The sequence below is a fragment of the Chiloscyllium plagiosum genome, unplaced genomic scaffold (genome assembly GCF_037043375.1).
Source record: "Chiloscyllium plagiosum isolate Xiang-an unplaced genomic scaffold, Cpla_swu_hap1 HiC_scaffold_2, whole genome shotgun sequence".
In the NCBI taxonomy this organism is placed as follows: Eukaryota; Metazoa; Chordata; class Chondrichthyes; order Orectolobiformes; family Hemiscylliidae; genus Chiloscyllium; species Chiloscyllium plagiosum.
Window position 1 is genome coordinate 6,774,154 of NW_028270140.1, and position 288,358 is coordinate 7,062,511.

The window sequence follows — 288,358 nt, forward strand, 5'->3', positions numbered from 1 at the left end:
AACCTCTCACTGACAAAAGTCTTCAATTTTTAAAGAGTTGGAGAGTTAAGTAAATGCATGACTTTACAGTGGTATATATCAGCAGTTTCCTATCCTCCACAATTCATGGTTCCCACATTGCAGGACAAGGCCTTAGATAAGTAAAAAGTGGGGTCTGTCTGACCTTAGCACTGAACAATGAACTGATCTCTGGCAATCATTCTCCCCATTTAAAAGGTTTTGTTTCACAATCAAGTCTATTTAAATAATTGCAATAATTATTTAAATAATTAAAAACCAGTAAAGGAAATGATGGTAACACCTGAATAAAGAAAATGGACCAAAAGCTTTGCATCAGTCTCACTTTGCATGTTGACATTTATTTCAAATCGTCTCCATATGTACAAATAGTCTCCATATAGAAATACAAAAAAACTTATATGAATATTTTGATTCCATTCTGCACACAACATTCCAAGAATTCAAACAAGTATAAACAAAAAATAACATTATTAAGATAATCAAAAAGAAATGCTTGTTTTAAAGCTTGTTACATCAGAGATTCATCTGGTTTGTCCAATTTACTCAGTATCCTTCCAATTTTAGTAAATGTGTCTTATAGCTAAGCACTTTTAACTTTGGGTGATTCTGGACTAGCTATATTAATCATGATTATAACGTGAATGTTCATGAAATACTTTTTTGATTTTTCCTGCCATTTACAAATGTGTGCTACTTCTACAAAGTTTTGAGACAGACAGGTACACTGCTATAATTCTTATATAATAATAATAGGACATATAAACACACTAGAGAATTCCATCACTGGAGATTATAAGACAACTAATGAATAAGCTAGATAAACCAGGAAAGGATGAACATTGTTTCATGTGTTAGCAACCTGCATTCAATATTGCAAGTACAAACAAACCTTTTCACCATAAAAGAAAAAAAATCATTTGCCACCCAATCTTAAATTTCCATTGATATAGGAAACAAGAACATTTAGTAAAAATGGCTCAAAGAATCTAGTAGATCTGAAGTGTTACAGAACAGACTTCCCAGCCATCCATGGAGTTTATTGAGGGCATTAACATTCATCATTTTGGATATCATTGTCTCTCTTGATATGTACATGCTTATCCTGACTTTTCGGTACTGCAGTGCTGACAAGCTGAATTGTTAGTGTCCTTCTATCTTAGTCCCTGATTACTTATCCTGTGCCCTACTTATTGCTATCTGGGGCCAATGCTTAAAGACCAAAAGGAGAGAGACATGGATATTAATTTTCCATTTACTGTTCTTCTTTGTCTTTTTCAAATACTTTCTCATTGCAGAAACAAAAACATTCCTGACATGTTACTGGCATTAGTGATATTAAGTCACTATTCAGCTTCAATCTATGATTACTAATGCAAAAGTTAATGAGCCAAAGTTTTTAAAAAAGTAGTTTCTGGAGAAACCTGGGCTAGAAGGATCAAATTATTACAAAAAGTTGCAAAACTTGTGAAGCTAAATAATTTTATTTTACAATTTCTGTTAATTTTTAAAAATATAAACATTTGGTTGTGGAATTGTTGTTGTACCTCAAAACAATTTTTAATTTCAATAGTTTTCCAGGTTTTTTTTATGACATGGCATGTTTGGGCTGACTATGTGCTTCTTAAGTGGACCACAAGATCTGCTGGTAAATCTGCAGGATAACAAGCTGCCTTTCGCAAAGTATCATGAAAACAGAGAAGATAAATAAAATCAAGGCTCTTATCCCTTGATGTACATTGTTGAGTAGACTGGATTAAAGAGTGAACTCTTGCAGGCTAGCCATTGGGAAAAAATATAAGGATATAGAGTCATAGTCATACAGCACAGAAACAGATCCTTCGGCCAACCAGTCCATTCTGACCATAATCCCAAACTAAACTAGTTCCACCTGCTTGCACTTGACCGATAGCCCTCCAAACATTTCTTATTCATGTACTTTTACCTAAATACCTTTTAAACACTGTAGCTGTACCCATATGCATCACCTCCTGTGGAAGTCCATTTCTCCTCTCACCTTAAAAATATGCCCCCTCGTCTTGAAATCCCCCACACTAGGGAAAAGGCACCTGCCATTCAGATTATAGATTACTTAAAAATTTTGAGTCACAGCAAGGGCAGGATATAGTTTAAAATTTATGTGTATATTTTCAATATTTTATATTTATAAAATTGTATTACACCTTTTACAATGACTATAATTCTGATTTTAACCTAATGCCCCAACTCAGGGTGAGAATCTGACATGTCCAGGCCAAGTGTCGAACTGACATGTGTTTGATTTCACTTTTCACTGACTTTAGTACAGCTGAATATCATGTGGTATGTAAATCGAGTCAGGCATATTCTTGGTGGGTGATGGGCCAGTTTCTGTTAAAATCAGGAATTCTATGTGGTATGATAGAATAAAAAGTTAAAGTACCAAGAAAAACTAGTACTCAAAATATTGAGTTCCAAATCAACCTAAAGGTAACCTTGAAAGTAAGTCGATGAGTTAATTGTGGAACACAGCAAGCCTTGAGCTCCTGCCCGATGATTTATAATGACAGTCATCCTTTTGCAAGATGATATGAAGAACATACTTGAGAATATTTTTTCATAGTTTTTCATGGCAGAGTTTCATCTTAGGATCAGCCATGATTCTATTGAATGGCATAGTAAAATTGAGGGGTTGAATTGCCTATTTCCTATTTCTCGTAGTCGCATTACTGTGAATAGTGTCTTCAGTCTGCTGGTACTAATGGTAGAGATGGTATCACAGAACTGTTGCAGCAAAGAAGGAGGCTTCAGGTACATGGCAGCAACATCACCTGTAAGTTCCTCCCCAAGCCACACACCATCCTTACTTGGAAATGTATCACGCTTCCTTCAGTGTTGCTGGTTCAAAATCTGAGAGCTCCCTCCCTAATGGCATAGTGGGTCTTCCTATAGCAACTGGACTGCACTGTTTCAAGAAGTCAGCTTCCCACTATCTTGAAGAGCAACTAGGGATGGGCAATAAATGTTAACCCGGTTAGCAATGATCACCTCCTATAAATACATAAAACAAAACTAATTATGTATGTACCCTATCTCCAGTCAGCAACGTAACTAATCCTTCTCCTCTAGCTTTTGCCCACAATCCTGCACCACTTCTTTTTCAGATCAGGTTTAGTACGTTTTTTTCCCTCTTGTTGGTTCTCTCATTTCCTATCCCAGATAAAATCTAGCAGCTATGTCCTTTAGAACTTGACCAGTCAGTCACTAGTGGTACTATCAAGCCACTCTTGGTTACAGAAATTGAAGTCTCCCACCCAGAGTACACTCTGCACTTTTGCTACCCTCAGTGCTTCCTCCAAGTGTTGTTCAACACAGAGGAGTCCTGATTCATCAGCTGAGGTTAGGATGACGTGGTTATCAGATTTCCTTTCCCATATTTCTTGCGCATGCAACTGTTCACAAAGGCTGGAGTGAAAGTTGAGGACTTCCAGAGCAACTCTCTCCTGACTTTATACCACTGAAGCCACCAGCTGTCTGAGCCAGGCTAACCCAGGTACACAATGCACATATCCCATGAATGACTAACAAATAATGAATAGAATCTTGTCATTTATTGCAAGTGGAATGGAATATAAAAGTACAGATGCTTTGCTGTAGAACATGAGAGCACATTGGGAGTATTGCATATAGTTTTGTTTTTTTTAAATAAAGGAGGGAATATTCCCCAAAGCCTGGATGAGTACAGTTCCAAAAGCCCAACAGCATCCAGGAGAAAACAGCTTTCTTGATTGGTGCTACATCACCAAGCATTCACAACCTCCACCAACACTCAGTAGCAATATAAGATAGTAAAAACAATGACTGCAGATGCTGGAAACCAGATTCTGGATCAGTGGTGCGGGAAGAGCACAGCAATTCAGGCAGCATCCGAGGACAGGCAAAATCGACGTTTCGGGCAAAAGCCCAATATAAGATGCTCTACAACATTGCAACAAAGCTCCTTATACAGCACTTTCCAAATCCATGACCACTAACATTTAGACTTCTTGTCAGATGTGGGAGTTTAAAGAGGGTTTAAGGGTTACTGCGGATTATATCTGCCATAAATGCTGTTGGATGCAAATCTTATCAGATCGAGTGGATTGGTTGGAGAGGCAGATAGAAGCGATGAGAAATTTGCAACAGCAACAGTATGTGATGGATGGCAGTTATAGGAAGGGGGGAAAGTCTCAGATACAGTCACATAGATGGATTAACTCCAGGAAGGGTGAGAAAGGTCGACACCTAGGGCAGCATTCTTTTGTGGATATACCCATTTCAAACAGGTATGCTGTTTTGGAAAATGTAGGGGGTGATGAATTCTCAGGGGAACTTAGCACGAACAGCCAAGTTTCTGGTATTGAGACTGGCTCTAATGCAACAAGGGGTATGTCGGCTTCCAAGTTATCAATTATGTTAGGGGATTCTGTAGTCCGAGGTACAGACAGACGTTTCTGTGGCCAGCAGAGAAAAAGCAGAATGGTGTGTTGTTTCCCTGGTGCCAGGATCAAGGATGTTTCAGAGGGTGCAGAATGTTCTCACGGGGGAGAGGGGCCAGCAGGAGGTCATTATCCACATTGGAACCAACGTCATAGGAAGGGAAAAGGTTGAGAGTCTGAAGGGAGATTTCAGAGAGTTAGGCAGAAGTTTAAAAAGGAGGTCCCCAAGGGTAGTTATATCTGGATTACTCCCAGTGCTACAAGCTAGTGAGGGCAGGAATAGGAGGATAGAGCAGATGAATGCATGGCTGAGGAGCTGGTGTATGGGAGAAGGATTCACATTTTTGGATCATTGGAATCTCTTCTGGGGTAGAAGTGACCTGTACAAAAAGAATGGATTGCACTTAAATTGGAAGGGGATTAATATACTGGCAGGGAGATTTTCTAGAACTGCTTGGGAGGATTTAAACTAGTAAGGTGGGAGGGTGGGACCCATGGAGATAGTGAGGAAAGAGATCGATCTGAGACAGGTACAGCTGAGAACAGAAGTGAGTCAAACAGTCAGGGCAGGCAGGGACAAGGTAGGACTAATAAATTAAACTGCATTTATTTCAATGCAAGGGGCCTAACAGGGAAGGCAGATGAACTTAGGGCATGGTTAGGAACATGGGACTGGGATATCACAGCAATTACAGAAACATGGCTCAGGGATGGGCAGGACTAGCAGCTCAATGTTCCAGGATACAAATGCTACAGGAAGGATAGAAAGGGAGGCAAGAGAGAAGGAAGAGTGGCATTTTTGATAATGGATAGCATTACAGCTGTGCTGAGGGAAGATATTCCCAGAAATACAATCCCAAATAACTTCCCTGGATGTATTTTGGAACCCCCAATAGTCAGAGGGAAATTGAGAAACAAACTTGCAAGGAGATCTCAGCTACCTGTAAGAATAATAGGGTAGTTACGGTAGGGGATTTTAACTTTCCAAACATCGACTGGGACTGGGACAGTGTTAAAGGTTTAGATGGAGAGGAATTTCATAAGTGTGTACAAGACAATTTTCTGATTCAGTATGTGGATGTACCTGCTAGAGAAGGTGCAAAACTAGACCTACTCTTGGGAAATAAGAGATGGAAATGTGTTGCTGGAAAAGCGCAGCAGGTCAGGCAGCATCTAGGGAACAGGAGAATCGACGTTTCGGGCATTAGCCCTTCTTCAGGAATGAGGAAAGTTGGTCCAGCAGGCTAAGAGAAAAGATAGGAAGGAGGGACTTGGGGGAGGGGCGTCGGAAATGTGATAGGTGGAAAGAGGTCAAGGTGAGGGTGATAGGTCAGACTGGGGTGGGGGTGGAGAGGTCGGGAAGAAGATTGCAGGTTAGGAAGGCGGTGCTGAATTTGATGGATTTGACTGAGACAGGTTTCGGGATGTCAGGAGGTGAGTTACATGCTGCAGTATTCACAGCCTCTGACCTACTCTTGTGGTCAGTGTTTATGTGATGAGTTCAGTTGAATTTCTGTTAACTCCCAGGATGCTGATAGTGGGGGATTCAGTGATGGTAAAACCCTTGAATGTCAAGGGCTGGTGGTTAGATTGCCTCTTATTGGACATGGTCACTGCCTGGCATTAGTGGTGCATGAATGCTGCTTCGCACTTGTCAGCCCAAACGTGGAAAATGTCCAGATCTTGTTGCACTTGAACATGCATTGCTTCAGTATCAGAGGAGTAGTGATTGGGCTGAACATGGTGCAAACATTGGCGAATATCTCCACTTTTGACCTTATGATGAAGGGAAAGTCATTGATGAAGCAGCTAAAGATGGTTGGGCCGAGGACACTATGCTGAAGAACTTCTGCAGAAATATCCTAGAGCTGTGACGATTGACTTCTAACAACCATCTTCCTATGTGCCAGGTATGACCCTGGAGAGTTTGCCCGAGTACACATTGATACTACACTTGGTAGAATGCAGCCTTTATGTCAAGGGCTGTCTCTCTCACATCGCCTCTGGAATTCAGCTCTTTTGTCCATGTTTGAACTAAGGCTGCAATAAAGTCAAGAGCTGATTGCCCAGTCTGACTTCCACTGGACCCTGATGAAGGGTTTCTCGATGTTCCTGGTCCTCCAATGCTGTCTGACCTCCTGTGCTTTTCCAGTGCCACACTTTTCGACTTGGACCATCACTGAGCAGGTTATTGCTGAGCAGATGCTCAACTAACACATCCCATTACTTTACTGATGATCGAGAGTAGACTGATCAGGCTGTAACTGGTTGAGTTGGATTTGTCCATCTTTTTGTGTGCAGGACAGACCTGGGCAATTGCCACATTGTCAAATAGCTGCCACTGTTATAACTGCTCTGGATGAGCCTGGCTAGAGAAGTGGCAGGTTCTGGAACATAAGTCTTCAGTACTATTCCTGGAATGTTGCCAGGGCCCATAGACTTTGCATTAGCCAATGACTTGAACCATTTTTTGATATCATGTGGAGTCAATTGAATTGGGTGAATTCAGGTATCTGTAATGCTGGGGCTCTCTGGAGGAGTCCAAGACAGATATTCTACTTGGCACTTCTAGTTGAAGATTGCTGCGAATGCTTCAGCCTTATCTTTTACACTGATGTGTTGGGCTCTTCCATCATTGAGATGGGAATACTTGTGCAACCTCTTCCTCATGGGTTCGTATGGGCTTGTATCAAGATGGCGACACAGTAGGACACCCCAGCCAGAGCTCGTCTGCTCTGCCAGTTCATTTTGTTTTAAATTTCTTTTTCCTTTTCTTTTCTGCAGTGTTGCTCCCCCAAAACTTTTAACTTCTAAACTTACCCGGCAGGAATGGAGGAGGCAATTCCCAGACTGGAGGCCACGACTGGTGCAGTTGAGACCACACTGGCACAGGAGGTGAGTCCGAGACCAGAGGCCGGAGAGAGGAGGTGAGTCCGAGACCAGAGGCCGGAGAGAGGCGGTGAGTCCGAGACCAGAGGCCGGAGAGAGGAGGTGAGTCCGAGACCAGAGGCCGGAGAGAGGAGGTGAGTCCGAGACCAGAGGCCGGAGAGAGGAGGTGAGTCCGAGACCAGAGGCCGGATTGAAGAGGGGAGTCCGAGACCAGAGGCCGGATTGAAGAGGGGAGTCCGAGACCAGAGGCCGGATTGAAGAGGGGAGTCCGAGACCAGAGGCCGGATTGAAGAGGGGAGTCCGAGACCAGAGGCCGGATTGAAGAGGGGAGTCCGAGACCAGAGGCCGGAGCGAGGAGGTGAGTCCTAAATCAGAGTCTACAGCGAGGAGATTAATATCTCATGTTTAGGTCTGCCTGCTGCTGCCAATGGCATGCCATCCTGCACTTTCAATTGGACTAGGGTTGATCCCCTGGCTTGATGGTAATAGTTGAGTGGGGAATGTGCTGGGGAGGGGAAATTGCAGGTTGTGCTGGAATACAGTTCTGCTGTTGCTGCTGGCCCACAGTGCTTCATGGATATCCTGTCTTGAGTTGCTATATCTGTTCAAAATCTGTCCCATTTAGCATGATGATAGTGCCACACAACACGATGAACGGTTTTCTCAACGAGAAGGTGGGACTTTATCTCCAGGAGGACTCTGCAGTAATCACTTTTATTGATATTATCAAGGGCAGATGCATCTGCAGCCGGTAGATTGGTAGGGATAAGATCAAGTATGCTTTTTCCTCGAGATGATTCCCTTATCATCTGCTGCAGACCCAGTCTAGCAGCTATGTCCTTTAGATTCCGACTAACCCGATCAGTGGTACTGCTACTGAGCCATTTTTGATAAGGGACATGAAATCCTCAAGCTAGAATACATTTTCCATCCTTGCCACCTCCAGTCCTTCCTTCATGTATAGTTCAACATGGAGGAGTACTGATTCATCAGCCAAGGGAGGATGGTAGGTAGTCGTCACCATGAGGTTGGAATCAATGAGTTGAATGGCCTCTTTCTTCACTGTCAGGATTCTATGATTCTATAATTTTGGGTTACAGAGTGGGATGCTCTTCGGGCGGTTGGTGCAGACTGTAGGGAGCCTATTCTGTGATTCTAGCTTTCCTTGCCCGTGTTTAACTGAGACTTCATAGGACTCGGAGTCAATGTTGAGGAATTCCAGTGCAACTCCCTCCTGACTGTATAGCATTGTGCTGATCCACTCTGCTGGGTCTGTCCTGCCAGTGGCACAAGATATATTCAAGGATGACTATTGTGTCTGTCAGGTTTGACTCTGAGTGTGACTATGTCAGGCTGTTGCTTGACTAGTCAGTGAGACAGCTCTTCCAGTTTTGGCAGTAATCCCCAGACTTTAGTAAGGAGGACTTTGCAGGATCAACAGGGCTGTTTTTGCTGTTGTCTGTTCCAGTACCTCGGCTGATGTAGTCTGCCTGATTTCACGTTTTTGTTGAGACTTTGTATCAATTGCTACAACTGAGGCCATTTCAGTGGGCAATTGAGAATCAACCACACTGCCGTGGGTGTGGAGTCACATGTAAGTCAGACCAGGTGAGGATAGCAGATTTCCATTCTTCCTTTCACATTGGTGAGCCAGATGTGTTTTTCTGACAATCAACAATAGTTTCGTCAGGAGATTCATAATTTCAGAGATTTTTTTTTATTGAATTCAAATTTCACCATCTCCTGTGGTGGGATTTGGAGCCAGGTCCCCAGAACATTTAGCTGTGTTTCTGGATTATCAGTCTAGTGATAACACCTCTGGGGGTGTATAAGAAATTGTTGATCTTCGATACTTTGAGAAGTTGCAGAAATATAATGGGAAAGATAAAAATATAGATCTTTATTTATAAGGAACACAATTGTTAGCAGAATCAACAAATATTAAAATCAAAGAAGGTAAAATCCTAAACTGGTATTTGCCTATACCAAATAGCCAAGTTTAGCAAAAGGCTCTTTGTTGTCCTACAGGATGCAGAGGCTGTTGCTTTGATTTATTGGTTGGTGGCTAGTCTGCACATGGGTACCACAGTCTGCTGACCTACAGCAATCTTTCTTAAGCTTGTACAGTATACTTTAATTGAGGTCCTTTTTAGAATAAATGTACCTTTTAAATTAAAGTTTATCCCACACATCTGGCAAAAAATGGGCAAAGGACAATTAAAATTCTGAGGGAGTGGCTCACTTGCATCACACTGGAGTCTGGCCAATGGTGATTCTAAATTCCAAGGAGTAAGGGTATGTACTAGAAGCTAGTAAATTCCAATTTCAAGACTCAGGTCAGGTGTTAACGTCATTACCCGTGCCCTGACTGCACATTCTTTTAAACCGGAGGTCTGAGTCAGGCAACATGCTGAGGTAAAACAAACCAGGGCCATGCAAATCTGGGCAAGTGTTAATAATCTATCGATTTCCTTGCATGGTGGGATGACCTGTCCTACAAGGAAAGCACAGGCCTTCCTGGCTCACTAGATACCCCTTCTGTAGCCCACTGACCCACCTGTATCACACAAAGAACTATTCTCTTGGGTTCCAAATGGCCACCTCTGTGCCACTCTGTTTTAACACTCAACCCCATCCAGTCAGTTTCCCAACTAGTTTGGTTAATCAATACTATTCTATTGTGATCTAACTGTTAATGTGAGCCTTCTTGTTGATTTTTCTGAATGGACCAGCCACTAAGAGACCACATTCCTCCCTGGGTGTAAACATCAGCTGCAATTTAAAAATTTTTTTTTTTTAAGAAAGATTACAAAAAGCTAATCATTTTAAGAACTCTGATGCTGTGATTTCTCTTGCACACATTCCAACAAGAGTAAAGAAAGCAAGAACTAAATCAGCACATATAATGGATTACAAAATTTAAGCAGAAAATTATGGTATTATGTACCTTATTAAATTCGTATTATCCAATATCAGAAGTTTTTAAGATATTTTCTCATGAGTTATGTACAAGATCTCAGTTTCACAACAGAAGAATAGCCAACTCAGGTTAATGCCCTGGATAATGGGAAGAGCTGGTGTTTGCAACACTACAGTACCATTGGGTCTAAGCACATATCAGGTTCAGATTCTCAGCATGTATCTCTAGTCCATTTTTCTCTGCACCCCTCTGAGGTTGTTCTTGCATTTCGACTTATAACATCAGTACTTAACACAGTGTTTTAGTAATTGCGTTGACTTCTAATTTAGCATGCACTTTCCAACTCTGACACATGGTAACACCTAGAAAATGTAACACCAGTTTCAGCATATGAAAAAATATCAAAGAAATATTTGAATAAACTATTTGGTACTCTACTAATAGCACCTTTTTAAAAAAATGGGTAAAGGGGAAAGAGATGACATCCTTTGATATTACATCCCAACTAAATGAACCTAGCCAGTAATGGATATTTAAAATAATATTGTTTATAAATTTCATAATTTAGCCTTGTGGTACAATACTCATAGCAAAATTAGGACCGAGATAACAGAAATTGGATAGTCAGCTTTTCAGCTTACTGCAGATGTTATAAATTACTTCAGGACCAAGAAAGAGATATTCTTAGCTATTGATACTGATAGGAATTAAATGAGCTACCCATACCATTCCTGTCTGACAGACTATAAATAAGCATGGAATGCATGCCCTTGTGTTAAGGAGAACTGCCGAAAAAGAAAAGCTATGCATTAAACCAAGCACATTAAATCAGCAAATCATTTAGTTGGAAACGACTTTGTATTGAGTGGCCCCTTAAACAGTGCTGAGCTGACAATCTACTGCTAGTTTCGTCTATTGTCTTATATTAATTGACATTAATCAGTAACTGGGCCTTTCGAGGACATGAAACAATTTTCTTCCGTGTTGCTGCATCATTAAATTGCATTTCCAAAAGCTGCACATTGCTTCATTTGTAAGTAATTAATTGCAGCACAGCAAAATTCTGTTAAAGAATCCATTTCATAAAAAAGCACATTATTCAACTACAATATAGTGCACAAATAAACTGTGATGCTCCTTACATGACAGCACAAGTTATGTCAGAATAATTAAATAGCAGCAGATACGAGAATTACATTACACATTGGTGACAAATTTATTCTTGCTTTATTTGTCCATGTTTTGCTGCACCAGTAGAATTCAGGAAGATCTGTTGCATATACTGTAAAAACAAATTAACAGTAACTTTTAATTTAACTGTTACTATATTAAAATATCAATTTGCTTATCTATTAAATTTGATGCATAAGAACTCAGTAGCAAACAACTTTCTTTAAAATGATTAAGTTAGAATTCTAGAAATATCTGACAAATAGCTGAACTTGTATGAAAAGTGGGAGTTTCTTTCTTGTTAATAAAATGACCAATTTATTGTTTTGCATATACTGAATTGATATACAATTTCAGTCATACACAGCATTGTCATCAGCATGAAAAGCGTGCAGAGATATCTTAGTTTGATGGCATGATTCACAAACATAGGACATTGCTTTATTTGTCCACAAGATCATTTGTTGTCATCACAATTGTCCCATTTGCAAGGCCGGTAAGTACACTGTCCAAGTTCATGTTGAAAGCAGTTTAAAAAGTACCCAACTCCAATTTAGTCAGCCAAATTCTTTTGAGTGACTGGGGTCAGAAATGACTTGACAATTTTAGTGGCATCTGGTGTCCAGTCTTCACGTCAACAACTTAACAAAGAAAAGGGAATAAGAAGATTGGCAACAGTGGGTGTCCTGAAGCCAACGACTCTGCTAGTGGACAGAAGAAATTAGATTGAATTGGCAGCGTAATTTAGTCAAAGGTTATTTACTGATTTTGCTATCACATCTAATTGATGATGTGGAGTAGCTATTTTGCAGAGAATTGGTAATCACGGAAGAAGAATAGAAAGTAATGTGCCTGAGAAGATGCATAGTTACACAGAAATGATTATTCACCAGCTTAGCGTGAAGTTAGCTGCTGAACAGAAGTATAATTTTTGCAAGCAAATAGCAGAGCAGAGGAGAAAATAAGTGCAAAGTGAAGGTTTTCAGCTGCAGGCAAAACTGGCAAGATTGCCCAATAGGTTATTTATAGCATAAACTGCTGACATAAAGCTGTATAATCTCTATCAGACTTGAAGTCAACAGTGATCTGTCTTGAGTTGGCTTTGACTCAGAAACACTATTCTCAAACTAAATAAAGAGACCAGTGTGGAGGGCACAGATTTACCCACGTTGACCAGGAAGGAATCGGTCCTGTAGACCTTACTCAGGCAGTGGAGAGTAAATCTAGCAGAAACTCTACTGCAAATTTGGTGAGAAGCTATGCAATACATGAAAGACCAGTACTTCAAACATTAGCCTTGAATAATTTGTGTGAAGGTCTATGAGTATTTTAAACATAGCTTGGTGCGAGTCAAAATTTGTAATGGATTCAGCATACTTTGGAGAGAAAATTGGATAAATTGTAAATGCATGGCCTCCTTGAAACGAAGCCAAACAAACAACTTTCTTTGTGGGAGATATTTTTATGGGGAAATAAAAGTGGAAAGCAAACTAATGCATAATCTGCCTGGTGATGGTTAAATGCACAGCATTCCTCATCACATGACCAAAGATTTTTTTAAAACGCGATTTCATTCTTTCTCTTTCCATGTCTTTGTTCTTGCATCCTCCACATGCTCTCCCAGTATGGCAACAATTCTAGAATAAATGCAGAATGTCTCCTTATCGAAAGGACACTTTTGTGTAAGTTTGTGTATTTGTTATCTGCGAGAAATGAACAGAACCCCCAAGAGAAATGGCTAAATCCCTGAAAAAAATCCAATCTCTTTCCAAAACATTAGCAACCAAGGACTGACAAAAAAAAGACCTCAGTATTTATGTCAGACGGAAAAAGGAGCAGGTTGAAATGATTTTACTTTCATCCAACATGAACCACAACTTCAGTATGTGTATGGATAAACTGAGAACAACCAAATAGCCAGCATGAAAATAACATGGACAGAAAAACTAATAGTCTAGATTACAGTGGTGCTGGAAAAGCACAGCAGGTGCTCCACTCTAATCCAGCACCACTCTAAGCTAGACTCTGGTTTCCAGCATCTGCAGTCCTTGTTTTTACCTAGAAAAACTAATAGTGAAACTCAAGCGCTAACGAGGACAGCTTGTTTAACCTGAGTTTATATTCTTTAAAGTTTAGAATTTTGAGGAGGGATTATCAAAGTTTTTAAAATGACAAAGGATTTCAACACAGGAGGTAGGGAGAAACTTTTTTTCTGATGGAGAAGCAGAGCAAGATGAATAATCCTATTAGAAGGATGTTGGGAAACTTGAAAGGGTTCAGAAAAGATTTACAAGGATATTGCCAGGATTGGAGGATTTGAGCTATAGAGAGAGGCTGAACAGGCTGGGGCTGTTTTCCCTGGAGCGTCGGAGGCTGAGAGGTGACCTTACAGAGGTTTACAAAATTATGACGGGTGTGGATAGGGTAAATAGGCAAAGCCTTTTCCCTGGGGTCAGGGAGTCCAGAACTAGAGGGCATAAGTTTAGGGTGAGAGGGAGAAGATTAAGAGACCTACGGGGCAACATTTTCACATAGGGGGTGGTACATGCATGGAATGAGCTTCCAGAGGAAGTGGTGGAGGCTGGTACAATTGCATCATTTAACAGGCATTTGGATGGGTATGTGAATAGGAAGGGTTTGGAGGGATATGGGCCAGGTGCTGGCAGGTGGGACTAGATTGGTTTGGGAGATCTGGTCAACATGGTCTGTTTCCATGCTGTACATCTCTATGACTCTATAACTAAAACTCTGCCCAGCAAGATAGATGTGCACTGAGTGGGTGATCATTGTTTGGCTGTGTAGGTGCAGGCTGTGAGTTTGTGATGTGAACTGTGAGGAATTAGCAATGAACTGCAATAATAGCCTCCATTATTTGCTAAACAATTGCTAATGCAATCATGTTGAAATAAAGAAATTATGTGGACATTCTAAGCAGCAAACACTGTCTACCAAGATACAGTCAAGTGTATGAGTTACTTAATAGGCACTGTTATAGAGATCAGAAAGCATTTTGCCACTCTTCTGGTATAAATTAGTACAATGAATATCAATTCCTGGGCTTGACTGTTACTGGTTTGTTAAGGCAACCCATGCTTTTAGTCATTAGTGGCTGCCTGAAATTCAAGATAATCAAATACCCAAAGAAGTTACAAGACCCTTTTGCCATTTAATGTAATCCATTTATTCCATACGTTTTTGCTTTGAGATAGAACGACCTAAACTAATGAGCCCGCCAAGAAACTCTGGAGGTCAATGAAGAAACCTAATACCTTGCCTTAACAAATCTTCCAAAATGTACAACAAGAGAAAGCAGGAGTATCCTTCATGGTTCCACATTACAGACAGTTCTGCTATAGTGTGGTAGTTCCGTTCTCGTACAATCCCATTTATCAGAAAATTGAGTAACAGCAGCTCCATTTGAACTAACAGGGTTGGAATCGCGTTATAACCAATATACCATGTTTTAAAGGTTCATGCTTTAGAAGCAGTGTCCCCAATTCATCAAATGTGTTATAGCGAATTCACATTAACAAAATGGGTGTTATAGCAGATCGACCTGTGTCACTGTGATTATTCTCCATTCACTATGCTTATAATCTATCACCACAACTCACAAACTATCACTGTATTCTAACAGATGAAAGGCTTAACAGACAATCAATTCTTCAATGTATAATTTCAGTTACATCACACTGCAAATTTTTGTTATAAATTCTGTGTTACGATCGAGCCCTCCACAATCACCTGATGAAGGAGCGTCGCTCCGAAAGCTAGTGTGCTTCTAATTAAACCTGTTGGACTATAACCCGGTGTTGTGTGATTTTTAATTTTGTACACCCCAGTCCAACACCGGCATCTCCGAATCATGACATTTAAACAGGATGTCGGCCAGCATCTAAGCTGGACTATTCCAAATTTTTCATTCCCTCATGAAGAAAATACCTCGGTGACCTGTTCACAGACAGGGGCAAGGGTAGAAATAATGGCCCCACTCTGACCAGAGCCCCAGTTATTGGGTCCTGACGTCACCCCTGTCTTGAGTCCTATCACAGTACACCATTCCCCTTCTGACCATGCAAGATCATTATCACATGGTCCTCCTATCCATTGGTTAAGGTTGTGTGACAGTTGTTACATCTGCATGCTTTACACACAGTCATAAAGATGTACAACATGGAAACAGAGCCTTCGGTCCAACTCATCCAGACTAACCAGATATCCTAAGCTAATCTAGTCCCATTTGCCAGCATTTGGCCTATATCCCTTGAAACCCTTCCTATTTATATATCCATTTTGTAATTGCATCAGCCTCCACCACTTCCTGTGGCAGCTCATACCATACATGCACCATTCTTTGCTGTAAAAAAGCTCCCCCTTAGGACATTTAAATCTTTCCTCCCTCACCCTAAACCTATGCCCATTAGTTCTGGACTCCCCCGCTCCAGGGAAAATATCTTGCCTATTTACCCTATCCATGCCCCTCTTGATTTTATAAACCTCTGTAAGGTCACCCCTCAGCTTCTGACGCTCCAGGGAAAACGGCCCCAGCCTATTCAGGCTCTCCCTATAGCTCAAATCCTCCAACCCTGGCAACATTTCCTGTGTCACAATCCTGTGACACCAAATGGAAGGAGAGCAGGAGACTTCCGTTGGAGTTTACAAAAGATATTCACCAAATATAACTAACAGATTATATATCCCATTGCTATTATGAGTGCTTGCACACAAATATTAGCCTTGTTTCCCTACGCTGGAAACATTTCTGTATTACATTGACTGTGAAGCACTTTAAAACTTCTGGGGTTCTGAAAGTTGTCTTATAAATGCATGTTTTTTTTAATCATCAACAATGTTTTGTGATGACAGAGCCAATTATGACAACAGATACCGGATTATCTAATGCACAGCATCAAATGTAGACATTTAACATATAAAAACATCTCAACATTTAACTGAGGCATCATTAAAACAAATGAATATTGAAGGTAAAGGAGAAACTCTTGTGAAGCATGCCCAAAATCTGAGTAGAAGATACTCTTTAAAGTGCATCTCTTTAAGGAGGAGAGGTTGGTAGAGGAAGGTTTCCAGAGTATGGGACAAAGACAGATGAAGACGTAATCACCAATGGTAGGGTAAAGATAGAAGATGCTGCAGTCAGAAAAAGTTACATTTTTGAAGAGACTTGTATCAGAGCAAATGGTTATAAAGAGTGAATTCCCAATGGTATAGGGAGAATTAAACACAAAGATGAGAATGTTAAATGTGGGGCATTGGGGATTTGACCCAATGCAGGCTTAATGAGTATAAGAATGATGGGCAAGCAGAATTTAGTGTAGGTATCGCCATCAGAATTTGAAACGAGCCAACTTGAAAGCAGAAAGCTAGGGAACTATTAGAATAGCCATTGGAAGGTGACAAAGATGCTTATCGGCATTGGTACTATTATCCTGCATGATTAGCAGTTATTAAATATTCTGATTCAACAACAGTACAAGATCCTTGCGATGAGGTAGAGATTCCTCTCAGGCAACTATTAACTTTTGCATTCCTTTGATAGTTCGCAGTTTTGAAGTAGTGGCAGAGAAAATAGTCACATCCTCAATAAGAAAATAATAAAAACTTTCATTAAAATATCCTATGACTTTTGGGGCATGCAAGTGAACACAAAAATCTATGTTGTGTCCTTGATTTTGTTTTTGAATCTTGTGTGCTAAATGTCGCCACCTCCCGGACAGTTATTTTCTCTTAACTGCTCTTTGAAGAGCACTTCAATTTTGTTTCCCTGTATCTGTATTTTCTGAATCAGCTGCAATATTCTTATTGCGGTCATTGCACTAATTTATTACAGCATTTGTTTTGCTTCGATACTGCAAACATTCCAGCTCTTTCCTGATTGAGTGGCTTAGTTTATTGCTTTTATTAAGATGCTGCAGTATGAAATATGTTGTTAGAGAACGTGAAGACAGCCACAAAACTATGATACCTTAATGCCACGAGCTGGGATATTTGCTTATCAATTTCAATTGTCATTATTACTTTTGCTTTTGTAAATAAATCACACATTAGATTGGAAAAGTTATAAGAAACATACCGGTACTCATTAAAAAAAGTTGCTTTTTCACTTGTGTGGTCCTAGGAGCATGGTGGGCAGGTGAAACTAATATTCCTCTAAAGGGACAAATCAATTGTACAATCATTAGCAAACAGTTCCTTAACAATCCTATTGCTAGATTTCTTGCAATGACTTTGCAAAACCAGCAATAAATTATTTTTCAATATTTCATTATGATCTCATCAATGCGCATATGTATATTGTAAATACTTCCTGCTTTCTCAGGCAAGATCCTATTTGAATTTGGAGTATTTTATGTACTTTTGCTAACAGTACGCCACAACTTGATTAAATAATGGGAGGAATGATTTTTAAATTTGCAGGGTCATGTTGAAATGACTTCATGATTTCATCCCTTTGAATTTCTGTAATCTAACTTCATCCCCTTTATTCTGGACTCTAGATCATTTGGCCACCACTATATAAAAGCAAATTACTGCGGATGCTGGAATCTGAAACCAAAAGAGAAAATGCTGGAAAATCTCAGCAGGTCTGGCAGCATCTGTAAGGAGAGCAAAGAGCTGACGTTTCGCGTCTAACTGACCCTTTGTCAAAGCTCATTTGGCCACCATTGGTCATCTTGCTTTCAGCTGCACAGAAAGTTCTGAATTCCCTCCAAATACCTCTCTGCTTCTCTTTCCCTTTTTGAAGGCATTCTTTAAAACCTCACACTTTGAAGAAGTTTTTGGTTATCTGACTTCATTAGTAGAATTTATGTGTCCCACCCTGGGAAAAGATTAGCATAAAATTAAGTGTCATGGCAGTGATCCATGTTTGATCTGACCATGCTGGTAACCATCTAACCTTGAGTAAATTGCAGTCTTTAAGTGAAGATCACTAATAGCCACTTGAACCACTACCTGCGTTTATTAGTAGTGCGAGTTATCCATGTTATATGGAAAGGCCACCAGGATTCACCAGTTAACCTTTTTGTATATGGGGAAGGGGCTGTCACTTCTGTATGAAATATATATGGGTACTCTGTACCTAAAAGAAGCCCCATTACATGGTATTGTACCTTGAACTATTGACATTGGATGTTTGATTTCCCCACCTCTTTAACTTGATCCTCCAACCTCCCCTCACTGGGGCATGCTCAGACCTGGCAGAGGTCCTCAACTTACTTTCTCATTCAACACCATTATTAGTAACTGTCGGGGAGTGCCTGCAGTCTCAGAATTGGTCACTATACCCTGTGCTATTGATGGGATTACAGAATTGTCAGCCATGATAGGTTTGCAGAGGAAGCCTAATGGGAGGGATCTCTCACCCCAAGTTAAACAGAGGCTTGATGGGAGTGAAATTAGCTTGGAGTGACCCAGCCAAATAGAGGTGGCTTGGGTCTGTACCCATAGCCTCTGAATAAAATTCAGATCTATCTTCTTAGCTTGTTTGGTATAAGTAGTAAATTAGGTTTAAGATCCTAATTATGGCTAACAGGGAAAATTACCTTTTTAACAATGGAACCATTCTTCATGTGGTGCCAATAATCAATCTCTCTCTTTAACAGAAGAATAAGAAGAGGTCTGTTGTGGTATAATGGGCAGTGTCAGGAGGCCTGGGTTCTAGTTCTATGTGCGCCAGTGGAGCGTTCATAACATTAAATGTATGATGTGGAGGAGTTGGTATTGGACTGGGGTGGACAAAGTTAAAAATCACATAACACCAGGTTATGGTCCAGCAGGATTATTTGGAAACACTAGTTTTCGAAGTGTTGCTCCTTCATCAGGTAGCTGCGTGACAGCTCTGCTCTGCCACTTTCAATCGTGAACAGTAGTACACAATTAGATAACTAACTGGAAGAGGGGCTTGACACAAATATCTGTATGATCTGAACTATCTTCAGCTACTTTAATGACCTTCCTTCTATCAGAAGGTCAAAAGTTCATACTTTTGCTGATGATTGCATTGTGTTTGGTACCTTTTATGATTCCTCACTTACTGGAGTGATCTGTGTCCATATTCACCAAGAGCTGGACAACATACATTCTTTGAGAAAGACAGTACTGCAAATACTGGAGATCAGAGTCGAAAAGTGTGGTGCTGGAAAAGCACAGCGGGTTAGGCAACATTTGAGGAGCAAGAGAGTCGACGTTTTGAGCATATGTGGATGAAGAGTTTATCCTCAAAGTGTCGATTCTCCTGCTCCTCGGATGCTGCCTGACTGGCTGTGCTTTTCCAGCACCACATTCTTTAACATACACTCTTGGGCTGATAAGTGAAAAGTAACATTTGCACCACATAACTGCCAATCAGATAATGCAATTCTCTCTTCCTTGATATTCAGTGATGTTATTATCACCACATTCTCCTCTAAAAACATCTTAGGAGTTACAATTGACTAGAAACTGAACTAGACCAGCCAAGCAAGTACTTTGGATACCAGAACAGGTAGGAGCTTAGGAATTCCACAGTGGAGTAGCTTGTCTCTTGACTTCCTAAACTATGTAAAAGGCACAAATCAACAGTGTAATAGAACACACTCCACTCGTCTCAATTAGTGCAACTCCAACTCAAAAAGCTGACATCATCCAGGCCTGTATGACCCCAGCCACTGTCTTCAATACTCACTCCTCTCATCACCAGTGCACACTGGCAGATGTATGTACCATCTCCAAGATGCATTACAGTTATTCATGAAAAAGCACAGCAGGTCAGGCAACATCTGAGCAGAAGAATCGACTTTTCAGGCATAAGCCTTTCATCAGGAATCTCAGATGCTGTCTGACCTGCTGTGCTTTTCCAATGCCACACTCTTGACTCTGATCTCCAACATCTGCAGTCCTCACTTTCTCCTTGTCTGTTGGACAGCCTTCACAATTTTAGGAAAAACCCCAAGATGTTAGTAAGAAAAACTTTGCAGGATCAATAGGGCTGCTTTTGACATAGTCGTTTCTGCCACCTATGTTGATGTTGGATGGATTGTCCAGTTTCACTTCTTTCTTAGTTCTTGTCAATTTCAGAGGGCAGTCAACCACCATAGCTTTGGGTTTGGAGTCAAATGCAGGCCAGACCAGGTAAGTGCAGTAAATGTTGTCCCTAAAGGACATTAGTGACCGAAATGGGCTTTTACAAAAATCAACAATAGTTGCCATTAGACTAGATTTTTTAAATTCAATAATTTTTAAAATGAATATAATTTTCACCATCTGCCATGGTGTGATTCTGACCCATGTCCCTAGAGGTTTAGTTTGGGACTATGGATTACTAATCCAGTGATAATACCACTTTGCCATCACCTGCCAACATCATATTATGAATGAAATGGTTATTGTAAACTAGGAATTGCTTACTGCTGTACTATTCGGGTTTTTAAAATCCCTGCAACTGCTATTTTATTGTTACCACAGGCTCATCAGTGTTTAGGTAGTACATCTGGCCTTTCAGATCAAAATTATCTGAACAAAAAAACTCTTCGCTCAGTAACTGCATCTTCTCGTTTCATTTTGTTTTAAAAGTCCAAAGCAGGTGTCTGGTTATTTGTCAGACAGTAAACACTCAGGGCAGGAATATCACAGGGGAATTTACCTGTGAATTACTGGAAAACCTCTTAGCGTTATTGAAGATTTATATTTACAACACCATCTACTAAATATAGATTCTAAAGCATTTAATAACTAAATCAAAAATAGTTGTATAATTTCTAAAAGATTAAAACAATTTTATTACACTGTGGACTTATGCTTTCAAGAAATTAAGTGTAATTATCCAAAGTTAAATCAATTTACTATAATGTTTAACTACCATATGTCTATACATGTATTCTTTGATATACTGTATATACTTGAGTAATAGTTGATCTCATGTAAAAGTCGACCCCCTATTTTTGGCCAAATAATCTGAAATTTCCCATACATCTCATGTAAACGTCGACCCTATTTCTTCACAGATAACAGACCGTCGTTTTTGAGTCAGTGTGCCAGTCGCTGCGTTCCAATCCTGCTTTCCAGTCTGCCAGTTGTTCCACTCTGCTCCTCTCTTTCAGTCCACTGGCTGTTGTGCTCTGCTCCGGGTTTTCAGAATTACCATAATTTGTTTCTTTATTTTCGTTACCCATTTAGACATCAATTGGGCTTCTGCTAATGATGCAGTATGAATTTTGACAGGTGTCAATTTCAGCCCCTCAAGAATAGTATCCATGTAATATTCGACCCATAAATTTAACCTTAAAAAGTCAAAAAATTCCACTATTACTTGAGTATATACAGTAATTGTTACTTTAAGGCCAAGATCACAATCCGAAAAAGAGGCATCTAACATAAAAGGTTAACCCTGAATCTGTTTTCACAGGTATAGCCAGATTTCCAGCAATTCCATTTCTATTAAAGACAGTGCTTTCTGTTTTCAATAATGAACATAAATGCAGATTTTTCGCAGTATCATAACCACAGATATTTACCGCTGAGGCTCTTTCCTGTGCATCAATACTCGCTAGGAGATTCTGGACTCGCTCATGAATTCTGTCCCAGGCAGGGTGGCTCACTGGATCAAAATACAACCTTTTGAGAGAAAAAAAAAGACAATTTTAACAATGCCATTATAGTAAACTATATTATGGTTTATCCACTCCCACCCCCATCCTCCTATTCCTTTCTCAATCCCCTACCCCCGATGAATGGCTTCTGCCCAAAATGTCGATTCTCCTGCTCCTCAGATGGCTACCTGGTCTGCTGTGCTTTTCCAGCCCACACTGTTCAACTCTGATCTCCAGCACCTGCAATCCTCACTTTCTCCCTTTTTCCACTTGATGATCATTAAAGGAGTTGAATTTTCTAATATAATAAATAATAGTTCTTTTTGCAGTGTTTTGTTTCATTACATCAAAATTACAGAATAGAGTCATCTCACCCTTGAACCGTGAAAGCAGGCACAACTGTGGGTCTTTGTATTTCCCCACTGGCATGTTTAAAGTTGGAATGACCCATTAAACTCAACACATGGCCTGCCAGTCTCCCCCAAATCCCTCTCCCCAACAAGAATCTGTCTCTGTTTTCACAGGTGGGGGACGAGGGAGTGAATGCATTAAGTATTCCCCCTTCACCTGCTCTTTGGCTTACTGAGGCCTTTAAGGCTGCAAGTAATGCCCAACTAACTGCCAACCTCATCATACTCCCCACTGCAACATTTCCTATGGGGAGGCCTATGTCAAATGTTAGCTACCAGATTTGCTGGGCAGGCTAAGGTGATGCAAAGAATGCAGGGTACCTCCTTTGGAAGTACCTAGTGGCCATCGGAAGGACCTCCAACCCCAAGGTCATTTCTACCCCTTTAATCCTCCCAACCAGCCCCTCAAAACAGATCTATCACCTACTTTACCCACCTCACTGGGGCTGCCAACACTTCCCCACCAATACACCACAGGCCATCAAATTCACCTCCATTACTCCACCTTCACATTCAACAGAGCATTTGCAAGCAAGGCTTACTTTATTAAGATGTAGGTGACCATCATGGAGAAGCTGACAAGCAGACTGCTGAGCAGATGCCCATAACCTCTACGCAGCATTAGCAAGATCTAATGCCAGGTCTTTGTGCTTCTCAGGTCAACAGGAAGATAAAATCTCTTCATGACTGAGAAAGAGAGGCTGCTGTCAGCATTTGGGGTCTGCTCCAAAGGGAGCTCCTAAGTGTGGGCAATGCTTGTTCAGCACCTCTACTAGCGATATCAATACCTCTAGTAGCTGTGGTGACAGCAAAGGTTCTTGCCCCTATGTAGTAGCCTCACATGTCAGTCCTCAAGGGGATACATGAAAGCTGGCCAAAGTTATCTGCAGCTAAAAAGCAGGCCCGATCAGCACCTTGTCTCCATATCAACTACAAGCACCATGGGACCATTCTTAATCTTGCAAGGAATTAAGGGATACAGAGAGTGTGTGGGTAAGTGGCGTTGAAATGCCCATCAGCCATGTTTGAATGGTGGAGATGACTCAATGGGCTGAATGGCCTTACTTCCATTCCCATTTCTTATGGTCTTATAGAAGCATGTACAAGACATTCGTGAAAGGTATCTAGCTCTACTCAAAACATGTGAAAATAATACCTAGATGTTAAGCTGCTTAATAAGGTTACACATTTCATTGGACCTCCTTCCAATCCTTGCTCCCCTTTCAGAATTCATTTACAGCATTGTTCCCTCAGTGGACTGCAAGTGATTAAATATGGTGCAGGCAGTCAAGTCTTTAGTCACAACAAACACCCCTGGCCACTGAGTGATAGACTGCAAAATGGAAGAAATGACAGTACGACTGCTTCAATGTTATGGTGATCTTCCCCAAATAATCCTTGTGCATTTCTCATTGTGCCTTGGTTGTGGTCCACCTCCTTCATCATGCAACATCTGGCATCCTCATTGTTGCATTCAACATTCTTCCTCCTCTGCTTGGTTTTGAGATGCACAGCAAAACCACTACGAGACAGATGTATCAAAAGATGTCTTCAGATTTAGACACTTAAAATCACAATTTCTGCAGAGATACAGTTGCTCATTGGTCCTTCTGGTTAACCTTTACCAGATATTGCGCCTCTGTTCTGCACTGATTAGTAGGTTCCTCACATTGAAAAGCTGCCATGTCTCTACATTCTTCCAACCCGCAACATTTATGATTTTTCAATTAAAAGTCTGTAACATAAGACTCCAATCAAATAATCTCATATTCTTGCCTTTAAAGCATTCTAAGAATGTAAGCGGATTGTGATCTGTGTACATAAACGTCTCCGACACATTGTTCGTGACACACACGTTAAAACATTATAAGGCCAGTACCAAACCCAATCGTTCCTTTTCGATTGTGGAGTATTCCCTCTGGGGGATGTTGATCATCTTTGAATTGTAACCAATGGGCAGTTCAATCCCATCCTCATCTTCCTGTAGATGAGGATGGGGCTCCACAGCTCCAACTCCTATGTCACCAGTATAGATAGCTACTTTAAAAGTTTTTGGAAAGTTTGGTGTAGCTAAAACTGGTTTGGTGGTTAATATGGCTTTCAAATGGTCGAATGCGTCTGGCATTGTTCTGTCCACTAAAACTTTGTGGTGTTCTTCAGCAAATTGGTTAACAGTGCCACTACACTGCTGAAGTTTGGAACAAACTTCCGATAGAATCTGCTGAGTCCCAAGAATCAAAGCACCTTTTTCTTCGAGGTTAGTCATGGAAATTCCTTGATGCCCTTTGTCTTTGTATTCCATAGTGTCAACCTTCCATGACCAATGTTATGTGCCAAGAACGTCAACTCTGCTTTTGCAAACTCCATTTTATTTAAGCTTGTCACCAGTTTTGTTTCTCATAGTCATTCAAAGAGCTCTGCCAACTGTACCATGTGATCTTTCCAGGACTAACTAAAAGATCAGACATCGTCCAAATAGATTGCACAGTTTGTTAACCCAGCCACAACTCTGTTCATGAGTCTTTGGAATGTGGCAGGTGCGTTCTTCATTCCAAAGGGCATCATTTTTAAACTGATATAGCCTATTGGGGTTACAAACGCAGAAATTTATTTTGCCGACTCTGATAAAGGTACCTGCCAATAACCGTGCATCAAGTCCAACTTGTCTTGTCAGACTTTCTCGATACTGCCCTCCAATCTGGGAATTGGATAGGAGTCCGATTTTGTAATGGCAGTGACCTTCCGATAATCCATGCAGAATCGTTGAGACACATCTGGTTTAGGAACTAAGGTGATTAGTGACCTCCACTCACTTTGGCTTGGTTCGATGATGTCCTCATTGAGCGTGGCCTCCACCTCCACCTGGACCTCTCTGGCTTTGAAAGGATTAAGCTGATAGGGGTATTGTTTTATCAGAGCAATATTCTCTACGTCTACTTCATGTACAATAGCATTAGTCCTCCCCATCTGATTCTTACATATATACTTATACTGCTGTAACAAATTTTTCAACTGTGTTCTATGCTGCTGAGACAGATAACTCACTAACGTATCCCATTCCTCAAGGACCTCTTCATTTTTTAATCTATTTTGAGGCACATCAAAATCCACATCATCTGGATTTGATTCCTCACTCTGTGGGTCAGTAGCTAACATCCGTTTCTCTAGTTCTTTCTCTCTAGAATAATATGGTTTCAACATGTTAACATGACATACTCGATACCCTTTTTTTCTATCTTTACTAAATAGTTCGCCTGACTCAACTTTTCTCAATTTGATAGGCACCATTATACCTGGTTTTGAAGGGATTTCCTATCACTGGTAACAGTGCTAACACATCATCCCCTCAGGAAATCGTCAGTGTCTCAGAGCTTTTATCTGCCACCTCCTTCATTCTATACTGTGCCCTCTTTTGGTGCTGTTTAGATAACTCAACTATTCTATTTAATCTCTCCCTCACCTTTGATATATAATCTAAATGTGAGATCTCGGACTTTGGTCCTGTCAGATTTTCTTTAATTAATTTCAAAGGGCCTCTCACTTCATGACCGAAAATTAACTCAAAGGAAGTTACCGGAGTAGATTCATTTGGGGCATCATCATTCTAACTTTAAAAAAATCGATCCATATTTTTGTCTAAAACGATCTCTGGACCCTCATCCAAAAAAATGCTCTTCCCCACATACTCCAATCTAGACATTTGTGCATTCCTTCACCTTCCTTTGCCAGCAGTTACTTTGTTTCTTAGTGCAACTCCCTGCAAACTTCTTCCTCAACTCTCCTTCCTTCTCCACTATTGAAACCAATATGTTTTGAAGCCAAACGTCTGGAAACAGATTCTGGAAGCACTGCCGATTTCGCTATTCTTACAATACTATATTCCATGTTAAAGATTTCTATAGATGCATTGTGCAAGTAACAAAGACATAAAATAACACAGTCTATATTTTATAATTTTACTTCAAGAAATCAGCCTTTTCACCATTAAAACGAAGTATTCAGTTATCATGACTTCCCTTACCTGTTTGGATTACATGGTGGTTTTCTCCGTGAACAAACAGAAGATGAGTATGGATCATTTGGATTATCTCGAGTAGTTGCCTTTAGTGGATAACTAATAAGTTCCTCTGCTTCACTAGACAGCTCATCCCAACTAACAGGTTCTCGAACATCAAAACTCTTTGGAATTACAAAGGTAAAAATAGTATTTCATTTGGAAATTAAAAACAATTGCAGTCATAAAATGTTTATTTTCTCCAACCATTTGATTTGCATATGTTAGATTCAACAACATTTATTTCCTATATGAAGGCAATATAATTTCTTTCAATTCACCAACAGTGAAGGGGATAGTTAATCTTTTCTCCAATAATAAAAGAGGTGAAATCCATAAATGCAGATCCTGCCCCTGATGATTTTCTGGTCTGATTTTTTTTAAGATTAAGTGAAAAACTCAATGAATTTAGAAAATTCCACTCTAATAAAATTTGAAACAGACATGGGACAAGAGTCCAGTTTTAACTAACCAACCAAATGTCAGCATTCCTTGTCATCAGTTTCAGAATCAATCATACTTAAATATTTAGACCAAACTCCAAACATTCAAAAAGATGGATAGCTCTACCATGACAGGAGAGGAACTAGTATTTTGCTGAGGAGTAAATGGTCTCTAGCAGATTGGAGAAACATTGAGAAGAACCCATTGGGAAATGAATAGAAAACGTTGGTAAGTAATAATGTTACGAACTCTGTAACAGGGCAGAGATATACATTAAGTTATCAAAACACTGAAAGTTAAAGTTAAAGTTAGAGGAGGAGAAATGAACAGTGGTACACTAAGAATAACTATGTGGTCCAGCAGGAAGATTGGCTAGGTCAGTCAATTCTAATATCCTGTGCACAGCTGCTCATCGCTGTGAAGAATGTGACAACCATATCAAATGAGGCAAGATAATAGAAACCAGCAACATTTTCCAGGAATGCACAGCTAAAGCCAGTCATTTAGTCTGACCTTGCTTTTATATTTTTCTTTTTTACTTGAAACATACTGAGAAACCTTCTGTATCTCAGTCCACTCAGGAAAGTGAGCCTCTGTTCTTTTTTCTTTTTCAAGATTACTCAAATTTGCTCTGATGTCTAGATACATTGAAAATGTGCATGTAAATTTGTTCAGATATATTATCACCACTACAATTGGGCTAGGAGGTAATGTTTTCACCTAAATAAAACCAAGAATTGTGGATGCTGGAAATCTGAAACAAAACATAAATTGCTAGAGAAATGCAGAAGGTCTCAGCAGAGAGTATATGTGGAGAGAAAGCAGAATTAATGTTTCAGATCCAGTGACCTTTCTGAAGAAGACAAGATAGGTGCTGTTCAGTACAGTGATACTATCACAGAGTAGAAACTGGATTTCAGGAATTCAGTTCTGGTCTTCCTGCTATTAGGAAAGATGCTGTTAAACTTGAAAGGGTGCAGGAAAGATTTAGAAGGATGCTGTTGGGATTGGAGGACTTGAGCTAAGGGAGCAGCTGAATAAGCTGAGGCTATTTTCCCTGGAGTGGAAGCTGAGGAGTAACCGTATTATAAAATCATGAGGAGCATGGATAGGTGAACTGAATAGCCAAGGTTTTTTCAGCAGGATAGGGGAATCCAAGATTAGAGGACATTGGTTTAAGGTGAGAGAGGAAAGATTTAAAAAGGGGGCCTAATATTAACCTTTTCATGCAGCGGGTGATGTGTGTATGGAATGAGCTGTCAGAAGAAGTAATGGAGGCTGGTACATTTACAACAATTAAAAAGCATCTGGATGGGTTCATGAATAGAGTAATATGGGCCAAATGTTGTCAAATGGGACTAGATTAATTTAGAATATCTAGTCGACATGGAAGAGCTGGACCTAAGGGTCTGTTTCTGTGCTGAACATCTCTATGACTCTTATAAATGTGGAGCTATAGGAAAGATTGACATGGACTTGGGAGGCAATTAAACATTCAAGGATATAAAGTAGAAGGGAGTTTAACAATGGGTATTCGCAAAGAATTGCGGTCAAGATTTTATTTTGAGAGGAGTGATAACATAAGATTTGAGGGGGGGGGCAAGGGAGACAAATTGAAGAGAGAAGATTATTAATAGATATTAGCTAACTGAAATCAAGAAGGGAAGTTGGATGGTAGTGGTTTAGTGGTAATAGTATGAAAGGAGCAGAGGATGATCTCATGGACAAAATGAATTTGGAGAGGCCATCAGTAGAAATAGGAGAGAAACTAGAGAAAAATATGCTGGTTCAGGAATTGAACCCAAACTAATAGGGGATGGTTAGCTCAGTTGGCTGAATGGCTGTTTCATGATGCAGGATAATGCCAACAGTGTGGGTTCAATTCCTCCACTGTCTGAGGTTGCCAAGAAGGATTCTCTTTCTCAATCTCTCCCCTCACCTTAGGCATGGTGACCCTCAGGTCACACCAACACCAGTTGTCTCTCTCGCTCTCTCTCTCTCTCTCTCTCACACATGAGAGAGCATCCCTATGGTCTGGTAAGACAATGGTGATGTTACCTTTTTTCCTATAAGTTTAACATACTGAAATATCCCTAGATTCTTCAAAGCTGCAATGAAAGTTATAGAATTAAATGTTGCAAACTTATTCTTTTAAGGAATGTGATCATTACTGACAAGGTAAGTATTTGTTGCCCATCTCCAAATAGATTTGAACTGAATGGCTTGCTAGGTCCCTTCAGAGGTCAGTTAAGAGTTAATCACATTGTTGTGGGTCTGAAGTCACATGTGGGCCAGACCAGACAAGGAAGGTAAATTCCCTCCACTAATAGGACATTAGTGAAGCACATGGGTGTCACAATGGTCAATGATAGTTGGCATGGCTGCCTTCCTGATACCGGATTTATTTACTGAATTTAAATTTCACTAGCTGCAGTGACAGAATTTGAAATGATGCACCAAAACATAATTTGGGCCTGGTGGATTACTAACCCAGTGACATTGGCACTCTCTTCCCACATTTGGTACTGAGGAACATAAGGGGATCTTAGATAAAGTGACCAAACAATGATCAAAAAGATGCATTTTACAATCCATCTTAAAGTAAGGTAGAATGATAATAAGCTGGAGATGTGTAGACAAGAGTATTTCAGATATTGGGGTCTAGGTCACTGAAGGCAGAGTCACCAGTGGGGATCACTAAAATGAGGATTCTGGAAATCAGAATGTAAGGAGCACAGATGTCTCTGAAGACTGAAAGGCTGGAGCAGACAACAGAGATAGGGAGGGGAAAGGCTGTGGAGGGACTGGAAGACAAGGATGAGAATTTGAATTCAAGGTTCTGCTTAACCAGGAGGAAACACAGCTGGCCAGTGACTGGACTTAGTGCATGACATGACACCAGTAGCAGACTTTTCAATTATCCCTAGTTTACGCAAGGTAGAATGTGGAAGACTAGCCAGGAATACATTGCAACAATAAAGAGCTAATGGAAGCAGGAGGGTTATAGCAGCAGAAAAATCGGAGGAGAAAAGACAAACCCAAGTGATGCTATAGAGTTTGAAACAGGCAAACTTGGTGATGGTGTGAATGAGATTGCAAGCTCATTTTAGGATCAAGGTTGTAAACAGACTGACTTAATCTGAGACTGCTGCTAGTGAGAGGATGCAGTCATTAGCTGGGGAATGCATTTCAGAACTAGGAACAAAAAAAAACATGTGTTCAGTCTTCACAATTTGTTAGAAAATTTCTGCTCATCCAGTACTGGATGACAACTAAGCATAACAGTAGAGGAATCCAGAGAAGTGGAGATTAGCTAAGTGTCTTATTTATCTATTGCAATGTCTTAGGATGATGTCACAGAGGGACAAAATTCAGATGAGAAAAAGGAGGCGCAAAGGATTATTACAAATCTAAGTTCTACTCACCTTCCCTATATTGTATCGTGATCTGCAACTATCTAAATTAGGAAACAGAAAAAAAGGCTTAGAAACTAAGGCGGCCATTTATCATGCATTGCCTGTGCATATGAGAAAATTCTGTGTTCTGCTTTTAAATTCAAACTGAACCAATAAAGCTTTTTTTCATCTGAATTCCTACTAATTGATAACAAATATCTTTATCATTCGTCTGTCAACTTCATTGTTAAAGAAGTCTTACATATTTCTTATTGCTTTGTTATATAATTGAACAGATGAAATCCCACACCGCTTTAAAATATGTCTTCAACAAAGTAAATGAGGCATAGACCAAGATATGCCAAAACGCATTCCTTCACCTTCTCTCAGTAAGAGGCACAGTATTAAACTGTAATAGTATTACACAGTATTACATACTGTTTTACAGTATCACATACAGTATACACACTATTACACAGTAACAGCATCCCTACTTTTGTGACAGAAGCTCCAGATCAAATCCCTTTTCAGGACTCATGGTGACAGAAGGTGCGTTTAAACTGCATCATTAATGGGCTGATAGTCAGCCCAGAATCCTTCTACCAACTCCCCCAAGGGGGAGCAGGTATATGTTGATATAGATTTTTAAATGCCTGGAGGAAGAACATCTCATCTTCCACCTCGGAACACTTCAACCCCAGGGCATCAATGTGGGCTTCACCAGTTTCCTCATTTCCCCTCCCCCCACCTTACCCCAGTTCCAACCTTCCAGCTCAGCACCGTCCTCATGACCTGTCCCACCTGCCAATGTCCCTTCTCACCTATCTGCTCCACCCTCCCTCTCTGACCTATCATCTCCATCCCCACCCACATTCACTTATTGTACTCTTGGCTACCTTCTCCCCAGCCGCTACCACCACCAACCCCCCCCGCCCATTTATCTCTCCACTTTTGCCTAAAAAATAATGCTGATCCTGCTTACTATATCCATAATTCCACACGTTCACGCATAAAACAAAAGAGATAAAATAAGACGACGAAAAGTGTGCATTTACTTGAACTAAAAACAAAGTACTGGAGAGTCTGGCAGCATCTGTGGAGAGTAAAAACAAGTTAACACTTCGAGTCCAATAGGTCTCCTCTTTGAAATTGATTCAATTTTTTTTAAACCATCCTCAGCTAATTGATCTTTCCAAACAGCTTTTGATACATCTGCAGAATTAATTTCTCAACTAAATAAAATCATAATGTAAATAAGCACAATCTTACCATTATGATAGATTGATGGAGAAGCAGTCCGTGGCCTGGGCTTTGCACTTCTGTTAAATGACGAGCAGGATAGTGAAGATGAATGTTTTTTCTCGCACTGATTTCTGTCACACTAATAAAATCAAAATAAACATTGAAATTATAATACTGAAATGTTTATATTATTCTCCCAAATATCGAGAAAGAAAATACCTATCACACAATCAGGTGAGTCACTTATTCTTATGTTAAGGAATCATAAAGCTTAGTGAACAGCCTATTAGTGAATTACGAAACAAGATTTTCACCTGATGAAAATCACTGATAACATAGTCAGCCAGATTTTTGTATGTGGCTAATTTCCTTTAGGTCCAATCTCATTTTCACTATACATCATCCAAGATCACTATATTTTATTTGTAGTGCTGCCTCACAAAGTAACAGCATGAAAAGGGTTATCAGAAAGTATGTCACTATCCAATATTTTTTATCTCATGGACCATAAATGCTTTCATTTCTTTTCCAAGGAGATTTGTAAAGTAAAAAAAAAACGTATTAATTTTTCAGAACACATTCTGGGCTCCATACTTTGAAAGAATGTCAACACATTGCAGAAAGTGCAGAGGACACCAGAGATGAGGATTTCAGTTATGTGCAGAGTCTATAAAATATGAATTGGTTTCCTTAGAGTGGAGAAAGATGAAAACATGATTTAGAAGAAGCGTTCAGAATTATGAAGGGCTTGGCAGAATAACAAAGGAAGAAACATCTTCCAGCACAGAACTGTCAGAACCAAAAAGCCAGAGATTTAAAGTACTTGGCATAAAAGCTAGAGGTGACACTGTGAGTCATTATATAAAATACATTGCCTGAACAGTTAGTGGAATCAGATTCAAAATTAACTTTCAAAATGAAATTGAAAGGAAGAAAATTGCAAGGCTATGGGGAAGGAGCCTGGGAATAGGTCTAATTGGATAATGCTGTCAAAGAGCTGCAGTGGATGATAGATGGAGTAGTCTCATTTTGCCAGATTCCATGAGCAGAACATCTTGTGGGCTTTGGGACCAAATGGAGGTCCTGAATTCTCACTCAGTGGGACCTATATCATCAGATGGCCTCTGAAATGACCAGCTCCATATTCATGCCCTGGCAGTCTCACAATTCTTCCACTCCAAAACAGAGAACTGGGAGCGAAAGCCACACAAAAATATTTAAGCACTCTTAGAGTCACAGAGCCCTATGGAAACAGACCCTTCATTCCAACTCATCCATGCCAAACAGATATCCTAAATTTGATTAGGACTGGAAACTTTGTGGAGACATTATTGGGGCTGCGGGATGGCCTTTCCTTCGGTTAGTCACTTGCCACCATAGAAAAGACATTGCACAGAAAGTGTCCATTCAGCCTATCAGGTAGCCCAAAAAAAAACTGGCTGTCTATTTCAATCTCACCTTCCAGTACCAGGATGGTGACCTTCCAGCACCAGGTGACAGCACTGCAGATGCAGACTGCCTTTCTCAAATTCAATTATTGACTACACAGTTAATTCCTGACACCCATTGGCTAAAAACAGTCTTCCTCCTATCCACTCAAATCCTTTTACTAATCACTTTCAATGATGCCTTGAGTCCAATGTCTCCTGATTCCTGCTGTAAGGAAACTGCATTCACAAAACTGGTAACCAGCTCACAGCAGATGGGATTGTCTGCCTACCAGCAATTTGCAACAAGACCTAAAAATCACCCCAATTTGGGCATCAATTATTAAACTTAGCTGCTGACCTGCAAACTGCTGTACCCATGGAAAACAGCCCAGAGGCGGGAATACGTCAGAGAATCCTGACATGGGATCCACTAGTTGCTAACCACTTTCAGACTCTGCCTCATGATGAAGAAGAAGAAGAATTCTGCCCCGTGTTTATAATTACTGTTAAAGTAATTTTGCATGAAGTCTGATTAACTCTAAACTTCAATATAAAATAATCTATTCATGTGAGCTGTCATCTTGTTATAGTCACGCTAAGTGCAACCCAGAATACCCAGGACATGTCACTTATTTTAAACGGTGTGAAATATGGAACCCTCAGCTGTTGAATTTAGAGGCAATAGTTGAAGGATTTCTGTTGCTGAATGAAGATTGAAGAGCTTTGCTTTAAGTAATACTTAAATGTTTAAGGTCGATTGAAGAAGGATCTCCACAGATGCTGACAGATGCGCTGAGCTTTTCCAGCAATTTCAGTTTTTGAGAGTTGAGATGAATAGGTCATTTTTGGATTGGCAAGCTAGAACTAGGGGAACGCCTGAGGGATCAGCGCTGGGGTCTCAAATATTCACAAATCATATCAATTACTTGGATAAAGGGACAAAATGCAGGTTTTCTAAATTTGCTAATGACAAAAAGGGAGGAGAGGTAGTTACAAAGGAGTCTGCAAAAGGATATGAAATGTTTAAGTTGACAAAAATGTGAGAGATGGAATAAAATGAGAGAAAATGTCAACTTGTCCATTTTGGTAGGAAGAACAGAAAGGCAGTTTATTATTTAGGACTGCAAACATCTGTGGTCGAGAGATCGGGATGTTCTAGTGTATGGATCACAAAAAGTTAACATTTAGATGGACCAAGTGATTAGGAAGTCAAATGGAATGCTGCCATTTATTCCAAGGGGAACAGAATGTAAAAGTAGGTAAGTTTATGTCTATAATTCTTTGGACAGTTCTGATTTCCTGACTAAGAAAGGATACATTTGAAAAGAAGCTGTTCAGAAAAGCCTTCTCCAATTGTTCTTTGGAATGAAGGAGTTTTCTACAAGAACAGGTTGGACTGGCTGATCATGAGTAAGAGATGACATTTTCGAAATGCAGAAGATTAGGAGGAGATTTGACAGGTTGGATATTGGAAGGATGTGTTCCCTGTGAGAGAGACTAAAACTGGAGAGACAGTATAAAACTTAAGATAGAGATGGGGAAAAAAATGATCAGTGTTTATTCTCTCAGCCATTAGTCTGTGGCATTGTCTTCCTCAGAGAGCAGTGGAGGCAGAATCATTGAATATTTTGAAGGTTGAGCTAGATAAATTCTTGCTTGACAAGGGACTCAGAGGATTAAGGGAGAAATTGAGACCACAATTAGATTTGTCATGATTTTATCAAATGGGAGAGCATGTTCAAGAGGCAGAATGGCATACTCTTGCTCTTAATTCTTATGTTCATACAGTAGTGGCTCTCTGACATCTTCAGATAGATCTGACTTTGGTGTCAGTTCCTATGCTGAGAGTATATCCACTATTGCCTTACCACCGCTATTCCTTTCCTCTCCCTCCCCAGGCCGGGCTGTGCCTCTGCTGCCAAAATGTGTCTACTCTCCTTGCTGCTGGGCTCATTGATCAAACATCCATTAATAGCTGTTGCTTTTCTTGTGGTCAGCAGTGCTCCCAACAATATCAGGAACCTAACCGTGTCTTATGCCCCACAATGGTAGGACGACCATCACCTGCTTAAGTGCTGCTGATCCTGTAAGTCTACATATCAGTGATGCTAGGCGAAAGTGAGTACTACAGATACTGAAAATCAGAGTCAAGAGGGTGGTACTGGAAAAGCACAGCAGGCCAGGCAGTATCAGTGAAGCAGGAAAATCGACATTTCAGGCAAAAGCCCTTCATCAAGAATGAGGCCTTGGCGATGGAGAGATAATGGGACATTGGGGGGGGGGGGGGGGGGGGGGTTGGGCTGGGGGCAAGGTAGCTGAGAGTGTAATAGGTGGATGGAGGTGGGGATAAAGGTGATAGGTCAGAGGCGAGGGTGGAGCGGATAGGTGGACAGATAGGATAGGTCATGAAGGCGGTGCTGAGCTGGAAGGTTGGATCTGGGGTAAGGGGGGGGAAAACAAGGAAACTGGTGAAATCCACATTGATGCCATGGGTTGGAGGGTCCCGAGGCAGAAGATGAGTTGAAATGTTCAGCCATGGGGCGATGGGGTTGATTGATGCGCGTGTCCCAGAGATGTTCTCTAAAGCACTCTGCGATTGGGTGTCCTGTCTCCCAATGTAGAGGAGATTGCATTGGGAGCAACGGATACAGAAAATGACGTGTGAAAGTGTTGATACAACTTTGATGGATGTGGAATGCTCTTTTGGGGCCTTTGACGGAGATGAGGAGGGAGGTGTGGGCACAGGATTTGCAATTCCTGCAAGGGCAGGGGAAGGTGCCAGTAAGGTAGGTGGGTTGTTTTGGGGGGGGCGGGGTAGAGGGCATGGATCTCATGAGGTAGTCACAGAAGAAATGGTATTTACGGAAAGCGGATGGGGTGGGGAGGGAAATATACCTCTGATCGTGGGGTCTCTTTGTAGGTGGTGGAAATGGCGGAGATGACGCGATGTATACGGAGGTTGGTGGGGTGGAAGGTGAGGACTGGGGTGTTCTGTCCTTGTTGCAGTTTGAGGGGTGGCGTTCGAATGCGGAGGTGTGGGATGTGGATGAGATGCGCTGGAGGGCATCATCAGCCGTACTAGAAGGAAAATTGCCGTTTTTAAAGAAGGAGGCCATATGGTGTGTTCTGTGGTGGAAATGGTCCTCCTGGGAGGAGATGTGGCAGAGGCAGAGGAATTGGGAATCAGGGATAGCATTTTTCCAGGAAGCAGGGTGGGAGGAGGTGTAGTCCAGGTAGTTGTAGGAGTTGGTGGGCTTGTAGAAAATGTCAGTGTTGAGTCGGTCACTGTTGATGCAGATGGAGAGATTCAGGAAGGGGAAACAGGTGTCAGAGATGATCCAGGTGAATTTAAGGTTGGGGTGGAATGTATTGGTAAAGTTGATGAACTGTTCATCCTTCTCGTGGGAGCACGAAGTGGTGCGGATGCAGTCATCAACGTAGTGGAGGAAATGGTGGGGAGTGGTGCCAGTGTAACTACGGAAGATGGACTGTTCCACGTAGCTGACAAAGAGACAGGCATAGCTGGGGCCCATGTGGGTGCCCATGGCTATCCCTTTCATCTGGAGGAAGTGAGAGAATTCGAAATAGAAATTGTTAAGGGTGAGGACCAGTTTAGCCAAACAAATAGGAGAGTGTCAGTGAAAAGGTACTGGTGGGGATGCCGGGAAAGGAAGAAACAGAGGGCTTGGAGGCCCTGGTCATGGCAGAGAGAGAGGTGTATCGGGACTGGATGTCCATGGTGAAGATGAGGCATTGGGAGCCAGGGAAACGGAAGTCTTGGAGGAGGTGGAGGGAAGGGTGGTATACCGAAAGTATGTGAGGAGTTCCCGGAGGGGGGATAGGAGAGTATAAAGGTATGTGGAGGTGAATTCAGAGGGGCAGCAGCAAGCTGGAATGATAGGTTGGCCCCCGTAGTCAGGCTTGTGGATCTTGGGTAGGAGGTAGAATCGGGTGGTGCGGGGTTCCCAAACTATGAGGTTAGAAGCTGTGGGTGGGAGATCCTTGAGGTGATGGGAGATGAGGTCGTGGTCGAAGGGGACGGGAGGAGGAGGTACCTTCAAGTTGGCTCTTTATCATTGGTGCTAACCGTGTAGGTTTACAAGTTTACACAATCCATGTTGAAAATCGACTTCAGAACTAAACATGAGCAATGTTGCCAAATGGCTATCCTTTGAAGGAAATTTTAATGAAAGATCCTCTGGCAATGTTCAAGGAACATCTTGGCCAGCTTCCTCCACCAAAAACTTCTTAAAGTAAGATTTGGATTTTAGCCTGGAGGTGTAGGGCGTATTAATGGGAAGTTAGAAAACACAGACTAAGTTTTCTGAATGTTCTGTACTTTGTTAAAAAAAAATCTGCAAGACTCTTAACTTTTGGGATACTCGCCCTGAGGATGCACAATTGAAAGTTGCAAACCTGAGAGTCCAAAGTCAGCTTCATAAATCAGCAGCCTAAGAGAGCAGGTAGATGAAGCATGGGAAAGGGAATGACAAAGGGTTGGACATTTGGAAGGGGTTCCCAATCATGATGGTGCAGCAGTTGGTGGTCAGAGTGGATTCAGAGGGGAAAGAGCAGATGATCATGTGGAGAGGACTGGTATGGAAGGTGCTAGCTATGAAGAAAGGTTGAGTAGGTTAAAAGCAAATTACTGCGGATGCTGGAATCTGAAACCAAAAGAGAAAACACAGCCACGGGAAGGTTCAGAACCTGATTGCGTACAGACCGAAGGTGCGATCACCCAGTCGGCGTTTTGTCTCTCCGATATAGAGGAGACCATATTGGGAGCAATGAATGCAATAGACCCAATTGAAAGAGGTACAAGTGAAATGTTACTTAATCTGAAATGAGTGTTTGGGGCCTTGGATGGTCAGCATGGAAGAGGTAAAGGGCCAGGTGTTGCACCTTCTGCGATTGGATGGGAAGGTGCCATGTGTGATGGGAGAGGTGTTAGGTGTGATGGAGGAGTGGACTAGGTTGTCCTAGGGGGAACGATCTCTGCGGAATGCAGACGGGGGAGGGAAGGGAAGATGTGTTTAGTGGTGACGTCGTGTTGGAGTTGGCGAAAATGGCAGAGGATTATTCTTTGCATGTGAAGGCTGGTGGGGTGAAAGGTGTACCAATAAAGCAGTTGTGGGAGCTTCCCGTGGCTTGCCACTTCAACACACAATCCTGCTCCCATGCCCACATGTCTGTCCTTGGCCTGCTACAATGTTCCAGTGAAGCTCAACGCAAACTGGAGGAACAGCATCTCATCTTCTGACTAGGCACATTACAGCCTGCCGGTCTCAACATTGAATTCAACAACTTCAGATGATTATCCCATCTCAACCCCTCTGTTTTAATTCTGCTCTGTAATTTTATTTCATTTACTTTATTTATTTTTAAAAAAAATTTTTCCACTGTTCTGTACCTCTTATTTTTTGACCATCTCTCTTCCTCTCACTCCCCACTCTCTCATCACCTTTTTCCTCTCCTCTTACCCCTTTGCTACCTTTCTCCCCTGTTTTCCATTTTGCCTCTACTTCATCCATCCCCCCCCCATATTTTGTCACATAGCACTGGCTTCAGCCTTGGTCATTCCCAGCTCCTAATCTCCCTATAATCTCTCTATGCACTGTCATTATCATCTCTTTATTGCTACCTTTGCTTCTGGAGCCATGACTCACCTTCTCTCAGCCTCGTATAAATACCTCCTTATTTCTCCCTTTTTTTTAAAGTTTTGACAAAGGGTCAGTTAGACTCGAAACATCAGCCCTTTTCTCTACTTACAGATGCTGCCAGACCTGAAGATTTTCCAGCATTTTCTCTCTGAGTAGGTTAGATTTACTTTCATCAGAAAAAAGGAGATTGAGGGGCGACCTAATTGAGTTTTATAAAATTATGAAGGGTATAGACAGGGTGGATAGAGACAAGCTTTTTCCCAGGGCGAAGGATTCAATAACAAGAGGTCACACTTTCAAGGTGAGATGTGGAAAGTTTAAGGGGGATACACGCGGCAAGTACTTCACACAGAGGGTGGTGGGTGTTTGGAAGGAGTTTCCAGCAGAGGTGGTAGAGGCAGGCACGGTAGATTCACTTAAGATGCATCTGGATAAATGCATGAGTAAGTGGGGAGTAGAGGGATACAGATGCTTAGGAATTGACCGACAGGTTTAGACAGTACATTTGGATCGGCACAGGCTTGGAGGGCCGAAGGGCCTGTTCCTGGGCTGTAAATTTTCTTTATTCTTTAGGACCAGACATGCGGCCTGCAAGATGGGCAACTGTGGTTCAAGGTGGGAGCTCATCACCAACGTCCCAAAGGGAATTAGATAGGGCAACAGAGCTGACCTTACCCAGAATATACACATCCCTTGAAATAATACATATATTTAAAAATCCAGCATAACTAAGGCAAATGCATTTCAAAATATTTCCGAGTATTCATAGCACTTAGACTTATTCAGAAAGCCATGCTGACACCAGAGTGAATCAACTTCTCATGCTTTGTGGAGGAATTGTCTTTTGTTCCTTAAATTTTAATCATAGTAATTAATTCATTCTATCTCTAGGTCTAAAAACAATATAAAATGGATGACATTATACTGTGGATACTAATTCATGAATGTTTTATTTTAAGTTATATTCCCAGCATTTTAAAGGCCATGCATTCGCCAATTTAAAAGAGAATGCTGAGTACCTCTTGAGAATTCTTCAATGTAATTTCAGGTCTTTTATCAAAAGTAAATTACAAAAGTATTAGAAAACTTAGAGATTTTATAGTGACAAAAAATCTTATACATGATTAAGACAATTAGCATATTTGTACAGAGCACTTAAATCAATTAATTTAAAAATACTTACAGAATGATTTGTAAACGAAGTCCTACTAATGGAATCTGACTTGCATGGAGATGAATGTTGTCCATCATCTGAACAGAGCTCAAGTAAACACTTTCTACAGTATGGAGAAAGTGATCGTGATCTGACTGCTGTTGCTGGCTTCTTGTGTTCCTTTACAGATTTCTTTTCACTACATGATTTTCCTATCAGGTTAAATGATTTTGCACACCTTGGTCTTCTGAATTGATTTTCCTTTCTTCCACTTTCTGACTGCATTAAAGAAATAAAGTTTTACAAAACTAAGGCTGTGCAGTTACGGTATGAACAGTTTATATTGCTTTTTTGTTTCGCCCTGAAAAATTTCTGGACATCTTGCCACTGCAATCCACAGCTTCAACCAGACATGTGGCAAAATCCCTGTTTACCTGCTTATCCAGAGTTTTACACCACATGTCTGACAAAGTTAAAGGAGCAACTAATCCAACAAAAAGATATTACATGACAGGGACAATTGTTATAAATTTGCTGTATTATTTCACAAATAAATTATAGCTATGAGAAATCATTAAGAATGATATCATATATACCATTTTATGCAAAATTGATTTAAAAATAAATCTGTTTCAAACCTTTGATAATCACAATTTCTTTAATCCAGGATCCTCTAAAATTGGAACATCAATATTAAAGACTCACCAGGCATAAACTAGAAGAAACCTTCTTTGGTGATCTAGGGCAGCACTCTGTAATTGTTGTTGTTGTAGAGAACTCCAATTTTGGTGCAATTAACTGAAATATTGACAGAAATGTTGAACTATCAGTTTAGGTGACTGAACTATTTTCTTCATTACAATTGTTATACCAACTAATATTGGAAAAGTACTGTTGTAGTGGGGAGTTGCAGACACTAGGAATTTATGCAGCGTTCACAATGCTCAGACCAAATTAGCAGGAGATTTATGGGCAGAACAGTTCTGAATTTCTGATAAGATGTTGCTGATGGAGACTTGGTAGTGTACATCCATTAAAGTGCAATTGGTTGGAGAGCTGGCTTGTGATACAAAGTGATGTCAACAGTGTTGGTTGGAATCTAAGGCTGGCTGAAGTTATGAAGTTACTCCTTTGCCTGAGGTGATGAATCTCATGTTAAACCATCACCTCTAATGAGAGAACAGCCCTATGATCTGATAAGATTATGTTGACTTTACTTTTTTTAAAAAATCTATCTAATTAGATATTTTAATACATTTTGCTGGTATTTTTATACATAAAACATATTCTGGTAATTTCTCGGGCTGATATCAACTGTTTTACAGAATATGGGACACTATGGGATGTTTATTTGAAACTTTACCGTATCGCCTACCTGAAAGTGTTTATGCAGGACCTGTATCATTTTTATGTCTGGGCTTAATTTATGCATCTTCAGTGTGAAATCTGTTTCTTAAAGGTGATATGAATGTGGATATAGGAAATTTAGTTTGCAGTGGAATCTTTAAAGGGATGAATGTGCCTTCAAGTGAAATGATACACAAGCTTTCAGAGGTAGAGTCACTCAATCTGAAATGTTAATTCTGCTTTCCCACCACAGGTGCTGCCAGATCTGCTGAGTTTTTCCAGCAATTTCTATTTTTGACGCAAGCTTTCAAGAATTGACAATTTTCTTTGCAGCAGCCAGAACAATAAGGGCAATAAATATGAACTTCAGGTCCCTAAAGTTACAGCAACTGATAGATAAAAAAAGTACAAAAGTTGCATAGAGCATGGAAACAGACCATTTGGTCCAACTCGTCCATGCCAAGCAGATATTCTAAATTAATTTAGTCCCATTAATCTAGTTGCCCTTCCAAGTCTCTGATTTGCTAGAAATTCTGAGAGGAGTGATACATTTCTTTGCTCTGCAAACTTCTCCACCACCTTCAGTGGTCAAATTAGGAGAATGATAGAATGTTCTTCACCTGATTGGATGTATTCAGCTCCAATAACACTGAAGCTTGACACCATCAAGGGTGGAGCTAAGAATCTCTTTAACAGGTGCTTAAAATAGCCACTTTGCAAAGTCATACAGCCAGGATTAGTGGGGTGGAACTGGGGGGGGTGGGGGAAGTCTGGGAAGATGAGATGCATATGGCACAAGTAGTTATACTTGTGTTGCAATGTCTGTGATTATCATCTATTCATAAAACCCAGGCTTGGACAATATATGAACCAAACGAGGAGTTAGCCTTTCAACTAGACTAATATTTTGGTAACAACTGTTGCCTGTATGTTATATATCCAGTACACAGGCATAGTGAAATGAGTGGCCTCCTCCTCCAATAAAAGGTATTGGGGGACAAAATAAACATACCCCAGAATGCAGCTTTCCCCCCCCCCCACCCCATATAAGAACCCAATCCAAATAGCTGCTATTCAGCTGGGATGGTGCTCATGATCCCCAAGCGAAGATTTATGTGTCTTCAAAGATTTCATTGTGCGTCCCTGAAACAACGAGACTCGTTTCCGATAGGTTAACACAATATGGTAGTTTAATTGTTTTATTCTTGTCAGGTTATTTAGTTTTTGTAGTTTAGATATTAAGTTGATCCACCATTATTGTTGAAAGTCAAAGTTGAAGCCTAGATTGTAGCTATACAATGGTAATTTTTTTTAATGATCAAGTTACTTAGCATTATAAAAGCACAAGATACAATTTTTAAAAATCACAAACTAATCACTAAGTTCTGATTATTATCAATTGAAAATGGTGTCTTACAAAAGCTGGTGAACATCTTTTCATCAGCGCTTCTCTATCCACTCCAGGATATGAGGGTGTTAACTTTGGCTCGGGGAACAAGAAATTTCTAGTATTGTCTTCATAGTTTGCTAAGATTTCATCCACTATAATCAAACGGTGAAAATACCATCAGTCTTTTAATAGAAAGCCACAAAATTTATTTTCAGGATCCTCTGGCATCAAGCGTCCAAAAGCGTAACATAAAATTTATCAACAGGGTGCACCAGAAAAAAAGTGCAGAATCACAGGAACTTATTCTCGATGCAAGCATCAGCTATTATGATATACAATCTTAATTAATGGACATTCAGAAGTTAAAGGTGATGATAAGATGTACAATTTGGAATGATGCTGTTATCCAAAAGTTCTGACATACATAGCCCATGTCATTGCTATTTTCTGCCACTTATTTAAAATCAGATGTTAACAGCTGACAATAAGGAGTTGGGATGGAGGAAGGGACGTTCTCAATTTTCTGAGAGATGCAGCACTGCGGGCAGTATTAATAATGCTTGCATTGTAATAATCATTTGGAATCACGCTTTTTTTTCCATTCTTTCATATGATTCAACGTAAGGTGGTTGTGGGAGAATGCGGTGTGCTGCACTGGTCTCATAGGCTGGAATGGAACATCGAAGGAGCAATCGGTACCCTAACTGAAGGAGTGCATTGTGGGGTTGAGAACAGGAAGATGGGATGGGAAATTTGGACAGGATCAATTTGCTGAAGTCTGCAGACTCATTTCTTTAAACTGTGCTCAAGTTATGAAAGAAAAGATGGTCTCACTGTGTGATCATGAAAATGCCTCTTTCACTTGAGCATTGGACATTGATAAGGATCTTGGAAATAATATCCCAGACAATTGTCTGTGTTTATTCAAGCATAACCTTGAAATTGAGGCCAGAGAGTACAGCTTTGAACAGGTCGTAAAGTGATGTAATTTAAAAACTAATGAAATTTGCCAAATACAAGTATTACTTTATATGACGATATGGGGTTCATAGCGAGAAACGTAATAAAAAAACTTTGTATAGGACTTGTTGCTGCGGTGGAGAGACTGGTTTAGTGTTCTGTTCTATGGACCCACTGATAGTTTAACCACTTGAGAGGAGCCTTAGCTCTCAGGACTTTTAAAGTTACTTTAAAAGGAAACATTGTGATGTGCAGCAGTTCCACTGGGAAATATTTCCAATTCAAAGTGTTCTGCTGCAGCAGAATCAATTGGATCATTCTGGGCAATAGGAGATGTCTAAGATTTCTGATGTAGGTATGGACACTATGTTATAGCATCCTCTTTTCCAGGTATGTCAGCAGCACACCCCATCCTCACTGATGCTGCCAATTGCATTGATTGGCCCTATCAAGACCAAGCCAGGGCAAAGTTCCTAATCCGAAAGCAAGCATGAAGGCAGCCTGTGAAAAGATCGCACCAATGAACACACTGATAACACAAGCAGGGCCAGGAGCCCTAAACAATCCAAACATGTAAATAGTTTGGTGGATAAGGCTCTGGCCCATATGTGAATAAATGCAACAGTAAAATGGTGATTAAATAAAGTTGGTGTTTTAATTTATAATGGGTGATTTTGACTAATTTCTGATTTGGCTCTGCATTGCTTCAACAAGTGCCCAAATCACAATAAGAAAAGAATGCATGTTATGTACATTCAATACAGCAACCACATCTGTATGAAAGGAAGTAGCACAAAGTGAGTGACTGCTGTCTAACTTTCAGTATCTCTAATGAATTATAAGTTCAATGATTCAGTAAAAGTAACAAAGTATTATAACTGCAAGCTTTTGTTGAATATTTTGTATACATTTCAGACAGAAGACCTACATTCACCTAAAAATGCACTCTCAAATCTCAGAATCCAATTTGGCACCTGATGCATTTTTGATTAAAATCGAGCATTGTAAACCACAGCCTGAAATGAGTCAATGCTAACTTTTAACAGAAAAGTGGGTGTAACAAGGAGGGGCTTTTATTTTTAAGGTGAGAGGAGAAAGTTTTAAAAAGGACAAGAAGTCAACCATTTTTTTTTTTACACAGCGGTTCATTTGTGGAATAAACTGATAGAGGAAGCAGGTACAGTTACAACATTTAAAAGATATTTGGATAGGCACATGAATAGGAAAGGCTTGGAGGGATATGAACCAAACACAGGCAAGTGGGTCTAGTTTAGTTTGGGAACATGGTCAGCATGGACTGGTTGGACAGAGCAATCTGTTTCCATGCTGTATGGCTCTACGACTCTATAACCATGACTAATTTCTCCCCTAGAAACATGCAGATTATTAACACTGTTGGAATTCATAAACAAAGTGAGGGAAATCCTCAAAGATTTGTCTAACTAGCCAGCTGGCAATTGACTGGAACTGCAACCCTTCATTTTACAGGAAAATACAGTTGGGTTTCTGAAGCAAAATGTAGTTACAAAATTTTATCAAAGATGAGAAGAAAGATAGATGTTTACAATGTTACAAAGTTAGGATTTGGGAGGCATGATAATCCAGTATCTTAACAGCCAGAAAGTTAACCATCTAATATTGGGAGACCGAAATATCAATAGAGCCATAAAATCCTACCTACCTATAAATTACCTGCTCAATTTCTGCCTCAAACTGCCTTCTCTCTCACTGGTGAATTACTGTGGACAAACTAGACCATCCTCATCCATGGTGTTCAAAATGACCCTGAGAAATCTTGTAACTATATAATTATTGCATGACTAAGACTTCAAAGACTTTGCCTCTCCCGACCTCAAATATTGTTCATCTGCTACTGAAATCCACACCATGTCTTAGTTATCTCTACTTTACAATTCGAATATTCTCCTGACCAGTCATCCATTTTCCACCCTCCATATATTTGAACTTAAGCATAAAAGTTGTTGATGTTATGGTTAAGGTTCGATCAATAAATCAATAGTAAGAATCATCATAAAGTTACAGCTGCTATTAATTACTTGCTCAGTTTTGGCTCTGGCAAACCACTTGACTCTGATTTTATTGTACTTGTGTCCAGTCATGAATACAAAACTAGGATGATAAAAATAATGAGTTTAGCTGCCTTGGGCAGCACTGAAACAAACATGGCACAAAATGTGTCTCAATAAAACCTAGTCAATGGGGTTCAAAGCAGAAAACCTCAAGTAATTGGAGTCTTAGTAATAGAGGCAAATGTTTGTGACGGTCAGGAACCAATCACTGCAGCTGAAAACATCACTGCATGAATCACTTCAAAAAGTATTTTCATGATTGCCATCTTCAGCTCCGATGCTAAGAATCTCCCTTTCATCATAGCTTAGTCTTATTGCCATTCATAGCTTTACTGAAAATAAAGCAGTCCAAGGAATCACTCAGCAAAACTTGGTTAACATCCAGAATATGGCTGACAGGTAATAAGTTACTTAAATATTAACGAAATGTCGAAAATGACCACTTCAAACAATAGAAAGTCCAATTGTCTCTAACCATCTTTAGGCAAAGCGATTGAGTAACCTATCAATATCTTAAAGTTTGTCACTGACCTGAGATAACTAGCATAGCCATCATAATACCATGACTACAAGAGAAGCACAGAAGCATACTATTCTCTCATGTGTTGCATACTTCCAGATTCCTTGAAGCATCTTTGCTAAGTACAAGATCAGGTCAGAGATATAATGGAATGCTCACTACCTTCCTGAGTAGTTATATCTTCAAGGACATTAAGAGACCTGGAAACTATCTAGCATATTACAGTTCACAGAACTGGTATCCCTGTGACTAGCTATAATATCCATCCAATTCATCACCAGTGCATTAGGACTACTGCAGCAGTTTATCAGGATTATTTCAATAAAACATTTCGCTACAACCTCAACTACTGAAAAGGAAAGAAGCAAGAAGATTATGAAAACAGCACCATCCCCAAATTCCTCTCCAACTCACTCTGTCCTGAATTGGCTCTAAATCATCATTCCTTTTTGGTGCTGGATTAATACCCTGGAATTCCCTGTCAAACATTATGGATGTTTTATCACTAAAGTTGGAATAATTCCTTTTCAGGGAAAACAGATCTTAAATAAATATTGCAAGCATTACCTTTATCCTGGGAACAAACATACAAAAAAGGTTCCACGTTTGCAGGAAATAACATGGGAGTGGAATTAATGACAATAATTTGAATAGCCTTTATTTTTGTATAGTATATTCTTCTCTTTTGGGAAAGCAAAATTCAATGTTTTACATCATTACACAAAGAAGAGTTGAATTGATTCCTCAAATTGTTGAGAGCACTATGCTCACTTGTTGTAATAGAGGACAGCTGAATGAGGGAGGAGCTCAGGAAAGTTATCAGAGAAGTAATTTATTGGAGCTGTAGACTGACAAAACCATGATAACCATCACTGCAGGGTGGAGATAGATGATGTTTTGGTTAGCATGCTGCAAAACACCTTTGATTTGGGGAGGTCTAAATAGATTGGAAGATAGCAAATGTAACTTCTTTATTCAAAAGGGGAGAGACAGAAAGCAGGAAACTTCAGGCCAGTTAGCTTAATGTCTATGATTAAAAAAATGTTAGAAGCAAATCATTAAAGTTATGGTGAGGCAGTTAGACAAATTCAAAATAGCCAGGAAGAGTCAACATGGTTTTCCGAAAAGAACAGTCTATTGGAGCACTTTGACGCAGTAGCATGTACTATGGGTAAAAGGGGAACTGGTGGGTACACGATTTACAATTTTAGAAAACATTTGAAAAAAATGTAACATCAAAAGGTTATTGCGAAAATAATAAGCTTGTGGTGTAGGGGCTGTACATTTGTTTGGATAGGAGATTTAAAGGCTAACGAGAAGCAGAGAGTAGGCACAAATGGGTCTTCTCCAGGTTGGTGAGATGTAACAAGTGGTGTGTCAGAGGGATTGGTACTGGAACCTCAACTGTTCACAATTTATATAAAATGACTTGAATGATGGGATGGAGGGTATGATTGAAACTTTATTGCTGGAACAGCACAGCAGGTCAGGCAGCATCCAGGGAACAGGAGATTCGACGTTTCGGGCACAGGCCCTTCTTCAGGAATGAGCAGAGAGTGTTCAGCAGGAGAAGATAAAAGGTAGGGAGGAGGGACTTGGAGGAGGGGAGTTGGAAATGTGATAGGTGGAAAGAGGTCAAGGTGAGGGTGATAGGTCGGAGTAGGGTGGAGGCGGAGAGGTCAAGAAGAAGACTGCAGGTCAGGAAGGCGGTGCCGGGCTGGAAGGATCCGGCTGAGACAAGGTGGGGGGAGGGGGGATGAAGAAACTGGTGAAGTCCAAGTTCATCCCCTGTGGTTGGAGGGTTCCCAGTCGGAAGATAAGACGCTCCTCCTCCGACCGTCGGGTTGTTGTGGTTTGGCGGTGGATGAGTCCAATGACCTGCATATCCTCGGTGGAGTGGGAGGGGGAGTTGAAATGCTGTGCCACAGGTTGGTTGGGTTGGTTCGTCCGGGTGGCCCAGAGGTGCTCTCTGAATCGCTCCGCAAGTAGGCGGCCTGTCTCCCCAATATAGAGGAGGCCACACCGGCTGCAGCGGATGCAGTAGATGATGTGGGTGGAGGTGCAGGTGAATCTGTGGCGGATATGGAAGTTTCCCTTGGGGCCTTGGAGAGAAGTGAGGGGGGAGGTGTGGGCGCAAGTGTTGCACCTCCTGCGGTTGCAAGGGAAGGTGCCGGGAGTGGTGGTTGGGTCGGTGGGGGGTGTGGATCTGACAAGGGAGTCGCGGAGGGAGTGGTCTCTACGGAAAGCTGATAGGGGAGGGGAGGGAAATATATCCTTGGTGCTGGGGTCTGTTTGGAGGTGGCGGAAGTGACGGCGGATGATGCGCTGTACATGGAGATTGGTGGGGTGGTAGGTGAGGACCAGTGGGGTTCTGTCCTGGTGGCGGTTGGAGGGGCGGGGCTCAAGGGCGGAGGAGCGGGAAGTGGAGGAGATGCGGTGGAGGGCACCGTCGACCACGTCGGGGGGGAAATTGCGGTCCTTGAAGAAGGAGGCCATCTGTGTTGTACGTATTTTGAACTGGTCCTCCTGGGAGCAGATGCGGCGGAGACGAAGGAATTGGGAGAATGGGATGGCGTTTTTACAGGGGGCAGGATGGGAGGAGGTGTAGTCCAGGTAGCTGTGGGAGTCGGTAGGTTTGTAGTAGATGTCCGTGTTGATTCGGTCGCCTGAGATAGAAACAGAAAGGTCTAGGAAGGGGAGGGAGGAGTCCGAGACTGTCCAGGTGAATTTGAGGTCGGGGTGGAAGGTGTTGGTGTAGTGGATGAACTGTTCAACCTCCTCGTGGGAGCACGAGGTAGCGCCGATACAGTCATCAATGTAGCGAAGAAAAAGATGGGGGGTGGGGCCAGTGTAGTTGCGGAAGATGGATTGTTCCACATACCCTACGAAGAGGCAGGCATAGCTGGGGCCCATGCGGGTGCCCATGGCTACTCCTTTTGTTTGGAGAAAGTGGGAGGATTGGAAAGAAAAGTTGTTCAGGGTGAGGACCAGTTCGGTCAGTCGAAGGAGGGTGTCGGTGGAAGGGTACTGGGTGGTACGGCGGGAAAGGAAGAAGCGGAGTGCTTTGAGTCCTTCGTGATGGGGGATGGAGGTGTACAGGGACTGGATGTCCATGGTGAAGATGAGGCGTTGGGGACCGGGGAAGCGGAAATCCTGGAGGAGGTGGAGGGCGTGGGTGGTGTCACGAACGTAGGTGGGGAGTTCTTGGACTAATGGGGACAGGACCGTGTCGAGGTATGCCGAGATGAGTTCGGTTGGGCAGGAGCAGGCTGAGACGATGGGTCGTCCGGGGCAGTCAGGTTTGTGGATTTTGGGCAGGAGGTAGAAACGGGCGGTTCGGGGTTGTGGGACTATGAGGTTGGAGGCGGTGGATGGGAGGTCCCCTGAGGTGATGAGGTTATGGACGGTCTGGGAGATGATGGTTTGGTGGTGGGGGGTGGGGTCATGGTCAAGGGGACGGTAGGAGGAGGTATCTGCGAGCTGGCGTTTGGCCTCAGCGGTGTAAAGGTCAGTGCGCCACACTACTACTGCGCCTCCCTTGTCAGCTGGTTTGATGGTGAGGTTGGGGTTGGAACGGAGGGAGTGGAGGGCTGCGCGTTCCGAGGGTGAGAGGTTGGAGTGGGTGGGGGGAGTGTGGGAGTTCAGGTAGCGGTTAATATCGCGGCGGCAGTTGGCTATGAAGAGGTCGAGGGCAGGTAGGAGGCCAGCACGGGGTGTCCAGGTGGATGGGGTGTGTTGGAGGTGGGAGAAGGGGTCGTCAGAGGGTGGGCGAGAGTCTTGATTGAAGAAGAAGGCACGGAGGCGAAGGCGGCGGAAGAATTGTTCGGTGTCACTCCGTGTATTGAATTCATTGACCCGAGAACGTGTGGGAACGAAGGTGAGACCTCTGCTGAGGACTGATCTTTCATCCTCAGAGAGGGGCAAGTCTGGAGGGATGGTGAACACACGGCAGGGCTGGGAGCTAGGACCTGGTGTGGGGCTGGAGCTGGATGTGGGGGCGGGGTTAGGCCTGGGGGCGGGGACAGAGGTCGGCTTGGGGGCGGAGTTGGACATGGTGATAGAGACCGGCGGGGGGGCGGGGTTAGTCGCGGTGACGGAACTCGGCCGGGGGGCGGAGTTAGGCGCGGTGACGGAACGCGGCGTGGGGGCGGGGCTAGGCGCGGTGACGGAACTCGGCCGGGGGGCGGAGTTAGGTGTGGTGGCGGAACGCGGCTTGGGGGCGGGGTTAGGCGCGGTGACGGAACTCGGCCGGGGGGCGGAGTTAGGCGTGGTGGCGGAACGCGGCGGGGGGGCGGGGTTAGGCGTGGTGACGGAACGCGGCGGGGGGGCGGAGACACATGCAGCGATGTGGTCCAAACGTAGAGCTACCTGGACTACACCTCCTCCCATCCTGCCCCCTGTAAAAACGCCATCCCATTCTCCCAATTCCTTCGTCTCCGCCGCATCTGCTCCCAGGAGGACCAGTTCAAAATACGTACAACACAGATGGCCTCCTTCTTCAAGGACCGCAATTTCCCCCCCGACGTGGTCGACGGTGCCCTCCACCGCATCTCCTCCACTTCCCGCTCCTCCGCCCTTGAGCCCCGCCCCTCCAACCGCCACCAGGACAGAACCCCACTGGTCCTCACCTACCACCCCACCAATCTCCATGTACAGCGCATCATCCGCCGTCACTTCCGCCACCTCCAAACAGACCCCAGCACCAAGGATATATTTCCCTCCCCTCCCCTATCAGCTTTCCGTAGAGACCACTCCCTCCGCGACTCCCTTGTCAGATCCACACCCCCCACCGACCCAACCACCACTCCCGGCACCTTCCCTTGCAACCGCAGGAGGTGCAACACTTGCGCCCACACCTCCCCCCTCACTTCTCTCCAAGGCCCCAAGGGAAACTTCCATATCCGCCACAGATTCACCTGCACCTCCACCCACATCATCTACTGCATCCGCTGCAGCCGGTGTGGCCTCCACTATATTGGGGAGACAGGCCGCCTACTTGCGGAGCGATTCAGAGAGCACCTCTGGGCCACCCGGACGAATCAACCCAACCAACCTGTGGCACAGCATTTCAACTCCCCCTCCCACTCCACCGAGGATATGCAGGTCATTGGACTCATCCACCGCCAAACCACAACAACCCGACGGTCGGAGGAGGAGCGTCTTATCTTCCGACTGGGAACCCTCCAACCACAGGGGATGAACTTGGACTTCACCAGTTTCTTCATCCCCCCTCCCCCCACCTTGTCTCAGCCGGATCCTTCCAGCCCGGCACCGCCTTCCTGACCTGCAGTCTTCTTCTTGACCTCTCCGCCTCCACCCTACTCCGACCTATCACCCTCACCTTGACCTCTTTCCACCTATCACATTTCCAACTCCCCTCCTCCAAGTCCCTCCTCCCTACCTTTTATCTTCTCCTGCTGAACACTCTCTGCTCATTCCTGAAGAAGGGCCTGTGCCCGAAACGTCGAATCTCCTGTTCCCTGGATGCTGCCTGACCTGCTGTGCTGTTCCAGCAATAAAGTTTCAACTTTGATCTCCAGCATCTGCAGACCTCACTTTCTCCTGGAGGGTATGATTGCCAAATTTGCTGATGACACAAAGGTAGATAGGAAAGTAAGCTGTGAAAAGGATAGTAGGAGGCTACAAATAGGTTAAGGCTGTGAGAAAGATCTGGTAAATGGAATATGTGGGAAAATGTGGAAATGTTTATTTTGGAAACAGAAAAAGTAGCATGCTATCTAAATGGTGACAGTTGAACAACTGAGATGCAGAGGGACCTAACACCCCAGTGTATAAATCACAAAAAAAGATTAGTATATCGATACAGCAGCAAAGTAGAAAAATTAATTGCACTTATCATTTACAATGAAGGAAATTAAATACAAAAAAGGAGGGAGGTTATACTACCGGGTTACTGGTGAGGCCATATCTCGAGTGCTTTGCCCAGTATTTAGGAAGGATATAAATTGCTTTTGGAAGCAGGTCAGTTAGAATTGACCATAGTAATACCTGCCATGGGCAGGCTATCTTATGACAAAAAAATTGGACAGGCTCGGTGTTACACCTGCTGGAGTTTAGCAGAAACAAGGTCTTGACAAGTTGCATATAGACAGGATGTTTCCACTCAAAGGAGAATCAAAAACTAGTTTAATAATAAAGGGACACCCGTTTCAAAATGAAGAGGCGGCAATTTTGTTTTCTTCTCAGAGGATCATCAGTCTTTGTAACCTGCTCTCCAACAAAAAAAAGGAGTTCTTGGATATTGTTAAAGGCAGAGATGGATATATTCTTGTTAAACAAGAAGGTAAAGCAATATCAGGGTAGGTGGAAATATGAATTTGAGGTTAGAATCAGGTCAGTCATGATCTTTGAATGGTGCAGCAGACTCGAGGGGCCAAATGGCTTATACCTGCTCCTTATTTGTGTATTTGCACCTGGCCTCATGCTCCCAATATTCTTTTGGTTTTCCCTCACAAGATCGCAATGAGGAATTCAGAAAGGAAAAAGTCTACTTTAGATCAGTATAAGTATAGAACATGTATACCTCCAGATTATGCTATTATATAGTGAGATATTAGGCAATATAGGCATATTCTCAATTCAAAACAGTCATTGTTTTTACAGAAGTTAACAGCCAATTGTATTCAGGGCAGAACCCAAACTTGTAAAACCTACACTGTCAGACATTTAAGTCTGGAAATGAGACAAAAATATGATACTGAATAGAACAGAATCAATCACAATTCAGATCATTATTTAAATTTCAATGACACCCTTAAGATAAGGGAATTTGGATATAATCTAACAAAAGACAAAATAAGAGAGTGGCACCAGGATGTTGTAAATGACATTACTTTAAGCAAAATGTGATTATTACTTAGAATGATGATACCAGAGTATTCACTTTTGTGATCAGAATGTGTTCTTGTAGAAATAATAGTACTTGTGCAATAATTTCAAATATTATATAATGAGTAACTAACGTAAGACATGCTAAAATAAGTAACAAATACAGCCAAGAACAAAAAAAAACCTGAATGTAGGAAATCTGAAACGAAAACAAACAGCTGGAAAAAACTCAGGTCTGGCAGCATCCATGGAATGAAAGGAGAATGAACATTTCAAGTTCATTGAGCTTTCTTCAGAAATGGGTTCGAAGAAGAGTAACAGTTCTGAAAAAGGGTCACTGGATTTGACATGTTAATTCTGATTTCTCTCCACAGATGCTGTCCGACCTGCTGAGCTGTTTTTTAAGCAATTTCTGTTTTTCTAACAAATACAGCCATTCATGGACAACATGGTAAAATGATCTTTATAAAGTCTGTTCACAGGATGCGAGAATCACTGATATTTATTGCCCATCCAAAATGGCTTGGAGTCACATGTAGACCAGACCATGTCAAGACAGCAGATTTCCTTTTCGAAAGAACAGTAATGAATCAGCTGGAGTTTTAGGGCAATCAACAGAGGTTATATGATTGCCATTCCACTAGCTTTTTGTTGAATTCAACTTTTACCATCTGCAGTGGTAGAATTTGAACTAATCTCGTGACAGTGGCTTAGTGGTTAGCACTGCTGCCTCAGGGAACCAGGTTTGATTCTTGTGTGGAGTTTGCACATTCTCCCAGTGTCTGCATGGGCTTCCTCCAAGTGCTCTGGTTTCTTCCCACAGTTCAAAGATGTGCAGGTTAGGTGAATTGGCCATGTTAAATTGCCCGTAGTATTCAGGGATGTGTAGGTTAGATGCATTAGTCCGGGGGGTAAATGTAGAGTAATGGGGAATGGTTTTGGGTGGGATACTCTTCAGAGGGTTAATGGGGACTTGTTGGGCCAAAGGGCCCGTTTCCACACTGTCAGGATTCTATGATTCTTGATTCTACATTAATCACAATGCCATCCCCTTCCGTGATTGTCCCACTTCTGCCATAATTTAAGTAGAGACTAAAACAAATTGCATTAAATACTTATAAAGAATGGTGGTGATACCTGAAGGGCTGTACTGCATCAGTTCAAACTTAGTAGTGTCACCTGAAATAAAATAACAAAAACTCAGTTTTGGTACCTAAACAAACAGTCTATTGAAAATTGTAGAAACATAATTTTGCATTTTGAAGACAAAATGGACAAATAAAAGCAATTGTCCTGTTTGAGCTGCATTCATGCTCTGTACAGCACATGATTGACACTACTCTGTGGATTACTATCATATCAAAACTCAATTTCAGCACAATCCTGAAATGGGCAGATTGATGCATGTTTCCTTTCTAAACTGAAGGATGTTTTCATTGGTAACAATATCCTCCTCATTCCTTGCTCTACAGCATCTACAAAGTGTCATCTCAATTTTAAAATAATTCAAAACCGAGGTCAAAATTAATGTGTGCAGAATGCAGTTGCATAGCACTCATACTATCAGTGTTGTGGGCATCACTCTGCATCCATGGTGTGCACACAGTTCCACTGCAGACCACACCAGATGCCAATTTGGAAGTAAGCGCAATGCCCCTGCTGGGAACATGCACTGGAATAATGCAGAGGTGCCAGCTTAAGATATTAGTCAGCAAGGAACATTGGTATCCTGCTGGCAGCAGCACTTTATTTACAACAATGCTACAGCTAATATCCTCACTTAACCTCGTACAACATGCATTCAACAACAGAAAGAGCTACCCCCAACCAGTGCTACTTAAAGAACTCAATTACTCTTGAGTGAGTTCCTCATTATTTCTTCAAGTTGTTGCTGAATTGGTAGAAGCCTTTTGTGGTTTGCACTGCTACTTATAGTTGTTGATGTCTTCAGGAAGTTGGTGTGGCACATAGTGCAGGCACTAGTTCTAACTTCAAGTTCTGCTTAAATCATTGTTCCTAGACATGGGTGCATTAGTTACTATTCAACTTTGTCTGCAGAATGACAGAACCAACCAGACAGTAGATTTCTAGACCGGGAAATGTGCAATAGACAGAACTAACGAACGACAGCAGTTGTCATACATGATTGATTTTAGTTTGAGCATTCAATTTGAGGATGAGAATTGGAAGTCCTGTGTTTTAAACTTTAATTTACAGAATTATAAGGATATGCAGAGCTGACTAAAGTCAACTGGGAAGTTCGATTAAAAAAGTGGGACTGTTAAAATGTACTAGCAGACATTTAAGTTGATATTTTGCAACTCTCATTAGAAAGTGAGGACTGCAGATGCTGGAGATCAGAGCTGAACATGTGTTGCTGGAAAAGCGCAGCAGGTCAGGCAGCATCCAAGGAGCAGGAAAATCGATGTTTCAGGCACGAGCCCGAAATTCTTGAAGAAGGGCTCAGGCCCTAAATGTCGATTCGCCTGCTGCTTGGATGCTGCCTGACCTGCTGCGCTTTTCCAGCAACACATTTTCAGTATTTTGCAACTCTCAGCAAAGATTAACAAGAGTTTCTACAGTATTAAACAAAAAGAAAAGAATGGAATGAAAGTCGTTTCCACTTAGACAGGAAGAACAGAAATGCAGTATGGAATTTAAATAGAAAGGCTGCAAACTCTGCAGTAAGAGGAATCTGGGCTTGGTGGTACATGAATCACAAAACATAGGTATTGAATTGATTTGGAAGGCAACTAGAATGTTGTCATTTATTGACATGGGAATGGAATATAAATGCAGATACATTTTATGCAGCAGCAGAGGGTATTGGTTGGACCATATCAAAAATATATTAACAGTGCCTTCAAACAGAGTCTCCTGAAAGCTGTCCAGAAGGGAAGATACGGGTGGGAACAAAAGGCCAGGCTAACTGACAAGGGTAGTTTGGTTAGTGGTGGCTGGAGAGTTCACCATCTGGGAGCAGCTCAAGAGAACCGAGTTTAAGTGTGGCAACAGAACAAATGATTGTTGCACTCTGGCAGGGTATGTGCCACTGCCTACTCAATGCTTCATGTTCCAATTGTGACATTGCCATTGTAGAGAACTGTATAAACCAAGGTTAGCACCTGGCATCTCCATCAGATGCTTGATGTAAAACCTATGTTGTCACTTCAATGAAACGACCATTTACTTTCTCCCTCTTCAGTGTCACAACTTGACTCAGAGTGGAACTGCTTTTCACATATATGTCAAGGTTCACAATTAAAACAAAATGGAGCAACGCTCAGCTGCTATCATCCCATCACTGACCTTTCATCACAACTAGAACATGCACTGGTTGGAGATTCTAGAACTAGTGACAGAGTTTGAGAATTACAGTCAGACCATTAGATGCTGGGAATCAGTTCTACACGTAAGGTTGGGAGGGAGGGTAAGAGTTTTGGAATTCCTTTCCACAAATAGCAAATGATGTTAAAATATAGTTAATTTGAGACAGAGAAGCTTTTGTCAAGCACAGGTATTAAGGGATATAGGTCAAAGGCAGGCATACAGAGTTAAACCAGAGATCAGCCATAATCTTCCTGAATAGCAGAAAATAAAACTGGAGGGGCTGAATCTCAAGTTCTGCTCCTATATTCCTATTTCTGGGGTGGGGTGATTATATGGTGAACAGGTTGGTCCTGTGCCCTATCACAGTTGTTGGCAGGGCCCTCCCTCTGACCCATCTCCCCCACACTTTGGCCCTCAAACCCTCTCTTCCCTCACACAACAGTTATAGGGCCCGCCTTGTCCTTACCTACCATTCCACCAGCATCCACATCTAGAGGATCATTAGCTGCCATTTCTGCCACTTTGAATGAGATGTCACCACCAGAAATATATTCCCCTCCTCTCCCTTGTCAGTCTTCTGCAAGAACCATTCCTTCCACAACACCCTGATCCATTCTTTCTTCACTCCCAACATCCCTCCTCAGCCTAATGGCACCTTCCACTGCAACTGCAGAAGTTGTAACACTTGCCCATTTATTTCGTCCATCCTCAGTATCCAAGAGGCCAAACACACCTTCCAGGTAAAGAAGCACTTTATCTACGCTTCACACAATCTAGTCTACTGCATTCACTGCTCAAAATGGAGAGAAAGAAGCATAGACTAGATGGCTGCTTCACAGAAAACTCACTTTCTGTTTGCAAAAGCAACCCTTAGCTTCCAGTTGCTTGCCACTTCAACACACCATCCCATTCCCTAGCCCAAATCAAGCTTGCTGCAGTGCTCCAGAGAAGCTTAGCAAGTGCCAGAAGAACAGCATCTCATTTTCCGCTTGGAGATTCTGCAGCCTTATGGACTCAAGATCAAGTTCGGCTTGAGCTCTCCAGTCCCCACCTCACCCCCACACACCAATCCTTATTATCACAGTCTGCCATAGCACACAACCCACTGTAGTTACTAACAGTCCCCATTAATAGCTAGTTCTTTATCCACTCTATCTGTCCAACTGCTCTTCTCTCTTTGGGATCTGTCCCTTCCTATGGTTTACTCCTTATCTCCTCCCAGAGTTGCCAGCTCTCTAACTGGATCAGTTGCATCTGCATTCTGCTGCTCTTCCTCAATTGGTTGATAAGTTTGGAGATGGCCAATCAAAGACTGTTCTTGGAAACTAGATTGTTTTTGCTTCTATTGCACCTGTCTGGCTGCGAGCAAGATTGGCTTAGCATTCCCATTTGGTTCAATCATGCGAAATCCAAAGCTGACAGGAAATCCTGTCCAATATATCTCAGTTATCTCAGAAGAAGTTCAAATAAAATGCGATTTTGTGTAGCTTTAACAATGCGCAATGCTGCATAAGAAAGGAAGACTGAAGATAGAAGGAGAACTTCATTCAACAGAAGAGAAGAAGATAGCTCTACTCAGTTATAATCTGTGGAGGTGCCGGTTTTAGACTGGGATGAATAAAATCAGAAGTCACACAAGACACCAAGTCCAACAGGTGTATGTGAAATTGCAAGCTCTTGGAGTGTAGCTCACCTAACGAAGGAGCAGCACTCCGAAAGCTTGCGATTTCAAATAAAGCTGTTGAACTGTAATCTGGTGTGGTGTCACTTCTGACAGTGTTACAAACTAACATCCTGAAGTGCATCAATCCAAAACCACAGCATTGAGTTTTATTTATTTTGTACTTGTTAGGATAAACATAATAAATACTGGAAAACTTGTGAAGCATATTTCCAACTGGAGTAGATCTTGTAACTAATCAGGACTAGTAAAGCTTTTAGATGGGTTCTCTCAAGCTCTTCTGCAATTGCAATTGGGCTCATGTGGTCCAGCAGCAGTGTCCTTGCATCTCAGTCAGAAGGCTTGGGTTCAAGTTCCATCTACCCCAAAGGTGCGTCATAACATACCTGAATAGGTTCCTTAATGATATCTGTAATTGTCATTAACTTAGGCCTTACAATTAAATTTAAAGCAAAGTTTGAAGTTTTATAAAGGGTTAAGGTCTTGGAGTGAATTATAGAGCCTTAGAGAATTACAGCATTGACACTCTGTTCCAACTCATCCATGCCAACCAGATATTCTAACATCATCTCGTCCCATTTTCCATTATTTGGCCCATATCCTTCTAAACCCTGCTGACTCACATACCCATCCAGAAGCCTTTTAAATGTTGTAATTGTACAATCCTTCACCATTTCCTCTGGCAGCTCATTCCATACACACACCACTCTCTGGTGTGATAACGTTCCCCCTTAGGTCCCTTTTAAATCTTTCCTCTCTCACCTTAAACCTCTGCCCTCTAGCTCCCACCCCAGTGAAAAGACATTGTCAATTTACCCTATCCATGCCCCTCATGACTTTATATACCTCTATATGGTCACCTCATAGCCTCCGACGCTCCAGGGAAAACAACCCCAGCCTATTCTGCCTATTGCTCAAAGCCTCCAACCCTGGCAATATCCTTGAAAGTCTTTTCTGAATCCTTTCAAACTTCACAACATCCTTCCTGTAGCAGGGAGACCAGATTTACACACAGTATTCCAAAAGTGGCCTAACCAATGTTCTATACAGCTGCAACATGACCTCCCAGCTCCTATCGTGAATGCACTGACCAATAAAGGCAAACATACCAAAAGCCTTCTTCATTATCCTATCTACCTGCGATTCCACTTTTAAGGAACTATGAACATGCACTTCAAGGCCTCTTGGTTCAGCAATGCTCCCTGGGACCTTACCTTTAAATGTATAAGTCCTGCCCTGATTTGTCTTTCCAAAATACAGCACCTCAAATTTATCTAAATTAAACTCCATCTGCCAGTTCTCAGCCCATGCCTTACAGCTTAAAGCTAAGAATACTAATGATCACATCAAATTTGAGCTGCATCAGTTCCATCTTATATAATCTAATTCTGTTTATTTCTTTTCTTCTAAAAGAAAGTGGTTCAATTCAATGCAAGGCAGCACTTTTCATAAAATGTATTACATTTTAACATATGAGAAGTCAACGGAGTGAATTCTTGAACTCTCAAATTCATTATAATGATGTTTTGTTTTTGCATCCAATAATTAAAATACTAATTATAGGTTTATCATTAATGATGTTCTACGTACATTCCAAGAAGGCAGCAACATCTGCAGGATCAACAACATCTCTTCCAAACACCTGTTAAAAAAAAGAATCTAAGTATGAGAAAGCGATTGTAAAAATATGAAGCCTTCATATACAGTAACATGGTCCAGACAAAGCCAAGTAACATCAGTGGTACAGCGGGTAACATGTTATGATCGCATTTGGTGTTATTACTAGACAGGTCAGATCCCTGACTGAAATCTGGATTGATGGATCATATGTGATATTTTCTCCCCCAATGAAGAGGTATTTCACTGAAACATTGAGACACAATGCTGCAGATTCCATTTTTACAATTAAACAGAAATATATCATACAAAAAAAGCAAACTATTTGCATATTATACAGATTCAAAGATTTTGAAACACATGGTGAAATGCAATCCCACTAGGTCCAAAAACACTTCTTTACAGTGAGCACACGATAGTGTCACAGATTCATACAGCATGGAAATAGGCCCTTCGGTCTAGCTGGTCCACACCACCCATTTCCCAAACTAATCTAATCCCACCCGCCTACACTTGACCCATATCCCTCCAAACCATTCCTATTCATGTACGCATCCAAGTGTCTTTCAAATTTGGTAACTGTACCTGCATTCACCATTTCCTCTCACAGTTCATTCCACACATGAACCTCTCCATATAAAATAGTTGCCCCTTGTGTACTTCTTAAAACTTTCTCCCTCAACTTGGGGAAAAGACCTTTGCTATTCACCTTATCTTTGCTTCACGATTTTATAAATCTTTAAGGTCATCCCATAACCTCCTACATTCCAGTGAAAAAAATTCCAGCCTATCCAACCTGTTTTTATAACTCAAACCCTCCATTCTCAGCAACATCCTGGTAAATCTCTTCTTAAAAACTTTTCCAGTTTAAAAATATCTTTCCTATAACAGATATTCAATGGTCTGAGCAATGAAGACAAATGTTCTAAGTGCCTTCTTAACCATCCTGTCTACCTGTGATGCAAATCTTCTGTCTGATAAATTACTCTGTTTACCTTGTTCTCACATAGAATCTTTAAACCCCAGTCCTCTTCAGTAAGTCGCTCTCTCTGTTTTAAGAGAAATCATCATGGCTACAAAAATGCTCAAATTAGTTATGAAATCCCTTTGGATGATCAGACCACATTCACATAACGTTAGTTCAGAACCCAAACTCTAAAATAAATGCTATTTAAAAATGTATATAGAAAACCATACAAATTAAAATCAACTCACCCACACCCCAACAAGAATTCATCTTCAAGAAGCATTTTTGTTAATCAACAATGACCTTAATACTACTCCTATGTCACATGACATGTTGACATGAAAACACTATCACTTACATCATACGTTCATTGGCATCACATCAGTGTCTTGCCCATGTGCTCTCAAAGGTATCTGCCATAACATTTTCTTTTCATGGTAGATGAACAATCTTTAAATCATATAATTGGAGAATGAAGCTACCTCAAACAAAAATGATAAATTCTTGCCCTAAAAGTTTCCTATGAAAATCCAAGGATTATGGTCTGTATAAATAACAGCTTCTTCTTCTTTGATGTTGATGTATATTTCAAAATGATGATGCACAGCCATCACAAACTCCATGCGTCCTTTCCCACTGTAGAATATTTTTGCTGGTATGTGATCATTTTCTTTGGCCTGTCATTTATTTTTCAATCAATACATTTAGTCAGTGAAACAGTCTTCAGACCAACATTGCTGGCATCAGCTAGTTCGACTGGCTCTGCAGAATTCAGCACAGCTAAAACCGTTTGGTTACAAAAACAATGTCCACGTTTTCAAAGGCATTTCAGCACTCTATTCATATGTTCTGTCTTTCTTCAACAAATTCATTAAAAGATGCAATGATAGTGCTGAAGTTTAGACAATCTTGCCAGAGAATCCACTCATGCCAAGACAACACAAAATTTCATGCTTTTCCTTGGCTCAAAAGAGCCCATACTTTCACCCTGAGGTGCTACTTGGCCTTGTCCCCCACACAATGGCCCAAATAAGTCACCTTTGCTTGATAAGTTCACTTTCAGCCAGATTTATAATTAACCTGGTGTTTTTGTCGCCAAGAGTTCAGTCTGGTAGTGTAAATGTTCTTCCCAGACTTGGCAAAAAAACAACCAACTTATCAATGCAAACACAGTCCATAACACTTTAATGAATTTATTGGTTAATCTTGAAATGTTGCTGGCACATATTTTTTAAACTCCAAATGGCATGACTTTGCACTGATAAATCCATCTGGTGTTACAAAAGTCAATATTCCTTTAACTGTGTCAATGGGACTTGCCAAAATAATTTTAGCAAGACAATTTTATGACAAATTGTGTATGTCCTCCTTGTTCTAGGCAGTCCTCTGGTCTCAGAATAGGAGTCTCCATTTATTACCACGCTGACTTTGTGGTAATCAATCCAAGATCTTTGCGTCCGATCCGGTTTTAGCACCATCAGGCTAGGAGGACTCCAACTACTATGACTTGGTTCAATAATGTCAGTCCATTGTGAACTTAATCTCTTCCCTCTCTTAACGGAATCTCTCTGGATTGAGCCTGTGGGGGTGTTGTTTTTTGGTCACCCTGCCCTACCCCAACCACCCACATTAACATCATGAACAGCTAAAACTACAATATAATTATGAAATAGCTTTCATAAGTCACTGAATAGTTTTCTAGAAGATAAAACATTAAATAGCATTATGTTTTAGGTAACTCAGTATGCACCAATCGGATTGTTGGAGGCTTCTTAAAATAGTTGTGCCTTATACATTATTTCTCTTTCCTATATACAAGTTGTGTATTGAGAGAAGGAAACCACAACATTTGAAGGTGCTTTGCTACTAGGTTTATTTATGTATGTTACAAATAAACTTGGCCTTGATACTCTTCTGGAGATGGTTTCCGCATTGGATGTGGTGTTGGTTGGGGGAATTGCACAGATTATAATCAATGGAATCTTCAATCTCAACTGAACTGTTCCAATTCATTTTGACTGCTGGGTTTCACATGTAAAATCTGCACATCTTTATAATGCACAGTACACAAATATGTTTTCAGGATCAATGATAATCTTGGAAGGAGGGTAGAATTCAGAATCATTGATGCGTCATTGGTATTATTGCTATGTACAGTCAGGAACAGGAGGGGCATTTATCACTCCAGCACGAGGACGAAGAACTTGTGGCTCTAAGAAGGTAATGCTTGGAGATAGTTTAGTGGTTACCAGCAGGGAGCTAGTACTGAATGCAATGTGAAAAATGCTTTAATGACTTAGAGTCAGGAAACATGCAGACATTTGTTAAGTCAACAACATCCTGTGCTTTAAGCAGTTCCTCCTAGACCCCACTCTATTCAGCTAAGCCTTCTCCATGCATTGTTCCTTATACCCATTCAACTTTTAGAACATCCAGCTTTCAGTTTCTGCATCACCTTTCCATTCAGCCAAATTCTTATATTATGTAACTCAGAACACAATTGTACAGCACAGGAACAGGCCCTTCAGCCCACAATGTTGTGCCAAACCTGACACCAAATTAAATTAATCCTTTCTGCCTGCCCTTGGTCCATATCCCTCCATTTCCTGCATTTTCATTGCTTATCTAGAGGTCCCTTAAATGCCCTTATTGTACCTGCCTCCACCACCACCACCATGGCAAAACATTCCAGACTCCTACCAGAGTGCAAAAAAAATGTGCCCCTAACATCTCCTTTGAACTTTCCCCTTCTCACCTTAAATGCACTCTGGGAAAAAGATCTGATCATAAACCCTATCTAGGCATCTCATAGGTTTATAGACTTCCATCAAGTCTCCCCTCAGCCTTCGCTGCTCCAGAGAAAATAACCAGAGCTTTTCTAGCCTCTCCTTATAGTTTATGCCCTCTAATCCAGGCAGCATCCTGGTAAACCTCTTCTGCGCACTCTCCAAAGCCGTAATGTGGTGACCAGAAATGAATGCAATACTTTAAGTGTGGCCTCACTAAAATCTTATATAGCTGCAACATGGCATCCTGATTCTGTAGTCAATTCCCTGACCAATAAAGGCAAGCATGCCATGTGTTTTTTACCTCCCTATCTACTTACATGGCTACTTTCAGGGAACTATTGTCTTGAACCCGAGGATCTCTCCGTATACCAATGCTGGTCAGGGTCCTGTCATTAACTGTACACTTTTCTTTAACATTTGATCTCCAAAATGCAGCACCGCACCCTTAAATGCCACTTGTCATTTCTTCACCCGTATCTGCAACTGATCTATATTCTGCTGTACCCTCAGACAATCTTCTTCACTATCCACAATTCTACCAATTTTTGTATCATCCGCAAACTTGCTAACCCACCCATTTGCATTTTCATCTAAGTCATTTATATATATCACAAACAGCAGAGGTCCCAGTACAAATCCCTGTAGAATACCATTAGTCATGGACTTGCAGCACTACCCTCTGTCTTCTATAGCTGTCTGATTGCAGTGCACTTGGTAACAGTGGCAGCTATATGACAAAAGTGCATCAGCAATATAAAAAGACACTAACAAGTATGCAACGCACAATCTGGACAGCACCAAAATGGGACTGGTGCAGCAGAAGTAGTGAAAATGTTTTCCATGGAAAGACTGAGAACATTTATGGGACTTCAAACATGGGTTTCAAAGAAGCCCATGCAGGTCATTAAAAAAAGTGCATGCTCGGATGCTCTTTTGTAGACTTGACTTGTATTGATAAATGCTAGGCAATAATAACAACCTTCAAAGTCAAGCTGAGCTTGGAACACAATCAAATCCAAACATAAACCTTCAGATATACCTGCCCCAAAGGTGTGTCGGAACATGTTCAAAACAAGTTGATTAACATAACTATAATTTCAGATGGGAAAATATGAGTAAATTGGCATAGTTAAAAAAAAGAGACCAAAAGTGTGCAACGTATTTCCCTAAACTGTCCTTCTTACAACATCAATCCCACCCTTGGAACATTCCTTTTAAAAATCTCACTATGACTGCAAACTTGAACATTTCCTATAATTTTCATTCTGCTCCTTTGTGGGTCTGATATTAAAACACAAATCACCTTTGGATGTTTTACTATGTTAAACTGATTATGTAAGTCTGGAGTTCTTATTGTTATTCCACATTAATGCAACAAGCTCACACAATGGACCTTTCTTTCAGTTACACATACACAGCAGTTTATGTCCTGACTGATATTCTTCTCCTGCATTATTTTGAGTCAGTTTAAGAGAAAAATCATCAAAAGGTGATTACCCAACAATTTTAATTTCTGTAGTTTTATTATACCCAATTTCAATCCCATTCAGAACACATTATAATTTAAGCCCTTTTATAACAAAGGAACAGTATTGGACATCACTATAAATTATACACTGCTGAGTTTATAAAGCACGTTAGTGGTATCTGGTGGTAGCAGAGAAGAATTGCATGACTTTAATTCAATCAACTTTGAAGAAAACTCTCTGGGAAATTTCTGAATAACCTTTGTTTAACTAAAAAGCTACTGCAAAAATGGGCCTTAAGTTTCCAGTTTGAGAAGGCCAAGTCATTTCTTAGAAGGGTCATTCTTATTTTTAGAAATGAACTTCTAGTAGGACAGTGCGAATCAGAGAACATGAAATTCTATGGTGAATGAACAATTGGGAAACGCCAAAGAGATTTTATTAAATAAAAGGGCAGAGGGAAGTTTTACATTCGTATTGTGCTTTTAGTAAGATCAGTTTACCCCTGCACCCCTGGCCAGAGTTCACTTATCATGGATGAACTTTCCCACAATTCTGTCTACATCTTCATGGTTTCAATTGTCAGAGTGAGAGTCAATGAAATCATTAGATTAAGGACTTCTGATTTTGTCTTTACCTCTCTTTTAAATGGTGATACATAACAGGTACCAACTAGGAAGATCATCTGATTAGGGTAGGATTTAGGATTTTATGACCATGAAGAATTTTAGAAACTTTGTATATTGATTTCACCAGCTTGGAGAAGCTTTTTACACTTTTTCCCTCTACAATGTTTCACAAATACGAATATGTGAATGCTCTCACAGGATAGGTATAGCAGAATGTATTCTGTGATTCACTCACCAGAGGACTTAAAGAAGGGGAAGAGAGGTGTTGTTTAAGCTAAGGTTCACTGGGTATTACCAACTCTTAATACAAACATAGTATACCACTATCAGGATCTTTTGGAGGAACTCTTCATGAGAGCATGCTCATATAGACGAGCACATATATAAGCATTTTGTACGGTATGTTGCATGATGGGATTGTGTGCAAACATACCCATTATCAAGTATTCTCTATCAGTGGCTTCTTTAACATAGTTCCAGGGATTATTTGCAACATCATAGGGAATAGCAGAGGCATGTATTAAGATTACAAGATAGCTTTAAAGCAGAGGAGAAAGTGAGGTCTGCAGATGCTGGAGATCAGAGCTGAAAATGTGTTGCTGGAAAAGCGCAGCAGGTCAGGAACATCCAGGGAACAGGAGAATCGACGTTTCGGGCATAAGCCCTTCTTCAGGGGGCTTATGCCCGAAATGTCGATTCTCCTGTTCCCTGGATGCTGCCTGACCTGCTGCGCTTTTCCAGCAACACATTTTCAGCTTTAAAGCAGAGCAAACCAAACATTAGCTATGCAAGAAAGCAAAGTGATAGATTCACAGAGTTTATGCAGTTGCTAGATTCCCAAAAAGGTGCTGTGTGCAATTGGTAGCACCCACATTACGTTGACAGTTCTACTAAAACACCCACTTGGCTACTGAAAACAATTAGAATTCTGAAATTTCCCAACATGCCTTCAACTTCATCCATATTCTTAGCCTGAACACTTCAGAGCAGAGAATCAGCTCCACAATGATGTCTGGGTTAAAAAGCAACCAAACATCAGGGCACAAATATTAGCCTTACAAAGAACAAAGAAGCTTTACAGCCTAGGAACAGGCCCTTCGGCCCTCCAAGCCTGAGCCACTCCAAATCCACTGTCTAAATCTATGGCTCAATTCCTATGGATCTGTATCCCTCTGCTCCCCACCTGCTCATGCATCTCTCTAGACGCACCTTAAATGAATCTACCGTGCCTGCCTCTATTACCTCTGATGGCAACACCTTCCAGGTACCTACCACCCTGTGTAAAGTACTTTCTGCGTGTATTCTCCTTAAACTTTTCACCTTTCACCTTGAACGTGTGACCTCTCGTTATTGAATCCTTCACCCTGGGAAGAAGCTTATCTCTATCCACCCTATCTATACCTTTCATGATTTTGTAGACCTCGATCAGGTTCCCACTCAATCTCTTTTTCCTAATGAAAACAATCCTAACCTACTCAACCTCTCTTCATAGCTAGCACCTTCCATACAAGGCAACATCCTCATAAATCTTCTCTGCACCCTCTCCAAAGCGTCCACATTCTATTAGATTTAAAATAGTGATGGAAAAGGATAGACCAGATAGAGTCATAGAGATGTACAGCATGGAAACAGACCCTTTGGTCCAACCCGTCCTTGCCGACCAGCTATCCCAACCCAATCTAGTCCCACCTGCCAGCACCCGGCCCATATCCCTCCAAACCCTTCCTATCCATATACCCATCCAAATGCCTCTTACCTGTTGCAATCGTACCAGCCTCCACCACTTCCTCTGGCAGCTCATTCCATACACGTATCACCCTCTGTGTGAAAAGGTTGCCCCATAAGTCTCTTTTCTTTCTTTCCCCTCTCACCCTAAACCCGATCCCAGGGAAAAGACTTTGTCTATTTATCCTATTCATGCCCCTCATAATTTTGTAAACCTCTATAAGGTCACCCCTCAGCCTTTGACGCTCCAGAGAAAACAGCCCCAGCCTGTTCAGCTTCTCCACATAGCTCAAGTCGTCCAACCCTGGCAACCTCCTTCTTCAGGGGGCTTATGCCCGAAATGTCGATTCTCCTGTTCCCTGGATGCTGCCTGACCTGACTTGTAAATCTTCTCTGAACCCTTTCAAGTTTCACAACATCATTCCGATAGGAAGGAGACTAGAAGTGCATGCAATATTCCAACAGTGGCCTAACCAATGTCCTGGTACAGCCGCAACATGACCTCCCAACTCCTGTACTCAGTACTCTGACCAATAAGGGAAAACATACCAAACGCCTTCCCCATGACCCTATCTACCTGTGACTCCACTTTCAAGGAGCTATGAACCTGCACTCCAAGCTCTTTGTTCAGCAACACTCCCTAGGACCTTACCATTAAGTATAAGTCCTGCTAAGACTTGCTTTCCCAAAATGCAGCATCTCGCATTTATCTGAATTAAACTCCATCTGCCACTTCTCAGCCCATTGGTCCATCTGGTCCAGATCCTGTTGTAATCTGAGGTAACCCACTTCACTGTCTACTACACCTCCAATTTTGGTGTCATCTGCAAACTTACTAACTGTACCTCTTATGCTTGCATCCAAATCATTTATGTAAATGACAAAAAGTAGAGGACCCAGCACCGATCCTTGTGGCACTCCACTGGTCACAGGCCTCCAGTCTGAAAAACAACCCTCCATCACCACCTTCTGTCTTATACAGAACAGGTTCAAAAGGTAGAAAAGTTGAAGTTCTAAATTGGAGAAAGGCCAATTGTGACGGTATTAGCCAAGAACTTTCAAAAGCTGATTGGGGGCAAATGTTCACAGGTAAAGGGACGGCTGAAAAATGGGAAGCCTTCAGAAATGAGATAACGAGAATCCAGAGAAAGTATATTCCTGTTAGGGTGAAAGGAAAGGCTGGCAGGTATAGGCAATGCTGGATGACTAAAGAAATTGAGGGTTTGGTTAAGAAAAAGAAGGAAGCATATGTAAGGTATAGACAGGATAAATCAAGTGAATCCCTAGAAGAGGGTGTAGGTTTGATATCCAGAAGTTTCATTACCTGGCTAGGTAACATCATCAGTGGCGACCTCCAAGTGAAGTGAAGCTGGTGTCTCCTGCTTTCTATTTATATCTTTCTCCTGGATGGGGTTCCTGGGGTTTGTGGGGATGTCATTTCCTGTTCGTTTTCTGAGGGGTTGATAGATGGCATCTAGATCTATGTGCTTCTTTATGGCGTTGTGGTTGGAGTGCCAGGCATCTAGGAATTCTCTGGCATGTCTTTGCTTAGCCTGTCCCAGGGTAGATGTGTTGTCCCAGTCGAAATGGTGGTTTTTTTCATCCGTGTGTAGGGCTATGAGGGAGAAGGGGTCGTGTCTTTTTGTGGCTAGCTGATGTTCATGTATCCTGGTGGCTAACTTCCTTCCTGTTTGTCCTACGTAGTGTTTGTGGCAGTCCTTGCATGGAATTTTATAGATGATTTTGGTTTTGTTCATGGGTTGTACTGGGTCTTTTACGTTTTTTAGTTTTTGTTTGAGAGTGTTGGTGGGTTTGTGTGCTACTAGGATTCCGAGGGGTCTCAGTAGTCTGGCTGTCATTTCTGAAACTTATTTGATGTATGGTAAGGTGGTTAGGGTTTCTGGCTGTGTTTTGTCTGCTTGTCGTGGTTTGTTCTTGAGGAATCTGCACACTGTGTTTTTTGAGTATCCGTTCTTCTTGAATACGTCATATAGGTGGTTCTCCTCTGTTTTTCGAAGTTCGTCTGCAGTGCTGTGGTGGCTCATTGGAATAGTGTTCTGATACAGCTTCGTTTGTGTGTGTTGGGATGGCTGCTGGTGTAGTTGAGTATTCGGTCAGTGTTTGTCGGTTTCCTGTAATATGCAGGTTTGTAATTCTCCCTTGTCCTTTCTTCCTACTGTGACGTCCAGAAATGCGAGTTTGTTGTCAGTTTCTTTCTCCTTCTCCTTGGTGAACTTTATGCCTGTGAGGGTGTTGTTGATGATGTTAAATGTCTCTTCTATCTTGTTTTGTTTTGTGATGACAAAGGTGTCATCTACGTAGCGAACCCAGATTTTTGGTTTGATGATTGGTAGGGCCGTTTGTTCTAACCTTTGCATTACTGCTTCGGCTATGAATCCTGATAGTGGAGATCCCATGTGTGTGCCGTTGGTTTGTTTGTAGACTATGTTGTTGAAGATGAAGTGGGTGGTGAGGCACAGGTCCACTAGCTTCATGATGTTTTCGTTGGTAATGTGATTGATGGTGGTTGGTGTGTGTGTGATGGTCTGTTTTAAAAAAGTGTGGCGAGTGTTTCCTTTGCTAGGTCAATGTTGATGGAGGTGAACAGTACTGTTACGTCGAATTAAATCATTGCTTCGTCTTCCTCTATTTTGGTGTTTTTGATGATTTTTCGGAATTCCTGGGTAGAGTGGATGGAGTGCTGTGACTCTTCTAGGTATTTCTGTCTTGCGTGTAGTTCTTTGGCCAGTCTGTAAGTTGGTGTTCCGGGTAGTGAGACTATAGGTCTGAGGCTACAAACCTTGCGATCCTTAGAAGAGTATAAAGGCAGTAGGAGTATACTTAAGAGGGAAATCAGGAGGGCAAAAAGGAGACATGAAATAGCTTTGGCAAATAGAATTAAGGAGAATCCAAAGGGTTTTTACAAATACATTAAGGACAAAAGGGTAACTGGGGAGAGAATAGGGCTCCTCAAAGATCAACAAGGCGGCCTTTGTGTGGAGCAGCAGAAAATGGGGGAGATACTAAATGAGTATTTTGCATCAGTATTTACTGTGGAAAAGAATATGCAAGACATAGAAATTAGCAAAATAGATGGAGACACCTTGCAAAATGTCTATATTACAGAGGAGGAAGTGCTGGATGTCCTGAAACGCATGAAGATGGATAAATCCATAGGACCTGATCAGGTGTACCCTACAACTCTGTGGGAAGCTAGAGAAGTGATTGCTGGGCCTCTTGTTGGGATATTTATATCATCGATAGTCACAGGTGAGGTGCCGGACTGGAGGTTGGTTGATGTGGTGCCACTGTTTAAGAAGGGTGGTAAGGACAAGCCAGGGAACTATAGACCAGTGAGTCTGACGTCAGTGGTGGGCAAGTTGTTGGAGGGAATCCTGAGGGACAGAATGCACATGTATTTGGAAAGGCAAGGACTGATTCGGGACAGTCAACATGGCTTTGTGCGTGGGAAATCATGTCTCACAAACTTGACTGAGTTTTTTGAAGAAGTAACAAAAGAAGATTGATGATGGCAGAGCGGTAGGTATAATCTATATGGACTTCAGTAAGGCGTTCGACAAGGTTTCCCATGGGAAACTGATTAGCAAGGTTAGATCTCACGGAATAAAGTGAGAACTAGCCATTTGGATACTGAACTGGCCCAAAGGTAGAAGACACAGGGTGGTGGTGGAGGGTTGATTTTCAGACTGAAGGCCTGTGACCAGTGGAGTGCCATAAAGACCAGTGCTGGGTCCTCTACTTTTTGTCATTTACATAAATGATTTGGATGTGAGCATAAGTACAATTAGTAAGTTTGCAGATGACACCAAAATTGGAGGTGTAGTGGACAGCAAAGAGTGTTACCTCAGATTACAACAGGACCTTAATCAGATGGGTCAATGGGCTGAGAAGTGGCAGATGGAGTTTAATTCAGATAAATGCGAGGTGCTGCATTTTGGGAAAGCAAATCTTAGCAGGACTTATACACTTAACGGTAAGGTCCTGGGGAGTGTTGCTGAACAAAGACCTTGGAGCGCAGGTTCATAGCTCCTTGAAAGTGGAGTCGCAGGTAGATAGGATAGTGAAGAAGGCGTTTGGTATGCTTTCCTTTATTGCTGAGTATTGAGTACAGGAGTTGGGAGGTCATGTTGCAGCTGTACAGGACATTGGTTAGGCCACTGTTGGAATATTGCGTGCAATTTTGGTCTCCTTCCAATCGGAAAGATGGGTTCAGAAAAGATTTACAAGGATGTTACAAAGGTTGGACAACTTGAGCTATGGGGAAAGGCTGCACAGGCTGGGGCTGTTTTCCCTGGAGTGTCGGTGGTGGAGTGGTGACCTTATAGAGGTTTACAAAATTATGAGGGGCATAGATAGGACAAATAGACAAAGTCTTTTCCCTGGGATCGGGGAGTCCAGAACTAGAGGGCATAAGTTTAGGGTAGAGGGGAAAGATATAAAAGGGACCTAATGGACAACTTTTTTAAACAGAGGGTGGTACGTCTATGGAATGAGCTGCCAGAGGAAGTGGTGAATGCTGGTACAATTGCAACATGTAAGAGGCATTTGGATGGGTATATGAATAGGAAGGGTTTGGAGGGATATGAGCCAGCAGTTAGTAGGTGGGACTAGATTGGATTGGGATATCTGGTTGGCGTGGACTGGTTGGACTGAAGGGTCTGTTTCCATGCCATACATCTCTATGACTCTATCCTTTTGGTAATATGGCAACCAGAACAGTACACAGTATTCTAAACGCTGACGAATCAAAGTCTTGTACAATTTTGACATGACCTACCAGATACCCCATCCGATGAAGGCAAGCATACTATATGCCTTCTTGACCACTCTATCCACCTGTGCAGCCACCTTTAGGTACAATGGACCTGAACTCCCAGATCTCTGTGCTCATCAACTTTTCCCAAGGGTCTTTCGTTTACAGTATTGTTCACTCTCGAATTAGACTTCCCAAAATGCATCACCTCACATTTGCCAGGAATGAACTCCATCTGCCACTTCTCTACCCAACTCTCCAGTCTATCAAAATTCTCTTGTATTCTTTGACAGTCCCCAATGCTTTCTGTGACTCCTCCAATCTTCGTGTCATCTGCAAACTTACTGATCAGACCAACAATGCCCTCTTCCAGATGATTTATGTATATCACAAACAAAAGTGGCCTCACGCATCACCTTTCTCCATTTCGAGAAACTCCCTTCAACTACTACTCTGCTCAACCAGTCCTTTATCCACCTAGCTAGAACACCCTGCACACCATGTCACTTCACTTTCTGCATTAGTTTACCATGGGGAACCTTATCAAATGTTTTACTAAAGTCCATGTATATAACATCTACAGCCCTTCCTTCATCTATACACTTAGTCACTTCCATGCTGGTAATCAAAGAGATCAAGAGAATGTTGAGAATATCTTCCTTGTGCTGAGAGACATCAAGAAGGAATCTTCCTTGCACTACAGATCATATATGTAAGCAATGATAAACGGTTGTACCTTTTATAATTATAGAGCAATGCATTAACTTATTTGAGGTGGCTGTTTTGGCTCCAATTGATCTGGAGTAATAGAGCAGATCAAGAGTACACGTGGGCAGAGTGCTAAAGTTACGTTTTGAAATTCGTTCACGAGATGTGGGCATCTCTAGTTAGGTTAATGTGGAAGTAAAATTTGACACACTTTGTCTGACAGCCACTTTGTCACAAAACTGATCTCTCAAATTAGCTGATGTATCTGTTTTGCTAAAATAGCTTTGCAGCTGCCTGAGAATGCTCGTTTCCCCCAGACCCTGGACTCGTTCTGCTTCCATAATGTTTCACGGACATGGAGTTGCTGAAAAAATTGTACTTTTACAGTAATGTTGTGAAATCTTTCACTGAAAGTATTGAAACTTTCAGGTGAATTGGCTATGCTAAATTGCCCGAAGTGTTAGGTGAAGGGGTAAATGTATGGGTGGGTTGCGCTTCGGCGGGTCGGTGTGGACTTGTTGCGCTGAAGGGCCTGTTTCCACACCGTAAATAATCTAAAGTAATCTAAAGTTTAGAGGTTAAGTTGATGAGTGTCCCATTAGTGTATTGGATGAAAAGTGAAATGGATAAGAATCTGGACAGGAGGATGTAGGACAAGATCTTTGGCAGAGAATGGTCATCTGAACCATTTAACACGAGAAGTGAGAGGAAAGTGAGATAGTGCAAACCTATTTAAATTTTCTGCAAGACAGTGTAGTAGTACTTGACTTATCTGAAAAGGGAGTTTTACACAATAGAATGGCCAAATTAGCCCTTGCAATCTCTGCCTTCCAAAAGACTTGTGATGGTGTTCAAGAAGCAATATTAAAAGAGATTGACGTAGTCATTTTGCATGATTAATTCTGTATAAGAAATGTACACCCATCATTAGTGGGATCAAAAGACTTACAGCTGCATATCAAAATCTAGTACTATAATCACACCACTATTTCTGGACCCATAGAAATTGTCCAGTTTTGGCATTATACTTATGAAAAAGGTAAATAAGCAAAATATTTGGGATGTATAGATTGACTCAATCTTGGTTGCGGGTCAATGGAAATCACTGAATCTCAGCTACTGCTCAACTCTCATTGATAATTCCAAGTGTCACAGCCTGGTAAACCATCTCAGCTCACAGACCAACTCAACAACAAGGGTGTGATGACAAATATGACATAACTAGGGTGAAGGATCACTTCTAGAAAAAAAAAAATCAAAAAGGTACTTAAAAGGATTGTGGCCATCAAAATGGCCTTTTCATGTACGTGCAGCTTTAACAGCAACTCTGTTGGGCTAAATGCCACTGATGAGAATATGCTGGCTGGGTCCCAAATCAACTCAAAATTGGGTCTGTTGTTACGGCTTCTGCCGTTACTGTAATGTTCATCCCATGGAGATAAATACAAATGTATTGGGAAAAAAAAACTCAAGAAAAACAAACAATGGCCAATTCTGATGAAAAGTCATACAGAAACTGATATTAGAAAGATATTATGGGCGGCACGGTGGCACAGTGGTTAGCACTGCTGCCTCACAGCGCCAGAGACCCGGGTTCAATTCCCGCCTCAGGCGACTGACTGTGTGGAGTTTGCACGTTCTCCCCGTGTCTGCGTGGGTTTCCTCCGGGTGCTCCGGTTTCCTCCTACAATCCAAAAGATGTGCAGGTCAGGTGAATTGGCCATGCTAAATTGCCCGTAGTGTTAGGTTAGGGGTAAATGTAGGGGTAGGGGTATGGGTGGGTTGCGCTTCGGCGGGGCGGTGTGGACTTGTTGGGCCGAAGGGCCTGTTTCCACACTGTAAGTAATCTAATCTAAAAAAAAAGCTAATTTTGCAATACAAGATAATCACTGGAAAAGATTCAGTGGACAATGCACACAGCTCATTTGGCTTAACAAGGTATTGTATGGTTGTCCTCAGAATTAAGAGATACCATAAATGGTGAGTAGTCTCAGGATTCTGAACATATTGGCTACAAATTTCAGTTCCATGGCGTTCATACCTTTGGACAAATGCTATCAGATGTTGTTTTGCATAGTTCCTTTGCATAAGCACTCCGTACATGCCAAAAGTATGCCAAAGTGGCAAAATTGCAACGTTAGTCGGCATAAAGTACTGATTTGACCCTACTGATGCAATTTTAACTTCAATGTTTAGTTAACTCCATCCCTGAGCCTTGCATAGCTGAACACACTCCAGCAGCAAGCAGGACCTAGCTATTCTAGCTAACCTAGTTCTAACTCTATTTAAAAAAAACATCAATTATTGAGACTGGAAATTGCAGAGGCACTGGAATTTTGTTTTTAAAAACTTCCCTGAATTCAGGGATCGTGTTAGAATATTGGATGATTGCAAACTTTATGCCCTGTCAGTTAAATATCAGTGTTGGGGGAAATTTCAGAAACAATTATTTTGCGTGGAACTAATAATCACATGAAAAACAATGGGTAAACTTTAAAAGAGCCAACATTGATTTCGAAAGGGAGATTTTTGAAGAATTAACAGTCATTGCAGGATGTTATATGGACTGCCAAACAGCCTCTTATATAATGCCACACAACAGACTTGAAGAAGGTGATAGTTCATGCACTGAAAGGAAGAGTAGCAATATGGATACAACACTGGCTGAGTGCTACAGTTTCCCACAAAGGGAAACAATCTCTCCGCCCCAAGAATCTTCTCTGCTTCTACAAGGTCTCCTCTCATTCTTCTGAACTCCAGTGAGTATTAGCCTAACCCACTCAACCAGTCCCATGAAAACCCTCCACATCCAGAATTCATCCAGTTAACCTTTCTGGACTGCCACCATTGCTCATATCTTTCCTTAGAAAAAGGGACCAAAACAAAATATGGAAAGACAGAATAAAATAAATGATAGCCTTAAGGCCTGGCTGTGGACATACATAAGTCAGTAAAGATGACAGGACAGATAGCAAGTGGTGCTAATAAAGCATATACTATTCTATGCTTCATTAAGAAGTGAAAAGATAAAATGGTACAGTTCTGGGTACCACATTGTCAATACTTTGTAAAGACTGCAGAAGAGCTTTACAAGAATGTTTCATGAATGAGACACTCGGTATGAGGAAAGACTGGAGAAATTGGGACTATTTTCCTGAGAGAGAAGAAGGCCAAGAGATTCAATAGAAGCTTTCGAAATCAAACAGGGTCTGGACAGAGTACACGGAGAAACTGCTCTTATTCAAGAAAGAATCGAGAATCAGAGGGAAAAGATTTATTTGCTAAAGAAGCAAACACAAGGTAAGCCAAACAACTTTTATACACAATGAGGAATTAGGTCTAGAATTAACTGCCCAGAATGAAGGTGGAGAAAGTGTCAATGGAGTCCATGAAGATGGCATTAGATGATATTTTAAATAGAAACAATGTGCATGGTTATGGAGAAAAGGCAGAAGATTGGCACCTAGTTAATTTCCTCAGAGAGGGAGTGCAGATGATGGAATGAATGGCCTTCCTCAGCTGTAACAGCTCAGTAATTTTAAGTTGAGTTGTTGATTGATTTCTATAGCCTGCTGCTAAGAAAGAAGTGTCAAGTTGTGGTGTTACCTTTATGTTAATTGTGTTTCATTGCATCCGGCTAGCAGCCTTAACAGGACAATTACTTGAACACTAGAAAGAGTCCGTGGCTGTTTGATTACAAGATGTAAATACAGAGAAGTGTTGAAAGGTGGGATCCACTTCTTGATTGGGTTAACTGGAACTTCCAAGGTTAGCACCTCTACAAACTTTAGTAATGTGCTGGAGGACAGATTGCTATACTAGTCATACCTTGAAACTCCTTTTGAGAACAGATATTTGTCACTATGAATGTTCAAGGCTGCAGACTATTTACCTGACATCTGGTTCAACTTTCACTGTTAAATCCAAATGTTTTTGTGTTGCAAAAGTAGTTGAGATATCTGTCAGTCATTGGACACTATGTCATGTTTAAGTTCTCATGTGTGGTAATGGAGCTTACCACCAATTCCAAGCTGGAAACTGTGGACTCCAAGATCTGCAGAAAGCCATGCTCATGTTTGGTGCTGAACTCCTCCAAAAACCTTGACAATGTTTTCTGGCTTTTTGCAGTCCTTCCACAGTATTTTTACATATAGCCATCATTAATTTTATGTACATTACTCCAGTGAAATCAAACCAGGACTTCAACACAACACGTCTGTATGCATTCTCCCCTTGAAATGAGCTGGCACCTCCTTACCCCCTGCTGCCCGCTAAGCTGATTATGAACACGTATGGAGTGCCAGTGTCTGGGCTGTTGAATTCACGTGCACTAGCAAACCTATCTTATGTGTTCATGACTGTTTTCCACATTTTTCACCACTGCCTGGTCAGCTGACAGTTCTTTGTTTCTTCTGCTTTTTCAATGTCAACAGTCAGGTTATGGTTGGATATGGGACTGGGAAAAGAGTTAGGATTGTTGGTAGGTGAATGAGGAAGTTATGGTGCATTGAACAGTGTGTGAGATTAGTAGTACAGACAGTGATGTATAGCATTTGAAGATTCAGTCACTGACCTTGAACAATCAGGTGAGGTTATTAACATTTTCAGGCACTGCATTAGGTCATTGGGTTACATTGTTAGCATGGAAATCTATGGCTGGCAGTTCCCAATGCATTTTTTCCCCACCTGGAATGTTTCATGGTTCTGTGGATAGGGAGACAAACCCTCCATTTCCAGCTCCTGTGCCAATTCCTCCAGTGCTGACATAGATGGAGCCTATTGATTCCTCAATTGTATCACACTCCCTGTTTCTGTAGGCCTACCACGCTGTCCAGCCACTTGCAGTACCCACTCCAGTCAAAATACATCTCTTCTTGATGCGATACAGATTAATCTGAAGTTATGATAGGGCTGTCGCAATTTTGCGACCTTTGTTCAGGGATGCAATTGTTCAACAGCATGCTTAGCTCTGGCTATATGCTATAGTTGTGCAGACAAAAAATGTACAGTATGCTGTTTGCCTTGGAATTGGAAGCTAATCAAGTCTTAGTAAATTTCATTACCACTGTTAAATACAGGAAAACAGCTCAAAGAATTTTTAAAAACCCTCCAGTCAAACAGAATCTGTTTGAGGACGTATAGAAGTGAAAGACAGTAGCTACTGGCAATTAATATTGTAATAGAAAACTCAATTTCACTTAAATGACTATTTTCAAATGATAGAAAATGAATAAGAATGGAAGAAATAAAAGCACGAGGCTATTAACAGAAGAATGGCTAACAGGAGGAAAGTGTATAACTTTGCTTGAAAACTCATGACTATTTGAACTTTATGCTAGGAACAATGAAGCGGGTGGTGTAAAAATCGAGAGAAAATTAACCAAAGTTCCATTTCAACTACTGTGAACAAGTTAGGTCAAAACAATAGGAGAAACTGGACAAATGCAATGGTTTTCCATTAACTTTGGTCTTCACTTCTCTCCCATAAATCAGACTTGGTTAACTCAGAGACCCTCTCCAACAATCCAAATCCCCTCCCCACTGAGCTGATAAGGCTCCTCCATGTTAGATTAGATTCCCTACAGTATGGAAACAGGCCATTTGGCCCAATAGGTCCACACCGACCCTCCAAAAAGTAACCCTCCCAGACCCATTCCCCTACCCTATACTTACCCCTGGCTAATGCACCTAACACTATGGGCAACTTAGCATAGCCGATTCACTTGACCCACACATCTTTGGATTGTGGGAGGAAACCGGAGACCCGGAGAAAACCCACATAGACACAGAGAGAGAATGTGCAAACTCCACATAGTCTCCTAGACGGGAATCAAATCCTGGGTCCCTAGTGCTGTGAGGCAGAAGTGCTAACCACTAAGCCACCATGCTGCCCACACTTAAGAGTCATAGAGGTGTACAGCATGGAAACAGACCCTTCAGTCTAACCCGTCCATGCTGACCAGATATCCCAACCCAATCTAGTCCCACCTGCCAGCACCCAGCCCATATCCCTCCAAACTCTTCCTATTCAGATACCCATCCAAATGCCTTTTAAATGTTGCAATTGTACCAGCCTCCACCACTTTCTCTGGCAGCTCATTCCATACCCAAACTACCCTCTGTGTGAAAAGGTTGCCCCTTGGGTCTCTTTTATATCTTTCCCCTCTCACCCTAAACCTATGTCCTCTAGTTCTGGACTTTCCCCACCCCAGGGAAAAGACTTTGTCTATTTACCCTTTCCATGCCCCTCATAATTTTGTAAGCCACTATAAAGGTCACCCTGCAGCCTCCAACGCTCCAGGGAAAACAGCCCGAGCCTGTTCAGCCTCTCCCTATAGCTCAAATCCTTCAACCCTGACAACATCCTTGTAAATCTTTTCTCAACCCTTTCAAGTTTCACAACATCTTTCCGATTGGAAGGAGACTAGAAGTGCACGCAATATTCCAACAGTGGCCTAACCAAAGTCCTGTACAGCCGCAACATGACCTCCCAACTCCTGTACTCAATACTCTGACCAATAAAGGAAAGCATACCAAATGCCTTCTTTTCTATCCTATCTATCTGTGACTCCACTTTCAAGGAGTTATGAACCTGCACTCCAAGGTCTCTTTGTTCAGCAACCCTACCTGGGACCTTACCATTAAGTGTATAAGTCCTGCTAAGATTTGCTTTCCCAAAATGCAGTATCTCGCATTTATCCGAATTAAACTCCATCTGCCACTTCTCAGCCCATTGGCCCATCTGATCAAGATCCTGTTGTAATCTGAGGTAACCCTCTTCGCTGTCCACTATACCTCCAATTTTGGTGTCATCTGCAAACTCACTAACTGTACTTCTTATGCTCGCATCCAAATCATTTATGTAAATGATAAAAAGTAGAGAACCCAGCACCGATCCTTATGGCACTCCACTGGTCACAGGCCTCCAGTCTGAAAAACAACCCTTCACCACCACCCTCTGTCTTCTACCTTTGAGCCAGTTCTGTATCCAACTTACTTTTGCACCTACTGGAAATGTACATTATATTCCACAGTAAAACATTATCCCTGTTTAAGACTGTTTTCCAAAATGGTGACTTGCTGAAACAGCTAATATTTCTTTGGTTCCTGTGATATTCCCCAACTTCCTCCTCTTCTTTTCACTTTGTATTCGCTCCTTCTCCTGATGTTGCCTCTTTCGTGGCTCAGTTTCCTCATACTTAACTTTTTAAAACTCATTTCTCTTACTACTTTTGTACCTCAGCAACTTGGTACCAAAGATGGTGCTATGTGTGGTGACATTATACACTTTTCACTGTACTCCTGTACTTAAGCACACGTGACAATAAAATCTAAAATCGTACTTACTTTGTCTATCCCTCTTCCAAACACATTTCCACTTTTTCTCTTCTCCAGTTGGTTATCCCCTCATCTGCTTCCTTCAGCTTCCCTATCCTCGTCCCTTCCTTACTCCTTCTCTTTTCCCCCACTTTGATTCCCACCTTCCCATGCACATTTATTTCCTGAGCTGCCTTGATTCAACTGCAGTTTACCCCTGCTTAAGCAGTCTATAGTGTTTTTATGTGAATTTTCAAATATATCTGAATAATAATGTGCACCACAAAGTGTTCAAATCAACTGGATAAAATACTTTATAAAATAAACAAAGTGCATTCATATAACATCTTCTGCAACCCCAGGACATCAAAGCACTTTGACATTGAAGTATTTTGGAGATATTATCACTGCTGTACTACAGGAAATGAAGCAACCAATTTGAGCATAGAAACTGAAAAGTATCATGATAATGACCAGATAATATTTTTTGAGATATTGATTGCAGGATAAAGTTTTGACCAGGATGACAATTCCGTTCTTCAAATTAAATGTCACTGGATATTTACTGTACATTCAATAGGGCAGATGAGACCTTTATTCACATTCCATCAAGTGAAGAGACCTCCAACAACACATCAGTGCTTTAACACTGAGTCATTCCAGTCAGAGATCTACAGCACAGAAAAAGGCCATTTGGCCCATCAAGCCTGCATCAGTCAAAAACAATCATCAAACTATTCTAATTCTATTTCCAGTGCTTGGCCTATAGCCTTGTATGTCTTGACAAGTGTACATCTAAAATACTTTAATGTTATGAGAGTCTCTGCCTGGACCACCCTTAAAGGCAGTGACTTTGATTCCCACTCCCTTGTGGGTGAAAAGAAATTCCATCACATCCCCTCTAACCCTCCTGCTCCTGACTGTAAGTCTATGCTCCTGGTCATTGATCCCTCCGCTCTGTGTCCTCATAATTTTATACATTTCAATCACTTCCCCCCTCCCCCTCCTATGCCCCAAAGAAAACAACCTCAATCCATTCAATGTCTCTTCATAAACTAAAACAACCAGCCCAGGCAATGTCCTGGCAAATCTCTACCTCCTGTCCACTGCCACATCCGTCTTATAATGTAGACTCCAAAACTGTACACAACATTCTAGGTGTGGCTTAACTAATGCTTTATACCTTCAACTGCCCTATCTTCTTCCCTTCCTTACTCCCTTTTTCCCCACTTCGATTCTCACCTCCCCATACATACGTACGTCCTTACCTGCCTTGAAGGTAGAATAACTTTACTGCTCTTAAACTCTGTTCCTTGGCTAATAAAGACAAATATCCCATAGGCCTTAGTTACCTGTTCACTGACTTAAGGGACCAGAAGACATGCAAACCAAAGTCCTTTGGATCCTTGCTATTACCTAGGATCCGACTGCTCATCATCTACTCCCTCGTCTTGTTTGTCCTGCCCAAGTGAATCTTGTCACACTTATTAGGATTTAACTCCATTTATCACTGATCAGCCCACCTAATCTGGACTGACCGTCCTGTAATTTAAGGCTCTCCTCCTCACTACTTACCACACTACCAATTTTCATTTCATCTGCAAACTTACTAATTAACCTTCTTACATTCAAGGAGGAGAAAGTGAGGACTGCAGATGCTGGAGATCAGAGTCGAGAGCGTGGTGCTGGAAAAGCACAGCAGGTTAAGCAGCATCTGAGGCCTGGAGAATTGACGTTTCGGGCATAAACTCTTCACTTGGGCTTATGCCCGAAACGTCGATTCTCCTTGTTCTCAGATGCTGCCTGACCTGCTGTGCTTTTCCAGCAACATCTCACCTCTTACATTAAAGTCTAAATAATTATGAAGTATTTCAAGAGGTTAGTCATGGCTCACATCAACTCCAGCCTACCAAGTTATCTTTATCCTTTGCAATTCGCCCATCAGTCACAGGTCCATAGCAGACGCCATCTCCTGGCCCTGCAATCATCCCTGGAAAATCTGAATAACTACATCAGGCTCCTACTTATTGACCAGAGTTCTGCCTTCAGCACCATAATTCCAAACAAGCTCATCTTGATACTCTGAGACCTAGGTCTCAGCTTCCCCCCCCCCACCCCCGTAACTGGATCCTTGACTTCCTGACTGATAGACTGCAATCAGTAAGAATAGGCAACAACACCTCCTCCAACATAATCCTGAACACAGATGCCCCAAAAGACTGCATATTCAGCCCGCTACTATGCTCCTTATACACTCACAACTGCATGGCCAAATTCCACCCAAGCTCCATTACAAATTTGCGGACGACACCACCATTGCAGGTCGCATCTCAAACAACAATGAGACAGAAGACAGGAAGGAGGTAGCGTGTTTAATCAGCATGATGGAAAGACAACAATCTTTCCACCAATGTCAGCAAAACAAAGAAGCTGGTCATTGACTTCAGGAAGCAGAGTGGAGGGTATGCCCCTGTCTGCATCAATGGTGCTGAGGTGGAAATGACTGAGAGCGTCAAGTTCCTGGGAGTGATGATCACCAACAACCTGTCCTGGTCCACCCATGTTGATGTAATAGTCAAGAAAGCACAACAATGTCTCTACTTCCTCAGGGGGCTAAGGAAATACGGCATGTCCACAAGGACTCTTAGCAATTTTTATAAATGCATCACAGTGTAGCATGGCACCTGCTCTTCCCAAGATCACAAGAAACTGCAGAGAGTTGTGAATACACGCAAACCAGTCTTCCATCCATTGACTCCATCTATATTTCACACTGCCTTGGGAAAGCAGCCAACATAATCAAAGACCTATTCCAGCTGGATTATACTCTCTTCCACCCTCTTCTATTGGACAGAAGATATAAAACATTTGAATACACATACGAACAGATTCAAGAAACAGCTTCTTCCCCACTGTTTGAACTGGCTTTTGAACAGATCTGTCAAATGCTAATTCTGATCTCACCCTGCACCTTCTTTGTGGCTGTAACACTGTATTCTGCACTCTGCTCCCCTGATGCACCTTGTATGCTGCAATCTGCCTATCTGGCATGTAAAACAACATGTTTCACTATATTTCTGTACATATGATAACAATAAAATTGAATCAAATGGTATAAAATATATTCAAATCCAACATACACTATGAAAAGTTCAATTCAAGCAGATAAAATACTTCAACATGCAAGAGAAAACATTGCATATATTTGGCATCTATTGCAATCTTGGAACATCCTATCACTTAGTCAAAGTATTTTTGAAGTATGTACATTGTTGTAATATGGGCATTTCAGAGAAGGTTCAGCTTTGATTTTTGAGCTCAACCCCCGCCGGAGTAGGAAACTGAACCAGGATCTTTGTGACAACAGAAATAGTTTTGCATACTCACCTTTTCAAATTGCAGACTTTCGTGAATAAGAAGTGGGAATACTGGCATAAAACATTTTGTTTTCCAGTACTGACCAAGCATACAAATATTGATATAGACTTCATCTTTCCTCGGCAACATCACACCAGGACAGGTTACCTAAAAGGAAATGAAAGCACAGTAACAGCTAAATGTGTAACTAAAATTTGAACTTTTAAAACTGTCTTTTACATGTCCATATGTGAAGTAAGAACAAGTACTGAAATTCTATTTGAAAATTTCGTATAATTGTTAAAATTAGATTAGATTCCCTACAGTGTGGAAGACAGGCCCTTTGGCCCAACAAGTCCACACCGACCCACTCCCCTAACTAATGCACCTAACACTATGGGCAATTTAGCATGGCCAATTCACCTAACCTGCACATCTTTGGACTATGGGAGGAAACCGGAGCACCTGGAGGAAACCCACGCAGACACAGGGAGAATGTGCAAACTCCACACAGACTAAATTGCCCGAGGTGGGAATTGAACCCGGGTCCCTGGCGCTGTGAGGCAGCAGTGCTAACCACTGAGCCACCGTGTCACCCTCTTCAGACTTTATAAAGTCATGATTCCACCAAAATGTTCACTGAGAACGGCTTAAAGTTTAATAACATATTTTTCCCCCATCTTTTGAATCTTGAATACTGTGACAATTGTTCGTCCGTTCTGACTGGTGTATCAATCTCAGTGTCAATCATTTCACTGCTGCCTCATCATAAGGTCAATCATTATTGATGACCCACAGGTAGAGTCATATTGCAGGCATAGTGGGTGAAATTTTGCTCTTCATGTTATCGCCGTCCTTTCCAGGAGTTTTTTTTGGGGGTGGTGGGGATGGCATAGTGGCATATGTAGAAATCTAGGCTCATGCTCTGGGAGTATTGGTTCAAATTCCAAGACAGATGGTGAAATTTGAATGAAATTAATTAATCTAGAGTTAAAGTCTAGTCTAGTCTAATGGTAATTTCTAAACTGTTAAAAACTCAGCTGGTCACACTAATGTTCTTTAGTAAAGGAAATCAGTTACACTGGTTCAGTCTTCAGACAATATCCCAGATATCACCATCAGCAGTCTGAAATAACATTGCTGCTAGACTGGGTCTGAGTCAGAAGATGAGGAAACCAACAGGAGCAAAACCTACTTGACCTCATGCTCACCAATCCATTTATTGCAGATGGACATGTTCAAAAGACTATCAGTTGCAATGACTACCATTGTGGAGATGTTGTCCTACCCTGTCATGCTGTCTTATCCTCCATTGTTCAAACTGATCAACCATCTCAAGACTTGGCATCCAACAGACACTATGGACTATCAGCAGCAATAGAATTGTATTCAGTCATAAGCTCATAACCTGGCATATCCTCATTCTACCATGGTCACCAAGGCAAGGGATCAGGAGAGCATGCCAGGAACTGCATAGAAGGTGTTAACCTGGTGAAGCTACAACTCAAGAGTGACTCCAAGTATGTTGCCTGTGCTGTTTGCCAACAGCCAAGCAATCCCACAACAAATATCTGGTCGACATGGATGGGTTGGACCGAAAAGGATCTGTTTTCATGCTGTACATCTCTATGACTCTATATGTAAGCTCTGCCATCCTGCCACACCCAGTCATAAATGGTTAACAGATGGGCAATTAAACAACTCACTGGTAGAGGTGCTACAGCCATTCCCATCCCAAATGTTGGGGGATCCTAGCACACCTGCACAAAAGACAAGGCTAAAGTATTTACCAAAGATACAAAATAGATAATCAATCTCCCGGATGTCCCTGAAGGCACAGATGCTCACCTTCAGCAAATTTGATTCACGCCAAGTGATAAACAAATGGGTGAAGTCACTGGACACTGCAAAGTGATGGGCTCCAACGACATTTTAGCAGTAGTTCCTGTAGACTTGTGCCACAGAATTAGCTACGCCAAACTTTTCTAATATAGTGACAACGCTTGCATCTACCAGAGCCGGGAATTAATTGACCACATATGTCCTGACTGCGAAGAGAGAAAGTAAGAAATCTGGCCAAATACCACCATATCGGCCTCCTCTCAACTGTTAGCAAAGTGATGGAAAGTGTCACCAACAGTGCTATCAAGTAGCATTTGTTCACCAATCCCCTTTTCACTGGACGCAAAATGTTAACTCTGATTTCTCCTCACACATGCTGCTAGACCTGCTGAGAGATTCCAGCAATTTCTGTTTTTGTTTCTGATTTCCAGCAACTGCAGTTTTCTTCTGAATCACATAACATGGTTTTGCGTTTTGCACCCACTACCCATTTGCTGTGACCCTCACCTCTTATTATCGCTTATTCAGTTTATTTTCTGCAATACCCTGGTATGCATAATCCCCTCATTTGTCTACCCCTTTCATCTCTCTCTCTCTCTCTGGGTTCCATGTCCACCTATCTGCTCTCCTCTCCCACCCCACCCTTCAACATAAATACCAGTACTTTGTAGCTACTATTAGTTGTAGTGAAGAGTCATTTGACTCGAAATGTTAATTCTGCTTTCTTTCTACAGATCTGCTGAGTTCGCCGGCAATCTCTATTTTTGATGCAAACAAGAAAGTATGAATATTGCTATAAAGTAGGAATACAAAAAAGAACACGTTTATAATTAAGTACACATTTAAGAAAAAACAAAACTTGCGCTAGTGCCTATCCAGAGTCTCGAGAAAACAGCATTCTCGTTTTAAATAAACAGAAATTGCTGGAGAAACTCAGTAGGTCCGGCAGCATCTCTGAAAGCACTCCAGTGACTGTTCTTCAGAGTTTCCATTTTTTCTCCTTTTAAGCAATTTTTTTTCGTAAGATCGACTCCACAGTTGAATGCAATTCGTACATACTGGCTTGTTTCAGTACAAGCTAATAATTAAATCTTGAACATTATCTGAAGTTCGCCACTAGAACAAATATATATGGTGTATCTGTAATTCTTATATATACAGGAATATCTTACCGCGTGGATTTCAAGCTGAATAACACACTTGAGAACTTTTTGAGGCATTTTGTTGAAATACCGGTCTGGAGGAGAATAAAAGGAATGTAAAATTAGCCACAATGCTGTGAAAATTAAGTTGTTAATTGCCAACTGATTGTTGCACTCACCGCTGCTGTGGGGAAACGACGCGTTTCCTTGGTGATTGAGCGAGTGACGCTTGATAAGAGTTTAAACACCGAAGAAAATGCAACAGAGCTTCAACACGCCATGAAAATTAAAAAAAAGACGCTCGCAAATATAATCTGACAGAGGTTCTCACTATTACTGCCTTGTACTTCCATCTTATTTTAAAGAAACCGGTACAAATCAAATCAGCAGCAACAGGTAATTATAAATTCAACCAGTACGTTTGTAAACATTGACACGGATAATATAAATCTTGCAAAACTGCAAAAGGGATAATGTGCTGTTCAGGAATCGTAACAGGACATCTCTGATTGGTCTTGGTGTAGATATGTTGTTATTAAACACCTCTGGGACTTATTAAACACCTGGGAATTAAACCCAGGTCTCCATTGCACTTCAAAAGCCCCTTTCAAGATTCACCATCTGCCACGATAGGAATTGAGCCCATGACCCCAAGAGCATTAACCTCTAGTGGGTCAGTTAACTCAGTTGGCAATGCATAGTAATGCCAACAGCATAAATTCAATTTCTACACTGGCTGACTTTACCATGAAGAAGTTTCCTTCTCAACCTCTCCCCTCGCCTGAGGTGTGGTGATCCTCAGATTATACCACCACCTGTAGCCTCTCTCTCTCTTTCTCTCTGTCCAATGAGAGAGTAGTCCTGTGGTCCAATAGGGCTATGGGCGCTCCTGATCTTTGGGCACCCGGTACGGAGGAAGGAGGGCAGGTCTGAAGACCTCCTCGTGGGTCTGCTCCTGGGCCTGGCCAAACTGGCCATCAACAGGTCCAGGCAGCGGGCCGTGGAGGGGGTCGTTAGGGCCGACTGCCTGCCCCTCTTCCGCGGTTACGTTAGGGCCCGGGTGTCCTTGGAGAAGGAGCACGCGGTGTCGACCAACACCCTGGAGTTGTTCAGGGAGAGGTGGGCGCCGCAGGGAGTGGAGTGCATCATTTCTCCCTCCAACTCTATTTTGATTTAGTCCCTATCCTCCCCTTCACTGTTTTGATCACACAGCACTGCCTTTTGATGTGAAGGGCAGTGTTTGTCACTGGCCACCTGGGTGTTTTCCTATCTTCCTGGTGGTGGAAATTGAATAAAGATTCGTGCACTTTGTGTCTTTCAAAAAAAAAATTGGGCTATGGGGAAGTCCAGTGGCATTACCATGCTACTGGACTGAGTTAGCTGCTGTGTTTGAATTTGAAAGAATGAGAGGTGATCTCATTCAAATACATATGATTCTTAAAGTTTGATAGGAAGTTCCCCTTTATGGCAGAGCCTAGGGCGATAGGACACAGTCTCAGAATAAAGGGACACTATTTTATAATTAATTGAGAGTCTCTGGAACTCCTTGCCACAGGCATCTGCAGGGTAGGCAGAGTCATAGAAGCAGACCCTTTAGAATTAGAATCCCTACAGTGTGGAAACAGGCCCTTCAGCTCAACAAGTCCAAACTGACCCTCCAAAGAATATCCTACCCAAAAACCCATTACTATACATTTACCCCTGACTAATGCACCTCACCTACACATCCCTGAACACTATTGGCAACTTAGTATGGCGAATTCACCTGACCTTATGGGAGAAAACCAAAGCACACAGAGAAAACCCACACAGACATGGAGAAAATGTGGAAACTCCATACAGACAGTCGCCCAAGGCTGGAATCAAACCCAGGTCGCTGGTGCTGTGAGGCAGCAGTGCTAACCACTGAGCCACCGTGCCACCCCAATTTTAGTCCAACTCTTCCATGCTGACCAGCCATCCCAATCTGACCTAGACCCATTTGCTAGCATTTGGTCTTTAATCCCTCTAAACCTTTCATTTCATATATTTATCCAGATGCATTTTAAATACTGTAATTGTATCTGCCTTCACCACTCCCTCTGGCAGTTCGTTCCATACATGCACCATCCTCTGCATGATAAAGTTACCCCTCAGGTCCTTTTAAAATCTTTCCCCTCTCACCTTAAACCTATGCCCTCTAGTTTCATTGATGTAAAATGTTCAAGCCCTAGACAGCCTTCTGTTAGACTCCACTTGTCACATTCTGCAAATCAAATAAAAACTGACATATACATATTGTTTTCTATCAGCCAGACAATCTTCTTTCCATGTTAATATGCATCCTCCTAAACCATGAACTTTTACTTCCCACAATGACCTTTGGTGAGGCATTTTATCAAATGCTTTCTGGAAATGCATGTATAGTCCATCTAAAGACACCCCTTTATCCACAGTGAATGTTACTCCTGATATTTTCTAATCAACCTGTTCAGGGATACTACTTCACATCTCTGGATTAGATGGGACTTGAACCTGGGCCTCCTGGCTCAGAGGTAGGGACACTACCACTGTGCCACAACAGCTCATGTTGTGTCATTTTTTCAATAAACTCCAATCCTAGTGTATATTAAGGGTGAGTGAGATAGATGCTTGATCAGTTGTGGAATTTGAAGGTTATGGGGAAAAGGTCAGAAAAGAGGACATGATGAGTGTCACATCAAAGGTTAAAGTGAAAAGGCAAGAAAGTGGCTGTGAAGCGTGTCAGGTCAAGAGTTAAGTGGAAAAAGGCAGAAAAGTTGCCTTGAGCTTCAGGGGTTACAGAGAAAGTGGATGTGAGGATTGTCTGATCAAGGGTATGAGGGAAAGGGCAGAAAATGGGAAATGAAGCGTGTGTCAAATTAAAGATAATGTGGAAAAGAGCAGAAAGGTGGATGTGAGGAATGTTGCATGAAGGGTGATGGGGAAAGGGGCAGGAAAGTGGACGTGAGTTTTGGATCAAGGGTTAAAGGGAAAGAAAAGGCAGAAAGTGGGGAGTATGAGGAATGTTGGATAAAGAGTTAAGGGAAAAGGGGCTGCAAACTTGATATGAGTAGTTTTGGATCTAGGGTCGCAGGATATAGGGCAGGAAAGTGGATTTGAGGATTGTCAGATTAAGGATTATAGGGAGAGTGGACGTGAAGAGTGTGTGAAATTAAGGGTTAAGGGGTAAAGAGCAGGAAAGTGGATATGAGTTTTGGTTCTCGGGTTCAGGGGGAAAAGGCATTAAAGTGAATACAAGTACATACAAGATGATCACAGTAGACTGGTAAATAGTGGAAGCCTTTTTCCTAGGATGGTGATATCAGCTTGTACGAGGGGGGGTGCGGGGGGGGATTGAGCGTCAAATTCAGGGGTAATAGATTTAAGGCAGATGTCAGAGGCAGGTTCTTTATCAGAGAGTGGTAAGGGCATGGAATGCCCTGCCTATCAATATAGTTAACTCAGCCATATTAGTGAAATTTAAACAATCCTTGGATAAGCACATGGATGATGATGGGATAGTGTAGGGGACGAGCTGAGAATAGGTCGGCGCAACATCAAGGGCCACAGGGCTTGTTCCGCGCTGTATTGTTCTATGTTCTATGGATATGAGAAGTGTTGGAGAAGGGAAAAGGGGCAGAAAATAGATGTGAAGGATATTGGTAAAGGGTTGTGGGGTAAAGGGGCAGGAAAGTGGACATGAATTTTGGATCTAGGGTTAAGGGGAAAGAAAAGGCATGAAAGTGGAGTGTTAGATAAAGTGTCAAAGGAAAAGGGGCAGAAAATGGATGCGAAAGATATTGGTAAAGGGTCAGGAAAGAGGACATAAGTTTTGGATCTAGGGTTAAGAGGAAAGAAAAGGCATGAAAGTGGAGTGTTGGGTAATGTTAAGGGAAAAGGGGCAGAAAATGGATGTGAAGGATATTGGTAAAGGGGCAGGAAAGAGGATGTGGGGAATGTTGTATCAATCATGATTGGGACTGAATTACTGCTGTTGCTGTTGGCTGAGTTTTACCAGGGCTCAGTCAGTGTGTGGAGTGATGGGAAGGGAAGGGAGGGGGACAGGGGAAGCTGCTCCCAAGTCGGTCCTCCGAGCCTCTAGATGTCGGTGCGGCCTCCTCTCTCCCTCACTCCCAAAACCTCCCCCTCACCTAAACCTTCCCAACTTCACACCGAAAAAAAATATAAAAACTCCCTCACCTCCGTTAATTTACTTTCAACAAACAAATAGCGGAATGAACCTTTGTGCCCCCGGTCCAGAAATTAATAAAATCGTCAAGCTTTGGTGACGGTTACCATGGCGACGACCCCCTGACCCGTCGATAATTGTTAACGTATTTATCTTTTAAAAAATTAAAATATGTGTCCGCCTTCCCCGCGTTTATTTGTGGGGGTGGGGAGGAGATAGGGCGAGGTTTGAGGTGTTTTATTTTTATTTTTATTTTTGATGTTTTACCTCACGGTTGGACGGGAAGGGGGCGGCGGTTCCCAGGAGGCCGGCGGACACTGGCAGGACAGGCCGACATGGCGTCGTCCGCCTTCAGGCTCAGCTGCTCCCTCGCCGGGCACCAGATGGATGTCAGGGGGCTGGCCGCCACCCTGCACCCGGCCGGCGCCTTCGTGTCCGTGTCCCGGGACCGCACGGCCCGGGTCTGGGCGCCCCACAGGTAAACACGCCTGAAGGTTAGGCGGCGGCGGCTGCTGCTGCTGCTGCTGCTGCTGCTGCTAGGCCCCGCCACAGGGAGCGGCACTCACTGATGAGTTGACAATTTGGAGACTCACTCGCTCTGTGTATTTGGGGTGATTACATATCGGCGAGGAATTGAGATTGGAGCGAGTTGGGATTCAGAGTGGCTGACTGGGAGGGTTGGGATTGGGGACTATTTAGAATTGAGAATGGGGTTGATCAGGGGGTGGGTCGGGATTGAGAATGGGGTTGATCAGAGGCTGGGTTGGGATTGAGAATGGGGTTGATCAGGGGGTGGGTTGGGATTGAGAATGGGGTTGATCAGGGGGTGGGTCGGGATTGAGAATGGGGTTGATCACGGGGCGGGTCGGGATTGAGAGTGGGGTTGATCACGGGGTGGGTCGGGATTGAGAGTGGGGTTGATCACGGGGCGGGTCGGGATTGAGAGTGGGGTTGATCACGGGGCGGGTCGGGATTGAGAGTGGGGTTGATCACGGGGCGGGTCGGGATTGAGAGTGGGGTTGATCACGGGGCGGGTCGGGATTGAGAGTGGGGTTGATCACGGGGCGGGTCGGGATTGAGAGTGGGGTTGATCACGGGGCGGGTCGGGATTGAGAGTGGGGTTGATCACGGGGCGGGTCGGGATTGAGAGTGGGGTTGATCACGGGGCGGGTCGGGATTGAGAGTGGGGTTGATCACGGGGCGGGTCGGGATTGAGAGTGGGGTTGATCACGGGGCGGGTCGGGATTGAGAGTGGGGTTGATCACGGGGCGGGTCGGGATTGAGAGTGGGGTTGATCACGGGGCGGGTCGGGATTGAGAGTGGGGTTGATCACGGGGCGGGTCGGGATTGAGAGTGGGGTTGATCACGGGGCGGGTCGGGATTGAGAGTGGGGTTGATCACGGGGCGGGTCGGGATTGAGAGTGGGGTTGATCACGGGGCGGGTCGGGATTGAGAATGGGGTTGATCACGGGGCGGGTCGGGATTGAGAATGGGGATGATCAGGGGGCGGGTCGGGATTGAGAATGGGGATGATCAGGGGGTGGGTCGGGATTGAGAATGGGGTTGATCACGGGGTGGGTCGGGATTGAGAATGGGGTTGATCACGGGGTGGGTCGGGATTGAGAATGGGGTTGATCGGGGACGAGTTGGGATTGAGAATGGGGTTGATCGGGGACGAGTTGGGATTGAGAATGGGGTTGATCGGGGACGAGTTGGGATTGAGCATGGGGTTGATCAGGGGACGAGTTGGGATTGAGCATGGGGTTGATCCAGAGTATAAAACTCTAAGATTTGCTATCCTTTGAATGAATAGACTTCATTCGTCTTTTTCATTTCCAAACGGGTAAACTGTTTTGAGTAAATTTAGGGAGAAGATGGATAATTTTTAAATGAATATTAGATTGAAGGATTGTGGAGAACATGCAGGAAAACAGAGGTGAGACTAAATGAGATCAATTATGATCGTATCAAATGGAGGAACAGGCTCAAGGGGCAACCGACTAACCACAGACATATACTACAAGCCCACCGACTGCCAAAGCTACCGAGACTACACCTCCTTCCACCCAGCCTCCTGTAAAAATGGTATCCCTTATTCCCAATTCCTCAACCTCCGGCGCATCTGTTCCTACGATGACCAATTTCACCTCCTGAAAGTCCCAGATGGCCTCCTTCTGCATTCCCATGTGGCTGACTATGCCTTCCAAGCACATCTCCTCCACTCCACACACCACTGCCCTTGAACTGCACCCCTTCCAACACAAGGACAAACCTCCCCCTGCCATCCCCCGGTCCTCACCTTCCACCCCACCAACCTCTGCATACATCACATCACCCTCCATCTCTGGGACACCCACACCCCTCCAAACCCACCGCCCCATGACTGAACACTTCATCTCCCCTTCCCACTCCATCAAGGACATGCACATTCTGGGTGTCCTCCACTGCCAAACCGTTAGCACCCGATGCTTGGAGAAAGAACGCCTCACATTCCTCACATTCTGCCATCTCCAAGCAGACCCCACCACCAAAGATATATTTCCCTCCCTATCCCAATCAGCGTTCCGGAGAGGCTATTCCCTCCAAGAATCCCTCCTCAGGTCCACGCCTCCCACCAGCCCACACCCCCACACCTGGCACCTTCCCCTGCCACTGCAGGAAGTGCAAAGACTGGGCCCACACCACTGCTGTTACCTCTGTTCAAGGCCCCAAGGGATCCTTCCACATCCATCAGAAATTTACCTGTACCTCTACCAATGTCATCTACTGTATCCGTTGCACTCAGTGTGGTCTCCTCTACATTGGGGAGACAGCACGCCTTCTTGCGGATTGTTTCAGAAAACATCTCTGGGACACCCGCACCCCTCCAACCCCACCGCCCCATGACTGAACACTTCATCTCCCCTTCCCACTCCATCAAGGACATGCACATTCTGGGTGTCCTCCACTGCCAAACCGTTACCACTCGATGTTTGGAGGAAGAACGCCTCACATTTCATCTTGGGACCCTGCAACCACACGGGACAAATGTGGGTTTCAACAGCTTCCTCATCCCCCCCCCCCAACGTTATCCTAGTCCGAAGCCTCCAGCTCGACCCTGCCCTCTGGACCTGTCCATCACCTTCTCCCTCCCCTTCATCCATCTACTGCTTGCTCAGCTACCCATACCACTCCCCTTCTATTTATCTCTCAGCCCTGGTCCACAAGCCTCATCCCTGATGAAGGGCTTATGCACGAAACGTCAATTCTCCTGTTTCTCGGATGCTGCCTGAACTGCTGTGCTTTCCCAGCAATATACTCTCAACTCCTCCAAGACTGGCCATTATCAAGTCTGACTATTAGCATCACCTAACTTCTCACCACTGTCTGCAGCTCATCTGCTGAAACCGTCATTCATGTCTGCATTTCCTTTAGACTTGACTATTCCCACACAATCCTAGCTGATCTTCTGCATAGTCCCCTTTGCAAACTTGAGGTCATCCAAACCTTTGCTGTCCGTATATTAATTTGCAGCAAATCCCAATCCCCAGTCACCCAATGACCTATATTGCTATTGGTCAAAGAGCATTTTAATTTTAGAGTTCTCATCTTTGATTTCAAATCACTCTGTGGTGTCACCCTTCCTTATCTCTGCCATCTTTTTAAGCCCTCCATCTTTCTGAAATACTTTGCTCATCTAATTTTGGCCTTTTGAGTATCACTGATTTTTAATTCCTCCAACACTTGTGATCATGCCTTATGCCTTGTGATCATGTCCTGGCCTTGAGATGTGGTGAACTCTTCCAACCCTCACTGCCTCTCTGCTTGCAATTGTCCTTTGAAACACTACTTTTAAAAAGTATATCTTTGAGTAAGCTTTTGGTCACTTGATCTAATATCTCCTTATGTATCACCATGGTTTGTGCTATGAAGTCATAGAAAAAGACCCTTTGACCCATCTCATCTGCTCTGGTCAAAACCAACCATCTGACTATGCTAACCCCATTATCCAGCACTTAGCACATAGCCTTGCACACCTCAGCACCACAAGTGCACATTTAAATACTACTTAAATGGTATGAGGGTGTCTGCCTGTACTCCCTTGCTGGCAGTGAGTTCCAAATTCCCGTTGCCCTTTGGATCGAAAGCTTTTTCCTCATGTTGCCTCTAAACTTTCTTACCTTGACTCTATGCCCCTTCCTGAAGAAGGGCTTATGTCCGAAAGATCGATTCTCCTGCTCCTCGGATACTGCCTGGCCTGCTGTGTTTTTCGAGCACCGCACTTTTCAACACTATGCCCCTTGGTCATTGATCCCTCCATCAAGGGGAAAAGTGTGTTCCTGTCTATCCTACCTATGCCTCTCAAAACTTAATGCATCTCAATTATGTCTCCTCTCTGTCTCCTGTGCTGTAAGAAAAACAACCCCAGTCTGTCAAATAAATAACTGAAACTCTCCACCCCCAGCAACATCCTGGTGAATCTCATCTGCACTCTCTTCAATGCTATCCTTCCTATATTGTGAATTTCAAAACTGCACACAACACCGTAGCTGTGGCCTAACCAATGTTCTTAAAAGTTCCAGCATAATCTTCCTGCTTTTAAACTCAATGCCGTGACTAATAAAGACAATTATACTATATATCATCTTTAACAACCTTTCCTGATACCTGAGGGAGTGGTGAACATGTAGACGAAGGTTCTACTGTTCATTATTTATTCTATTGCCATGTTAGTTCTGCTTAAGTGCATCACCTCACATTACCCAGACTGAATTCTATTCCACTGATCAGCCCAGTGATATGCTCTGTTATCTATGGCTGTCTTCACTATTTACTACCCACCTTTTTTTGTATCTTTTTGAACTTCCTGGTCGATCTTCCTGTATTCCAGTCTAAACCACATACAGCAAGGGCTCCCAACACAGACTCAGTGGGATCCCATTGGACATGTACTTCCAGTCGGAAAAAAACACCCACAACCATCACCCTCTGCTTCCTGCCACTCCGCCAATTATGGATCTAATTTGGCAAATTTCCTTGGATCCCGTGGGCTCTTACCTTCTCTATTAGTCTTCATGTGGGGCTCTATCAAAAGCCTGGCTGAAGTCCAAGTTGACTACATCAAAGCATTGCCCTCATCTAAGTTGGTTAGATGTGAACTCCCCTGAACAAAACCATGCTGATTGTTCTTGATTGGTCCTTACCTCTCCAAATACAGATTAATTCTGTCCTTCAGAATTGCTTCTAAACTTTTCCCCACTCCCGAAGTTAGACTAAGTGGCCTGTAGCATCCTCGTTAAAAATCACACAACATAAAAATCAGAACACCAGTTTATAGTCCAACAGGTTTATTTGGAAGTACTAACTTTCGGAGCACTGCTCCTTCATTGGGTATCTGTGGTGCAGGATTATAAAACACAGAATTTATAGCAAAAGATCACAGTGTCATGCATGCAACTGATATGATATTTTGAACAAACCTAGATTGCTGTTAAGTCTGTCATCTTTTAGAATGGGTTGCAGGTTACGGTTTATTAATATGTAAATCAGAATTTCTTTCAAATCACATTCTTGAGTCAATTTAAGTTGACATCACAGCTCAGACAATGTATTAAAGGTGTGAGGTTAGAGTCAGTCTGTATCCCAGTCTTGAGTCAGACTGGTTCTATTTCCAAAGTAGAAATTAATAAAATGTTACATGGATTGACTGCCTGCAGATTTTGTTCAAAAAGCACACAATAGAATGTATCTGCAACTACAATTCTGCAAATGCAAATTCTCCCCTTGTATGTAGGTGTGTACATGTGAGGGAGAGAGAAGGAGTGCATGTGTGTCTGTCGGGGAGGGTGTGTGTCTGAAAGAGAGCATGTACGAGAGAGGGTCTCCGTGAGTTTGAGAGTATCTAAGAGTGTGAGTGTTTGAGAAAGTGTATAGTGTATTGGAGTCGCCTGTAGTGTGACATGAACCCAAGGTCCTGGTTGAGGCCATCCTCATGGGTACCAAACTTGGCTATCAGCCTCTGCTTGGCCACTCTTTGTTGTTGCATATCCTGAAGTCTGCCGTGGAGGAATGAACCAAAGCCTGCAACCCATTCTAAAAGATGACAGACTTAACAGCAGTCTAGGTTTGTTCAATGTATCATATCAATCGCATGCATGATACTGTGATCTTTTGCTATAAATTCTGTGTCTTATTATCCTGCTCCACAGCTCCCTGATGAAGGAGCAGTGCTCGGAAAGCTAGTACTTCCAAATAAACCTGTTGGACTATAACCTGGTGTTGTGTGATTTTTAATCTGTCCAACACTAGCACCTCCCTATCATTGTAGCTTGCTAGTTCATCATTTGCTCACTTCTTGGAATATTGGAGCCACATTGGTTAGTCCTTTGGCATCTGTTCTGAGGCCAGAGAGGAATTGAAAATTTCTGCATTGCCTGTGCTATTTCCTCCCTTCCTTTATTAAACCTGGGTTACATTTCATCTGGCTCTGGAGATTTATTTACTTGTAAGTGTGTCAAAACACTCAGAACCTCTGAATATGCTAATTTCTTTAATTGTATCATGGACCATCTCCTTGATTTCTGTATGCATATTGTCTCTCTGACTACTTAACACCGACTCAGTTGTTCTTTTAGAACCCTACCTACGTCCTCTGGCCCCACACGCAAATTACTACTGTGGCCCTTAATCGGCACTTCTCTTTCCCTTGTTATCACTTCACCAGCGGTTTTCCTTTGTTTTACTTGCAGTATCCTTTCATTTCCCTTGAACTCTCCTAATTTTTAAATTCCCTTTTTCACATTCTGTATTCCTCTATGGCATCTGCTATTTTGAGCCCTTTGGTATCTGTCATTAGCCTCCCATTTTATATTAATCCAACGCTATATATCCCTCTCTTCAGTCTTTATAGGAATTGATGGTCCAGTCCTATGCTATCCATATTTCCTTCTTGAATGCATCCCACTGTTCTGAGACAGATTTATCTAAAAGTATCTGCTCCAAATCCAGTATGGCCAAATTATGTCCGATCTTATTAAAATCAACCTTTCCACAGCTGAGAACTTTCAGGCCCTTTTCCTTAACATTTTGAATCTAATGGAGTCACGATTGCTGCCTGCAAATTGATCCCCCACTGATATATATTTGTCTGGCTTTACTTCCTAAAATAAAGTCCAGGACCTGTCCCCTCTCTTGTACGGTCTTCAATATACTGGCTTAAAAAGCTGTCCTTTTTAAGAATTCTGCTTTCTCTAAACCTTTCATTCTATGACTACTCCAGTTAAGTGATGACACTTTGTAACGTGAAAGGTGGTGTATAGATATGAACTGTTATTTTTGCAAGAATGGATGGACTTTCCAATGACTTCTCTCAAGTGTTGATGATTTCTCATGTAAAAAGTGAGCATGCTAATTGTCAATCTCCTTAACTGACCATTGATGAGTGGTATTAAAATTTGACATAGTCTTAAAGGCATCTAACATACCATAGTTAGTGAATTGAAAGCAACTAGTGCTGGATATGACAGCGGGTCAGACCACATCCATGGAGAGACAGCAAGCTAACATTTTGAATCTAGATTACTCTTCATCAGCACTGAAGTGAGGTGTGGAGGGGACAGCATTTATGCTGTAGTTTGCAGGGTGATGCATGTAGGGTGCATGTCCTGCTTGCATGCCTACAAATCTTTCCTCTGCATGCTGCAGTGTTCTGATGCAAACTGCAGCAATATCCACCAATATCACATTTTCAGGCTAGGCACTTTACAGCCTTCTGGACTTAATTTGAATTCAACAGCTTCAAATCGTGAACTGTTTCTTCCTTTTCTTTTTGCTTGTTACATTCTGTCATCATGTCATCTTTCCCCTCCTCCCTTCCCATTAGGACTGTCTGTCTTTTTTAAGTTTGGAGAAGAAACACCGTTGTTCTGCCATTCTCGCAATCTGATCACTCCGTCTGAACTATCAACCTCTTTTATCTACCAGTACCTTAGACCCACAAAACCCACCATCCCTGCCCCCCATCTATAGCATAACTGCTGTCCCCTCCACACTTCATTTCAGCTCTGAAGAGTCATCTAGACTTGAAATGTTAGCTTGTCCTCTCTGCATGGATGCTGCCTGACCCACTGTGATCTTTAGCATTGATTGTTTTCAGTACAGATTCCAACACCTGCAATAATTTTCTCTGATAGTTAATTAATTGTTGTGTGCTGTCCTGGACAGGAAGATTGTGGAAACAATTTTGAGCAGATAAAATGGCAATCTCAATTGTCTTTTGAATGTGATAAATTAAAGGACCATTGTGTAGAATACAGAACATTGGAGATTTGGTTTGCACAAAAAGGTTTTCTACACTTCAGCTTGTAAGTCTACAATTGAAGTGAACAATAAATGTTGAAGCTATTTGCATGAGAAATGTAAGATGTTAATCAATAGAACATCACGCAGAATCACAGGAGGAGGCCATTCAGTCTATCATGACTGGCCAATTCTCTGAAAGAACAAGTTACCTAGTGATGCTCAGCAACCTTCTTCACACATCTCCTGTTCAGATAATAATCAGATTCCCTGTTGCATGCCTTATTTCAACCTGTCTTCACTGCAATCTTCAAGTAACCATAAGTGGAATGAAAACATTTTCTGTCTCTATTAGTTCTTTTGCCAATTAACTTTACCCTCTTGTTCTCAATTCTTCTACCAATTGGAGTAGGTTGTCTTTCCCTGTATATTTTCTTCACACATTAATTAACCTTCTAATCTCAGATTAGGTGGGTAATATGTTTTTAATGTGCTCATTTTAGCTGAAGAATAGATGAAGATCTTTGGTTAACTTTAACCTTCATTATCAGAGAGCTGTAAATCAGCCTGGCTTCTTTCAGTGTAAGAGATCAACTGACACATATTGATGCCAGTTAGATGTAATCCTTGTTGGTCATTTTAGAATAGGCTTTTATGTGTGTTTATTTTTTGTTTATCCTCTGTGCAACCTAGTAATAATATCATTCACTTATCAATGACCATAATGGGAGCCATTTTCATTTCATAGGTTCTGTTTTTGATCTCAGGATGCATAAAATTATTAATACTGTTTGTTTCTCTTATTCAAATAATGCTATGACCTCATAAAAACCAAATAAAATTGCAGATGCTGTAAATCCGAAACAAAAACAACTTCTGTTTTTGTTAATACTATAACCTTGTTTTGAGAATCGTTGTCCAAACTAGTAGAGTGTACCTTAACTTATATTGTGAATATATTAGAATTTTTTTGGGCAATTCTTTATCATTAGATACTAATAATGTTTACAGTTTGAGTCATTATCTCAATTTGGTCTGAAAATTTAACTGGATTGCTTCTATTTCAGTCCAAACAGGGGCTTTACACAGATGCATTGTATGAATGGACATTCAAATTTTGTGTCCTGTGTGTGCATCATAGCTCCCAATGACACATATCCTCGTGGACTAATTGTAACTGGAGGAAATGACCATAACATTTGTGTTTTCACATTGGATAGCCCGGCACCATTGTACATTCTAAAGGGGCATAAAAATACAGGTAAGCATTTGTTATACTTTATTTCAGAATGTGTCCATTGCTTGTTTGCAGTAATCCATTAAAGTCCACAGCAAATGTAGATATTTATAGGAAAGGAATTTGTTTGTTGTAGTTTTATGAATCACCCTCATGCTGCAATAACGGTAGGGAAGTTTGTAGATAATTGGGATATAAGTTTGACTTATTGAACTTTTCAAAATTGCTTTAAATTTTATGAACTTCAACAGCATCACAAGCTAGAAGATTGAGTTGTTATAACACCAAGTTGAAAGCATATTTGTTTTGGAGGTTAATTGGTTCTTAGCTCATTTTTTAAAAAATCAAACAAATGATTACAGAATTTGTACTGATTTGCTTTCATTTTCATCTGTATTTTCCCTTTGTTTCAGAAAGTACTTATTATGTTTCACTGGGCCTAGTATTTTTACTATGCCTTCTCCCAAGTTTTTGCAGGCTGTATCAACTTTAGATATTACCACAGTAAGAGGAGATGGTATGGTGGTAATGGCACTGAACTAGTAATTGAGAGACCCTTGCTAATGTTCTGGGAGCATAGGTTCAAATTTCATCAACTGACAGGATTTGAATTCAATAAAAATCTGGAGTTACAAGCTAGTCTAATGGTAATCTTGTCGGTTGTTGTAAAACACGGCAGACTGACTAATTCCTTTTAGGGAAGGTAATCTGTTTCCTAGTCTACCCTAATTGTGACGACAGACCCAAACCAAGGTGGTTGACTCTTAACTGACCTCTGAGATGACCTAGATTTCAAGGGTAACAAGAGATGGGCAACAATGCTTGCTTTGCCAGCAATGCCAACATCGCTCACAAGAATCTATCTTTTAAAAAAAGTCTTTTAGTCTGATTCAACGTTTGCCTCCAGTTCATGCACAATTTCTGTTGAAAATTATAGATAAGAGAACCTCTGGCTGTTTTTGATTTCTCTGTCTTTTATCTGCTTTGTTCTGTAGACTTGATTGAAATTATTTATACTGGTTTTACTTTGCCCCAATTATTAAATATCATCTTGTTCTGTATGACTCTGTACTACTAGTAAGCAATGAGGATGCTGCTCATATTTGTGATCTATTCAGTAAAATTTATCTGCTTTTACAATTTCTTCTTTACAAAAGGTATTTATCATTTGCATGAAATTAAATTTGTAAGAAACTGCATGTTTAGTCAAGCCACCTAAAATTGATGTCAAAGGAGTTATTATGGTTGTGTCCGCTGTGGACAGGCAATGATTAAAAGATGGGCACTTTTAAATTTCAGCAAGGTAACCACAATGCTGCAAGAATTAGAAGAGCAAGTAGTTTTATATGTAGAGAAATGGAACACAAATGTAAAGAGGTAATAACATGACATCGAGAATAATACAGGCCAGTTTTTTTCCAAAAATGAAGTGCCCCACTCCTCTTGCCATTATACTTACAAACTGCACATAAAATTAGTGTGTCCAAACAAGATGTGGACGAGCCAGTGTTGGAATCTGGGTAGACAAAGTTCCAAATAAATCTGATGGAGTATAACCTGGTGTTGTGACTTTTTTTTAACTATGTTATACAATATAGTCTACAAGGCAAAAGTCAGGAGTGTGATACTGACTTATGTTTATTTGCACGACTAATTCCTGCACTGCCTGCCTACTTAGTTGTCATACTCTGTTTCCTCCTTGCCTGTGGAGTCTGAGCCTCCAGAGTGATCCCTATCACCCGATATCCACAATGCTGTCAACCTCATGAATGCTTCAGTGACTTCAGCTGTTGCTCCAGCTCTGAAAACATGGGCTTGCAGGAGCTGTAGCTGGAGACATTTCCTGCACACATTTTTGTCCTGGGCACTAGAACTGTGGAGTGTGGTGATGGAAAAGTACAGCTGGTTAGCCAGCATCTGAGGAGCAGGAGAATCAACGTTTCAGGCATAAGCCCTTCATCAGGAATGCCAGAATTGCTCATTCCTGATGAAGGGCTTATGCCTGAAACGTCGATTCTCCTGCTTCTCGGATGTTGCCTGACCGGCTGTGCTTTTCCAGCACCACACTCTCTTTAACTCTGATCTCCAGCATCTGCGGTCCTCACTTTCTCCCACTAGAACTATACCCAAATTCCCACAAAGCAGGAAGAGCACATCATGGCCTTGAGCTCTTCTTGCATTTCTTATTACTTTAAACTAAACCCTGAGGTTACCCTTAAAATCAGATAATATTTATTCCCATGTAGGCTTTCTTCTCTAGTCCTCTGCGTTATTGTCCTTACAAACTATAAACCCAAAATAGAACCTTGAAAACTTGTAGCAATTAAATATAGTATAAAATACTCATAACCTTATGTATCCAGTCAGCTGTTTCCTCTTGCTCCATTTCATTTTTTGAATCCTGACATAATCTCTGGAGCCCTGCCTCTGGATTCATCGAAGGTTTAATGCACACCACACCTACTGCTGTTCTAACTGAGCTTTATCTGGGCCTCACTTCTCAAGTTTTTATCAGATGCTTTGCCACTACCATGGTTCATTGTGTCCTGTTGTTACAAAATTCATGGATATTTTTGAGTTCTTGGTGATGCAATGTTTCTTTGATTTATGTATTCCCATGTCTAGCTTCATTTGGTTTTTTTTCCAAGATGGATATTCTGCAGACGACTTTCATCCCATAGTGTAAAATTTTCCAAAAAGTTTAAATCAAACAGGAAATAAAGATCTGAGTGACTCTTTTCAATCATTTTAATAGCATTTTTTTAGCTCGGACTTCATAGTTTCATAGGTCTGCTTCAGCCCAGTCAAGAAACTTTGCTACCATCTTAAGTCAGCATTTTTCCTTTTTCAAACCACTTTAGCACATGAATAATCCCAAGTATTAAAAGCTGTTGATGGAAATCAAAAATGATAATGATAAAAACAGATTATCGTAGCTTACCTGGACGAGTGCATATCCAACGACCCAGAAGAATTTTGTTACCATCAAGGAGGTGATGCTGTCAAGCTAATATCACTGAAATAGTAATCTAAGCTAATAGAGTCAGAGTGTCAGAGAGTCATACAGCATAGAACAGACTTTTTGGTCCACCCAGTCCATGCTGAACTTAATCCCAACCTAAACTAGTCCCACCTGCCTGCCTGCCCATATCCCTCCAAACCTTTCCTATTCATGTACCTATCCAGATCTCTTTTGAACATTGTAATTGTACCCATATCCACCACTTCCTTTGGAAATTCATTCCACGTGCTCTGTTTTTTTAAAAAAAAGTTGTCTTTTTAAAATCTCTCTCCTCTCACCTTAATGTGCTCCCTCGTCTTGAAATCCCCCATCCCAGGGAAAAGACAACTACCATTAACTCAATGTTCTAGAGGCACTCTTTTTAATTCTATTATGGCAGATGATGAAATTTGAAATCAGTAAAAAAAAATTGGAATTAAAAGCTGTTTTAATGGTGACCATATGACCACTTGATTGTTGTAAAAAAAAAACTACTGGTCACTAATGTCCTTTATAGATGGAAATCTACCATTCTCTGTTCTGGCCAGTGTGTGACACTAGACCCACATCAGTATGGTTGATTCTTAATTGCCCTTTGGACAATTAGGGATAAGAGGAAATATTAGCCAGAGCACATTCACCTCCTAAATGAATGAATAGATGCAAATCCCTAGTTCCACATACCACCTTCAACATTCACACCCTCCACCAGGAGCGCACAGTGGCTGTAGTGTGTGCCATACACAAGTTACAGTATAGTAACACATCAAGGCTACTTCCACAGCACCTTTCCAAACCAGTGACCTGTACTACCTAGAAAAAAGGGCATAAAAACATAGCACGTGCAATTTGCCCCCAGCCCACAACCCACCCTAATTTGGGAAGTCCCTTCCTAAATACTGAGAGCGTAACCATGCTAAATGGACTGCAATGGTTTAAGAATGCAGCTCACTACCACTGCCTTAGTGGCGATTCGGGACAAGGAACAAAGGTTGGCCTTGCCATTAATGCTTTTAGAGTAATAGAGCCATTCAGTACAGAAGAAGCCCTTTGACTCATCGAGTCTGCACTGACAAAAAAGCCCATCACCCATCTGTACTCATCCCATTTTACTGCACTGCGCCCAAGTTATAACATTTTAAATGCTCGTCCACATTCTAGAATGTTGAGAGGTTTCCCAGCACTATTACCCTCCCAGACAATGTGTCCCAGATTCCCAGCACCTTCTGGGTGGAAAAACATTTTCTCCAATCCCTTCTTGCCCTTAACTTTAAAATTATGCTCCTTCTTATGGACCCTTCAAATATGGGAAGCAGCTGCTTCCTATCCACCTTATCCATGTCCCTCACAACGTTAAAAACCACGATCAGGTCTGTCCTTGGCCCTCTCCACCATTAACAAAAAGCAACCTGAACCTGTCCAGCCTCTCTTCATAACTAAACTGCTTCGACCCAGGAAACATCCTAGTGAATGTCCTGTGCACCCCCGCCAGTTCAATCATGTCCTTTCTATAGTGTAACCAGACTCTATGAAAAAAATTACCTTTAATTAGCTTTATATGATCCCTCTATTGGGGTACTTAAAACTGTCTGTAATACTCCGGTCATTTACAGTTATTTTGTTAAGAAAAAGAATTGAGCATTACCTTATTGAATTGACAACCTAGTTTATGTGCTCAAGTTCTGGAGTAATACTTGAATATAATCTTGTGACTTGGGTCAAATTGGGCCAAACTGACATTTGTTGGGTAATCAAAAGTTCCTCCACTTCAACTGCTTTTTAGATCCTAATTGATGACATAATCAAAATAAAGCAATTTTGCATCGTAAGTATGTAGGATTTTATATATTTTTTTAAATGTGTTTTATGGAGAATAAATTTGGGATTTTTGATGTCCACTGCATTGGTTCTGACCTGAAACTAAATGATTTGAAGCTGAATAGTAGAGTTGCATGGAATTGAATTCTTGGCAAATAGTGGATATTCAGGTAATGTTGGCTGAATCTAGAGCCTATGCAAATCAATTTTTAAAACCCGTGATTGTACTTTGTACAGATAATTCAGACAAAATTAAGTTCCACTTGTTTCTTCTTTCATGTTTTCTTTCAGAGAGTCCAGATTCCATACAATGATGTTTCTTGCATTTTTTTTCTTTTAGTCTGTAGTCTGTCAGCTGGAAAATTTGGCACATTACTCAGTGGTTCTTGGGATACAACCTCTAAAGTCTGGCTAAATGAGAAATGTTTGATGACTTTACAGGTATATCTTATTTTCAGTCCTTGAAACTAAATAAATGTGTATTCTCTTGCTGTGAAATCATTCGAAGTGTCTCTTGCTTTAGGGTCATACAGCAGCAGTGTGGGCAGTAAAAATATTACCTGAACAAGGTTTTATGCTGACGGGATCTGCTGACAAAACAATTAAGATGTGGAAAGCAGGCCGATGTGAGCAGACTTTTACAGGTATGCCTGTGTTTACGTTGGACAAGTGCAATTCTTAATTCCCTGCATATTCTGTGAAATAAAGTTAATGTTACTAATTGGCTCTCAATTCTTGTAAATTCATAGCATAATCCACTGTTGTTTAAAATAACTTCTTGGAGAAAGTGAGGATTGCAGATGCTGGAGATCAGAGCTGAAACATGTGTTGCTGGAAAAGTGCAGCAGGTCAGGCAGCATCCAAGGAGCAGGAGAATCGAAGTTTCGGGCATAAGCCCTTCTTCAGGAATGAGGAACGTGTGCCAAGCAGGCTAAGATAAAAGGTAGGGAGGAGGGACTTGGGGGAGGGGCGTTGGGAATGCGATAGGTGGAAGGAGGTTAAGGTGAGGGTAATAGGCCGGAGAGGGGATGGGGGTGGAGAGGTCGGGAAGAAGATTGCAGGTCAAGAAGGCGGTGCTGAGTCCGAGGGTTGGGACTGAGATAAGATGGGGGGAGGGGAAAGAGGAAGCTGGAGAAATCTGCATTCATCCCTTGTGGTTGGAGGGTTCCTAGGCGGAAGATGAGGCACTCTTCCTGCACCCGATGTGGCCTCCTCTACGTTGGGGAGACAGGCCGCCTTCTTGTGGAACGTTTCAGAGAACACCTCTGGGACACCCGCACCAACCAACCCAACCGCCCCGTGGCTGAACACTTTAACTCCCCCTCCCACTCCGCCAAGGACATGCAGGTCCTTGGCCTCCTCCGTCGCCAGACCATGGCAACACGACGCCTGGAGGAAGAGCACCTCATCTTGCGCCGAGGAACCCTCCAACCACAAGGGATGTGCAGATTTCTCCAGCTTCCTCATTTCCCCTCCCCCCCACCTTATCTCAGTCCCAACCCTCAGACTCAGCACCGCCTTCTTGACCTGCAATCATCTTCTCAACCTCTCCGTCCCCACCCCCCTCTCCAGCCTATCACCCTCACCTTAACCTCCTTCCACCCTATCACATTCCCAACGCCCCTCCCTCAAGTCCCTCCTCCCTACCTTTTATCTTAGCCTGCTTGGCACACCTTCCTCATTCCTGAAGAAGGGCTTATGCCCGCAATGCCAATTCTCCTGCTCCTTGGATGCTGCCTGACCTGCTGCGCTTTTCCAGCAACACATTTTTCAGCTAAAATAACTTCTTGTCTACTGAAAATAGTGTCTTTTAAGCACTTTTAAGCTAGCATTATTAAAAGAATACCTCGGCAACAAAAGCTGAAGACAATAGCTGTATGTCGTAAATCAGAGACTTGGATCCTCTTTTTTAAGTTTGAGGAAGATACAGGAAAATGCACAGCACCTTTGGGCCATACAGCCAAGAACTCCACTAAGTTAATTGATCTTAGACATGATGCAAGTGCATGTATTGCAATCCTAACACATTATGTGCAATGCTTTTCTCTCAACTGGAAGCGAAAAGATTTTTTGAAAATTTGGCATTAAATCATTCCATGAATGGATAGCAGGATACTTGAATGGAACATCCATCGACTAGTTAGGTCGAATGTCCTGGTTTTGTAGCGTTTATTTATGTGCCATTACTTACAAGAATGCTGCACCCACACTTAATTTAAAAAGTACAACCCCAAAATGTTTATTTTGATTTTTGTTACCTTGTTCACATTTTTTTAAAAAAAGAGATTTTTGGACTTTAGTGAGTGAAAAATGGAAAATGTATAAATAATGTTGTCATTTTATATTAACTTTGACCATTTTTAGGTCATAACGACTGTGTTAGAGGACTGGCCATTTTGAATGAATTAGAGTTCCTGTCTTGCAGCAATGATGCCACTGTTCGTCGATGGCAAATCACCGGGCAGTGTTTGCACATTTATTATGGGCATACAAATTATATTTATTGTCTATCAGTCTTCCCAAATGGAGAAGGTAAGTTATTTTTTAAAGAAACGTAACTATATAGCAGCCCTCATTTCTGGTAATTAAGTTTAACTGATCAGACTGCAAGTATTTGTATTCATGGAGTTGCTACCAACTCCATGCTAAATATGACCAGTTGAATTTGTGCCAAGAATCTTGCTGTTCATTTTACCCATTCTTGATTCTAAAATTACAAATATAGCTTTGAAACTAACAATGTTCTTTGGGTACAGATGTGTGCACTTGAATGTGTATGTGATGTAACTGTCGTTACGTTTGGGGAGAGAGAGTCTTATGCCATCAGAGAAAGCATACAAGCAAAGAGTTTCAGGAGTAGAACCTGATGCTGTATAGCCAGGGAAGTTTACTTTAAGCAGCCTCTTTAAGTATTGGCTATACTCTATTGGTAAAATCCTGTTATAATGATTGACTTCCTCAAATTTAGGACTAAATGCACATTTCCTTGTATAGACTGTGCAATAGATTAGATTAGACTATAGTGTGGAAACAGGCCCTTCGGCCCAACAAGTCCACACCGACCCGCCAAAGCGCAACCCACCCATACCCCTACATTTACCCCTTACCTAACACTACGGGCAATTTAGCATGGCCAATTCACCTGACCTGCACATCTTTGGACTGTGGGAGGAAACCGGAGCACCCGGAGGAAACCCACGCAGACACGGGGAGAACGTGCAAACTCCACACAGTCAGTCGCCTGAGGTGGGAATTGAACCCGGGTCTCCGGCGCTGTGAGGCAGCAGTGCTAACCACTGTGCCACCGTGCCACCCAAAATAGTTTTGTCCTGTTAACTTGAAGTAATTTAACTCTAGGTACAGGGCGTTTCCATTTATTGACTCAATTCCAATTTTAAACCAGTTCAGTATTGACGCTATGAAAATTAAAAATGTTTCCATTCTTGTGACCCCAATAATTTCTACAAAGTTCAGGAGTAGGGATGTAGCTGTGCTTTAGGGGCAGCTTGTAGATTAGTTTGGAAATTGGGTGGAAGGGTTGACCAAAAGTTCTTTTTACTTAGTTAAAGAAAATTGACCATAATTGGCAGTGTATGAAAAGCTATTTTTCTTCAGCACGTGTCTGTAAATTAGTTTGATTGGACTTTTACTGAAAACAGCTGTGAATGAGTCTTATATATGATATACACTTCCTAACACGACTATAACCTTAAAGTGTCACTTTTTCGAGTCAAACTTTTTACAGAGGAACTTCGATTATCTGGCATTTAATTATCCAAATATCGTATTATCTGGCAAGATCGCAAGGTCCCGATGCTTGGCTAAACTGTTATCCTACATTTGATTATCCAGCATTTAATTAACCGAATGAAGTACTCCCTGCCCCTGTCCTTTGGATAATCGAGGTTCCTCTGTATTCTGTATGTGATATTTTGTAATAGCTCATCATATGTTAATAGGCTGTGGCTGCATGCCACTGACCATTAAGTGTTCTGGTGGGCAAAAGCAATGTCAAGATGGCACCAAGCTGCTGCTTCTGTTTCTTGGGAGCTCAAAAGGTGGAATTGCAAGTGTGTTGGATGACTAAGAGCAATTTAAACCTCATTAATTTTAAGCTGATACAAAGGCATCATTAATGTAGTGACATTGTATTTCTGCTTTAAAACAAAAATGGAAATGCATATAATGTATGGAACTTCATATATTTAAGCATATTTTATGCAGTGCTGAAGATGTTTAAGAGTTGTTGTTTCAGGAAGAATAGCAAAACAGTATTTAAATGAAGGAAAAAAACTGCAAGATTCTGATAGACAGGAATCACAAAATTGTAATTGGATACAAGTGATTAGGAAAACACATAGAATGCTGTTGTTTCTTGCAAGGGGAATTGAGAATAAAAATAGCTAAGTGCTGTGACAGCTGAACAGGGTTGTAGTAAGACCTCAGAGTTGCTGATTTATAGTCGACTTGTTGTTTCAGCTCAATCTTTTTCAGTATAAAACATAGTTTTTAATGATAGCTTTTTGCAGATACTTTTCTTGAATTGTCATTGTGCATTGGCTTCTTTCTTCCCTTCAGATTTTGTTACTACTGGTGAGGATCGATCCTTAAGGATTTGGAAGCGTGGAGAATGTACTCAAACAATCAGGCTTCCAGCTCAATCCATCTGGTCCTGCTGCGTACTGGATAATGGTGATATAGTTGTGGGATCAAGGTAAAATTGCTGTACAGCTGCAGAATCTCATTATTTATAGTTTTATTATACAACTTAGTCCTTCAAAGCTCGATTCATTGGAATGTTGAAATTAAAAATTCAAAATTGGTCTTTGTTTTGGGACCAAGAATATATCTTGCTGATATTCTATCAAACTCTCTCCCTCTCCTTAGCCATTGTCTTTATTGCTGCTGGATTATATTGCAAACAATAGTTCAGGATGTCGCTGCTTCAGGCAGCAGATGTACAGAGTTGGCAATTCCAACTTATTTGAATGTCCAGATGGTTGCAGTGAAATGAGCTAAATTGAACATTATTCCCTGTCAAAAGTTCTTCGACAATTATTTGAATCCAAAATCTTTAAATCATTTTAAGTTTGGCATTATGCTTCTACCACCATCATTTTCTTCTACAATATGAACCGTTTTTAAATTCTGTACTTATTCTTTGCATATAACCAGTGATGGATTGATGATTACAAGATCTTTTATTTCCTTGCTGTTGCCAGCTGCATTTCAAATTAATTATACCTGAACCATTTATACCTAAATTAGCCCATTTCCTAATCTAATAGATTTCTGGGCATAAAGAAAAGCTGTCCAAAGTAGCAAAGACGTATTTCCAAGTTCCATTTTTTTTTCTGATTCTGCACACCCATTTCTTGATCAAGCACTCTTTGTATTCCTTAGTTTCTCTCTCTTCTCTCCTCCCCTCAAAATGTTGGCTATTTTCTGATTTTTTTTGTAGCTATTGCACTTCATGCTGTCTAAGAGACCACTACTTTGTGTTATAACTTACAGTTCGTGTTCATTGCAAAAAAATCCATTCCTATAAGAGACCAAGTCTCCAAGTAATTAAGATTTGAATTTTATACCGTGAATTAGATTAACAAAGAAATCACCATTATACTTGAATTCTGATATAATACACTAGAAACCACGTGGGATGACTATCACACCCTCTTAATTTTGTAATACAATGATGCTAGTAAGGCAACTCACTGCATTCAAACTAAAACTTAGACTTACTGAGAACTGAGATCATTCTGCAAAGGCAGTGAAGCCAAGAAAAGTGCTGATGACTTCAGATACTCAGGAAGCAATGGATGAACTTCATTCCATCCATATTTTAAAATATTTTGAGTATTTTTAATGTCGCTTTATTTGTAAGACATTTAGAAAGAGGATCTTTGGAACAAAGGCTATAAAGAGGCACAATTTCTAAAGTATCCCTTGGAATCCAAGTACCTGTTACAGAAACTGAGCTTGACTTTGCACTTGTGTATTTTAAAAAATATTGACTGGTCTCTCAAAAATAATGTTTTAATCTGAAAATTTTAGTGGCAATTTATTTTTGCCAACCAACTATCATGCTAGACAAGTAGGTTTTTGTACAAATAACTTAAAAGTGTAATTGCAAATCCTGGGAAAAATTTAGTCATTAATTGAGCTACACCTAACTTGCTTTTGGATAAATTTGGACAATTTCATTTCGATAAACTCTGCTGTCTTTATCCAAACTTGCACTGAGTCATCCATCACTGCTGCCTTTGCTGGTCTACATTGACTCCTAGTTAAACCATGCCTCAGTTTTAAAATTCTCATTTTTGTGTTCAAAAAATCTGGCCTTGCCCCTTGTAACTTCCTACAACCCTTAGGCCTCTACTTTCTTCACATTCTGGCTTCTTGTGTATTCCTCATTTCCTCTACCCTGTTTTTACTTTCAGCCGTTAGGCCTAAGCTCAGGATTTCTGTCACTTTACTCTGCAAACTATCTTTCCTCTTTTTAAGATATATTGCTTCAGTCTTCTGCCCTAATATCTTCCAGGTTAGTGTCATGTTTATATTGCTCTTTGTATCACTTGCAAAAATGTGCCACAGTTATTTACTACATTAAAGGTGCATTTCCAGCAGGGTTTTGACCTCTGATTACCTATGTTGCTTTCTTCATGCTATAGTGATGGCATAATAAGAGTGTTCACTGAGGCTGAAGAGCGAACTGCCACTGCTGAGGAGATCCAAACTTTTGAGAATGAGTTGTCCAGTGCAACTATTGACCCTAAAACTGGAGATTTGGGGGATATAAATATTAATGAGCTTCCAGGAAGGGAACATCTTGATGAACCTGGTATGTTATGTTATTCCGTTTTAACGTAACTGTTTAGCACTAAAGTATAAATTTAGCAGTAAAATTATTATTAAAAATAATTTATAACAATTGACATTGACCAAATAAAAGTTGAAACTGTTATTCACAAAATGCAAAGATTACTTTGTCAAATGCATGTCTGTAGTTTTTTTAAGTATGGAATATTTAGAGGTGCAAATGTTTATCCTATACTGCAGCTTGATAATATATCTTGCAATATTATAGTAATTGACTTTGCAGACTGCAATTAATGGTTATATCTCAAATTTATAATTTTAGTCCTGTTTACCATTTGAGGTATGAAATATCAACATTTTACAACTTGATGCAAAACAGTGTAGCCTCTGGCTCACTGTTTAAAAAAAAACGTAATTTTCAGCAGTTTTGACATAAGGACTTTTGCCTGTAAGAATTGTGTTGGGGTTCATTACTGTATTTGTACAGAATAAACTTTATAAAAAGATGTTTTTCCCAAATGATGAACGGTAATAACTGCAGGACAAAGTTTCACTTGTTGATGCTTTCATGGTAACAAATTAAATATAAATCAAACATTGATTAGCATTCATCAAATGCACTGAACTGAAGAAAAAGCAGTTAAGATGCAATTAAGATGTGTCTTACAATCATTTCCATTGTGTACTGTGTGTCTGGCGAGTGTTTAGCATTACAAGGACAAGTCCAAAGTTAATGCAGGCTCTCTAGGTTCACTTCTCCCTGCCATGCTAGATCAAAGCTTTGTGCTCTTTTATAAGTCAATTTAATCAGCCTGAGTCTTATAGATCAAACTTTGACCAGCAACACGTACCTTGTTGACTTGCTGTTCCTTAACTCTCCAAAAGACTGATCAGTACTGTTTCCTTCCTTCCTTGTTTATTAACATAAAGCAGTCTTTCTCTGCTTCCCTGCACAGTGGTACTTGCTTTGTTGGTCTCCTTCTTCCCCCATATCTCAAAATATAACTTGACAGGCAGAATCTGGAGAATTTAAAATGGGGGACTGTGAAATAGCAGAGACACTAAATGGCAGCTTTGCTATTTCACTGAGGAATATGCCAGAAACCTCCAAGTACTTAAGAAGACAAGGTCTCTGAGGAAGTCATTTCGGACTCAAATTAACTCTATTTCTGTCTCCACAGATTCTGTTAGACCTGCTGCATTTCTCCAGCATTTCCTGTCTTTATTAGGGAAAATGAGGAGTTGAAGGAAATTAATGGGCCTGAAATTTGAAACGTCCCTAGAATGTGATATCCTACAACAGTGTTGAAGGGGCTATCAACATTGGTGATGCCATCATGAGCCAATGCATTGGTGTTCATCATTCAAAATTCTCCAGTTCTTAGAGTCATAGAGATGTACAGCATGGAAACAGACCCTTCGGTTCATCCCGTCCATGCCGACCAAATATCCCAAATCAATCTAGTCCCACCTGCCAGCACCCGGCCCATATCCCTCCAAATCCTTCCTATTCATATACCCATCCAAATGCCTCTTAAATGTTGCAATTGTACCAGCCTCCACCACCTCCTCTGGCAGCTCATTCCATACATGTACCACCCTCTGCGTGAAAAAGTTGCCCCTTAGGTCTCTTTTATATCTTTCCCCTCTCACCCTAAACCTATGCCCACTAGTTCTGGACTCCCCCACCCCAGGGAAAAGACTTTGTCTACTTATCCATGCCCCTCATAATTTTGTAAACCTCAATAAGGGCACACCCTTAGCCTCTGATGCTCCAGGAAAAACAGCCCCAGCATGTTCAGCCTCTCCCTATAGCTCAAATCCTCCAACCCTGGCAACATCCTTGTAAATCTTTTGTGAACCCTTTCAAGTTTCACAACATCTTTCCGATAGGAAGGAGACCAGAATTGCACGCAATATTCCAACAGTGGCCTAACCAATATTCTGGTACAGCCATAACATGATGTCCCAACTCCTGTACCTAATACTCTGACCAATAAGAGAAAGCATACCAAATGCTGCCTTCACTATTCTATCTACCTCTGACTCTACTTTCAAGGAGCTATGAACCTGCACTCCAAAGTCTCTTTATTCAGCAACCTTCTCTAGGACCTTACCATTAAGTCCTGCTAAGATTTGCTTTCCCAAAATGCAGCACCTCACATTTATCTGAATTAAACTCCATCTATCACTTCTCAGCCCATTGGCCCATCTGGTCAAGATCCTGTTGTAATCTGAGATAACCTTCTTCGCTGTCCACTACACCACCAATTTTGGTGTCATCTGCAAACTTACTAACTATACCTCTTATGCTCGTATCCATTTATGTAAAATGACGAAAAGTAGAGGACCCAGCACCAATCCTTGTGGCACTCCACTGGTCACAGGCCTCCAGTCTGAAAAACAACCCTCCTCCACCACCCTCTGTCTTTTACCTTTAAGCCAAAAATCACACAAACACAGGTTATAGTCCAACAGGTTTAATTGGAAGCACACTAGCTTTCGGAGCGACGCTCCTTCATCAGGTGATTGTGGAGGGCTCGATCGTAACACAGAATTTCTCGCAAAAATTTGCAGTGTGATGTAACTGAAATTATACATTAACAGACAATCAATTCTTCAATGTATAATTTCAGTTACATCACACTGCAAATTTTTGCGAGAAATTCTGTGTTACGATCGAGCCCTCCACAATCACCTGATGAAGGAGCGTCGCTCCGAAAGCTAGTATGCTTCCAATTAAACCTGTTGGACTATAACCTGGTGTTGTGTGATTTTTAACTTTGTACACCCCAGTCCAACACCGGCATCTCCGAATCATGACCTTTAAGCCAGTTCTGTCTCCAAATGGCTAGTTCTCCTTGTATTCTGTGAGAGTTTCTGGAATAATTCCTGCAGATTGGAAGCTAGCAAAGTTTGCCGTTCTATTTTAAGAAGGTCGCAAGAGAGAAAACTGGGACTTGCTAGCTTTTCATCAGTAGTATGGAAAGTACTAGAATCTGTTATGAAGAAGATGATAAATGGACAATTGGATAATTATGTGATTAGGAATAGTCAGCACGGCTGTGTGAATGAAAAATAAATAACTTGTGGAGTTTTCTTTCAGGAGGTTACCAACAAAATTTATCTAGTAGCATTGATGGATACAGTATAATGGGTCTTTCAGAAGGCTTTTGATGAGGTTCCCTTCCCTCATGAGATTTTGGTTAGTGAAATGATTTAAACGTGATATACTGGCATGGATTAAGGATTGGCTAATTGGCAGAAAATAGAATACGTAGCTGTTCTCCTGTTGGTTGACTGTGACTTGTGGAATAACACAGTATCAGTTCACAATATATATCGATGATTTGGATATGGGGTCCAAGTTTGTGGATGAAACAAAGCTAAGTGTTTTGTGAAGAAATGTAAAATAATTTGAGGAGGAGTTGGAAAGTGGGCTACAATATGGCAGGTGGAATATAAGGTGGAAAATGTGAGGTTATCTGCTTTGTTTGAAGGAACAGATGTGCAGAGCTTTTCTTAAATGGTAAGAAGTTGGAATAAGTGGATGTGCAGCAGATTTGGTTTTTCTTGTCAATAAATCACTGAAGGTTAATATACAAGTCCTGCAATCTCTTGGGAAGGCTAATGGAATACTAGCCTTTATTGCAAGAGGATTTGAATACAGTAAGGCTCATGTCAATTGTGTAGGAGGTTGGTTATACAGTTCCTAGCATATTGTATGCTGATTTGGTCATCTTACTATATAGAGAAATTAAAATGAAGGTTCACCAGGCATGTTTCTGGGATGGCAGGACTGTCTTTAGTGGAGAGATTGGGCAAACTGGGCCAATGTTCTCTAGATTGTGAAACAATCAGAGGTGATCTTAATGAAACCTATAAACTACTTTGAATGACATTGGAATGTTGATCAGCTACAATTGTGTTAAATAGCAGAACAAGCTTAATGGACTGAATGGTATACTCCTATTCTTATGTTCCTAAAATAAAACAAACCAAGCTATTTATGTATATCAATGGAAAAGGATTTCAAACACACAAGACAAAACAAAGCTCCATCCGCATCTGAACACTATCACTATGCAGTTATTTGCAGTTCAGAAAAACAATTCCTTCCCTATCAAAACAATCGGTGTTACTTGGGCTTCTTTCTATTTCTAGTCCTCTAATCTGTGAGGAGTTTTCACTGACCATTCACTCCACTGAGAACTTAGATTTCTTTAGTCCTTTAATGATCTGTAGTGTTCTAACTAAACATCCCTTGTCCAGAAGTTTTTACAAATTATATCCCTTACACTGAGGTGACTAATTCCTACTGCTGGTCTGAACAAACATGTTTTCTAGGACAAACTATTCTTGCACCTGACTTCAGTCAGGTTGTCTTTGAACTGAATTCAGATGCCTTTTGCTTTTCTTTAAAAGAAAACTTGCTTAATCTAGGCCCGCTAAGTGAATGGTTTAATGTTTTTCTTTTCTCCAGTTGTAAAGCCCCACAGTATAAATGATCATCCATTATCCAGACCTCCAATCACCTCTGACACTTAATTGTTTAAAAACAAAAAGGCTGACCTAATTAATTATTTAAGCCTTCACAGAATTGGACCAAATCCATATGTGCCACTAGGTTAAAATCCAAACTCATTTTAAAAAAAAGCATATATTGCTCAATTTCATCAGTTTCATTAAAAAAAAGTACCACTTAATTACTATTTAAGTTAATATTGGAGTTTGATAAGTGTGCACCATGCAAGAATCTTCCAATAGTTTATTGTATTTTATTACATTGAGTTCGTTTTAAATTTTCGAATAGACAATCTTGACTTTGAAGAAAATGCAACATTAGGGATTTCTTTTTTCTATCGATTTTCATTCCATCATAACAAACCTGTACTCACTCCATTTCTATATTTCTAAAGACAGCAACCTCTGTAGAGTTCAATGTTAGGGATAAAAATCTTTACACGTACACTGGGTTGGCTAGCTTATCATTCTGGTACAGGAGTGGGGAACCTATGGCCTTCCAGGCCATTGTGTGTGGCCTTTTCAATGAATCCAAATTTTGCAGAACAAATCTTTTACTTTTTATTAAAATGTTTTTTCATCCTTTATTATTTTTATTTTAATCTTAAAATGAATGTATTTAAAATACCAGAGAGTAAAAGAAAATTCAACAAAATAATCCTCACAGACTGACCGCCACAATTTAAAAAAATGTGAATTTTGAAGAATATATAATTGAAGTTTCTTGGATGCAGCCTTATTAGATTACAACTAACATAATGCGGCCTTCCAACATGTAAAGGTTCCCCATCTCTGTTCTGGTACCTAAAGCCAGAGAATAAATGTACACAACTTGGCACAAGATAATTTGAAAATTCTGTTGTTTTCTGATCAGTCCAATGCCATCATGTAAGGGCAAATTACACCCAGACAAGAAGTAAGGTTTCAGTTTCATTGTTCAGTGTTTGAACTTGGACATTTTTTGGTTTGTCCTTATTTTCCAGGCACAAGGGAAGGTCAGACACGACTCATCAGAGTTGGAGATTCTGTTCATGCTTATCAGTGGAGTGTTATTGATGGACGATGGGTAAAGATTGGTGATGTGGTGGGCTCATCAGGAGGAACCCAGAAAACCTCAGGCAAAGTTCTTTATGAAGGAAAAGTATGTTTCAGAATGGGAAAGAAATGTAATCTGCACTTGCAGTATTTGTATTGTTACTTTATTTTTATAAAATAGAAAATTCTATGGTCTCAATGACCGTTTTAAAAATTTAATTTGAATCTTCTATCCGACAGCAACAATGTTCTCTCGTGCATTTATTTGGTATATGTGAATATTTAACATTCTCCTTTGAAATCGTTGCTTTGTTATCTGCCAAATAAATCCCATATCAGCCAATTAATATCTTCAGAACAGCTTCCAAACCAATGACCCCTACCACCGAGAAGGACAAAGGCAGCAGATGCACAGAAATGCTGCCAACTGCAAGTTCCTCTCCAAGCCACACGCCATCCTGAGTTGAACCTTTACGGTTGATTCTTCGCTGCTGGGTCTAAATGCTGAAACTCCCTTCCTACCAACACTATGGGTTTACTCACACCATGTGGACTGCTGTCATTTAGGAAGGCGCTTTGCCACTGCCCACATTGTTAGATTAGATTCCCTACAGTGTGGAACCAGGCCCTTCAGCCCAACCAGTCCACACCGACCCTCTGCAGAGTAACCCACCCAGACCCATTTCCCTATAACTAATGCACCTAACACAGACAGTTGCCCAAGGCTGGAATCAAACCTGGAATCCTGGTGCTGTGAGGCAGCAGTGCTAACCACTGAGCCACCGTGCCCTCGTGACAGCAACTAAGGATGATCAGCAAATCTTGTAGTGCTTACATCCTATGAAAACAAAGGAGTAAATCTAAAAATTATCCCAATGAAATAAAAATGAAAATGCAATTGAGTTTTTGCTATCTCAATTTATCTAGTTCCTGGAGCATTCATAATTACTCTGCTAATCTTATAATATTTGGTTACTGCTAACATGTTGCCATTACCTGATTGAAAATGTAGAAAGCAGCCTCAAGGTCCAAGCAACATCCCATTCAGTATCTACAGCAAAATCAGAAATACTTAAAAATTGCTACTTCCTGTAAAGTCTGCCAACTCCTTGTGTATTCTCGTAAAGATCTACAGCCTGCCATAGCATCCCACATGATCATTGTGCATTCCGAAGCCTGTCCTGCCTCTAACACACTTTCTACATCCACATTGATTGAATCCCCATGACAGGTTGCCCCATATCCCCAACCCAACCTCTTCCACGTCTGAGATAACATTGTGCGAACCCAGTATAATCTTGGTCCAACAGATTGATGTGGTTGTTATAGTGTGTGAATGAGGGAGAATGGATATGCTGGTTTGCTTCTTACTTAAGTCAACATAACAGTGAAAAAGAGAACTAAAGTCTTTTCCTAGGAGAAAGTGAGGACTACAGATGCTGGTGATCAGAATTGAGAGTGTAGTGCTAGAAAAGCGCAGCAGGTCAGGCAGCATCCGAGGAGCAGAAGAATCAATGTTTTGGGCATAAGCCCTTCTCCTGATGAAGGGCTTGTGTCCAAAACATTGATTCTCCTGCTCCTTGGAACTTGCCTGACCTGCTGTGCTTTTCCAGCGCTACACTCTCGACTAAAGTCTTCCCCTGTCAGTATACATGTGTTCCATTAGCAAGTCCTCACCTATATCTCTTCTTTGCAACATGAGGAAACTGGGTGCCTCACAACCCCAGGCTAAAGATTTAGAGGAACACTGAGAAAGTTTGGATCCCATGTGTATGTCTTGATTCTCGTGGATCAAACTCCCAGCTAAAAACAAATTGCTCCATGCCAACAAAAGTAAACCCTGACGTAAAATCTGAAGTTGAACCCAAAAAGGAAGCTATTGTGGTACACTGTGCAATATGTCATCTTGTGAATTTGCAACCAAACTTGATAATTTGTACTGACTTGATCTCTCCTTGTCATCACATCCGATTAAAATTAAAAATTACACAACACCAGGTTTGAGCCAACATGCTAGCTAAAGTTCAGACTTTTTTAAAAGGCTAATGGGTTTCAGCATCTATTTTCTTCTATTTTTCTTTTTTAGGAATTTGATTATGTATTTACTATTGATATTAATGAGGGTGGACCTTCAATGAAACTGCCTTACAATATCACTGATGACCCATGGCTTGTTGCCCACAATTTTTTACAAAAGAATGACCTGAATCCAATGTTCTTAGATCAGGTTGCGAATTTTATTATTGAGAACACAAAAGGACATACACTCGGATCAACAGGCTCGGGATTTTCAGACCCTTTTACAGGTTAGTAAAACAAATGTACTGCAAATGTGTCTATTTTCTAAATGTAATGAACTCACGCATTCTGAAGAATTCCACTCGCAATGGTGTATGTTTGTTTTAACCATTGAATATATTGTCCAGAAATTGAACAACAGGCTTTCAGGAATTAGCTGAAAACATCCTTGATCTTGCTAACTTTTTATAAATAACCCAAAAATGAAGCTACTTCACTGACTCATACAAACCCATTCAAGAAAACTTATAGGAGTAAAAGAGTGCACTGCTGCAGTTTGTTAGGGAAAAGGAAAATATTTTTTCACATTACTTTCCTGATGTAATGTGATGATCAAGGTTGTAGATCTTATGAGAGGTTTTATTTTATCAAAGAATTGGCTAAAAGAATTTCAACAGCCCAAGTGAAAGAAATTTGAAAACATTTCTCGAATGTTGATTTTGTTTATCATTTCTTGATGAACCTATTTTGCTATCCAGCATCCGAGGAGCTCGGATGCTGCCTGAACTGCTGTGCTCTTCCAGCACCACTAATCCAAAATCTGGTTTCCAGCATCTGCAGTCATTGTTTTTACCGATTTTGCTATCCAGTCTGACTCTCTCATATGTGCTAGGGTAAGGATGTGTCACATAGAATGGAAAAGTCTATTTAAGGGTAGAAAGATAAGTCAGTTATTGGTCCACATGGAAGACACTGATTCAAGATTTCAGGCCTTTTTTAACCTTAGAATATGAATTTGGGAGACTAAGAGAACATTTAACACACTGAATTAATCAGATGCTTCCCATCCATACAGAATAATTCCCATGTCCCAGCATTGATGACATTGCCCAACAAAATATAATCTCTCTTTGTGACCCACACCAAGCAAACTTCTTACTGTTCCTGGCCTTTCACTTTATAGTACATGGTTGGAGGAGTAACCGTGAATTTGACATCAGAAATTTTGCTCCATGTTTCCTATTCTCTCAATCTCATTTTCTAGACCAAAAATAGTTGTCACTTCTCTTGTAATTGAGTTCCTTGTTACTGCATTTCTAGCTCTGTTGCTTTTTGTGACAGTTAGAAATATTGAACTGCAATAGATCTATCAACACTTTTGACAGTGGATAGCTTCTTACGAATGAGAGTTTCTGATGACTTTGTGTCCCTATTGCATACCATTTTGTAAACAGTATTTCCAGAATAAACAAATTTATTCGGATACCACAGACTCTGACTTATAGCTTTTGCCTGTAAATGAATCTGTTACTTCCAGGTTTTGCTTTTGATTGAATAGCAAGTTGTTTTTCTCCTTTAGAAAGGAATCTGGTCTATTTATTGGATAATCTGTCTGATCAAAGTTATTATTGGTTGACCAGGTGTAAGCTTAGAAGTCATAGAAATTTGAAGTTAAAAATTGTAGAAGGATATTAATGGTAGGGTGAATTTTGAGTGCAGGAATTTTGGATCTGATTTCATGAACATGTTGTTCCAACACTAGCATGAACTGGTTTACAGAAATGGGTGGAAACTGAAAACCGGCTCTGGTTTTCCTTTGTTCGTGGTTTATCCAATTCCCTTTTGCAGTTTATCACCTAATTTACATATACAACCCCTACAGTAGCAGATTCCAGATAATTGAACTAGCTGCTGTTAAAACCAACCATCTTCTCTCTTCCTCTGGCACTATTTGGCAGTTATTTAAGTCTTGTTTTCTAGTTACCAATGCTACTACTAGAATCAAGAAAATCTATCTCTACTCTTTTAAGATTTTGAGATGTCAATTCTTCCCTTAACTTTCTCTGCTTTAAGGAGAATAACCCAGGTTTGTCAGTCTCGCAGGTGGGTATATATTAGACACATCTGTATTATTTGTTTGTGGGAAAAGTACTTTACAACTCATGTATTTGGATAGTTGCAGAGATAAATATGCTTTCTTCATTTTGTTGGTGGCAAGGTTTTTGAGCTGAGTTCATTCAACTAATGTAAAAGATTGAAGATGCTGAAAATCTGAATTAAGTGTAAGTTCACAATTGAGCAAAACTGACTATCTTACTCATAAGCAGACTTTATGACAAGGAAAGAAAAACATTGCTGGTTTTTAATGTAATGAAATGTAAACTTAACGTGCCATGGTGGCACTATGGCTCAGTGGTTAGCATTGCTGCCTCACAGCACCACGGACCCGGGTTCGAATCCAGCCTCTGGTGGGTCACTGACTGACTGACTGTGTGGAGTTTGCACATTTTCCCATTGTCTGTGTGAATTTCCTCTGGCTGCTCTGGTTTCCTCCCACAGTCCAAAGATATGCAGATTAGGTGAAATAGCCAAGCTAAATTGCCCATAGTGTTTAGGGATGTGTAAGTGGGGTGCATAAGTCAGGAGTAAATGTGGAGTGATAGGGTAAGAGAATGGGTCTGGGTGGGTTACTGTTCGGAGGGTTGGTGTGGACTTGGGCTGAAGGGCCTGGTTTCACACTGCAGGGAAATATAATTTCTGAACAACTATTCCAGATTTCAAATATCTGAAAGAGTCTACACTTTATAATCAAATCAGTCAAATTTACCAATTTATAATGCACTAATCATTTTGCAGGCTCGGGTCGTTATATACCAGGGACTGGATTGAGCTCTGGGGGCACAAGTGGAGTGGATCCATTTACAGGTAATGTTTTTCTCTGGGGAATAGCTGTTTTTAATCAAATCAAGTAATTTTATGGTTATTTTTTTTTAAAAAAGCTGACAGTAACAGCTCCTTGAAAATACATGGATGGAGGAGAGATGCCAAAGTGAGCTTAGGCCCCTTAGTCTCATTCTATAAGGAAATGATAATGGAGAATCAGGCATGTTGAATAAATACTTTGCATCAATCTTCATGGTAAAGGACACTGTTAGTGTTCCAAAAATAGTAAATAAGCTAGAAGCTGCTGGTGTGTTCTGTGGAGGAGGACAGGAATGAATCACTATAATTACAATATTGAAGAAGTACTAGTAAAATTAATGAACCTAAAGGCCAGTGGTCCCTTGGATCTGATGGATTCATCATTCCTTTCATTTTAAAGGAATCGGTTACAGAGAGGATACACTAGTAACAATCTTCCAAGAATTCTTAGATTCTGGAAAAATCCAGAGGACTGGAAAAGCACCAATGTAATGTCCATAATCAAAGACAGGAAAACAAAAATAACAATAGACCAGTCAACCTAACATCTGTCACTATGGATAATGTAAGAGTCTATTGTAAAGGAAATAATAGGTGAACATTTAGAAATGCACAATATAACCAAGTAGAGCCAGCATGGCTTCATGAAAGGAATATCATGTCTGACACGTTTACTGCAGTTCTTTTGAGTAGGCAATAAGGAGGATAAATAAATGAACCAAGGAATGGCTGTCCCATATTTAATTGAGTTGAAGTAGGTTCAATGTGTGTTCTTTGATTGCAGAGTTCAGGACCCAGCATACTCATGTATGTAGTTCTAGTGTACACATCTGTGTCACCCTGCAGTTGCAAGTATTAATTCTAAATTGCTTGTGTAATTCTTTGCACAGTCAAGATTAACCACCAAATGTTGTCCAATCGCAGAATCACATCTCATGTTAGACAATGTTGCGAGATTTGCAAGTGCAGGCTGGTTGGGTATAGTCAGTATCTAGCTTGTTGTGAACAATTAAAGAGATATGCTGTTTGGTAAATCCGTTACTCCTCCATACCTGGCATCACTCGGGGATTGATGTTCAGATACAACATGATTCATTTTGTGTGATAGGCAGGACATCTTTTAGGCTTTTTTGTAGTATCCTGTTAGTGGGAATATCCATTCATGTTGCTCCAGCACACCAGCAGCATGAAACAGCTAGCTTCACCTGTTGCTCAAACTTGTTGAGATATGTTGTCCTTCCAGGGTAATATGAAATAAAGGTGAGTAATTTAAGGTGAAATCCAATGCACCATGGTCTTGGAGAATGGTGTAACATATTCAAAATGGCAGATTGCTTACGCCTGTTCCTGACTCTCAGATAGTGACACAAGGTGTCTTTTTCAACTCAAGTTTTAATGGTCTTTCACTAATGATCTAGCCCTCCCTAAGGTCTAAATGAACCAGTTGTCTCTAATGCTCCCAGCATTAATGACTTAATCCTGGAGTGGTTCTCCTTATCTGTGACTTTCTATTGGTCATAATGTTTGACACTTTAGGGGCTTTGCACTTCCATTTTATACTTTTTGTGGTCATCTTATCTGAGTAAAGATAGAGTCAGTTTTGATCCACTAAATTTCAACTAGAGTTTGCACATAGCATTTGAAAATGCTTGAATTCTGATCCACAGATAAGCAAACTGGATCATCCTTGGAAGATTCTTGCATTACTGGCAAAGCAAATTGAAATGTGGATGTGCCATATTCCTTTGTAAATATGAGATTTTTTCAATGTGAAAAATTAACCTTGAAGAGGGACCCTTGATTGATATAACATAACTAGGAGTATGTAATGCACTTCTAAGATTGTGTGAACTAACATGCATTCTGGTGTTGATATTATCGACTGTCCTTGTATTCATTGTAGGATCTGGTCGCTATGTACCTGGCTCCACACCATCGAACCTGGCTCCTTCTGCAGGAGGTGATCCTTTTACAGGTGGAGTTTGAGAACTACATGGGGAGAAATAAATTTATATTTTCCTGGTCTGGAATGCTACATTTCCTCCACAATTCACTGAATATTTAGTGTAATCTGGATGGTTTGCCATTTTTAAAATATAGAACTAGTTCCTGCATCAGTTTATGCATCCCAAGAGTTACAGAGAAAAGGGATTAATTTATTGTACTTTATCTGCCCTGATATGTTTTTCAGTTTCAAAGAGCTGGAAGTTTTTAAGAGACTGTTCTTCACTTTGTGGCAGATAAACCCACCCTACATTAGAAATCTAATATCTCTTGTTGTTAGTAGTTACTTTGAGTTCATAAAAATTAGTTTTGTGCAGACTATCATTGATACATTAATAACAATTATGAGGAAGATTTTGACTCACTTATTGTAAGGATGATTCTGAGACCAAAGTATGAATAGTATCCATAATTTATTAAATAATTTTATTAAAATATGAAAACTACTTTTACATGATGACATGTTGTTTTGTTCACAGGAGGAAATGCCTATGTTTCTACTGATGGACATGTAGGTACTTTACCCATCAGTAATCCTTACTTTCCAAAAAAAGATCCTGTAACATTTGATCAGGCAAATATAACCCAGATACTAGGTAAGTGTTGTCACTTTGCTCTTTTAATAGTTTTTGATTATTTTTTTTTTACACATTTATTAAAGAAATATGGGTAAATTACAACAGTATGAGGCATCTTTCATTTGGCTTCTGATGATACTATGGCTTTAAGAGGTGTATTTTGTTTTTTTTTGTCAGAGGGGTTTTGAGCCATAGGTGCTAAGCAGGAATAATAAAAACAGCATCAGTGGGTTGAATCAGACTCCTACAGAACCAGGCTTTTAATGTAGCTTTCAGTAATTGTTGGGGTTTGGAAGTTGTTTGTGGAACATGATCTCTCTCCTTGCTACAGCTAAAAAAACTTTGGTTCTTTCTCTCTGTCAGAATTGCACGTGTGAGAATTTGCTGAATTTGCCTTGACCCCAAGGGTGTATTTATGGGATGTTACTATGTTGGAACAGTTGCTGTTTAGTAGTTAAATAATCTGTTGTTCTGTTAAGTTTTCCTATAGATTTAAAATTATACCATGCTTCTTTCTTTTGTTTGTATTTTAACTGTAGAGTAAGAATAAAGTGTATTTTGCCTAAAGCTAAGTAGTATAACCAATCAAATTTACATCTAGAACACAGCACCTTACACTTGTCTTTAAATAAGATAATAGTTATGGTGTAGACTATCCTTTTGATATATTTTCAGGGGGTTTGGTTTCTAAGGCTTATTTTGAAAACATTACAAATTTTTGAAAGAAACAACTGTATTGCAGGGAAGCTAAAGGAACTGAATGGGAGCACACCTGATGAACAGAAACTATCTGAAGGTGACCTACAAATGCTTGAGAAGTTTATTTCTATTGTTTCTACTCCTTCTGCACTAGAAACCCCAACAGCACAGCAGCTGGAGATTTTGTGGAAAGCTGCTCAGTGGCCTGAAGGTAATAATTGACAATATTCATTTTTGAAATTGTCTAAAGTAAAATGGTCACTTTGAACAAATAAAAGAAAAAAACACACTAATCTCAATATTAATGATAAAGTGTTGTTGAATATTGACATTGCCATAACTGAAGATGTCTTAAGTAAATGCAGCAGGAATGTGTACTAATTGATGTTGCAATTCGATACCGCCATGTTTTCTTTCCAAGAGTATAGATAAATTATCTCAATGCATTACAGTATATTAACTATTTTTAAATTTTGCTTGTCAGTTTATATTTTTTGTTTCTACTGTGTCATTGCTGGCTCGGTCAGTATTTATTGCATGTCCCTAATTATCCTTGATGGTATTGGAACTAGTCACTATGTAGGGTAGCTCCATAAATTGTCAGGTTTGCTTACTGGCTCTGAGAAGAGAGTTGGGGAGGGTGGATGGGCAGTGTAGTGATCTCTCAGACTTTCTGGGCTGCTGAGACGTACATCTCCTGTTTAATCCCAACTATCAACCACCACCTCCCCAAGATCCCTAGCCTACCCTCAATCACATGTGGTCTGCATCCCTTGTCAATCCTGGGCACCTATCAGTGCATTGCCAACAGCTACCATGACTCTCATGGCAATTACAGCACCAGTGTGATTTGCCAGCAGCTGTGAAAGGAGAATTTCTGATCCCTGGGGTCTGTAGCTGGCCAATTGTGTTTAACTGACACTAGATACAATGGGCAATTCCCAAAATAGCAATACATAATTACACTGGTTATCCATCACGTGAATGAGATTTCATCTCCTGGATTAAGTTCTACCCAGTTGAACAGAGCTGATTTTCCTATCATCACAAGTTTATGTTTTAGAGAAATCTATGGGTTTAAGAACTGCTATTTGCATAATTTTGAAACCTTAACACGAGTGCTTTGGGTAAGCTTTTGTTGTCAGCATGTTTGAACTTGATGGCAGGACCTTTCTCTTTATAATTACTATGGGTATACTGGCCACTTTGATTAAAATCAAAATTTGGAGGTGCCGGTATTAGACTGGGGTGGGGCACAGTTTAAAAACCTGGTTTTGTGAGATTTTTAATTAAAATCAAAGAGTTTGAGAAGCTGAGGACTGTATTTACGTCAGCTGAAAGTTAATTCAAAATTACCACGAAGCATATGTTCTTGCTAGAGTTGGTGAATTAACATTTTTTAAAGTGATGTGGCAAGATTTAGCAATATTGAGCTGTGTGTTAATGTCATATATTTTAATGTGAGAATAGCAAATAAAAAGTTATTGGTCTGATGTAGATTTGGTTTGCTTTGTTTTTGATGATGCATTATTTTTAAAACAAAAAAAAACCATGTCATACAACAGTCAGTAAATACTTCCTTTAAAAAGTGCTAACAAGTTGATGACATTTCATGCAATCATTCAGATATTATGTAGCATTATATTTTCAATATGTGATATTGACATTGCTTTATAAATTTTAACTTGTCTTAAATCTTTTCCCTGATCTAGACATTGTGTTTCCTGTGCTGGATATTCTTCGTCTAGCTATGAGACATCCAGCAGTAAATGAACATTTCTGCAGTGGAAACTATAGCACACAATTCAGCAACTACCTCTTAAACAAAATTAACCTGCAGGGAAAACCGGCAAATCAAATACTCGTCCTCCGAACCGTCTGCAATTGTTTTTCTAGCCCATCATATGGTTCAAAGCTCATGATGTCCTTGAGAGAGGCAATACTTTCCCAAGCAATAGAAATGAAATCCGCTAGCAACAAGAACGTTCACATAGCACTGTCCACTTTAATATTAAACTATGCAGTAAATCTGCATGCAGGAAATGATATTGAAGGTAAAGCAAATTGTTTATCCATCATTAGTACAGCCATAGAAGCCCTCCAAGACTATGAAGCCGTTTTCAGACTTCTGGTGGCTCTTGGGACAATTATTAGTGACGATCCTAATGCCTTGCAGCTGGCTCAGTCGTTGGGAGTTGATTCACAGATCCGAAAGTATTCTGCTGTGTCAGATCCAGTTAAAGTTGGTGACTGCTGTAGATTTGTTCTGAAGATGTTGTGATTGCGAATTGTAGATTTACTTGGGTTGCATCTAAGTGGTATTAATTTTAATTACTTTGTTCTGTAACTCTAACAAATGAGTCAGATGGTAGGTCAAGAAATGCTGGAAAGTTCTATTTTTGTGATGGAACTATCACAGTAAAAGACCTACATATAAATAAAATATTAAAAATAAATGATTTTCCAAAATGTGACTGTATGTTTTTTGTTTGCATTACTTGAGAGAATTCCAGTGAAGTGAAACAGTTGGCTTATCATTTTATATATAAAACTGTACTTGTAAACATTCAGATTTGTCATGACAATTTTTTTAATGGCCATTGAAGAATAATAATTCCCAATCTAATTTGCTGGTTTATGACACAGACAATTGATGAGGGCAGTTAACTGGTTGCAGGGCTTCTCCACTATGCCATAATATTCCCATCATCCAATTCCATTGCTTTTGCATAGTGGCTATACCTTGGAACTTGCAGACTCTGTCATTAAATCTTTCATTTAGGAGAGAACATTTCATCTTGCAGCCTCTTTTTCAGCTTTTTTTTTGTTATTTTTGATAATAGATTTGCCAGATAATGGAGTTCAACATTTTTATCTCGCATGTGGAATGCAACATTAAATAGTTTTGTTGTGAAGACAAAATGTATTTGAGTTAGGTCATACAAAGTGACACTAATATTAATGGACTGAGCAGTGGGATTACATGTTTTTGAGAGGCCTGGCAATGGACATAATGTACCAAATGGATTACCCCCTATGCTCTAACCACTCGATTTCACGGTTGGGGGAGTCCGTTTCTAGATTGTCTCCTCATACAGCATGGAAACAGACCACTCAGTCTAACTTGTCCATGCCAATCAGATATCCCAACCCAATCTAGTCCCAACTGCCAGCACCCGGCCCATATCTTTCCAAACCTTTCCTATTCATGTACCAATTCGGATGCCTTTTAAGTGTAATCATACTAGCCATCACCACTTCCTCTGACAGCTCATTTCATACAAGTACCAGCTTCTGTGTGAAAAAGTTGCCCCTTAGGTCTCTTTCATATCTTTTCCCTCTCCTAAACCCATGCCCTCTAGTTCTGGAGACCCTCACCCAGGGAAGAGATTTTGTCTATTTATCCTATTCATGCCCCTCATGATTTTATAAACCTCTACAAGGTCACCCCTCAGCCTCCGATGCTCCAAGGAAAACAGCCCTAGCCTTTTCAACCTCTCCCTATAGCTCAAATCCTCCAACCCTGGCAACATCTTTGTAAATGTTTTCTGAACCCTTTCAAGTTTCACAACATCGTTCCGCTAGGAAGGAGACCAGATTTGCACATAATATTCCAACTGTGGCCTAACCAATGCCCTGTACAGCTGCAACATGACCTCCCAACTCCTGTACTCAATACTGACCAATAAAGGAAAGCATACCAAACGCCTTCTTCACTATCTTATCTACTTGCGACTCCACTTTCAAGAAGTTATGAACCTGTTCAGCAACACTCCTCAGGACCTTACCATTAAGTGTATAAGTCCTGCTAAGATTTGCTTTCCCAAAATGCAGCATCTCGCATTTATCTGAATTAAACTCCATCTGCCACTTCTCAGCCCATCTGGTCCAGATCCTGTTGTAATCTGAGGTAACCCTCTTCGCTATCCAGCCCATTGGCCCATCTGATCAAGATCCTATTGTAATCTGCAGGACATTGGGCATCAGTTTCCAGATTGTTGTCTCCTGGTCTTGGAGTAGGTTTCCAGATTGTCTTCTCCTGGTGAACCAAGGCACAATCAAAAGCTTTGGCTTGTGAGCTATACAGGCAGATCACAAAGTTAAGTAGCATAGATAAGTAAATAATAGGTACACTGGCAAAAACAAAAAACAGGTACAGGCAGATGTTAAGAGTTTTAAGAGTCCATTCAGTATTCTAACAACAGTAGGGTAGAAACTGTTTTGAAAACGGCTGATGCGTGTTCAGGCTTCTGTACCTTCTCCCCGATGGTAGAGGTTGTAGGAAAACACTGTCAGGGTGGGATGGATCTTTGAGAATGCTGGCGGCCTTTCCTTCACAGCGGGCCTGGTAGATGGATTCTATAGATGGGAGGTTGGCCTTTGTGATTGTCCGGGCCGAGTCACCGATCTTGAATGGTTCAGTTGCCATATCAGGTAGTGATACGTCCAGACAGAATGCTCTCGATGGCGCACCTATAAAAGTTGGCAAGGGTATTCGCCGTCATGCAATGTTTCCTCAGGTGCCTGAGGAAGAAGAGACGTTGGGCCTTTGTAATCAGTGCATCCACATGAAAAGTCCAAGAAAGCTTGTTGTGGATGACCACTCCCAGGAGCTTGACACACTCCACTCATTCCACCTCTGTGCTGTTAATGTGTCGGGGGGGGGGGGGGGGCATGAGTAACATCCCGCCTAAATTCAATAATGAGTTCCTTGGTTTTGCTGACATTGAGAGCTAGGTTGTTCTCAGTGCACCATTTTTCCAGGTCTTCCACTTCCCGCCTGTAGTCTTTTTCGTCGCCATCTGAGATTCGACCAACTGTGGTGGTGTCATCACTGAACATGTGAATGGCCTTAGTCTGGTATTTGGTGACACAGTCATGGGTATACAGTGAGTACAGTAGAGGGCTGAGTATGCACCCCTAGGGGGCTCCAGTGTTGAGTGTTAGTGTGGATGAAATATTATCCCTAATCTTCACTGATTGAGGTCTTTGGGTCAGGAAAGTAGAGAGTAGGGCTTAGTCCAAGATCACTAAGTTTAGTGATCAGTCTTGAGGGGATAATAGTGTTAAAGGCTGAACTGTAGTTAATGAGTAGGATGCTTACGTAGCTGTTCTTGGTGTCAAGATGTTCTAAGGAGAAGTGAAGGGCAAGTGATATGGCATCTGACGTGGATCTGTTGATCCGATAGGCAGATTGGATTGGGTCAAGAGTAGTGGAGAGGCTGGGGTTGAATAATGCCATGACTAGCCTTTCAAAGCACTTCATGACCTCAGAGGTTAGGGTTACTGGGTGGTAGTCATTGAGACACGCTGCATGAGCCTTCTTCGGCACAGGGATGATGTTGGCCCTCTTGAAACAGGCAGGGACAGTGGCTTGCTGCAGGGAGAAGTTGAAGACGTCCGAGAAGACCTCTGCCAGTTGATCTGCGCATGCTCTGAGTGCATGGCCTGGTGCTCTGCCTGGTCCCATTGTTTTCCTTGGATTCATATGAAGGAAAACTGATCTGACCTCTTATGCGATGACTGTTGGGATAGGTTCATAAGGACTTGTCAGAATAGGCATTACCTCTCCGCCGAAATTCTGCTCAAAGCGAGCAGAGACGGCGTTGAGATGCTCTTGTAGGGATGTGTCATCGTCTGCTATCTTGCACTGTCTCTTTTAGAACCTGTGATGTCATTCAGTCCTTGCCATAGTCACCGGGTGTCTGTCTGGGTCTCTAGTTTAGATCGGTATCGGTCCTTGGCTGTGTTAATGGCTCTGCGAGGATCATAGTTGGATTCCTTTATTTGAGTGGGTCTTACCTTCTCCACTGGAGACCTTCTCCAATTACCTGCTACTCTGGTTCCATAGCAAAAATGCACTAAACTGCAATCTACCTGCTCCACAGGGTCATTTACAAACGATCATTTAACTGGAAGCAGTCACAATCCACTCCACCAAACCACTAAAATGTGAGAAACCTGTGAGGAGGTGGAGTGTGTGCCAGCCTGTTAGAGAGACTGAGGCTGCGTGGTGTCAACTCCCCCCCAACCCCCCTTGCTCGCTTACTCCGAGCAAATGTACAATCTCCGGACAACAAGGTGGTCACGGAGTCAGTCTCTGGATTGTTAACCCTTAATGCTGAATAAGTTTACAATATTGTCTCATCCTGGACTTGGGGAGGGGGAGGGAATGGGGGGGTCAGGGGTCAGTATGCCGATTGTCTCCGGGGCTAAGGGAAAGTGGAGGGGCTCAGAGGGGGGAGGGCCGGGGCTCCGAGGGAAGGGGGCGGGGCTCAGTGGGAAGGGAAGGGGCGGGGCTCTGAGGGAAGGGGCAGGCCTCCTAGGGAAGGGGGCAGGGCTCAGTGGGAAGGGAAGGGGCGGGGCTCTGAGGGAAGGGAAGGGGCGGGGCTCCGAGGGAAGGGGGCGGGGCTCAGTGGGAATGGAAGTGGCGGGGCTCTGAGGGAAGGGAAGGGGCGGGGCTAAGATGGAAGGGGGCGGGGCTCAGTAGGAAGGGGCGGGGCGGGGCTAAGATGGAAGGGGCGGGGCTCAGTGGAAAGGGAAGGGGCGGGGCTCCGGGGGAAGGGGAGGGGCTCCGAGGGAAGGGGCGTGGCTCAGAGGTATGTGAAGGGGAGGGGCTCCGAGAAAGGGGAGGGGCTCCGAGGGGGGGAAGGGCGCGGGGCTCCGAGGAAAGGGAAGGAGGCGGGGCTCCGAGGGGAGCGAAGGGGGCGGGGCTCCGAGGAAAAGGGAAGGGGGTGGGGCTCAGAGGGAAGGGGCGGGGCTCAGAGGGGAGGGAAGGGAAGGGAAGGGAAGGGGGCGGGGGCAGCGCAGCGCAGCCGGAAGTGACGCGGAGTCCGCCATGGCGGGGAAGAAGTCGGCGAAGGAGAAGAAACGCAAACGGAGCCGCGGGGAGGAGAGTCACAGCGAGAGGAGATGGAGCAGCACCGAGACCGGAACCGGAACAGGGACCGTAGAGGTGGGCTCCCCCGGGGAAAGGGGGAGGATGGGGATAGGCGGGGAGTCCATCCACCACCACGCCCGCTCCTCCCCCCCCCGCGTTCCCCCCCTCGTCCCCCCCCCCACGTCCCCCCCCCTTGTTCCGCCCCCCTCTCGTTCCCCCCCCCATCGTTCTCCCCCCTCCATCGTTCTCCCCCCCACGTCCCCCCCCCCGCGTTCCCCCCCCTCGTCCCCCCCCCCCGCGTTCCCCCCCCCTCGTCCCCCCCCCCTCGTCCCCCCCCCTCGTCCCCCCCCCTCGTCCCCCCCCCTCGTTTCGCCCCCCTCTCGTTCCCCCCCCATCGTTCCCCCCCCATCGTTCCCCCCCCCATCGTTCCCCCCCCCATCGTTCCCCCCCCCATCGTTCCCCCCCCCCATCGTTCCCCCCCCCGTCGTCGTCCCCCGTCGTCCCCCCCCGTCGTCCCCCCCCGTCGTCCCCCCCGTCGTCCCCCCCCGTCGTCCCCCCCCGTCCCCCCCCCCGTCGTCCCCCCCCGTCGTTCCCCCCATCGTTCCCCCCCCCGTCATTTCCCCCCCCCCGTTTCCCCCCCCCGTTTCCCCCCCCGTCCCCCCCCCCATCGTTCCCCCCCATCGTTCCCCCCCCCGTTTCCCCCCCCCGTTCCCCCCCGTCGTTCCCCCCCGTCGTTCCCCCCCCCGTCGTTCCCCCCCCCGTCGTTCCCCCCCCCCGTCGTTCCCCCCCCCGTCGTTCCCCCCCCCCGTCGTTCCCCCCCCCCGTCGTCCCCCCCCCGTCGTTCCCCCCCCCGTCGTTCCCCCCCCCCGTCGTTCCCCCCCCCCGTCGTTCCCCCCCCCCGTCGTTCCCCCCCCCCGTCGTTCCCCCCCCCGTCGTTCCCCCCCCCGTCGTTCCCCCCCCCCCGTCGTCCCCCCCCATCGTCCCCCCCATCGTTCCCCCCCCTGTCGTTTCCCCCCCGTTCCCCCCCATCGTCTGTCCCCCCCATCGTCTGTCCCCCCATCGTCGTGTCCCCCCCGTCGTCCCCCCCCATCGTTCCCCCCCCCATCGTTCCCCCCCCCGTCATTTCCCCCCGTTCCCCCCCCCGTTCCCCCCCGTCGTTCCCCCCCCCGTCGTTCCCCCCCCCCGTCGTTCCCCCCCGTCGTTCCCCCCCCGTCGTTCCCCCCCCCGTCGTTCCCCGTTCCCCCCCCCGTCGTTCCCCCCCCCCGTCGTTCCCCCCCCCGTCGTTCCCCCCCCGTCGTTCCCCCCCCCGTCGTTCCCCCCCCCGTCGTTCCCCCCCCCGTCGTTCCCCCCCCCGTCGTTCCCCCCCCCGTCGTTCCCCCCCCCGTCGTTCCCCCCCCCGTCGTCCCCCCCCCGTCGTTCTCCCCCCCCATCGTTCCCCCCCCATCGTTCTCCCCCCCCCATCGTTCTCCCCCCCCCATCGTTCTCCCCCCCCCATCGTTCTCCCCCCCCCATCGTTCTCCCCCCCCATCGTTCTCCCCCCCCATCGTTCTCCCCCCCCATCGTTCTCCCCCCCCATCGTTCTCCCCCCCCCATCGTTCTCCCCCCCCATCGTTCTCCCCCCCCATCGTTCTCCCCCCCCATCGTTCTCCCTCCCCCCGTCGTTCTCCCTCCCCCCGTCGTTCTCCCTCCCCCCGTCGTTCTCCCCCCCCCGTCGTTCTCCCCCCCCCCTGTCGTTCTCCCCCCCCCGTCGTTCTCCCCCCCCCGTCGTTCCCCCCCCCCGTCGTTCCCCCCCCCCGTCGTTCCCCCCCCCGTCGTTCCCCCCCCCCCGTCGTTCCCCCCCCCCTGTCGTTCCCCCCCCCCGTCGTTCCCCCCCCCCGTCGTTCCCCCCCCCGTCGTTCCCCCCCCCCGTCGTTCCCCCCCCCCGTCGTTCCCCCCCCCGTCGTTCCCCCCCCCGTCGTTCCCCCCCCCCGTCGTTCCCCCCCCGTCGTTCCCCCCCCGTCGTTCCCCCCCCCCGTCGTTCCCCCCCCCCCGTCGTTCCCCCCCCCGTCGTTCCCCCCCCCCGTCGTTCCCCCCCCCCGTCGTTCCCCCCCCCGTCGTTCTCCCCCCCCACGTCGTTCTCCCCCCCCGTCGTTCTCCCCCCCCGTCGTTCTCCCCCCCCGTCGTTATCCCCCCCCGTCGTTCTCCCCCCCCATCGTTCTCCCCCCCCCATCGTTCTCCCCCCCCATCGTTCTCCCCCCCCCATCGATCTCCCCCCCCCATCGATCTCCCCCCCCCATCGTTCTCCCCCCCCATCGTTCTCCCCCCCCCATCGTTCTCCCCCCCCCATCGTTCTCCCCCCCCCATCGTTCTCCCCCCCCCCATCGTTCTCCCCGCCCCATCGTTCTCCCCCCCCCATCGTTCTCCCCCCCCCATCGTTCTCCCCCCCCATCGTTCTCTCCCCCTCCATCGTTCTCCCCCTCCATCCTTCCCCCCCCCATCCTTCCCCCCCCCATCCTTCCCCCCCCATCCTTCCCCCCCCCCATCCTTCCCCCCCCATCCTTCCCCCCCCCATCCTTCCCCCCCCCATCCTTCCCCCCCCATCCTTCCCCCCCCCATCCTTCCCCCCCCCATCCTTCCCCCCCCCATCCTTCCCCCCCCCATCCTTCCCCCCCCCATCCTTCCCCCCCCCATCCTTCCCCCCCCCATCCTTCCCCCCCCCATCCTTCCCCCCCCCCATCCTTCCCCCCCCCCATCCTTCCCCCCCCCCATCCTTCCCCCCCCCATCCTTCCCCCCCCCCATCCTTCCCCCCCCCATCCTTCCCCCCTCCCATCCTTCCCCCCCCCATCCTTCCCCCCCCCATCCTTCCCCCCCCATCCTTCCCCCCCCCCATCCTTCCCCCCCCCCATCCTTCCCCCCCCATCCTTCCCCCCCCATCCTTCCCCCCCCCATCCTTCCCCCCCCCATCCTTCCCCCCCCCATCCTTCCCCCCCCCATCCTTCCCCCCCCATCCTTCCCCCCCCCATCCTTCCCCCCCCCATCCTTCCCCCCCCATCCTTCCCCCCCCCCCATCCTTCCCCCCCCATCGGTCCCCCCCCCATCGTCTCTCTCCCCCCCCATCGTCTCTCTCCCCCCCCATCGTCTCTCTCCCCCCCCATCGTCTCTCTCCCCCCCCCATCGTCTCTCTCCCCCCCCCCATCGTCTCTCTCCCCCCCCCATCGTCTCTCTCCCCCCCCCTCGCTCCCCCCCCCTCGCTCCCCCCCTCGCCCCCCTCGTCCCCCCCCTCGTTCCCCCCCCCCCCTCGTTCCCCCCCCCCCTCGTTCCCCCCCCCCCTCGTTCCCCCCCCCCTCGTTCCCCCCCCCCTCGTTCCCCCCCCCCTCGTTCCCCCCCCCCCCTCGTTCCCCCCCCCCCCTCGTTCCCCCCCCCTTGTGCCCCTTCCCCTTCCCCTCCCCTTCCCCTTCTCCTCCCCCCCCCCCCCCCCCCCCCCCCCCCCCCCTCCCCTCTCCCCCTCTTCTCAGCCCATTGGCCCATCTGGTCCTGATCCTGTTGTAATCTGAGGTCCACTACATCTCCAATTTTGGTGTCATCTGCAAACTTACTAACTGTACCCCTTATGCTTACATTCAAATCATTCATGTAAATGACAAAAAGTAGAGGAACCACCATCGATCTTTGTGGCACTCCACTGGTCTCAGTCCTCCAGTCTGAAAAACAACCCTCCACCACCACCCTCTGTTTTCTACCTTTGAGTCAGTTCTGTATCCAAATGGCTAGTTCTCCCTGTGTTCTCTGAGCTCTAACCTTGCTAATCAGTCTCCCATGGGGAACCTTGTCGAATGCCTTACTGAAGTCCATATAGATCACGTCTATTGCTCTGCCCTCATCAGTCCTCTTAGCTTTTCAAAAAACTCAATCAAGTTTGTGAGACGTGATTTCCCACGCACAAAGCCATGTTGACTATCCCGAATCAGTCCTTGCCTTTTCAAATATGTGTACATCCTGTCCCTCAAGATTCCCTTCAACAACTTGCCCACCACCGAGGTCAGGCTCACCGGTCTCTCGTTCCCTGGCTTGTCTTTACTGCCCTTCTTAAACCAAGTTTGCCAACCTCCAGTCTTCCGACACCTCACCTCTGACTATCGATGATACAAGTATCTCAGCAAGAGGCCCAGCAATCACTTCTCTAGCTTCATGAAGGTTAAATTTGAATTAAAGCAATGAGTAAATTAAAGCTTTAACATTCATCTGTCAGTTTTGTGCAGTCTTCCTATTTGCATGTCCCTATCCATAATGTGTGAATTCATTTATTTTACATTTCTAGTTCGGTTTTCTGAATGCATAATGTTTTTCAGGTTGAAATTCTGTAACAGTTTTATGTCCTTAAAGTCAGGAAGAATTGCTTCAGAAAAGGAGGTGACCAATGAGACCAGTGACTTGGAAGAAGGAGGCCTTGACCTCAGCATTGCCTTGAAGCCAATCAGTTGCTATATCTCTGACAGGAAAGAAATGTTAGAGCAGTGCTTCAGAGTCATAGGGGAGAGCAAGCTTCAGAAAATGCTCCCAGATATTTTAAAGGTACTGTGTAACAATAAAGGATCACTTAATATATCATTGTATGGCCTTTAACGCAATTTAAAAACCTGTTTGAGTAAAACTTGATGTTTTTCGCAAGGGTGTAAATGAAAAATGGGCTTTTTATGGCCAAGCAGCTGCTTTGATTGTTTATAAATGTATGCGATAGGTATTATGATCCAGTTAATCTTATTTTAATTCCTACTTCAAGTTATAGATTAAATTTTAACAGCTTATCTTCATAATATGCCTTGATAATCTAGCTGCAATAATGTTCAGATAGATCTGGAAAAATTCATATGGGAATAGACTGGGAAGACAGGAACATAGGATACTGTACTCATCTGGAATCAATTTTGAATAGTGTTAGTTGATGTATGAAGTTGTTCAAAACTTGGAAAAGAAAACAGAATGCACAACCTCAGAAGCTAACTGGACGTGTCCATAAAGTGGCCTTAAATCTAGACCACTGGCTAACTGCTCGCATTTGGCTAAACCCCTCTTTTCATGTTCAGTGGATTTTTGCCTCACATTGGTGATTTCTCTTATGAGCAATTAAATGAGCTCAATTAATAATGAGCTAACTTATTAAATAGCCTTATTTGTAATGTTTAATAACTGCATCTTATGACCTGTTTGCCTGGCTTATGAGAGGGGATTATTTTTTGCAATACTTCTGCTTGTTTCCGGCAGAACTGCTCTGTGGAAGAAATTAAAGCTCTCTGCTTGGAGCAACTGACACTTTTGTCTGATAAGAAACTTCTCCAAATTATTGAAGGTAAGAAGTAGTCTTTCTGCTTTTTCAGTGGAAGAGGACATAATGTTGGGCAGAAAACAATTTGCAGTGTGGATCAACAATTTGTAATGTTGTACAACTTTGTACATTAGCCCTTATGAAAAGGCGGAATGGAATTTAAATGTAAGAAGTCTTGCTTCAACTGTATAGGAACTGGTGAGACCATATCAGAACAGTACATATAGTTTTGATTCCTTACTCGCATTGGAAGCAATTTATAATAGGTTCACCAGAGGAGTTTGTCTTTTAGCAAGTGTTGAGCAGGTGAGGCCTAACCTCATGGAATATGAATAATATGGATGTTTGTATGGGATGAAACATTCTAAGAGGGAAAAGTATACAGAAAACAAAATCGCTAAATGTTGTGAAGTAGTAGATTAGATTAGATTCCCTACAGTGTGGAAACAGGCTGTTCGGCCCAACAAGTCCACACCGACCCGCCAAAGAGTAACCCACTCAGACCCATTTCCCTCTGACTAATGCACCTAACGCTATGGCCAATTAACCTGACCTGCACATCTTTGGACTGTGGGAGGAAACTGGAGCACCCGGAGAAAACCCACACCCACACGGAGAGAATGTGCAAACTCCACCCAGACAGTCGCCTGAGGCTGGAATCAAACCTGAGACCCTGGTGCTGTGAGGCAGCGGTGCTAACCACTGAGCCACCGTGCTGCCCAGTAGGCGAGGTGTATTTCCTCAGGTGGTAGCTGTGCATAGGATCTTTGGTTAGACTTAGAAATAAGATTACTGGAATCAGTATGAGGGATTGCGCTGATTTCACGTTCAAAGCTTGGCAATGGAAATCATGATGGCAAAGAACGGGGGACAAACAAATAGACTAACTGTGCTATATAAAGTTTGGAATAGATCAATGGGAATTGACAGGCACCAGCATCTGATGCTGTCTGACAAAGTCAAACCATAAGATAGCTGTCCACAGAAACTACAAAAGTCACTCATTTGGAGACATTGCGTTAACAATCTTTCTTCCAGAGAAGTGCAATGCCCCGTTGGAACAGGCTCTCAAAGGAAATAGTCACAACCCCATCTCTTGAAATCTTCAAGACTCCATGTTAGTGAAAGCTTCAAAGATCAAGGCTGCCACCCTCGGCAGGTCATAACTGGTTTAGCGAATGCTGATATATCAATGTTGGGATATAGTCCATACTGTGTCACAGCTGAAACAGATTGTATTCTGTTTTCCAGGTGAAGTTAGGCATAAGAAGCAATCAGGCTGCTTTGACAGTGTATAGACTGAAACACTCACATTAAGTGTAACATTTCAATATTAGAATAAATTGAGAGATTAAACTGTGCCCTATGCATCTGTCTGCAAGTCACTTTTCACCGTAAAGGGAGTTATTGCATTTATATCTGATGAAGGGCTTTTGCCCGAAACGTCGATTTTCCTGCTTCTCAGATGCTGCCTGACCTGCTGTGCTTTTCCAGCACCACTCTAATCTAGACTCTGGTTTCCAGCATCTGCAGTCCTCACTTTTGCCTAAAATGTAATACACTGCCAACATACAGGGTATTTTTCTTTACATCAAAGTGATTTTCAATCTTCCTACCTTGACCCCAGTGTAGAAAGAATACGAATGCCATGGATAAATTCACCAGTCTGAAACCTTAAAGTTAAACTAATATGAGGAAAGGCTTTTGTTTTGGGGATTATTTCTACTTAATATTTGAAGTGCTAATATGTCCTATTGACTTTTAAAAAAAGAATTGATGATCAAGCCTTTTTGGGAACCATCCTGATGATTGAAATGACTTGACAAAGAATTAAAGATGTTGACATGACAAAAACCTAACAATAAACTTGTTCCTGCAATGTTAGACTTTAGTCAGGCCACATTGGGAGTAGCCGTGCAGTTCTGGTTGCCACATTATTGGGAGATGTGGAAGCTTTGGAGAGGATGTAAAACAGACTTACTAGATATTATCTGGATTGAAGTGTATAGCGAAAAGGAGAGGTTGGACTAACTTGAATTGTTTTCTCCGGAGTGTTGGAAGCTGAGTGGCGACGTGATAGAGGGCAATAGATGTAAAATTGGAAGGCATGGATAGGTTGGAGAGTCAGTCATTTTTCCAGGGTGGTAATGTCAAATACTAGGAGCGAGAGGTTTAAGGTGAGAAGGGAAAAGATTAAAGGAGATGTACGAGGAAAGTTTTTTTTAAACGGAGGCTAGTAGGTGCCTGAAACTCACTGCCAAGGGAAGTCAGAGAAGCAGATGTGTGAGCATAGTTGAAGAGGCATTTAGACAGACACATGAGCAAGCAAGGAATGGAAGGGATATGGGCCTCGTCCAGGCGATGGGAGTAGTTTAAAATGACATCATAGTGGGCCAAAGGGCTTATTACTAAGCTGTACCATTCTATGTTCTAACATTGAAATAATTAATAAATGATTCATGTCATACTAATGTTAAATCTCTGATCTCTATATGCTTTGTATTTGGATAAGGATTACTAAGTCTGACAGCAGAAATTTTATATTTCTAAATTCAAATTTTAAATCTTCCGACATCATTCCAGGTTCGGAAACTTATGTTGCAATATTTGAAACAATGTTTTTATTCCAGGTGAAGACCTTGGTTCATCTGATACTGAAGAGGAAGTGGGAGAGAATGATAGGTACAAGAAGAAATTGGAAACAGAAAGTCAGTAAGTAGAGTTCTGAAGTTTTCAATATTCTAAGTTTGGTTCTTGAAGTTGCTGCAGTGAACAAATGTAATCCCTTGATTTATTTTTCTGTTAAATAGTTAAAGATATAATTTAAAAAAAAACTTAAATGAACGGAGTTACAATGTTCCCTGTGTAGTCCCTTCAAAATCTTGTATGTTTCAGTGAGATGAGATCTGGGTACCACACCTTACAAAGGGTACATTAGCCTTGGAGGGAGTACAACATAAGTTTGCCAGGATGATGCCTGGACTTAAGGTTGGTACCACTTTGAGGGCCGAAGGGCCTGTCCTGCGCTGTAATGTCTTATGTTCTATGATTTCAGGGGATAAATTATGAAGAGAGATTACACAAATTTTAGACCTGTTTTTTTTGAGAATTTAGAAGGTTCAGGATGATCTATCAAAGGGTTCCAAGTGGCACTGTGCCTCAATGGTTAGCACTGCTGCCTCGTGGTGCCCGGGACCTGAGTTCAAAGCTCTTCGGAGGGTTGGTGTGGATTCATTGGGCTGAATGGCCAGCTTCCACAATGTAGGCATTCTATGATACAGGAAAAGACGATGTAGATGAACTATTTTCACTGATTGGGGATTCTAGAGTCTGAGAATTGGGGCCAGACCATTCAGGAGAGATGTTAGGAAGCCCTTCTACACACAGGGGCCAGCTGATGTTTGGAACTCTCTTCCACAAATGGCCATGGATTCTGGATCAGTTGTTAATTTTAAATTTAAGTTAAACGTTTGGAAAGTAAAAGTATTAAGAGGTATGTGCCAAAGGCAGGTATGTGGAGTTAAGCTACAAATCAGCCATGCGCATAGTGGAGCAGATTCAAGGGCTGAATGGTCTACTGCTGTTCCTATGTATATTATCTTTTATAACCCTTGAATATAGGCTCAGTGCTAAGATGTGACTTCACAAGCCTGTTAAAGTACAGATTTGAGATGGCCCAGGGAATCCCTTGTGGACTCAGACCTGTGAAGCCTCTCTGTTGGTTTGTCCTGGAGACTGTACTCTTTAGAAGTCTGGAATAAAAACCTCTTACAGTTTAGTTTAATTTTAGTCATCCCCTTTATTCACTAATAGCATCACTGTTACAACATGATATTGATACCTATAAGCTAAACTAACTAGGTTCTAATAACCTAGGAGTGTAGGGTACCAGCTCTTCAAGTGCCCTAGCAGGCTACTCCGATGTACTGATACAAATTGGCTTCCTTTATACAAAAGTTTACAAAAACATTGCATGTCTTAATTAGACAGATAACAGTGAAAGACAATAATTCGTAAGGTAGAAAAGTTAATTGACAGGTCTGTGTACGCTTGACTATCACTCCTCCAGGCCTTCAGCTATCCATCAGGTGGGAAAGAGAAATCCAGCTGAGTTAGGCGTCTGTGGCGAGATAAGTTCCTATAAAGAAGTACCAGTCTAAATTAAATGTGGAGATGTCATAAAGTAACCTTGCACAGCTCGCATGTCTGATACCATTGTTTTACGAAATGGCTCCTTAGCAAGGAAGGCAAACTTTTAACCATAAAATGGCTTCCCAACAGATTGTGTCAGAATCTCTTCAATGTTAGGTTTAGAATACTTTTAAGCTGCGAGCATATTCCTTTATTTTATCTTAAGCACAGAATCATTCTGTACCTGAGGCTGAAATGTTATTGCCAGGTTGTATTTAAAATGATCAATTAGTCTCAAATTAAACATGCCTTCTTTTCAAGTTTGTGATTCAAATTCAAATAAGACATAAAATCTGATTAGTTAGAATTGACAGTGGGGCAGTTTGTAAGGCCTGTAAAAACAGCAAGTAAGTTAAAGCTTTATCAATATTTCCTTTTACAGAGTTTGCACTTCATAACTAGTAATGGCTACTCAAAATCATCAAAACGTCTCAAAATGCAATTAAATTCGATCCAAAGCAGATAAGCACTAAAAGTTAATTTTCTACTGGATTCAACAGTCTCAGCACTAAAATGGTCTCTCTCTCAAGTGTCCTTTTGAACTCTCAAGTTAGCAAAGATTTTTTCTTTCTCTCTATATCTGCCCTGCTTGCAAAGGGTAATAAGAATCCATTATAGTGGACAAGATCCAACCGTTAATTACAAAGCTTTTGATAGTACCAAGTTTCATTTCAGGGTCCGATTCAAACACTGTCATTAATTTCAAAGGGAACGGCTGTGAATGTTATCACTTGGTGTCCTGTTCACACAGATTCACTGATGCTAAGGCAAATGTCCTTAATTGGAGGAGAAAGTGAGGTCTGCAGATGCTGGAGATCAAAGTTGAAACTTTATTGCTGGAACAGCACAGCAGGTCAGGCAGCATCCAGGGAACAGGAGATTCGACGTTTCGGGCACAGGCCCTTCCTCAGGAATGAGCAGAGAGTGTTCGCAGGAGAAGATAAAAGGTAGGGAGGAGGGACTTGGAGGAGGGGTGTTGGAACGCCCCTCCTCCAAGTCCCTCCTCCCTACCTTTTATCTTCTCCTGCGAACACTCTCTGCTCATTCCTGAGGAAGGGCCTGTGCCCGAAACGTCGAATCTCCCTGTTCCCTGGATGCTGCCTGACCTGCTGTGCTGTTCCAGCAATAAAGTTTCAACAAATGTCCTTAATTGCCTTGCAGCATCCTGTTATCACTTGGTGAGCCTAGATGTCCCTATCTTCTGCATTCCTTGAGATTCCCCCCTTTTTCTGAGCCTTCCTGCCTGTCTATTTTCTAGTGCAGTAAATGTGTTCTATAATTCAGCATTACATTTTAGTCTAAATGTTTAAAGACAAGTTTTAAGGCTAAGACTTTCTCAAGCCAACAGAAGACTTCGTTGCAAGTTATGGTTGTCATTTACCTTATGCAGTCTATTGGGTAGTGCTGAGATATTTTGGCATGAACATGCAGCTAACTGATGTCACAGCTCAAATTGTATGCTATGTACTCTGTTATTTTCTCCCCATCCCCACCCCCCTCTCTTTTATCTCTCCACCCTGCAGGCTTCCTGCCTCTATTCCTGATGAAGCGCTTTTGCCAAGGAGCAGGAAAATCAACGTTTTGGACAAAAGCCCTTCAGTAAAAAAAAAAACTCTTGAAATAAAAATCTGATGATGACAATGAAACCACTGTCAAAAGTGGCAGGGGGAGTTGAAGTGTTGAGCCACGGGGTGGTTGGGTTGGTTGGTGCGGGTGTCCCAGAGGTGTTCTCTGAAACGTTCCGCAAGTAGACAGCCTGTCTCCCCAATGTAGAGGAGGCCACATCGGGTGCAACGGATACAGTAAATGATGTGTGTGGAGGTGCAGGTGAATTTGCGACGGATATGAAAGGATCCATTGGGGCCTTGGGGGGAGGTGTGGACGCAAGTTTTGCACTTCTTGCGGTTGCAGGGGAAGGTGCCAGGAGTGGAGGTTGGGTTGGTGGGGGCGGTGTGGACCTGACGAGGGAGTCGTGGAGGGAGTGGTCTCTCTGGAACGCTGATAGGGGTGGGGAGGGAAATATATCCCTGGTGGTGGGGTCTGTTTGGAGGTGGCGGAAATGACGGCGGATGATACGCTGTACATGGAGGTTGGTGGCGTGATAGGTGAGGACCAGAGGGGTTCTGTCCTGGTGGCGATTGGAGGGGCGGGGTTCAAGTGCGGAGGAGCGGGAAGTGGAGGAGATGTGGTGGAGAGCATCGTCGACCACTTTGGAGGGGAAATTGCGGTCTTTGAAGAAGGAGGCCATCTGGGTTGTTTGGTATTGGAACTGGTCCTCCTGGGAGCAGATGCGGCGAAGGCGAAGGAATTGGGAATATGGGATGGCGTTTTTACAGGGGGCAGGGTGGGAGGAGGTGTAATCTAGGTAGCTGTGGGATTCGGTCGGTTTGTAGTAAATGTCTGTGTTGAGTTGGTCGCCCGAGATAGAAATGGAGAAGTCTCGGAAGGGGAGGGAGGAGTCTGAGACTGTCCAGGTAGATTTGAGGTCGGGGTGGAAGGTGTTAGTAAAGTGGATGAACTGTTCAACCTCCTCGTGGGAGCACGAGGTAGCGTCAATACAATCATTGATATAGCGGAGGAAAAGGTGGGGGTGGTGCCAGTGTAGCTGCGGAAGATGGACTGTTCCACATATCCGACGATGAGGCAGGCATTGCTGGGGCCTATGCGGGTGCCCATGGCTACTCCTTTGGTTTGGAGGAAGTGGGAAGATTGGAAGGAGAAGTTGTTAAGTGTGCGGACCAGTTCAGTCAGTCGAAGGAGGGTGTCAGTGGAAGGGTACTGGTTGGGTCAGCGGGAGAGGAAGAAGCGGAGGGCTTTGAGGCCATCGTGATGGGGGATGGAGGTGTATAGGGACTGAATGTCCATGGTGAAGATAAGGCGTTGGGGGTCGGGGAAGCGAAAATCATGGACGAGGTGGAGGCCGTGGGTGGTGTCCTGAACGTAGGTGGTGAGTTCTTGGACTAAGGGGGACAGGACAGTGTCAAGGTATGCAGAAATGAGTTCGGTGGGGCAAGAGTAAGCTGTGAATTTTGGACAGGTGGTAGAAACAGAGGTTGGAGGCGGTGGATGGGAGATCTCCTGAGGTGATGAGGTTATGGATGGTCTGGGAGATGATGGTTTGGTGGTGGGAGGTAGGGTCATGGTCAAGTGGGCAGTTGGAGGAGGTGTCCACGAGCTGGCGTCTAGCTTCAGCGGTGTAAAGATCGGTGCCTTTGCAATATCTGGTACCTTCAGCTTTTTTTTTGATATCCAACCGAACACTTTAATACTGTTTGAATTAGCTGAGCAAGCTACTCAGTTGTATACTGTGCAACTGCTTCAAAGTCTGATGAAGAGAGTGAGGCCAGATGGACCATCTAGCATTAACTAATAAACTGGAAATGACAAACCACTTCCAGCCCTGTCAACCCTGCCAAATTCTTCTTACTACTATTTTGGGGGCCTACACCAAAATTGGGAATGCAGTCCCACAGACTTGTCAAACAAAAGCCTGAAATTATCATGCCCCAGGCCAAATCACAGCACCAAGTCTAATTGAATGAAGACTGCAAGAGCGAATGCTTACTGCTGCTATATGCATATCTAAAAGAGATCTGTGAACCTGGTGAAGCTACAACAGTTTGTGTGTGTGTGCGCACGTGCTGAACAGCATACTTAGCACAAGATACAACTAAGCACTGTCACAGCCAAAGGTTCAGATGTAAGATCTATATATCCTGCCACATTCAGTTGTGTGCAATAGTAGACAGTTAAACAACTTGCTTGAAGAGAAAGCTGCAAAAAATGTCCCCATCCTCTGATGGAGTCCAGCACGTCCCTGCAAAAGATAACACTGAAGCATTTGCATGCAGTTCCAGCCAGGAGTGCTGAGTGGGCATTTTGGTTCGATGCTACAATGAGAACACTAGGATATGTGTCAAAGAATGGCCTTTACTTCTGTAATGTTCTGCAAATGTTGGAATCTTAGTTGATCGTTCACAAAAATTGTGGATTTTTATTGAAAGTGCAATGGGAAATGGGAGACAAATGTTAGATCTTAAACCTTCTGTAAAATTGCATTTGTTCAATTTAGAAATCTCCATGTGAAACACATTATTGTGCTTGTTCAAATTACTCACTTTGGTACCTTTTTAATGGTCATGCATCAGTGTTATTTAAAATAATATTTTGTCATTATAAATTCATATGTTCAGATTTTTAATATAAACAATGTAATTACAGGATGGCCTCCTTTCATTTCATATGCACCCATATACATTGATGTTGCTTTTGTGATTTTTTCCATGGTTGTTCTTTGTGAAGAATAAGTGAGTCTTTCTGCAAATACTCGTTTTTGATGCATTTGATTTGTTAGCGAGGTGTTGCAATTTAATAATTCGAATGATTTTTAGTTGTCGGCTTTTTTCTTTTTGCTTTGCAAGAAGAGATTACTTTGCAGAACCAAAATCACATGCTTTGCGGTGTTGGGAATCATGAATTATTTCACTTCAAAGCACCTGGGCAAGCTAGCATGTTGTTTACTTTTTAAAAAACTTGACATTCTCAACTGTTTTGGAGAGATAAAACACTTCGATGTACTTAGTTTTTAATCATGGTTAAAAATCGCGCAACGCCAGGCTATAGTCCAACAGGTTTATTTGGAAGCACTAGCTTTGAGTGCCACTCCTTCATCAAGTGGTTGTGGAGGTTACGATCATGCTTACAGAATTTACAGCCAAAGGAATCCAGTGTTATGGAGATGTGATACAGTAAACAATGGATGTAGATTTGCTCGCTGAGCGGGAAGGTTCGTTTTCAGACTTTTCCTCACCATATTAGGTAACATCATCAGTGAGTCTCTGGATGAAGCACTGGTGGTGTAGCCCGATTTCTATGTGTTTGTGTTTCCTTGTGTTGGTGATGCCATTTACTATCCTTTTTCTCGGAGTGGTAAATAGGATCCAAGTCGATGTGTTTGTTGATAGAGTTCTAGTTGGAATGCCATGCTTCTAGGAATTCTTGTGCATGCCTCTGTTTGGCTTGACCTAGGATGGATGTGTTGCCCCAGTTGAAATGGTGTCCTTCCTCATCCATATGTAAGGATACTAGTGAAAGTGGGTCAAGGTTTCTGTGTGGCCAGTTGATGTTCATGTATCCTGGTGGTTCGTTTTCTGCTTGTTTGTCCAATGTAGTGTTTGTTACAGTTCTTGCAAGGTATTTTGTAAATGACATTAGTTTTGCTTGTCTATATAGGGTCTTTGAAGTTCATTAGCTATTGATTTAGTTTGTTGGTGGGTTTGTGGGTTACCATGATGCCAAGAGGTCTGAGCAGTCTGGCAGTCATTTCTGAGATATCTTTGATGTAGAGGACTGTGGCTAGGGTTTCTGGGTGTGTTTTGTCTGCTTGTTTGGGTTTGTTGCTGAGACATTGGCGGACTGTGTTCATTGGGTACCTGTTCTTTTTGAATACATTGTCTAGGTGATTTTCCTCTGCCCTTCATAGTTTCTCTGTGCTGCAGTGTGTGGTGGCTCATTTGAAACAATGTTCTAATGCAACTCCATTCGCAGATGTTAGGATAATTGCTTCTGTAGTTCAATATCTGGTCAGTATGTGTTGTATTGCTGTAGTCGCTGGTTTGAAGTTTTCTGTTGGCTGTTCGCTCTACTGCGACATCTAGGAATGGCAGTTTGTTGTTTTCCTACTCTTTAGTGAATTTAATGCCACTAGGATGTTACTGATGGCCTTGAAGGTTTCCTCTAATTTGTTTCGTTTAGTGATGCCAAAGGTGTCATCCATGTAGCGGACCCAAAGTTTGGGTTGGATGGTTGGCAGAGCTGTTTGTTCGAGTCTCTGCATTACTGCATCTGCTAAGAACCCTGGTATCGGAAATCCCGTGGGTGTTCCGTTGGCTTGTCTGTAGGAAATGACTGCCAGCCTATTCTGACCCCTTGGTTCACCAAATAAGTCCCGTAGTCTTGAAAATCTCCTTTGTCCTTTATTTCCTTTATTGCTAGTTGCCAATTCTAACTTTGCTTTATTTGATATTTTTTCCACTGCCTGACAAACATTCCCGTTTCCAATACCCAGCTCTGCACCAGATCAGCTGTTAACTGTCACTTGCAGAAATCTAAAAAGAAAAAGTTCTAAGTATGTCGGAGATGCACTATGATAACGTAGCGAGGATGGTATCTATCTGACAATCCATCTTTCATTGACTGGGGGATGGTGGTGGTGGGGCTGCAGATGATTGCTACCCAGGCAGCATGCCCTGAAATGTCAGGGAGTGCTGGACAAGATAGAGGTCATAGGATGGGTCATGTGTTGAATGAACTGCCAGAGGAAGTGGTAGATGCAGGTACAGTATAACATTTAAAATACGTGGACAGGTATGTAAATAGGAATTGGATTTTACTGTCACGTGTACTCAAGTATTGGGATAAAGGAATACAGTGAAAAATGTACAGTGTCACCATTCCTGCTGCCATCTTTCAGACCCAGTTACAAAATCTTAGGTACAATGTAGAAAAACAAAGAAGTAAAGGTAGAAGTTCAACATTGCTATCCTTCTCAAGTGCTGGCCATGCTGGGCTCTCACTTCCCACAAAGGTCCGATCTCCTCCACGCTGGGCATTGTTGCCAGGAGACTTCGGACTGCCTGCTCTCACTGCCACTGCAGACACTGGGGGCCCACTAACGCTACCCTGCTGGGCTCGATCCTAGCGGGCTATGGGCCAAAGGCAAGCAATTGTAACTAGTTTAGTTTGGGAAACTTGGTTGGACCAAGTGGTCTGTATCTCTGCTCTACACCTCTGACTAAGAAGCAAGCTGGGGTCTCCTGGGGCTCACTTTCAGATTGGGAGTTATTGTTGTCTACTCTTTCCATTGCCGGTGAGTTCCATGGCGAAATGAATTAGTAATTAATTCCCCGTGGGCATTGTAAGGGTTATTGTGCAGAGTGTATCTTAAATACAACTGGGTGCGTGTAGACTGTGCCCCTTTCTTATATGGCAATAATTGCAATGTATTGTGATTTGAATGTTCAGCAACGCAGGCAGCAAGTTTGAAAGATCCTACCAAAGTGTATGTACCAGAGGGGCAAGCTGTGATGGATACTGATGCGCAAGGTGGTAATGCCAGCTAAGTGATCCTGTGTTAAGAATACTTTAGTGTGGGCAAGAGCAATATGAACCAATGCAGAGAAAAGGTTGTTGGGATCCAGAAGGAGATGCAAATAGAGGGATGTGGAGGCTGTATCCACAGTGCAGAGCTGGGTATTGGCTTGGGGGGGGGGGGTCTCATTAAGGTGTTAGGGGAAGGATGGGGTTTCTCTGTGTGTGTGGCAGGGGTGTCCCAATGTGGCGGAAGAGGGGTGATGATATGTATAGATGGCATTGAGGGGTGGGGGGAATACCAGGAAAGAGCAGGGCGGCAAGAGCATGCAGGTCCTGAAAGAGATGGTGGGAAAAAAAAGTGCGAGAGAAAGAGAAGAGAAAAGGAGTGTTGGTTCCTGAGGTGGGAGACATAGCAGCAAAGTCTGGGGAAGAGGAAAGTGGGGAGGCGTTTGTCAGGCCACGAATAAGGCAGAGGGCGCCTGCTATCGGGTCCAGGAAAGCAGTGGTACCAGAGGGTGCTGTTGGCCCCTGGCAGGGGCAGGGGCAGGGTGGGGCCACCTCTCAGATCCTGGGGAGTGGTCAGGGTCAGGGCAAGGGGGAGGCAACTTGTGGGTTCCAGAAGGTGAAGAGGATACCTGTTGGGTAACGGAATGAAGGAAGGGGCTTATAGTCCTGCAGGTGGGAAGGAGAATGGGCCTCGAGTAGGGGAAAGTAGTGGTGAAGGAACAAAACATCAGTTTTAGTAGGGAGAGTGTGTTGGGGAAATCGAAGAGTTTAAAGGCCGAGTTCTGATTTTAATCAAAACGTTTGGAAGGTTCAAGGCACGGAATAATTGCCCATCAAAATCTTCAATTTTATTCCAGCCGTTTGGCTTGGACTGTGCTACATCAGGGATGCTGCAGGACCTGACTTGTGACAGAAACGTCTGTCTGGCCAGTAGAACATCTGAGCTAGGGTTTCAGTTTGAGCTTTAGTCAGAATTAGAAAGAAATTAAAAACGTAATAGATTTTGAGCAACAGGTAAATGGGGACAAAAGGAAGGTCTGTGATCAGTTGGAAGACAGAAGAACCGAATGATAGAACAGTTCAACAAGTACTTATAGTTTGAAATTGTTGATTGCAGTGTTGACTCCGGAAGGCTGCAGAGTGCCTCATCATTGGATGAAGTGCTATTCCACGAGCATGCATTGAGACATTGAACAGATCAGGATTTGCACTGAAAAACTTGAATAATTTTTAAAAGCTTCATTGGTCACCACCTCAGCTACATACCGACTATTCATTTCCACTGAGGAAGCTACCAATTACAGCGCCTGAAAAAGTCCAGCCATTTTTCCTGGTATCTGTTCAACACTTTGCAGTTCTAATTTCTTACTTCAATGTGAATTTGAGTATTGTTTGCAAATTTAAGGTCTGCTATTTGCATGTATGTAGCTTTCAACTTATGTAAAAAACATAAAAGACACAACAGGCTTAGTCTTTCACAACTGAACAAAGGTTTGAGGGAATTTTGTTCTCTTTTAGTCTCTCTCTTGAAAGTTTGTGCCAATTTTGAGATGTGGTATTGTGGTTCTGTCCTAATCAGTGCAAGATGACAAGCTTCAGAAGTATATCTACCTTTTTCAGCAATTCTTGAGTTCTGAATTACCAAGTGACGAAATTAGAATCATGAACTAAGATAATATTGTGCAGTTGTCTGTTTCTCCTATTTGTCTTTTTTAGTGTAGGTTCTAAAAACAAATGAAAAAGTCATAGAAAATTGAGATTAATTAATGAAATGTATGTTTTTGACTGTCTGCCATTCTCCTTAAGTATTAGATATAGCTATTAATTGCACTGTGGAATTTTGGACAGTGCTCTGACAATATTTTGTAGAAGCACTAAATATTTATTAATTTGAATTGGTTTTATTTATGTTAAAATACTTTTTTTCTGTTAGATGCCTCTTGTAGTTATGGTAACATTTTCCTAAAATTGTGTAGCATGTACTACCTCAAAGTGGCCACAAGATGGTAGAAGTAGTCTTCAGACATTTTTGTTTGCTCTTAGTAAATGTTAACGATTTATAAGTTTGTTTATTCATCTGTATTGTTAAATATATTGAGAAAAAAGAACAAGCTGTGAAGTTTTGATTTTTTTTTCTCTCCAGACAGGATAACAATGTCGATTCCACATCTTCCTTTAAAGAATGCAATGAACAAGAGGCATCTGAACTGAAACAGGGTGAGTTAACTTGGCAATGCAATGCTGTGTTTAATTTTTTTAAAACTTTTTTTTATCTTAAGTTTAATACATACCTAAAGAACTTGAGGTGAATTAATATTATAGTAGTCAGAAAACTGAACAAAGAAACTAAATTAGCTTTGGTTCTTGATTAACTTAATCTTTTATTTCTACTAAATTAGATATCATTTATTTACAGTATCATGAATCTTTGGGATAAAGTTGTTCCACTTACCAAAATTGGGTTACTAATTCAACTATTATTTAAATAGCTATTTTGTTCATCAAACTGAGAAAGAAAAGGAAGTGAGAAATTAAAAATCCTATGAAGATCATGCACTAGAGGGTGCCATTTTCAGTCTTTTCTTTAATGTTGCATACTTTGGATAATATACAGTGCATTCCAGTCATCCTTTCTGATTTCTGATCTTTGTTGCATTATAAACTGTGTAATTTATTGAAAGATCGCAAATGAAGAGTTAGGGATTTTGCTTTGGTTAATTACGTGCAAAAATAATGAAAGGAATTTAAATAAGAGGTAAAGAAGAAAAATCAGCCGCCTTGATTTTTTTTTGAGGGGCGGGATCCTTTTAACTTATTTTTTTCTAAATTTTTAATGCATAATTGCCCTGGAGCATATGAAGGTGAATTGGTTTCTTGAACTGCTAAGGTTAATGTGGTGGCGATAATCCCAGTATGATATTCGGGGAGGTGTTCCAGAATTGAATGGTGGTATCTTTCCAAGTTGAGAATGTGTGTCGTTTGGAGAGGAACTTACAGATGGTGGTGTTTCCATGTGTCTGCTGTACTGACGCTTCTGGGTGGGAGAGGGCGAAGGTTTGGAAGTTAATTTTAGGAGTCTTGGTGAGTTGTATCGAACAGTGTCCGAAGTTTATTATTTCACGGGATGTAGATGTTGCTGGTAAGGCCAACATTTGTTACACAGGTAGGCCAAACCAGGTAAGGACAGCAACTTCTTTCCCTAAGTACAGTACTTCAAAAGTACATAGCTGAAAAATGTGTTGCTGGAAAAGCGCAACAGGTCAGGCAGCATCTAAGGAGCAGGAGAATATGCCCGAAACGTCGATTCTCCTGCTCCTTGGATGCTGTCTGACCTGCTGCGCTTTTCCAGCAACACATTTTTCAGCTCTGATCTCCAGCCCTCACTTTCTCCTAGTTCAAAAGTGCATAGATTTTTTTTCTGACCATCAACGGTGACAAAGAAACTCTTTTTTAATTCCATAATTAAAAGTCTTTTGGACATTCATGTACTTGTTTCCTTTGATCAGTACAAGTGAAGAAACAGTGAGATTGCCGATAGTTTGACTAAATTGCCTTTATTTGTCGATAATAGGAGAATCTTCTTGCTTTGCTAGATTTTTGGGGATGTCAATTGTGATTAGTTTTGGAGGTTAATGTTTGTGTCCAGCGCACATCACTGTGAAATTCAGCTTTATATCTCGGCTTTTTTATTTTCAGCAGCATAGTCTTCACCTGTGATGTAACTACATCAAATATCTGGAGGATTGTATTGTTATTTATTAGAAATTTACAGCATGATCAAGTGATAATGGGCCATGTCACAAATGTTGGTTTTAATTCCTCAAACGTTTTGTGCTTGACCTTTTTAGAAGTACACACATTCTTACACACATTGATACACACATTCTTACACAAGCTGTTTAAAGTCCAAAGTCACATGACACCAGGTTATAGTCCAGCTGGTCTGTTTGAAATCACAAGGTTTTGGACCACTGCTCCTTTGAGGCTTCACGTGATGCAGGAACAGTGCTCTGAAAGCTAGAGATTTCAAATAAACATGTTGGACTGTAACCTGGTGTCACGTGACTTTTGACTTTGTTCACCCCGATCCAGCACCGGCACCTCCACATTATGGTATGGAGCTGTTAAGTTATACACTTTGCTTCATTGCACAAACAGCAGTAAAGCCTGTGCGCTGAAACCTTTCTGGTTACAAAATCTTACAAGTGTGATGGTTAATAGTCCTCTTCTGTTTTACATACTGCAGGAAGTTACACATTTTGTTGAACATTCTCAACTGTAAAGAATTGAAGCACTTGACATTCTCAATTTAGTGGTTCTTAATATTCATCCGTATTAATTACACGTAGATTGTTTGTTTATTTTAGATGAATTTCATGTATTAAAAATGTTTTCAGATAGTCTCAGTGCTGCATATTATTGTTCTAAAAATCTAAAATGCTCCAAATTGTATGAAAGTTTTTTTAGCTTTAGTAATAACTTGCTAAACTTTCTGTGCAGCGGGCATTTAGTTTTGTCTACTTTTCTTCATTTGTTATATCATAAATTCACTTATACCAGAAACTGAATATATTATTGAGCAAGGGTATTAAGGGATATGGTCCAAAGGCAGGTATATTAGATGAGATTCCCTACAGTGTGGAACATGCCCTTCAGCCCAACCAGTCCACACCGACCCTCTGAAGAGTAACTCACCCAGCCCCATTTCCCTCTGACTAATGTACCTAACACTAGGGGCAACTTAACATGGCCAATTCACCTGACCTGCACATCTTTGGACTGCGGGAGGAAACTGGAGCACCCAGAGGAAACCCACGCAGACACGGGGAGAATGTGCACAGATAGTCTCCCGAGGCTGGAATCGAACCTGGGACCCTGGCGTTGTGAGGCAGCAGTGCTAACCACTGTGCCATCATGCCGCCCTTGGAGTTAGGCCACATCACATGATCACATTGAATAGAGGAACAGGTTCCAAAAGCTGAATGGCCTGCTCCTACTTTTCTGCATTGCATGGGTATAGGCAAAAACATTTCTTTCCGTTGACATCCAGAAGATTAGCAATCTTGAATATCCAAGTAGAGATAGCCAGTGTAATTTTGGGAGCACTAACTACTAGGTCATGAATCTTGATCTAACTCTGAGTGTTCTGAATGTGTTCGCCAGAGTTGAAGGATTTGAGCTACAGGGAGAGGCTGAACACGCTGGAGCTGTTTTCCCTGGAGCATCGGAGGCTGATGGGTGACCTTATAGAGGTGTATAAAATCATGAGGGGCATGGATAGGATAAATTGTCAAAGTCTGTTCCCTGGGGTGGGGGAGTCCAGAACTAGAGGGCATAGGTTTAGGGTGAGAGGGGAAAGATATAAAAGAGACCTAAGGGGCAACCTTTTCATGCAAAAGTGGTACATGTATGAAATGAGCTGTCAGAGGAAGTGGTGGAGGCTGGTACAATTGCAACATTTGAAAGGCATCTGGATGGGTATATGAATAGGAAGAGTTTGGAGGGATATGGGCTGGATGTTGGCAGGTGGGACTAGATTGGGTTGTGATATCTGGTTGGCATGGACAAATTAGACTGAAGGGTCTATTTCCATGCTATACTTCTCTATGACTCTAATCCATTGTATTTAAAATAAAAAAAACTTAAAATCAGAATCTATTTAGTGCCTTCATTTGATTCTCTATTCACCATGTAATTTGCACAACTTTAGTTATCATAAGTTTAACCAAAAGTTAAAGCTCCCTGAAACATCTAAATATCTATTTAAATCCAGGCAAGATTTTTTTAGTTTAATAAGCTAACAAATATTCAAAGTTTGGCTGAAGATTTGTAGCTCGGGTGCTCGTTGTTGTGGTTCTGTTCGCCGAGCTGGAAATCTTTGTTGCAAACGTTTCGTCCCCTGTCTAGGTGACATCCTCAGTGCTTGGGAGCCTCCTGTGAAGCGCTTCTGTGGTGTTTCCTCCGGCATTTATAGTGGCCTGTCCCTGCTGCTTACGGTTGTCAGTTTCAGCTGTCTGCTGTAGGTGGCCGGTATATTGGGTCCAGGTCGATGTGTTTGTTGTTGGAGTTTGTGGATGAGTGCCATGCTTCTAGGAATTCCCTGGCTGTTCTTTGTTTGGCTTGCCCTATAATGGTAGTGTTGTCCCAGTCGAATTCATGTTGCTTGTCGTCTGCGTGTATGGCTACTAAGGATAGCTGGTCGTGGCGTTTCGTGGCTAGTTGATGTTCATGGATGCGGATCGTTAGCTGTCTTCCTGTTTGTCCTATATAGTGTTTTGTGCAGTCCTTGCATGGGATTTTGTACACTACATTAGTTTTGCTCATGCTGGGTATCAGGTCCTTTGTCCTGGTGAGTTGTTGCCTGAGAGTGGCTGTTGGTTTGTGTGCTGTTATAAGTCCTAGTGGTCGCAGTAGTCTGGCTGTCAGTTCTGAAATGCTCCTGATGTATGGTAGTGTGGCTAGTCCTTTGGGTTGCGGCATGTCCTCGTTCCGTTGTCTTTCTCTTAGGCATCTGTTGATGAAATTGCGAGAATATCCGTTTTTGGCGAATACCTTGTATAGGTGTTCCTCTTCCTCTTTTTGCAGTTCTGGTGTGCTGCAGTGTGTTGTGGCCCTTTTGAATAGTGTCTTGATGCAACTTCGTTTGTGTGTATTGGGGTGGTTGCTTTCATAGAGAGAGGAAGAAAAGGACAACCAACTCCCATTCCTAGACGTGAGGGTACAGAGAACACCAAACGGAGAATTCACCACTAAGATACACAGGAAAGCCACACACACACAGACCAAGTCCTGAACTATGAAAGCAACCACCCAATACACACAAACGAAGTTGCATCAAGACACTATTCAAAAGGGCCACAACACACTGCAGCACACCAGAACTGCAAAAAGAGGAAGAGGAACACCTATACAAGGTATTCACCAAAAACTGATACCCGCGCAATTTCATCAACAGATGCCTAAGAGAAAGACAACGGAACGAGGACATGCCGCAACCCAAAGGACTAGCCACACTACCATACATCAGGAGCATTTCAGAACTGACAGCCAGACTACTGCGACCACGAGGACTTATAACAGCACACAAACCAACAGCCACCCTCAGACAACAACTCACCAGAATGAAGGACCCGATACCCAGCATGAGCAAAACTAATGTAGTGTACAAAATCCCATGCAAGGACTGCACAAAACACTATATAGGACAAACAGGAAGACAGCTAACGATCCGCATCCATGAACATCAACTAACCACGAAACGCCACGACCAGCTATCCTTAGTAGCCATACACGCAGACGACAAGCAACATGAATTCGACTGGGACAACACTACCATTATAGGGCAAACCAAACAAAGAACAGCCAGGGAATTCCTAGAAGCATGGCACTCATCCACAAACTCCATCAACAAACACATCGACCTGGACCCAATATACCGGCCACTACGGCGGACAGCTGAAACTGACAAGCGGAAGCGGCAGGGACAGGCCACTATAAATGCCGGAGGAAACACCACAGAAGCGCTTCACAGGAGGCTCCCAAGCACTGAGGATGTCACCTAGACAGGGGACGAAACGTTTGCAACAAAAATTTCCAGCTCGGCGAACAGAACCACAATAGCAACAAATATGTTCTATCCAAATAACATACCATCTACTGATCTTTCCTGAGGCCCAAAACAACTGATATATTGGTTGATTGTGAGAACATTAACATAATTTTGTGGGTACATGAGATAAACTTTGTTCTGAAAAGCCCAGTTGTTACTTTAAGAGTTTCTGAGATGAACTGATAAGCATCTGCATTTCAGCAGTGCACTGTATTGTGCCTGTCATCTGTCAAACCTTGTATTAATCAAACCCCTTTTGTGTTTAACTATGTCTTTTTGCTTCACTCGTTCATGAATTTGATCTTCACACACCATTGTTTCACCTTGTTTATACATCCTAAATAACAGTTGCTTAGTAGGTCACTAGAGACATGATTTATCTCCTGCTTGGCAAACAAAAATCTGGAATAGAGTAGTGTTGGCCATGTATCCATTGTGGATTGTTGGAAAAACCCATCTGGTTCCCTGATGTCCTTTAGGGAAGGAAACTGCCCATATGTGACTCCAGACTCTCAGGAATATGATCGGCTCTTAGCTGCCCACTGGGCAATAAATGCTGGTGTAGTCAGTGACATCCACATCCCATGGATGAATAACTTACAAAATTGTGGAACTTAATTGTGTACAAGTTATCAGTAAACTACTTTACTCTATGTCATAAATAATTGAAATGTTGTTTCAATGCGATTCATGTCAATGACAAATATAGACCTTTTTTTGTTGGTACCTCAGCAAAGCGAACTTCATACTCTTCTTCCACAATCCATTTCTCGATGTAGGTTTGTTGGCTGAGATGGAAGGTTCATTTCCAGGCATTTCGTCACCCTACTAGATAACATCTTCAGGCCTCTGAGCGAAGCACTGCTGATGATTCCTGCTTTCTATTTATATGTTTGGGTTTCTTTGGGCTGCTGATGTCATTTCCTGTTCTTTTTCTCAGGGGGTAGTAGATGGGGTCTAACTAGATCTGTTTGTTGATTGAGTTCAAGTTGGAATGCCATGCTTCTAGGATTGAGACACTCACGAGAATTCCTAGAAGCATGGCATTTCAACCGGAACTCTATCAATAAACACATCGAGTTAGCCCCCATCTACTGAGAGAGAGAACAGGAAATGACATCACCAACCCATAGAAAGCAGGAACCATCAGCAGTGCTTCACCCGGAGGCTCACTGAAGATGTTACCTAGTATGGTGACGAAATGCCTGGAAATGAACCTTCCAGCTCAGCGAGCAAACCTGCATCCAGAACCTTGACCTGAGCTACAAATTTTCTCAAACCTCACATTCCATTTGTTATTGTGAGCACGGATGAGTTATACAAAAGGCATGTGGGAATTGTTTTAACTCCAGAAAGACATTTGTATCTCTATTCAGGAATCCATAAGATAATATATTAGTCGAATTTTTTAATGCCCTAAAAGAGAACTCTGCAGTAAGAACCTTGAGATACCAGAGGTGTGATCTCCACAAAGACTGAGAACTTTACTAAAGAGATTGCAACTACTAGTTACCAGTTGAAAGAATTAACATGGCAAGATTTGAAGTTTTCTTAAAGCTTTACTAGAGTAAATAACAGGTGGTAGCATTCTGCATCTACCGCCCTGTCCTCCTTCGTGGTGAAGGTCATGGGTTTATAAGTTGCATCCTGACTAGGAACTATGTCAATGTTGCTTCACTTGTGGTGGGTCAAAATCCTGAAACTCTCTTCGTGACAACTGTTGGCTTTGCTATAACTGCAGGACTGCAGTGCCTCACAACTGCCTTTTCTAGGACAATTCGAGATGGGAGGCCTGGCCAGTGACATCCATATACCAAGAATGAATATCAAAAATAGTTGTACCGCGAGTAACGTAGAGATCATCGATTGGATTTTCGGAAGCTTGTAATTGAGGGGAATAGTCTTTTAATTGTGTGTGGGGTGGGGGGGGGGGGGGGAAGGTGTGGGAGTGGTGACATCATTGTATTCCATTGTCTATTCTCTGGACCAACTTATACCACTTTAATTTTTTTATAATTTCAATATCTAATGAACTCCCTGCACAATTGTTCAAACCCATGATTCATTCACTCAAATGTAAATATTTATACAATTCATTTAACTTAACATTTTAATAGTGTTGTAGTGCAGTGGGCTTCTGGGATTTTTAGTTCACCAACAGTTGTGTTAGTAAACAATTCAATGATCACACCTTACTCCATCAGCTTCACTTCTGGTCCAACGAAATCCTACAGCGTAAAAATCTTTGCTTAATCTATTTAATTTTGAATCAGTCATATCAATAGCTTGTGTGTGAAATATTACTAGTTCAGTAATAGATGAAGTTTTGAAATGGTAATAGAATAGCTGGATTTTATTGTTACATTCTAGTTATAATTTATTTACAGAACTCTTTGAGAAGGTGTGTTTTTTATTTTTGGTAATTGATATAATGAGTAGAGTTGGTCAATAATCTGCATTTCTGAATCAGGTGCGGGTTCTGGAGATGAAAGTGATGCCCTGAGCATTAATGCTGAAACGTATGATAGTGATATAGAACAAAACAACAATGACCAAGAAGACAGCACAGATGTGATACCACAGAAAAGTACCACCACCCGTGCTGGTGTGGAAGATGAAATACAAAAGGACATTGAAAAGAGTGTAAATGAGATTTTAGGCTTGTCGAACTCCATTTCGGGAAGACGTCAATCAGCTGGTTCTCCCAATCCTGATGGAGATGGTCTTCAGCCTTCAGCACAGCAGCTGGAATTACTTGAACTGGAGATGCGGGCCAGGGCAATTAAAGCCCTAATGAGAGCAGGTGATACCAAAACCCAGCCTTAGGAAATAAACAGTTTGTGCACCCATGAAGGAAAGGTACAGTGTGCTGTAGCCTGATATTGCACTTGAAGTCCAGTAGAATTCTCTACTGCTCCCACTCACCCTATTTCTCCCATCTCTCAAATTGGAAATTTACTTTATGTATTATCTTTTTTTAATGTTGTTCTGTTTATCATATTTGAATTCCATTAGTTATCAATTTTTCAGGAGTACATTATGGGTCACAAAGTTAAAAATCTCACAATACCAGGTTATAGTCCAACAGGTTTAATTGGAAGCCACCTGATGAAGGAGCAGTGCTTCGAAAGCGAGTGCTTCCAATTAAACCTGTTGGCTATACCTTGGTGTTGTGTGATTTTTAACTTTGTATGCCCCAGTCCAACACCGGCATCTCCAAATCATTATGGGCCACAACTTTAATGTTACAACCACTTTGTAATAAAATGTAATTCTGTAATAATATTCTGTAATATATTGAATTTGTGTGAAGTTCATGTATATTGTATCTGAAGGCTGATTGCCTCGTTGTGAAATGGTAAGTAGCTTTTGCTCATTTAGTCAAATATTTCCATCCTAATGCTGATGTGGATGTTGAGATGTTTGTCAACTTTTAACTAATGGGAAGTAAATACTCAACTGTGATAACGTTGTACTGTTTAATTTGAGTCAGCATTTTGGAGAAGACTTCAAAAGGGAAGCAAATCTCATGAAAATAAGAGTAAAAGCATAGTGTTTTAGAAGTGTATTAAAATATGCCTTGTCATTATAATTATAAAATTACAATGGTTTGAATGTCATTCTTTGAGCATATCTGATTATAGTAAGTGGCCATATTTAAAAAAAAAAACAGGACGTCAGCTCCAGTTTGAAGTTTGTAATGTTCTTAATTAAGTGTACCAGAAACATTTTCAATAGGGTTTTAAACAAGAAACCAGGTGCATTCTTCAAGCAAGGAGCTCTCCTAAATACAGAATATTTGGATATTGTGTTCATAATATGGAAATAGCCAGGAAATATATTTGCCCAGTTAGCAATTAAAAAAATTGAGTAAAAATTGAAATTAAGACCACACATTTTATTTACTTGTGTTTTTTAAAAAAAGTTGATTTCAGTATGTGGCAAATATTGTGTGTTGACCTTTGATTGTGATAATTCAATGGAAATAAAGATAAATATTTTTTCAGTATAGTGGAATATGAGGCAATCACTTCCTGAATAATCTGAAAACTGCCCATTGACTATATGTAGAAGTTGAATATATTTTGATTTTTTGAGGGAGAAATCCTATGGTTTCTTTTGATGAAATCTCAATTTTCAACATTTCTCAGAACTCTGCGCCAATTTGAAAGTTTACCATGTTTAGATATTTTTCTAATCAACCTTCCAAAAATTCTGGCAAACCTCTGGAGCAGCTGAGACGTGAAGCCAGGCCTCCCGGTCCGGATTTAGGGACATTACCACCATCCATCGAGCTCTAATATTCTAGGTTTATGTAATTGAAGAGTTGCATTATTGTAAACCTCTTTTTTTTGCAAACAGTTGCTTGTTATTTTAGGAAATGTATTATTTCCTGATTGAAATTTTTTTTTCATTAGGAAGACTCCCCTTTGCTTTTGATATTTGGAAATCCCACACTACTGGTAGTATTGAACTTTATATCCCAAGTTCGCTTCTTCAAGCAAAACGGAACAGAATTTGCCACAATAGTGATAGTGCGCACAAGCATTTGTCTAAATGCAGCAGAGCAATTATTCCACCCACTGTCAGATTTCCAAATATTCCCTTGAAAGCAGAATGGCATTTTCTAGTGTTTGCTAATACATCAGTTCTGGGTTGTTGTCATCCTCTCAGCTGTCTATATTCAAATATAATTAAACCAGATTCTTTTCTTTTTAATAGCTTATATGTGTATCTTTAATTTTGAGTTGGTTTGAATCATACAGACTTGCTTTACCTAACCACCTAATAATTGTAAATGAGTTAGCATTTATACTATGATGACTGCAATGCTGTCTTCAATATATGTTTATCCTCATGGTATTTTTAAAAAGATCAACTGTTAGTATAAAAATGATTAGCCTTCAGGATCATATTGAAGCAAGTTTGCTGATTGAGGTTTGTGGGGGATGCCAAAGATGTATAGAGTCATACAACGTGGATTGGACCGAAGGCTCTGTTTCTAATCCATGTTAACTATAATCCCAAACTAAACTAGTCCTCCAAACATATCCTCCTCCAAACATATCCCTCCAAACGTTTCTTATTCATGTGCTTATCCAAATGTCTTTTAAACCCAATTCCTCATGATTGTAGCCCAGAGCACACAACTGTGGACAATTTCATTGATGCCAAAAATTTTACAGAGAAAGGGAAAACAAAATTGTGTAATATGTGACCTCTTTTTGTGCCTAAAGTTCATAATTACAGCAGCATAAAGGGAAATTGGCTTTGATCTCCCAACACTTGGCTGACCCAAGTGGGGAAAGAAATTCGAGCCCACCGTGCACATCTTTTGTATTGACCACAAGTTCTAAAAGTGAAAAGATGAGCTTCAATCATTTAAATGGGAAAAGCCTTGCTGGCTGGTCTAGCATATATTACCCCATCCTAATTGTCCAGAGGACAGTTAAAACACAATAACATGCTTTTGATCTGAAGTCACATGTAAATTAAACTGGAAAAAGATAGTAGATTTCCTTCCTAAAGAACATTAGTGAACTTGATGGTCTTTTACAACAATCAACATTGGTTAGGTTAGCCTTTTTATCCTAGATTTTTAGTTTTTTGTTCAATAGTTTGGCAAAATTGCAGAATTCCAGTGTTACAGCATGCATTTTCAGGAAATGGTGACATAACTGTTGTAGGAAAAGTGATTCTAAACAACTTTTAAAAAAATTATGAAAGGGTGTTTTGGTCGAAGCCAGCATTAATTGTCCATCCCTAATTGCCCAGGAGGCTGTTGAGTCAGCCATGTTGTGTGGGTCTGGAGTTACATGTAGGCTAGACCAGGTAAGGATGGCAGTTTCCTTCCCTAAAGGACATTAGTGAACCAGATGGGGTTTTCCCAACAATTTACAATGGATGCATGGTCATTACCTGGGTCTCTGGATTAACACGGGGAGAAAGTGAGGACTGCAGATGCTGGAGATCAGAGCAGAAAATGTGTTGCTGGAAAAGTGCAGCAGGTCAGGCAGCATCCAAGGAGCAGGAGAATCGACGTTTCGGGCATAAGCCCTTCTTCAGGAATGAGGAAAGTGTGTCCAGCAGGCTAAGATAAAAGGTAGGGAGGAGGGACTTGAGGGTGGGGTGTTGGAAATTCGATAGGTTGAAGGAGGTCAAGGTGAGGGTGATAGACCGGAGTGGGGTGGGGGCGGAGAGGTCAGGAAGAAGATTGCAGGTTAGGAAGGCGGTGCTGAGTTCGAGGGATTTGACTGAGACAAGGTGGGGAGAGGGGAAATGAGGAAACTGGAGAAATCTGAGTTCATCCCTTGTGGTTGGAGGGTTCCCAGGCGGAAGATGAGGCACTCTTCATCCAGCCATCGTGTTGCTATGGTCTGGCGATGGAGGAGTACAAGGACCTGCATGTCCTTGGTGGAATGGGAGGGGGTGTTGAAGTGTTGAGCCATGGGGTGGTTGGGTTGGTTTGTCCGGGTGTCCCAGAGATGTTCTCTGAAACGTTCTGCAAGTAGGCGGCCTGTCTCCCCAATATAGAGGAGGCCACATCGGGTGCAGCGGATGCAATAGATGATGTGTGTGGAGGTGTAGGTGAATTTGTGGCAGATATGGAAGTATCCCTTGGGAGGCCTTGGAGAGAAGTAAGGGGGGAGGTGTGGGCGCAAGTTTTACATTTCTTGCGGTTGTAGAGGAAGGTGCCGGGATTGGTGGGGGGTGTGGACCTGACGAGGGAGTCACGGAGGGAGTGGTCTTTTCGGAACGCTGAAAGGGGAGGGGAGGGAAATATATCCTTGGTGGTGGGGTCCGTTTGGAGGTGGCAGAAATGATGGCGGATGATACGCTGGATATAGAGGTTGGTGGGGTGGTAGGTGAGGACCAGTGAGGTTCTGTCCTGGTGGTGGTTGGAGGGGCGGGGCTCAAGAGCTCTCTGGATTAACAGCCCAGCAAAAATACCACCAGGTCATCGCCTCACCCAAACTACTGCGGGTTAACATTTGTGGCGTTTTCATCAATAGCCAGTATCTAGTAAGCGGCTTCACGAAAGTATCAAATGATACCTTAAAATCTAACATTTTGAGACTAAAAATGTGAAAGACCAACAAAGCAAGTCAGTTAATTAGATCAACCAGATGAAACTCCTCAAAGACAAATTCTTAAATAATCTTCATCACTGTTTGATGCTCTGTTTTGGTTATTCATGGCCAGAGGTGGTGTATTCCTGACACTAACAATCAAAAAAATACTTTGATTTACTGTGAATTTCAAAATATCATCTGAAAACAAAAAAAAATTGATGAATCAGGTAGGACTTGTCAATGAAACTAAAATTGTCAGACTGTCATAGTACAGGTCGTTCTGCTCTAATGCGTGTTTTATTGATGCAAATTTGGTATAACGTGATTGATGAATTGGGGGCACTTTCTAAAGTGTGAAATTTTAAAGTGTCTCATGGTTATAATGCAATTCTGGCCCTATTAGTATAAATGGTGCTGCTATTGCGTGATTTTCTTATAACACGGAGTTGCATGAACAGCACTACTGTGTTATAGCAGAACCAGCTGTACCATGTTACCTTAAACTGAAATTCAATAAATGATTTATGGTCAGCTTCCCTCTTACCCTGATATTGCTGATGTGACATTGCTCATTTCGAAGACATCACTTGCCCATCAAGTTGGTTATTGTGTAGTCAAGTACATCTACCTGCCAGCCAATGTCTTGCTAAAGTCCTCCTCCCCAGATATCCTAAGCCGTCATCCTTACTGGATAAACTGATCATTTTGCCGGGACCAAGCTGAAAATGTTTTTGCATTTTATTGCAGTGAAAGCTGCCAATCCTGCTCAGGAACCCCCCCTTCTTTGCTAATGTCCTTTCTCTACTACTTCCCCACCTCCTTTGCTTCTCTGAAGCCAACACGGATCTCTGCAAATATCTCAGTTATTTTATCTCTGCTCATCTCTCCCCAAGTATATCACGTTTTGCTCCATGTTAACTTTCAGAGCTCAGTTAAGCACTTCTGCCTTTGAGTCAGATGCTTGACCATTTAATTCAGGATCTTCGAGAGAATAGTCTACAACTGTAAATGCTATCCTTCCAGTGTGACCTTAAGTTGTGACCCACCTGGTGCGTCAGGTTTATCTGTGGCTATTGTTATGGATCAGATCAGACCAGACCCTTCCAAAATATTTGAAGGAGGCAGCCGAGACGAAGCTTTTCTTATTTTTTAGGGCAAATATAAAGTGCCATGTTCCAGATGCAATGCGAATAGTCAAACTACTCGACATTAAGCAAAATACAATTTATTTAAGCACTGTAGTTAAAATACAACAAGAGAAAGGAATTTAGTATAGTTTATCTCTATTGGAAACTTAGAATAACAGATGCAGTAACTATTACTAATTTAACTGTTCCAATATAGCAGCATCCCATAAACACATCCTTTGGCAAAAAAAAAAGCAAATTCAGACAGATTCTCACATATAGTTCTCTAATTCACGACGAAAAAGTATCAAGAGAAACTTCAGAGAGAGTAGCAGCTAGGCTTCTGATGCTACTCAGAAATCCTGATTTGAGACAGGTGGCCATACTCATTCTGGCTGCATTTAAAATAACCCCAAGGCTTCCTGAGCTGGTTACTCAGGTGATCTTCAGTAGCCAGCTCAATGCCTCTCGATCACTCTCTCTCTTAAAAGAAACCAGCACAATATAACCTTGTGAAGTTGCAGTATCACCATACAATGTTGAAAGAGCAGGGGAGCTATTCCCACGTGACCTGGCCAAATATCCATTTCACAAACAACATCATTAAAAGTGAGATCAACAATGAGTAAATTTCAAAGTGCTTTTGGACATTAGAGTTTATGCAAGGCGCCACATAGAGTCATGGAGATGTACAGCATGGAAACAGAGCCTTCGGTCCAACCTGTCCATGCTGACCAGATATCCCAACCCAATGTAGTCCCACCTGCCAGCAGCCAGCCCATATCCCCCCAAACCATTCCTATTCATATACCCATCCAAATGCCTCTTAAATGTTGCAATTGTACCAGCCTTCACTACTTCCTCTGGCAGCTCATTCCATACACATACCATCCTCTGTGTGAAAATGTCCTGTAGGTGTGTCTCATATCTTTTCCCCCTCACCCTAAACCTATGCCCTCTAGTTCTGGACACCCTGACCCCAGGGAAAAAAACTATTTACCCTATCCATGCCCTCATAGTTTTGTAAACCTCTATAAGGTCACCCCTCAGCCTTCCACACTCCAGGGAAAACAGCCCCAGCCTGTTCAACCTCTCCCTATAGCTCAAATCCTCCAACCCTGGCAACATCCTTGTAAATCTTTTCTGAACCCTTTCAAGTTTCACAACATCTTTCCGATAGGAAGGAGACCAGAATTGCACACAATATTCCAACAGTGACCTAACCAATGTCCTGTACAGCTGCAATATGACCTCCCAACTCCTGTACTCAATACTCTGACCAATAAAGGAAAGCATACCAAACGCCTTCTTCACTATCCTCCCTACCTACGACTCCACTTTCAAGGAGCTATGAACCTGCACACCAAGGTGTCTTTGTTCAGCAACACTCCCTAGGAACTTACCATTAAGTGCATAAGTCCTGCTAAGATTTGCATTTCCAAAATGCAGCACCTCACATTTATCTGAATTAAACTCCATCTGCTACTTCTCAGTCCATTGGCCTATCTGGTCAAGATCCTGTTGTAATCTGAGGTAACCCTCTTCACTGTCCACTACACCGGGCGGCATGGCGGCACAGTGGTTAGCACTGCTGCCTCACAGCGCTACAGACCCGGGTTCAATTCCCGCCTCAGGCGACTGACTGTGTGGAGTTTGCACATTCTTCCCGTGTCTGCGTGGGTTTCCTCCGGGTGCTCCGGTGTGCAGGGTCAGGTGAATTGGCCATACTAAATTGCCCGTAGTGTTAGGTAAGGGGTAAATGTAGGGGTATGGGTGGGTTTCGCTTCGGCGGGTCGGTGTGGACTTGTTGGGCCGAAGGGCCTGTTTCCACACTGTAATCTAATCTAATCTAATCTAATCTAACCTCTAATTTTGGTGTCATCTGCAAACTTACTAACTGTACCTCTCATGCTCCCATCCAAATCATTTATGTAAATGATAAAAAGTAGAGAACCCAGCACCAATCCTTGTGGCACTCCATTGGTCACAGGCCTCCAGTCTGAAAAACAGCCCTTCACCACCACCCTCTGTCTTTTACCTTTGAGCCAGTTCTGTATCCAAATGGCTAGTTCTCTCTGTATTCCGTGAGATTTAACCTTGCTAATCAGTCTCCCATGGGGAACCTTGTCGAACGCCTTACTGAAGTCCATACAGATCACATCTACCGCTCTGCTATCATCAATCCTCTTTGTTACTTCTTCAAAAAACTCAATCAAGTTTGTGAGACATGATTTCCCATGCACAATGCCATGTTGACTATCCCTAATCAGTCATTTCCTTTCCAAATACATGTACATCCTGTCCCTCAGGATTCCCTCCAACAACTTGCCCACCACCGATGTCAGGCTCACTGGTCTATAGTTCCCTGGCTTGCCCTTACCACCCTTCTTAAACAGTGGCATCATGTTAGCCAACCTCCAGTCTTGCAGCATCTCACCTGTGACAATTGATGATACAAATATCTCAGCAAGAGGCCCAGCAATCACTTCTCTAGCTTCCCACAGAGTTCTTGGGTACACCTGATCTGGTCCTTGGGATTTATCCACCTTTACCGATTTCAAGACATCCAACGCTTTCTCCTCTGTAATATGGACATTTTGCAAGATGCCACCATCCATTACCCTACATTCTGTATCTTCCATTTCCTTTTCCACAGTAAATACTGATGCAAGATACTCCTAGTATCTCCCCCATTTTCTGCGGCTCCACACAAAGGCCGCCTTGCTGATCTTTGAGGGGCCCTATTCTCTCCCTAGTTACTCTTTTGTCCTAAATATATTTGTAAAATCCCTTTGGATTCTACTTAATTCTATTTGCCAAAGCTATCTCACGTCCCAGTTTTGCCGTCCTGATTTCCCTCTTAAGTATACTCCTACTTCCTTTATACTCTTCTAAGGATTCACTCGATCTATCCTGTTATACCTTACATCTGCTTCCTTTTTTTTCCTTAACCAAACCCTCAATTTCTTTAGTCATCCAGCATTCCCTATACCTACCAGCCTTCCCTTTCACCCTGACAGGAATATATTTTCTCTGGATTCTCGTTATCTCATTTCTGTAGGCTTCCAATTTTCCAGCCATCCCTTTACCTGTGAACATCTGCCCTCAGTCAGCTTTCAAAAGTTCTTGCCTAGTACTGTCAAAATTGGCCTTTCTCAAATTTAGAACTTCAACTTTTAGATCTGGTCTATCCTTTTCCATCACTCTTTTAAATCTAATAGAATTATGGTCGCTTGCCCCAAAGTGCTCCCCCACTGACACCTCAGTCACCTGCCCTGCCTTATTTCCCCAAGAGTAGGTCAAGTTTTACACCTTCTCTAGTAGGTATATCCACATACTGAATCAGGAAATTGTCTTATACACACTTTACAAATTCCTCTCCATCTAAACCTTTAACACTATGGCAGTCCCAGTTGATGTTTGGAAAGTTAAAATCCCCTACCGTAACCACCCTATTATTCTTACAGATAGCTGAGATCTCCTTATAGGTTTGTTTCTCAATTTCCCTCTGACTATTAGGGGGTCTACAGTGCAATCCCAATAAGGTGATCATCCCTTTCTTATTTCTCAGTTCCACCCAAATAACTTCCCTGGATGTATTTCCGGGAATATCCTCCCTCAGCACAGCTGTAATGCTATCCCTGATCAAAAACACCACTCCCCCTCCTCTCTTGCCTCCCTTTCTATCCTTCCTGTAGCATTTGTATCCTGGAACATTAAGCTGCCAGTCCTGCCCTTCCCTGAGCCATGTTTCTGTAATTGCTATGAAATCCCAGTCCCATGTTCCTAACCATGCCCTGAGTTCATCTGTCTTCCCTGTTAGGCCCCTTGCATTGAAATAAATGCAGTTTGATTTATTAGTCCTACCTTGTCCCTGCCTGCCCTGACTGTTTGACTTGCTAAATGTAAGCTTCCCAAACTATGTTGACTCCAGCCATTGCTTTATCATGCAGGAACAACTAGACATCACAGCCAATAGAATATTAGATCACTCATCACAGAGGCTGAATCAGATTTTATGTTTTGCCCGTGCCCCCACTTTCCAACCTATTAACCAGTCGCCTAGTTTCCCTTTCCTCAGGTTGTTTTCAAAGTTTAAAACCTACCTTAAGCTAAACGTGTTTTGCCTTTAGCCATATTTCCATCTCTGTTTTAAGTTCCTGCTTGACTTTTGCCATTCTAGATTAGATTAGATTACTTACAGTGTGGAAACAGGCCCTTCGGCCCAACAAGTCCACACCGCCCCGCCGAAGCGCAACCCACCCATACCCCCTACATTTACCCTTTACCTAACACTACGGGCAATTTGGCATGGCCAATTCACCTGACCTGCACATCTTTGGACTGTGGGAGGAAACGCGGAGCACCCGGAGGAAACCCACGCAGACACGGGGAGAACGTGCAAACTCCACACAGTCGCCTGAGGCGGGAATTGAACCCAGGTCTCTGGAGCTGTGAGGCAGCAGTGCTAACCACTGTGGCACACACACAATTTATAGTATAATTCGATGTATAATTTCAGTTACATCACACTGCAAATTTTTGCTATAAATTCTGTGTTACGATCGAGCCCTCCACAATCACCTGATGAAGGAGCGTCGCTCCGAAAGCTAGTGTGCTTCCAATTAAACCTGTTGGACTATAACCTGGTGTTGTGTGATTTTTAACAATATGATCATGGTTATCTCAATTTGGCCTCAACTCCACTTTCCTGCCCACTGCCACGCCATTACTAATCCTCAAACTAATTCCATGTCCAGGCATCCTCCACACTCTGGGGTCATGAATTACCTTGAAATCCTTCTAAACTATTCACTTCAGTCCCATTCTGTGGTAATGAGTCCCACATCTCAGGATGACCTAAAGCACCAATGGAATATTTTTGAATTACAGTCCAAATTGTGCAGGCAGTTATAGAACACGACTTGTATAGAACACGACCCATAAGTACTAAATTAATGATAGTCTGACTTTGTGCATGTGTGTGTAGTTGTTCAAATGATGAACATTTCCAAGAAAACTAGAAAATTGCCTTAATCTCCAAATAGTACCATTCTGATATTTACTTTTAGCTGAGCAGACAGATGGAATATGGATTCAGTTATCTGGATTGGACTTCTGTCAGTACAGCAGTGAAGCCTCACAGCTACGTTAAATGCTCAAATCCTGGATTGGAGTTTGAAAAGGGTGCTACCAACTGAGATAATTTAACAATTATTGACTGATAAGTTTGTTTTATTCTAGAATTTGAGATCTAGCTAGCTGAGTGCAAGGTTAGGCTGTCCATTTTTTGGTGGTACATTATGTTTTGGGCACCAATCCATTCGATCGATGCTCTAGCTAATAAGAACACAGAGATCCAAAGTATTTGGAACTCTCTATTAGCTCAAGAATTTCTGACTTAAGCTCTGTGTCAGATGTTTTCACAAATCCTCTTTCTCCCATCACCCATATGTTTACTGACTTACATATTGGCTCCCGGTCAGATGATGCCTCTTTTAAAGAAAAAATGCTCGAACCTGATCTCAAATCTTTGGCTCTGCCTTTACTTTCTCTGTAATTCCCTGCAGCTCTGCAACAGAGCTGTATCAGCACTTGCTTCCAATTCTAGTCTGTTACATAAGATCACAGCATATATAGAACAGAGGCGTACCAAATGGCCCAACTTGTTTATGCTGGTGCTATCTTACCTGTGTTTAAATTTATTATCATAAACTTTGTGCCCTTCACCATATGCTTGTCTAGGTTTTCCGTAAATGCATCTAAACTGTTCACTTCAGCCACTCTCTGTGTTAGCGAGTTCCATACCTTGCAGATCTTTAGAAAAATGAATTTCTTGTACATTCCCAATTTTTGGTCACATTTTGAATTGAATTTTAATTATGGCCTTCCCTAAATCCTGTATCTATCGAACCTTTTAGATCTTTCCTCAGGCACACTCGACGTGTTTGTAGAAAAGGGAGTGACTCACCTGTCTTTCCATTTTTGACATGCAGACCCACATGTTGCTTGTTAATCTCTGCACATTCCTATGTCTCTGTATCCTTATTAATCAAACAGCAGTAAGAACTGCATACAGTCGTCTGTGGTCTAACCAAGGGTTAGTATAACTTGCTGACTTTTTAGTTTGATTCCTCTCGGAATGCAATTTAGATTAGGTTAGATTCCCTACAGTGTGGAAACAGGCCCTTCGGCCCAACCAGTCCACACTGACCCTCCGAAGAGCAACCCACCCAGACCCATTTCCCTCTGACTAATGCACCTAGCACAGTACGGGAAATTTAGCATAGCCAATTCACCTAACCTGCACATCTTTGGACTGTGGGAGGAAACCGGAGCACCCAGAGGAAACCCACAGACACGAGGAGAATGTGCAAACTCGACACAGACAGTTGCCCGAGGCTGAAATCGAACCATGGACCCCGGTGCTGTGAAGCACATGGTATGTTTGTGTTTATATACCATTCAGTCTATTGCATCCACACTGACCCTCCCACTCAGACCCCCACCCTAACAACCCCACAGTTCCCATAGCTAATCCACCTAGCCTACGCATTCCTGGACATGACAGGGCAATTTAGCATAGCCAATCCACCTAACCTGCACATCTTTGGACTGTGGGAGGAAACCAGAGCCCCCAGACGAAATTCATGCAGCCATGGGGAGAATGTGCAAACTCCATAGAGGCAGTTGCCCAAGGCTGGAATTGAACCCAGGCACTGTAAGGCAGCAGTGCTAACCACTGTGTTTTTCATTAACTTGTGATGCAACTTTTCATAATCAGTGAATTTGTACTCTGACGTTCAATTGTTCTATCCATCCGCCCACCCATACTTATACTATACAAGAAATAAGTGATATGCCTATTCATGCTAATAAAATCGAATATCTCTCATTAATAGGTGGTGAATTTTACTTGCCAATTGTTCCTCTTCTGGAAGGTCATTCATGTTCTCCTGCAACCTGTACAGTCCAACTCAGTAACCACCCAACCCAATTTTAGCACCATTTCCGTAGATGTAGAAATTGTGTTATTAATTTTTATGCGTTCCCAATTTTATTCATTCCACCAATGGAAATTGTCATCAGGTGTTTGGCCCAAGTTTTGGAATTCTCTGCCCAAGCTTCTTCATCTATCTTTCTTCCTTTAGGAAAAAGTGAAATAATTTCCAATATTAAATGTGTTATATAAACACAAGTTATAGTACCAATAAATATGTTGCAATCTCAAATTTAACCAGTGACGTGTGCCTGAGCCATGATGAAAGTGGATGTGATAATAAATTTGAACATTTTCCCTTATTTCTATCCCTTGCATGAAAGAAAAATTACTTGTCAAACCTCAGGATTTCTCAAAACATTCTGCAGCCACTTTTAAAATGTACTCACTGTCCTGATTTAGGGAAATGCAGTAACCAATTTGCACACAGCAATAACAGAAACAGAAAAAGCCGCAGAAACTCAGCAGGTCTGGTGGATAGAGAAGGAGAAAGTGAGGACTGCAGATGCTGGAGATCAGAGCTTAAAAATATGTTGCTGGAAAAGCGCAGCAGGTCAGGCAGCATCAAAGGAGTCGGAGAATTGATGTTTTGGGCATAAGCCCTTCTTCAGGAAGATGGTGGATAGAGAAACAGAGACAAAGAATAGTTCTAAATCTGAGAGATTGCCCAACGTTTTCAAATTGTCTGGAAACATTTTGTATTTTTACTTCAGATTTCCAAAGTCTGCAGTGTTTCCTTTTGATTTTCACACTATAATATCTCCAAACAGCGATGAGGTAAATGACAAGATAATCTGTCAATGATGTTGGTGAGGGAATAAATAATAACCAGCAAGTATAAGAACTCCCATCTCTTCAGTAGTCCTGTGAAATCTGTCTGAGAGGACGGACAAGACCACAATTTAATAGTTTATCGGAAAACTGCTACTTCTAACAATACTGTTCCCTTAGTACTGCACAGCAATTTCAGCCTGGATTATCTGCGAAATCTCTGGAGTAGAGTTTAAACCCTCCGACTCAGGCAGGATTGCTACTGTTGACTCAAGCACATATTGTTGGGTTTCCTGGCAACAGATGGATGATTTAGATTATAAATGCAAAACCTAGATTCATGAAGTGTTTTGTTTAATTGTTGTTGTTTGTGTCCTAATTTTGCAATGAAGTGTTTTGTATAAGGTTATGCCTTGGTCAAAAGAGAAAATTTTAATGCAGAATAGATTTTAGTTATGCATGCAGATTAGATGATGCTGTAAATTAGACAAGTGAATGTTCATTTACATATGCAATTAAGCTCCTTTTTTTAATGCACAAAAGATTGTGTTACTTTCATGCTTCATCTGTGTAAAAATCAGATGATCCATCATAAGAGAACTAATAATACAACATATTTCAGACATCCTGTGAAACATGAGAAAGGGTTTAGCTTTAGAATACAATAAAATGGACAGTTATCCTCATAATGAGTTTTGCCGATTTGATTCTGAATTGTTTCAAAATATCTGTCCTATTATAATTTTCCATTTACTGAATTTAAACGTTTTCCAGGCAATATGAGACAACCCATTTGGAACAAAGCTCTTAGCACTGTAATTTCATATTACACAATTGGGTTTGAATAGACCAAAGGGAAGTGCCATACTATGGGTCATTGCAGAAATCCCGGGACATCTCTATGTCACAATGGACCAATAATTATCAATGCACTTCCCAACCTATCAATTAATCATAGTGTTGGTAGTATTCATGAAATAGAATGTGTCCTGCAACAAAGGGTGGTTCAGTGATTAGCACTGCTGCCTCATAGCTCCAAGGACCCAGATTAGATTCCACCCTTGGGTGACTGCGTGGAATTTGCACATTCTCCCTGTTTCCTCCAGGTGCTCCGGTTTCCTCCCACTGTCCAAAGATGTACAGGTTTGGCCATGCTAAATTGCCCCATAGTGTCTAGGGATGTAAACGTTATGTAGATTAGCCATGGAGAATGCAAGATTGCAGGGATATGGTGGAGTATGGGTCTGGGTAAGATGCTGTTTGGAGAGTCAGTGTGCACTTGAGGGGCTGAATGGCCTGACTCCATACTGTATGGGATTCTATGATTTATGAACCATTTCCGGCCTTCAGCTACCATCTCCTTTCATGTTTTGATATGCAGTATTCCAAAATATTGTTCACTCACTGGAGGCTTTATTTGTAGTTTTTTCTGATTGGAATTTTGAGTCTGGTGAAAAATTAAGTTATTTGTAGTGACACCTTTCCTGCTTTGGGAGTCTCTACACTCAGCTGAACTTGTCCCACCTAAAATGCTACAGTGGACCTTGCTGCTGGAGAACTTTCTCCTCCTTGGAGTGCTGCACTTTATTTAATTTATTTTGATAGTCCATTACATTCCTATTCTTTGCTCACCTATTCCCCAATGCCCCAAGCCCATGATAAGTTAAAATAAAGAATCGCGGATGCTGGAAATCTGAAATAAATGCAGAAATTGCTGAAGAGACTCAGCAAGTCTAGCAGCCTCTGTGGAGAGAGAATAAAACTTAACATTTCTGAGTCCCGTGACTTTTGTTCAGAATTAACTCTGTTTTCTCTCCAAAAATGCTGCCAGAATCACTGAGTTTCTCCGGCAGTTTCTGTTTCTGTCCCCAATTCTAAGTTTGTGTCACATGGTACTCCATCCACCAAGTTTTTGCCCAGTTGCTTGACCTGCCTCTATCCCTTTGTAAAGTGAATGGAAAAGTTGCCGTCGTCCAACTAGACATAAGGGTGCTCTTTTATCAGGGTGAGAAAGAGAGAGACGAACGGTGGTGATTTAACCTGAGAGTCACCATGCCTCAGGTGAGGGGAGAGATTGAGAAGGAGAGTCCTTTGTGGTAACCTCAGCCAGTTGTAGACTGTGTCATCCTCACCACTTGCATTCCCGTCTGTTTTTTGTGTTAAATGCAAACTTGGAAAACAGTACACTCACTTCTCCACTTTTCAGGTCAGGAATTGTAAACAATTATGGCCCCAGCTCTGTGACACTCCATTGCTTACAGGTTGCTAACCTGACATGGCCATGAATGTGTTGTTTGTTTAGATCTTTAGGAGGTGTATGCATATAATGTGCAATGTTATATCAACATATAAGTGTGTGAACATTGGCTCCAGTTTTGTCCTTCACCAGCTGGTTTTCTGGAGTATAATAGTCTGGATATATATTTTCGTGGGGAACGTGAGGAATGCAGATGCTGGGGAGTCAGAGTTGATAAAGCCTGGGGCCGGAAAAGGCACAGCAGGTCAGGCAGCAACCGAGGAGCAGGAGAGTTGATCTTTCAGGCATACTCCTTGAAGAAGGGTTATGTACCCAAAACATTGACTCCTCTGCTCCTCAGATGCTGTCTGACTTGCTGTGCCTTTTCCATGCTCTATGCTTTATCAACCCATATATGTCCTTAGTAGGGTAGAAAATGAAAAGAAAGAATATCAAGTAAGCAGTTTGAAATGTAGTCACCAGCAAATACACTGGGTTCAATCTTTTGCCAGGACAATGCAAGATAAAGCATTTCTGTTCATGCCTAATATTACACACCGCAAAAGTAGTGGAAATGCACATTGCCAAAGCTTGGTAAGTGATAATAAGCATCTGCTTCCTGTTTCTCACTTACTGTGTAGTTGTGTGTCTCTAAACCTCTTGAGGATCTTCAGTTGAAACTGATGATTTACAGGGCAGTATTCTTGAGAAGCAGGCTCGAGCAATCTTGAAACTTCTTAAGAAAACTGCTCAGCAAAACATGAAACAGATTTCAGAAATGGTTCGCTACCCCAAGGGGCAGCCGACTTCATTAGGAGCAGGTAATGAGCATTTAGTCATTGTATTACCTGTTGGTGAATAAGCCCAGTATCTATAACAGCCAAGGTACTCTGGGGAATCAAACTCTCTGTCTGGAAAGAAATAAACTTCAGACACATCCATAATTCAATCTTTAGATCAATCAAAGAGTCAACTATTTTGACCTTCTTGGATTTATTTAATTTTTCAAGCAGTTTCTTACTCTCCTCATCATAAACTATATCTATTGCAAAGGCGTGATATGAAGAATAAACCACTAAAATAATAGTACAGTTGCTGTTATTCACTCTGAAACATTTCAAACCATTGACCATCAAGGAAATTTGAAAACTATTTTTTAAACAAGAAACACTCTTTACCCTTTAGAGGTGTTGTACCTTCCATTAGTATGGAATGGGATATCCTGGAGAGTCAGAGTTGATAAAGCCTGAGGCTGGAAAAAGCACAGCAGGTCAGGCAGCAACTGAGGAGCAGAAGAGTCGATGTTTTAGGTATACCCTTTGAAGAAGGCTTATGCCCCAAAATCTCAACTCTCCTGCTCCTCAGTTGCTGCCTGACCTGCTGTGCTTTTTCCAGCCCCAGGCTTTATCAACTCTGACTCTCCAGGATCTGCAGTCCTCTTTACCCTTTGGAGGTGTACCTTCCATTAGTGTGGAATGGAATATTCAGCAGATTAAATGCTCTTGTACTTTCCTGATTTTATGTTAAAAAAAACCTCTATGAGATCTCTCAGAATATTTTGACATACCTCCTGATTTCCTGTAGTACTCCTCTTGGCTACGTTCAGTTCATTGTCCCTTTAAAGTCAATGGCAATAGTATTCCTGAATCCTTCACTATCTACATTCTGGGGGAGTGGTTACCATTCATCAGAAGCTAAACTGAACTGTTTTTTTTAGATTAGATTACTTACAGTGCGGAAACAGGCCCTTCGGCCCAACCAGTCCACACCGACCCACCGAATTGTAACCCACCCAGACTCATTCCCCTACATTTATCCCTTCACCTAACACTACGGGCAATTTAGCATAGCCAATTTACCTAACCTGCACATTTTTGGATTGTGGGAGGAAACCAGAGCACCCGGAGTAAACCCACGCAGACATGAGGAGAATGTGCAAACTCCATACAGAGAGTCACCTGAGGTGGGAATTGAATGCGGGTCTCTGGCGCTGTGAGGCAGCAGTGCTAACCACCGTGCCACCAACTCATACAAGTAGAAGAGCAGATCAAGGCTGGAGGTTCTGTGGTGGATGACTCAACTCCAAATTCCCTGGACCTGTCCACCATCCACAAAGCAAAAGTCAGGAGTGTCATAGAATACTCTCCACTTACCTGAATGGGTGCACAACAACACACAAGAAGCTTGACACCATCCAGGGCAAAGGAGCCTACTTGATTAGCCCCCCATCTAACATCTTCAATAATTAAACTCCATCACCACCCCCACACTAGGGGACATAGTGGTAACGGTGTATGCCATCTATAGGATGCATTGCAATAACGCATCAAGCTCCTGAAATAGCACCAGCCAAAACTGTAACTTCTATCACCGACAAAAACAAAGGCAGAAGATAGATTCATCCTCTTAACAGCAATGATTAAAGTTTGAGAAGTTAGCTCATCTCCACCAAGGAAGATTGCCAAAGGCAGTCAAGAAATGGGCAATAAATGATTACAGTGCCCACATCCCATGAATTTATTGTTAAAAACCTCATTGTTTGGCATTCTAAATGAGACTGTCAGCTTATCACTAGGGAATTAGAAAAGTTAGTTAAATACACATGTACTACCTCTGTGGTGTAGCACATAAAGCTCTTGCATATATATCACAAAATAGACATTGCAACAAAACTCAAACAAATTATACCTTGGATGAAAGAGTTACAGTCATTCAATCATTCACTGTTTTTGGAAGGAGACAGTAATTGTTTGCACCTGCTATAATATAAATTTAAAACATTGTATGATTTTTATAAAATGCTAAACACATTTGATTTTCTACAAAAGTTTTTATTAAATAATATATTTTAGTGCAATGTGAAGAAATGACATAAATTAGAAAATGTCAGGAGGAGGTATCAAAAGCTTGCTTCAAAGAACATTGTATTTTCAGAGGTATCTCAGAACAAGATGGAATAATGGCAGCTGTGAATTTGACCTTCGGAAAGGTAAAGTCATTAGATTAGATTTCCTACAGTGTGGAAACAGGTTCTTTGGCCCAACAAGTCCACACCGACCCTCTAAAGGCTGACCCATCCCCCTACATTTACCCCTGACTAATGCACCTAACTCTATGGGCAATTTAGCATGGTCAATTCAACTAACCTGTGCATCTTTGGACTGTGGGAGGAAACCAGAGCAAACCTGCGCAGATACAGGGAGGATGTGCAAACTCCACAGAGAGTTGCCCGAGGCTGGAATCAAACCTGGGACCCTGGTGCTGTGAGGCAGCAGTGCTAACCACTGAGCTACTGTGCTGCCCGTGCATTACACTGCTGCTTTCTCATTAGAGACAGAGAGAGACGACTGGTGATGGTTTAACCTGATGGTCACTGTGCCTCAGCTAAGGGGAGAGATTGAGAAGGAGAATCCTAATGGTAACTTCAGCTGATATAAGTATTGAACCCACACTGTTGATATCACTCTACGTTACAAACCAGCCATCCAGCTAACTGAGCTAACCTGATGAAGGAGCTGTCTGAAAGCTTGTAATTTCAAATAAACCTGTTGCACTCTAACCTGGTGTCACGTGACTTCTGATTGTGCCCACCCCACTTCAGCACCAGTACCTCCACTTCATAGAAAAGAGACTTTGGAGTTGTTGAACAAGCCAAAGGCTGCTAGCAAGTAGAGATGAATGAGATGGAACAATGCACCAAGATCAAACTCAACAAATGCCAGTTGTGACAGATTTGGAATAATTTCAGTGCTGCAGGAGAGACAGAACCTGGTTAGAAAGATCGAATAGTTTGTTGCAGAACTAGCGTAAATGGATTTGGGTGGTGACTACATATTCAGTGACTTTGAGAGGGGTTAGGAGGGTAGAGATTGGACAGTGTTTTATATTAAGAGGTGGCTCATTTAAGCAAGGCATGGCTAATAATGGGGTCTACAAGCAAGAGGAAGGGTGCTCAAGGAGTGGAGGGCATTTATAATTGGGGCCAAGGAGGGAAGTTGTCAGGTGCTTAGTGAGAATGGAGTTGAGAGAGCAGTAGATAAGTCTTCATGACGAAATAGGACACGGATAGGGATTTGCGGCTGGGAGTAAGATGGGGGGAAGGCTTAACATTGTGTGAAAGGGAAGGTTTGGGGGACAAGGTCAAAGTGAACTGTCCTGGATTTTGAGTGTAATAATGCTCAGGCTTCCTTGTAAAGGACAGTGTGCACTTATTTGCATTAAAATAGATACAACCGTAATTTAAATGGAGAAAGAATTACTCGAAAATAAGCCATTACACCGATAGATGATTGCAATGAAACAAATGATTAATCATGAAATATTTTCTTAAAATAAATGAAAATGAAAATACAGTTTTCTCTTTATAGCTTTTTGCATGATATTATTTTGACTTGCAAAGTTTATTCTGCATTCATTTTGCAGATTAAAGCAGAGTTGATTGTGTATAGACTCTGAAATACACAGAAAATGTATCCCGTTTTGAGATGACTGCGGTGAATGAACAATCTCAACTTCCTCCGGATGTCCCCAGCATGACAGCCCATTTGAGTTATGGCATGTGACATCAACAAAGTGCTGAAGGCACTGGATATAAGGCTCTGGGTCCTGCTGACATTCCATCAACAGTACTGAAGATTTTTGCTTCAGAACATGCCATTCCATGCTCTAGAACAAGTGGCAACACTGGCATCTACCTGTCAATATGGAAAATTGTCCAGATATGCCCTGCTTTCAGTGTACAGGCCAAGTCCAATCTGCTCAGAGAGACACGGTGGTTAGCACTGCTGCCTCACAGCGCTAGAGACCCGGGTTCAATTCCCGCCTCGGGCATCTGTCTGTGTGGAGTTTGCGCATTTTCCCCATGACTGCGTGAATTTCCTCCGGGTGCTCTGGTTTCCTCCCACAGTCCAAAGATGTGCAGGTCAGGTGAATTGGCCATGCTAAATTAGTGTTAGATGAAGTGGTAAATGTAGGGGAATGGGTCTGGGTGGGTTGCTCTTCGGAGGGTCGGTGTGGACTTGTTGGGCCAAAGGGCCTGTTTCCACACTAAGTAATCTAATCTAAAAAAAAAGGTAAAAACAACAATAGTAAAACTTGGAAAATGAACGTATTGGTCGTACTGGAGCTGTACTTTAAAGAACACGGGGTGTGTCAGCACAACTTTGCTGGGTTTTCCCTCCAGGTGGCCTATTCTCACCAGGCACCTGACTTGGTGTAAGACTGGGCTTTAAAGATTTCCTGAAGAAGGGCTTATGCCCGAAATGTCGATTCTCCTGTTCCCTGGATGCTGCCTGACTTGCTGCACTTCTCCAGCAACACATTTTCAGCTTTAAATTGATTCTGCTGACTGCGATTATTCAATCTATCTCTTTCTCCACTTTGAAGTAATGGCACTTTTCATGTTTATTCAGGCCTCGATGAGGACATCACTGGCTGGGCAGCATTTATTACCCATCCCTAATTATCCAGACAGCAGTTGAGAGCCAACCATGTTGCTGAGGGTCTGGAGTCACATGTAGGCCAGAGCAGGTAAAGGTGGCAGTTTCCTTCTCTAAAGGACATTAGTGAACCAGACGGGTGTTCCCTGACAATCAACAATGGATTCATGATCATCATTACACTCCTAATTCCAGATTTTTATTGAACTCAAATTTCACCATCTGTCATGGTGAGATTTGAACCCATGTCCCCAGGACATTAGTGAAAAAAAAATGCTGGTGATCACAACGGGTCAGATAGCATCCATGGAGAGAGAGCAAGCTAATGTTTTGAGTCTAAATGTCATGGCCAATTGAGACCCACAGTAGCTAATTAATGGCCACTTAAAGCTCTCTTCTCATGGTGGGTAGAGATGGTGAGGTGGGTACAGATGCTGGATACTCAGAGTAGATTGGAGCTGGAAAAAGCACAGCAGGTCAGGCAAAATCTGAGGGGCAGAAGAATCGATGTTTCAGGCAGGACCCTTCATCCATGGTGGGTAGAGACAGGGATCCTGGCTGCTCCCAGCGTTCAGGCTTCTGCTAGACAAAGCAAGGGCTATATCCCTTATGGTCTCCCTGGTTCATCAGAGTATCCCCCTCTAGGTTTCTCCCCCATCTGGGTGCCCCCTCCACTCTAACCCTCATAGCCTGTTACCCCCCCACACCTCCACCCACCCTGTGCTTGAACCTCTGAAACATTCAACTCCTGCCACCCCCATCAAACACTTGCCTCCTCATTCCAGCTCCAATGACCATTTCTGCTGGGCACTCAACGCTATCCCAGGAAAGGTCCCCATTCCCAACAACACTGCTGGCTGTACTTGGATGCCCCATTCACAGATGAGGACGGAGCCAGTTACTGGTACCTGCTGAGCGTTAAATGGGTGTGCAGCAATGCGCCAGAGTGAGGAGGGGGGGCTGATCATCTGGGGTGGGGGAGTGGGTGGGGAGTTGCGGTCTGGAGAGGGCTGATGGGAACCTCAGTGTGACGTCAAACATTGTCCATCATCCTTCCTCACAGCTGGGATCAATGTTGCCAATTCTCAGCATGGTCAGAAGTCTACACTTGACTGTGCTGTTGAAACTGAGCCACTAGAAATTTTTTTGATGAAGGACTTAATGAGCCTTCTTTTGCGACAGCAACCCTGTTAGAAATTTGCTTGCCAATCCCAGCTGAGTAGGCATGACATTTGAGGATTTAAAAATAGTTTTAGTTATTTAACAAATCTTTCTACATCAGCTAATTTGACATGTTTGTCCATTTATTGAATATTTTCTGGAGTTAGGCCTTTTCAAGTTAATATTTATACAGCTGTAACTGTCAATTTTTTGTTCCTTGTGGAAGAACATACATTCTGTGTATGTATTGCAAAAATGCAATTTTATACCGGAAAGAAAGACGGTAAAACAACAAATGTCTCATGAGTGAAAGCCTTATAAATTACACAGAGCGCTGAACAAGTTCTACGCAGTGATCTTTAAAAGAGCTGAATGGTCACAAATATACTGAGTAATTCTTTTATTCTGTTTGTTCTAAGTTCACAGCAACTACTTATCAGGGCAATATAAACAGAAAGTGAAAAATGATGGAATACATCAATGCGTTATGAAAATTAAACATCCAACAAACAGCACTTAGAATTGGAATTTTCAAGACAGAGAAGATTGGGAGATTAAAATGGAATTAACTCTCACTTCTGCCCTTATATTTCCATCAATCTTGTAATTAATAATGTCAACCTGACAGGTTTGTTCGGCCATCTCCTGAAATTGAGGTTTGCTCTCCAGGCTGATGCTCCTAATAACTCAGTTGTAAAGTAAAGCTTTGCATTGGTCTGCCTCGGAGTTTTGAATGGGGCAAAACGCCTCAAAGCTAATGGCTCAAAGGTAGTAGAATACAACACAAACTAAGAGGGAAGAAGTGGGCTCTGTCCAATTCAGTTTTACAGATTAATCTTTGCAGTGTTCCAATTGCTCCCCCCCCAATTTAAATCCAAGTTGTGGAACACTGGAAAGCCCATTGGGCCATTTCTAGATTCATGGAGGCAATGAATTGAGGAGAAAGTAGAGGGGTAGGGGTAGGGCTAAGACAACAGACAAAGGCATGGGGTGGAAGTAGTTCGAGTTGACGTAAAATACAGCTAAGGTCAGGAGCCAAAACAGCAAAAGGCAGATAAAAAATGTGCAAGTAAAAAAATGGGAGCAGTTGAATGTTCTTTACCAGTATAAAGTCCAAAAATAACTCAGGAAATGTGTCACCCAAACTTGCTTTGTTTAGGCATTTTGTTATAATAAAGATGTTGCGAAGATTGGAGGGTTTGAGCTATAAAGAGAGGCTGAATAAGCTGCGGCCATTTTCCCTGGAGCTTTGGAGGCTGAGGGGTGACCTCATAGAGGTTTATAAAATCATGAGGGGCATGGATCAGGTAAATAGACATGGTTTTTTCCCTGGGGTGGGGGAGTCCAGAACTAGAGGGCATAAGTTTAGGGTGAGAGGGGAAAGATTTAAAAGGGATCTCGGGGCAACTTTTTCATGCAGAGGGTGGAATGAGCTGCCAGAGGAAGTGGTCAAGGCTGGTGCATAGAACATAGAACATAAAACAATACAGCACAGAACAGGCCCTTCAGCCCTCGATGTTGCGCTGACTTGTGCGCAACTATTCTCAGCTCCTCCCGCTACACTATCCCAAAATCATCCATGTGCTTATCTAAGGATTGTTTAAATCTTCCTAATGTGGCTGAGTTGACTACATTTGCAGGAGGGCGTTCCACGCCCTTACCACTCTCTGCGTAAAGAACCTGCCTCTGACATCTGTCTTAAATCTACCACCCCTCAATTTGTAGTTATGCCCCCTCATACACGCTGACGTCATCATCCTAGGAAAAAGACTGTCACTGTCTACCCTATCTAATCCTCTGATCATCTTGTACATTTGTATCAAATCCCCTCTTAGCCTTCTTTTTCCAATGAGAACAGAGGCAAGTCTCTCAGCCTTTCCTCATAAGACCTTCCCTCCAGACCAGGCAACATCCTGGTAAATCTCCTCTGCACCTTTTCCAATGCTTCCACATCCTTCCCGAGGTATGGCGACCAGAACTGCCACAATATTCTGGGTGTGGCCACACTAGCATTTTGTACAGTTGCAGCATGATATTGTGGCTCCGGAACTCAATCCCTCTACGAATAAAACCTAACACACCGTATGCCTTCTTAACAGTACTATCAACCTGGGTGGCAACTTTCAGGGATAATTATAGCACTTAAAAGGCATCTGGATGTGTATATGAATAGGAATCTTTTAGAGGGATATGGACCAAGTGCTGGCAAATAGGACTAGATTAGGTTGGGATATCTGGTCAACATGGAGTTGGACCGAAGGGTTTGTTTCCGTGCTGTACATCTCTATAACTGTACCTGATTGATATCTAAGTAAGCCAAAAGTCAAAAGGTGAAATATTTTGTTTGGCTGGTGATACTGTACCACTTGACTAAGTTAAATGGAATAATGTTTATAACCTGTCAGAAAGTGTCACATGGACTGAATCAAACTTCTAGCCATTTGGCGATTCTACATGTAGCTAGAAACAGTTTCGAAGCATTGTATGCACTGAATGAGATCATGAAAGATCTCATAATTCTCAATTTAACTTTCTGCCTTGTCCCCATAATCCTCAGTTCCCTTATTAATTAAACATTTGTACATCTAGGTCCAGAAGGTAAGAATTCTTGGAAGATTATTCACTCTCTTTGTAGCTACTTCCTTTAATATTCCAAGATGCATCCCATCAGGGTCAGGCCACCTATCAGTCTTTAGCCTCATTAATTTCCCTAGAACGTGTTCACTATTGATATGTCTGGTATTTATTTCCTTTCCACCCTTTGTTCCTTGATTATTTTGTAATTTTGAAATTTTTTGTTTCTCTTACAGTGAAGACTGATACAAGGTATTTATTCAAGTTCTCTGTCATTTCCTTATTCTCAATTATTATTTCCCCAGGCTCATTCTCTATATTCACTCCATACTTATATGTTTAAAGAAGCTCTTGCTGTCTATCTTGACATTACTTGCAAGTTTACCCTTAAAGTCTACTTTTATCTTGACATTTCTTTTGGCCAACATTTGTTGGTTTTTGAAACCTCTTCAATCCTCTGACTTACCAGTAATCCTTGCCACACTGTATACTGCCACCACTTCAGTCTTGATACTAGTGTGATAGGAAAATATTTTGTCAAAAAGATCAAAATGTGGAGTTGATTTCAAGAACTGTTCGCTGTGCCATCCTCAGCAGTAACAATATACTCAGCCACAATCTGTAATCACTTGGCCTGGCAAATCCTATACTCTACCTTTACCAACATTGATTAGTGTGGAAACAGGCCCTTCAGCGCAACAAGTCCACACAACCCCTCTGAAGAGAAGCCCACCCAAACCCATTTCCCTACCCCATATTTACCCCTGACTAACGCACCTAACACTGTGGGCAATTTAGCATGGCCAATTCACCTGACCTGCACATCTTTGGATTTTGGGAGGAAACCGGAGCGCTCAGAGGAAACCCACGCAGACACAGGGAGAATGTGCAAACTCCTCACAGACAGGTGGGAATCGAACCCAGGACTCTAATGCTGTGAGGCAGCAGTGCTGACCACTGAGCCACTGTACCGCCCAATTTCTGCACAACAAACAACAGGGCAACATTCCAGGGAGAGTAACAGGGCATCTCAGAAGTAGTACCAGACACTTAAAAAAAATGAGGCATCAACTTGCAGCTTCTCCTTACATCCCATCCAGCATTCTTCACTGAAACAGTAGCTCTCCTGCTTGTAGGTGATGGACAGGCTTTGGATAGCTAGGAAGTAAGTTACCTTTTGCAGATTTCCAACCCCTGACCTATATAATGGAGATATATAAATATCTCCAACCTCAGTGATGGGACAGCCAAACTATTAAATGAACAAGATAAGTTTGAAGCATGCATGACTTTTCCTCAGTCAAGTAGATGATTTGTCTTGGCTCTTCTGCTCCAGAATTAGCTGTGCCCATAGACAACCCACTCTATTGGCATCCGTTTGGCCAATAGAGAAGATTGCTCATGACACATCTTTATGCAAAAAAGCAGGACAAATCCAACTACCAGTCTATCAGTCTACACTCAAATGTCACCAAAGTGATGGAAGGGGTTGTAAGCAGTACTAAACAGCACTGTAAACAGTAATATCCTGCTGGTGGAGCCTCAGTTTGGATTGCACCAGGACCATTCAAGTCCTGGCTTCATCACAACCTTGGTCCAAACATTTTTAACGTGAGAAGAGAGAGATTTTAAAAAAGACATGAGAGGCAATTTTTTTTACACAGAGGGTGATTCGCATGTGGAATAAACTTCCTGAGAAAATGGTGAATGGTGGGTACAATTACAAAGTTTGAAAGACATTTGGATAGATCCATGAACAGAAAAGGTTTGGAGGGATAATGGACTATGGATATGAAAGCAGACTGGACTAGTTTAGTTTGGGATTATGTTCGGCATGGACTGGTTGGATCGAAGAGTCTGTTTCCGTGCTGTATGGCTGGATGAATCTATGAACAAAAGTGCTCAATTCCTGAGATGATGTGAGAATGGTTGTCCTTGGTATCAAGGCAGAAATTGATTGAATAGGCCATCAAGGATACCTAGAAAAACTGGAGTCAATCAGCAAATTCTCTTCCAAACCACACACCATTCTGACTTGGAAATATATCACATTCCTTCAAAATCCTGAAACCTCTTAACAAGACTATGTCTACACCCTGTAGACTGCAGATGTGTCTCATTGCGCCTTCTCCAGCATAATTGGACAATAAAGGCTGGTCTCGCCACTGACACTCATATCCCTGAATGAATATAAAAAAACAGTCTAGCTTCCATTAAGTAAAATGTATCTTATCACATTCTTGAGGTTCTGGACCCAGTCTTCAGTATTTACAGAGCACAAACTATGTTCTATCAATTATTCAAGCTGTGGAAAGCCACCGACAATTGTTACAGTTATGCAATGCAGAAGTAAACTAATTTTACTATTTCAGAATGAAGCCAACAAAATACAAGAGGGAAAGATTGGAGAGCTGACGCGGATAAAGAGCCACAGAGCTTTTAAATTATTTTAGAACTTTTTATTTATACTGTCAGATTAACATTATGGTATTAACTTTTAAGTAGCTTTATTGCTGCAATATTTGAAGTTATTTCAGTAGAACAGAGGCTGCTAGAAATGCCTGGCTCATGATGCTTTTAATCTCTGTCAATGCTGGAATAAAACCATCAGAAGAATAATGGTGTTGGAATTAATTTCAGCAGTAATTATCTAAAACCCACAAGTTCATTTGCACTCTTTTAACTCGCATACTTTCACTGTTTACACTAAAGGAATTCTCAGAGGGATACATTTGAAAACAGAAATATGTTTTCGGTACAAATACAGAGGAGGAATTTCAACCCTTGATTTTCTTGAATGTTAATGATGAACAAAGAATGTCAGCTGTATTTTATTGGGGAAAATAAGGCCTAATTTATGCTGAAATTAAGAAAGCTAGTTCTTTAAGAAAACATAATTTAAAAATTCTATTTGCTGAACTCTTTTATGAAAGTATATTTTCAAGGTGTTGCTACTGGAGCTCACATTAGTTCACTCAGAGTGCTAAGGTTAATCCTTCAAGTACAGCAAATAAAAAAAAAACTTTCTTTTGGTGAAATCCTCAAAGCTTTGAAAAATATACCAGCTAATCTTTCAGCAGCACGATACAGGTAAATCTCCTGCTCCCCAGTTGTGATTCGGAGGAATTCCAATTAGCCTTGTTTGAGATTCATGGGATTAGAGAAAGTCACATGCTCCTTCCAGAGATTAGTACGCTGACATTTGCAGGTATTTGTGGACAGTCTGGGATTTTACAAATCCCATACTCATGCAACCCTAGAATCTATACAGTTACTGTATCTGATAAGCAAATATTCGTGACAAACCTGCTGGCTTTTTACTTAAATGCAGACTGATTATACTTTGCACCTGCTGAGGATAATGCAGATGGACTGGACTATAGGGTGGCTATGCTTTTGGTCCTTGTGTCCTTTTGTATTTTAGAAAGAAAAAATTATATGATGATTGGATACAAAAATGAGACTGTAACTATATTTGATGCACTTCACTGAAATTCTAAAATAAAATATAATTTAAAGACAAGAGACCAAAACTATTTATATATGCAATAATCGATTGACATTCTGCTCTTTTCAAATACTCTGCTCATGAACTCATTCTTTCTGTCCAGATTTCTGTTTTGAGCCTCCATCAGACTTAATCGTGACCCAGGAAAAGTAAGGGTATTAAAGCCGACTCTAAAGAGACCATACCTGTTCAAGAGGTCAGTAGTGCAGTACAGCACTGAGGGCTAAACCATATCCAGCAGTAAATACGGTATCACTACGTTCAAAAGTCCCAACAGCACTTTGACAAGGTGTGGAAGGAAGGTAATCGTGTAAGGTGAGGGTCTGAGAGCATACAGTTCCAAGTGGGTTCATGAGAAAGGAGGGTACCAGGTACGTGGCTGAGGAGTAGGAGGACAGGTCAGTTCATGGCATGGCATGACACTAGATGGGTAAGGGAGTAGGATGGCAGGAAACTGGATGAGGTGTCGGATATAATGTGACAGAGCAGTAGGATGGCAGGTCAATTGGTGTTAGAGTGACGAATAGGTGAGAGGACAGTGTGACAGCTAAGTGGGAATAGATTCACAGGTGCCTGCAGAGGGTGGGGTGGGGTTTGGGTAAGGTGGGTAAAGTGTCAGAGTCATTGCGTTGGGAGAGCTGATCAGATATTTGGGGGACAGTCAATGTGATTGACTGACCAGTCAGTAACATAATTGGTGAGGAATTAAAATAGATTTTAATCACTTTAACTGTTCCTTGGTCACTATTATGGTCAGTATGTCAGAACACTCTGACTCTAACTCAGAACTCTTTTGGGGAGTTTCAAACATAGTGTAATTAACCATTGAAAGTTCAAACGTTTTGAGCAATTACTGTTTGATCGGACCATTGTAATTTCCAAGGGGTCCTGTATCTCACAGTATATCCAGCCTCTGACTATCTGGGTCTATATAATGAGGCATGATGGTCTGGTTTATTGACATTAGTCATTTTCATCAACGTGTAAAATGACATAACTCTGGGTCAGGTGGAGCTTGAGTCTGGACCTTCTGGTCTAAAGGTATGGGTACTACCACTGCATCACAAGACTCTTTGAGGCAGGAGTATGCAACTGTTGGTTGGTTCGTGGTATGAAACATTTGCAGAAAAATCAAGCAACTCGGCAAGCCGACCATCAACTCCAACCACAAACCAAGCTACAGATCTTCACAGGAACCTGTTAATATGCAATGATTCACCAAGGTATTGCACATTATTGAGCTGTATGTGACCCTAACGGTAATTAGACCAAACTTTCAAGACAAGATGCAACAAGTAACTTAGTAGTGCTGCCAAACAATAAGCTGTAATCACTTTATCATTTTCTAATCAGCCTGCTCAGCAAAGTTATTATATACCTCTGGAATGGGTGGAATTTTAACCCAGATGTCCTAGCTCAGAGGATGGACACTACCACTGCACCACACTGCCCAGTACAATTACTTTTGATATTATTTTCTAATCAACCTGTTCAGAGATGTTATTGCTCATCTCTGAAGCAGTTAGGACTTGAACTTAAGATCCCTGGTTCAGAGGTATGGACACTACTATTCTGCCACAAGACCTCAAGAAAAATCACTTTAAAGAGCTAGGAGAAAGTGAGGACTGCAGATGCTGGAGATCAGTGTGGCTCTGGAAAAGCACAGCGGGATAGGTGGCATCTGAGGAGCAGGAGAATCGGCATTTCGAGCATAAACAATTCTTGATGAGGAGTTTATGCTCGAAACGTCGACTCTCCTGCTCCTTGGATGCTGCCTGACTGGCTGTGCTTTTCTAGCACCACACGTTTTGACTAGTAAACAACTAGGGTAAAGGAGACTGATTAGCAGATACAAGGCAGAATCAAAAAAGCCATTCAGGTTGATTAACTGGATTTTCACTCAAGAAATTCTTACTCCATGAGCAAAGATGGTGCCTGTTCCAGCTGGGATATCTAACAGGGGAAAACGACCAGGTAAAGAGGTAAGGGATTCATCCTATAGCACTTCACGAAGACTGAAAATTTTTGTATGTGGTTGTCTCTTGACCTTTCAACAAGATAGATAAATTCAGTCGGCTAAGCTGGTGGAGTAATTAAAAGAGAATAAAAATGTATTAAAAAATAATAGTACACCCAAAAAAAAAGATGTCTTAATTATAAAGTAATATAAAACAGGCTTTGTTAGCTTTGAAGCACTTTTAAGAGCTTGTTTGCTCCTTTCATGTTGAATATTTGAACAAAGAATCTTCAAGTATCCTATGATTTAGTGTCTTAGTATCTTACAATCAGGTTTGGCTGATTGCTTCGGGACAACCTATTTGTAAATTTCAGCTGGCAGTTATTACAGATACTGATTTGTTAGTATAATATTTTATATGATTATATTCATCTGATTACCAAGTCTATTTTTTCTATCTTTTGTTTGGTGAAGTGCTTAGAAGTTTCATTTTGCAAAATAAATCAAATCAATTTGCACATGTGGTGACATGTAATAAATAACAAACTGTTTTGCAGAGTGACTAGATAAATTTGTAACCTAAAGCAATCGTTTATCTCCAACCTTTCATTATAATCAGTTAAAGAGACTGAATATTTTTTGTCAGTCAGTTTACTCAAACTATATTTAATTCTATCAAAAGTGCACATCTTCTTTCAAGTATACAAGCTGAGAACTTTCATGCATTTAATTAAGTAAAAACAATAGCATGAACAATTGATTCATTCTAAACCTTCAGGCAACTCTGACATTACTTTTCTTTACTGTTGCACTGCTGATAATAATTTGTGATCAGCTTCACTATAAAGTAAAAATAACAAGTGAAAAGGTCTGTTGGTATCTGAAAAGTCAAAAAGTGTTGCCCTGGAAAAGCACAGTTGGTCAGGCAGCATTCAAGGAGCAGGAGAGTCGACGTTTCGAGCATAAGCTCTTCATCAGGAATTTGGATGGGGGCCTAAGAGGCTGAGAGATAAGTGGCAGGAGGGTGAGGCTGGGAGAAGGTAGCTGTGAATGAGTTAGGTAGATGAAGGTGAGGGGTGATAGTGATAGGTCGGAGAGGAAGGTGGAGTGGAGAGGTGGAAAGGAAGATTGATAGGTAGGACAGTGCTGAGTTGGAGAGTTGGATTTGGGATACGGTGGGGTCAGGGGAGATGAGAAACTGGTGAAGTCGACATTGGTCCTGTGTGCTTGAAGTGTCTCAAGGCAGAAGATGAGGCATTCTTCCTCCAGGTGTCAGGTGGCTAGGATTTGGCAATGGAGGAGGCCCAGGATTTGCAAGTCCTTGGTGGAGTGAGATTGGGCGTTGAAGCGTTCGGCCACAGGGCGGTGGGGTAGTTTGTTGCATGTGTCCAGAGATGTTCTCTGAAATGTTCCGCAAGTTGATGTCCTGTCTCCCCAACGCAGAGAAGACCACATCGAGAGCAACAGACACAGTGGATGAGGTGTTTGGATGTGCAAGAAAATCTCTGCCCGATGTGGAAGGATCCTTTGGACCCTTGGATGGAGGTGAGGGAGGAGGTATGGGCACAGGTTGTCTCCTCAATGAAGCATCTTTACAAAAGAAATAATTAACAAGATTGTAAATATATGTTAGGTACTAGATCTTTTCTTTAATGACTAAGAATGGAGAGAAAATCCAAAACTTCATAATATAACTTTCAAAGTGACATTATGTTTCTTTGAGATATCCAAAGACTGAATTTCATTGCTGGTAATATCTGATGCTCTTCCTTATATTTCTGACTTCTCATGATGCTCAGGTATTAGTAATCCTCGAGACCCAATTTCATGCCCCACCTGCTCCAGCAGTGTATAATAACAAACTCTATTGATCATACATAATATTAGACACTATACTTATAATGAGCCTCAAGCTTATCATTCTTGTTTAATGCATGTGTTCATTGATCTTGTTCATTATTTGTAGCAGAACTCTTTACTGAATTCAGTGAGGTGAACAAAATGCCAACTACTTCAGTTCTGAAGAAGGGTTAATACTCAAAATGTTGACTTCTCCTCCTCCTGATGCTGCCTGGCTTGCTGTGTTCTACCAGCCTCCTGTTTGTCTACCATGTATTCCAGTATCTGCAATTGTTTTTGTCTCTGCAGTACAGGTATCTCAATAATAGCACTTAACACATTTAGAAGTTGCAACATGACCAATCCCATGGATTCCCTTGAAATGGATATAAAGTAAACAGAGGCAAGTCCTGCAATGTTATTGTACTTAAACTTCCAAAGGTTTGTGATGAAATTTCACGCAAAAATCACTGCTTAAACTTAAACTTTGAGGATATGGGTTAAAACTTGCGTATGAATATGAAATTGACTGGAAAGTAGAAACCATGGACAATAATTACAAGGGGTCAAGGTAGAGATGAAGTACTGAGTTAGGTGTCCCAGGATTCCATATTGAGACCACAATTGTTCGCAATTTTTATTACAGAGGAGGAAGTGCTGGATGTCTTGCAATGGGTAAAGGTGAATAAATCCCCAGGACCTGATCAGGTGTACCCGAGAACTCTGTGGGAAGCCAGAGAAGTGATTGCTGGTCCTCTTGCTGAGATATTTGTATCATCGATAGTCACAGGTGAGGTGCCAAACGACTGGAGGTTGGCAAACGTGGTGCCACTGTTTAAGAATGGCGGTAAAGACAACTATAGACCAGTGAGCTTGAACTCAGTGGGGGGGCAAGTTGTTGGAGGGAATCTTGAGGGACAGGATGTACGTGTATTTGGAAAGGCAAGGACTGATTTGGGATAGTCAACAGAGCTTTGTGCATGGGAAATCATGTCTCACAAACTTGATTGAGTTTTTTAAAGAAGTAACAAAGAGGATTGATAAGGGCAGAGCAGTAGATGTGATCTATATGGACTTCAGTAAGGCGTTTGACAAGGTTCCCCTTGAGAGACTGATTAGTAAGGTTAGATCTCATGGAATACAGGGAGAACTAGCCATTTGGATACAGAACTGGTTTAGAGGTAGAAGACAGAGGGTGGTGGTGGAGGGTTGTTTTTCAGACTGGAGACCTGTGACCAGTGGAGTGCCACAAGGATCAGTGCTGGGTCCACTACTTTTTGTCATTTACATAAATGATTTGGATGCGAGCATAAGAGGTACAGTTAGTAAGTTTGCAGATGACACCAAAATTGGAGGTGTAGTGGACAGTGAAGAGGGTTACCTCAGATTACAACAGGATCTTGACCAGATGGGCCAATGGGCAGAGAAGTGGCAGATGGAGTTTAATTCAGATAAATGCATTTTGGGAAAGCAAATCTTAGCAGGACTTATACACTTAATGTATGTTCCTAGGGCGTATTGCTGAACAAAGAAACCTTGGAGTGCAGGTTCATAGCTCCTTGAAAGTGGAGTCGCAGGTAGTTAGGATAGTGAAGAAGGCGTTTGGTATGCTTTCCTTTATTGGTCAGAGTATTGAGTACAGGAGTTGGGAGGTCATGTTGCGGCTGTACAGGACATTGGTTAAGCCACTGTTGGAATATTGCGTGCAATTCTGGTCTCCTTCCTATCGGAAAGATGTTGTGAAACTTGAAAGGATTTAGAAAAGATTTACAAGGATGTTGTCAGGGTTGGAGGATTTGAGCTATAGGGAGAGGCTAAACAGGCTGGGGCTGTTTTCCCTGGAGCGTCGGAGACTGAGGGGTGACCTTATAGAGGTTTACAAAATTATGAGGGGCATGGATAGGGTAAATAGACAAAGTCTTTTCCCTGGGGTCAGGGAGTCCAGAACTAGAGGGCATAGGTTTAGGGTGAGAGGGGAAAGATATAAAAGAGACCTAAGGGGCAACATTTTCATACAGAGGGTGGTGCGTGCGTGGAATAAGCTGCCAGAGGAAGTGGTGGAGGCTGGTACAATTGCAACATTTAAGAGACATTTGGATGAGTGTACGAATAAGAAGGGTTTGGAGGGATATGGGCCGAGTGCTGGCAGGTGGGACTAGATTGGGTTGTGATATCTGGTCGGCATGGACGGGTTGGACCGAAGGGTCTGTTTCCATGCTGTACATCTCTATGACTCTATCTCTGAGCAGAATGCTTAGAAATGTTTATTTCCATCTTCAGTATATGTGACAGTGTAAGGTGTTTGTCTTCCCTGGTCCAGTGAATGTTGGATAAGAATATGTAATAAGTTAAATAGCTTTTTTAAAAAGTTTTCCTTGCCTTTTCAATAAAATTTACAAAAGCAGGGACATATGCCCTCTTTTGCTTTAAAATAGAAAATCAGAAAATCCTATTGCAATTATAATGCATCACAAGCTCAGACCATCCACATTCAAATGTTCTTATCGGTAATTCCTTGGATGCATAGATCTGTTGGTTAATGTTGGAGTAAATGCTTCCATGTCCTGAATACTAGGTGTTGTTTATTAAATGTTAATAAAGTTACAATGTGGGATGGTATAAGGTTGTTCAGATTGTAGTTGGATATGTTAACTGTGATTAACCTTGAGTGGGATGATGGATAAGTATCTGAGATGATGATAATCTTTAATGTAATTTATATATTTAGAGTCATAGTCATACAGCACAAAAACAACCCCTTCAATCCAACTTGTCCATGCTGACCAGACATCTCAATCAACCTCGCCCCATTTGCCAGCATTTGGCCCATATTCCTTTAAACGTCTTTTCATTGGCTCAGTGGTTAGCACTGCTGCCTCACAGCGCCAGAGACCCGGGTTCAATTCCTGCCTCAGGCGACTGACTGTGTGGAGTTTGCACGTTCTCTCCGTGTCTACGTGGGTTTCCTCCGGGTGCTCCGGTTTCCTCCCACAGTCCAAAGATGTGCAGGTTAGGTGAATTGGCCATGCTAAATTGCCCGTAGTGTTAGGTGAGGGGTAAATGTAGGGGTATGGGTGGGTTACGCTTCGGTGGGTCGGTGTGGACTTGTTGGGCCGAAGGGCCTGTTTCCACGCTGTAATGTAATGTAAAAAAAGCTGTCTTGGCTCTCTCTGTGGCTGAATGTGAGCAATTGTTTCCTAAGAGGAGACAAAGGAGAAATTGGGTGAGTTGGAAATGGTTTGCACAGCTGTTAGTGTTGGTGCCCATGGGGGAAAATTGGTGAGGTGTCCTGAGATAGTTAGTAGGCAGCACGGTGGGCATGGGAGGTGAATTGTTTGGGGTCAGTGAGAGCAAGTGAGACAAGGTGTTTTACGCAGTGAGAGTTATGGACCTGGAGGACTGGATTGAAATGGATGTAGGAGCAGAGTGTAAGGAAGAAAATAGTGACACTTAACATCATGGGGCACAGAAGGTCACTAACCTTCAAGTGGCATTGCTGGGCGTTCCTGTGAACTGTAGAAATGGCATCAGGTGGCAAGTCTGGACCAGGCTGGTATGGACTGATGCCATGGTCTCATCTGGCAGTCCTGAAAAGAAAAGGGGATGGCTCTCTTCTACATCATGTAGTCGAGGAACTCCAGATCCATGTCGGTAAAGCAGGAACCTAATCCACCTCTATCAGCCATGTCTGAGGTGTTTCTTCAGACCCAGGAACCGTGTATGGCCACTCCACACTGATCTGGGGCACAGCTGCTTTCTAACTATGGTGCTGGCACCAGGAATGACAGGATGTCCGGGCAGTGGTGAGCAATTATGCTGTTGGCCCATGTACAATAGTGTGAGCAGGATACCATAGAGGTGAGGTGCCAGGTTAATGAAGGAAGCTGCCGAGAATGGGATGAGAAAACTCACCAGGGATCACAGAGAGAAACCCTCCATGAAACCTTTTTGAAATTGACACACTTTCCAGTGAAGTTCAGCCCTATTTTTTCAAAATCTTTAATTGATTGTGCAAAGCGGTATGTAAATGCTAACCTTTTTAAAAATATTTCTGACAAAATGAGCAGAGCCTATTTAAATATTTCACCACATCAGGATCTTAATGTGGGCCTTGTTTATTGTTTTGGTTGTCTTTTGTGTAATTGCGTCTATTACTTTTCCATCTGTGTTTTTGTTCTGAAACATGCACGTGCATCTGCAGGCCTCATTCCTAACACTGTCAATTTGTACGTGTACTAAATGCAACAATAATCTGAGCACTAAGTTGCACTCCTATATTACTGCTCACAGTGAGATGGAAGGTATACCATCATATCACAGCAGGAAAGCTGTACTATGGAACGCACCATGTACCAAGACATATTAGTTCGTCATTATTTTGAGAATTTTAAGTAGGGAAATCCCAGGTTCAGAAGAGGGAAGAATTTCAGTAAGAGAAATAACAAAACTTCCACACTGTGTTCTCAAAACTTAGATTCTTGCATATTCCATTTTATTCAAATCATGAGGGGCATGGATACGATGAATAGCCACGGTCCTTTTCCTCGGGTATAGGGTTGAAAACTGGAGGGCATAGGTTTAAGGTGAGTGGGGAAAAGTCTGAAAAGAAGCAGAGGTGTAATTTTTTCATGCAGAGGGTGGTGCGTATTTGGAACAAGCTGCCAGAGGAAGTGATGGGGATGGGTACAATTACAACATTTAAAAGGTATCTGGATAGCTATATAGATTAGATTAGTTTAGATTCCCTACAGGATGGAAACAGGCCTTTCGGCCCAACTAGTCCACACCGACCCTCCAAAGAGTAACCCACCCAGACCCATTACCCTACCCTATATTTACCCCAACTAACGCACCTATCACTATGGGCAATTTAGCATGGCCAATTCACCTAACCTGCACAACTTTGGATTGTGGGAGGAAACCAGAGCACCCGGAGGAAACCCACACTGGAAACACACTGGAAACTTTACCCTTACTCTCAAACTCTTTCGCTCTTTTGTTTCTGGAATGTAGCGATTATATCTGCACAGCCTTTGTGTAGCATTGCAAGGCATCTCACCCTCTTCCTTTGAGGAAGACACCACAGATCCCTCAGAGGATGCACAGACAGGGCTACCTCCAGCAGTTCCAATATAGACACCTTAATGGCTACTTTCACAGGATTAGACTCCGAGCTATAGCCATTGTTTCCACAGCGTCGATCCTAGTGTGAAACTGTAGAATGAATGAAGGAGCATCAGCTGTTAGGAAGGCCTCCAACCATTTGGAGCCTGCACAGAAAGATCAGAGCATTAAGCTGTATTTGTAGATGGAATGATACAGTGGGATCTGCATCAGCAAACAGTCTGCAGCTCAGTTCTATTAAGGAACATTCACAAGGAGGCCTTTTTTCAGCTTTGGCTGAAACTGCTGCTCTTTGGGAGCTGAAGGAGTGTTTCTCAGACATTACCGTAATTCTGTGGCACTCACAGATCCCCCAAATCCATCCCACAGTCTCAGTGCATCCTCCTGTTGTTTGGAAGAAGGATTCCGATAGATGTCCTCTCTTTGGACAGTACCGTAACAAACTCCCAGACATGGCTTGAGTGGAAACCTGATAGTGAGAGGTCATATTTGACATTGACCCCAGTGGAAGGAGGTGCTACATTGCTGATATACTGCACAGCATCGTAAGGTGCTCTAACCCACCCACCTCTGGATAGGATATATAGCAACACTGTCTCACTCTCTCTCTCCCTTTATCTGCCTGGTGTTCCATATCAGATAAGTGACTATGACTCTCTACATCGCTGCTGCAACATGAGGGCACCTATGGCTGATAGCTCTGTTGTGGATGTGGGCGATGGGAGGGGAGAGTGCAAGAGGCTTGGGCTTCCCGACACATACGTGTTTCTCATCCATTCATGTGGCACTTCTTGATGCAGCAGCAACCAAAGCGACAATCTGTACAGTGATCCATTGGGAATGGTTCCAATAAGTCTTCATGGGCACTACCAGATCTGCCCCTCGGTCATGTGATCTTTCAGCTCTCACAGCATATGCTCATAACATTAGAACAATGCTCTCCAAACACTGCGACAGTAAGGTCCCTGACATAAATGCCTCTGGAATGCCTCTACTGGGATTTTGGGAATCCATTGCCCTAATTCAGAATTCTATTGCTCAGACATTTTGGTGCAGATGTATTCAAGTAGATATTTCGTTTGACAGCAATAATAAGTACCTCTGGCTCCACCTCCAAACCCCATATTACCTAAGAAAGATAGTGTTGTACATAGGATAATGGTGAGGATTTTATTTGCTTTATTCATTCACAGGATGAAGGTATCGCTGGCTAGGCAGCATTCAGTGTCTAGATTAGAGTGGTGCTGAAAAAGCACAGCAGATCAGGCAGCATCAAGGAGCAGGAAAATCGACGTTTCGGGCAAAAGCCCTTCATCAGGAATGGAGGCAGGGAGCCTCCAGGGTAGAGAGAGTCTCTGGTTTCCAGAGTCTGCAATCCTCACTTTTGCCTCGGCAGTATTCAGTACCCATCCCTAATTACCCAGACGACAGTTAAGGTCAACTACATTGCTATGGGTTGGGAGTCACATGTTGGCCAGACCAGGTGAGGATGGCAGATTTCCTTCGCTAAAGAACATGAGTGAACCAGATGGGTTTTTCCAACAATCGAGTCGTGGTCATCATTAGATTCCTAATTCCAGATATTTATTGAATTCAAATTCCACCCTCCAGTTTGGCGGGATTTGAACCGAGATCCCCAGAACATTATTTGGGGCTTGGAATTAACAGTCCTGCAATAATACCACTAAGCCATTACCTCCCCATTTTATGTGGTTTGGTCTCAGATATGAAGGGAGCAGCTCCTGCACTTTGCACAGGCAAAGGGACCCCGTCAGGGATTGTTGCTTTGGAATTAGCTGAATCATTCCAGATTGTGAAATATCACTCTCACAGTCACAGCCATTACTAGGATTGATTCATAATGCAGAATGTTGTGCTAGGAGCCAGGGAGTTTAGTTGACACAGGAGGTCAATGTGTAAGGTTCACATACAGCACTTTGTGATCCCAGATGTCTTTCAGCTGTACAGTGGTAGTGTGTTTAATGTTATTTGCCACTTGAAGGGTCTCACATTGTGCGCAACTGGAGCCCCCTCACTCACAGAATGAAACACTCATTCCATCTGCTCCATGGCTGGGGTCAACCATTTCCGTGTTCATTACACATTTCATAAGAGTGAAAAGCAACAGTAATCACTTTTCAAACAGTGAGCCACAGGCTCAGCTTCCCAGTCTCGGCAACACCCGACCAAACATGTCATATTCCCTTCTTCCTCGCCCTCCGTGTCAACCCTATGAGCTTTGAGCATCATCACATTCTCACCAGTACCTGCATCTACTCTTCAGACTGGGTGAATTAGAGCTGTAGGGTTGATTGTGGCCCACGTCCTGGACCTTAGGGCTACAGACTCTCTCACCCTGACTGCTTCCAGCAGCTGATTCACTGACTGTGTCCAAACCCCTGGACTGATATGAAGAGGGAATGAGATGTAGTATTTCCAAGTTTGCCGATGACACAAAGCTGGTGAGCTGTGAAGAGGATGCAGAGATGCTTCAGTGTGTCTTGGACAAGTTGGGTGAGTGGGCAACTGCACAGCAGATGAAGTATAATGTGGTGAAATGTGAGGTCATTCACTTTGGTTGCAAAATTGGGGAGGCAGTTTACTTTCCGAAAGGCGTCAAAGTGAGAGTTGTAATGAGACTCGGGTGTCTTTGTATGCCAGTTGCTGACAGGAAGCATGCAGGTGAAGCAGACAGTGAGGAAGGCCTGTGGAATTCTCGCACATGAGGCTGATGAGGCCAAAACATGTTTTCATGAAGGAGTTAGATCTGGTTCTGAGAGCTAAAGGGATCAAAGGGTGTACAGAATTGGATGATCAACCACGGCCATATTGAATGGTGGGACAGGCTCGAAGGGCCAAATGGCCTACTCCTGCTCCTGTTTTCCAGGTTTCTATAAACTTCATCATCTAAGTATGTCATTGAGGACCTGTTGAAAAAAAAGATAGGTTAGCTGTGTGACAGTGTAAATTGTAAATCTAAAATCAATATTGCAAGCTTTTATTATTTTTTAAAGGGAGTGTGATAAGGTGTGAAAAACCTTATGTGAATGTCCCTGACTTTTTTCTCATCCATTATCATAATTTCACCTGGTTATTGTCAGAAGTGTGGTTAGCTATTTATGCCATTTCTCTGTGGGATCTGTTGGATTTCCTACTGAAAAAGTTTGCAAAAATTCTCTGTTGCATCCAGCTCTACTGAAATATGTTGGTTGCGAAAGCATTCATCACAAGAAGTCATGCTGTATTGAAACAAGGGTGTGAAAATGAGCAAAGCAGTTAGCTTCAGATGAGGTGTCTCTCTTTCTCCGTCTCTCTCCCTCTCAGATGATATGTATAGACCTTAAATGAAAGGCTTCTAAATGGCTGAAGATATTAATAAGAGGTCTAATGAGCAAAATTAGAGTCACTAATGAAGCAATGTGTGCCCAGCGGAGCAGTAGAAAATTAAAGCAGGAGGTAAGGAAACAAGGAACACACGCACAACACAGCAGACCTTAATGGCACAAAAGCCTGAGGGAAAATGAAGATAAATTGAAATTATGGGTGTAGAGGTAAGAGAATTTTCCAAAATAATTGTTGTCTCACCAGGAGATGATTCACAACCATTTTGGTAGTTTTGTTTGCTTCCAAATATATCAAAATTTCATAAATCAATCTTGGAAACAGTCCCTGGATCTTTCCTGATTGACAAACATGTTTGATTGCTCTCCATCCTTTACCTTACTTGAACCTCTCCAGCCTGGTCTGCTTCATGAGGATCAGGCTGTTTTTTTTTCTGAGCTGTTAGCAATCTGCCCAGACTAAATGCATCAATGAGACAGTCTGATTGCCTTCAGTTCATTCTGAGATATGTTGGTGTCAGGTTAACAAAAAGGGATCCCAGAATGTTTAGGGTTATGTTTTGCTCCATCAAAATGCAGTTAACACTGATGGAAGACAGGAAAGATTATTACACTGGTGCAAGTTAAGTTTGTATAAATCTTACGCAGTAATTTATTTTTGCTTCTACAATATAAAACCTCCTAAGAAGCATGAGCTAGTACTTTCTAGTCTGAAAAATGTTGCTATCAGCATGGTGTTACCCATCAGTGAAAGAATGACTGCTGCTAACACTAACAAGTGCATGTGTTGAATAAACTGCCAGAGGTAGTAGTAGATGTAGGTACAGTTACAACATTTAAAAGACATTTGGATAAGTACATGAATAAAAAAGGTTTAGAGGGTATGGGCCAAACAGGCAGGTGGAACTAGATTAGCTTAGGAAATCTGGTCAGCATGGACGAGTTGGACCGAAGGGTCTGTTTCCATGCTGTAAGACTCTACACTCTACAACTGATAGCACATATTCTGTACATCATGATCTGGTGATTGGTTGAAGGAATGGAACACCACTTGGCTCTACTACCTCACAGCACCAGGGATCTGGGTTTGATCCTAGCTTTGGATTACTGTCGATGTGGAGTTTGCACGTTCTCCCTGTTTCTGCATGGGTTACCTCTGAGTGCTCTGGTTCTCTCCCACAGTCCAAACATATGCAGGTTAGATGGACTGGCTGTGCTAAATGGTCCATAATGTATAGGATGGGTGGGTTAGCCCTGGGAAATGCAAGAATAGGGTTGGTGTCAGGTGGTGCAACCTCTTCAAAAAGTTGGTGCAGACTTGATGGGCCAAATAATCTGTATCTGCACAGAAGGGATGGTATCAAGAGTCACCACGTTATAGTTCAGCAGAGAGAAAATGCTGGAAAATCTCAGCAGGTCTGGCAGCATCTGTAATGAGAGAAAAGAGCTGACGTTTCGAGTCTAACTGACCCTATAGTCCAGCAGGTTCATTTGAAATCACAAGCTTGACTTCTGACTTTGTCCAAACTCAGTCCAACACCAGCACCTCCACATCATAGGGATTCTAAGGCAGTGATCTCTGCTTTTAATTTGCTTGGCCAAATTGATTCTGCAGATCCACACCTTATGGCAAATCTTTATAATATATTTAAAAATGATTTTTGATTTATATTAAAAAGGGTTTCAAGCATGGCTTTTAACAACATAGATATGTATTATCATTCTCTCCACCACACAATGATAACTAAGCCTGTTTAAGCTAAGTTAATTTGCTGCACTGTTCATCTAGCTGTTTGTGGTTATTCTGCAGTGCATGTCTTCAGGCATCTTGGTTTATTGCTTATACTGTGAAGCTGTGTTTGATCTACAATCTGCCTGATCTTTCTCTCTGTTTATTAAATGATATAATATGCTTATTTATATTCAGGACAGGCTCCTGCTGTCTGACATCTTTCGTAAAAAAAGCTACGTCTTTAATATACAAATCAGTTAGCATGTGGCACACTCTCTTCAATCAGATAAATGAAACTAGATAAAATATCACAGTAATAGCAAATCTATAATAAGTGGAAATTGTAAAGACTTACAAACAGACCAATCCTAAAGCAATCAGGAAAACTAAATTTGTACTAAATTGTAGGTTTTGCTTTTAAAATTTGATATATTTATCAAATAAAATGTCTCATAGCTATTAAGCTAATGTCTGTTTTGCCCTTTGTATTTTACAGACCTTGAATATATGCCGATACTAAAATGGGAATCAATGAACGGGGTTTTGTAGAATCATGGAATCACGGAATTATTATTTTTCCATGGCATATGGGTGTCACTGGCATGGTCAGCATTTGTTGCCAATTGTCCTTGAACCATTTGGTTTGCTTAACCATTTCAGAGGACTGTTTAGAACCAACTGCACTGCTGTGAGTCTAAAGTCATATGGAGGCCAGACCAGGTAAGGATGTTAGATTTCCTTCCCTAAAGGACTAGACAGATTTTTAATGACAATTGATGATAGTTGTCATGGTCACCATGACTGAGATCAGCTTTGGATTCTGGATTATTTTGCTTATTTTTTTTCTATTCACTTGTGGGACATGGGCATTACTGGCTGGACCAGCCTGTCCCTAGTTGCCCTTGAGGTAGTGGTGTTGAGTTACTTTCTTGAACCACTGCAGGCCACTTGCTGTACTTAGGCCCATAATGCTTTGAGAGAGGGAATTCCAGGATTTTGACCCAGCAACACTGAAGGAACAGCTATATGTTTTAAACTCAGGATGGTGAGTGGCTTGAGGGGTGGCATTCCCATATATTTGCTGTTGACTGAAACATTCCATTGCAACTACTATGGCCCACACACCAAACTATCTGTGACGCCAGCTTCCTGGCCATTAGCCCAGATGAACAAAGACAAGACAAAAGCACTCTTCCTTCTTTACATTTCCATCCTACAATGGACAGTTCCCCACACATGCCCTGATAATGCCCGCTCTTGCCCTCTCAGTGTCCCCACATTTTCTTAAGTGCTTGTCATTTCCTGACTGACCTTTCATCCATTTGTCAGTATTTAACCCAATCTGCCCTTCAGCACAGCTGTCCTTCCCTTTGCTGCTTTTCCTTCGCTCAGAGACCTTACACTGCGGCTCAATCTAATGCTGATTAAAACAGGGTCATTATAAGGGCAAAGCCGTATTTGCTCTAGAGTCCCGAAAGAAGTCCAATTCACCAGGTATATGCCTCTGGTATACACTCGAGTATGTGAAGGCACGTATATCTTGATTGAGTAGCACTTAATTAGGATCTGTCATCAATTCTGGTGAGTTATATTTTTAATGAGAAACAAGCACTAGTGCATAGACTTCCTGAGACCCACTGACCTTTTAAAGTTGGAGGACTTAATTTCAACATTTATCCCACCATTGGGATTCTGACTTTGCGACCCACCCTCACCCCCCCAACCTTCCTCGGCTAATTTGCACTCCTGGACATTTTTCTTCTCCCCTCCTCCTGGATCAGAACATTCTGCCCTGAGACTGAAGTCAGGAAAGTTCAGACTGCTGCTGTCATGGCTGTGTAGGTCAATGTTCAAAACATTTCAGCATTCTGCCCTTCCATTGGCAGGATCTCTGAAGGGCTGCTCAGGAGTGACAGGGCATCAATGGCTTGTTTATCTCTTTCAGGATGACACCACTAACCATTTGACCTGCCTCTTGAAGCTGCTGACAGTCAGCTCATCCAGGCTGCCACTGCCCGTGCCTAGATAGTTCAGTCAAACCCCAAACCTCAAGGACTAGAGCGGCTCCAGGTGGTAATGTGAGGCTCGATGCAATCTCCCCCTTCTGAAAATCCACTCTCTTCCACTCACCAAGTTGCAGCTATTGCAATAGTATTGTGTAGGAACACCAGGATGTGCAAAGGCACATTGTAATCAAGCACAAAGGGATTGCACAAGGGGGATTATTTGATGTTTCTATGCAACATCCTATTCATTTTGTCTGTTGGTTTTTAAATTGCAATGAGACTAGACAGCCAACGCAATGGCCAGTGACAAAAGGAACATAATGTGTCAGACTCTCGGTGAATGGGGAAATATGTTTGTGTTTAGCAGTGTCACAGCTGAATGAGTCAATCCTGAGCACTCCTATCAGAAAACGTTGTATTTAGTTGGCTTATTCACCTCCCTTTGTTTCCCCCTCTACCTTTTAATCTTCCTCAATTGCTTACTCTATTGCTGATAATGGGGATAAGGTTGAAGACAACCACAAATCTTGACTTGGCTTCATTGAATACTGAAGTAACAACGGAAACTTCTGGAGAAACTCAGCAGGTCTGGCAGCAGCTTAGGCTAGAGAATGCGGATTTAATATTTTGGGGTCCAGTGACCCTTCATCAGAATAACAGAGGCAACACAAGTGCTGTTTAGTACCCAGATGATCTGCTCAATTGGATGTTGCATGGAAGCATGGGTTTTATTGTATGGCAGCTCTTGTAAAAGTGAATAGATTTGTATTGTCAACAAACAATAGTCCTTATTACCAAGCAATGATCCAGTGGCCTGCTGTGATGCCTGAAATGCAGGTGCCACAGTAGATGGTGGCCTCATGAAGACATCTTGTTGCCAGGATGTTGGGCGCTGGCCTGTAGTTATACTGAGTATGATCACACATTAGCTGGACTGGACTGCACATAATGCTTGGTTCACCACATCACATTTAACTGCTCTCTGAAATGGCCTAGCAATCTAGTCAACTGTATCAAGCCACTGAAAGTAACTGAATGGACCCATGAGGCATTGATCTGAGCACTGGAGAGAAACTAAAACCTCATAATGTCAGATACCTCCATTGAATCTCTCTTTTCCCTGTCTGCTTAGAATCATAAAATCCCTATAACATGGAAGCAGACTATTCAGCCCATCATGTCCAACCGACTTTCCGAGAAGCTTCCCATCCAGATCCAACTCCACTACCATATCCCTGTGTTTCCCGTGGCTAATCCACCTAACCTGCACATCTTTGGACGAGGGGAGGAAACCCATGCAGACAAGAGGAGATTGTGCAAACTCTCCACAGAAAGTCACCAAAAGTTGGAATCAAACCCAGATCCCCAGTGCTATGAGGCAGCAGTGCTAACCACTGAGCCACTGTGCAACCCCTTGCTTGAAAGGGAACCATTCATGAGATAGAACATAGAACATAGAAGAATACAGCGCAGTACAGGCCCTTTGGCCCTCGATGTTGCGCCGATCCAAGCCCACCTAACCTATACTAACCCACTATCCTCCATATACCTATCCAATGCCCGCTTAAATGCCCATAAAGAGGGAGAGTCCACCACTGCTGCTGGCAGGGCATTCCATGAACTTACGACTCGCTGAGTGAAGAACCTACCCCTAACTTTAGTCCTATATCTACCCCCCCTTAATTTAAAGCTATGCCCCCTTGTAATACCCGACTCCATACGCGGGAAAAGGTTCACACTGTCAACCCTATCTAACCCCCTAATCATCTTGTACACCTCAATCAAGTCACCCCTAAACCTTCTTTTCTCTAATGAAAACAGCCCCAAGTGTCTCAGTCTATCCTCATACGATCTTCCTTCCATACCAGGCAACATCCTGGTAAACCTCCTCTGCACCCGTTCCAGTGCCTCCACATCCTTCCTATAGTATGGCGACCAAAACTGCACACAATATTCCAGATGCGGCCGCACCAGAGTTTTATACAACTGCATCATGACCTCAGGACTCCGGAACTCAATTCCTCTACCAATAAAAGCCAGTACGCCATATGCCTTCCTCACCGCACTATTTACCTGGGTGGCAACTTTCAGAGATCTGTGTACATGGACACCAAGATCCCTCTGCTCATCCACACTACCAAGTATCCGACCATTAGCCCAGTACCCCATCTTTTTGTTATTCTTCCCAAAGTGAATCACCTCACATTTAGCTACATTGAATTCCATTTGCCACCTTTCTGCCCAGCTCTGCAGCTTCTCTATATCCTGCTGTAACCTGCCACATCCTTCCTCACTGTCAACAACTCCTCCGACTTTCGTATCATCCGCAAACTTGCTCACCCAACCTTCTAACCCCTCTTCCAGGTCATTTATAAAAATGACAAACAGCAATGGTCCCAAAACAGATCCTTGTGGAACACCGCTAGTGACGGCACTCCATGAAGAAACTTTGCCATCAACTACTACCCTCTGTCTTTTTCCATCCAGCCAATTCCTAATCCAAACCTCCAACTCACCCTCAATGCCATATCTCCGTAAATGACCTGGAAGAGGGGTTAGAAGGTTGGGTGAGCAAGTTTGCGGAAGATCCACACAATAAATCTTTAGACTAAAAAGTCGCTATATTTTTACTTTCGAGAAACTAGGTGAGGGATAAAGTTTTTGGCAAGTTGTGTTGTGTATGGAACACAGCTTTTGGAGATCGAAAAAGGTGTTGATAAAGTAAAATTTCTGAGTAATGGAAGGATGAATTGATGGATGGAGTGAGATAGGGCAAAGATAGGCAGTTTTATCGACATGCTGCCTTTGTGATGGATGGATATCGAGTGTGAAGATGGCACAGACTGAAATATTTACAGAATTTGCATAACAAGAATGGAAAAGCATAGATTAACCAATAGAATACTATAAACAGTTATATCATTGCTTCAAGGCTATAGTGTAAGAAAATTCTTTCATTATTTTGAATAGTGCTCCTTGATTGTATATGTTTTGCCAAATATGGAGGACTAGATTTTTTTCTGGATGAAATGTTAGCAACGTAACATTCCATCTGACTTCCTTTGGAACTCTACCTTGTTCAGTAGAGTTCCAAAGGATCACTGCTGCTGAAGGTGTATTATTTAAAAATCTAAAAGTTAACAATAATAAGCTTTGCATTAAGGGAAATGATGAGAAAATGGCCCAGGTTGAAGTACCATGAGTTCAGTCACTGCATTTCAAAGAAACCCTTGTTGACGAAGGAGTTAATAAAATTGCATTCACATTTCTCCTATGAACCTAATATTAATACAAGAAAGAGTCTCTTACCAATGACGGTGAGCTGCTCGTACCTTTTTCACTCATCAAAGCTCAAATGCCTCTAGCATTTTGAGTTATGGTTCTTTCATCCCAATGAAAAAAATCACCATGACTCATTGTCATCAGTGAAAACTTTTCTATCACCTTCAAAATTAGTTCTGTTTGCACAAATATTTGTCACATGATCATGCCACTCCCTTAACATAATTGACAAAATGCATTCAATAGTCAGATATTCCGCTGAAGTATTTTTGGTAATTCCAAACCAGGCACAACAGCAACCTTTCTGCATGAAAAAAAGTTACAGCTTTCTCACATTCCCTGTACCTGTCAAAACAGCCTCTCTCTCTCTCTCTCTCTCTCTAGAATTCTTACTCTGGGAGCGAGAATTGCTTCTTCTTGCTTCATTATATTGGACCAATCAATCAGGACTGGAGAGAGGGAAATGGATCTGCCACAAGATTAACTCCGGTTAGATAATCAGAGATTGACTTTGAAATGAGAAAGAAGAAAGAAAAGGTCTATTAAGGACTTCGGGCTGAAGAAACTTCTGTACATTATAATGAGATTATTTGGATGTTAGTATTGATGTTATCTAAATAAATTGCTTAATCATATTTTGCTGTGTCGTGTAATGTACTAATGCACTTAGATTAAGAGGTTTTTAAAATATGAAGCAATTTAAAAGATGTAAATGATTGTATAGGATAATGCATTGTTAGTACCTGATTTTTCAGTTATTTTAATTTGCACTGTCTAAGTACATTCCTTGCCCATATTTTGGATGCATGCCAAAGAAGATTTGGAAATCTTATGTAAGCCCCCATGATTAAATATTTCTTTTTCACAGGATCTGGGCATTGCTCTCAAACATTTATTACTTATACTTAATTGCACTTTAGCAGGTAACAGTGAGCCACCTTCTTGAACTGTGGCAGTTTGAGCAGATTACAGTCTTTTTTTTAACGGTAGTTTTAATAAAACTGAGTGGTATGCCAAGCAATTTAGAGGGCACTTAAAGGTTGACTGTAGAATAGTTTGCTGCAAGGATATTGTTCTTGGCATTAAAACAGAAATTGCTGGAATAGTTCAGTAGATCTGGCAGCATCTGTGGAGAGAAATCAATGTTCATATTTCCGTTCCAGTGGACCCAAACATGAACTCTGATTTCTCTCCAAAGATGCTGCCAGACCTGCTGAGTTTTTCCAGGAATTCCTGTTTTTCTGTCTGATTTCCAGCATCCACAGTTATTTTGTTTTTTATTTTTCAAGGTAGGTTGCTGTGGAATTAAAAAAATATGCTTTGTTGGAATAGAATGAGAGAGAAATCATTGTATTAGGAAGATTACTACTATATATTTTAAAAAACTGTTCATTTGACAAAAAGTTAGGTTTATTTTTATTTTGTAACATGGCCTGACAATGCTACATACCCTCTTGAAAACATTCAATTACTGATATAAGATGTTAATTTATTGCTAATTATTTCTGGTGGGTCCCAAAAAAAATGTAAGCTATACTAATTTATCACGATTAACATTCAAAGATGTGCAAAAAGCACTCATAATTTAAATGACATGAAAATAGTTACAATTTGAAACTTTGAAATCCGCTCATAGCCCTCGGGATTAATCAGGGAAAGTGGTTGCTTAACACTAAAAATCATTATGTTAAATGGCTTTATCCAATTCATCGAATGCATCAAACATTTTCACGTACAGACCTTGCAAGTAGAATTTCTTCCAGCTCAGACTTCATGGTGAACTGATTTTTGATTTTTCTGCCTCAGGATCTAAGAAGATAAACCCAAAAATGCTACTGCAGATAGTTCTTTTATATTTCACCATTTGACAGAGAGGAGGATAGTGTGGGGCTTATGTTGGCATACATTCTGTGACTAGTGTCACGCTGGATCACATTCAATATCAATAATGCTATAGAAATGATAGACCTCAGATAATAAATAAACTGCATCTATAAAGAAAACTTCAGAACTGTTCAGGAAAGGATTGAAGCAATAAGCTAGTCCAATAGAACTTGTTCCCTTTATTTGTTTTGTTTAGGAACATAAGCACATCAGTTAGAGATGGAATCTAATCTTTAGCAAGTTAAAAATGCCAACACCTCCAAATCAATCTTTCGAAAACTAGTAAAACACTGAATTTTGGCTTAAGTACATAGTGTTAACTAGCCATATAAAGACTGTCCCGAGGTATGACTTTTCAAGGGATTATTTCATCCCGTTGTTGTCCTCTGACTGTCATAGATCCATAGAGACTTGGAACAGACTCTGACTTGTCCATGCCGACTACATACCTTAAATTAATTTGACAGCCTATATCTGTCTAAAACTTTCCTATTCATGTAACCATCCAGATGCCTTTTAAATGTTGTAATTGTACCCACCTCCACCACTTCCTCTGGTAGCTTGTTCTATACACGCATTACCATTTGCATGAAAAAGTTGTCCCTTAGGTCCCTTTTCAATCTTTCCCCTCTCACCCTAAACCTATGCCTTCTAGTTTTGGACTCCCCTACCCTGGGGAAAAGACCTTGCCTATTCACTGGATCCATTCCCCTCATGATTTTGTAAACCTTGATAAGGTCACCCCCTCAGCCTCAGACCCTCCATGGAAAACAGCCCCAGCCTATTTAGCCTCTCCCTATAGCTCAATCCTCCAACCCTGGCACATTCCTTGTAAATCTTTTCTGAGTCTCTGTCCTTTACAGAAAGAACAATTGCTCACTGAATGCTCTCAGGACTCTACAGTCAAATTGGCTGCTATCATGGCACTTACAACAGCAGTGGAATGCATTGAGAGGAAAGTTCGATGTCTTCCTGCTGCTACAGGATATTCCTTAAAAAAGTAATGGTAGAAAGTCAAGTGCTGGATGAGTACAAGTGGGCAGCTTATTATTTGAATTGATTGATCAATTAATTGTTATTTTTAACCACAATATGGGAATCTTACTAGAGTTGGCACAGCTTCCCCATTCCCATCCCATTCCCATCTCCACTGAATGAGGAGGCAAACGTTATTGAATTGGGGTTCCAATCCAGCAGTTGGCTGGGAAGGTTGGTGGGTGGAAGGGAGGGGGTATGCTTTTTCCTGGTGACAGAACGCCTGAAGATTTTTTTTTGATCAGGAACTAACCTGCAAATAATTTCCAGGCCTGGCGTCATGACTTGTTTGGTCTGTTTTCCTTTTAACACAAGCTATTATCCACAGTCCAACAGTCATCTTTAGCTCACTGTTCCCAGTTCACAGCTCCAAACCAAAATTAATAAGAATAACTGCAAATAATAAAAAAAATCAATGAGAGCTCTAACAAATACAATGGAGCAAAAATACATTGCAGTGAGAAAGAAAGATGCTGGAGCATTTGTGGATCACTCAGGAAGTTATTAAAAATATCAAGTTGAAAGAGAAAGTGTACAATCCATGAAGATTAGTGGTAGGTCGGATAGAATATAAAATCAGCAAATAATGATCAAAATGATAATAGGGAGAACTTAGTGTATGAACATATTTACAAATATTTACAAATATTCAAGGAAAGATAGTGATATAGTGGTAATGTCATTGGACTTGTCATCCAAAGACCTAGGATTTGTGCCCTACCACAGCAGTTAGTAGAATTTAAGTGCAGTTAATGCACTTAGAATGTAAAGCTAGTTTCAGTAATGGTGATCATGACAAAATTGCAGATTGTTATATATTAATGTCCTTTAGGCAAATAGATCTATCATTTTTACCCAGTCTAGCCTCAATATGTATCAGTTAGAGTCGATAACAAATACGTGTCTTGCCTGCAATACCCATATCCCATGAAAGAATGAAGAAGAGAGAAAGAAAGGATAAGTGTAACTAAATTAAACATTAATCTTTGAGAAACTGAGTTGAGGAAATATATAATGAAAAATAAGGAAATGGTGGGTGAGCCAAACAGATATTTTGCATCAGTTGTGGATTCATAGAATGTCTACAATGCAAAAAGAGGTCATTCAGCCCATCAAGTCCACATTGACGCACTGAAGAGCAGCCCACCCAGACCCACCCTGTTATTTCTCATAGCCAATCCACCTAATCTACGCATTCCTGGATGCTATGGGCAATTTAGCATGGCCAATCCAACCAACCTGCACATCTTTGGTTATGGGAGAAAACTGGAGCACCCAAAAGGAACCCATACAGACACAGGGAGAATGTGCAAACTCCATGCAGTCACCCAAGGCTGGAATCAAATGCAGGTCCCTAGTGCCTGGAGGCAGCAGTGCTAACCATTGTGCCACCATGCCACCCCCTACGGAAGACAAAATAACATTCCAGAAGTAATTGCAATGAAGTGGTGAACTGGAGGGAGGAATTTACACCAATTATGAACATCAGGTAAAAGGTTACTGAGACATTTATTAGAACTAAAGACTGACATGAAACTGGGTACTGACAGGTAGCATTTTAGGGTCTCAAAAGAAATGACTGCTAAAGTAATAAATGCATTGGTGTTAATTTTTCAGAATTCCCTGGATACTGGAGAGATCTATCAGATTAGATGAGAGTGAGTGTAACTCCTCATCAGAAAAGGAAAGAAACAGAAATAACAGGTCAATTAGTTTAATATCTGTTAAACGGAATCTGTTGGAATCCAGTATTAAGGAGATTGTAGCAGAAAGCATAGAGGAAAGCTCAGTCCAATCAGACACATTGCCTATAACACGCAATGTGGATAAAGGATAATTTATATTTATGATGTACTTGGATTTCCAGAAGGCATTCACCAAGCTGTTTTCTTCAGGTTTATCAAAGCTCAGTGTGTAGGGGCTGTCACATATTTCATAGACAGAGAATTAGTTAGCTAGCAGGAAGCAGAGAGTAGAGATAGGTGGGTCATATTTTGGGTTTGGAAAAATGTAGTAAATGGAATTGTCATGGGATAAGTGCCAGGACCGCAGCTATTTAAAATCTCTGACTTAGAAGAAGGACCCAAACTCACCTTTGCTATATTTGCTGATGAAACTAAGATCAGGAGGAAAGTAAGTTGTCAAGAGGAGGTAGAGGGTCTGCAAAGAGACACAGACAGGTTATGTAGCTGGGTCAAAATTTAGTAGTCAGAGTATACTCTGGGAAAACGTGAAGTTGTCCAGTTTGGCAGGAAGAATAGAAGAGCAACATATTATTTGAGGGATTGCAGAATACCCCAGTCCAGGGGGATCTGGGTATTCTGGTAAATTAGTCACAAAGTATGCAGGTACAAGTGTAATTAGAAAAGCAAATGCAACGTTGGTATTCATTGTATGGGGAATGGAATATAAAAGTAGGGAAGATTTACTGCAGTTGTATAAGACCACAGGAAATAGAAAGAGGAGTAAGCTGTTCAATAGGAGTATGGCTGATCCAAAATTCGTGTCATCCACTTTCCTGCCTTTTCACCATAACCCTTGATTCACCAACTGATCAAGAATCTATTTCCATGTATAAAATCCTGAGGGGCCATCCCCTTTTGGGAGAGATAAAACTATAGAATGCAAGTTAATAAACGAGGGATCTCCCATTTAAGACAGAGATGAGAAGTCTTTTCTCCGAGAGGCATGAGTCTGGGGATCTGGGGATGAGCAGTGAAAACCCTGAAGGTCTTTGAACTTTAGATGAATTCTAGGCTAACAAGGAAATCGAAGATTGCTGAGTGTAGGTGGGAAAGTGATATTAAAGCCACAGTCAGGATTGTACCAAATGACGAGGAGGCTTGAGGGGCAGATTGGTCTACTTCTGCTCCTAATGTACATTTTAATATACCACTGTGCGGTGAATTGGCCAAGCTAAATTTCCCAGAATGTTAGGTGCATTAGTCAGGATTAAATATAGGGTAGGGGAATGGGTCTGGGTGGGTTACTCTTTGGAGGGTCGGTGTAAACTTATAGGGTCAAATGGCCTCTTTCCATACTGTAGGGAATCTAATCTAATTGGTCAGTAGTCCCAGTGGCATCCTCTTAATTGGTTAGCTCTTGGAAATTCCCTTCCCAGCATCCTGCTGTCTTCCTGCATGTACTTTGGGCACACGTTTGGCCCATAGCTTTGCATAACTTTACAGAATGATCACTCTACTGTCTTGTTTCAATCTATAGTGAACTGTATGGTCACCATACAAAGCTTAAACAGATAGGAGAAAGTGAGATGGTAGATGCTGGAGATCAGAGTCAAAAAGTGTGGCACTGCCAATAAAACTATTTCTAGTTGTACTAATATGCCAGTTAGTTTTGCTATGGCAGACATTAGAAACTATCCCACATTGTCAATTTTATAAAGGCACTTTGAATAATTCTACTGTATACAGTTACTAGTCTTAAACTCTTATGTTTTAGAATTTCTGATGATATACCAGGGGCAGGACAGGAATCATAGCTTAGTATATGATAGAGATGCTGGTAATAATTTAAACTTAATTTTCATTTGATTAAATTCATGTTACAGCAGGAGTGACAACATAGACGATATGCATGCACTCCATCTAAGTCAGTGTGTTGGAGATAATGAGTTATAGTAACACATTCTCAGGGTCATTCGCATTCATTGTCTTTGCAACAACTCTGTTCATTTGAACCAAGCAGAGATCATTGCCAATTCAGGTATGTAGATTCCATTTTAATGCCGTGTGGGCAGTCAATTTACCAGAAAGTTGACATTCAGATCAGAAGAAAGTACAGGAAAGCTATAAGAAGCAGATAGGTTTTGCTAAAGCTAAACTGTGAACATGTACCAACAGCTGAATGGATGGAAGACAGATAACACCTCACTTTAACCAAGTAACAATATGAGGAAGCCTGGCGTTCTACTTTGCATTACACAAGGATAGATTGTACTGATTAAATCTGATCATAATTGTTGCTCTGCATTTTCAGTCACTGAAATGAAGTGGCTTATTGTTTTGTATCAAGCTTTGAATTAGCCTGTAAAAACTGAAAGAACTGTAAATCAGAAACAAAATCAGAAGTTGCTGGAAAAGATCAGCAAGTCTAGCAGCATCTATGAAAAGACTTGAATTGCCCAAGTATGTCTTCAACCCATCCTTGGAAGGATTGAGATAGAATATTCAGTTCTGGGTACAAAGCCATTTTTTTGTAACCTTCCAACTTGGTGACATTATCATATATTGCATGATTAATATATGATAAAGATGTGATGCTGAAACTACTTACAGGATAAATTGATACTGCAGAATGTAACAACGCATCGACAGCACATCCAAATTTCAACAGTCATTATGTGATGTGATGACCAAACTCCAGGTATTTTGACTTGGAGTTATTAGCTTTGGCTCTATGGAGCACCTTTAGCTCTGAATTGGAAGATCATGTGTTTAACACTTCTCGAGAGACTGGAATTTGCAGCTGTAATGATAGGAAACTATCAGTGCTTGTCATCGTTACGGTGTCAAACTGACATCAGGTTCTGGCATTCCCATGGATGCAGTGCAAAAATCTAGAAGTTTCGGGTCATGATACAATGTTCCTCCTCTTAGGACTTGAAGTATTTTTGTGATAATCTAGAAGAGGGAAACAAAATCAGGAAATACCAATGACTGTTCTTTGTTTCAAAGCAATTGATAGGAAATGTAAAAGGAATCACATGTATCATGCTAACGAGGGCTGATTTTTTTCACATATGTTGATAAATGGTCTTTAAGACACAAAGTATATATATATAGAAAATTCTATGATACAAATTATGTGTCTTATGATCCTGCTTCGCAGCCACTTGAAGAAAGAGCATTGCTCCAAAATCTAGTGCTTCCAAATAAACCTGTTGGACTGTAACCTGGTGTTGTGTGACTTTTAACCATAGAAAATTAAGTCAATGTATCTGTAACCTTGCTCAACAGGTTCAATTTAGCTCAGTTGGCTGGGCAGCTGGTGACTAATGCTAATAGTGTGAGTTCAATTCTCACACTGGCTAAGTCTACCATGAAGGGGTCTCCTTTTCAACCTCTTGCCTGAGGAGTGGTGACCTCAGGTTCAGCCTTTGCCAGTCATCTCCCTCTCTCCCTGGTGGGAGATCAGCCTATGGTCTGGCAAGGTTATGGTGACTTTCCATTTAACTAAAGCAAACTGAAAGCTGGAAATACTTTCATGGGAGCCTATTTCTTTTTCTGGACAATATTAAAGGACTGTTGTAACTTTGCTGAACGAATTATAGGGAATCACAGCTATGTGACAGAATTAATTTGCTGCAAAGTTTCGCTAAAAGCACCATCCATATTAGCTGCCAATTAAAATTCTTACCACGATGTTCTTGAAAAGTATACAGGACATATATCCTGAACATTTGCTGCATTGACTTTCTGGACGTTTTTTCCTAGATTAAAAGTTGCTTTTCTCTTTTCAGCTCAGTATAAATCTTTGGTGATGTGTCTTTGAACTCTGCACATCTTAGTTATATAGAAATTGGTCAGTTAATACCATTAAGTTAGTAGCTCTGCATTTTCATAGTTATGAATTAGATATTTCACATCCCAAAAGACTTAAAGACATTATCACTGCATGGTTCAAAGTTATGAAAATGTAAGTAATCACTTCACATGCTTGCACTGGGAGGAGGTTTCTAACACAATCTGTTATTATTGTCGTACTGGAGGTTTTGATGACAATTTTATTCTATGTGAACAGGTGTGCACTCATTGCCTGCGGACTGATGTACAGAACTATCTGATATACAGAACATTATCTTGCAATGAAGGTCTTTGGATAGTACCTATTACCTCAGGCCTTCTATTTTATATTATCACACCAGTCTATTGCAGTGTCATAACTCCCCAGCAGGCACTGCTGAAGATGAATGAATACTTGTCACCCTCATAGTGAAAAACTGCAATGTTATTAGAAGTGCAATTTTTCTATTGTGCACAGCATTTTATGGGGAGCAGGAAGCCAGAGCACTGCATATTCAAGTAAACCATTAAAGAATGTCTTTTGTTTCGTTCAACTCTTTTTTTTAAAAGACTTCCAGTTGCAGAGGCTGCACGGCCTTCTTCATCCAGGATGTGGAGGTGTCGGTGCTGGACCAGGGTGGACAAGGTCAGAAATTACATGACACCAGGTTATAGTTCAACAGGCTTTTCAAAATCACAATCAGGTGACAGAGGAGCAGTGCACTGAAAGTTTGTGATTTCAAATCAACCTGTTGGACTATTACCTGGTGTCGTGTGACCTCTGACCTTGTTTGTCCAGAGTAATCTGGTCCTTTTACTGTAGAGTTAGAGAGGAGAGGCTGAGATTAATAGCAGTTATTTGTGCTAATGGGGACTCACTCACGCTCTTGAGAAATGGTGAAAGTAATGCTTTACACTCCAGACAAAGAAACACTCCTACTGCACTAAAAACAGCAACACCTTTGCCAAGCTTTGCATTAAATATATGCATGATAATTGATCCCTTTGTGTAAGCCATAAACCACATTTCACAAGTTTATAAATGAGCTTTATTGATTACTTAGGGAGATGGAGATTGGTGGAGAGATTACCTTTTACAGCACGATGAATAACAATATGCCATGTATTATTCAATAATAAATCTGAAATCTCCTGTGCCTACTCTCACTAAAACATGTTCAATTTCAATCGGTTGTTGCATTTCCTTTTTTTTGCTTCCTGCATACCTAATGCTCGTAGAAAATATTTCTTCAACTTACTGGCTAGTTAGCAAAATGTGATATTTTATGTCATGGAAAAATATGATGTGATTTTTCCAAACAGTGTGACTATATGATATGAGCTTCCAGATCTTTTTTCAAGCCCTCACCACTGAGACTGACTTTATTTCAATGTGTCTTTGTTATTTTTTCAGTAAGTAAAGGACTGACCTAGATATCAGAGATGGAATAATATAACTCATGCTATTCTCTTCTGTGAGACAGTGGGATTCCATACAATTTGCATATGTACAGTATATCTAGTACATGTGTCAGGCATAATGATTATGCAAGAACTCTTCCAATGTTTGAAAAAGGCATAAGTATTACAGAATTCAGAACCAGATTTTCTTCAAATTCAGGCTTTTAAGGGACAAAAATATACATATTTCTGTTAAAAATTGAAATCTAACATCTGGTATGTATTAGAGTCACATTTTACTGATAAGATGTATTTTATCTGCAGTAAGAGTATATCCTCTGTCAGAGGACTGATACCCACCTTTGGATAAGTTCAGGTATGAGTTAATAGTATAATCTACCTTTCCTGTTGTTTCAACCATGGACAATAGTTGTCTACTTACCAACTGCTACGATAATAGAAATTCCTAGGTTGGGGATACATGTTTTTCTGAAGATGATTCATGGAATCATGAATCTTACAGTACAGCAGGAGGCAATTCAGCCCATCCTGTCAGTACCGACTCCCAAAAGAGCTACCCATTCTCCAGCCCTATCTCTGTAGCCCTCTCAATTCATCACTTTCAAATACATATCCAGCTCTCTTTTGAAACCTCCCATGGAATCCACCTCTATCACTTTTCCAGGCGGTGCTTTCCAAATCCTAACAACTCTCTGAGTAACAATGTTTCTCCTCATCCCATTCCTAGCTTTCTTGCTGGCCAATATGAAATTGTAACTCCCAGTTATTGGCATACTCACTATTCACAACATTGTATCCTTCTTCACCCTGTCAAAATTGTTCATAATTGTGAAAACCTCAATGAGATCACCTCTTAACCTTCTCTGCTTCAAGCCCAAGTTCTCTCATTTTTGCTTATATCTACAATCCCTCATTCCTGATATCAATCTAATAAATCTCCTTTACATCTGTCCAAGGCTTTAAAACTCTTCTTTAAATAAAGTACCCAGACCTGAACACAATACTCCAAATGTGGTCTGAACAATAATTTTTAGAGGTGTAGCATCATTTCTTTGCTATCATACTCTAAATTATTAAACATTATTCAGGATTCATGCTAAAGAATTATTGACAGTAGTGCAGTTTGGAACCTGAACCTATTGTGTTTTTTAAAACAGGTCAGTGAGATATTTTTTAAAAGGAAAGGACACTTCTTGAGCGAATTGCTTGTGTTTATTTACTGGAAAGCAATCTGGCTGAGTTTATGGCTCTCAGGAATTGTGTTCACCTTGACAATTCCTGAGTGAACTGAGTTTAGAGCCAATTGCCCCTGTTTACCTGTCTACATATGCCAGGATGCTGACTGAAAGCCAGCTTGATATATTCATACCATTTTCTCTTCAGCGACAGTTACTTACTGTCCAGAGAACCTTTCTCCTCAGTCAATCTCTTTAGAGAAGATTTTTTTCTGATTGCATCTGTTATTATTTTATGTTTATTTTTATTATTTATTTTTAACCTAACATGCGGAAAGTACAAAAGAATATAAGAACTAGGAGCAGGAGTAGGTCGTTTGTCCCTTCAAGCCTGCTCACCACTCAATAAGATCATGGCTGATCTTCTCATGGACTCAGCTCCACTCACCCACCCACTCAACCTAACCCTTAATTCCTTCACTGTTTAAAGATCTATCCATTTTTGCCTTGGAAACATAATTGGCAACATTAGCACCTTTTTAAATCATTTCAATTTATGATTTCACCAATGGACTAATGGGCATAGACAGTCTGTGAACTCAGTCAAACTTGGCTGCAGCAATGTATTGGTTGTATATTCTATGGAATTATTCTTTCTTCTATGGTCGGACACTACTATTTTCTAAGAGGCATGCATGAAAGTTTGTGGAAAAAACAATCTAAGTAGCTAAGCCAGAGCTATTCAGAATTCCAATACAATTTTGGTCTCAGAATAACACTTCAGTTCTTACATCACTAGCACAGCTTTCATAATTGTTTACACTCATTTGTTTTCTACATTCTTTTTTTTAAAAACACACTACTAATACATGTAAGACAGAAAATGATGAAAATTCAGAGCAATAATAGTTAAACCAGGTGTGATGTTGAATCCATTATCACTGCCTTCCCATTACTTGTAATTATTCCGATTGTGTACCTTGATCAAAAGTCATTTTTTGTAAGCTTCCCTGTACATTCAGTGGGGGTAAAGATGCAATGTCAGGCTATAGATCTGAAGCTTTCAATTTCCTGTTGAAATAAATGATCTCGGGTGGAGAAGCAGAAAGGGCAATGTAATTAGTGACCCTGGATCGAAGTCTTCAAGATAATAACAGGGAAAGACAGGGTAGGTAAAGATAAACTATTTTTGTTGATTGGGGATTCTAGAACTAGGGCCATTATCTGAGAGCTAGACAGTTCATGAGAGATATCAGGAAGCCAACAGGCTGTACCAGTTGGTGAGGTAAAATAAGCTGTTTTTGTTTTAGGCTTCAGGTACTTTCTAGTGCAGAGATACACCTCAACACCCCTCCTGGAGGCATGAATGCTTCTGGAAACATCAATCACATCCACAAGCTGAGCTGGAAGGTTCTTTTTCAGACGTTTCATCACCATATTAGGTAACATCTTCAATGAGCCTCCGAACAAAGCTCACTACCACAAGCTGTTTAGCCACCCAGGAGCCAATCACATAGTTGTTGACAAGCAAATGGCTTTTGTCATCCAGAGTTGGCACAATTCCACAAACCAATGAGCTGCATGTTGCTGGCCAAATCTCACTTCGTAGACACCCTCTTGTGACAATCAGCCTGCAACCAATCTACACCACTTGTTCAACAAAGTAATAGTGTAAGCATCATTTAGAATGAGTTTTGGTAACTTGGTCTTAAAAAGTGAAGCATTCCTTACACAATCTTTGATTTATAAAACACTCATTTCAGACTACAATCAAAAATACTGAAAAATAAAACAGAAGATGGCTCTACAGACATCTCAAGGTACTGCTCAGAATCATCTGGTGTACAGCACATTGTGGTCAAGTGACGATGGGCCCAAAATTGGACATTCTAAATTGACTCACAGCTGGAGAATCCAAGTCTGTCAGAAAATTGGCTGAATTAAATTAAATGGCAGCCAGCAGCTATCAGCTTCAGAGAACAGTAGAAACTGAGGTCAAGGAGGTCACATAGGTTCAGGGGGAACCAATTACAACCAGCCTGAGGGTTGTGTAATAGAGAAGTATCAGTCAGACTTTCTGGCACCTTGACTTCCAGCCAGTGCCTGAGGACATTTACTTTACACTTCTCAGTAAGAATAAATTGTATTAACACCAATCTATTGGATGATTTGAACCCTGCTCATGACCCCATTGACCAAAGGCCACAGAACATTCTAGAAGGTCTGGGGTGAAAGGGGATAAAAACACACATCCGGTAGTCACCCCCTTCAGTGAAGACTCACAGCAAGACTCATGGTGGAAGACCAAGCGTCTAGATTAGAATGGTGCTGGAAAAGCACAGCAGGTCAGGCAGCATCCGAGGAGCAGGAAAATCGATGTTTTGGGCAAAAGCCCTTCATCAGGAAGATCAAGCGACAACCTAAGACGACCCAGGAAGATCTGCCCTGACCTGTGAGATCCACTTTCAAGGAAGAGAGCTCTACATTAGAGAAGAAGAAGAAGATTCCAACAGCCCAACTCAAACAGGTGGATTGTTGTGAATAATGTTCTTTCTAGATGAAGTTAAAAATCACACAACACCAGGTTATAGACCAACAGATTTGTTTGGAAGTACTAGCTTTTGGAGCACTGCTCCCTGTGCATCCTATTCTGCACCCTGTGTTTCTGTCCCACTAGCTACCTGATGACGGAGCAGCACTCCAAAAGCTAGTACTTCCAAATAAACTGTTGGACTGTAATCTGGTGCTGTGTGATTTTTAAATTTGTCCACCCCAGTCCAACACCAGCACCTCCACATCTTTCTCAGATCAGTAGAGCTAGACAGAGAGCCAATATTATGGGAATTTGGGAAATATTCACATAGTGTTTCTAATAAGAAATAGTCCATTACTAAAATTGAGTTGAATCACAAATCAAACTCTATATCCCTTTGTCCGCCTCACCAGCAAGAGTGCTTAGATAAAGTGTTTTTAATACATAAACTGGTCAAAGTGGTCAAAGCACAGGCAACATTGTCAAATAATGAAAGTTTCAAGTGGGTTCATGTGTGAGTGTACTATTGTCTACATCCATTAAGGAACGGAATGATGGAAGTACTTTCTGGGAATAAAAGCACCAGAAACGTCAAAACGTGTCCTTGCAGTTCAAGTGCATGTAAGTGAAGATAATGTTGGCCTTGTAGGTGTTGATACAGTGTGGATAGCTTGGACACATGTAGATGAAGAGTGGTAAGCAGCTAGCCTACTAAATTCGACCAGCAAGCCAGGCAGCATCAAGAGGTAGAGAAGTCAACATTTCAGGTATTAACCCTTCTTGAGGACTCGGGATGGGGGTGAGGAGAGCTGCAGATAAGGAGCGGTTAGGTTGGGTTGGGAGAGTAGTGGAGTGTTGAGGTAGAGAAAGGTGGACACAGGTAGTGGGTATGACCTGGTTGGTCGATGGGAGGGATGAATCCAGTTGGTAACTGGAAGGAAGGGCCGGTAGGTGGAATGGAAGGGAGGAGGTGTGGCTGGAAAGGGAGCTGGGGAATTGGTGGGAAGATTATTTGAAATTAGAGAACTGTTTACTTTGGAATCCAGCATCTGCAGTTTTTTTTGTCTCTTGGCTACTAAATCATTTATTTTCCTGGTTATTTAACTCCACCTCATCTGAATGATCCCTTTGTTCTATGTTATGGTCAAGTTCATAGCAGTTCACCATAGAATTCCTACAGTGTGGAAACAGGCCCTTCCACACCAACCGTCTGAAGAGTAACCCACCCAGACCTTATATTTACCCCTGACTAATGCACCTATGACCATGATGGACAATTTTTAGCACTGTCGATTCACATCTTTTGGACTGTGGAAGGAAACTGGAACACCCAGAGGAAACCCACGAGACACGGGGAGAATGTGCAAACTCCACACAGTTGCCTGAGGTTAGAATCGAACCTGGGTCCCGAGTGCTGTGAGGCAGCAGTGCTAACCACTGCGCCACCGTGCTGCCCCAAACGTATTAGAACATCTACAGTAGTGATATATAGAGGTGAAATGGGAGGTACTTGGAAGAAAAGCAGAAGAGATGGAATTCTATGATGAATAGTAACATTGAACCCAAGGTTGAGCTGAAATTTTAAATTACTCACATTAATATTGAATCATTCAAATCAAAGCAGTCTAAGATAGCATTCACGATCTGTGCTATATTAACTGAAAATAACCAGCTGATGGCAAATGTTACAGTTCAACCTGACAACCTGGGCTCTTTCAGGGAGAAATCAGCCACGTTCTCATTACAATCACTATCCAATGACACTTCCAAGACACTGCTTGAATATAAACATTGGCTGATACTTTCAATAATTGCACAGCTTGTATAGTACTTAGACAATGTTAGCAATTAATTGCCATGGTGCTGGAGATGCGTGAATTTGCAGTTTAACAAATGTTAAAGGGAAAATATAACGTGGAAAAAGTGGACAAACAAATGGATAATTTCTTAACATTAATCCTCCTTGCATGTCTGGATTTATTTTATATATGTGAATACATATTTTAAAGTTCTATTAATACAACACAACGGTGTTTCTCTGGGATCTGTGATTTCACCTTCCCCTATAACAACTTTGAGTCTACCAAACAGAGACTTTAGAGGGTTTTGGCCTGAAATATTGACTTTCCTTCGGATGCTGTCTGATCTGCTATACTTTTCCAGCTCCACATCTATTGACATTTGCTCAGAACAAAAGCATGAGTCATTGAAAAAAAATATGGATATCAAGACAAACTTCTTATAATTTTTTGTCATATTCTAAATGTCAGTGTACTGATGATTTATTATTTTATAAAATGAAAATGTTTTCAGAAAGGACATTTGTTTCCAAGAGTTTATTTGTAAAACACAGGGCTGGATATTATATGTTCCCGCTGGGGGTGTTTCGGTGGGAAGGCCAGTCAACGATCTTCCCACTAACCTCTGAGCTCAACCCCATAATATGATTTTAAACAGCCCACCCACCATGTTCAAAGAAATAACTGAGGGTCAATGGAATTTGTTAAAAGCTCAGTTGAGTTACCTTGACAAACTGCTGCCAAAGCCAACCATATTTTCATCTGGGCAAATGGACCGGTTTGTATCAGCTGTTTTCTAAAGAACCTTACAAAGTAGTTGCATCTATCTTCAGCCTGACTACCTTCAGTCCCTTGACACCTCCAGCCTCTATCCCACATCACACACCCCACCATTCCACCCTTGCCAGCCAAAGAACATCCTCTTACTCCCCACTGGCCCGCTGTGTAAAAACAGCATTCTCCTCCTAAGATTTCCAAACTGTCCCCCAACATGAGGCAGTCCCCTGTGTTGGTCTGCTGTGGAAAGACCTTGGAAAGAGACTGTGATGTTTCTCCAGGTAACTTTGCCCCTTGTTTATCTGACCTATGTGTATACCGTGTACAACTGTAATGTAACTTCGATTTTCTTCATTTCTGTATTTGGTGACTGAGGATTGTACCTAGGTACTCTGTATCTGAGATAGTTGGTGACACTGTTACACTATAATTAATCTTGATGTGTAGGTGACGATGTTGGACTGGGCTGGACAAAGTCAGAAGTCAGACAACACCAGGTTATAGTCTAACGGGTTTATTTGACATCACAAGCTACACTCTGAAAGCTTGTGATTTTAAACAAACCTGTTGGACTATAACCTGGTGTTGTCTGACATCTGACGTGGTAACTAATCTTCTAACTGGAGAAGCTGTACCAAGGTATCTTTGTACCCAAGATAGTGCTGTAAGTGGGAACTTATAAACTTTTCACTGCACTCACTGAGTACATGTACAGCTCAGCGAGCAAACCTACATCCAAAACCTCAACCTGAGCTACAAATCTTCTCAAACCTCGATGTGACAATAAAGCTAATTCAATTCAATTCAGTTCAATTCGCACCACACACTCCTGACCTATCTCAGCCCAGAACTTTAGGATCAACGGCTGTCCTGTTTGTGTGGGATTGCCAGCAGCCCTGGAAGTGCCAACTGATGAGCTTGTGGTGCTCCTGGTATGCTTGGAGCTGGCAATCAGGGTTATCACAGCAAGGTGGACTACTTCCTTGTCTGTCATTTTGCAGCTGTCCTTCATTCTGGAGATGGTGAGTATTCAGTTACCCCTGCTTCATAATTTCCAGCCCTCTTTGTTATGTGTTGTGAGGCTCTGTTACTTCCACAGATACTCTGAAGAGGAGGATGGTCTTATCAGATGATGGTCTTAAGTGTAAACAAAAGGGATTTGTATTAAAGTGTCAGCAGAAGTTGCTTTTCTGACACAATATATGCCTGAGGCTACCTACATTGAAATGATTTATGTGCTATTATATAGCACTTTAATCTTAACTTGTATCTTTGTAGCGATTTGGACAATACCTCATTCATGGAGATCCTATAGTGTAGCAGCTCTGTTGCGTGCAACACACAAATAAAACACCATTGTTTCTTATTAACACTCAAATATGAGTAGAAAAATAAAACCTACCAATTTCTCTGTCAGAAATGAGAGACATGAGAACTTTGTCAGTACATTGTCTGTCTCCAGCAAGAGATTTAGCGAGTGTTTGTCATCTAAATGCTAAACACCACTGCCAAAAGAAGCAGTGAAAGAATTCACAGCCCAATCCTGGACTGGAGAAAAATACCCCAGACATAATCAATTTAACGCAAAATCAACAACGGTTCGACGGCCCAAAATACTGCATTATCTGTGCTTTAAACCTGAGCATGGAGTTAGAGATCGAGGTAACTGACAGAAATAAACATTATTATGGGCCAAATCAGACAACAGTTTCTGGTGTCTGACCATGTATAGTAACTGATTTGTGCTGCTCCTTTGCAGGCGCAATACATTGGCATTTTATTGAGAATATTAGAAAGCTTTTACCCCATGTGAGTGACATAAAACACTAGGGCAGATTTTTCCCTTTCCTGGTTTGGTGAGATATGAGGCGAGTGAGATGTCAAAGTAAGGAGAGACTGAACAATCAGATTCTCAATGTCAAGAGAAATGTACACGTTTTCCCCTAAAGTCATTAAATAGTTCTCAGAATCTCACCCTTGAGTGTGGGTAACTACCTTATTTTCATTTATTTGCATAACATTAATACCTCAACTTGCCTTATTTATATTGTATCTTCTAATTTTCCTCTTTCAATGAGAAAATCTCAAAAGGCCAATCTGACCCTGGGTAAGTTCATTTGTCAAATGCCTACACATTCAACTACTTTGACTACACAATGGTCCCGGAGAGGGTGAGTGGGCAAATGTTACACCTTCTGTGATTGCACGAGAAGGTGCCATGGGGCGTATCAGGTGATGAGGAAAGATTTGAAGTGATAGAGGAGTAGACCAGGTTATCACAGAGGGAACAGTCCCTGAGAAATGCTGACAGTGGAGCAGAGGAGAAGAGGGTTTGATGGTGGCATTCTGCTGGAATCTTTGGAAATGGCAGAGGATGGTCCTTTGAATGAGGAACTGGTGATGTGGAAAATGAAGTCAAAGGGAACTCTATCATTGGGGGAGAGTCAGTCCCCCTGAGGTTTTTGTGTTCCCCTTAACACCTGAAAGGAGGAGAAAACGTTTCTTGTTGAACAAGATGGAAAATGAAATAGAACTGAGGGCTGGGACGGGTTTGAGATCGGGTGAAGTGATGCTGGTGGAGTGGGAGTGGTTAAATTAGAACATGTGACAGCACACGGCACTGAGTGTGGATTTCAGGATGTAGCAGGAACACCTGCAACCTTGAAATGTGAAGGATGGGGAATGTTTCTTTCATGTACACTGGAGTTGTTAAGCTGCACGCAGTCAGCCTCCGCTGCAGATTACCTTTCTATTTAATAGAGTGTGATGCAGGCTGCTTCTGATGCTTGAGACCTGTAAATGTCTCAGTCTGACAGGCCAGTGGACCTGTCACTGCAATACTTTAGATTTTCTGTAGATTAGACTAGATTACTTACAGTGTGGAAACAGGCCCTTTGGTCCAACAAGTCCATACCGACCCTCCGAAGTGCAACCCACCCAGACCGATTCCCCTACATTTACCCCTTCACCTAAGCTACAGGCAATTTAGCGTGGCCAATTTACCTAACCTGCACATTGTTGGACTGTGGGAGGAAACCAGAGCACCCGGAGGAAACTCATGCAGACACGGGAAGAATGTGCAGACTCCACACAGACAGTTGCCTGAGGCGGAAATTGAACCTGGGTCTCTGGCGCTGTGAGGCAGTAGTGCTCACCACTGTGGTTAGCACTGCTGCCTCACAGTGCCAGAGACCCGGGTTCAATACTGTGCTATTTCGATGTCAGATATACAGCCCGTGTCAATAGCTGACACAGCAAAAACCCTGCAAGTACAGGGCGATGTGTCAGAAGGGAAGAATTCTTCATCAGGTGAAGTGTTGCTGCAGTCAGTCAGGGTGTACAGCCACCATCAGTCCAGGGGCTCCGCTGATTATACGACAACAACAGTTTGTTGACAGTCTGTCAGACTTTCGATCTTCTGAGAATCAAGGGGTGTGACCAGGAACTGGGACACAGTCAGTCCTGCAGATCAAGTGCATGTAATCTGAGGATTATAGCTGGGTGAGTTGGGGTGTCATTGAGACATTGAGAATGAACAAGGTGGCCAGGACCATGATGGGTTTGGGCTCGCCAGCACGTCAGCCCAGCAGCTGAGCTATGGTTAGTTTTAAGGGTTCTGTCAATATTGGTCTGAGAGCCAATAGTGCCAGTGATAATGACCAACTCAAAGTGTGGGGATGGGTTTCATTGTACTGGGATGTAGAGTCAATGTGTCAAAGGGCTATGGCCATATTCACTAGGAACAGAAGTACGCCATTTGGCCCCTCAAGCCTACTCTGCTATTCAATAAGATGTTGACTAATCTGTTTGAGTAATGAATTCCACATTTTTCTCTAGCCTCTATTACCTCAGATTCCTTTGCCCAAGAGTGTCCACCTTCAGAATATTCAATGACTCAACCTCCACCGTCTTCTTAGGCAGACAGGTTAAAGGTCACATAAACCTCTATGGGAAAAGAAAAATCTCCTAACCTTGATTTTAAAAAGGGTGACCCTTAATTTGTAAACAGTGTCACCTAGTTCTGGAAAAAATTCTCTCCATATCCACCCTGTTCAGGACTGTTCACAATCTTATATCCTTCAATTAACTCATCCTTCATCTACAGCAGAAACAAATACATTACGTTACAATTACATTATCAACTCATTCTAGATATCAGTCTAAGAACTCCCCTCTGAATCACCTTCAATGTATTTACATTCTTTCTTAAATAAGGACACTAAAACTGCACAAAGCATTAGGTGATGTGGTGATAACAATGTCCTATACAAGTGAAATGTAAAATTCTTTGTTTTATTTTCAATTGAATTTTCTTTTTCTTTAAGTTTGATGCTTTTCTTGACTCTTTTCAATAGCAGTTGAAGGTGGGTCCTCCCCTTAGAATTTTTCTTTGCAGTAGGAATATACTCACTGTTTCATTATTGATCTAATTCACTGCCTAGTGTTCCTTCAGCTGCTCAGCTTTCATGCCCACACAATAGCCCTTATTTCAGTTTAAAGTACTAGTCTCAGACACATGTTCCTCATTTTGAAATTGAACGAAAAATTCCATCATATCGTGCTTGTCACTGTCTCGTGGTACCTTTACTGTGAGAGCATTAATTAATCCTGACACATTAGACAATGCTAGTATAATGTGATTTCTGATTATTTCCAGAAAGTGCTGAACTGAATAATAATCTCAAAATAATTCGATGAACTCCTCTTTCAGGCTACTATTAACAGACTGATCTTTCTAGGTTAAGCTTCCAGTTTAAAATTATCCATGTTCATTGCTTTCCATTTATCCTGCATTCTTTTTTACTCTCAGGGTCTTTAGGTCATGTCTGTTGATGATTTCTTTCTGTTACTGTTCTTCATCTCCATGCAATCAGATTATGATCTCTCGGACAACGGGCATTCCTAACAGTTTCGTCAATACCCAACAGGTCCTTGCAAAAACCAATTGTCAGTGCCAGCCACCTCTCACAATAACTTACCTCAGAGAATCTAGGCAGTTCTCTGTTCTTCTTCAATCCCACCATGAGATTAATCAGAAGATCATATTGAGATCCTGATCGACATCAGTTTCCTGATCGACATTCATGGTCATCCCTAGATTCTTAATGCCAGATTTGTTTATCCACCATTGAAGTTAAATTCCACCATCTGCAATGGCAGGATTTGAACTTGGCTCCCCAAAACTTTACCTGGGTGTTCAGATTAATTGTTCAGCAAAGATATCACTAGGCCATTGCTTCCTCATCATGGATATGTTAGGTGTGCAGTGGGTAATCCTTTCCGTAGTGTGGTGTCTGGCACCATGGATGTGATTTTGAAAGCTTTAACAACCTTGTAGTACCCAACGGCTTATTCAATTTCACCCCAGTATGTTGTTTGATAAAGTACTTCTGAATCAAAAAGGACACCCAGTTGTATACTTGCATGCTTGATCCTCTGTGGAGAACGTCACACTGAAATAGGTCTGTAGGAGAGTCATAGAGTCATGGAGATGTGCATCCATGCCAGTCAAAAAAACAGGACAAAGTGAGGACTGCAGATGCTGGAGATCAGAACTGAAAACTGTGGTGCTGGAAAAACACAGCAGGCCAGGCAGCATCCAAGGAACAGGAGAATCGACGTTTCGGGCATAAGCCCTTCTTCAGGAATGAGGCAGGTGTGCCAAGCAGGCTGAGATAAAAGGTAGGAGGGAGGGAATTTGGGGGAGGGGCATTGGGAATACAATAGGTGGAAGGAGGTGAGGGTGAGGGTGATAGGCCGGAGAGGGGGTGGGGGTGGAGAGGTCGGGAAGAAGATTGCAGGTCAAGAGGGCGGTGCTTAATCCAGGGGTTGGGACTGAGATAAAGTGGGGGGAGGGGAAATGAGGAAGCTGAAGAAATCTACGTTCATCCCGTGTGGTTGGAGGGTTCCTAGGAGGAAGATGAGGCACTCTTCCTCCAGGTGTCGTGTGGCCAGTGTCTGGCGATGGAGGAAGCCAAGGACCTGCATGTCATTGGCAGAGTGGGAGGGGGAGCTAAAGTGTTCAGCCATGGGGTGGTTGGATTGGTTGGTGCAGGTGTCCCAGAGGTGTTCCCTGAAACGTTCTGCAAGTAGGCGGCCTGTCTCCCCAATGTAGAGGAGACCACATCGGGTGCAGCAGATACAGTAAATGATGTGTGTGGAGGTGCAGGTGAATTTGTGATGGATATAGAAGGATCCAATGGGGCCTTGGAGGGAGGTGAGGGGGGAGTGTGGGCTGTCAAAAAAACAGCCACCGAATTATTCGAATCCCATTTTTTCAGTGCTTGGTCCATAGTCTTGTATACCTTGGCATTACAAGTGCACATCTAAATGCTTCTTAAATGTAATGAGGGTTTCTGCCTGTACCACCCTGACAGACAGTGAGTTCCAGATTCCCATCACCCTCTGTGTGAAAACGTTTTCCTCACATCTCCTTTTAATCCTCTGCCCCTTTGTCATTGATCCTTCCACTCAGGGGAGAAGTGTTTTTCCCGTCTAACCTATCTACGCCCCTCACAATTCTACGTATCTCAATATTATTGGTTGTTGCACAAACACACCCATGGAAATTCTGGCCAGCTGCAATAACCATAATGTGCATGAAGTACCATTCCATCACCTTGGATCTACCAAGCAACTGAGCTTTAAACAACACAGAGGTAACCTCTGCATCCTGGAGAAGAATGGCTATTTTTATTCAAGGTAGTGAGCTTAGATCTCTCTAACTGCAAAGAATGTAAAAAGAGATACTGTCATTTGGTGGAACGATCCAACTTTGTGGGACAGTGGAAGGTTTGCTGATAGCTTCGGATAAAGATTACAAGTATGCTGTAAAAGTAGATTGAAAAATGGATGAGATCTGTCATTTTTCTTTTGTTTGCTCAACAAAAGCAAAGAAAATGCACCTTATGTCAACACATCATAGAGCAGCCCTCCTGGCAGCTGTGCAGAGCTCACAGGTCAGATCAAACATTTGCTACATAGACTAGAATATGAACTGTGCTGACTCTTATCACTTCAGAAGTAAGAAACTGGTGAAATGTTTCTTGTCAGGAGTTTTTAACAGTTGAGAGATGTGATTCTGAAATCCCTTGACTTAATTTTATATTTCCCACTTCAAGTCAGTAACTTAAAATCTACTCATAAAACAAATTCCTTAATTTTTCACTTTCATTTTCCTCTCCCCTTTTCTTAAACCAACCCCTCATGTGTTGATGTTTCTTTATTAGGTTTGCTGGGTCTCTGGTATCTCAGTTAAAAGACGGCTGTTAATGACCAACCCAAAGGTTAGAGATTCAAAATCCCCCAAATCTGAATGCTTATTGCTTGAAATGGACAATATCCTTCAACCTTTGAAACTGCAAAATTTAGTTTTTGTTTTTGAATATTGGACATCATAGAATTCCTACAGTATGGAAGCAGGCCATTCAGCCTAAACAGATCCTCCAAAGAACATCTGTTCCCATCCCAGTAACTCTGAATTTCCCATGGTTAATCCACCTAGCCTGCATGCAATAAGTAATTTAGCATGGCCAATCCACTTAACCTGCATGTCTTTGCATTATGGGACGAAGCCAGACAAAGCCCACACAGAGCGAAAGGTGCAAACTCCCAACCCAGAGAGTCACCCAAGGCTGGAATCAAACCCAGGCCCCCTAGTGCTGTGAGGCAGCAGTGCTAAACACTGAGCCACCGTGCCAGCCCAATGAAAAGAGATAGGCTGACCTGCAGGGAACGCAAGCAAATGGTGCTTCAGATCATGATTCTGTTTGTGAAAAATAACAGCAGCTTAGCTAATGTGAAGATTATAAAATATCTTTATGGATCTTCTGTCATCAATATTTGCAGAATTTGTGGAATATATAGAACAGAATTAGGTCATAATGTGAATTCAAATCCGTCCATGGTAGTTTAAAACTCTGGATATAAAATCCCGGTAAATGTGGCATAAAGCTACTTGATTGTTCGAAACAGTCAACTGCTTCATTGACGTCGTCTGAGGAAGGAAATCTATTGTCGTCACCCAATCTGGCCAATTGTGATTGCACTCCCACCGTAAACGTTGGCTGATTTTTAACTGGCCACTGAATTGGCCAATCAACCCCATCTGTTTCAAGTTGACACAATAATGTGGCCCAACACTGCCTTCTCAAGGGAACATGGATTGGATAATACATACCAGCCTTGCAAATGACATCTACAGCCTGAGAATGATTTGAAAGTTCCCTGGGTAATAGGGGAATCATATGGACAGGAGGCAACACTGCTGTATGACAAACAAGCCCTGGAGACAGATGTAACTTTGTGCATAAAGCCAATAGGTAGGGGTTTTCAAAATACAATAAAAAATACAAACATAATTGGGAAGGAAGTGCATGGCAATGTAAAAGATATTTTTAAAGAAGCATTTGAGAGAACTACAGTCCAGGATGAGATGGATGATTGGGAAATTTATAGTCCGATCATTATTACACATGTCAATGCCAAGTTAGCTATAAAAATAGGGAATGGAGAGTTAGCATTCAACGATAAGCATCAGGATCTATTTTTCTGTGAAGCAAGTCATTTTTAGTTTTTATCAGCTGCTCATCAGGGCGTGAGGTATTAAAGGATGGAATGAATTGCTATGCATTATTTTTGCATTAGTCAGAGACCAGCAGCATAGAAACACTGCATTCCAGGTAAAGTTGTGTCATTATTGGACAAGGAACATTCTGAATTTGGGTTGAAATTAAAAGCATAGCAGTGAGATTTTTTTAAATTGACTGCCAACAGAATTAATAATTGTTAAAACCCTTAAAGGTGTGGTGCACAGTACCATACAATGTATACAGTATAATGCAATATGTAATATATAACTGCGAGATTGAACCACAGGTTCCAGAGGATTATATACGTGTCTGGAAAATCAATGCGTTCATGGTGTTAGTATGATTCTCATACAATTCATCAGCTTAGACTCTGTAAACATTATCTGGTGATCTTATTCCTTGGGGTTGTCTGTGACACCAGTAACAGGTTCTATTTGAATTCTACATCATACATGATACTGCAGAGTGAAGGCATGCACGTCACAAATGTTCAATGTGAATTAAGCCTGAAGTTGATGAAACAATGGTTCGTTCTTCAGCATGAGTTCAAAAGCAAAGTCCTGGTGAAGGACTTCAATAAAACAACCAGAATTAGAAAAAAAACTTACTCGGGAAGGTGTTAGCATCACACAGTGAATGAAAAATTAAAAGAAATGAAATGATGTTGAGAAATAGGAGGTTGCCATCTTCCTCAACTCAGAAGTTATCTGCGAACAAATAAGGCAGCAATAAAAATATACTGGGGATTCCTTCCTAGCATATGTGCTGACTATTTAAGTTTTGATGTGGAGGTGCTGGTCTTAGACTGGGGTGGATGAAGTCAGAACTCACATCAGGTTACAGTCCAACAGGTTTATTTGAAATCACAAGCTTTCGGAGCAGTGCTCCTTCATCAATTGAAGTCACTATAACTATAACCTGGTGTTGTGTGACTACTTAAATTTTATTATGAAAAGCTTTTAGATAGCATGTGCAGAACATTTTTAAATGAAGTAAAAATGTCGATAGTTTATATCTAGTGTCTTTGAATCAAGATCTAGTATTAAATGTTTCTGCCTTTTTATTCCAATATTTATTTTAAAACTAAGGATTGGATACTCAAAATAAGTACCATTTTTCTGAATGCTTTATTTAATTTACTCAGTTCTGAACAAACACTGTTATAAATATAGAACAACAGCTGGTCAGAGCGATTACAAATATGACCATAGACTGAAACAATTCCGGAGTCAGCAAGCCGAGTGCACTTCCACAATTCATAAACCATTCATCTGAAATATTCAAGGTACTTTTATTCTCATGCTATTCCTGAGAACTGCCTGGTGTTAAAAAGCTACCATCTGTATTCAACACAGTCTGGCATCAAAACACATTAATGTTACTCAAAAATATCATTGCGTTGGCAATGATGCTCAAAAATACCATTTACTGGAATGTGAAGGCATTCCAGCGGAAATGGTACCCAGCTGTTCCAGATCTTCACTTTCCCAGTTGACAATGTCAGAGCTACACAATAAAAAGAAATGTTGGGCATTGATAATGATGAATTAGGGATTTATGACAGAAAGTGTGAGTTTAATTCAGATAAATGCGAGGTGCTGCATTTTGGAAAAGTAAATCTTAGCAGGACTTATACACTTAATGGTAAGATCCTAGGGAGTGTTGCTGAACAAAGAGAACTTGGAGTGCAGGTCCATAGCTCCTTGAAAGTGGAGTTGCAGGTAGATAGGATAGTGAAGAAGGCATTTGGTATGCTTTCCTTTATTGGTCAGAGTACTGAGTACAGGAGTTGGGAGGTCATGTTGCGGCTGTACAGGACATTGGTTAGGCCACAGTTGGAATATTGCGTGCAATTCTGGTCTCTTTCCTATCGGAAAGATGTTGTGAAACTTGAAAGGGTTCAGAAAAGATTTACAAGGATGTTGCCAGGGTTGGAAGATCTGAGCTACAGGAAGCGGCTGAACAGGCTGGGGCTGTTTTCCCTGGAGAGTCGGAGGCTGAGGGGTGACCTTATAGAGGTTTACAAAATTATGAGGGGCATGGATAGGATAAATAGGCAAAGTATTTTCACTGGGGTCGGGAGTCCAGAACTAGAGGGCATAGGTTTAGGGTGAGAGGGGAAAAATATATCAAAGAGACCTAGGGGGCAACTTTTTCATGCAGAGGGTGGTACGTGTATGGAATGAGTTGCCAGAGGATGTGGTGGAGGCTGGTACAATTGCAACATTTAAGAGGCATTTGGATGGGTATATGAATAGGAAGTGTTTGGAGGGATATGGGCCGGGTGCTGGCAAGTGGGACTAGATTGGGTTGGGATATCTGGTCAGCATGGATGGGTTGGACCGAAGGGTCTATTTCAATGCTGTACATCCCTATGACTCTATGACTGTATGACTCTATATCAAAATGTAGAGACTATTTTGATGTAGGAGTATGATTTTCGCAAGGGTACAAATTAGAGGCTGGTGTATTTTATATACAGTACATCATTCAAGTAGATGGAGCACTGGAGCAACTTTGGAACAACATGGCAATTTGTGGATTAAATAATCTGGCTGATTTTCTTCTGCAAAATCAGTCAAGTGAAGGAAAATCGGGTGGGCTACAACTTTGCAACTATCCATTTTCTGACCATGCCAATTTGAAAAATACTTTCACTGACTTACTTTCTGACAGTTAAGAGACTTTGGTAGCCCCTTCAGCCTTTTGCCTCATCGTTTTTTTTTTTCTGGAATGTTGTGCAGAAAATGGTCGCCACATTTGATCACACAAAATATCTTAAATTAATTTATTATACATGACGTAATTGGTCATTTTTGTGAGTTTTTGTAAAGTGATCGGTATATCATGTAGTTTCCTCCCCTTCCCCTCTTTTCCATGGATATCTTGACATCCTTTTATATTGAGCATCTCTGTTGTCAATGGGACTTGCTTCAAAACTAAATAAAAACCCTCATCAAATAAATAACAGCTAGCCCGCAGTGACTACATAACCCTAATCTCATGTTGTAAACTTGACTTGCATTTTATGAGGATATCTGAACCTCTTGATTAAATTACCGCCTATAAACCCTCTAGGTTATCCATTGTTTATTACATATTAACTTTCTAATTTATTAAGAATTTTAAAAATTAGTCAAATGGTGGATTTTTCCTTTGTTGACTTGGATATATGCCTACATTGGATCTAAAGAAATGAATTGTGGGTTTACTATTTTTAAAAATATCAGATGCCATATCATAAAGAAAACTCAGTCCTAAATGTCACTTTTATTAGGAAAAACAATTGGACTGTTAAAGTCATCCATTGTGTACGCAGGATTGCCATGGTATATTGTCACCACAGCAGTAAACCAATGACAGAAGGGAAGCTGCAATCCTTGATATATTTGAACCTTTCAGGCATATGCAGTGGGAATTTTAATACCCAGTAGAGATAATAATGCCTTCAGATGAGCAGAGTAATGTTACTTATCCTATCAGCACTTCTATAAAGGAATTATGTGGATTATTTATATCCCCATTACTGCTGCAGATGATTATATATAACCATTACCTCTTGATTAATCCTTCAATTAAAACAAACTATGTGTGAAATGGAACAGAAACGTTTAATTTTTTACAATCGTGTTGTATTCCAAGATTCTTAATGGTTTCTGTTTCAAGTATTTTCTGTATAAAGCATTTGCTTTTTGATATTTATTCATGGGAAATGGGCCTTTTATTGCCCGTCCCTAGCTACTCTTACTCCCATGGTGGTAGGGTAGCACTTTTTCAAATTTGTCTTGTATTGGTAAAATTATTCTTTTGAGCTAGCTCCTGAACCATGGTACAAAATTGCTGTCTGGTACAGTTCCACAGCAAGTCTAATGTTGTATGTTGTTGTATATTACACCGTTCGAACAATGGTGTCAAGCTGTAGGAAGTAATGACAGTGTTTCAGCTCAATCAGTTGAGATAGGCTGATGTCACAGTAGAAATAAGTATTGGTTTTAATCTTAGTTTTCAAATAAGTTCCTTTAAATACCATTAGGCAGGATTTAAAAGCTGCAGGTAACTTTTAATTCAGATGTGTTAATTATTTTCATGATTTGCAATATTAATTGCATTACTGAAATGCAATCATGTACAAATGCCTGTCCCAGTCTGCCACAGTCACATGACTTCTATCAGAGGGCACAAATCCTTCAATAAAGTCCTTCTGTTGGACACACTGCTGTGGTGTACACTCAAAACATGGCTGTAATCTTGTAGCAGTCTTGGTGATATTGTGGGTCGTGTGGCAGAGTCTGGAGATTTATGGCAAGGCCCAATTCAATTCCAGAAATATTCTCTCGCCATCCTTTATGGTTATCATTAGCATGCACGAACACAAGACTCTATGGGGATCAGTGCTTGTTAAATGACAACTTAATGACACAACTTGCCTCAGTAATATTCAGCCTCCCAAGCAAACCAGGCATCAGCATAATCCGAAAAAGAAACCAGAGCAGATTGCCTCACCTCTTCCTCCAATCAACCTCCGGATTGGCACCGACAGTTCATAGCCTGACCTGAGCACCAGCTACACTTTGTTATGGATGTTGGCATCCAGCAACTGCCAATCTCATTATGACCACCTCTCCAGGACAGTAATGGGATACAGAGTTAAGATTAGAGTGGTGCTGGAAAAGCACAGCAGGTCAGGCAGCAATTGGAAGGTGCTGCACCTCAGGATTGTTCACTTGCTCTTGGTGCTGATCCAGTGATGTGCTGCTTGAGTGGCCATATCAAGCCTGTTAGTGTATTGCTGTTTTAGCCAGAGCCAGCGGGCTTTCACTGCTGCTGTTTAAAGGGACCCCAGACACACACAGAAAGGCAGCTTGTCAGTGTTGACAGGTCCTGGTTAGAGACAAAAAACAGTGCAGTCGCTGGAATCCAAAGTAGACAGTCAGGAGGCCGAAGAGCACAACAGGTCAGGCAGCATCAGGAGGTAGAGAAGTCAACATTTCAGGTATAACTATTCTTCAGGAATGGGCATTGGGCTTGGGGGAGCTGCAGATAAAGGTGGAGGGGAAGGTTATGGGGTGAGGAGAGGGGCAGAGTGGTGAGGTGCTGACAGGAGAATCCAGGTACGTCCTGGTAGGCCAATAGAAGGAATGAATCTGGTTGGTAGCTGGAAGGAGGCGTTGGTAGGTGAAACGGAAGGGAGGAGGGGGGGCTGGAAAGGGAGTGGGGGGGAGTTGTGTGGGAAGGTTATTTGAAACTAGAGAACTTAGTGACAATTCCTGGGGATGGTGGGTGAGATGAATGTGGGACAGACATCTTGGTGTCAGACAGCAATCCAGCAGCAAGAGCACATGCCAGCAGCCTGTGTGTGATTAATAAACTACACATTCATTCAACCATACGGCCATATCTGAAACTGGTGGGGGAACAGTCCTCAGTCTGTTGGTAACGACAGTCAGGGGCACAGTCTGTACATAGTCCACCAGCTTCAACATGGTCAGTCAACCGCTTGGGAGGCAGATGGTCAAGGGTTCTGTCTGTTAATGTTCAGTGGTCAGCTCTGCTGAGCCAGCTGGTGGAATCACGAATTGTTTCTTGCTGAAATGTAAACACAGCATCGGGGATTGGTCGCTCTGGTCTAGGGGCTGTTTGTTGAAATTGGTCAGGGATCTGGGGCAAAAACAGTCCACCGTTCTGACAGCAGTGTTCAAGCAGGGCCCCTGCAGGGGTAATAGCTGGGGAGGTACCAGTGACAGCAGAGTTGGGGGGATAAGGCTGGGGTTGAGTGCAGAAAACACAGGTATTCAGAACAGTGCTGATAAGAACAGTCCCAGAGGGAAACTCAAACTCAATTGGCCGAATTTGTAACATAATCACAGGGCGCTGTGGACTGTGGGAGGGGGCTGTTGATTGTGACCACTACCCTGGCCTACAGAAGGGCAGCATTAAGGATCAGGGTGGGCATCAGGCAATGTGTAAGACTGAGGTTCAGGAAGAAGACAGGACAGTTTAGACAAAATTCAATATGGTGGGTCACTGGGGGCTGGATGGAAATGGGCTATTGGTATAGTGTGAGGTTATAGGGGACCTGCAGAATCTGGTGATCAGATTCTGGTGACCTAAAGCTGATGAGATTGAACTTAATCTACATTGTCAGCCGTCCTTCTCCCTTCTCTAAAGGTAAGGCCCTCTTAAAAAAAAACGCTGGACCAAATCTCAGGGGCAGGTGCAGGGTCAGTTCGATTGTTTAAAGTGCAATTTGCTGGACACAATAATATTCTGATAAAAAAAAAGCACAGCCATTTGCACAGTCCAGTTGCATTGAACTTGTAATCTTGAGCATTCAGATTGAGGATGTTTAGGACCAGACATTGGTCAAAGGCAGATTGCCGCATGCATTGCTGTTTGCAAATTGATTCTGGGCATCTCAATAATGTTGACATTAGCATCAATGAGGGTACAAAAGGCCAGCACTTGCTGAAGGAAAACCATGGTTAGTTCCACCTTAAGGAGTCCTAGTTGAGGCATGTCATTTCTAGTGGGCTTGGGTTGGTGTTGTACAGCAGGCTCTCCCTTTTTGTTGGCATGTGTTGATCAACTAGATGGCACAGTACCTTTACCAGGACTGGGCATATGCTGAGGTGGAATATGAATCCCAATAAAGATGCTGTGGTCTATATCCAGCATGTCTCAGTGTATGGCAACGTGGGTTCCTGATAAAGGGCTTTTGCCCGAAACATCAATTTTCCTGCTCCTCGGATGCTGCCTGACCTGCTGTGCTTTCCCAGCACCACTCTGATCTAAACTCTGGTTTCCAGCATCTGCAGTCCTCACTTTTGCCTAACATGTGTTCAGCTCTCACCGGCAGAGTACCTCACTGACTACTGTTTTGAGATCGAAGAAACCCTTTTGCTTCTTCTGTGCCTAATTTCTGTCAGGAAAGCACTGACAGAAATATGCCCAGCTGCTGGTGGGGGTGACAAACCTTTCCTTTTGACTAAGCCACATCTTCTATGATAAAGGTCAAACTCCCAGTTTGAAGGGGAGCTCCTGACTCTAACGTGGTGTGTAGCTGGGCCTTAAAAAGGACACAAATACCACAAGATCCTGGAAATGGGGAGCACTTCTGCCTCACCAGTGCAAGTTTACCCAGGTAAGGCACCTAAGAGCCTATTTGCATAATTAATTAAGTTGACACTGTGCCTCTGAGCCACAGTGGAAGGGATAGCATGAATCTCGCTCAACATAAGCACGTCAATTGATAATGAGAAAATCCTCCTGGAAGGATGTTGTGAAACTTGACAGGGTTCAGAAAAGATTTACAAGGATCATGTCAGGGTTGGAGGATTTGAGCTATAGGGACAGGTTGAGTAGGCTGGGCCTGTTTTCCCCGGAGCATCAGAGGCTGAGGGGTGGCCTTATAGAGATTTATAAAATCATGAGTGGCATGGATAGGATAAACAGACAAGGTCTTTTTCCTGGGGTGGGGGAGTCCAAAACTAGCGAGCATAGGTTTAGGGTGAGAGGGGAAAGATATAAAAGAGACCTAAGGGGCAACCTTTTCATGCAGAGAGTGGTGCGTGTGTGGAATGAGCTGCCAGAGGAAGTGGTGGGGGCTGGTACAATTGCAACATTTAAAAACATTTGGATGGGTTTATGAATAGGAAGGTTTGGAGGGATATGGGCCGGGTGCTGGCAGGTGGGACGAGATTGAGTTGGGATATCTGGTTGGCATGGACGAGTTGGACCGAAGGGTCTGTTTCCATGCTGTACATCTCTATGACTCTATGTGCTTTCAGCTAGCTATTTGATTCTTCAAGGGTAAACCTCTATTTTAGAAACAAAACAGGAATGTTGTGATATGGTGCACATGTATCTTTAGGGAATATATCCTAAACTGTTATCAATTGCTATCTCTTGAGAAAGAGCTCAGAATTGCCAGAGCAGTAATAGTTCTGGAAGCCAGAAATGTATACTCAGCTTTCCAATTGACATTCACTGTAGATGGTCCTACTTTCAAATAAAAGCTGTACATTATTGATTTATCAATCCTTGTACGATTAGTGCATTTACATTGACCACAAAAATGTAACATGACTGCTCTGCACGAGAGATTAAGCCACCCTGGGACATATACTCACATACCAATTTATTCCTAACTCACTACAAACAATAAAACAATATAGCATCCTTCTTTTAAAAAGAAATGGTACTTTAATAACTCTACATCAATAGAACAGTGCCAATCAATATTATTTTCTTTGTAAACTAAAGAAGGTTACAAATTGACTTGTACAAACAACTGACACCCTTAAGATAATTCTTTGGTAGATTGTTTCTCTGTCTCAAAATTGTTATGGACCTGACCAGACTCCTTCAATATATTTTAAGAAGGTAGCCTAGACCCTAACCTTTTCTTATTTTAAAGTGAAGTGCCATGTTCCAGATGCAATGCAACTGGTCAAACTACTCGATATTAAGCAAAACACAATTTTTCAACTGGAGTTAAAATACAAACAAAAGAAAGAGGAATTTAGAATAATTTAACAATTAGAAAACTTAACCGAATAAGAAATACAGTACCAATTACTAATTACCTGTTCCAATATTGTAACATCCCATAAGCACACTTCTCGGTACAAAGGCAAATTCAGACACAGATTCTCTCATGCAGTTCTTCAATCGAGGAGGAAAGAAAATGTTGAGAAAATTCAGAGAGTGTAGCAGGTAGGAGGCTTTCCTTAAAGCTTCTAAATCTTTTGAGACCCCAAAGGCTTCTATTCAAAGCTAAACCTAAAAACAAAAAAAACTTCAAACCAAGTCTGTGAGAGCTGGTCACACCCAGGCTGCTTCCATTGTTCCAACTTAAAACAAAAACCCAAGGCCTTGAAAATTGTTCATCCTAGAACCCCTGCAGTGTGGAAACAGACCATTCGGCCCAACAAGTCTACAACCAATGAGTAGGGGGTTGCAGCCTGACCTGCTGCGCTTTTCCAGCACCACACTCACGACTCTATTCTCCAGCATCTGCAGTCCTCACTTTCCCTCTGAAGAGCATTCCACCCAGACATATCCCCTTACCCTATCCCTGTAACCTTGCATTTCCCATGGCTACTGCAGCTAACATACACATCCCTTGACACTATGGGCAATTTAGCGTGGCTAATCCATTTAATTTTCTTAGGGACAGCTTGTCACCTCTGCCTTAGAGCGTCTCACCAAAAAAAACAGGCAAAATAATTTATTAAAGTGACAGCATTGTCACAAAATATTATTCATAGTAATACCTTGGTGGTGCATTATGGGACTTTCATTTTGTGGATTTGGGTTTCATGAACAACTGTTGCTGGGTTCTAGGCTTTCATGATTAGATTGGACAAGAGGTTACTGACAAGTTAGTTCACACTCGCCTTCTGAGCATGGGTGTGGTAACCTTTCTCCTTTGGTGTTGCACAGAAATACAGCAATGCAATGTGAAAAGCTTGCTTTATCACTCAATCCTTAAGGATCATTCATTCATTAGAATGTTGCATACAACCAGTTAGACTACTCAAATGTGTACAGGGGGCTGATGATGTGACTTGAATTATTTCCCACCTAGCACACATGTCTTGCAATGGTTTGCCATTGAATTGTGGTCTGTTGTCAGATACTGTCTGTTCTGGAATACTGAATCAACTGAAAATAGTGCTCATCATGTCAGTGACAGCCATCTTGTTATGTTCGTAAGTTGGAGAACAATGGGAAATTTGGAGAAACGATCCATCACAAGGTTGTGATCTTCCTCATGCACTGTGAATGGATCTGTTACTGATTTAAATAATAAAAAAAAAGATGTTCCTGCATCTCCCATCTTACAGGCAGTGAGTTCCAGATTCCTACCATCTGCCAGGTGAAAAAGGCTTTCCTCATTTCTCCTGTATATTGTCTGCACCTTATTGTAAATCTATAGCCTCAATCATTGATCCTCCTTTCGGGAGAAAGTTTCTTCCCGTGTATCATCCTGTATTGTCTATTTCACCATGGTGGGTGTGGGTTGCATTTGATAAATTGTGAGTGTACTGAGATCAGTGCATAATGGGTCATCTTATCACTGCTGGACCATTGCAATCTGCCAAGGAAAAGATTTCAGGAAGCCAATTTGAGTGTGTGTAGTCTTCCAATGTAATAAAGCTGATGATCCATAACTGCTGTGAGATAATCTCTCACAGGCTGCACCATGGAATGCCACCAGCTTTTCAGGATGTGTAATAGATGTATTAGTTGCAGCTTTTAGGGTGTGTCAACCTGCTCTTTCAGGACATTTGATGTTAATGATTATAAAAGCTTCTGATTGCCACATGTTATGATCTGTGAGGTTAAAGACATGGAAAGCTTGTTCATTTTCTGCAATTTGACATTGCCAGTGAAGAAGATTACTCTAGGGTACAAGGGGACCTTGATCAAATGGGCTGATTGGGAAGAGGAAGTTTAATTTAGATAAATGTGAGCTATTGCATTTTGGTAAGGCAAACCAGGGCAGGACTGATACAATTAATGGTAGGGCCCTAGGCAGTGTTGCCGAACAAAGAGATCTAGGGGTGCAGGTGTATAGTTCCTTGAAAGTGGAGTCAGAGGTGGACAGGGTAGGTAGGAGAAGGTGTTTGGAATGCTTGCCTTCATTGGTCATAACTTTGAATATGGGAGTTGGGGTGTCATGTTGCGGCTGTATACGATATTGGTTAGGCCACATTCTGAATATTGCATGCAATTCTGGTCGTCCTTCTAGGGGAAGGATGTTGTTAAACCTTAAAGGTGGAGCATCAGAGGCTGAGGGGTGACCTTATAGCGGTTTATGAAATCATGAGGTGCATGGATAGGGTAAATAGACAAGGTCTTTTCCCTGGGGTGGAGGAGTCCAGAACTAGAGGACATAGGTTTAAGGTGAGAGGGGAAAGATTTAAAAAGGATCTGAGGGAAAATGTTTTCACCAAGAAGGTGTGCGTATGGAATGAGCTGCCAGAGAAACTGGTGGAGGTGGGTACAATACAACATTTAAAAGGCACCTGGATGGTATATGCATAGAAAGAGTTTAGAGGGATGCAGCAAATCCTGGCAAATGGGATTAGGTCAGTTTGGGATGTCTGATTGGCATGGATGAGCTAGATCGAAGGGTCTGTTTCTATGCTGTATGACTCTATAAAAAATCTGTCCCTGGGTGTTTGTAATTATTCAGTTTCTTAACATGTACCCGGTTGTCAGTATTGTTGGACTCGTGTATTGTTGTGTATTATTCTGTATTATTGTGTATTATTCTGTATTGTTGTGTTTTGTTCTGTATTGTTGTGTTTTGTTGTGTTTTATTCCGTATTGCTGTGTTTGTTCCGTATTGCTGTGTTTTGTTCCATATTGCTGTGTTTGTTCCGTATTGCTGTGTTTTGTTCTGTATTGTTGTGTTTTGTTCTGTATTGTTGTGTTTTGTTCTGTATTGCTGTGTTTGTTCTGTATTATTGTGTATTGTTGTGTTTTGTTGTGTTTTGTTCTGTATTGCTGCGTTTTGTTGTGTATTGCTGTGTTTGTTCCGTATTGCTGTGTTTTGTTCTGTATTGCTGTGTTTGTTCCGTATTGCTGTGTTTTGTTCTGTATTGCTGTGTTTTGTTCCGTATTGCTGTGTTTGTTCCGTATTGCTGTGTTTTGTTCCGTATTGCTGTGTTTGGTTCCATATTGCTGTGTTTTGTTCCGTATTGCTGTGTTTTGTTCCGTATTGCTGTGTTTTGTTCCGTATTGCTGTGTTTGTTCCGTATTGCTGTGTTTTGTTCCGTATTGCTGTGTTTTGTTCCGTATTGCTGTGTTTGTCCCGTATTGCTGTGTTTGTTCCGTATTGCTGTGTTTGTTCCGTATTGCTGTGTTTGTTCCGTATTGCTGTGTTTTGTTCCATATTGCTGTGTTTGTACCGTATTGTTGTGTTTTGTTCTGTATTGCTGTGTTTTGTTCTGTATTGCTGTGTTTTGTTCCGTATTGCTGTGTTTGTTCTGTATTGCTGTGTTTTGTTCCGTATTGCTGTGTTTTGTTCCGTATTGCTGTGTTTGTTCCGTATTGCTGTGTTTTGTTCTGTATTGCTGTGTTTGTTCCGTATTGCTGTGTTTGTTCCGTATTGCTGTGTTTTGTTCCATATTGCTGTGTTTGTTCCGTATTGCTGTGTTTTGTTCTGTATTGCTGTGTTTGTCCCGTATTGCTGTGTTTGTTCCGTATTGCTGTGTTTGTTCCGTATTGCTGTGTTTGTTCCGTATTGCTGTGTTTGTTCCGTATTGCTGTGTTTGTTCCGTATTGCTGTGTTTGTTCCGTATTGCTGTGTTTGTTCCGTATTGCTGTGTTTTGTTCCGTATTGCTGTGTTTTGTTCTGTATTGCTGTGTTTTGTTCCGTATTGCTGTGTTTTGTTCCGTGTTGCTGTGTTTTGTTCCGTATTGCTGTGTTTTGTTCCGTATTGCTGTGTTTGTACCGTATTGCTGTGTTTTGTTCTGTATTGCTGTGTTTTGTTCTGTATTGCTGTGTTTTGTTCCGTGTTGCTGTGTTTTGTTGTGTATTGCTGTGTTTTGTTCCGTATTGCTGTGTTTTGTTCCGTATTGCTGTGTTTTGTTCCGTATTGCTGTGTTTTGTTCCGTATTGCTGTGTTTTGTTCCGTATTGCTGTGTTTTGTTCCGTATTGCTGTGTTTTGTTCCGTATTGCTGTGTTTTGTTGTGTATTGCTGTGTTTTGTTCCGTATTGCTGTGTTTTGTTCCGTATTGCTGTGTTTTGTTCCGTATTGCTGTGTTTTGTTCCGTATTGCTGTGTTTTGTTCCGTATTGCTGTGTTTTGTTCCGTATTGCTGTGTTTTGTTCCGTATTGCTGTGTTTTGTTCCGTATTGCTGTGTTTTGTTCCATATTGCTGTGTTTGTACCGTATTGCTGTGTTTGTTCTGTATTGCTGTGTTTTGTTCCGTATTGCTGTGTTTGTACCGTATTGCTGTGTTTTGTTCCGTATTGCTGTGTTTTGTTCCGTATTGTTGTGTTTTGTTCCGTATTGCTGTGTTTTGTTCCGTATTGCTGTGTTTTGTTCCGTATTGCTGTGTTTTGTTCCGTATTGCTGTGTTTTGTTCCGTATTGCTGTGTTTTGTTCCGTATTGCTGTGTTTGTTCCGTATTGCTGTGTTTTGTCCCGTATTGCTGTGTTTTGTTCCGTATTGCTGTGTTTGTTCCGTATTGCTGTGTTTTGTTCCATATTGCTGTGTTTGTACCGTATTGCTGTGTTTTGTTCCATATTGCTGTGTTTGTTCCGTATTGCTGTGTTTTGTTCTGTATTGCTGTGTTTGTTCCGTATTGCTGTGTTTTGTTCCGTATTGCTGTGTTTTGTTCCATATTGCTGTGTTTGTTCCGTATTGCTGTGTTTTGTTCCATATTGCTGTGTTTTGTTCTGTATTGCTGTGTTTGTTCCGTATTGCTGTGTTTTGTTCCGTATTGTTGTGTTTTGTTCCGTATTGCTGTGTTTTGTTCCATATTGCTGTGTTTTGTTCCATATTGCTGTGTTTTGTTCTGTATTGCTGTGTTTGTTCCGTATTGTTGTGTTTTGTTCCGTATTGCTGTGTTTTGTTCTGTATTGCTGTGTTTGTTCCGTATTGTTGTGTTTTGTTCCGTATTGCTGTGTTTTGTTCCATATTGCTGTGTTTTGTTCTGTATTGCTGTGTTTTGTTCTGTATTGCTGTGTTTGTTCCGTATTGCTGTGTTTTGTTCCGTATTGCTGTGTTTTGTTCTGTATTGTTGTGTTTTGTTCCGTATTGTTGTGTTTTGTTCCGTATTGCTGTGTTTTGTTCCGTATTGCTGTGTTTTGTTCCGTATTGTTGTGTTTTGTTCCGTATTGCTGTGTTTGTTCCGTATTGCTGTGTTTTGTTCCATATTGCTGTGTTTGTTCCGTATTGCTGTGTTTTGTTCCATATTGCTGTGTTTTGTTCCGTATTGCTGTGTTTTGTTCCGTATTGCTGTGTTTTGTTCCGTATTGCTGTGTTTTGTTCCGTATTGCTGTGTTTGTTCCGTATTGCTGTGTTTTGATCTGTATTGCTGTGTTTGTTCCGTATTGCTGTGTTTGTACCGTATTGCTGTGTTTGTTCCGTATTGCTGTGTTTTGTTCCGTATTGTTGTGTTTTGTTCCGTATTGCTGTGTTTTGTTCCATATTGCTGTGTTTTGTTCCGTATTGCTGTGTTTTGTTCTGTATTGCTGTGTTTGTTCCGTATTGCTGTGTTTGTACCGTATTGCTGTGTTTGTTCCGTATTGCTGTGTTTTGTTCCGTATTGCTGTGTTTTGTTCCGTATTGCTGTGTTTTGTTCCATATTGCTGTGTTTTGTTCCGTATTGCTGTGTTTTGTTCTGTATTGCTGTGTTTGTTCCGTATTGCTGTGTTTGTACCGTATTGCTGTGTTTGTTCCGTATTGCTGTGTTTTGTTCCATATTGCTGTGTTTTGTTCCGTATTGCTGTGTTTTGTTCTGTATTGCTGTGTTTGTTCCGTATTGCTGTGTTTGTACCGTATTGCTGTGTTTGTTCCGTATTGCTGTGTTTTGTTCCATATTGCTGTGTTTTGTTCCATATTGCTGTGTTTTGTTCCGTATTGCTGTGTTTTGTTCCATATTGCTGTGTTTTGTTCCGTATTGCTGTGTTTTGTTCCGTATTGCTGTGTTTTGTTCTGTATTGCTGTGTTTTGTTCCATATTGCTGTGTTTTGTTCCATATTGCTGTGTTTGTTCCGTATTGCTGTGTTTGTTCCGTATTGCTGTGTTTGTACCGTATTGCTGTGTTTGTACCGTATTGCTGTGTTTTGTTCCGTATTGCTGTGTTTTGTTCTGTATTGCTGTGTTTTGTTCCATATTGCTGTGTTTTGTTCCATATTGCTGTGTTTTGTTCCATATTGCTGTGTTTGTTCCGTATTGCTGTGTTTGTTCCGTATTGCTGTGTTTGTACCGTATTGCTGTGTTTGTTCCGTATTGCTGTGTTTTGTTCCGTATTGCTGTGTTTTGTTCCGTATTGTTGTGTTTTGTTCCGTATTGCTGTGTTTTGTTCCATATTGCTGTGTTTGTTCCGTATTGCTGTGTTTTGTTCCATATTGCTGTGTTTGTTCCGTATTGCTGTGTTTGTTCCGTATTGCTGTGTTTGTACCGTATTGCTGTGTTTGTTCCGTATTGCTGTGTTTTGTCCCGTATTGCTGTGTTTGTTCCGTATTGTTGTGTTTTGTTCCGTATTGCTGTGTTTTGTTCCGTATTGTTGTGTTTTGTTCCGTATTGCTGTGTTTTGTTCCATATTGCTGTGTTTGTTCCGTATTGCTGTGTTTTGTTCCATATTGCTGTGTTTTGTTCCGTATTGTTGTGTTTTGTTCCGTATTGCTGTGTTTTGTTCCGTATTGCTGTGTTTTGTTCCATATTGTTGTGTTTTGTTCCGTATTGCTGTGTTTTGTTCCATATTGCTGTGTTTGTTCCGTATTGCTGTGTTTTGTTCCGTATTGTTGTGTTTTGTTCCGTATTGCTGTGTTTTGTTCCATATTGCTGTGTTTGTTCCGTATTGCTGTGTTTTGTTCCGTATTGTTGTGTTTTGTTCCGTATTGCTGTGTTTTGTTCCGTATTGTTGTGTTTTGTTCCGTATTGCTGTGTTTTGTTCCATATTGCTGTGGTTTTGTTCCGTATTGCTGTGTTTTGTTCCGTATTGCTGTGTTTTGTTCGGTATTGCTGTGTTTTGTTCCGTATTGCTGTGTTTTGTTCCGTATTGCTGTGTTTGTTCCGTATTGCTGTGTTTGTACCGTATTGCTGTGTTTGTTCCGTATTGCTGTGTTTTGTTCCGTATTGTTGTGTTTTGTTCCGTATTGCTGTGTTTTGTTCCATATTGCTGTGTTTGTTCCGTATTGCTGTGTTTTGTTCCATATTGCTGTGTTTGTTCCGTATTGCTGTGTTTTGTTCCGTATTGTTGTGTTTTGTTCTGTATTGCTGTGTTTTGTTCCGTATTGCTGTGTTTTGTTCCATATTGCTGTGTTTTGTTCCATATTGCTGTGTTTTGTTCCGTATTGCTGTGTTTTGTTCCATATTGCTGTGTTTGTTCCGTATTGCTGTGTTTTGTTCTGTATTGTTGTGTTTTGTTCTGTATTGCTGTGTTTCGTTCCGTATTGTTGTGTTTTGTTCCGTATTGTTGTGTTTTGTTCTGTATTGTTGTGTTTTGTTCTGTATTGTTGTGTTTTGTTCTGTATTGTTGTGTTTTGTTCTGTATTGTTGTGTTTTGTTCTGTATTGTTGTGTTTTGTTCTGTATTGTTGTGTTTTGTTCCGTATTGTTGTGTTTTGTTCTGTATTGCTGTGTTTCGTTCCGTATTGTTGTGTTTTGTTCCGTATTGTTGTGTTTTGTTCTGTATTGTTGTGTTTTGTTCTGTATTGTTGTGTTTTGTTCTGTATTGTTGTGTTTTGTTCCGTATTGTTGTGTTTTGTTCCGTATTGTTGTGTTTTGTTCCGTATTGCTGTGTTTTGTTCTGTATTGTTGTGTTTTGTTCTGTATTGTTGTGTTTTGTTCCGTATTGCTGTGTTTTGTTCCGTATTGTTGTGTTTTGTTCCGTATTGTTGTGTTTTGGTCCGTATTGCTGTGTTTTGTTCCGTATTGTTGTGTTTTGTTCTGTATTGTTGTGTTTTGTTGTGTTTTGTTCTATATTGTTGTGTATTGTTGTATTTTGTTCTGTACTGTTGTGTTTGTTCTGTATTGTGTATTATTGTGTATTATTGTGTATTGTTGTGTTTTGTTCTGTATTGTTGTGTTTGTTCTGTATTGTGTATTGTTGTGTTTGTTCTGTATTGTGTATTATTGTGTATTGTTGTGTTTTGTTCCGTATTGCTGTGTTTTGTTCCGTATTGTTGTGTTTTGTTCTGTATTGTTGTGTTTTGTTGTGTTTTGTTCTGTATTGTTGTGTATTGTTGTGTTTTGTTCTGTATTGTTGTGTTTGTTCTGTATTGTGTATTATTGTGTATTATTGTGTATTGTTGTGTTTTGTTCTGTATTGTTGTGTTTTGTTCTGTATTGTTGTGATTTGTTCTGTATTGTGTATTATTGTGTATTGTTGTGTTTGGTTCCGTATTGTTGTGTATTGTTGTGTTTTGTTCTGTATTGTTGTGTTTTGTTCTGTATTGTTGTGATTTGTTCTGTATTGTGTATTATTGTGTATTGTTATGTTTTGTTCTGTATTGTTGTGTTTTGTTCTGTATTGTTGTGTTTGTTCTGTATTGTGTATTATTGTGTATTGTTGTGTTTTGTTCCGTATTGTTGTGTTTTGTTGTGTTTTGTTCTGTATTGATGTGTTTTGTTCTGTATTGTTGTTTTTTGTTGTGTTTTGTTCTGTATTGTTGTGTATTGTTGTGTTTTGTTCTGTATTGTTGTGTTTTGTTCTGTATTGTTGTGTTTTGTTCTGTATTGTTGTGATTTGTTCTGTATTGTGTATTATTGTGTATTGTTGTGTTTTATTCCGTATTGCTGTGTTTGTTCCGTATTGCTGTGTTTTGTTCCATATTGCTGTGTTTGTTCCGTATTGCTGTGTTTTGTTCTGTATTGTTGTGTTTTGTTCTGTATTGTTGTGTTTTGTTGTGTATTGCTGTGTTTTGTTCTGTATTGCTGTGTTTGTTCTGTATTATTGTGTATTGTTGTGTTTTGTTCTGTATTGCTGTGTTTTGTCCCGTATTGCTGTGTTTGTTCCGTATTGCTGTGTTTGTTCCGTATTGCTGTGTTTTGTTCCATATTGCTGTGTTTGTTCCGTATTGCTGTGTTTTGTTCCATATTGCTGTGTTTGTTCCGTATTGCTGTGTTTTGTTCCATATTGCTGTGTTTGTTCCGTATTGCTGTGTTTTGTTCCATATTGCTGTGTTTTGTTCCGTATTGCTGTGTTTTGTTCCATATTGCTGTGTTTTGTTCCATATTGCTGTGTTTTGTTCCGTATTGTTGTGTTTTGTTCCGTATTGCTGTGTTTTGTTCCGTATTGCTGTGTTTTGTTCCATATTGCTGTGTTTGTTCCGTATTGCTGTGTTTTGATCCGTGTTGCTGTGTTTGTACCGTATTGCTGTGTTTTGTTCCGTATTGCTGTGTTTTGTTCCGTATTGCTGTGTTTGTACCGTATTGCTGTGTTTTGTTCCGTATTGCTGTGTTTTGTTCTGTATTGCTGTGTTTTGTTCCGTATTGTTGTGTTTTGTTCCGTATTGCTGTGTTTTGTTCCATATTGCTGTGTTTTGTTCCGTATTGCTGTGTTTGTTCTGTATTGCTGTGTTTTGTTCCGTATTGCTGTGTTTGTTCCGTATTGCTGTGTTTTGTTCCGTATTGCTGTGTTTTGTTCCGTATTGCTGTGTTTTGTTCCATATTGCTGTGTTTGTTCCATATTGCTGTGTTTGTTCCGTATTGTTGTGTTTTGTTCTGTATTGTTGTGTTTTGTTCCGTATTGTTGTGTTTTGTTCCGTATTGCTGTGTTTTGTTCCGTATTGCTGTGTTTTGTTCCGTATTGTTGTGTTTTGTTCCGTATTGCTGTGTTTTGTTCCGTATTGCTGTGTTTTGTTCCGTATTGCTGTGTTTTGTTCTGTATTGCTGTGTTTTGTTCCGTATTGCTGTGTTTTGTTCCGTATTGCTGTGTTTGTTCCGTATTGCTGTGTTTTGTTCTGTATTGCTGTGTTTTGTTCCGTATTGCTGTGTTTTGTTCTGTATTGTTGTGTTTTGTTCCGTATTGCTGTGTTTTGTTCCGTATTGCTGTGTTTTGTTCTGTATTGCTGTGTTTTGTTCCGTATTGCTGTGTTTGTTCCGTATTGCTGTGTTTTGTTCTGTATTGCTGTGTTTTGTTCCGTATTGCTGTGTTTTGTTCTGTATTGCTGTGTTTTGTTCCGTATTGCTGTGTTTTGTTCCGTATTGCTGTGTTTTGTTCTGTATTGCTGTGTTTTGTTCCGTATTGCTGTGTTTGTTCCGTATTGCTGTGTTTTGTTCCATATTGCTGTGTTTGTTCCATATTGCTGTGTTTGTTCCGTATTGTTGTGTTTTGTTCTGTATTGTTGTGTTTTGTTCCGTATTGCTGTGTTTTGTTCCGTATTGTTGTGTTTTGTTCCGTATTGCTGTGTTTTGTTCCGTATTGTTGTGTTTTGTTCTGTATTGCTGTGTTTGTTCCGTATTGCTGTGTTTTGTTCCATATTGTTGTGTTTTGTTCTGTATTATTGTGTTTTGTTGTGTTTTGTTCTATATTGTTGTGTATTGTTGTGTTTTGTTCTGTAATGTTGTGTTTGTTCTGTATTGTGTATTATTGTGTATTATTGTGTATTGTTGTGTTTTGTTCTGTATTGTTGTGTTTGTTCTGTATTGTGTATTGTTGTGTTTGTTCTGTATTGTGTATTATTGTGTATTGTTGTGTTTTGTTCCGTATTGCTGTGTTTTGTTCCGTATTGTTGTGTTTTGTTCTGTATTGTTGTGTTTTGTTGTGTTTTGTTCTGTATTGTTGTGTATTGTTGTGTTTTGTTCTGTATTGTTGTGTTTGTTCTGTATTGTGTATTATTGTGTATTATTGTGTATTGTTGTGTTTTGTTCTGTATTGTTGTGTTTTGTTCTGTATTGTTGTGATTTGTTCTGTATTGTGTATTATTGTGTATTGTTATGTTTTGTTCCGTATTGTTGTGTTTTGTTCTGTATTGTTGTGTTTGTTCTGTATTGTGTATTATTGTGTATTGTTATGTTTTGTTCCGTATTGTTGTGTTTTGTTCCGTATTGTTGTGTATTGTTGTGTTTTGTTCTGTATTGTTGTGTTTTGTTCTGTATTGTTGTGATTTGTTCTGTATTGTGTATTATTGTGTATTGTTATGTTTTGTTCCGTATTGTTGTGTTTTGTTCTGTATTGTTGTGTTTGTTCTGTATTGTGTATTATTGTGTATTGTTGTGTTTTGTTCCGTATTGTTGTGTTTTGTTGTGTTTTGTTCTGTATTGATGTGTTTTGTTCTGTATTGTTGTTTTTTGTTGTGTTTTGTTCTGTATTGTTGTGTATTGTTGTGTTTTGTTCTGTATTGTTGAGTTTTGTTCTGTATTGTTGTGTTTTGTTCTGTATTGTTGTGATTTGTTCTGTATTGTGTATTATTGTGTATTGTTGTGTTTTATTCCGTATTGCTGTGTTTGTTCCGTATTGCTGTGTTTGTTCCGTATTGCTGTGTTTTGTTCCATATTGCTGTGTTTGTTCCGTATTGCTGTGTTTTGTTCTGTATTGTTGTGTTTTGTTCTGTATTGTTGTGTTTTGTTGTGTATTGCTGTGTTTTGTTCTGTATTGCTGTGTTTGTTCTGTATTATTGTGTATTGTTGTGTTTTGTTCTGTATTGCTGTGTTTTGTCCCGTATTGCTGTGTTTGTTCCGTATTGCTGTGTTTGTTCCGTATTGCTGTGTTTTGTTCCATATTGCTGTGTTTTGTTCCGTATTGCTGTGTTTTGTTCCGTATTGCTGTGTTTGTTCCGTATTGCTGTGTTTTGATCCGTGTTGCTGTGTTTGTTCCGTATTGCTGTGTTTGTACCGTATTGCTGTGTTTTGTTCCGTATTGCTGTGTTTTGTTCCGTATTGCTGTGTTTTGTTCTGTATTGCTGTGTTTTGTTCCATATTGCTGTGTTTGTTCCATATTGCTGTGTTTGTACCGTATTGCTGTGTTTTGTTCTGTATTGCTGTGTTTGATCCGTGTTGCTGTGTTTGTTCCGTATTGCTGTGTTTGTACCGTATTGCTGTGTTTTGTTCCGTATTGCTGTGTTTTGTTCCGTATTGCTGTGTTTTGTTCTGTATTGCTGTGTTTTGTTCCATATTGCTGTGTTTGTTCCATATTGCTGTGTTTGTTCCGTATTGCTGTGTTTTGTTCCATATTGCTGTGTTTGTTCCGTATTGCTGTGTTTTGTTCCATATTGTTGTGTTTTGTTCTGTATTATTGTGTTTTGTTGTGTTTTGTTCTATATTGTTGTGTATTGTTGTGTTTTGTTCTGTAATGTTGTGTTTGTTCTGTATTGTGTATTATTGTGTATTATTGTGTATTGTTGTGTTTTGTTCTGTATTGTTGTGTTTTGTTCCGTATTGCTGTGTTTCGTTCCGTATTGTTGTGTTTTGTTCCGTATTGTTGTGTTTTGTTCTGTATTGCTGTGTTTGTTCCGTATTGCTGTGTTTTGTTCCATATTGTTGTGTTTTGTTCTGTATTATTGTGTTTTGTTGTGTTTTGTTCTATATTGTTGTGTATTGTTGTGTTTTGTTCTGTAATGTTGTGTTTGTTCTGTATTGTGTATTATTGTGTATTATTGTGTATTGTTGTGTTTTGTTCTGTATTGTTGTGTTTGTTCTGTATTGTGTATTGTTGTGTTTGTTCTGTATTGTGTATTATTGTGTATTGTTGTGTTTTGTTCCGTATTGCTGTGTTTTGTTCCGTATTGTTGTGTTTTGTTCTGTATTGTTGTGTTTTGTTGTGTTTTGTTCTGTATTGTTGTGTATTGTTGTGTTTTGTTCTGTATTGTTGTGTTTGTTCTGTATTGTGTATTATTGTGTATTATTGTGTATTGTTGTGTTTTGTTCTGTATTGTTGTGTTTTGTTCTGTATTGTTGTGATTTGTTCTGTATTGTGTATTATTGTGTATTGTTGTGTTTTGTTCCGTATTGTTGTGTTTTGTTGTGTTTTGTTCTGTATTGATGTGTTTTGTTCTGTATTGTTGTTTTTTGTTGTGTTTTGTTCTGTATTGTTGTGTATTGTTGTGTTTTGTTCTGTATTGTTGTGTTTTGTTCTGTATTGTTGTGTTTTGTTCTGTATTGTTGTGATTTGTTCTGTATTGTGTATTATTGTGTATTGTTGTGTTTTGTTCCATATTGTTGTGTTTTGTTGTGTTTTGTTCTGTATTGTTGTGTTTGTTCTGTATTGTGTATTATTGTGTATTGTTGTGTTTTGATCCGTATTGTTGTATTTTGTTGTGTTTTGTTCTGTACTGCTGTGTTTTGTTCTGTATTGCTGTGTTTGTTCTGTATTGCTGTGTTTTGTTCCGTATTGCTGTGTTTTGTTCTGTATTGTTGTGTTTTGTTCCGTATTGCTGTGTTTTATTCCGTATTGTTGTGTTTTGTTCCGTATTGTTGTGGTTTGTTCTATATTGTTGTGTTTTTTTCCGTATTGCTGTGTTTTGTTCCGTATTGCTGTGTTTTGTTCCGTATTGCTGTGTTTTGTTCCGTATTGTTGTGTTTTGTTCTGTATTGTTGTGTTTTGTTCTGTATTGTTGTGTTTTGTTGTGTATTGCTGTGTTTTGTTCTGTATTGCTGTGTTTGTTCTGTATTGCTGTGTTTGTTCCGTATTGCTGTGTTTGTACCGTATTGCTGTGTTTTGTTCCGTATTGCTGTGTTTGTTCCGTATTGCTGTGTTTGTACCGTATTGCTGTGTTTTGTTCCGTATTGCTGTGTTTTGTTCCGTATTGTTATGTTTTGTTCCGTATTGTTGTGTTTTGTTCCGTATTGCTGTGTTTCGTTCCGTATTGTTGTGTTTTGTTCTGTATTGTTGTGTTTTGTTCTGTATTGTTGTGTTTTGTTGTGCTTTGTTCTGTATTGTTGTGTTTGTTCTGTATTGTGTATTATTGTGTATTATTGTGTATTGTTGTGTTTTGTTCTGTATTGTTGTGTTTGTTCTGTATTGTGTATTGTTGTGTTTGTTCTGTATTGTGTATTATTGTGTATTGTTGTGTTTTGTTCTGTATTGTGTATCATTGTGTAATATTGTGTACTGTTGTGTTTTGTTCTGTATTATTGTGTTTTGTTCTGTATTGTTGTGATTTGTTCTGTATTGTGTATTATTGTGTATTGTTGTGTTTTGTTCCGTATTGTTGTGTTTTGTTGTGTTTTGTTCTGTGTCGTTGTGTTTGTTCTGTATTGTGTATTATTGTGTATTGTTGTGTTTTGTTCCGTATTGTTGTGTTTTGTTGTGTTTTGTTCTGTATTGCTGTGTTTTGTTCTGTATTGATGTGTTTTATTCTGTATTGTTGTGATTTGTTCCGTATTGTTGTGTTTTGTTCTGTATTGTGTATTATTGTGTATTGTTGTGTTTTGTTCTGTATTGTTGTGTTTGTTCTGTATTGTGTATTATTCTGTATTGCTGTGATTTGTTCTGTATTGTTGTGTTTTGTTCCGTATTGTTGTGTTTTGTTCTGTATTGTGTATTATTGTGTATTGTTGTGTTTTGTTCCGTATTGTTGTGTATTATTGTGTTTTGTTCTGTATTGTTGTGTTTGTTCTGTATTGTTGTGTTTTGTTCTGTATTGTTGTGTATTGTTCCGTATTGTTGTGTTTTGTTCTGTATTGTGTTTTATTCCGTATCGTTGTGATTTGTTCTGTATTGTGTATTATTGTGTATTATTGTGTATTATTGTGTATTGTTGTGTTTTGTTCTGTATTGTTGTGATTTGTTCCGTATTGTTGTGTTTTGTTCTGTATTGTGTATTATTGTGTATTGTTGTGATTTGTTCTGTATTGTTGTGATTTGTTCTGTATTGTGTATTATTGTGTATTGTTGTGTTTTGTTCTGTATAGTTGTGATTTGTTCTGTATTGTTGTGATTTGTTCTGTATTGTGTATTATTGTGTATTATTGTGTATTGTTGTGTTTTTTTCCGTACTGTTGTGATTTGTTCTGTATTGTGTATTATTGTGTATTATTGTGTATTATTGTGTATTATTGTGTTTTGTTCTGTATTGTTGTGATTTGTTCCATATTGTTGTGTTTTGTTGTGTTTTGTTCCGTATTGTTGTGATTTGTTCCGTATTGTTGTGTTTTGTTCTGTATTGTGTATTATTGTGTATTGTTGTGCTTTGTTCTGTATTGTTGTGATTTGTTCTATATTGTGTATTATTGTGTATTGTTGTGTTTTGTTCCGTATTGTTGTGTATTATTGTGTTTTGTTGTGTTTTGTTCTGCATTGTTGTGTTTTATTCCGTATTGTGATTTGTTCTGTATTGTGTATTATTGTGTATTATTGTGTATTGTTGTGCTTTGTTCTGTATTGTTGTGATTTGTTCTGTATTGTGTATTATTGTGTATTGTTGTGTTTTGTTCCGTATTGTTGTGTTTTGTTCTGTATTGTTGTGTTTTATTCCGTATTGTTGTGATTTGTTCTGTATTGTGTATTATTGTGTATTATTGTGTATTGTTGTGTTTTGTTCTGTATTGTTGTGATTTGTTCTGTATTGTGTATTATTGTGTATTATTGTGTATTGTTGTGTTTTGTTCTGTATTGTTGTGATTTGTTCTGTATTGTGTATTATTGTGTATTATTGTGTATTGTTGTGTTTTGTTCTGTATTGTTGTGATTTGTTCTGTATTGTTGTGTTTTGTTCCGTATTTGTGTGATTTGTTCTGTATTGTGTATTATTGTGTATTGTTGTGTTTTGTTCTGTATTGTTGTGATTTGTTCCGTATTGTTGTGTTTTGTTCTGTATTGTGTATTATAGTGTATTGTTGTGTTTTGTTATGTATTGTTGTGATTTGTTCTGTATTGTTGTGATTTGTTCTGTATTGTGTATTATTGTGTATTGTTGTGTTTTGTTCTGTATTGTTGTGATTTTTTCTGTATTGTGTATTATTGTGTTTTGTTCTGTATTGTTGTGTTTTGTTCTGTGTTGTGTTTTGTTCTGTATTGTGTATTATTGTGTATTATTGTGTATTGTTGTGTTTTGTTCTGTATTGTTGTGATTTGTTTCGTATTGTTGTGTTTTGTTCCGTATTGTTGTGTTTTGTACCATATTGTTGTGTTTTATTCTGTATTGTGTATTGTTGTGTTTTGTTGTGATTTGTTCTGTATTGTTGTGTTTTGTTCCGTATTGTTGTGTTTTGTTGTGTTTTGTTCTGTATTGTGTATTATTGTTCATTATTGTGCATTGCTGTGTTTTGTTCTGTATTGTTGTATTTGTTCTGTATTGTTGTGTTTTGTTCTGTATTGTTGTGTTTTGTTCTGTATTGTTGTGTTTTGTTCTGTATTGTGTATTATTGTGTATTATTGTGCATTGCTGTGTTTTGTTCTGTATTGCTGTGTTTGTTCTGTATTGTTGTGTTTTGTTGTGTTTTGTTCTGTATTGTGTATTGTTGTGTTTTGTTCTGTATTGTGTATTATTGTGCATTGCTGTGTTTTGTTCTGTATTGCTGTGTTTGTTCTGTATTGTTGTGTTTTGTTGTGTTTTGTTGTGTTTTGTTCTGTATTGCGTATTGTTGTGTTTTGTTCTGTATTGTTGGGTTTTGTTCTGTATTGTGTATTATTGTGTATCTTAGTAAATCTTTTCTGAACCCTTGCCAATTTAATGATATCTTTCCTACAGCAAGGTGACCTGAGCTGTAGACAGTACTCTAAAAAGAGGCCTCGCCAGTATCCTGTACAACCACAATGTGACGTATCAACTCCTATACTCAATGGTCTGAGCAATGAAGGCAAGCATGCTACCTGTGATGTAGCTTTCAAAGAACTATGTATCTCAACCCTTAGGCCTCTCTGTTTGACAACACTCCCTAGGGCCCTATTATTAAGAGTATAAGTCCTTGCAAATGGGTTCTGTCTGGTGTCCATCCACAAATCAATTTGTACACAAGTTAGAAAACAATGCAGGACACATGTCAGATTGTTAGAATTACACCCCTAACGGAATTGCATTCACAGGTAAGAGTGTCCCCTGAGCGATTTTGCAGTCTTAAAATTACATGCCTACAGTAGCAGGTTTCAGCCTCTGAAGAGCAGCCCACCCCCTCAAACCTATTTCTGAATGTCCTATGTCTAAGCCACCTAGCCTGCACATCTCTGGACACTACAGGACAATTCCCCATGGCCAATTCATCTAACCTGCACATCTTTGGACTGTGGGAGGAAACCGTAGCAACTGGAGGAAATCTACACAATCACAAGGAGAACGTGCAAACTCTACACGGAGAGTCGCCTAAGAATGGAATCAGATCCAAGTCCCTGATGCTGTGAGATAGCAGTGCCAACCACTGAGCTGCTGTACTACAACCCAAACTTTGTCATTCTCCAGTGGGGGAGCATTATGTACAGGCAAGCAACCTGAAATGCCAATCACACATCTTTTATTTACAGCCAGCAGAAGTGAACACAAAGAGAATGCATAGAGGCTGCAGAGCCCCTCCCTGAAAATACAAACCAGGTACTCTCACCGTGGCCAGCAACCGTTCGATACTCTGTGATGATCAACCGAACCCAGCTCTCACCGACTGGAACTGGACGTCAATCATGTTCCATCTGCCTTAATGTAACCCTGCAGCTAAACTCGGTCAGGCACAAGGAAGGCTTTCACCACCTCAATGTCCTCATTCTCTTCCTCCCTGGAAGACTGCTCCTCTTCCCCCAGTTCCTCAGCATCTATCACCTCACCTTGTTTCCCGCTCCGAGTGTGAATGCACGTTTTTGTGTACATTGTGTTCGACCATATTCTGCTCTACATTATCTGCAGGACCAAAAGGTGAACATATTTTGCAGTGGGTGTATTAAGAACCCATAAAATATTGCCTCACACAGCAAAACATATCAATGTAACATACTGAAATGTCTCTTTTCTTGAATGGTATAGGACAGTGATAAAGAATGAAATGAATGATTTAGTGAAGAGATAAAGAATGAAAAGCAAAAGATACCAGCCATAAGTTTGAAGTACATCTCCAATCTCCTCTCCTCCTTCCCCAGCTCCAACTATTCTCTCAATGTTTTTTCCTTCTCTCTGGCTGAATTGCCTGTATTGTATGCAGTCTTTTCCTATATGAGGATATAAAACATACATAAATTAGGATGAGGAATTTGAGAGACACTATGTGTCACCTCAAGTGTCACAGACACTAACCACCTTATGTAAATGTGAATACCAAGCAATAATAAACACTATTCTAGTATTGTGCTGTATTATTTGTTCCATTTAATGTGTAACACAGTCAGCACTTTGAAAATGCAATGATACACAGTAGTACAGAGTACATGAGTATGGCTGTGCAGTTAAATAGATGTACAGTCGATAAAGTGGATTGCAACCTCCCTCTGTGATAGTGCACCATCTTTAAAGTGCACGGTAATAAAACTGTTTAAGACAAACTGCTAGGATGTTTGCACACATCTCCCATTAACCATGCAGGTCTGGTATTATTCCATCTTTCAGAGAAGACTTTTCCTCTGAATAGGACCATCTTTCCCAGTAGAATCTCTAATTCTTCTTTATTGGATGTCGTATTTTGCCCAAACATTTTTAATAGACACAGAACCTTAAAAGTAGCAAGAGCCCTCATATTAAAGATTCCAAGATTAACAATGATCCACTGAAGGTAAGGAGCAAATCATAGTGTAGAGATTTTGCTTTTCGACTGAGGGACATCTGAAGGTTGTATCTTGTGAGGGGCTGTAACCTGACAAAATGTAAATATCAAGTCTGCATTAAAAGAGTGGACAAAATTAGATGATGGGTGGAGGACGTCATTGAATTGAAGGAAGGATGGAGCTGGAGAGAATAACACTCTTAGGAATGCCTGAACTAATTTAAATAATAAAACAGTTCTATCTATAGCACACTGCAGTCACGCAAGCTTCTGCCAAAGCATAAATAATTTAGGAATCTGAAAAACAATGGACATGTTAGCTCAAGTACACTAAATACATATGTGGGTACACATGATGAAACAGGATAAATATTTTCATGATAAACACTCTCTGGTAGCTAATAATGTTGGTGCTACATTAAATTGGGGCACACCAGGTTGTTCATACATTCAGTCCTGGGACCAACAGGCAGATTGTAAATTGTCAGCATTTTTTCCAACACATACATGTCTTTTCTGTCATAGTGTTTCTTTAAAATAATGTGCTTGGCTTTTTTTTCACAGCTAGATTACACAACATTGTGTTGTTTATGTGTTTATTAAGGCACATTGTACTAAATGGCTACACTCTCCTAATTTTGCTGCTTTTCCTTCATCTCTGCTATATACTCAGCTCAGATGTGTCTCTAATTTATACTCTGTTCTAACCCATACAACTCTTGTCTCGTATGTTGTTTTGTGTCTTGATGGACTTTGAAGAACATTGTTAAATCCAGGCTTCCATCTTTTCCTTTCCCTCTTTCACTGACTGAGCTATTGTGCTTAAAGCATGTTACAGCCTCTTCATTGCGAGCAATAGACTTCCTGACTATGTTCAGATCCAATCAAAAATCTGCAGCTGTTTGCTTCAAAGACAACTACAGCCATATGAGAAAGTAAATGCTGCAGGCACCACCACATGAAATGTTATAATCTGATTTACAGGATAGTTCTATCTTTGTTATTTATTAATTTCATTTGTTGGAACTGATTTGTTCTGTGATTTGATGATTTCATTGCATCCCAAGTGCATCACTGTGCTCTCTACTTTCTACAAACCTTATAAATTGTCTTGCAAGACATTTACACAGACGATAATGCATCTTTTAAAATAGCAAGAGACTTGCAGGAGACTGCAAAGATCTAGAATAAAATTATTTGCCATTATTTGCAAGGCATACAAAAGACAATAGGCTACAGAAATGTAAATAAAAGAGAAAAGGTCAATTTAAAATTGAAACTTGGAAGAGCTATCCTATTGGAATTCTGTTCCAGTTGCCAGGAGCTGTAACATTAGGCACGGAGATATGAACAAAAGTGCTGAGAACTGATGAAATTAGTCCTTGAATGGTTAAGGTAGTTACTTATGTTGGTTTTATTCCATAGGCAGCTCATCTCAAGGGAGGAGGTAGTTTCAAGGTTTCAGCCTCATTAGCAATAGCCCTTCAATAATCCCTCGATTACAGAGTAATATGAAAGGGAGGGGAAAACTAAGTGACATGGAATCATTGTGTAATTCCCCTCTTTCTGGATCCATGTGGAGGCTTTTATTTTAACACAATTAGCACTGGGAACGGAGGCCCATTGAAGAATCCTGTGTGGGTGAAGCTCAATGTATCATCAAACTCAAACAGAAACTGCTTGAGAAATTCGGCAGGTCTGACAGCAACTGCGGAGAGAGAAACAGAGTTAACCTTCTGGGTCCCATACCCCTCTTAGAATGCGTCCAGTTCTGAAGAAGGGTCACTGCACACGAAACGTTCACTCTGTTTCTCTCTCAACAGATGCTGCCCAGACCTGCTGAGTTTCTCCAACAATTTCTGTTTTTGCTACAGATTTCCAGCATCTGCAGTTCTTTATTTTATTTTAATATGATCTAACTCACAGTAAAGAAGATATTTTAATTGGCATTAGGCCCCTGTGTATTCAAGGGATCTAACATTTGCTTTCAGTATCCTCTGATACAGCTGAAAAAATAATAGTTTTCACAATTGCTGCAATGGAAGCACCACCTACTTCAATTGGATACAGGTCATGCTGCTACATTGGTGTTTTATGAAGCTATCATATGCTGAACAGTGGGCATTATATGTTGTATTATCGAATGGAAATGAAAAGGTTGATTTAAGCTAAAATGAAGTTCTGTCCATTCTGGTATATAACACAACCAAGGTTGTGGTGAAGGGTGGAAGGTATAGGGGGGATGTCAGGGGTAGGTTCTTTACCCAGAGAGTGGTGGGGGCATGGAATGCGCTGCCTGTGGGAGTGGCAGAGTCAGAATCATTGGTGACCTTTAAGCGGCAATTGGATAGATACATGGATGGGTGCTTAAGCTAGGACAAATGTTCGGCACAACATCGTGGGCCGAAGGGCCTGTTCTGTGCTGTATTATTCTATGTTCTATGTTCTATGTTCTAACCACTGGATGGAGCATTAGGGCAGTCTGTAGCAACGTGAGCAGATAGCAACTGATGCATGCTCAGCCTCTTGGTGGAGATGCATGTGTCTTACTGAACTCTTGTTAGTAACAGTCCATGTGGCCTAAGAGTTACTGTAACCAGTATATCCCTTCCATGTAATAATGCACTTTTTAAAAATCAATAACAACACGCTCTTATGCTGATACTTATGCTTCATCCTTCACCACAAACAATTAAAATACTACTAGAAAAAGTGTTGGTGGCAGCATGTGACCTAAGGAATCCAGGCCTTGTAACAGCTTATACACCAGTTAGAACTTAGAACTTCATGACAGACCTCTCACATTAATGTTGAATTTTGCATTACAGTAAAAATTGTATCTTAGGAAACTTTCATCAATCAGCTTTTTCATGTTTATTAAAACTTATGTGTCATTTTAATACAAATAGTTAACATGCTGAGTGTATAGCATGGGACATTATTCATGATTTAAGAAAATTGCATTGCTTATCATTGGTTGTGGGAGAAAGTGAGGACGGCAGATGCTGGAGATCAGAGCTTAAATACGTGTTGCTGGAAAAGCGCAGCAGGTCAGGCAGCATCAAAGGAGCAGGAGAATTGACGTTTCGGGCATAAACCATTCTTCAGGAATCAATCTTATCATTGGTTGCTCCTCACTGAATAGTTTTATAAAGTTGCTCCGTTTTGACTGTTTTGTGGGGATTTAGGTTTTGAAAGATTGGGGAAAGTTTCATTTATTTCTTGTGTTGGGGAATAGCTGGAGTGTTTTTTCTTAAAGAGGTAATTGAAAGGTCACTGTGTATGTTAGTTTTTTTTTATCAAGGCTCCCTAGAAATCTCACAATTGATGTTGAATGCTTGTTGTGCTTTTGAAACCTGCTTGCTATCAGGATGGTGAGTACGTTGGTGCATGGAATTAATTAGAGAACACAAAGCCTGTGATGGCATCTGGCCGGCTGACCTTACTGATTTCTGAAAAAAAAACCTTATTGAGTTCATGGTGAAATCTACTTGTTCTCCTGAAAAAGTGATTGTACTACCTTCTCAATATTGTATTCCCTGAGCAAACTGTGTATGCCAAGAGTCCAGATACAACCATGTGCAATTAATGGCTTGACCACATCTGCCTAAACATCAGACAGCCAGACTTCTGATGAACACTCACCGGATTCGAAATGTAAACTTTGCCTTCTACCTGCAGATGCTGCCAGATTTCGCTAGTAATTTCTGTTTTGTTACAGATCTCCAGAATCCAGTTACGTAGAATCCCTACAGTGTGGAAGAAGGCCATTCAGCCCACTGAGTTCACACCAATCCTCCGAAGAGCTTCCCACTCAGACCCACCTCCTATCCCTACATTTCCCATGGCTAATGTACCTAGCCTACACATCCCTGGTCCCGATGGGCAATTTAGCATGGCCAATCCCCTATCCTGCACATCGTTGGACTCTGGGGGGAAACCGGAGGAAATCCACACAGTCACAGGGAGAATGTGCAAACTCCACACAGTCACAGGGAGAATGTGCAAACTCCACACAGTCACAGGGAGAATGTGCAAACTCCACACAGACAGTTGCCTGAGGGTGGAATTGAACCTGGGTCCCTGGTGCTGTGAGGAAGCAGTGCTAACCACTGAGCCGATGTTTGTTTAATCCACTTTATAAGGTAGTAGCTCCACTGGATCTAGTTAGATTTTCTTTGCCCTCTCGTTTTATTATACCCAATTAGTTTTTGCCCCAGTTAGGGAAAAAACTGCACTGAGTCTGAAATGTAAGTAGTGATCACACCTTAGAACTGTCTGTAATGATCAGGCAGCGCACAATCTTTGTCTTGCCTACTAATTTAACTCATTTTAGGCAGGGCTAATGAGCTGTTGTGTGGCTATATACATCACTAGGTTGCACGAAATTACGAGAGTCGGGAGGCAGGGGAAGGTGGACAGTGACAGCCTTTTTTCCTCAGATGGTGGGCAGCATGTTTAAATTGAGGGGTGATATATATACAGGACAGATGTCAGAGGTAGGTTCTTTACTCAGAGAGTAGTAGGGCCATGAAATCCCCTGCCTGAAACAGTAGTAGACTCACCAAATTTAAGGGCATTTAAATGGTCATTGGATAAACATATGGATGAAAATGGAATAGTGTAGGTTAGATAGCTTTCAGATTGGTTCCACAGGTCGGTGCAACATCGAGAGCTGAAGGGCCTGTACTGCGCTGTAATGTTCTATGTTCTTTGTTCAATTAAAACTTGCACTACTTAACGTGGGCTTGTATCTTTTCAGGCAAGGTGCATTGTTCTTGGAGTACGTGCTGAAAGGTGTTACAGAAGTAACAGTAAGTTGACAAATTTTCAGTGATGTTTCTAGCGCAGCAAAGAGTGGACTCTCAAGTTTTTCTAAAGCTATACTGGAGAGCTTGGTGCAAATGACAGAGAGGAGGAAAATGGGAGAAATATGATGTAACCACGTTGGCAGGGAGGGGGCATGGTTGAGCAAGTGTGGGAGGATAGTGGCTGGTATTCCCCCCCACTAACCCCCAAACAAACCTTTTGAAAAGTAGAAGCAGACATCTGTGGTGGCCAATGCCAGGGGTTACATTTTGAGGACTGGGGTGCAGTGCCTCATAAAGTTCAGTGACTTCACATAGGTTGACTGTGTCTTTGGAATATTTCTTCAATCAATTTTTTCATAGTTACAGTTAATATTTACATGCTAATTTTGTGGAATCAATTAAAATGCTAAGCATGTGACATGACTCAATAATAGAACCGCATTGTTTATTATATTGCCTTCAAATACCATAACCCACTGACTGTACAATGAGAGGGATCTGCACATGGGGAAATATCAAGTAGAAAGACCTGGGGTGAAACCTCCATAGTACAAGTGCCAGCTCACTGGAGGGTGCGATCACATCTGAATTCAACAGCTGAGTACTTTAATGATGCAGCATTCAAAAAAATGAGCTTACCCACCACTTTCTCAAAGGCAATTAGGGATGGGCAATAATTGCAGGATAAGCCATTGGCACCCACACCCTGTGGAAAACTAAACTAAAAGCCTTCCTGAGGAAGAGTGATGGAAAAACTCATTTAAATGCCTAGGCCTCCCAGAAAGCCTGCAATAAATGTTAAGGAGCATAACGGAATCTGGCACCAAATTGGTGTAGCATTTGATGCCTGTGCTTTCCAGCATATAAGTGGTGATCAACTACATTTGCAGATCCAACAATGATGCAGTGTTTTTTAAAATCCTTTATTCATTCTCAGGCTGAAGGCATCACTGGCTAGGGCAGCATTTATTAGCTATCTCAAATGTCCCAGAGGACAGTTAAGAGTCAACCACATTGCTGTGGGTGTGGAGTCACATGTAGGCCAGACCAGGTGAGGATGGCACATGAGTGAACCAGGTGGGCTTTTTCCCTGACAATCGGCAACAGAAGTATGGTAATCAATAGATTTCTAATTCCAGATTTTCATTGAATTCAAATTCCACCATCTGCCATGGCAGGATTTGAACCCGGTTCCCCAAGGGTCTGTGGGTTAACAGTCCAGCAATAATAGCATTAGGCCATCTGCCTCCCCCTATCTGGTAGACAAATAAAGGCCTCAATTTAGGCCAGGGTGAATGGGCAGGCCTAGGCTTCATCCATCCTTAGTCTTCATCATCTTAGAAGCTGAAGCCACACAGAAAAGCGATACTGCAGCAGAAGTTCAGACTGAAGTCACGTAAGCTCAGATAGCTGCCATTTATGCCTGCAGATATGAACATTCTAAGCAGCCTGCAGGATCTCACACATTCCAGCAACTTGTCATCCAACAGATTAATAGATTTGCTGAGGCATGTGCCAAAACAACATTCAATTGCTGATTTAAGGGCCTCAATTTAGGCCCAGGTGGATAGGCAGGCCTGGGCTTCATCCATCATCATCGGAAAACTAGAGCCAAATTGAGATGGGGGTTGGAAAGGTGAAGGATCTGGACAATTTGATGACCGTCAGCATCTCCTCCCTCCCCCATCTCCATTGAACCAAAGACAGGGGGCAGTAAAATTCTGCCCCAACTAGTATCTATCAATATACAAATAGTGACATTCATACAGATAATATCCATTACATTCTGAAGAATGGTTACTGGACCCAAAATCTTAACTCCTTTCTCTCTGCAGATGCTGCCTGACCTGCTGAGTTTTTCCAGCAATTATTTTTGTTTCTGATTTCCAGCATCTGCGGATCTTGGGGTTTTTTTTTGTTAAGGCAAAGTATAGTATTTTCTGATATTGCTAACGAACCTGAATGTGCTGATGAGAGGTGTCAGGCATCACTGCACTTCACTGTTCCGATGTGTATTTCTCTTGTATCCATCCCTCTTGACTAGAGTTAAACTGCAGCACTTGTGTTCAGCTTCTCTTTCAAACTATTTTCAAAGAGCGATACAGCTTTGATTCCAAAGGTATAGCTTATGACTGGAAATCCTCAGAAGTTTTATCGAGAATAGGCAGCCTAGTCTCCAAAGAGATATAATTAAAAATAGAAACACTCTGATATGTCTAAAAATATATTTGTTGTGTAGACCAGTGTGAGGAGACTTTAGAGGACAGCTGAATAAAGCGTTAGATTTTTGCTGTCCATTGCTTTGTGCTTAATACTCCATGAGAATTGTTTCAATAGCTTTCTTGAGAGCAATACCAACCATAGCAATTCAGGGGAGAAGGAGGCAATCATCTGAAGCCAGTGGGACTGCTCTGGGCATTCATCATAAACTATCCTCCGCAGTCACATTCACCTTATGTCCTCCGACTCAACTTTAAAGAGATGTTGTGGTGCTCCAGATTGGGTAACTTGTAAAGAAGGAAACATACCGCTGTGCAAGCCTCAGTTTTTAGATTAGATTACTTACACTGTGGAAACAGGTCCTTCGGCCCAACCAGTCCACCCCACACAGACCCATTCCCCTACACCTAACACTATGGGCAATTTAGCATGGCTAATTCACCTAACCTGCATATTTTTGGACTGTGGGAGGAAACCTGCGCAGACACGGGGAGAATGTGCAAACTCCACGCAGTCAGTCGCTTGAGGCGGGAATTGAACCCGGGTCTCTGGCGCAGTGAGGCAGCAGTGCTAACCACTGTACTACCGTGCCACTGTTTCTTTTCTGGGGATTTCTTCTGAAATTGTAAAAATGAGCTCTTACGCAATTTTATTTTCTAAAGCAATGTGTGTAAACAGTATGAGATTCAGTCACTTCTCGGTAAGGTTTGGCCATTATATTGTCCGTCCTTTCAATTTTCTGGCTTACTGTTATGCACATGGCCTCGATATATTATTGCTTCAGAGTAATTCTGATGCAAGGAGACACAATATTTGTGAGAAAGATGTATGGAGGTAACATGACACGATTTATTTCTGTTTGAATTACTACCCAGATCTGAAAATCACTTGTATACAGACGCTGAACTGGGCTTTCAGGAAGTAGGTTAAACATCACTCTCTGCACAGACTGAAACATCCTGGCGTTCCTGGCATCATACTGATGCAACCTCCAGGTTAATCATGGTTAATATTGTAACAGATTGACCAATCATTAATAAGTATTCCAGTATGGTCAGGAGTCACTGACAGGAGAGTGTGACTACAAGTGAGACAGGTTAGGGAAGGCAAAGGACAGGACTGCAGGAATATAGCCTGTGCAAATATCCAACAGGTTTGAAGTTCTCTCAGCTTGTTTCCATGCTGTATGACTCCATGTCTCAATGACTATATGACTGCAAATGAGGCAGGTAAGTGGAACAAAGGACAGCAGTGCAGGAGTCCAATTGTCCAATTTTCAATTATCAACAGGTTTTAAGTTCTCTCAGTTTGTTAGGGTGAGAGCGGGGGCTGTGGGTTGATTGAGCAAAATGACTGTGACACCATGGGAAGAGTAAACCATCCAATTGGGGGAGCCAATGGGAATGTAGTGGTAGTAGGGGAGATAGGGAGATAGACACTGCCCTCCACAGCACAGCATGAGTCAGGTGGCTGTGTTGTCTGCCCGGTGACAGGGCTAAGGTTATCTGTTCTGAGCTGATCAAGAACTTGCAGTGGGAGAAGGAGGATCCCGTTGTCCCGCTCCACACAGGCACCAATGACAGAGATTGACCTAGGAAAGAGGTTCAGCCCAGTCAGTATGAGGAACTAGGCATTAAATTAAGAAGCAGAATCTCAAAGGTAATATTCTCTGGGCTGTTACCTGAACCACCTGTAAATAGCCAGAGTGTAAACAAGGTTAGGGAGACGAGTGTATGGCTGAAAGGTCGGTTTTGTTGCAGGGGGTTCTGGTACTAATATTGGAGAAAGCGGGATCAACATCACTCGGATGGTCTATACCTTAGCCATGCTGGAGTGGTGTTCTTGTGATCCAAGTAACAAATGAAATGGAGCAGATCTTAAACTAAACAGTGGGCAAAGCCCAATTTTAGGAAGCTGTGAATCAAAGAAAAGGGAAAAGGCAAGAGAAGAAGTGATTAATGTGGGAACCGATGACAATGATCGGAAAGGACAGAATGCAGATTAAAGAGCAAATTATAGATGCGGCTAGAGATTATTTAAAAAAAAGGACAACATTTAAGGCACTGTATTTGAACGCATACAACATTCAAAACAAAACAGATGAACTGGTCATACAAATTGAGATAAATACATATGCTATGATGGCCGTAACTGAGACATGGCTACAGGACATCCGAGACTAGGATCTGAATATTGAAGGATATGTGACATGAGGAAAAACTGGAAAATGGTAAAGGGTGGAGGAGACTGTGTTCATTCAAGATGTTAGCACAATGGAAAGGGATGACCTTTAGTCAGGAAAACATGACATTGAAGCAATTTGGGTGGAATCATCAAATCTTTACAGTGTGGGGGAAGGCTTTGTCCCATTGAGTCCACACTGAACATCTGCAGAGCAGAACACCCAGATCCACTCCCCTATCCATGTAACTCTGCATTTCCCATAGATAATCCAATTGGTGACATAACATGCTGGTCTAAGTAATTGTGCTGAAAATTGTTAATGATTTCCTCATTTTGACTACTTTTTACAATTTAATTTTTTTCCAGATTATATATAGTTTAATTTCCCTATGTTAATCACTGTATCCGTTTGACAAGTTTCTATCATTTGTCCCTTGATCCCTTGTCGTACCATATTGTTACTGGTCTAACATCTTTGGACTGTGGGAGGCATCACAGCACCTGAAGGAAATCCACACAGGTCCAGGGATAATGCGCAAACTTCACACGACAATCATAGAGATCTACAGAATGGAAATAGGCCCTTCAGTCCAACTCATTCATGCTGACCAGATTTCCTAACCTAATCTAGTCCCATTTGCCAGCACTTGGCCTATACCCCTCTAAACCCTTCCTATTCATAAAGCCACCCAGATGCCTTTTAAATGCTGTAATTATGCCAGCCTCCACCACTTCCACTGGCAGCTCAGTCCATGCACGCACCACCCTCTGCATGAAAAAGATGCTCCTTAAGTCCCTTTTATAACTTTACCCTCTCAGCCTAAACCTATGCCCTGTAGTTTTGGACTCCCACACACCAGGGAAAATTCTTTGTCTATTTACCCTATCCATGCTCCTCATGATTTTATAAACCTCTATAAGGTCACCCCTCAGCCTTCGATGCTCCAGGGAAAACAGCCCCAGCTTATTCACCATCTCCTTATAGCTCAAACCCTCCAACCCTGGCAACTTGTTTGTAAATCTTTTCTGAACCCTTTCAAATTTCACAACATCCTTCTGTTAGGAAGGAGACCAGAATTGCATGCAATATTCCAAAAGTGGTCTAACCAATGTCCTGCACAGCTGCAACATGTCCTCCCAACTTCTGTACTCAATGCTCTGACCAATAAAGGAAAGCATATCAAATGCCGCCTTCACTATCCTATCTATCTGCGACTCTACTTTCAAGGAGCTATGAACCTGCACTCCACCATCACTTTGTTCAGCAGACTTTCCAGGACCTTACTATTAAGTGTATAATTCTTGCTCCGATTTGCTTTCCCAAAATGCAGCACCTTGCATTTATCTAAATTAAACACCATCTGCCTCTTCTCAGCCATTGGCCTGGACAATTGAATCAAATGTTCGGTGCCTGATGGTGTGAGGTGGCAATGCTAACCACTGAGCCATTGTGCCATCCTAGAGTAGAGATGAGGAAACATAAAGGCATGAGACCACTTGTGGGAGTTGTCTACGGGCCCCCATCAGTAACTACATGGTATGACAGGGGATCAAGGGGCAAATGATAGAAGCTTGTCAAATGGATACAGTGATTAACATAGGCATATTAACCTATATAGAGACTGGAAAAAAATTAAATTGGAAAATAGTAGTCAAAATGAGGAAATCATTAACAGTTTTCAGCACAATTACTTAGACCAGCATGCTATGGGACCAATTGGATAGGAGGCAATATTCGAGAGTGCTTTGACCAATGAACCAGAATTAATTCCTGACCTCATAGTGAAAGTGCCTCCTGGCTAACAATGACCATAAAATGATTGAATTTTACAGACAGTTAAAGGGAGAACAATGTGGGACCAAGACTATGATATTTAAATTTAATAAGGGCAGTTATGAGGATATGAAAGTAGAGTTAGTGGAAGTGAACTGGCAATTTAGTTAAGGGATAGACCAATAGAGATGCACTGGCAAACTTTTAAGGGAATATTCCAGAAACTGTAGGAGGATGTATACCAATAAACAAGAGAAATTTGAAGAACTGACCATCTGTAGTTATCTAAAAAGATAATATCAAACTCAAAGGAAATGCATATTATTGTGCAAAAATAGATGGCAGGTCAGCAGTTTGAGCAGAACAAATAAAAAAAGAAGTCGGTAAAAGATCAACAAAGAGGGAAAAATTAGGGTATGAGAGAAAGTTAACCAAAAGTATAAAAATAAGTAGGAAATGTTTCTTTGAATATTTTTTAAAAAGTTTAGAAAATAAGTGTTGACCCTAGAGAAAAATGAGTCTGCGGAATTAGTATTGGAGGATAAAGAGATGACAGATGCATTTGCAGGATATTTAGCATCAGTTTTCCCTATAGAGGATGTAAGTAATATCCCAGAAGCAGCTGTAAATCAGGAATTGAAAGGGAAATAGAAACTAAAGAAGTTGCAATTACCAGGGAAGTAGTACTTAGTAAAATGTTGGAACTGTGAGTTGACAAATCCCCAGGTCCTGATGGATTTTCTTTAAGAGTCTTAGAAGAAGTAGCTCATGATGCAGTTGATAGAAACACAGAAAATAAGAGCAGGAGGCGGCCATTTGGCCCTTTCTCTCCGCTCGGCCATTCAATATGATCGTGGAAGATCATCTAATTCAGTATAACCTGTTCCCACCATTTTCCCATACTATTTCATCCCAGGGATATGGACCAAATGCTGGCAAATGGGACTAGATTAATTCAGGATATCTGGTCAGCATGGATGAGTTGGACCAAGGGTCTATTTCTGTGCTGTACATTTCTATAACTATATCTAACTCCCTCTTGACACCATTCAAAGTCTTGGCCTTGACAGCTTACTGTATCAGGGAATTCCATGGGCTCGCTACTGTCTGGCAAAGAAATTTCTCCTCATCTCAGTCTGTCCTGAAGACAGTTACAGTGAGAAGGTAGGAGAATGGAGTTGAGAAATATATCATCCATGATCGAATAGTGGAGCAGACTCGATGGGCTGAAAGGTCTAATAAAGAAAGAACAAAGAAGAATGTTGCATGCCTGCTTGACCACCACTTCCACCGGTGTTGCCAGGTTCAGGGATCTGTGGGCCTGTATACCTGTATGCCAATGCTCCCAAGGGTTCTTAACATTGTTAATGTAAACAAAAAAAGATTTGACTGCTTTTGCTCCTCAAAATAATATGGAGCTGATCCTACGATAGTTAGAAGTCAGATTTGGCTTTCACATTTGCAATAGTGCCAGGTTTTATGCTGGTGGACGACTGAAATCCCACTCCATTGTGGAGTCATAAGGATTATTGCTATTCAGTTATGCTTGAGCAAAAACGCTGCATTTTCTCCTATGATGTATGTGTCACTTTCTATTAAATCTGAGAGGCACAATGCTTCACAAACTAGGGCAAACAGTGCTGCGTATTTGATTAGATCTCTGCCGTGAATAAATTTATTTCACAGCAAGTGTAAAAATGAACAAGGCCAAAACCCCTTAGAGTAGAAAATGTCACAGTGATTCCTAATACATTACTTCACAGAGAAATGGCTAATAAAACTCCTATTAGAATGTCATACCTGCTACTACAGAATTCTCTGGAAAGTTTATTTGATATGTCTAAGCCAATTATTAAAACCTTACTGATAAGAGACAGCTCACTGGGCTTGAACAATGTCAGAATAGAATGAGTAAATTGTGTGGTATTCATGGGCTCCTGCTTTTTCTAATTAACTTGGCTCTATGCAGAATATGCACTTAAGAAACTAATTCTCTCCCACACACACACGTTTGACGTCCTTGCTTTGCCTTTCAGAAGTAAATGGCTTTCTGACGGGTTTTTAAACTGTCTCAAAATGAAAAAAAAGCATTCTATCTGAACTGTTTCCTTTCGTGCATTTGAAAATGAGAAAATAACATAAGAAAGAAGAAACAGTTTAATTTGTTGTTGACACATTTACATAATACCACTGACTACAACTAAATCACTGCACATATATAGATATATGCACCAGTTCATTGCTCAGTCAATGACCAGGGAACAGGTCAACAGATATCTTGCTGGTTCACAGCATGCAACATTAAAAAGGACAATACCACAGTGAATATCTGAAAGATAAAGGTGCTGGACTGGTAAGAGGCTGATTTTCCAGACTTAAGGCAAATTAATCAGGCAGAAAGGTTAACAATGTAGGTCAACAGATCAGCAGTGGGAGAACTTCAAATATGTCAATGTTGGAGCACAAAAAATACAATATATTTCCACGAAGAGAGTAGGGAATACATCAAGCTGTCTGGTTCCATGGATAAATAAAAAAGGAATTCTGAAGTGGAAGTTAAAAGGGAAATGCAGGGCAATGTTTGGGCTAATGTGTTAAAGGTAAGTGAAAGGTAAGGAGTTTAATTTAGATAAATGCGAGGTGCTGCATTTTGGGAAAGCAAATCAGAGCAGGACTTACACACTTAATGATAAGGTCCTAGGGAGTGTTGCTTTCCTTTATTGGTCAGAGTATTGAGTACAGGAGTTGGGAGGTCATGTTGCAGCTGTACAGGACATTGGTTAGGCCACTTTTGAAATATTGTGTGCAATTCTGGTCTCCTTCCTAAAAGAACAATGTTGTGAAACTTGAAATGGTTTAGTAAAGATTTTAAGAATGTTGCCAGGGTTGGAGGATTTGAGCTATAGGGAGAGGCTGAACAGGCTGGGGCTGTTTTCCCTGGAGCTTTGGAGGCTGAGAGGGTGACCTCATAGAGGTTTACAACATGATGAGGGGCATCATGAGGATATGATAAATAGACAAGGTCCTTTCCCTGGGGTGGGGGGTCCTGAACTAGAGGGCATCGGTTTAGGGTGAGAGGGGAAAGATATAAAAGGGACCTAAGAGGTAACTTTTTCACACAGAGGCTGGTACGGGTATGGAATGAGCTACCAGAAGAAGTGGTGGAGGCTGGTACAATTACAGCATTTATAGAGTCAAATTTTAAAAGGCATCTGGATGGGTATATGAATAGGAATGGTTTAGGGGGTTAGGGGCCAAGTGCTGCAAAATGAGACTAGATTAGGTTAGGATATCTGGTCAGCATGGACAAGCTGGACTGTAGGGTCTGTTTCCATGCTGTACCTCTCTATGACTATGTAAGGTGGCATTTGATACACCCAACTGCAAGTAGTACATTGTAATGGGGTATTGGATTGGGAGATTATAAAGGCTAAAGGTACAATAAGGAACGAATTGAAGCCTGCTCCACCATTCAGTAAGATTATGGATGGTCTCATTACTTGTCATTCCTGCCTATCTCCAATATCCTTTCATCCCATTTAAATTTAAAGACAGAATGTGCCAGTGTAGCTGCGGCCACCCCCCACCTTTTCCTCCGTTACATCGATGACTGTATCGGCGCTGCCTTGTGCTCCCACGAGGAGGTTGAACAGTTCATCCACTTTACTAATACCTTCCACCTCGACATCAAATTCACCTGGACCGTCTCAGGCTCCTCCCTCCCCTTCCTAGACCTTTCCATTTCTATCTCGGGCGACCGAATCAACATGGACATTTACTATAAACCGACCGACTCCCACAGCTACCTAGACTACACCTCCTCCCACCCTGCCCCCTGTAAAAACGCCATCCCATATTCCCAATTCCTTCGTCTCTGCCGGATCTGCTCCCAGGAGGACCAGTTCCAAAACCGTACAACCCAGAAGGCCTCCTTCTTCAAGGACCGCAATTTCCCCCCAGACGTGGTTGACGATGCTCTCCACAGCATCTCCTCCACTTCCCGCTCCTCCGCCCTTGAGCCCCGCCCCTCCAACCGCCACCAGGACAGAACCCCACTGGTCCTCACCTACCACCCTACCAACCTCCATGTACAGCGTATCATCCGCCGTCATTTCCGCCACCTCCAAACGGACCCCACCACCAGGGATATATTTCCCTCTCCTCCCCTATCAGCATTCCGAAAAGACCACTCCCTCCGTGACACCCTCGTCAGGCCCACACCCCCCACCAACCGAACCTCCAATCCCAGCACCTTCCCCTGCAACCGCAAGAAATGCAAAATTTGCGCCCACACCTCCCCCCTTACTTCCCTCCAAGGCCCCAAGGGATCCTTCCATATCCGCCACAAATTCACCTGCACCTCCACACACATCATCTATTGCATCCGCTGCACCCGATGTGGCCTCCTCTATATTGGGGAGACAGGCCGGCTACTTGCGGAACGTTTCAGAGAACACCTCTGTGACACCCGGACCAACCAACCCAACCACCCCGTGGCTCAACACTTCAACTCCCCCTCCCACTCCACCGAGGACATGCAGGTCCTTGGACTCCTCCATCGCCAGACCATAGCAACACGACGGTTGGAGGAAGAGCGCCTCATCTTCTGCCTAGGAACCCTCCAACCACAAGGGATGAACTCAGATTTCTCCAGTTTCTACATTTCCCCTCCCCCCACCTTGTCTCAGTCAAATCCCTCAAACTCAGCACCGCCTTCCTAACCTGCAATCTTCTTCCTGACCTCTCCGCCCCCTCCCCACTCCAGCCTATCACCCTCACCTTGACCTCCTTCCACCTATCGCATTTCCAATGCCCCTCCCCCAAGTCCCTCCTCCCTACCTTTTATCTTAACCTGCTGGACACACTTTACTCATTCCTGAAGAAGGGCTTGTGCCCAAAAAGTCGACTCTCCTGTTCCTTGGATGCTGCTTGACCTGCTGCGCTTTTCCAGCAACACATTTTCAGCTCTGATCTCCAGCATCTGCAGTTCTCACTTTCTCCCCATAGAACAGTACAGCACAGTACAGACCCTTCGGCCCACAATGTTGTGACGAGCATTTATGTTAATCTAAGATCAACCTCACTTACACACGCCTCAGTTTACTGCCGTCCATGTGCTTGTCCAGCAGTTGCTAAAATGTCCTTAATGTCTCTTACTATACTACCACCACTGGCAGTGCATTCCATGCACCCACCACTCTCTGTGTAAAGAATCTACCTCTGACATCTTCCCACAACCTTCCTCCAATCACCTTAAAATTATGCCACCTCGTGACAGCCATTTCTGCCCTGGGGAAAGTCTCTGGCTATCTACTCTATCTATGCTTTCATTACCTTGTACTCCTCAATCAAGTCACCTCGCTTCCTTATTCTCTCCAGTGTGAAAAACCCTAGCTCACTCAACCTCTCTTGATTAGACAAGCCTTCCAATCCAGGCAGCATCCTGGTAAATCTCACCTGCACTCTCTCTAAAGCATCTACATCCATGTTAACCATGATCCTGATTAATGCTACCACAATTAGAATCTCAAAGTATATCTGCACCAAATGGCTTGAGCAGCTTACATCTGAAGCAGATCAACAATATGGTAGGTCCTTGAAGAGAAATCCCGTCACCATTCATGACAGAGGCCTCGTTATCTCAATGTTTTGGGGATACTGCTTAAATGTCACCTGTATGTGTTACGACTGTTGACTGAACACTTACTGAGCAGCAGAGCTCACATGTGCTCACTGCATCCCAGTGGATACAAGCACAATGTACAATGAATGACCACAAGAATGGATGAAGGGCATGGAAGCCCATGGCTAGTATCAGCCTTCAATGGAAGTGATGCAGCCTCCTGTGTGCAGTCTCCAGCCCAAACATGCCAAAGGTGGTCCAGAAAAAAATGAAGGCGACCCTCAGAATTGTACCAAAAAAGAAATTGAAGATGTTTTTCTGAAGGAAGATGGAGGGCCATTGGCACTTCTGAAGTTCCCTCACAGACAGCTGAGAGAGGCTGGCATGTGGACCTTGTTTACTGGCACTACCCTGTTGTCTTGTGAGGGAGGAGCACCTGGAGTGAGGTCAAGATCCTCTTGTTGTCTTTGATATTGGTAGTAAACAGCAGTGTCTGCAGTGATGGAGTACAGGTCTATGTATATATCCAGCAGACCCTGAGTGTGCAGGACCCTGTCTCCTTTAACAGTTACCAGAGTGTGGATTGAGATGACTAAATGCACACATGCCAGAGCCAATAGAGTGCAGATGGGGTTGGTGGATTTCTCCAACCTTCGATCCAGTTTTCCTCGAGTGTTTGAAAACCTGTCTGCTGTTCCGGCGGCTGTGTATTTTCATGACGTTACTAATAGTTGTCACCATGAAGTCCTCTTCCGGAATGGGACTAAGCAGGTGCCTTGTCTCTGGCAGGCCTCCAAGTATCAACTTCTTGGGACCTTTATACCTGACGTACTCACCAGAATGTAGTCCTGAATCTAACCTGCAAAGAATACTCGCCTGAGCTGGTGGAGGGTACAGGAAATAGTCTTGCTGGTGTGTTTTCATTCAGGTGGTCATCTCTGGTTAGACCATCATTTATGGCTTATCTCTTGCTCAACAGGCAATTAAGAGCTGTGAGTCTGGAGTCTAACTAAGATAAGGACGACAATTTGCTTCCCTAAAGGGCATGATCGAACCAGATATTTTTCTTCACCCCAACAATGGTTTTGTAATCATTGTTAGACTGTTAATTGAGGGCTTTCATTGAAATCAGATTCCACCACCTGTCATGGTGGGATTAGAATCCAGGTCCTCAGGACATTACCTGGGTCTTCTGGATTCATAATCTAGTGACAATACCATTAGAGCTGAAAATGTGTTGCTGGAAAAGGGCAGCAGGTCAGGCAGCATCCAGGAACAGGAGAATCGACGTTTCGGGCATAAGCCCTTCTTCAGGAATGAGGAAAGTTTGTCAAGCAGGCTAAGATAAAAGGTAGGGAGGAGAGACTTGGGGGAGGGGCGTCAGAAATGTGATAGGTGGAAAGAGGTCTAGGTGAGGGTGATAGGTCAGACTGGGGTGGGGGCGGAGAGGTCGGGAAGACCTCTCCGCCGCATCTGCTCCCAGGAGGACCAGTTCCAAAAACGCACAACCCAGATGGCCTCCTTCTTCAAGGACCCCCCAACGTGGTCGACGATGCCCTTCACTGCATCTCTTCCACTTCCCGCTCCTCCGCCCTTGAACCCCGCCCCTCCAACCGCCACCAGGACAGAACCCCACTGGTCCTCACCTACCACCCCACCAATCTCCATGTTCAGCGCATCATCCGCCGTCATTTCCGCTACCTCCAAACGGACCCCACCACCAAGGATATATTTCCCTCCCCTCCCCTATCAGCATTCTGTAAAGACCACTCCCTCCGTGACTCCCTCGTCAGATCCACACCCCCCACCAACCCAACCTCCACTCCCGGCACCTTCCCCTGCAACCGCAGGAGGTGCAAGACTTGCGCCCACACCTCCCCCCTCACCTCCCTCCAAGGCCCCAAAGGAAACTTCCATATCCGCCACAGATTCACCTGCACCTCCACACACATTATCTATTGCATACTCTGCACCCGATGTGGCCTCCTCTATATTGGGGAGACAGGCCGGCTACTTGCGGAGCGTTTCAGAGAACACCTCTGGGACACCCGGACCAACCAACCCAACCACCCTGTGGCTCAACATTTCAACTCCCCCTCCCACTCCACCAAGGATATGCAGGTCTTTGGACTCCTCCATCGTCAGACCACAACAAAACGACGGTTGGAGGAAGAACGCCTCATCTTCTGCCTAGGAACCCTCCAACCACAAGGGATGAACTCGGATTTCACCAGTTTCCTCATTTCCCCTCCCCCCACCTTGTCTCAGTCAAATCCATCGAATTCAGCACCGCCTTCCTAACCTGCAATCTTCTTCCCGACCTCTCCGCCCCCACCCCAGTCTGACCTATCACCCTCACCTTGACCTCTTTCCACCTATCACATTTCCGACGCCCCTCCCCCAAGTCCCTCCTCCCTACCTTTTATCTTAGCCTGCTGGACAAACTTTCCTCATTCCTGAAGAAGGGCTTATGCCCGAAACGTCGATTCTCCTGTTCCCTGGATGCTGCCTGACCTGCTGCGCTTTTCCAGCAACACATTTTCAGCTCTGATCTCCAGCATCTGCAGACCTCACTTTCTCCTCCTGACAATACCATTAGGCTATTGCCTCCACATGGTGTTTTTGTGGAGAGGTTTGTGTTTTCTTCCTCAGAGGTAGAGGAAGTGATAGTGGCCAGAGGTGTTGCCTTTCTGGAAAGATGTTAATTGGAAGCTGCTGGTTCCTGCAATGAACAAGAGAGGGAATTAAATTGTGATAGGAGGAGAGGACTGAGTATGGCCAAACATCAAATCACACCAGGTTACAGTCCAACAAGTTTATTTGAAATTGCAAGCTTTCGGACTGTAACTTGGTGATGTTTGTTTTTTGACCTTGTCCACCCCAGTCCAACTCTGGCACCTCCACATCAAGTTTGAATATGTTAAGGATACATTCACAATGACAGTAATGGGAAAGCAGCACTGCACAATGAAGCTTACTTGGTTGCAAGGAAATGCAGGTTTTGGCATTCCCACATGATTGGTCATGGTTCTCGTTCACGGGCTCAAAGACCCTCTCCTCATGTGGGGTAAGCAGACAGGTGCTGGACACCTCACTGCCCCACCTGGATCTTTCTGCCTCCTGTGGGTCATTCTCTCCTGCAAGGGACAAAGGGAGGGATTAAATGAGATGAATGTGTAGTTGGGGGAAATTTTTTGAGGTGTCCTGAGTGAATGATGTAAGAGCGTTGAGGATGGGAAGTGGTAGCAGTTTGGGGAAGTGGAGCGGGTGAGAGACACTGAGGGAAGAGGAGAATGTGAAACACCATGGGCCTCGGTGGGAGGTGTCTACAAAAGCAGAATTACAGAAATGACTGGAACTAGGCGACACCGCCTCAAAATAAAGGGGAAGAAGATTTAGGACTGAGTTGAGGAGAAACTTCCTCACTCACAGCATTGTGAATCTGTGAAGTTCCCTGCCCAGCAAAACCATTGAAACTATCTCGTTGAATATTTTTAAGACAAAGATAGATAGACTTATAATAGATGATAGATAGATAGATAGATAGATAGATAGATAGATAGATAGATAGATAGATAGATAGATAGATAGATAGATAGATACAGAGAGAGAAAGATAGATAGATAGATCGATAGATCGATAGATAGATAGAAAGATAGATAGATAGATATACAGACAGACAGATAGATAGATAGATAGATAGATAGATAGATAGATAGATAGATAGATAGATAGATAGATAGATAGATAGACAATAAAGAATTAAGGGATGTGGTGAGTGGGCAGGTAAATGGAGCTGAGTGCACAAAACGATTAGCCATGCTCTTATTGAATGGTGGAGCAGGCTCGATGGGCCAGATGGCCTACTCCTGCTCCTATGTCTTCTGTTCTTATGTACAGAGTGTGAGGAAGGAGAGAGAGGATGATGGCACATACCCTTGTGGAGTGCAGAATGTAAGTAAATGTCTCACATGGCTGGGCAATCCTCTGAGTTGTGGGCACTGCGCTGAGCTGGGTGGCTATCTTTGAACAGGCTGGGTGGCCCGGGGCCCCCCAACCCTTTGCCAGTACAACAAGAGACTGGGTGGTCCTCATACCCAGAAGCTCATCCATCAGGATCTCTGTGTGCCTGTTGTAATGCAGTGTGCCAATTTCCATTTGTCAGCCACCTCTGGGGTGAATCTTTTCAAACTTTTTAAAAATAAGCTGTGACCCATTTAAAACAGCGATGAGGCATTTCACTACTTGCAGAGGGTCTTTGATACTCCTAAAAAGATGGCAGAAGCAGAGCCCTTAAATAATTCTCAACCTGAGTTGGATTGATTTTTGTTCAGCAAGTGGGTGAAAGCTTACCTCCTCAGATTCCCATCAGTGTACATTAAAATTGGAAGCCACATAGAAATTTCCATCCATACTAATGTGCAGCCATACATTATCAAAACAACCTGAAAATAATACTTTGCTCAGCAACAATTAAAAGGGACCAAAACACAAAGTATCAGATGATTTTTAAAAAATGGAATTAAGTTGTGCAGTAGTGATCTCATTTTAACAGACCATTTGAAAAGGATTATTCATAAACTAATGAGCCATCTCAATGCTGGATTGGATTAGGCCAAAATATGAAATCTGGAGGAAGATTTGTGTATTTCTAATGGAGCTTAAACATGCCCAGAACAGTTTTGCTTTTCAACCTAAGGTTTTTTGACTGTGTAAAATTACAAGATGCATATTAGATGCTGGACCTATCAGTCTAATTTTATGATTAAGCCTTTTGTATGTAGGTTCAGCACTGGGAATCCAACCTTAGTGAATTGCCCTTACAAGTTCAGAAGAGAAAATCCCAAGTTTACTTCAACATCATGCTCTGTGTGAACAGATAACTGTTGATCTAATTATCATGAATACCTTAGGTGAACAATGGGAGGCACAGTGGCTCAGTGGTTAACACTGCTGCCTCATAGGACTGGGGATCTGGGTTTGATTCCAGCCTTGGGTGACTGTCTGTGTGGAATTTGGACATTGTCTCATGTCTGCATGGATTTCTGCCAGGTGCTCTGGTTTCCTCCCACAGTCCAAAGATGTGCAGGTTTAGTGAATTGGCCAGCGTAAAAAACCCATGCAGAGTCTCAGTGATGGGGTGGGTCTGGGTGGGGTGCATTGGAGGGTCAGTGCAGGCTCAATGAGCCAAATAGCCTTTTTATGCAATGTAACGATTCTATGAACAGCCTACATGATTATTTGACAAACATAGGAAAGTGCACACATTTATATAGTCATTGCATTCATTTCTTTCAGACCTCACTAAAGCAAGTTTAAAGCTAAAGCAGTCACTTGGATTCTCATTGGAGTATTTTGTCCAGTAATTCTAGTTGTCCAGTTCATTGTTGAGCTTTTTAGATCGATAATCTCATATGATTTGAGCAGATTTCTGTAGATTCTTCTGACAATCATAAGCCTGATGAAACGTGTATTAAGGAAAATAATTACAAACGCATTGTCCTTTACACAAATCATTTTGTCATTTTTTTCTCTGGCAAAAGGTTACAGCTGAAAATGATGACATGAACTGTCGTTATTAATTTCATGTGATGCACAGGAGCTGTTTTATTCCTGCCACCCCCTTACCAGACAAAATATAACAGACATAAATCCTTCAAAACTCTGTGGTCAAATGTTTGATCAATGGAGATGTATCTGTGTAATTTTGAAAGTTAAACTTGAGCTGAGCAATACCATTTCCTGATCAGATCTGTAGGCTTGGAGCATACTGAGAAATTTAGATTCAATTAAATTTGCATTAGCCTTAGAGGAGACTGTTACATATAAATTTTCTAAAGTGCCTCTTACCTTTAATTTGAATTAACTTCCACAGAACAAAGGAATTGAAATTAGGTCAGCATCCATATTGGTTATGAGTTAAATAAGTCAGGCCTGACAGCACCACATGGAGAGACCTTTGGAAGAGGTGATCATATCTTGTGATCGTAATATATCCATAGCTTCCTGTCAGTTGAGTTAGCCAATCATAGAGTCATAGAGGATTACATCATGGATTAGATTAGATTACATTACAGTGTGGAAACAGGCCCTTCGGCCCAACAAGTCCACACCGACCCGCCGAAGCGCAACCCACCCATACCCCTACATTTACCCCTGCACCTAACACTATGGGGCAATTTAACATGGCCAATTCACCTGACCTGCACATCTTTGGACTGTGGGAGGAAACCGGAGTACCCAGAGGAAACCCACGCAGACACGGGGAGAATGTGCAAACTCCACACAGTCAGTCGCCTGAGGCGGGAAATGAACCCGGGTCTCTGGCACTGTGAGACAGCAGTGCTAACCACTGTGCCGCCCTTCGGCCTAACGTGCCCATGCTGTGCGATTTTCACAATTTAAGCTAGCCCCATTTGCCTGCACTTGGTCCATATCCCTCCATTACCTATCCCTTCCATGTATGTGTCTAAATGTTTCTTAAATGAGGAAATTATATTCACTTTCATCACTACCTCTGGCAGGCTGTTCCAGAGCCTCACCACCCTCTGTCATGTTTCCCTTGACCTACCCCAGACCCCCACCTCCATTTGACAGGCGAGCTGCTTTCGGGGTGAATGTTAATGCACCCATCTTTCTATGGGGATGGCAGAACTGAGGGCAAAGGTGCCCTCCCACAGACTCTTTATACAGAGGAACCTCGATTATCCCAATATCAATTATCCAAATTTTGGATTATCTGAAGAGGATCTTAAGGTCCTGATAAAATAAAAATCAAATAGGTGTTACCAAAATTGTTTACAATGATTAAAAGTGAATTTGGCTTACTGAAATGCTGCCAAGAGCATTCCTGGACAGGGATGGGAGCCCAGGCACTGTCTTCAAATGACTGACCTCCCACTCTCTCCCCCTCTCTCTGCCCACACTCTCCCTGGAGTTCTACACAGGGGTGTACCCTAAACCCCCCTTCCCCAGATAATCTCTCCAACATTGTCCTGCAGAGGGCAAAAGTAGAACTTGACAAAAAGTTGTGTGTGTCGCTGTGTGTGTGTGGCTATGTGTATGTGTGGGCTGTGTGTGTGTCTGTGTGTGTGGCTTTGTGTATGTGAGTGTGGCTTTGTGTATGTGTGCGTGTCTGTGTGTGGCTTTGTGTATGTGAGTGTGGCTTTGTGTATGTGTCCGTGTCTGTGTGTGGCTGTGTGTATGTGTGTGACTTTGTGTGTGTCTGCGTGTGTGTGTGTGTGGCTTTGTGTGTCTGACTTTGTGTGTGTGTGTGTGTGTGTCTATGTGTGGCTTTGTGTATGTGTGTGTATGTGGCTGTGTGTATGTGTGTGTGGCTTTGTGTGTGTGTGTGGAGGGGGGGCTTTTTGTATGTGTGTGTGTTGGCTTTGTGTGTGTGTGTGTGTGTGTGTGTGTGTGGAGCTGTGTGTATGTGTGTGTTTGTGTGTGTGCGCGTGTGTGTGCTATTTTGAGACTCACCCCCAAAGGCAGCAGCAGCCTTGCAGTTGGTGTTCAGTGTGGCTGCCGTCTCCATTTCGTTACTCCATTTTGTTCTGGAGTCCCATTGGGGAGAAGAGATAAGAGGCATCTGGCCATTTCACTCCAACCACTGGCTGGAAATGTGGAGAGTTGAAAGCACACAGTGGGTGGTGGGGTGGGGAGGAGGAGTGGGTGCACTGGTGGTTTGGTGCACTCAGTGTGCTGCTGCCTCTCCTGAACGGGGAGCCAACTTAGCAAGTGCTCGCTCTGTTAATCCGATTGAAGTGAAGCAGGGAGAGACATCAGCAATGCTGCAGGTTCCTTACACACAACTATGTGTGTCTGCTTAAAAACAAACCCTGGGACAGAGAGAGGGAACAGGGCAGGCAGAGCGAGGAGAAAGGAAACTTCAGAACAGTCCGAGCCCCAGAGGAGAGGTAATGAATCAGTTATCCGAATAATCAATTATCCAAACAAAATACTGCCTGCCCATCTCATTTGGATGATTGAGGTTCCTCTGTATGGGATGCTGCAAGTCTTGCTCCTGAATGCCGCTCTATATCCAGTATGTTGTAGTTTCCAAGCCTTCATTGCCCACACACCTATGGCTCCTCTTAACAGAGAGTTCAGACCTTCCTAAAACACTTGGGTTTCTTCATTAAATGTTTAATGCATATGGTTAGTAAGTTTGCAGGTGACACCAAAATTGGAGGTGCAATGGACAGCGAAGAAGGTTACCTCAGAATACCACAGGATCTTGATTAGATGGGCTGATGGGCTGAGGACAGGCACTTGAAGTTTAATTGGATAAACGTGAGGTGCTAAAATTTAGAAAGGTAAATCAGGGCAGGACTTATACACTTGATGGTAATGTCCTGGGGAGTGTTGCAGAACAAAGAGACCTTGGGGTGTAGGTTCACAGTTCCTCACAAGTAGAGTTGCAAGTGGACATGATAGTGAATAAGGCATTTGGTATGCTTGCCTTTATTGGTCAGTGCATTGAGTACAGGAGTTGGGAGGTCATGGTGTGGCTGTACAGGACATTGATTAGGCCACTTTTGGAATACTGTGTGTGATTCTGGTCTCCCTGTTATAGGAAGGATGTTGTTGAACATGAAAGGGTTCAGAAAAGACTTACAAGGATGTTGCCAGTGTTGGAAGGTTTGAGCTACAGAGAGAGGTTGAATAGGCTGAGACTATTTACTCTCTAGTCAAAGGTGAGGGGGAAAGATTTAAAAGGCACCTAAGGGACATTTTTTTCAGATAGAGGGTGGTGCGTGTGTGGAATGAATTACCAAAGGAGGTGGTGGAGGTGGGGACAATTACAACATTTAAAATGCATCTGGGTGGGTATATGAATAGGAAGGGTTTAGAGGGAAATGGGCCGAATGCTGGCAAATGGGATTAGGTCAGATTGGGGTGTCTGGTCGGCGTGGATCAGTTGGACTGAAGGGTCTATTTCCATGCTGCATGATCAATGACAAGACTCTATTTGCTGTGGTGAGATTCAAACCCAATACCCTGAAAAATTAACATGTGTTTTGAATCACTAGGTTTTATAACATTAGCAGTGTTGCTGGAAAAGCACAGCAGGTCAGGCAGCATCCGAGGACCAGGAAAATCGACGTTTCAGGCAAAAGCCCTTCATCAGGAAACGTCGATTTTCCTGCTTTTGACTCTAATCTTGACTCTAATCTCCAGCATCTGCAGTATCCACTTCTGCCTTTATAACATTAGCAGTCTGCTATTGCTTCCCTCTAATATTTATTTATGTTGATCTGCAAGATCTACCAAAACCTATTGACAGGGATGAATATAAGTAAGTTAGCTCAGTCATTATTTCCAGAGTGAAGAGGACATGCCAAATTTAATGAATTAACTTGGAAAAAAACAAGTATTGATGGGAGGGCGTGTACTGTTTGAGCTTTGTTGGACCCGAAAATGTAAATGTGCTTCTGAATTGGTCCACCTCAAACAAATCAAGCAGCAAATTGGAAACTGCCAAAAGATCTTCTATTTTCTTGACTTTGTAAATTCAACAGTAATTGCCACATCTGTTTTGTAAGGTAATGCTTCTGAAAGGGTTAATGTTGGAGATTGTTCAAGGCTTCATTCAACGTGATAATGTCGTGCAGTCCTGGGTGGAGAATTGTGAGTCCAGCTCTAGGTACCAATCTGCTTAGTACAGTCAACCCTGTTGACTTAATAATTATGCCCAACTAGCCCACAGAAATAACTCCACAAAGGCCGGTATCCCATCACCAGGTCACCCTTTATTTACATGCAGGGAGTCCCTGACACTGATCCAGCTCCCTCAGAGCCAGCTGTCAGAGTGGACAGAACCCCTGACACTCCTGTTTATATTTATTTTAATTTTATTAACCAGTACAAATTACAAACAAACAGTTAACATGAACAGTCATAAACAAGAAAGAGCAATTTACATGGGAATGGGGCGTCAAAGCTAAATCCCACACCTCACTGTACAACCAGTTCACAGGGAAAGGAGGACAAACCTCAAATCCCACCTTCAGTCATCACAAAGCTAACAAATACATACAAGACAGTCCAATTAAAGAAGGAACAGTGCATAGAATACAGAACTCCTAGCAAGCCACCCGTCCCTCCCATTTCACTCCTGTTTTTTTTATTTTATTAAACAATTAACATTAACAGCTGTATACAGAGAAACAGCGATTTTACAAGGGAGAGGAGCAGCAAAGCCAGGCCCCAGACCCTAGACACTCCTGCTTATTTATTTTTTCTTTTTCTTTTCTTGTGCAGGTGTGAGACACAGTGCTCGAATCTTTATTCAAATTTCCACCACCAGGAAGAAAGGAAACACCCGAGTGGCCAGTGACAGTCAGTGCCCTTCACATCAAAGGCCAATGCTGTGTAACCAAACAATGAAGGGGAGGGCAGGGACTAAATCAAAATAGAGTTGGAGGGGGAAATAATGCACTCCACTCCCTGTGGCGCCCACCTCTCCCTGAACCACTCTAGGGTGTTGGTGGACACCACGTGCTCCTTTTCCAGAGACACCCGGGCTCTAACGTAACACACTCCTGCTTCTTTTTCTTTTTCTTTTTCCTTTTTGTTTGGTTTTTCTTCCCCTTTTTACCCCCACACTACCACCTAACTGTGGTAGTGCTTATGTTTTCCCCAGCACCCATGGTGTGTGTGTGCAGGCGTGAGACACAGTAAGAGACACAAGGTGCACAAACCTTTATTCAAATTTCCACCACCAGGAAGAACACACACCTGCTTATTTTTAAAAAGTTTTTTATTAAAAAATTACAAAACAGTTTACAAAAAGAAAACAGTTAACATTTACAGCTGTATACAACAGCTATTTTACAAGGGAGAGGAGCAGCAAAGCCAGGCCCCAAACCCTACTGTTCAACCAGTTTACAGAGAGATGAGGACAAACCTCAAATCCCCACACTCCTGCTTATTTTTCTTTCTTTTTTCTTTTTTTTCTCCACATTCTTTCAAAATACTGGGCCTAATCTTTGACGTCAGATTGAATGAGTCAAGCTTGCCAAATAATGGCATGATGCCAGAAATGCTTATCCCAACTGGGACTAGATTGGGTTGGGGTATCTGGTCGGCATGGATGGGCTGGACTGAAGGGTCCGTATCCATGCTGTACATCTCTATGACTCTGTGCTAGCAGATTTATTCAGGAATGCACTTTGCTCTGGTCACCGCTGAAATAATTCCACAGAAGCCAGTATCCCATCAAGTCATTCTTTATTTACATGTGGAGAGTCTTTCTCACTGATCCACCTCCCTCAGAGCCAGCTCTCAGAGTGAACAGGATGCCTGACGTTACTCTTTTGTTTGTTCTTTTTTAAAATTTTTATCCCCCACACTACCGCCTAACCGCAGCACCCATGGTGTGTGTGTGTGCGCGCAGGTGTGAGACACAGTGAAAGACACAAGGGTGCACAAATCTTTATTCAAATTTCCACCACCACCAAGAACACCACACACCTGCTTATTTTTAAAGTTTTTTTATTAAAAAATTACAAAAGCTTACAAAAAGAAAACAGTTAACATTTACAACTGTATACAACAGCTATTTTACAAGGGAGAAGAGCAGCAAAGCCAGGCCCCAAACCCTACTGTTCAACTAGTTTACAGGGAGAGGAGGACAAACGTCAAATTCCCCACACTAATGCTGCTTTTTTTTTCCCCCCCCAATATTAGCCTTTATTACCAAGTTCACGAATTCATACAATGAGAAAATACTGGTGAGAGGGTGTTTTTTTTTTCCTCAACCCCCACACTACCACCTAACCGCGGTAGTGCTTATTTTTCCCCCAGCACCCATGCTGTGTGTGTGTGCGCAGGTGTGAGACACGGTGAGAGACACAAAGTGCACGAATCTTTATTCAATTTCCACCACCAGGAAGATAGGAAAACACCCGGGTGGCCAGCGACAAACACTGCCCTTCACATCAAAGGGCAGTGCTGTGTGATCAAAACAGTGAAGGGAAGGGCAGGGACTAAATCAAAATAGAGTTGGAGGGGGAAATAATGCACTCCACTCCCTGCGGCGCCCACCTCTCCCTGAACTCCAGGGTGTTGGTGGACACCGCGTGCTCCTTCCCCAAGGACACCCGGGCCCTAACGTAACCACGGAAGAGGGGCAGGCAGTCGGCCCTAACGACCCCCTCCACGGCCCACTGCCTCGACCTGTTGATGGCCAGTTTGGCCAGGCCCAGGAGCAGACCCACGAGGAGGTCTTCAGACCTGCCCTCCCTCCTCTGTACCGGGTGCCCGAAGATCAGGAGCGTGGGACTGAAGGGCAACCAAAAGCAGAGGAGGAGGTTTTTCAGAAAAATCAAAAAGGGGAGTGCAAACGCCCACACCCAACATACACGTGGTCCACGGACTCCACAGCGCCACAGAACAAGCAGTTGGGCTGGGAGTCCGTGAACCACCGCAATCTGCGGTTGCAGGGGACTGCTGCGTGCAGCACCCTCCACCCCAGATCCCCGAGAGAAAGGGGGAGGACTCCCACGTAGAGAGCCCTCCACTGGGGATCCCCACCGCCCGGTGGCAAATGGGCACGCCAAGGCGTGTCCGGACGGTGGATGAGGGAGAAGAGATGGATGGTGTGCAGCAGCAGTCGATACAGGGCCCGCCTTTTTACATCCTTAAAAAAGGGACAAAATTAAAATTCCGGAGGCAGCACAGGCTCCCGTGGGAAGTATGGGATTTTGGGGCCAACGTGAGATTCCGTCCGGGCTGGGGTGAGCGCGGACGGGATCCCACCGCACACCTGAGAGTCCTCCAACTGGTGCACTATGTCGGGTCCGAGCACCGCCGTTTTAAGGCATCGGATGGCGGTGGCCACGTACCGGACGTCTACCGCTGCCCTGCCTGCTATGTCCTGTGGCAGCGTCCAGCCCAAGCCCCCGGCACCCAGCACGTCCCCGACCCTGGTCACCCTCGCCGCCGCGGCCCTCCCCTCCGACAGCCACTCGAACCCATGAGTACGGAGGTGCGGATTC

General features: G+C 41.9%; 3 protein-coding genes across 4 annotated transcripts; 2 read left to right on the forward strand and 1 right to left on the reverse strand.

Moving 5' to 3' along the window:
• Positions 1-333: 333 nt before the first annotated feature.
• On the reverse strand, positions 334-90,920 carry LOC122564134 (spermatogenesis-associated protein 6). 2 transcript variants are annotated; one of them, XM_043718754.2, is made up of 14 exons: positions 90,785-90,920; positions 86,359-86,423; positions 83,375-83,512; positions 59,586-59,637; positions 54,122-54,163; positions 42,593-42,717; positions 40,534-40,626; positions 39,859-40,107; positions 31,613-31,724; positions 30,374-30,405; positions 26,472-26,629; positions 21,966-22,065; positions 17,546-17,622; positions 334-11,566 (listed from the first exon to the last, which is right to left on the reverse strand). In XM_043718754.2, exons 2-13 carry the CDS (start codon positions 86,404-86,406, stop codon positions 17,587-17,589), a joined length of 1,185 nt encoding a protein of 394 aa, XP_043574689.2. In that variant the 5' UTR covers positions 86,407-86,423; positions 90,785-90,920; the 3' UTR covers positions 334-11,566; positions 17,546-17,586. The 2 variants fall into 2 exon arrangements, with proteins under 2 accessions (XP_043574689.2, XP_087850638.1); XM_087994512.1 differs by lacking the exon at positions 17,546-17,622.
• plaa (phospholipase A2-activating protein) lies at positions 90,838-127,924 on the forward strand. The gene is made up of 14 exons (XM_043718712.2): positions 90,838-90,995; positions 99,862-100,055; positions 105,191-105,291; positions 105,374-105,494; positions 107,215-107,382; positions 109,429-109,564; positions 111,522-111,691; positions 117,177-117,334; positions 119,315-119,534; positions 122,104-122,172; positions 124,073-124,144; positions 124,653-124,769; positions 125,494-125,661; positions 127,163-127,924. The coding sequence occupies exons 1-14, from the start codon at positions 90,853-90,855 to the stop codon at positions 127,729-127,731; spliced, it is 2,406 nt and encodes an 801-aa protein (XP_043574647.1). The 5' UTR covers positions 90,838-90,852; the 3' UTR covers positions 127,732-127,924.
• Positions 127,925-132,275: 4,351 nt separating this feature from the next.
• Positions 132,276-161,255, forward strand: LOC122564153 (caspase activity and apoptosis inhibitor 1). Its single transcript, XM_087994520.1, has 6 exons — positions 132,276-132,405; positions 136,694-136,882; positions 137,573-137,657; positions 140,264-140,345; positions 151,066-151,139; positions 159,002-161,255. Exons 1-6 carry the CDS (start codon positions 132,289-132,291, stop codon positions 159,355-159,357), a joined length of 903 nt encoding a protein of 300 aa, XP_087850646.1. The 5' UTR covers positions 132,276-132,288; the 3' UTR covers positions 159,358-161,255.
• The last annotated feature ends 127,103 nt before the right edge of the window (positions 161,256-288,358 follow it).

Excerpts from the sequence above, each read along its gene's own strand:
- LOC122564134 (XM_087994512.1), bottom strand. The coding sequence starts at position 86,406 with ATGCCTCAAAAAGTTCTCAAGTGTGTTATTCAGCTTGAAATCCACGCG. Across the intron at positions 26,630-30,373 it reads CACGATACAATATAGGGAAG|AGTTTTGATGTTCGAGAACC; the intron begins GTGAGTAGAACT and ends GTAATTCCAAAG. Across the intron at positions 22,066-26,471 it reads CCACCATGTAATCCAAACAG|GTTGTATTTTGATCCAGTGA; the intron begins GTAAGGGAAGTC and ends TTCTCTCAAAAG.
- LOC122564153 (XM_087994520.1), top strand. The coding sequence starts at position 132,289 with ATGGCGGGGAAGAAGTCGGCGAAGGAGAAGAAACGCAAACGGAGCCGC. Across the intron at positions 136,883-137,572 it reads TGCTCCCAGATATTTTAAAG|AACTGCTCTGTGGAAGAAAT; the intron begins GTACTGTGTAAC and ends TGTTTCCGGCAG. Across the intron at positions 140,346-151,065 it reads AAATTGGAAACAGAAAGTCA|ACAGGATAACAATGTCGATT; the intron begins GTAAGTAGAGTT and ends TTTTCTCTCCAG.
- plaa (XM_043718712.2), top strand. The coding sequence starts at position 90,853 with ATGGCGTCGTCCGCCTTCAGGCTCAGCTGCTCCCTCGCCGGGCACCAG. Across the intron at positions 105,292-105,373 it reads AATGTTTGATGACTTTACAG|GGTCATACAGCAGCAGTGTG; the intron begins GTATATCTTATT and ends CTCTTGCTTTAG. Across the intron at positions 122,173-124,072 it reads TGGAGTGGATCCATTTACAG|GATCTGGTCGCTATGTACCT; the intron begins GTAATGTTTTTC and ends TATTCATTGTAG.